General features: G+C 51.7%; 1 protein-coding gene and 1 pseudogene across 3 annotated transcripts; both read left to right on the forward strand.

The window, feature by feature from the left end:
* Positions 1-5,791: 5,791 nt before the first annotated feature.
* PKNOX2 (PBX/knotted 1 homeobox 2) lies at positions 5,792-237,191 on the forward strand. Of its 2 annotated transcripts, XM_081114134.1 has the most exons (12): positions 5,792-5,868; positions 64,823-64,892; positions 157,655-157,763; positions 172,509-172,648; positions 190,711-190,882; positions 201,315-201,503; positions 217,821-217,950; positions 218,303-218,400; positions 219,044-219,163; positions 232,459-232,535; positions 233,414-233,592; positions 235,043-237,191. In XM_081114134.1, exons 3-12 carry the CDS (start codon positions 157,677-157,679, stop codon positions 235,267-235,269), a joined length of 1,419 nt encoding a protein of 472 aa, XP_080970260.1. In that variant the 5' UTR covers positions 5,792-5,868; positions 64,823-64,892; positions 157,655-157,676; the 3' UTR covers positions 235,270-237,191. The 2 variants fall into 2 exon arrangements, with proteins under 2 accessions (XP_080970260.1, XP_080970261.1); XM_081114135.1 differs by lacking the exons at positions 217,821-217,950; positions 218,303-218,400; positions 219,044-219,163 and having other exon boundaries at positions 235,043-237,190.
* On the forward strand, positions 41,924-65,692 carry LOC308535018 (small ribosomal subunit protein eS4-like; annotated as a pseudogene). Its single transcript has 2 exons — positions 41,924-42,525; positions 65,473-65,692. The product of its transcript is annotated as a small ribosomal subunit protein eS4-like (transcript).
* Positions 237,192-247,198: the final 10,007 nt, after the last annotated feature.

Below are 247,198 nucleotides of genomic sequence, written 5' to 3' on the forward strand. Positions count from 1 at the left end.
ACATTAGTACCATAAGACAGGCTTTTAAAATGGTTTTGGGGACTGTATTCCTCCTATATTAGAGAAGCTGGTTAGAGATACTGTATGACCCAATTGATCGACTGTCATGTGCCCAGAGGACAGGTTGCATCCACCATGCTTCAGAGGGTGGGAGTGGAATAGGGGAGCAGAGAGGCTTTCTCAGGGTGAAAAATGAATCAGAGGTGGACAAGGGCCTGGACACCTGACTCCAGCTCAGAGCAGAATCCTGGAGCCCCAGCTTTTGGAGGATTTACAGTGTCTGTGTTTTCACACTGTGCAGTCCCTCACCCTGTCTGCCAGGGGTGTGCCTTTACGAATTTAATCAGAAACAGTCTTCTTCACATGTCCCCGGCTTCCCCAGCACCACAGCCCCACCTGGTTCTGGGGTCAGGAAGGTGGCCTGAGGTAGAGGGTTGCATTCCCACCCCTTTCTCCATTCTGTGCTCCCACGCTCTGCTTCCGGGTTGCAGTGCCTGTCACAGCATCCTCAGTAAGCACTGTCTCCTCTCCTCAGGCCAATTAAACAAGTGCCATATTAAAGGCGCAGACAAGTGCTGTGGAAGCCTGAGGTAAGGGCTGCTAAATCCAATGGCTCCATTTATTAGCGAGCCTCCCCTGTGCCAGGGATGGTGCTGAGATCTGTGCCTTCGTCATTGGATCTAATCCCCACAAACTCATGAGCTGGAAACTGTTATATCCTCATTTCACAGGGGCAGAAACTGAGATTTGGAGAGTGTCGGTATCTTTCTGTGTCAGGGTGAAAATTTGAGCCAGACCCATGTGACGCCAAAGCTGGGGAAGCCAAGGAAGTTTTGAAAAGAACCGATTTTTGAGCTAAGTCTTAACAGCAGACATAATTGGAGAAGATAGGGAAAGGGGACTGAGAAGTCCAGGCTGAAGGAATGGCACCAGCAAGTGCGGGAGGGTTGAACTACATGGGGTAACAGGCATATGGAGCTCTGGGGGTGGCCAGAATGGAAGTGCCCAGACCCCTCAATTGCAGCGGCTTTGACAAAATAAATAAAATTTATTTTTTAGAGCAGTTTTTGGTTCACAGAAAATTGAGCAGAAAGTGTGGAGATTCCCATATTGCCTCCTCCACTGTCAACATCCCCACCAGAGTGATACCAGTATACTTGTTATAATTGGTGAACCTACATTGACACATCCACATTAGTCCATAGTTTACATTAGGGCTCGCTCTTGGTAGTGTACATTCTGTGGGTTTGGACAAATGTATAATGGTGTGGATCTATCAGTATAGAATCATGTGGAGTATTTTCACTGCCCTAAAATCCTCTGTGCTTTGATTATTCATTTCTCCCTCTACCCTCTACCCCCTGACAACATGGATCCCTCTATCACCTCCATAGTCGTGCCTTTTCTATAATGTCATATAGTTTGGAATCATGCAATATGTAGACTTTCCATTGGCTTCTTTTATTAGTAATATGCATATAAGTTTCCTCCATGTGTTCCATGGCTCGGTAGCTCATTTCTTTTTAGTGCTGGATAATATTTCATTATCTGGATGGACCACAGTTTAATTATCTGTTCACCCACTGAAGGATATTTGGGTTTCTTCCAAATGTTGGCAGTTATAAACAGAGCTGCATCTGTGTGCAGGTTTTTGTGGGGACACAACTTTTCAACTCATTTGGGCAAATACCAAGGAGCGCAATTGCTAGATCATAGGGTTAGAGTTTGTTTGGTTTTATAAGAAACCAAAGTGGCTGTACCACGTTGCATTCCCACCAACAGTGAATGAGCGTTCCTGTTGCTCCACATCTTCACCAGCATTTGGTTTTGTCAGGGTTTTGGATTTCATTCATTCTAACAAGTATGTAATGGTATCTCATTTTAATGTACATTTCCATAGTGACAATATGATATGGAGCATCTTTTCATATACTATTTGCCATCTTCTTTGGTGAAGTGTCTATTCAGATTTCTGCTCATTTTTTAATTGGGTTGTTCATTTTCTTATTGTCAAGTTTTAAGAGTTCTTTGTATATTTTGCAAATATTTTTTCCCCCAGTCTGTGGCTTATCTTCTCATCCCCTTCACAGCTTTTAAAATACTGATATCCCAGGCCCTTCTCCAGAGCCACTTTCTCTAGGGGTGGAACCAGAAACCCTGAACTATAAAGATTCTTATTTAGGAAGTCCAAGGGCCAGGCATGGGAGCCTCTGGGTGGTAGAGCTGGGGAGGTATCAGCAGGAATAGAGATTAGCCTGAAAGGTAGTTCAGGGCCAGGTGAGGAGGAGGTATTGAATGCTGTGCTAAGGAAGGTGGCATTCAAGGCCCTCCTTTTTATTATAAGGTTCAATAAACATCTTAGGCTAGATCTTATAGGCAATGGAAAGGCACTGAGGATTCTGAGGGGGAAACCAAGGCATAATTCAACCTTTGTTTGAGGAAGAACATTCTGGTGATAGTGTATAGGAAGTATTGAGGATATTGGAGACATTAGACCAATTAAGAAATCATCAAAATATTCCTGCTGACTGGTGATAGTCCTTCAACAAGGATTGGACAATGATGGAGAAATAAGTTCCACTCAGTTCAACCCAATAAGTATTTCTTTAATATGTTTTCTGGACTGAGCACAGTGCCAGGTTTTAAGGACCCTGGGCTGAAATATTGTCCCTCATCCTCAAGGAACTCACAATCTATCAAGATTCATAAAAAATAATTAAGTTGAGAAAAAGGGAACTGGTAATTAATTAGATAGTGTCCCCTGCAAATTCACATGTTGAATTTGACTGTGACTGTATTTAGATATAGGGGCTTCAGGGGATAAAGTTAAATAAAGTCATAAGGGTAGGGCCTTAATTCAATAGCTTGGTGCCTTTATAAGAAAAGGAAGAGACACCAGAGGAAAGTGTCTGGTTCACAGAAGAGAAAGGCCACATGAGGACACAGCAAGAAGGTGCCATCTGTAAGCCAGGAAGAGAGGTCTCACTAGAAATCAATTTTGCTAGCACCTTGATCTTGGACTTCCAAGCTCCAGAACTGTGGGAAAATAAATGTCTGTTTTTTAGGCCACCTAGTCTGTGATATTTTGTTACAGCTGCTGGAGCAGACTAATACAAGTCTTAAATTTTTATTTGTGGGGTGACATGGACAGTATTAGCCAGGCCATTGTTTGTACATGTCTAGAGCTCAGAGGAGACAACCTGGGCTGGTGTGGGCTGCTTACACTAAAGACAAATCAAATGCAGATAAAGTGAGAAGGCGGCCCAGAACTAAGCCTTAGAAGTACCAACATTTAAGAGTGATGGCTAGGATGGTAGGAACTGCTGCTTGGTTTTAATGTTGATGTGTTGGTGACTTATGTGACATGTGGCCCTTCTCCATCCTCTTCTTTATTCTCAGAAGTATGATGGGGAGAGATTATAGGGTATTTGAAGTGAATTCTAGGCTCACTGACAGAGCCATTTAGGTATGGAACTCATGGAGTTTGGCATTTTGTGAATTCATTTGTTCATTGATTATTTGCTAGCTTGTTTCAACTGTTGGATTCTTGCATTATTATTATTGAAGGTTTTATGTATTAGTGCTTTGTCTTCTTCTGTTAGAATGAAAGCTCCTTGCGGTCAGGAGCTGAGTGTGAACACCTTAGCTTCTGCTCTTTATCTCTAGCACGAGCACACAGCATTTTAGATGATAATTTTTTTAAGCTTTTGCAAATTACAAAATAGTCAAAACAAGATACACTTTAAGAAATTACTATGTGCATTTTAAAGCACTAAAAGGGTATTAGTAGAAATCACAGTGTTTTAAAGACTCCAAAAATTAACAGCTCATGGCATTGGATCTCCTGATTCAAGAAAGATTTGGACACCAAACCAGATTTCAGAAAATGAGGGGTGTGAACAGTGGGAATCAGTGATGCACGGCTGTTGCCTGCAGTACTATTTATGGCTCCCTGACACCTCTCTGATGGGGTTAAGTATTTACATTCAGCCCTGATTCTCCCCTCTGACTCTGCAGGCTACAGCCACCCTCTGGGAGCCCTGGGAAAGAGAGAATACCCTCTCTGCAGGGGTCCCAGGCTGGGGCAAATGGATCTCCCCTCCCCCTCTTGCCTCTGAAGAGGTCTTGCCTCTGGGAGTTTATGGCAGCCTGACCTCCAGCCTTTGGTTTGGAGAATCTGGCTGCTTCTGAACTACATAAAAAGGGCAAGTGCATTCATTATTATTATATTATTATACAATGTATAATATATAATAGCGATTATGCTGTCAGGAGCCAGAGTCTCTGACCACAGATCAGAGGCTGGGGTGACATAAATCCACCTAGTTAAGTCTTTGGAGATTCTACGTGAAGGTGAGAGGATCCAACTTCGTCTATAATGGAGAATCTCAGCGAAGAGTTTCTTCTACAAGCACCTTTGGAGTTTAAATTTGGGGGGGACTGGGAGGACCTGGACAAACAGTATTTAGTATCTGGGATGTGATGCAAAAAAGGTCATAGTTGCCTCCTCTGAGCCATAAAATGCTAATGGCTCAACCCTGCTGGTGGTGATGGGGGCAGATGAGGAGTCACCCAGAGGCCTGGGAAGAGGGTAGGGGCAGCCTTCAACTTCTGGGGTCAGATTCTTCACTGAAAACCTGGCCAGCTTGGGTTTCACTTTGTGCTTCCCTGCTTACATCGGTGTCTTTGTCTAGGCTTTATCCAGGCCCCCTGCCTGGTCTGAGGTCAGAGGATCAATGGCTGCCTGACTGTGGCTGGAATGGCTCCTCTAAGGGGAGGGAGCCCAGAGCACATTTCAAGGAGGCAGAAAGGGTCCTCTAGTCCCTTTATGCCGCCGGCCACGTGCTGAGTTGTGAAGCGAGCAAGCCACCATCTGTAGGTGCTGGTTGCCTGCACCAACACTTAGTAGGACTATAATCTTTTGGAACGAAAGAAGGCACATGCTTGCACTGGTTTTCCTCTTGGAAGGCACTTATATTAACGTCCTCCCCAGAGGAGATGAAGCCACCCCAGCAGGCCCAGGCTGAAACAGCCCAGCTGGTCTCCCTCGGCAGCCCAACCCCCCAAACCTGGGACTTTTTAGGATGAAAACAGCGGTGCTCCGAACAGGCTTGTTTGGTATTTGCAAAGAGGTGATTTACTGATAAAGCCTCTGTACCCTTTTAGCTCTTCCTCTGCCCCGCCCCATCACACAGTCTCCCCCTCTGGGAACCAAACGCCCCGGGAAGCCCGCCCGCAGCAAAAAAAGGTCTTAAGAATTGGAATAACTCGCCGGAGTTTCATCTGAACACCTTTTCTGGGGCTAGGGTAACGAACATTATTCAAATGCAGTCATAAAAATGAGGCCGGCCTGGCAGGGATAGGGGGGGTGGGGGTGGGTGGGCGGAGTGAAGGTAGAGGTAAGGGTTTCTTGCCAGTTTTGAGTTTTGTCATTTCTGAGTTTTCTTGGGGTCCGCCTCTCTGTCCGCTCAGTACAGGATGTCTTAGAACTCCTCCTGAGGAGGGCTTGGCATGGGGGCAGGGGCAGTGCTCCCGAGGTTCTGGGGGTCCTCTGCGTTCCCACGTCCGAGGCAGCCCCCCAGCCTGAGGCTTTCTGTCCCGCGCTGTGTTGCGCCTGCCCGCAGGAGCAGGCCCGCGCCGGGCGTCTCGGAAAAGCCTCCAGCAGAGGGAGACACTCCGGCGGCGGCTCCGCCTGGAAAGCGCCGGGCCGAGCGGGTGGGGGTGTGGGGGTGGGGAGAGGGGGAGTGGGGAAAGGAGAGGTGGGGGGGGGGGCGGGGGCGGGTCCCTGAGCGCTGACGTCCCGAGCAGTGCTGGGAAGTATAGGCTGTGTTGTCACGCCGGTGTCAGTCTGATGAAGATTGGCATCAGGTAAGCTGTCATTCATTTCCATGTCAGAGCAGCTTCTGCAGGCGGCGCGGCTGCGGGCGGCTGCCTCGGAGCGCGCGTGTTTTATTCCGGTCCCCAAGCCGGAGTATTATTCATTGCGACAGGGCGAGGAGGAGAGCGAGCGAGCGAGCGAGCGAGGGAGGCAGCGGGTGGAGAGAGGGAGGCGGCAGGGAGGAGGGAGCAGGGAGCGGGGAGGGAGCGCGCAGAGAGAAGCTGGGGAAGCGCCGGCGAACGCGGAGCGGGCGAGGCTGGGGAGGAGGCGGTCCAGCGTCCGGCCGCCCAGCGCGCAGCCCCGCGGTGGCCGCTGCCTAGCCTTGGAGGGCAGGGGCCGGGCGAGCATTGTCCGCGTGGGAGGAGGACCGCCGGGCCCGAGGCCCCGTAGCGGCGGGCGGGGAGCTGCGCGGGGGCCGAGGGCAGGGAGAGCGCGCTGGCCAGAGCCCTGTGCGGCGGGCCGGTCGGGGCCAGGCGCTCCTCCGGCGAGGCCGGCTCCAGGTTCGCTTTCTCCCGGCTCCCGGCGCCCTTCGGGCCGGCGCTGCCGGCGCCACCAACCTGGGGCTCCTTTGAGCGGCTTGAAGCGGGAGCAGCCTCGGACTCGGGCCGGGCGACTGAAGTCAGAGCCACCGCCTGACTCGTCTGGCCTGGGCGAGTGGGCTTTGCAGGCGAATCCGGGGGACTTCGGAACACGAGTCTGGAAACTGGGATCCCTGGGGCCAGTTTAGGGACCGCGGCCCTGCAAGGAGCGATAATCTGTAGGGTTACGGGCTCTGGACGGATTGTTGGGAGACCTTGGTGAGGTGGTTGAGGCGTGGGGCCCACTGCGAGGTTGGGAGTTAGAGTCCTGGATCGAGCCCTCCGGGCGTAAGTTCGTAAAAGAGGGGATGGAAAGCGGAGGGCGACGGGGCAGGGTCGGGAGTGTGCCGCGCAAAGTTTGCGTCTCTTTCGGCTTAGGTGTGCGGGCTTTCCCAGCTCCCGAACCCGAAGAAGAAACGAGGGAACGGGCTTCCCTTTCGGGGTCTTAGAGGAGCCTGCGCGGCAGGGAGACCCGGGCTCGGGGTGGGAGTGCGGCAGGGCTGGGAGTGGTGGTGCATCAGCCCTGAATTAGGGCAGGGGTTCGGGCCAAGCTGGAGTTTGGGTTGTAGGGTCCAGGCTCACTTTAGAAGCGTGAACGGGCCACTGAGTAGCTTAAGGGCGGAATCCACACCCCAGCCAGAGCTGGGGGCTGGAGTTGGGGGCCTGGAGTTACATCTGAGGCTGGAGTCGGAGAAACGGGTGTTTTTTTTTTCCATTTTATTTGTTTTTTGAATTTAGGCACAGGATCACGAATTTTTATCGGGGTTGAGGCTACTGAAATTTGGGGGTGGTCGTGCGCGCTGGTCTTCACTCCCGTGGGTGGAAAAGCATTAACGTAGGCGATGAAAGTAGTTGATCCGACCCATGGCAGGCGATCCCCGAATTTCTGCTGCTTCTCCCGGAAAGAGGATCTGGAAGAGAGGATTCGAGGCGCTCAGGACCGGGTCTTAGGAGAAAGATTCCGGGAAGCGGACATATCGATGGGACGTTCTGGGTGAATCGACAGGGTAACCACGCAGGGCTCTAGGTGGATCCTAGGACTGTGGCGGCGCCTCGGGCTCCAGGAGTCACTCCGGGTCTGCGGGCGGAACACGGCCGGGCGGGTTCAGGTTGCCCGCCCGCAGGGGCCTCGGCCCGCCCCGGGGGCCAACAGCGAGGTGCCGCCTCGCAACGGGTTGTCCGGGCTGTGGCCGAGGGCAGGGAGGACTCAACTCCGGCGCCCTGATTTGAGTCGCGGGCTCTGGACCCCTAGGCGCCGCCTGCGCTTCTCGCGGCCCGGCCCGGAAGCCCACGCGCGGGGCCGCGGCAGCGATGTGATGCCAGGGAAAGGGGGGAGTTCGGGGTCCCCTACCCTCACCCTCTCGTCCCCGGACTTCTCCAGCGTGTTAACTTCTCGGATATAAAATGCTGTCCAACTGGTGGAAGACAAAAGCTTCGTATTGTAGACAGATTTAGGTGACCCCTCCCCCAAACTGAGAAAATGATGGTGTTCAAACACAAAAAGATAAATTACGCGAAGCCTAACCCCAAGACCTCCCGCTTATTCTGCCATTCTGGCCTTCTGGAGGCCGGGGCCTTGGGGGAAGGGAGGGGTCTCTTGTTTTGGACTCTGGATCTCTCATTCGAGCGGCACCGGGACCTAGGCTCTGGCCTAGCTCGCGGGAGAGAGAAGTCCCGACTCGGGAGAGAGACTACCCTACCCCTCTGGCCAACTAGGGAAGCAGTGTGTAGGGCGGTGCACAGGAGGGAGGTTTGAAATGTCCTCCTCGCAATCTTGAGCTCAACCTCCCAGCCCTCGTACCCGTCCCCTCGTCCCCTCGCCCCCCTCTCTGGGGCTGCCAGATTGCGATTCCGGGGCGCAGGAGACCCGCGACCCACGAGTGGCCGCGGCCGCCTGGGCGCTGTGAGCGGAGCTCCGCGCTGTTGTTCTGCGGGCTTGGAATTCTTGCACTCTCTCCCGCCGAGAGCCTGCGTGCAGGAGGGAGCCGTGACCCCACGGAGACTCCGGGTCTCCGCCTCTCCTTTGTGAGCTCCGGAGGCATGAAAGGCCGGAGAGAGAAAGAGACGCTGCTCAGAATAAGGGGCAGGGGGTTACTGGAGAGCGATGGGCCGGCCAAGGCTCACAGTAAAATGCCTCGTGCAAATTGCACTGAAGTGTACCGGACTCGAGACTGGCTGTTTTATGATCCTTTCTGGGAGTTTACTGCTCTCTGCTTTTAAGTCTATAGATTGCTTTAAGTTAATGAAAGTGCTGCTTTCAAAAGGAGCTTTTATTGTGGGGCCATGATGAGTCCAGTCCCTCCCCTTTACTCTTCCAAAATGGGCCTGTTTAAAAAGAGAGAGACTCCTGGAGTTCCCACAGGGACAGAGCTGGGGCAGGACGCCGTGCGACAATGAGGATGAATAAAAATCAATGTCCAAGTAATTCAGAAAGATGCGTTTCCTTCTTTTCCAGTCCAGTGTCCTCTATACATTCCTATCCTGCCTTTCGGACTTTCACTGAGTCTGACTTCAGATGTTGCTTGGTCCCTCCCCCATAAACCCCTTCTCAACATTGCTTTATATAGACCTGACCCAATTCAATTAAACTCCAACTGGATTTCAGGATTTCAACTGGCTGTCAAATCAAACGTGAACTAAAATATTGGGGACTGGGGGAGGGGCTCTGTCTTGCCTTTAGTAAGTAAGATGCGCTAAAATGTCAGGGCGAAAGTCTGGAAACCTTGAGAAGAAACGTGCAAAACTATTTTTTCAGCACTTTTCCCTTTTCCAATCTGTTTGGCACAAAAGGTGAGATGACAAGGTTTTTGACTAGGTCCTAACACAGGAACTGCAGTGGGGCTGGGCTGTGGCTTTGACCGCATGTCATAACCATTTAAACTGTGGTTAGTTGTTCAAAGCTTCTCCAAGCTGGGTTTCATTAACTCTACACCAGTTGCCTGGAAGTTCAGTAGCAATAAATTGTATAAACACATTTGAAGTAAGTTAGTGATGAAATAAGGAGAATTACTGTCTTGTGAGTGGAGAATCCTGAATTCATGGAGTTCTAGCTTAACTGGAAACATACCTCCTCTCCCTTGGCCTTGATGTTTATGGGTGTACCAGAGTGTGTGTTAAATTTCTTTCTGCCATGTCCATCTTCAACGTGGGGCTGTAACTCATTAAAGACCAAGGCATGCCTAGAAAGCAAAAAGGCTGAGTTTTAAAGCGGCTTCTATTAGCCTGGTTCAGAAACCAAACCAAACCCATCAACCTGACTTCCTTATTCTGGGTGAATGCAACACGCACCATGAACAGCAGCAGAGCAGGCCAAATTAGATTTTTAAATGTTAGCAGCTTAATAATACTGTGTTGTTAGCAATTGAATTTGTTTTTATTAAAGAAACAACCTATAAAATTTATAGGCTTCCAACATGTTGCAAGATTTCCATGCTATTTATTTAGCACCCCCCTCCCCCATTCTATCTCCAATTTCAGACTTTTGTTCCCGATTTATTTAATGTGGAGCACATTTTCTAAATTAGTTTGAGGAAGGTGAGAAATGCTGTTCTAAGTTTTCCTTTTCCTATACTGTGTGGCACAAGGCCTGCGATGCTGAGATATATATAAACGTGTGATGCAATTGCTAGAGGTGACGGCATGGGAACCAGAGTGTCTGATCAAACAAAATGCAGATCAGAGTATGGAGAGGGAGAAAATGAATCATCGTGAGCCACCGTTAGCCTTGATTATAGCCAGCACACCACACTTTGCATAAAACGCTTCACATGAGATTCATGACTTATTGAAGATTGAATTCTGTGGAGAAGCAGAATTTAGAGGGAGGAGCCGCACTGGCTGGGTTCTGGCCAGGCTGCTTGGCCAGCTTGTTGCAATGGGGATCTGCTAATTTAATTAGATCTAATACCTGGTGGGAATGGAGGAAGGAGATAATCAAGGTTGGCAGGTCAGCATGCTGAGCTAGTGTTTAGGCTGAAATTTGGGGGCCGGGCAGCTTTATCCCCTGTTACTGTCTGGCTGCAGGACTCCAGTGGGTCATTTAACTTCTGGATCTTGGTTTCTCCATCTGTAAAATGAGTGTATCACACACACTGCTCCCGAGGCTCCTGAGTGAATCCTGCAGGGATCGTACTGGGTGCTCTCAAATAACAAAGGGAATGAGAGGGAAGGCTTCTGAGCAGCAGTCAGAATCCTCAGTGTGTTTTCCTTCCCTGTTTGGCTCCACAGCCTTCCCCCATAACTCTCAGGAGTTGCAAGACTTGCGTGAAAGGGTTGACCTCCTGCCTTTCCTTACATCCTAGAATTTGGAAACCCTGCTGTGATTCCAAAAACCACCTGCACCTCATCAGGAGGGACAATTAAGTTGCTGCATTGGGGGAACTGGAATGCTTGTTCCCCATGGTGCTACCTGGAATGGCTTTCATGCATCAGATGAACACAGAATCTGACCTATCAGAAATCCAGCCCCTTCTCTATGTCACGGGGAAGAGGAGGCCTGAGCACCAACTGGTGTGTGACATCTGGTCAGGCTAGGGGGGATGGGCGCTGGTCCAGAGCTAGCCGCTGCCTGACCCTTGCTTAGCAGTCTCCACGCTGGCAGATCAAAGCAGATCCTGGGCCAGAAAGCCCACGAAGTTTACAGCGGGCCCTTCTACAAAAGTGCATGTCCTTGGACACTCTGCACTCCTGTGCCTGGTTTTTCAAAGCCAGCCTTGATTCTGGAGACGTGGCTCCAGTGAAAGGCTTGCCTTTAATTCTCTGCCTGTGGGGACTTCTTAGGATAATTTTTTTTCTCCACACAGCCTCCTCCTACAGTCACGGGCAACATCTTAGTCTCCATTCTGATTGGAGGTGAGAGCCCGGTTGAGGGTAGAAGGAACCACCAGTTTGTTAAGAGAAACCATGAGAGTGGGAAGGCCCAGTCCTTCTACCAGATCCTGCAGGAGTAAGGGAGAACCAAGCCCCAGACCCTCGAGAAGAACTTGCTGCGTGAACTCGCTGCAAACGCCGTGTCTTCAGGGGGATCTGCTATTTGGCTTGGAAGCCTCACCGCAGGCCCTGCCTGCCTGGGTTTCTAATTACACGAAGGACGTTTCTGCTAAGACCTATCTCACTAAAAACACATCCCCGTGTGTAATAAGAAACCCTAAACCAGGCAGGATATTTTAAAACTGAAGCAATGAAGATTAGATTAAGTCTCCACCAAACAGCTTCGTTCTCGTATTATTTTTGGCTGGAATGTGGAAAAAAGCAGCTGGCCCTGGGGCCCCGAGCAGGCTGCGAGGGTTCCGATGGAGCTGGGCTGGGTGGCGTAATTGTTAGTTTCTCTGCTTAATAGGAATGTGGCCAACTTCAGTGCCGCTCAGTCAAGGCAGTGGGGGTCTGAGGGGGCCCCAGGGTTGGGGAGTGGCCAAAGAGTGGCCCAGGTGACAGGGCACTGAGGACACTTCTAAACTCCCCACCCTGTTAGGATCTAGTCTCCTAGGTTCAGCTTATGCTTCCACTCCCAATCCCATCTTGTGCCTAGTAAACCCATCCATGCTCCAGGAGGCCTTTGGAGGAACTTTAATATTGGGGACCTTTGTAGGTGGAGAGGAGGGACACACAGTTGTCCAAGATTCCTGGAAGTGGAGCCCAGGAACCTGGCATCGCAGGCTTGTCCCGTCCTGCTGGGGACAGGCAGCGTGGTGTTCCTTCATCCAGCCAGGATTCAGTGTCTCCTGTGTGCCTGGCACAGTGCTAGGCATCGAGGACACAACTGCAACAACAAATGGAACAGGCACAGGTAACCATCCAGTCCCTGTCCGCAAAGAGCTTGCCTGCTGTGGAGACAGAGTATGGGCTTAGCATCAGATACAACTGCCCTTGAGAGCCTGGCTCTGCTAGTTACTAATCAGATGACTTTAGACAAGTTGCTTAACATCTTTGATCCAACTCCCTCCTCCCCCTTGTAAAGTGGGAACTAAAAGTATAAAGCTCAAAGGATTGTGAGGTGAGCATATGTAAAGTCCCCAGCACAGTGTCTGGCACATAGGAGAGACTCGATCACTGTTGGAGAACCCCCTCCCTGTTATGTTGGACTGAACATCCAGCGGCTGGACCACCCAGCTTACCACTCCCCTTCCATTGTGCTTTCCTGGGACATGGCCTGGCCCTCTTGCAGGCCACTGGCACCATCAGCAAGTGTGGAACAGACAGCTGGTGACGTGGAGGCCTGGTGCTGCTCAATGCGTGCAGACTCTGGCTGGTCTATGGTAGAAACAGGCCTGTCCTCAGCTGTTTGGGGGCGGACAAACACATACGAGATGGCATGCAGACACACTGAGGTGACATGAAAAAAGGCACAGGTTGCCATTAACCAGAGGATGGACAGGTGGGATGGGATGCTACTGAGTCACCAGTGTGTAGGTAATCAGGGAGACTTTAAGGGGAGGTGAGCTCTCAGCAGTGCTCACAGGGATGGCTGAGGCAGCCTGAACCAGAGTGAAGACCAGCCCTTTCTGAGCATGCCAGGGGGCCAGCTGGGCCACCACTGCCTCAGGAGTGCCACCTGGGCCTCCCTGTTGGGGACTGGCCTCTGTCAAACACTGAGGGGTCCCTGAGGGGATTTTATGCTTGCTTCCCAGTGGGTAGAACCTAGGCTAATGACAGTGCATGAAGCAAACGGATCCACCCCTGACTACAGCACACTATCCCTGCTTTTCCTCAGCCAAGAGAGCAGATAGGCCCACCCCAGCCCTCTCAGGGACCATGAAGCTGACCAGTGTTACAGTGGTTGATTGAGATGGTGGAGAGTACAGGGATTTGGACTGGGCATCAGAGGATGGTGGACTCGGGCTGTGACTGATCTCTGGCTGTCAGTTTCCTCACCTATCCAATGAGGAGCTTGAAGTTGCTCTCAGGAGCCCCTTTGGCTTGTGTTTCCTCCTAATGATACTGCTTTATTTCTGGGCAATCATTGACCCCTCCTTCCTGCAGCAGCACTCCCAGGCAGGCATTGGAACACACACAGCTGCAGAGGCACCATGTGAGGGCGTGGCCCCTGGGTCGCCCTTGTGTGTAGGCCAGTAATGGCAAACCTTTTGAGCTCGGCGTGTCAGCATTTTGAAAAACACTAACTTAACTCTGGTGCCGTGTCACATATAGAAATTTTTTGATATTTGCAACCATAGTAAAACAAAGATTTATATTTTTGATATTTTGTATATTAAAATGCCATTTAACAAAGAAAAATCAACCAAAAAAATGAGTGTCATAGGTTCGCCATCACTGGTGTAGGGTCTTGAGACAGTAGAGCGGGTTGGCTTTGGCTTTGACTTGACTTCCTGGAGTGAATAGATGTGTCCTAGCAATAGGAGTGGCTCCATGGCTCCTGGGGTCCAGCCCCAGCAGTCCAGGGGTTCCCAAAGGTGTGCACGGAGTTGGCAAAGAATGATTTACACGGACTCTCTAGCTCTCTTTAGTCTCTGTGGATCTTCCTGTGCCTGGCTGAGGCCACACAGAAAGATCCGGAGGCAAGCTGAGCCTTTATTTTATAGTCAGAGGTAAACAAGGTAGTGGTTACCAAAGTTACACTGTTCTTGTGAGTTTCACTTGTTTACACTGTTCTTGCGAATTTCACTTGTTTTTGTTCTTGTTCTTGCTGCACTTCCCTCAGCCCGTTAGCTTCCCAGGTAAGATCTAGGGATCCTCATAAGGTCAAACCTAATTATGCTTAAGAGGACTGTGCCCTCTAAGCTGAGACTTGTTTGTGACTTTGCCAACAGGTCAGTCCGAGGCTTAACCCTATAGCTGCTCCCCACACATGGCGGTAGCATTTTTAGTCTGAAGATTCACTGGCCTCTTCTACAAAGCGATGTTGGCTTCCTTTGTTAGATGGTGTGGTGTTGGGAGAAGTAATACAGGCTAGGGCAGGGGTGGGCAAACTTTTTGACTCGAGGGCCACAATGGGTTCTTATACTGGACCGGAGGGCCGGAACAAAAGCATGGATGGAGTATTTGTGTGAACTAATATAAATTCAAAGTAAACATCATTACATAAAAGGGTACGGTCTTATTTTTTTTTAGTTTTATTCATTTCAAACAGGCCGGATCCGGCCCGCAGGCCGTAGTTTGCCCACGGCTGGGCTAGGGTGTCAGATTATCCATCCTGACCCTGGTCCTACTACTGCTAAGCTGTGTGTCCTTCAGCACATCACTTAACTTCTCTGAGCTTCCGTTTTCTTCGTATTATAGTCAGGATGATAATGACATAGAGCCCATAGGAGTACTGAAGAAACTATCTAAAACTGCGTAGCTTGTGGTAAGCTCATGGTGGATGTTAGTTTTCTTCCCTAATAAAGCACATTCTCATGCGCTCTCTCGTCTGATCTTGTCAACTTTGTGCAGCAGGTGGAATGGACATTGTCATATCATTTCACAAATGAGAGGAGCGAGAGTGGTGGGTCTTGGAAGGGGATGCGAAGTGTCTGCCTGTTCACGGGGAAGCGTGTTAATTAAAGTAGCCCAGGTCTCCCTGTCACAACTACGGGCTTTTCTTTAGCCTTTGGAGACAAAGGAAGTGCCTTGCTGAGCTCTGAGAGCTGCTGTGCCCTGAGCCCCACTATTCGTCTCCCCAGAATCTCTTTAAAGGAACCAGATGAACACATCTTCCCATTACCCATATCTTTGTCTGGCAGACTCTGTGGAAAGTTTTCAGCTGTTATGGAAACGAAAACCTAGAGGATCTATATTTTTCTTCCACAAAGCCTTCAGTTATAGGTGGGGTGGGCTGGCCAGCGCAGAGGTGGCGTGGCGGCAGACTTGGGCACGGAGGTGGGTAATGGCAGTGGCTGGTGGTGACAGAGCTGCAGTGCAGCCCAAGTGGTAAGGAGCCTGGGGTAAGGAGAAGGTCCCCAGGGGTTGGCACCCATCGTCCTCTTGCTTACAGTCCTGGCAGACAGCCCCACCCTAGAGCTTCCTCCAACTGTCCTCTCTCAGGCAGTTCATTGTCGTTGTGCTGCTCTAGCCCAAGGCCTGTGCTGAGCTGTGGAGTCCAGGGCTGCTTCTGCCCTTCTCAGGGAGGCGGTGCCCCCTGTGGGTTGTGGGTTCTAGTTCCAGATCAGAAGCAAGAAGGCCCAGAGATTCGGGGGGTGTGCCCAGGGCCCACAGGCATAGGTGCTTGATCGCACTCCTGAGCCCTTCCCGGTAATGCATCTACCCGTCCACAGCGTGGCCTGAGCCCCCCTCTTCATGAATGCCCGGTCATGGGCTGTGCGGGGCTAGGGCCTTGTCTTCTGGGAACTACGCTATCTCATCAGGAGCGCAAACAGATAACATCCAAGGGAAAAGCTGCGTGACTCAGACACTTTTGTAACGTCTTTGGGTTGTAGCATCGTCACTTTATACAGCAGGAGGTTAGACGAGATTGTCCTCAAGGCCCTCCAGGTCTACTAGGCTGTGAGTACATGCTAAAGTGTGTGGTCCAGGCTCCCGAGCACCACAAATCTGGAGACGGTGGGGAGCACCAAGGGACGCTTAGCCCAGTGGACTAGGGCCTGCCTCACTCTGATTAGGTGAGAGGGGCCCTTCTGAGTCCTTCAGGCCTGAGGACACGGGGACAGAAATCGAGTAGGAGAGCCCAGTAGCATGGAGGTTCAGTGCCACCGCTCTCCTGTGGCCTGTGTAGAAGTGGTGGTCTTGCCCTACTGCCTCGATGGGAGCTCCTTGCTCATGGTGCCTCTCTCAGCTCTGGGAGGGCTAGGCTCACCCAGGACAGCAGCCCCTGGGGCATTCCTCACTGGTGTGATCTGGAGAAAAGGCCAGGAGCTCTATGGATTCCCTCCCCCCTCCACCTTCCCTGGAGGCCATTCCCAGGGAAAGTGATTTGCTCCTTGCTGGGCATAGCTCTCCTCAGGGGCACCCGCATCCTTCAGAGCTGCTGAGTGGCCATGAGATGCTGAGACTGCTACCTCCCACTGACTTCCACATTGTCAAGAAAGCCCCTTTCCAAGCTGGACATCTGGTCTCCTGAATACTTCTCAGTCTTTCCATCGGATTTGGAAGGCAGGGGTGGAAGGAGAACTTCAGTCCTCTGGGGAGTGCCCTTAGCTGGGAAGTGTGGCAGGGGAGAGGGGAACCGTCTGGCATTCCTTTTGCACAGAGCCATGGGGCTAGACCCCCCCTCCCCCCAAACCATGTAGAGCAGGACTCTTCCTGGGAAGAGGGGACGGCTGCCACAGGCTCGCTCAGAGATTGAGGGAGAAGGATTTGCTGAGCTCTGTGGTGTTTGGGTAGCTGAGCAAGGCCCCTGATTGTGGAGGCTCCTTTGCGGTGTGCTGGAACCTGTGCAGCACAAGCCAAAGGCTTGAGTTTGAGACTTGACTCAGCCGTATGCTCACTGGATGACCTTAATAGCTGGCCCCACTTTCCCTCATCAGTAAATGATGGTAATAGTGCCATTGGGGCTATGGAAGTTAATGTATGTGGATGTGTCATGCGCATTATACACACACAAATGAAGCGCCTTCACCGTGTCTGGCATGTAATACGTGGGGAGAAAATTGGTTGGCACAGACCCTATGATTCTTATTAAAGTGGAGCACACGTGCAGACATACACCCCTCATACTCACTGAGTGATGAATAAAAATCTGACCTGCGTGACTGCCCCACAGCCGGGGTAGGAACCACACCCTCTGGGTTTTCACCACATTCTGGCAGAGTCCACAAACCTGCATTGTGTGCCTACCATGTGCCAATGGCTGTTCTCACGTTTTTCATCTAATCCAGTGCGGGGGCCACCTGGGGCCTGGTGTGTGTGGCCGCCAGGTCCCATCAGCCTGAGCCAGGCCTTGGGTTCTTCCCCACTGGTAATGTTTATTTGGTTGATTTTTATTGAGCATCTTCTATGTGTCAGACCCTGCAGAAGTACTGGGATACGACTGTGCACTGGACAGCCGGGCTTCCTGCCAGTTCACGGACTGTGGGGGAGGCAGGATTCAAGTTCATAAGTAATTAGTGAAACCATGACAGGGCCATGGAGGAGTCCAGGAAGTCAGGGGAGCGTGATGGGGGAGTGTCACCCCCTCAGCGGTCTGGGAGAGCATCCTGGAGTTTTGGTCCTTAGATGAGGTCCCTCCCAGGGAGAGAGTTGACCAATCTCTCCAACCGGGGTCTCCCTTTCCATCCCAGACAAGTACAGAACAGGCAAGAGGAAGACAGTGCGAGCCAGAAAAATCCTGCCGGGGTTTCTGCTCTCACCTGTTTCTCGTCCAGGGTGCCTCAGAGATCATGGCTGACGCTGTCCCCACACACACCCTGCTCCCCCGTCACCATCATACTCCTTGAGGGCATAGCTTCCAGGAGGGGCCTTTAGAAAGAGCAGGCACCCCTTCTCCATTCTTCCTGCAGCCCCAGCTAAGGCCCTGATCATATCTGGGAGTACTTGGTGACCTTCACATCTTACCCGAGTCTGATTTCTGGATTCAGCAGCATGAACTAGGGAGGAAAGGCTCACTCTTCTTCCTCAGTACCAGCCATGCCATTCTTCAGAAACACTGGGGGCAGTTCGTGCTTATTTTGCAGTTTGGTGCTTTGGAGGGGGCAGTGTGGAGAGGCGGGAGGGAGTGGCCAGAGAGTTTGACGGACTTAAATCACTGAGGCTGTTAATCCAAAGTTACATGGGTATGAAAAGAAAGGTGCGCTCAAGGGAATGGCCGCGGTGCAGAACAGGCCCTTGCTGAGGTTTGGGCACCGTGGGGCTGGCAAAGGGGTATGTACCTGGATGGGACAGGTAGGGGTGAAAGTGCAGCCTCAGCTGCCTGCTGGATGTGCAATTTCTCAACCTCTTTGAGCCTTAGGCTCTTCCTTTTTGTGAACTGGAACTCGCCATGGCTCTTGGCAAGGGGGTTCAATGAGATCACACAGCACAGAGCCTGGCCTAGTCTCTGGCCTCTGGAAGGTACTCGTATATGTGAGTCCCTTTCCTGTCATTTCCTTCTCACTCCTCACAGTGCTGGACGGAGACCAAAGTCCCCCTTCAGGAGGCGGGAAGACCCCGAGCCTCTCTGGGGGCACAGCTGGAATGGCTGGCTGAGACCACTGCAGGCTGGGGACAGTGTCAGAGCGAGGCCATGTCCGGGACAGTGGGGAGGCAGTGCTGGGGGTCTCCTGGAAGAGCCAGCCAGCACAGGCGACCTCAAGGAGGGATAGGAGGCAGAGTCTCTGAAACAGGGAGCTGGGGAGAAGAGGAGGGAAGGAGGAAGGGAGAAAGGATGGAAGTGAGGAGGGATGAAGGAAGGAGGGAGGGAGGACATGAACATCTGTGAAGTGTCTACTATGTGTTTGACATTGAGCTAGTACTTTAGTACCCATTATTTGATTTTATACATTTAAAAGCATAGCATCTTAGAGGCATGAAGTCTCAGAACTAGATAGGACATGTATTACAACCTCTGTAATATATATATATATATATATATATATATATATATATAAATTGAAGCTCAGAGAGGGGCAGAAACTTGCTTAAGGTCATGCAGGAAATCAGTGCCGAGCTGGACTGGAAACTGCCTGGCCAAGCCGTTGGGGCAGAGTGGAAAGAGCGTAGATCTTGAATCAGAAAGACTTAAGTCTGACCTCAGATACATTTATAGGAACTTTCTTTCTGAGCCTGTTCTCTTAGCTGTAAGATGGAATGTCATTCTCAGTTCTAGTGGCGGCCATGACAATGAAATGAGATAATTTGTGTAAAGGGCCTGGTGTGGCATCAGGAGCTCTGTGGGCTCAGGTCCTTTCCCCTTCCAGCCCTGCCCCGCTTAGCTCATGGCTCTTGTCACACTCCACGCACGGAGCCCGCCAAAGAGCCCTGAGCTGGCCCACCTTGTGCCCCTAGAAGGCCTGGGGCACGAATTCATTCTTTCAGTTGGCCTTCAAGTCTTAATCGGTAGCTTGAGTGTATGCCAGGCCTTGTCCTGCTCCCGGGATAGGGACAGAAAGGTGAGCAAAAACAGATGTAACCTCTATCCTGAAAGATTTCACAGTTGGATGGAGCAGAGAGGCATTATTTTTTTAAAAGTCAGACAAAGAAATATGAGCATGCAGAGTGTTGACGGGAGGCACCTAAAGCTATGAGAGCATTAGCAGGAAGATTTTATTTTGAGAAAGCAGGGAAGTCTCTGAGAAAGTGATATTTGCACTGAGACCTACAGGGAGAGTAGGACATAAGCGAGGAGAGCCAGAGGGAAGGGTATTCCAGTGGGGGGCTGAGGGGGGAAGCGGGGAGGGCGTGGAACAGTAGGTGTGAAGGCCCTGGGAGAGAGGATGTGGTTGATAGATGGCAAGGGGCTGGGGCAGAGTGACAGGGGCAGTGTGATCACAGAGCGGCAGCTTAGAGAAGCTTGGACACTGTACCTTCGGGAGAGGTGGGAGAGCCTGTGTGAGATTCTGAGATGGAGACCAGGCTAAGGTCTGGCTAGAGGCCTGATATCGCCAAGCTTCAGTCTTTTGCCCCAGGTGAAGGCAATAATAAAAATCATAACTAGATTGCGGGTCCATGGTGGAGAGAGGGAAGTAAACTGAACAAATGGAAAAGGAACTTTGCCTTCATCCTATAAGTGAACAGTGTCGAATTCTTTCTTGTGAAAGCGTTAATGATTTGAATTTATAAGGGAATAAAAGCCAAAGTCCTTACATGGGTGAACCTGCACCTCCTAGTTCAACTCCTGTCACCATCTTCCCTCCCTGTGCTAACTGGAACATCTCAGGGCCTTTGCACGTGCTGTCCCCTCTGCCTGGAGCACTTTCCCTAGGTACCTGCCTGGCCGACTCCCTCGGTTTTTCTAGATATCCTCTCTGATGTCACCCTCACAGTGAGGCCTTCCCTGAAGGCCCCATCAGAAATGAAATCCCTTTCTCCCATCCTTGGCTCTTCCTGGTCCCCTTTATCTTTCTCCAATAATGATCAGATGATGTCTCTTTTTTTTTCTGGTACTGCAATCCAACACAATGCTTGCACAAAGTAAGAGCCCAGCTAATGTGTGTGGAGAGCTGCTTGTGAAATGATTTGGTAGGGTCATTCAGAGATGCTTTTTTTTGATCCTCTGAAGCTGACTCATTGAATGTTGGAATTGGAAGGAACCAGCTGGTCTTCAAATAACCTTCTCATTTAACATCTGAGTAAACAGGGGCCCAGAGGGTCAAGGGGCTTTGAAAGATCACGTAGCACAGAGCCAGGATGAGAACCGAGGCCTCTGGGGTTCACTACAGAACTCTGGCTACAAAGTTTTTTTTGGGGGGGTTGCTTTGTGGATTCTAACTTCCTGGGAGTTGGAGGGTGGGGGTGACAGTCGGTGTGTGTCGGGGGTGGCCACAGGGCTCTGGCTTCCTTGAATTCTGCTCATGGGGCCACATGGCCTGAGGAGCTGTAATTTCATTCCAAGATCTCTGTTACTGCTCAGCACCTGTGAGACGTTTTGGGGCCGTCTTTCGGGATGTTGGTAAAGGTGGCAGGTGCTCACCAACAGGCAGACATGCATGTCTCCCAGCACTCAGAAGTGAAGTGAATGAGCTGTCAGTCTCTGTCAAGGTCAGCCCACAGGAAATGATTATGACGCTCATACTTGGGGTCTAATGTGGGGACTAATGCAAAGAAGTGTCAGTTTCTGGTCCTGCCACTGTAGCCTCCTCCTGGGCCACCTCTCCCCAGTGGAGGGTGAGCTGTGCTCATGGGACATTGACTCTTTTTTAAATTAAATTTTACATGAACTTTTAATGTTCAAATGAAACTAAGATGATAAAATCATTTCAAAGACATTCTAATTCACAAAACGACGCCATTTTCTTCAGATCAACTATTTCCCTGGATTAGCCACACTACAATTGACCTTAATGAGCTGGGGCATCAGCAGATTTCATTCACTCAATGAATGGAGTGTTCATTAAGTGTGGGCAGGGAATGGTTTCATCCAGAGCAGAGAGCATGAATGGGCTATTACTCTGAGCTGAATGTGTCTGTTTCCTGTGGGGCTTTCCTCTGTTGCCTGTAGATCTTCCATTTGCTCAAATGTATTTTAATGTATTTAGCACCCACTGTGTGCTGGCCACCATGGAGGGGAGACAAAAGAGGCTACAATTTGGCCTCTACGTGAAGGAGCTTACAGTTGGAGTGAAAGTTAAATGATTTTCGAGGAGTTACATAACAATAAGTGAGAGAGGTTTATCATAAGAGATGTTAGAGGACACAGAGGATTCATTACCAGATGAGAGGCACTAATGAGAGTGAGGCTTTCAGAGGAAGGAGAGATCAAGGGGGGCTGGAGGGATCAGGGGAGACTTCATGGAAGGAGTGACACATGACCTTACAGCAGGTTTGGAATGTGGGTATGACCAGTCCCATTTTTATATAAGGCAAAGGCCCAGGCCACGCAGTTGGTGAGACTGGATCAGAACCCAGACCCACCTGCATTTGAACTTTTTCTTTTAGAAATCCTGTCTTGCATGAGCCACGCCATGTTGGATAGGATTGAATAGGCAGAGAGAGGGGAACCCTAAACAAGGGCATGTGTGTAGAAAGATGATGAGCAAAGACCCTACTTTGTGGTAGGGTTTCGAGCCAAGCAGCCTGGAAGGGGGAAAGCCAGCCTGGCCCAGGGGAGAGGAGCCCGCAGTTCTGGGCTCCTTATGGGGTAGGGACCTGAGTCTCTGGAACTTTGCACGTGTTGATGTGTTCCCTGTTCTCCCCTTGGGACCCCTTTTCCCCACACTCAGGAATCCAAACTAAGATTGCTTTTCCTGGCCTTGAGTTGGGTGGTGGCTCAGCTGGATTCTTCCAAGAAGATCTAATAACCCCTAGCATGATAACAACAACAACAACATATATTATGACTAGAGGCCCAGTGCACAAAAATTTGTGCACCTGTGTGTGTGTGGGGGGATCCCCTCAGTCCGGCCTGTGCCCTCTTGCAGTCTGGGACCCCTCAGGGGTTGACCACCTGCTGGCTTAGACCCGCTCCCTGGGGGATTGGGCCTAAGCTGGCAGTCAGACATCCTCTGGCAGCCCAGGAGCCCTCGGGGGATGTCCACTTGCCAGCAGGGAGCAGGCCTAAGCTGCAGTCGGACATCCTTAGCGCTGCTGAGGAGGTGGGAGAGGCTCCCACCACCACCGCTGTACTGGCAGCCATCAGCCTGGGTTGTGGCTGAGCAGAGCTCCCCCTGTGGGAGCACACTGCCCACCAGGGGTCAGCTCCTGCATTGAGCATCTGCCCCCTGGTGGTCAGTGTGTGTCATCGTGACCAGTCATTCCTAGTTGTTCTGCTGTTAGGGTCAATTTGCATATTACCCTTTTATATAGGAGTGCCTGGCCAGCCTGGCTGAGGGGCTGATGGCTGTTTGCAGGCTGGCCACAGCCCCGTCAGGTTGGGGTTCCCCCCTGGGGTGCCTGGCCAGCCCGGGTGAGGGGCTGATGGCTGTTTGCAGGCTTGCCACAGCCCTCAGCCACCCAAGCTCCCAGTGGAGGCTGGCTGGAAGCAGGTATCTGGGATTTATTTGTCTTCTATAATTAAAAGTTTGTTGCCATGAGCGGAGGCCACAGCCAGCTCAGGGCAGGCGGGAAGCTTGGCTTCCTCCATCGCCTGGGCAACCAAGCCTTCTGCTTGCTCCAGCTCCCTGGCTGCCATCTGCCATCTTGGTTGGGTTAATTTGCATATAGTTGCTCTGACTGGCTGGGGGCGTGGCTTGGGGCATAGCGAAGGTATGGTCAATTAGCATCTTTGTCTTTTATTAGTGTAGATAATAGTAACACACCTGTATCATGCTCTTACATCCCCATAGTCCTTTCACTTGAAACCCAGAACAAACCATAAAGAAAAACATCCTGATGGATGAGCACAGTCCAAGGCTCCAGGCCACTTGTACTCAGATCTCAGAGGACAGTCCAAGTACAAGTTCCCCAGGCAGGTTGCTCACTATTTTCCATTGTGTGTGCAGTACCTGGCACATAATAGGTACTCAATAAACATTAGTTGAGTGTATGCATTTTGGAGGATTCCCACTCCATTTGTGGATACCTCTGAAGAAAGCAAGTAGCATCCCTGGTCCTTCCTTCCTGGAGTTTGTTCAGTGTCCTCTGTGCCCAGTGGCCCTGAGACTTAGTTGACTAGAGGCTGTTGCAAAGCTCATGTGCATTTATAGCTATTGAGTTCAGGTTGAAAGAAATCTATTGTTTTTTCTTTAATTAGGCTATCTGGTTCAATTTAGCTTTACATGGGAAATTAAATAATTGCACCCTATCTTTCTACTGTCCTTTTATAGTGTGCTAAAATATATACAATAAAATTTGCCATTGTAACCATCTTTAAGTGTACAATTCAGTGGCATTCATTACATTCACAATGTTGTGCAAACAGCACCATATCTATTTCCAATACTTTTTTTTATCACCCTAATGGAAACTCTGTACTCATTAAGCAATAACTCCCAATTTTGCCCTCACTTCAGCTCCTAGTAATCTCTAATCTATTTTCTGTGTCTATGAATTTGCTTCTTTTACATATTTCATAAAAGTGGAATTGTAATATACTTGCCTTTTTGTGTCTGGCTGTTTCATTTAGCATGTTTCCAAGGTTCATCTGTGTTGTAGCATATCTAAGAATTTCCTTTGTATGGCTGAATAATATTCCATTGTATGTATATACCACATTTTGTTTATCCATTCATCTGTTGATGGACACTTGGGTTGCTTCTGCTTTTGAGCAATTATGAATAATGCTACAGTGAACATTGGTGTACAAATATCTGTTTGAGTCCCAATTTTCAGTTCTTTTGGGTATATTCCTAGGAGCAGAATTGCTGGGTCATATGTAATTCTATGTTTACATTTTAAAAATATATATTTTATTGATTTTTTACAGAGAGGAAGGAAGAGGGATAGAGAGTTAGAAATATTGATGAGAGAGAAACAGAGATCAGCCGCTTCCTGCACACCTCCTATTGGGGATGTGCCCGCAACCAAGGTACATGCCGTTGCCCGGAATCGAACCTGGGACCTTTCAGTCCATAGGCCGATGCTTCATCCACTGAGCCAAACTGGTTAGGGCTATGTTTACATTTTTGAGAAACTGCCAAAGTGTTTTCCATCATGGCTGCACCATTTTACATTCACATCAGCAAAGCACAAAGGTTCCAATTTCTCCATCTCTTTGTCAATACTTGCTATTTTCTGTTTTTCTTTTTAAATTATAGCCATTCTTCTAAGTGTGGAGTAGTATCTTATTGTGGTTTTGATTTGCATTTCCCTAATGACTAATAATGTTGAGCATCTTTTCATGTGCTTATTGGCCATTGTATATTGTCTATGGATACCTATCTATTCAAGTGCTTTGCCCAGTTTAAAATTGAGCCATTTGCTGAAACCGGTTTGGCTCGGTGGATAGAGCTTCGGCCTGTGGACTGAAAGGCCCCAGGTTCGATTCCGGTCAAGGGCATGTACCTGGGTTGCGGGCACATCCCCAATGGGAGATGTGCAGGAGGCAGCTGATCGATGTTTCTCTCTCATCGATGTTTCTAACTCTCTATCTCTCTCCCTTCCTCTCTGTAAAAAGCAATAAAATATATTTAAAAAAATAAATAAATAAAATTGAGTCATTTATCTTTTTGTTGTTGATTTGTAGGAGTTCTGCATATGTTCTAGATATTAAACTCTTATCAGATACCTGATATACAAATATTTTCTACCATCCTGTAGATTGTCTCTTCACTTTCTTGATAATGTCTTTTGATAAAAGTTTTTTAATTTTAGTGAATTTCAATTTATGTAGTTTTCTTTTATGCTTGTAGTTTTGGTGACATTGATCATTGCCAAATCCAAGGTCATGAAGATTTATCCCTATTTTTTTTTGAAGTTTTATTGTTTTAGTTCTTATGCATAGATTGTTGGTCCATTTTGAATTAATTTTTGTGTGTGGTCTGAGGTAGTGGTCTAGCTTCTTGCTTTGCACATGGAAATCCAGTTGTCCGGAGCCATTTGATAGGGATTGCCTTGAATCTGTAGGTTGCTTTAAGTGGTATTGACATCTTATGTCTTCCTATTCATGAACATGGGATGTGTTTCCATTTACTTAGATCTTCTTTAATTTTTTTCAGCAATGTTTTTGATTCTTAGTGCACAAGTCTTTCACCTTCTTAGTTACACATGTTCCTAGATATTTTATTCTTTTAGATGCTGTTGTAAATGGAATTGCTTTTATTGCTAGTGTATAGAAACACAACTGATTTTTCCATATGATTTTGTATCCTACAACTTTGTGGAATTAGTTTATTAGTTCTATTTGTTTTCTTGTCTATTCTTAGGGATTTTCTATATATATATATATATATATATATATATATATATATATATAGCATCATGTCATCTATAAATAGAAATTGCATTACTTTTTCCTTTCCAATTTGAATGTCTTTTATTTCTTTTTCTTGCCTAATTTCGCTGGCTGGAGCTTCTAGTAAATGTTGAATAGCAGTGGTGAAAGTGGGCATCTTGTCTTATCCTGGTCTTAGGGAGAAAGCTTTCAGTTTTTTAACATTGAGTATGATGTTAGCTTTCCCTTTTGATAAGGGGCCACTCCTAAGGTCTTGGGTCAGGTGGGGATGGGGGCAACCATCTGCTTTATTACTGAACAAGAATAATGAAGGAGAATTGCTTAGTTTTTTTTTGGATTGGTATAACAAATTATTACAGACTACATAACTTATAAACAGCATACATTTATTTCTCACAGTTCTGGAGGCTGGGAAGTCCAAGATCAAGGCACTGTCAGATTCAGTGTGTCTGTTGAGGGACCATTTATTGCTTTGTAGACAGTTGACTACTTGCTGTAACCTCACTCTCTGGGACCTCTCTTATAAGGGCACTAATCCCATTCATGAGGGCTCCACCTTCATGACTAATTATCCCCCAAAGGCCCTATTTCCAAAGACCATCACATTGGGGATTAGGATTTCAACATATGGATTTTGGGGACACACAAAGTTTATAGCAGAGAATCATATTTGGAGCCTTGTGCAGAGAAAATATCCACTAATTAGAAAATATCAATTTCATGGCAGCACTAATCACACTGTTAAAATGTCAGTTGAACTAAAACACAAACATTTGTTAAGTTCCTACTATGTTGGAGACACTTTTATTGCCTCATTTGATCCTACAACAGCCCTTGGAGACAGGCTTTTATTATCACCACTCCCATTTAGAGGTGAGGAAATGAAGGCGAGTGTGTGAGGCGGTGTGTGCAGCTGGTAGGTATTCATAGGAAGTGAGGTGTATGTGGTAAGTTTCCTGATCTGTAAGTTGAGTTCTTGTTTTCTGTCCAGTAAGTGTCAAGGGGTGTGGGGGGGGGAGAGTGAGAACTACTTTTCTTTTTGGGGTGCATTAGCAACTCACCGGGGGTGGACGGGGTAGAAAGGCTTTCGCAAGAGACTGCCACTCCTCAGACTGTCCTGATAGATCACTCACTCAGGGGTGCCCTGTCCCCAGGAGGACTCATTGCTGCAAGGATCCGTCACGACTGAAAAGAGCTTGCTGCAACTGTGAGTGTATGCAGTGGAGAAAAGGATGAGGGCCACTGCAAACCACAGCATCGTCTTTCCTTCATGATGCTGGTGGTGCCAGATCAGTGAGGAGACTTGTGGAGTGGATCCATCAGGAGGTTCCAAGCAAGAACCCTTTCTGAGGATTGGGACCAAATTCTCCACAGCTCAAGGAGAAGTGCTGAGCCAGGCAACTGTCCGGCCCCAAATCCCTGTCTTGTTAACTCTGTAGTAATCAACACTCTTAGCGAGGTTCGTTTTATCAAGTAACTGCAGCCACAGGTTCCTGGATAATTCATAGCCAATGTTTCGTTTCTGCCTCAGATTTCTGGGTCACTGGAGCTCTGTCGGATCCTATTCTGGACCAGGTTATGCTACCCGACCGGCTAGCCTCTAAGTCTGCTACAGAAGTGTGGGCGTGAGCCCGGAATAATAGAGTCCTGGCTGGAGGGAGCGGCCCGGTAGTCTGTAGGAAAGTCCTCAGATTTCTGAGTGCTGATCCTGGGTGCTAATCTTCATCTTGGATGGGACACAGCAGAAGTTATGTTGATCAGAGACTCTTGCACAGAAAAGTCCCCGTCAGTTCAGGGCAGGGGAGGGCTGCACTTTGCTCTCTTGGTTTCTTAGATTGAAGTTCCTCTTTCTTTTGGCTTCATTTTCTGCATTTTAGCGGGGAAGAGGGGCAGGGGTAAATTTAGATCCCTGTTTCTTCTATCCTGCTCGGAGCAGGATTTGCCGAGTCCCCTGTCAGTGCTGGCCACGCCGATGCCCCGATTAGGCTTCTAGTGCACGTTAGAATCACCAGTTCATGAAGACTTCCCTGGGTGACAGATGGCCATGGGGACAAACTCACCAAGAGGCACGTCTGTTGAAGTTCACAAAGCCAGGGGCAGAGGGGTACCCCTGTCTCTTATTCCCTGACATTTAACAGGTCTTCATTGTCCCAAGTCAGTTTGGCAAATGTCTGTGTAATAATTCAGATATTGAGTTCTGTCTTCAAAGAATTCAAAATCTGCTTCGAACTCTGTTCTTCCCTTATTTCTTTGCTGCTCTGTGCTACTCCCTGCCCCATTCTCCAACCTGCTCCTGTTAACTCTTACATTCCCCTGTCTTGCAGGCTTAAACCCTCAAAGCCCACCTCTCCTTTCCCTCTCCTCCACTCTCTGGTCTAGAGAAACCCATACACCCCAGTTTGCCCCAGACAGTCCTGTTTGTCTTGTCCCAATGTAATTGTAATGACTCTCTTTTCACTCTTAAAAGTGTCCAGGTTAGGGCAATAAATAAGTGATCAGCCAATCTATAACCTTTCAGAGGCCAAGGCTGTCCTCCCATCCTTCTCTGTGCCTGGCATGTCACTACATTCTCACTACCACGGCCCCCTCCTCCCCCCCGCCCCCAGGTCAGACACTGTCACCTCCTGCCTGGACTATGGCAATTGCCTTCTCTCTGGTTTCCTCGCTTCCTGTGCCTCCCACTTCCAATTCAGTCTGCAAATCATTGCCTGATTAATTCTCTCAAAACACGGTGCTCTGGACCTGGCCAGGTGGCTCAGTAGGTTAGAGTGTGATCCCCATATGCCAAGGTTGCAGGTTCAATCCCCAGTGAAGGCACATAAAAGAAACAACCAATGGCCCTAGCTGGTTTGGCTCAGTGGATAGAGCATTGGCCCGCAGACTGAAGGGTCCTGGGTTCAATTTCAGTCAAGGGCATGTACTTCGGTTGTAGGCTCTATCCCCAGTTCCAGTCGGGGAACATGCGGGAGGCAACCAATCAATGTGTCTCCTTCACATCAATGTTTTGCTCTTTCTCTCTCCCCCTCCCTTCTACTCTCTCTAAAAATCAATGGAAAAGATCATTGGGTGAGTATCAACAACAACAACAAAAAGAAGGAACCAATAAATGCATAAATAAGTGAAACAACAAGTCGATGTTTCTCACTCTCTCTCTCTCAAAAAAAATTAAAACAAAAACACAGTACAAAACAGGGGCCTGTGTGCTCACTTCAGTGGTTTCTTGCTTCTTCCAGGATTCAGTTCAAACATCTTGGTCTGGCACTTCAAACCTTTTGCAGCCCAGCCTCTGCTCTGCTGTGGTCTACAGTCCTCTCTGAGTTTCTTGGCATGAAGCTCATGTCCACTCTCATTGGGTGACACCCTGTGCCCTGCCCCTGCCCTTTGATGACCACCATTGCTCTTAAAGGTCCACTTCCCTGGACTCACACCCCAGCCATTCCTGCAGATGCGAATCTCATTGTGTGTCCTTCAGGTCAGTTCCCATCTCCGAAGCCCAGCGTCCTCCATCAGCCCATCCCTTAGCACTCTCTCCTCCTCTGACTCCTCGGCCTAGAGCAATTATTGGCTGCACAATTCATTTGGCATCTAATCATGTACTGCCTCATGACTTTTTATATATTGCTATCTTGGACTGGAGCTGAAAGTATTTGCTGAAATGTCACGTTTTCTTCTGATATGCCTTACTCCCCCATGAAATTACAGGTTCCCCAAGGACAGGGACCATGTCTTATCCGTATGGCACCAAATACCTATAGATACATAATAAATACCGACCCGAAAACCTCACTATGTATTCAATCAGGAATCCCAGAACTGGGAGGACTCTTATAATAATGTATTTCACACTGTTATTTTGTAGCTGAACCAAAACATAAAGACAAGAGGAATCAGAGACTTACTTGGTCAAGGGGACCTAGTGAATGTAAAGGGCAGATCTTGTCGTTGGAAGTCCAGTGCACTTTCCCCATCACCGGTCCACCCTCGCATGTTGATTTTATTTTGTGAGTGGATTGCAGCCATTTTCAAGGTTGAGTAGGGGTTTAGATAGCAGAGGGAAGGAAGGCCAGCGAACCAGGAGCGGCATGGCCTCAGCAAAGCCTCGGGGATGAAGACTGGCTTGGTGTAATTTTTGGGGGGACAGCAATTAGACCAAGGTAGTTCCTATGTAAGAGTTGTGGGGGGGAGGGATGGAACAGGGAGGACCTTCAGTCGCATGATTTTGGGTCGTAAGATGTCTGTCACATCGAGCCACCTGCCAGCACCTTAGAGGAATGTTTTGTCTCTCCGCCCGCTGTTCAGAGTATTGTGTGTGTGTGTGTGTGTGTGGCGAGGGAGGGGGTTAGGGACAGCTCAGGGGGCTTGAGGAGTATATGGGAAGTCCTGCTTGGAGGCAGCTGGGTCACATTTGTTTGGGCTGTAAAGAAATGTGACTTCGGTGGTATTGAAAGTGCCACCGGTAATGCTGTTATATATAGCTTTCAACTTTAATAAGGTGTTGCAAAAGCTATGAAAATACATATAACTAAAACCACATTTCACTGGAAGCTTGATCTCGAATCCCTTTCTACTGCTCCTGTGTGGTGCTCCGTGCTGTCAATAGAGCTATTAACACACAATGGAAAGTGGGTAATTGTGCATTATATGGCTTTTGTTTTCCGTTATGAAATACTGACATCCGAAAGCGAGCAGGACTGCCGGGTGGAGGCCGCTGGGAAGAGGCGGGAAAGGGAGGTTTGGGCCTGAGGACAGCGGGTGGGAGGCAGGAATCCGCTGCTTCTCTCCCAGCCGGTCCCTTGAGTCTTGGTTTTTCTAGCCACAGACCTGGGGGAATTTCTCCCCTCCCATGGCCTGAAGAGACTGAGAGGATAAGCAGGGTTGGCAGAGGATTCTCGAGCCCTGGCATGATATGCCAGGTGAAGGCAGGGGCTGCGGCTATAGAAAGTGTCTGAAGGCAGCGTGGAGAGATGAGGGCAAATTCAAATGAAGTCAGGAAACAGGCGCTGGGGTTGTTTCCCGGGGAAGCTGGGCCGGTGTCCATGCCCGCACGCTGCTGGCGAGGATTCTTAAGTGATGTCCTGATGCCAGGAGCCTGGCAGGAGCTGGGCCTGGAGAAGGTGGAGCCTTGCAAAGGTGCCCTCTGCCCCGGGCACCCCTGTCCACACGCACCAACAGCCACAAAGTAATCACAGCTGGTTTTTATTGGGTGCTGGGGCCAGGGGCTCGCATGCCTTTCCTTAGCTCTTACAACAGCCCCACTGCGTGGATGGAACTGGGGCCAAGCTGGAGAACTCTGCCCTCCTGCCCCGTCTCCAGCCCTCCCTGGTTCCTAGGCCCCCCAGGAGGGAGGGCACCTGGGAGGAAGGCAGAGGAAGCCCCGGCTTTCTTGTTTGTTTGGGGGCATCAGCTGTGGCCGGCAGGGACCATAGTTGTGGGGCTGGCAGTGGCCTGTGGGTGGTTTCTTCGAGGGGACAATTGCCCCGAAGCCCTCTGATGGCCGCCCCTTGTCCACACAGGTGACTCCGTGCTGCGGCAGGACCTGCAGGGAACTCTGGGTTTGAGGGACGGCCTGTCTCTCCAGATAGATTACATTTGGTTTGCTCAGAAGGCATTTATGGCTTTATAAAGCTCTTAAATTGGCTCTTTTCCCCCCTTCAAAACATTTCTCCAAGCTTACAAGGCCAGTTTTAGAATAGCAATTACCAGCTCCAATATCCCCCAGCAAACTCACGCTGTGCTGTTGTGTATAAACTGCCTGGGACATTTGTAATGCTGCCACACGGCATCTCTGCGCGGCGGAAAGCCCCTGTCTGCGCCGAGGCCCTTTCTCAGCTCTAATTTATGGGCCACATAAAACTCTGTGAAGTTGCCCTGCATCTTTCTGAGGCAAAGTTGAGGTTTTTTACTGTTTCAAGCTGCTAATTTTTACCATTTAGAGCCAGCCTTCTGCCCGTGCCAGTGTGCATGTGTGCATACAAGTTGGCCACTTTAATTTATGTGCCTCTTTCTCTCTGTAATGCTCATAACTCACAAATGTGCGCATAATGTACAGCCAGCTCTTCCTTATTACAAGAGGCTTGGCTGCTTTGTCCTGTGCCTGCAATAACCCGGACCCCTCCCTACCCCACCAGGAGCAAGCACTGGTACAGAGACAGGCACTGGCCTGGGAGCAGGAACGCACCCAGCAAGCCTGGCCCCGTGTTCTTTCTTGTGGGGTGCACAAAGTGGGGAGTTCAGAGCAGGGGACTGGGATTTAGGGTCGAAATGAAGCACGTTCCAGATGTGCTGTGCTGGGGAAGCCTGTGACCTTTCTAAGCCTCAGTTTCCTCATTTGCAGGATGGGGGGAGGATCAAAAATTTCTCACTGGGGTGTTGTGAGCGTGGAGTGTGCTAATGACTCCGCAGGCCCCTCATAAGCCGAGGCAATATCCGAGGGCTGGATGCTAGCTATTCTAAGCTCTAAACTGCTGGCTGGGCTGAGGAGGGAGCACAGAGCAGTGTGATGCCTCAGATCTTCCCAGAGCTAATGCAGAGGCCTCTGGACCAGCCTCCAGGCTGCAGGAGGCCCGAGCAGACAGCTCTGCACACTCAGCTCCCCCTTTCCCACCAGGGTCTCTGGTCCTTTGATAAGAGCCGCTGGGCACCCACCCCAGGCAGCTCCCACTCCCAACCTTCTTCAGGAGCAGTAACCCTCTCCTGGTCTTTGCGATGTTTCCCATCTGGAAACAACACAGGCGGGATTTCCCAGCGTCTCCTGGGAAGACTGGTGTTCAGTAGTTGTGGGCATCCAGAGGCGGGGAGGTTTGAGGTCCCCAGTCCTGTGTCCCCACAGGAGGGTCCTCACTGCACAGCAGGGGAACTGGGACTCTTGCCCCCCATTCTCCCCTGCCCCAAGGTTGGGATTACACTGGCTGACAAAGAGGGATGTTCAGTCCTTCCTTGGGGTTTGGTGGGTCCCCCGATCAGAGGACCCCCAATCCTACTCTCCCTTCAGTGTCCCTTGAGGCCTCTTTCCTGCTTCTAACTGCTTTGCTGGAGAGCTCCCACTTGGGTCTTTTGCCACTAATGCAAACTCCACGAATTTAAAACAGGCTAATTCAACACCTATTTAGTGAAGGGAAAGATGCTGTAGCCTATTGAGCATCTACTATATGCCAGGCAGAGGAATCCCAACCTGGGGGGAGGGGAGAACGGGGGGGGGGGGGGGGAAGAGGCCTAGTTCCCAGCTCCAGGTGAAGGCTCCAGGGCAAGAGTAGGGGTGAGCTGGAGTCACCAGGGGAGCGCACACATCACCAGGGGCCCTGGGCAGCTGTAAAGTTGGGGTCAGTGAGGGGAGCTGGGCTGTCCGGTAGCAGCTGTCTGCACAGAGCTGGCGAGACCCCTGGAAAGTGGTCTGGTGGTCGCTCCTGCTCCCTGCTGCCCTGTGCACAGATGCCTCTTTGGGCTGCACCACAGCCACGCTGGCAGATTGGAGGCCCTGGGGAACCTGGCCGTTACCTGCCTACAAACTGCATTGGCCTTGCAAGACCCATGGAGCATCCGGGGAAGCAGTGATTCTTTGTTTAGGTCTCAGAGGCGGGCCCTGTACTGGAGAGGTGCTCGGGGAGACTGAGCTCCCGTCTGTGTCTGCCAGGCCCGCTCTAGGGCCAAGGCCTGGATGCCCATCTTCCCGGGCTCACGGGGCTCTCAAGTCCACTGGCCGGAGAGGAGGTGAGTGGAGAGAGGAGCTATGTGAGGGCCAGGAGTGGATCCTCATTGGAGATTAGATGTCCCACCATGGCTGCTAGGGCAGAGTTAAAAGAATTTGGGCTCTGGAATCCTATTTGCTCCCAGCAGCTTTTTTGATAGGCAGGGAGGTGGAGCTGGGGACACTAACACTCTCCCATCACCAGCCTTTCAGCCTTGGATCCCTCTTTGTTTGGCAGCACCTGAGGGGTAAGAAGGGTGGGGCTATGGGATGGAAGCCTTTTCTCCCTTTTCAACCTGCTTTTGGGTTCTTCAGTACACTCGCTCCTGTCTGTAGCAGCCTGGTGCTTTGAGTGGCGAGGTGAATTTTACTTGAGTGCATGAATTTGGGGGATAGTCTTTTCACTGTGGAGCAATTCACCAAGGCGGGTTCATTTTTATCTTCCTTTGAGTCTCAGATGACCTTCAGTCCTAACCCTGTAGACCGGCCCATGGGCTCCTTCCTCACTGCCACCAACACCTCCCTCCCCTTTTGTTCTTTTCTGTTTCTTTGCAGAACCTCTTCCCTCTTTCTCCTCCTCCCTCTGCTTTCCTTTCTTTCTCCTTCTCCGTTGTGCTTGTCAGAGTTCCCGCCCTTGGCGTGGAGGCCTTCTGCCCACCCCAGGTGGCACCTGACTGCACTTCTGCTCAGCTGACCAGCCTGGCTCCTCTGGCCTTCATAACTCTTCTTGCTACTCTTACGGTCTAGACAAGACAGAAGTAACATCCACCCAATGAGGGAACCCGGGGCTTCGAACCAGACTGCCTGGGGTACAGCCCAATCCCAGCACTGAGAGCTAGGGCGGGTGGCTCGACTCCTCCGTGCTCAATCTTCCTATCAACAAAGCAGGACACTGAGGCTTTTAGGGCTGCATATGAGGAGTGCACTTCGTATCTCACTTCGTGTCGCCATTCATTGCACATCAGACCCTGGATGCTGGCCTCCCATCGTAACTGAGGCAGGGCCAGAGGGCCCTGATGCCAAGGTATTTTGTCCTCCATTGGCACAGTCTTTAGTCACCAGAGGAAATAAAACAAAGGGATGAGCAGAAGGGTTGGAGGCAGGGGAGGGAACAGAAAGGACCAGACCACTCGGTCTCTCCCCTCAATTTAGCCCCCCCTTCTGCCCCATCTCACTGAGAGCAGCAACGTTCACCAAGGTGCTTTAGCTGAAGACCAGAGATCATCCTTGACTTTGAACTTTCCCTCATATCCACATAGCCCAGTCCCATGTCCTGTCAATTTGAACTGTTACATAAGGTGAGTGTTAGCCCCGAACATGTCTCTCCATTCCCCATGCCTTGCCCACACCTGTCACCGCTTGCCTGGTCCACTGCAACACGTGCAGCTGGTTTTTGCTTGACCCCTTGCCCTCAGCTCTTCTCTCCATGGAAGCCATAGTCATATTTCATACCTTGAGGATCTTCAGTTGAGGCCATCCGTTTGCCGTCACATATTTATTGGTGTGATTTGGAGTTTAGTATCTGACTTGCTTGTTAGACATGTTCCAGGAGGCCAGGGTCATTGTCAGTGTCTGGGCTGGTCATCGTCGCATCCTCAGCGCAGTGCCCTGGATGAGTACCTGTTGAGCAAGTGACTGAATGGGTGCCCAGGTGGGCACTTGTTTTCCTGCTCCGTCTCCTTCAGGGATGCACACCCACCTGGGCAAGAAGTCTCTCTTTTGTTCACAGATGTCTCCATAGAGCAGCGGTTCTCAACCTGTGGGTCGCGACCCCTTTGGCGGTCGAACGACCCTTTCACAAGGGTCGCCTAAGACCATCCTGCATATCAGATATTTACATGATGATTCATAACAGTAGCAACATTACAGTTATGAAGTAGCAACGAAAATAATTTTATGGTTGAGTCACAACACGAGGAACTGTATTTAAAGGGCCAGAAGGTTGAGAACCACTGTCCTAGAGTGTAGCACACTGGCTCACACAGGGGCTTAGCAAAGCTGCACTTAGCAGATTAGAGTCTCGAAGGTAGAGGTCATGGCTGGGCTCACTTATTCAGACCACTGGCCTAGACTCAGCTAGGGGCCACCTTCTCTGTGACATCCTCTCTTCCTGTCTCTTCACTGGCCTCCCAGGGCCTTGGTTTCCATGGAAGCTTTCTGAGCTGAGAACTTAGGTTGGGGTTAAGTCAAGATTGCTGCTTGATCATGTCCTTGCTACCCCCAAGGAAGAAGTAGGTCCTCTTTGCCATGTCCTTATTAGGTCTGGGAGATGGGGGGTGGGCTGCGGGCACATCCTTTGGTCCCACGAACTCTTGGGAGCTTCTTTGGAGCTCCACCCAGTGCAGCCCAAATCATTCCCAGACATTGCTTTCTTTCTTGAGAAGGTGAGGGTGCCATGTGACATGCCGTCTCGGTCCCTCTCGGAGCTACAGTTTCCACCTGTGAGGAGACTGTGGCACCTGTGTGGCTGCCACGCTGAAGCCCATCTGAGAGTCTCACTGGGACAGGAGTATGACAGGTGGGGATGGCGACTCTTCATCCCACCCCCCAGGAAAGTCCTGATTGAGCCACCTCCCTCTCTCCCTGGTTAGGGGCCCAGCTCACACTCCTCCAGCTCACTGCCTTGGAGGTCTTCTTCCAGAGCCTTCTCTTGGGTCCTCCCGCTCCCTTCTAGTTTCTCTCCCGCCTGGTAGGCTGTAGGCATGTCTCCCTGGGCCAGGCTGGCTTGGCTTGGCTCGGGGTGGGGAATTGTGTGCTTGTGGGGCAGTGGGCTCAGCCGGGAGGCTGGGGGTCTCAAGCCGCCTGGTGGCTGCTCTGCGGGGTCTGGCGGAACCCCAGCCTCTGGCTGTGACATACAGCCCCCTTCATGAAACCAGACAGAATTAAGCCTTTTGTTTCCTGTTTGCTCGGCCGGCTTAAAGAAAACACAGAGGGTCCGTGCGGCTGGGGCTCCCAACAAGACGGTCTTTGTATTCATTTAATTAATCAGTTAGCTGAGGGGAAGGAGAAGAGGGAAGTTCATGTTATAAATACATGTTTTTCTTTGGCTTTTCCCCCCCAAAGACAGGGCCTGAATGGCATCCCCGGGAGAGCCCCCCATCTCACCCCAGACATGCTGGGGGCCAGGGGCCTGCCAGGCTGCAGCTGCAACCCCCCCAACCCTACCCCCACAGCTCGAGAGTGTGGGCCCTGCTTTCTTTGGGGAAATTTTAGATGTTGACAGGAGGTGGGGCAGTGGCGGGGGCGGGGGGGGGGTCACAGGCTCTGGACCCCATTCCCCCTCCTTGCATCTCCCTTCAAACCCTGCGCCCTCCGTGGACGAGGTAACTGCACTGCCACACGGAGAAATGTCTGTCCCCATCGCTGCTGGTGGATCTGCAGGTGCATTTGGGAGCAAGTCCTCGCTTAAGTGCCAGGTGGTCTTTGTGCTCCCTGCTTACCCCCCTCCACAGGGAGGGACCCACTGGTACCCAAGTGCCCAGTGGGCAAAGCTCTCAGCCATGCATTCCTGGGAACAGCAGGGCCCCTTCGTGCCCCCGTCCCTCCCCTTCAGTTGTGCCTTCTGAAGCACAGGGGCAAAGGGAGTAGGGCTCTCAGGGCTCAGGGGAGGGGCTGTAGTTGGGGGGCTGTAGTTGGGGGGACAGACACCCTCCACCCACTGCCATCTCCGCAGAGCCAGCTGTTGTAAAGCTTCCTTTGAAGATACTACTTAAACTTTATTTTCTTTTTGGAGATGGGCAAATTCACTCACTGTTCTCTCACTGATTCCCCTCTGCCAGCTGCCAGGTTTTTAGTCTGAAAAACATTTCGTGAAGAGGTAGCATTGCAACCCCTTTGTATACGGCCCTTGCCATGGAGTGTCCACTGTGTGAGTTTCCTGATGGCTCTTCATCTCAAGTCCCAACTGAGACATTCTGGTGTCTGGAGCCTACAATGCCAGCCTCCTGGACGCTGCCCAGAGAGTCTGCAGAGCCAGCCCACAGGTAGAGAGAGGGTCCAGGGCTGGGCCTCGTGTCTGCATCTACATATTTAACTTGTCTCATGGGGCATCAGGCCAATACTCAGCTGGGTGCTGCCATTGCAGGTGGTGCCAGGCCCCTGCTTCCTACCCATCTCCCGACTTCAGAGGGGGCCCTTCAGTGAGGGATATGGCAGAGGCCGGAAAGCAGAGTGTGTAAAATGTTCCATGGGGCCAGGCTGGTGTGGTTCAGTGGTTGAGCGTTGACCTGTGAACCTGGAGGACATGGTTCGATTTGCGGTCAGGGCACATGCCTGGGTTGTGGCCTCAATTGTGGGTGGGGGGCGTGCAGGAGGCAGCCAATTAATGGTTCTCTTTCATTATTAACTAGAGGCCTGGTGCATGAATTAGTACATTAGGGGGTCCCTCAGCCAGCCTGTGCCCTCTTGCAGTCTGGGACCGCTCAGTGGACATCCCTCTCACAGTCTGGGACCCCTCGCTCCTTACTGCCTGCCTGCTCGCTGCTCCTTACTGCTCAGCTCGCTGCTCCTAAGGAGGTGGCCACTGCCCCTGTGCTCACAAGCGGTGAGCCTGGCTCCTGGCTGAGGGACACTCCCGCTGTGGGAGCGCACTGGCTACCAGGGGGCAGCTCCTGATTGAGCGTCTGCTCCCTGGTGGCCAGTGCGCATCGTAGCGACTGGTAGTTCTGGTCATTCCGCCATAGCGCTCGCTTAGGCTTTTATTATATAGATGTTTCTGTCTCTCCCTCTCCCTTCCTCTCTGAAATCAATAAAAGCATATTTTTTTTTTAAAATATATTTTATTGATTTTTTACAGAGAGGAAGGGAGAGAGATAGAGAGTTAGAAACATCGATGAGAGAGAAACATCGATCAGCTGCCTCCTGCACATCTCCTACTGGGGATATGCCCGCAACTCAGGTACATGCCCTTGACCGGAATCGAACCTGGGACCTTTCAGTCCGCAGGCCGACGCTCTATCCACTGAGCCAAACCGGTTTCGGCAATAAAAGTATATTTTTAAAAAAAGTTCCATGGGCACAGGACTGCAGGGGCTCAGTTTTTTGTCACCCCCACTCCTTCCTCTGCTGGGGACCTTCTTCCTCTCAGCCACTGAGAGAGCTACAGTTTCAGGCCACAAACCCAAATACCCTCACTCTGCGGTTTTGGGAGGACAATCAAGGCTGGGACCCAGATGGGTTGAACTTTTTCTTAGCTCACCAGCAAAATGCCAGGAGTCTTGTGTGACCCGGGTCAGCAAACGATTCGGTGTAACTTGCCGTGCAGCTGCCGAGCCTGTGCCTTGTGTGTGCCTGTCCTCTGAAGCCATGAATAAGCTCAGGACTCCGGAGCTCATGTCCTCTCTGGAGTAATCTGTCAGCCCCTTGCTTCCCTGCTTCACTTCCGCAGGCCAGTGCTGCACCTCCACCGTCTGCAGGAAAAGGACCACCCCCTTGAGTTCATTTGCCCAGAGTGGCCATAGGTTCAGGGAAAAAGCCCTTGCTGCCCTTTGCTTGGGGCTCCTGGAGAGGTCAGACCCTCCAGAGTAAATCTCATTTCCAACATTGTTTAGCCATAGAGACGGTGGAGCTGGAAAGAATCCCACGATCAGCTGGCCCGAGGAGGAAGCCAGACCGACTCCCCTCCACTACAGGAAGTCTGGTTTGAGGCATGATGGTGGGTGGGGTCAGTGGGGTCTAGTTTTGGTCCCCAGAATGCAGCCAGGGTAGCTGGGAATTGGATGTCCAGGGGGTAAGGGGCCACTAAAGTCATGTTTCTTCTAAGTTGACGCGTAAGTGAGTTGCCTGGTCCTCTTGTTAAAATGCAGATTCTAAGTCAGTAGGTCTGAGTGGGACTCAGTTTCCCCACTGACTGGCTCCCAGGTGGTGTCGATGCAGCTGGTCTGAGGCCACACTGAGTAGCAAGGGGTGTGTGGTTTATCAGTGTGGTGCTTGCAAAGTACAAGGTCACTGGCCTGTGGCCGAAGCGGGTGCTTTGTTCAGTCGTAGGTGACCAGCTCATCTCGGTTTTCACAGGAATCCCCAGTTTAGTCAATGAAAGTTCCCAGGATGGTTGACTGCTCAATGGCTGTTAGATCAGCTGAGGAAGAATTGATGCCCGACGGGCTTCCATGCCCGGCAGGCCAGGTGGCAGCTTCCTGACTGAGGGCAGAGTGATGTCTTGGGCTCTTATACTTTGTGACTCCTGTTTCTGAATCAAGAATTTTAATTCTACATTTGATTTCATCCAATTTTTTTCTTAATTGCATAGCCAGCAGGTGACTCTTGCTTGGGGGAGGATGAGCAGAGACTGGGTTATGTCCCTTTGAGCCCCAACCATTTTGCTGTTCTGAGCAGCCCCTCCTTCAAAGCCAGGGTCTATCCCTCTTCTCTCATTGCATGCCCTGCCCCAACACAGGCTCTACAGCCTGACCTTAGCCTCCCCAGATTGCGTTAAACTAAATCCCCATACATTTATCAGGCCCTTAGGATGTACAAGGCATTTCAGAAGACAAACATGCAAGTGAAACCTAGCCCCTAACTTCCATCTTAAAGAAATCTATCCCCTCTAATGGGAGAGGTGATTTGTGAAAAGTAACAATACAAGAGTTAAATAATCATGAAGATTACAATGCAGGCGATGTCACAGGATGTCACAGAATTAATTAATTACTGAATGAGTGGCACAGATGCTGTGTGCTGCGGGAGCTCCAGGAGGAAAGAAATGCTGTGCGCTGGGCTGATCGGGAGCGACTGGGGCAGGGCCTTGGTGGGTGTGATGGAGGAAGCTGAGGAAGGCGGAGCAAGCACTACAGGCCACCTACTGTGTTCCAGGCACTGTAGGCTTTCTGCAGATACAGAGGCAAATGAGACATCACCCTGCACTTGAGTCTACAATATAGGGGGAAACTGATATAGAAAACTTCAAGGCTGGGGGCTGTGGGAGCACCACAGAGGGACACTCGGCTCAGGCTGATGGCTGTCGGGAGATTGGAAGGAACTGCCGCTTGTGGCATCTTAGCTGACTTGAGTAGAAAGTGGTCCAAAATGTGGCCCCATGTGGGCATGGAAGACTTAAGCAAAGTGGTGCTCCTGCCCAGAGGCAGGTGTGCAAGGCCCAGCGTGCTGCGCATGTGCATAGAAGCAGTAGAGGATTTGGGGGTGTAAGGCGTGGTCTGGAGAGTAGCCAGAGGTCAGGGAGAGCCTCGTGCGCACTCAAAGGAACATGTTTTCATACAGCCAGGGGGGAGCGGGGTGCCTGAAGGGACAGAATGAAAATGTGGCTGAGGATAGGCTCTGGAGCCAGGTGTCCTGCTCTTGTATTTACCCATGTGCCTTTGGGGTCTCAATTTCCTAATCGTAAAAAGGGGTTAAACATAGCACCTCAGTGAACTGTTGTGAGCACTGAGTTAATCAGCATATTCTGAGTTAAAGAGCAATTCTAGAGCAAAGAGAGTGCTCAGTAAATTATAGCATTGTCAGTAGTAAGGGATTTTAGGCTGGCAAGTGCCTTGGACAGATTTGAGCTTTAGGAAGGTCATGTTGGAGGTGCTGCGAAGGCTGGACTACCATGGGTAAGACCGGACGCAGGGAAGCCAGCTAGAAACCTAGTGCAGTCCGCTAGGCAAGCCGTGCTGAGGGCTGAATGGAGGCAGCGAGCTGTGGATAGAGGGGAAGGGCCAGGTTGGAGAATTTAGAGAGGGTAAGGGAAAGGAAAGCTCCTTGGAGAAGAGGGCATGTGACTGGGATTGAAGGAGGACTAGGGTTCGAATAGGCAGAAGTGGAAGACAGGCATTCCGACAGATAAACGGGACACACAAAGGCACCCGGTCACCCAAGTATGGGGCATAGTCAGGGAAGGAGAAATACTCGAATTTACATGGAGTGTAGGACTGGCGCAGAGGGTGACTGTAAATTGGGACTGAAAGTTAGGTTGGAGCCATGGTGCGAAGGCTTCCATGCCAGGCTTAGGAATGTGCACTTTATTTGAGAGGCCCCCGGAGCCAGTGCAGGCTTTGGACATAAAGAACAAGAGAACACTTTGCCTTATAGAAAGGTCTTGCTGACACTAATGTGTAGGTGGAACAGTGCAGAGAGCAGTGAGTTAGGAGGTGACTGATGGTCCGAGAATAAAAAGTAATAAAGGCAGTAACAAGCGTGTTTGTGGGGAGAGGGGAAAGTGAATGGGGAGATGTACATGAGAGTTGGACCTGTTAGGACTTAAGCTGTGCCCTATGGGAATGTGTTGGCCTGGGTTAGTGAGGGGGTGAAGTGAAAGTTGGGAGCGGGGGAGGTTGGGAGAAATGAACAGAATTCCAAGATTTCTCCAGCGTGGATGGATGACCAGAAGGGAACTGGTGCTGTAACAGAAACAGTGATGATAAGCTCGCTCCACACCTAGCACAGCTCTGGCTCATGGTCCCAGGAAGCATGTGAGGTGTGTAGTGGCTCCAGAGCATTGGATGCTGGATAAACTGATGGTGTGTTTGCTTCTCGGCCATCTACCGGTCCCCACAAGCTGAGAGAATGTCTCCCTCTCATCATTTTCTATGGAACAGACTTAATTATGCCCTAACAGGAGATGAAGGAAAGATCAGCACCCAGCAGTTTATTAAGATTGATGACAAGGTTCAAACCGAGGTAACCCACCCCGCTGGCTTTATGGATGTAATCAGCATTGATAAGACCAGGGAGAATTTCCATCTGATCTATGACACCAAGGGCCGCTTTGCTGTTCATCGGATTGTGCCTGAGGAGGCCAAGTACAGGTTGTGCAAAGTGAGGAGGGTCTTTGTGGGCACAAGAGGAATCCTTGATCGGGTGACCTATGATGTTCGCACCATCAGCTACCTGGATCCCCTCAAGGTAAACGACACCATTCAGGTTGACTTGGAGACTGGCACAATGACTGATGTTATCAAGTGTGGCACCTGTGTACGGTGACTGGAGGTGCTAACCTGGGAAGAACTGGCATCATCACCAACAGAGAGAGACACCCTGGAGCACTCAGCCAGCTCAAGCGCAGCATCATGGGAGTTGTGGGGTCAGCAGCCAGGTTAGGGGATGGGAGAGAAAGGGAAGTGAGGACAGGCAGCCATGAGCACAAATCACTAAAGAGAAAGATAGGAAGGATATCATTTCAGAGGGTTAAGAAAATAATTTCAAGATGAAACAATTCTTTACATTCATATTATAATTTATAAAATACTTCAAGTCCATAATCTTCACGCTATTTAAGGAAGTCAGATGGAGGCTGTTAACCAGTGAGTCTCTGAAGGATGCAGGGCCAGTCCATGTGCTGATGGATGCCCGCTTCTGGGCCAGTGCTCTCCCTGCACTGTCAAGCTAGGGGCCTGGGGAGACATTGTGTGTTTGCAGGTCATGGTGGGTAGCCTGAGCCTAGGGGAGGCTGAAGATACACAAATACACACAACTGTAGGGATGGAGGTCAGAGCCCAGGCGGCATCAGGTGGTGGTGGGGGGAGTAGGGGGCTCTGCTTTTGAGGTGGGAGGGCAGGAGATGGAGGCTAGTGATAGAGCCTGTAGAGGGGACACAGCCAGCCGACACTGAAAACACCCAGATGGAAAAGTCAAAGACGTTTACAAAGCCACACACCCACAGCGCAGGAATGACCGGGGCTGGGCTGGAGAGGACAAGCAGGCTGTGGCCCCAGAGTTTGGCTACAAGGTGAGGTTAGAGCCACCTTTATTGCGAGTGAACAAAGGGGTAAAGAACCCTCTCCTGAGGCCCCGAGCATAGAAATCTTGAAGGTGGGGAGCGTGTCCTTTGTACTTCACACCCCAGCCCTGTGCCTTCTTCACCCACCCTCACCTCTACTTGGTCTCTGTCGGTGTTCTGGGCAGTTCTCTTGATCCAGCTCTGGCCCCAGGAGACCCGATCAGCCCCCATAAGAACCAAGTTGCTCCAGGGGAGTGTGGCCGTCACTGGAGGTGAAATGAGGTGGCAGTGGTGGTGGGGACTGGGGGTGGGCCCTGGACGGGTCTTCCCTCTGGACACAGGAGAATGAAGGTGTGCGATAGAGGTTCTGCCAGAGCCTGGCCGGAGAACAGAGGCCCCCACAGAGGTGACCTCTCCTTCTGAGGCAATGCCTTTGATCCGGGAATCCAGGAGGGTCCATCCCATGGGCCGGATGGTACTTCTTGGCACTTCTTGGCAATTCGGAATTCCACACTTCCATCGGTCCAACCTCACCGACTGGAACTCCAGGAATCTGCCCTCCTCACTTTCGGGAGGTCATCCAGTCCTGGTGGCTGCAGTCCTTGAGGGATGGAGTCCACGCTGTTCTTGTTCTGAGACCAAAGTCTGCATTTGGGGCAAAGGAGGTCACAGCGCCTCACAGAGCGTCCTGCCTCTCCCCCACGCCAGTGTGGCCTCCAACCTGCGTGTCGCAAATCAGGCATAGGTGCTGCGTTGGGGGTCACAGCCACCGTCACGGACACAGCTGGTGGGGCACATGGGGATGGGTTCCTTCCCAGGACACCCGTGCTCTTTAGCTCAGGGACTGGGTGTTCAGGTCTCTCGCTGTGGCTGCCTCCCCCTGAGGGTGACCGACTGCCCAGTCCTGGGACTGAGGGGTTTCCTGGGACACAGGACCTCCAGTGGAGAAACCTGGAAGTCTCAGGGAAGCTGGGATGAGGTGGTCATGCTGCCTCACTTCCACTTCTGGAAATTCTCAGAGGTTAGATCTTTAGATTCTACCGGCACAGCCTGCTTTTCCTCTGGGATGATGCCCCGTCTCGTAGGTAAAGGATGAATTCTAAAGCGTGACACCACTGTGTAATGTAGAGGCCCAGGTGGAAACCCCCTTTGTCACTCCCTGCATGTGCAAGTTTGGGTGAGTGACTTCATATTTCTGAGCCTCGGTTTCAATCTCACAGGCCACAAGGCCGAATGAGACGACGTTTGTCAGTCAGGCACATAGAATGGCCCAGGCACCTGTAGGAGATGATGGTACATCTCCCTGTCTCCTCCCTCTCCTGACTTGCATGATAGTGATACCCATTCTGCCAGATGGAGGAGGTGAGGCTGAGGAGTAGGAATGATTCACTCTGAGTCAAAATGGCAGAATCAAAAATCAGCGACAGACGTGCAGCTCTTGTTTGCTATCTTCCTACTTGGGATTAAACAAGCAGTCTCGTCTGCAGTGGCCCCTGGATGAGGGGAAGGGACCTTTTCATTTATTTGTTTGATTTATTTCATTTATTTGTCCATCCATTCATCCATCCATCCATCCACCCACCCATCCATCCAACTATACATGCCAACCACATGCCAGGTACTGCTCTAGATGCTGGGAATCAATTGTCAACAAAGTGCATAGACTTTCTGCCTTCATGAAGCTTACATCCTAGTAGGGGAGACACATGTATGATGTGAAGAAGTAATAATCACTCTGAAGGGAAAACAAGGAGGTTACAGGGTAGAGAGTGGAGGGGCCATGGGCATCATTCTAACTGGGGTGGCGAGGGAAGGCCTCTCGGAGGGGTGACATTTGAGCTGCGGCCTGAAAGAATGCAGCTGGGAACTTGTGGCCTGCAGTCTCCTCCTCCTGGAGCTCCCAGCTCAGCCCAGCTGCCCCAGGGTGGAGTCAGCTGCGGAGGAGACAGTGAGTCCGGTGTGGGCTGCACAGTAGGTGGGAGTGCAGCTGTTTCCATCAGCTGTCCTTCCACTGCGCGGACTGCGTTGCTGGTCTGAGCTTTCAGGACGAGGGAGGAACCCAGGCTGGAAAATTAGTGTTGAGGGTCAGATTGCATATGAGGATAATATAAAAAGGCTGCCTTGCTCCACTTGGGGACAAGTCAGTGTGTTCAGTTTCCCTTCTAGCTCTTCTTCTTTGGCATTGCCTTTTCCTTTAAGAAAAAAAATACAGCCCTGTTTGGATTGCATGGTAAATGATTTATGAACATTATTCTTCTCCCTTAGTTCTACCTGTAGGAGCTCCAGCCCTCACAATCCTTTTCATGTTGATTAAGTACATTTGAAAGCAAAAGGAGACGCTGGAATTGCTTCACAATATAGACTAGTGGCTTCCCTGGACCCGGGAGGCATTCCTCATCTTCCCTTTGAAAGACTCCTTTGCAGCTGGTTAAGCAGCACATCAGCCCAGAAACGGGGAGCCAGTCTGTGTGTGCCGAGGGCGCAGGTGGAACGTGTTCTTTCTGGAGCTGGCAGTTAGGGGTTTGAGATCCTGGGATCCCCGGATGAGGAGCGCTCCAGGAGTCATCCTTCCAGTCCAGGTGTGACTTTACCTGGCTTGGCCCTGGCTGGTCAACCCTGGCCAGGAGGATAAGAGCATGTTCTTATAGGACCTGTCCCAGCTCAGTGTTTTCAGGAAACCCCACGGAATAGGGCATGGGAGAGGCATGTCCCAGCCATCTTTGTGTACCCCAGTCACATGGGTGGTGTGTGTGCAAAGGAAACATGATCCATAGAGCCAGCAGCCAGCGGAAGGTCCTCTTGGCTTGTTCTATAGTTAGGGCAGGACCAGCGGCCTTTCCTTGTTCCTCCCCATCCTTGTTTATTGCTGTGTGATGGAGATCTTGGGCACGTACTCTAGGGAGGTGCCTCATTAAGGTCTAGCCTCAGAGCTCACTTTGACCTGGTCTGAGTAAACCTGGAAGGTAGACTTAAGTAGATTCTGTTTCTACTGCATGTACAGTGTCTCGAACCCCAATCTGGCCCAGGGCCCCTTTCCACAGGTCTTCATGTCACAGATGAAGTATGTCCGTTTTCCCTTGGTCTGCTGCAGAAATAGTGACGTCCTCTTTCCAGCCTCCTTGCCTCACAGATGTCCCTGTGAGTAGCAGTCAGCTTCCGGTCTTTCAAATTCAGGCTCTAAGGGTTTATTAGAAGCCCCCATCTTCCGAAAGTTATTCCCTCTGGGGCCTCATCTGTGTATGAACCCAGCTCCCTCCTCTGGCCCTTCCCAGGTGAATTTCCTTAGTCATGCCTGCTTTGCTGCTTACCTTCTGGGTGACTTTGCAAAAGTCCCTTCAGATCGCTGGCTCTCCATTTCCCATTCATTAAATGGGAATAAGACCGTTTGAAGAACAAAGGAGACTCCAGTTTTGATAACTGCTTTGTAACTGTGTTTATTATCTCCTCATGACAAACGTTAAAGACACTTAAAAAATGTAAACATTTAAAATTCTACTGTCTGGCTACATGCACTGTGGGACATGGGTGAGACGGTGCACACAGAGGGAAAGACCCCGCCCATTCATGTGGAAGCCTGAGGAGAAATACTGGTTGTGCCAACCCAGCCTCAGTCCTCCCAGCGGAAGGAGGGACTGAGCTCCTGCCATTGTCTGTCCCTCACGCCAACCTTGAGATGGTTTGGCCCCAGCTGAGCAGCTGGTGGAAGTGAGACCCAAGGAGATAAGTGAGTTCCTCGGGTCACAAGTGATGGGGCCGAGGATCCCACCCAGTTCTGCCTGACCCTGACGTCCCTGCCCGTGTGATATGTCAGCACCCACCTCCGGGGCCGCCTTGAGTTCAGTTGGGCCTCCATCATTGGCCTCGACTCACTGCCACCTCCAGATCCTACCCCCTTCAGCTATTTCTAACTTTAGCAGTTTACCCCTGGAGCTGAGCATTTACCCCTCTGAGTCTCCTTACTCCGCACCTCTCCCTCTCTCTCTAATGCGCACACCGGGCAGGTGCTCATGAAGCACAGATTCATGCCCCTTCCTCCTGGCTGAGAGCGAGTGAACTCTCTACATTGTGTGCCGGGGAGGGCAGCTGATCCTGGAAGCGTTGTCCATCTGAGCAGATTTACTCCCCTTCTGAGTTTTGCCTGGGCTGGCCCTGCCTCTGTGCAAGTTGAGTCATGCCTTGGGGTCAGCCTGGGAGATCTGCACCCTGGTGTTCTGGCCCCAGTTAACTGCAGACACAGCCTGTGCCTGCGGTACAGGTGTGGCGAGGGGTCCTCATCCCTTTGCCAACACTCAGAAACACGTGTGCACAGCACCCCTCCCCAACTCTCTCTCTGTCCCTCTCTCCCCATCTCTCCTCTCTCCACCTTGATGTCCCACTTAAGCTTCTGTCCACTTCCAGACCCCCCTCTCTCTCCAGAGTGGCTCAAAGGGTCTTTTTTTAAAAATATATATTTTATTGATCCCTTACAGAGGAGGGGAGAGGGATAGAGAGCCAGAAACATCGATGAGAGAGAAACATCGATCAGCTGCCTCCTGCACACTCCCCACTGGGAATGCGCCCGCAACCAAGGCACATGCCCCTGACCAGAATCGAACCTGGGACCCCTCAGTCCGCAGGCCGACACTCTATCCACTGAGCCAAACCAGCTAGGGCGGCTCAAAGGGTCTTTTGAGCGGGAGAGCGGGGAGGTGGGAGAGTGGGAGTGTGTGTGTGTGTGTGTGTGTGTGGGTGGAAGTGTGGGTGAGCAGGCACTCCTGGGCCTGGGAGGAGAGATGAAGCTGTGAGCTTCCCAGGGCTCCAAGGGTGCGTGGCTGTGTACCTGGTGACTTTTGAACCAGCTCCAACCAAGAGAAATCTGTGGTGGGAGAGCCTCAGCGAAGGAACTAGAATCTCCATGAAAACAGACTTGGGTTGGAAGCTGCCTGCTCATGTTGGCATTGTTGCGTGTCCTGGAAGGGGAAGGCCGTGCCTTCCGGAGCAGTTGGGAGGCTCTCAGATGGTCCAAGTATCAGCTTGCTAGTAAGGGACTGTTTTCCCCACCAGGAGGACGGGCTGTGGGATTAGTGCAGTAGTAATTGGTTTTCTAATCAAGGCTGGATGGAAAGAAAAGCTGGGAGCTGTGGGGGAGCTCTGGACCGTGAGTCAGGGCCTTGGCAGACAGCGAGTGTGATACAGCTCCGAGACTCTAGCAGACCTGCCACCTCCAGGCATTGCTTTTAAATGGACAGAACTTGCCCGAGGCTCGCAGCCAGGGAAGCAGAGTTTGAGCCAGGATGTAAACTCTATTTTCCACTCCCGGTAATTCATGAAAGCCGGAGGGTAGTAGAGGTGAAAGGGCTTGGAATGTCCAATGAAGGTGGGACCACTCTTGGTCTCTCCCCGGCCTGAGCAATCACACACTGGCTCAGCTGTTTAGTGTCTGCATCTTGCTTTCCAAAGAAGCTGGGAAATGGTTAAGAAGGGCCTTTCCAGTCAGTCCTTGCTATTGAATTAAGTTGGTCAACTGTGTTGGCTCTTTCTAGATTGACTTACGGACCCCAGGTCCTCACAGGGTTTGGAATGTAGAGAACGAGGCTTTTGCCAGCTGCTGAGATGCTTTTGTGTTAGATGAGTACAGGGTTGCATCTTTCCTCCCTGGTGTACAGGGCAAGGGTAAGAATTTGTATTGGGTCCAGACCCCATCACATTGTCTTCTGCCCTGCTCCAGAGAAACCCTCTATGGTTCTGCGCCTGGTGGTGGCAGGAGCCCGAGGGTAGGCAGTGAGAGGAGAGCTGTGGGTTCGAATCCCTCTGCTCCTGATAAACTGGGTGACGGTGGGCCCCTGGCTCTGACCATAGACTGCATGAGGTGAGAGGAGAGGAAGAAGGAGAAAGAAGCTCGGAGGCAGCGCTGGTGGGGCTGAGAGGTGGCTGGGAACCCAGGGTGCCACTCCTCCTGTAGCCTCCATCCCCTCTTCCTCTCCAGCTAGAGGCCAGGGTACTGCTGTCATTGTCGCTGGGTAGGTGTGTGTCTCCCCCAGCTCCCCCCGGCTCCCCCCGTGCTCTGCCGTCTTAAAACTGAGAGACATGGACAGAATGGCCTCCCAGAGTTCTCTGTTGACCAGAGAGGCCCTGATGGGCTGGGTTGGGAAGTTCTGTCCAGAGCAGCCTGACTGATCAGAGGAGGCAGCTCCTCCTGCCCTCTTCCCTCTGCTAGCCCTTGGGCTCAGTTATGGGCTAGCAATGGAGCTGCTACTGCTGGGGCTGTCGTTAAGGAGCAAGTTGATAGGAGTCTTCCCCTGCTGACCACATGCAGGTGCACATGGGGCAGGGTTGGGCTTGAAGAACATTCAAGGCATGTGTCAGTTAGAAGCTAAAAGTAGCAGCAAATCCAACCCAAAGTGCATTAAACAGTAAGGAATATGTTTTCTTATACATTATGACATTCAAACCAGGACTGCTCTGGGGCTGGATAAATTCAGTGGCTCAATGACATCAACAAGCCCCCGGTTCTTTGTCTGTCATCCCTCAGAGATGGGCTCTGCTTGCAGCCTAGCTTTCCTCTGGGTCACACAGTGGTGGGCATTGCAACATGTTCAGGTTTGCAATTAGAAACAGTAAAGCGCCGAAACCGGTTTGGCTCAGTGGATAGATTGTCGGCCTGCGGACTGAAGGGTCCCGGGTTCGATTCCGGTCAAGGGCATGTACCTGGGTTGCGGGCACATCCCCAGTGGGAGATGTGCAGGAGGCAGCTGATCGATGTTTCTCTCTCATCGATGTTTCTAACTCTCTATCTCTCTCCCTTCCTCTCTGTAAAAAATCAATAAAATATATTTTAAACCCCCCCACCCCAAAAAAAAACAGTAAAGTGAGTTAGCTGTAAAACTGGGGCAGGTGGGGGGGGGGCGGGGGAGGGAGATAATGGAGGCTGTGACAAATGGCCTGTTTCAATTCATATAAAAATTTTAAAAAGCACCTGCAAAATATTTTCAGTAAAGTCAAGAGACAAATGAGAAACTGGAAAAAAAATTGCAGCTCACATCACAGGGCTGTTCTCCCTAATATGCAAAGAGTTCCTAAGAATCATCAACAAAATATAACCCAATAGAACAAATGGGCAAAGAATCTGAACAGATTCACAGAAAATACAAACGGCTCTTAACATGTAAAAGGATGTTTAGTCTTACACATAATACGAGAAATGAGAACTATCCTGAGATAGCTTTAATCATTCATGTATTAAATGAGCAACATTCAAGAAGTTTGTGACACACTGTATTGACAGGGGCAATTTGGCAATATCAAAATTATAAATTATTTGCCATTTGACTCAGCAATTTCATAATAGGGAATTGATTTTAAGATATACTTGCACATAAGTGAAATTACATATATATATGCTATGTTTATTATTTGCAACACTGTTTGCAATAGCAAGCAATTGGAAATAACCCAGATGTCCTGACAGTGGAATACTATGCATTTATAAAGAGGAATGGGGAACTTCTCTTCGGGCTGTTATGGAAAGATCTCCAAAAATACATTTGGAGTTTAAAAGGGAAAAAATCCACCAAGGTTCAGAAAAGTGTGCATAGACGATGGAAAACAAGACTACATTTGTGTTTGCTTGGACAAGGGGGAGACAGGAATGAGAGGGAGGCATTTCAGTGCGTACCTTTATACACCTTTTGATTTTGAACCGTGTTACCTTTTTCAAAACCACACCAAACCAGAAACACTGAGCAAATCCCATGAAACCTCTGGGAAGACCTGCTGACTTTCCCCCGGGCTCTGAATTGTGGAGTAGGAAAGGGGTGGATTTAAGAAATGATCTAGAAGTGAACCCCTGGTTGGGTGTGGGAGGGAGAGAAAGGACAGAGGCGGAATCGAAGGTGGTTGGCAGACGTGGATAACTGCTCGAAGGGCACGGTCCTGACATGGGACACGGGAGAGGCATGTTGGGGGAAGAAGGAAGCCTGGAGCATCACTTCACCTTGAGAACCTGGTCTCTGCACTTCCCCGGTCACTCAGTCCCGGGACCCTACCTTGTTCTATTTCCCCATCAGTCCACGGACTTATAATTTGCTGGTGACAGTCCCCCTGATCAGACCGGTGAGCATAGCCCCTTGGGTGTGAATCCCGAGACAGAGCTGGGTCTGCTGGTGGCTCTGGCAGCAGCCTGAGTGTGGGGTCTCCCAAGGAGCAGAGTAACAGATGTCTGGAGCTCTGGGGTCAGGGAGGAGGCCCAGCAAGTGGACACAGCAGCAGAAACCCCAGTCGCCACTGGGTCAGCGTGTCCCAGAGAAAGGGCGGATCCTTGTCTTCCATTTCTCATCTTTGTTCTAATTCTCTCTGGCTCACCGTCTGCTGCCAGAGAGGACTCTGGGGCCATGAGCCCTGTGCCCATATCTTCTCAGGACTAATGTCTGCCCAGGGGCACCAGGGCACTGATGGCTATAGGCGAGTAGATGGGGCGGGGAACCCAGCGGAGAGGCCCTCTAGGCAAAATGAATGTGTTTTATGTGACACTCATGTGAGACACGCGGTGGAATGGGACGTGTTTGTGGCCCATGTACCTTTTTCCGGCAATAGCAGTCCGCCGAGCTCTGGGCCCTGCTGCTGGCCCTGCTGCTGGCCCATTGGCAGAGACGGGGCCAGGAAAAAAATGGACTTGGACTTGAGGCTAACAGCAGCTGTGCTTGTCGGCGTTGGAGGCTTTATGAATTGGTGTGTGAAACAGGGCCACACTCTCGGTTTCAATTGTAGCTGGAAAGGATTAGAAGACAATTAATAAATCATTTAGTGCCCCGAGTTTAAGTAACTTATTATTATGGGCTGCATCTCTTTATTACGCTTTACTGAGCAACATTGGCGAATTTCCTTCAAATGTCACACAATTTGTATGCCATTTGTTTCAGAAGATTTTTTAATGCACACATAAATTATTAACCTGAATTCTTCAGGACACAGTGCCAGAATCCTGACCCCTCCCCCACCATCCCTATGAGTCTCTTAAAGACCCCCTGCCCCCAAAATGATGACAGTGCCAGGCCTGCTGTCCCAGGGCCTGGGGAGAGCACAAAGAGCCACTGGCTCTCTCCTTGGATTGGGCACCTGGGCAGAGACCTAAAGGGGCTGTGCGGAAAATGCTCTTGTTTTTGGATGCTTGGCTGGAGGCTGGAGAGGAACAGTTGACTAAAACCCTTCCTTCCAAAGATTTGGTAAAAATAGGTCAGGCTGGCAGGGTGGGCCTGCCCTTAAATAAAACCGGGTCCTGTTGGCGGGGAGCTGGGATCATTTCAGAGACCATGGGCTCCAAGCTGTGAAGTCATCGATTGGGATATTACAGAGGCCCAAGATACCAGACCCTGAGCCTGGTAGAAAGCTGTGTGAAATCAGAGCAAAGAAGCTGTAAGAAGGAGCCTGAGAATTGCCCTAGGACAGTGGTCAGCAAACTCATTTAGTCAACAGAGCCAAATATCAACAGTACAACGATTGAAATTTCTTTTGAGAGCCAAATTTTTTAAACTTAAACTCTATAGGTAGGTACATTGTTATTAACTTAATTAGGGTACTCCTAAGGCTTAGGAAGAGCCACACTCAAGGGGCCAAAGAGCCACATGTGGCTCTCGAGCCGCAGTTTGCCGACCGTGGCCCTAGGAGAAGGCTCAGAAGCTTGAGGGCAAAGATTTTGTGACTTGTATTTTGACTGCTTGGAGATTTAAAAAATCGTTTCAGTATGTTTATATAAGTTTGGATTTATGAGGTGACTGCATAGCGAAATCACATGGGGGTGAGGAAGGCATGTAGGTCACAGAAAGATGGCCTGTCTCCTTTGAGGTGGGAGTGTGGGGGTGGGTTGGTAAAGGCATTTTATCTATTCTCTTTCAAGAGCACCAGCAGGGAAAGCCTCTGATTGGGTCACTGCGAGTCACAGAAGGCAGTTTCACCAGGAGGGCCTCTACAGGATTTGCCCTCAGTGTTGGGGAAGCCTCAGGCAGTCCTCCTTGCCAGCTTTGCCACCCCTTTGCCCTGGAGGGAGCTGGCTCTTCTCTCCCAGACAGAGCTGCTTTTGTGTCTCCCGGGAGGGAAGACCTCACTGCAGCCAACAGAAGGGCCTCAGGCCAGCCCTGCCCGAGAGGGCTTTCAGCGTCCCCATGCCCAGGGAGAACCACCTGTGCCAGCCTGTGGCACCGCCAGCTCTGCTGCCAGCAGGTGCCAGGTGGGGACAGTCATCTGCTCAGGAGAGAGACTGTTCGGGGTAGTTACAGCTAGCAAGGGATCCCGTTTTATCTACCTACCATCAGGGTAATCTGTCCTCTGCTGGAGGCACCTCGAGGAGCAGTGAGCAGGTACGGCAGATGGCAGTGCAGCCGGGTGACTCCGGGTGACGGGCTGGAGACGGAGGAAGCGGCCAGCCCTGATCTGGAGGCTGCACACTGCTGCGAACTCAGGAAACCTCCGCCCTCCCCTGTTTATGGTGAAACTGGGCCTCCTTCAAGAGAGGCAGTTTTCCTACTCGGTTTGTTCTCAGATTGGTGTTACACCCTGGAGCCAAATTAGTGGCTGAGAACAATTGGAAACAAATGCTCCTTCAGCATCCCACTGTGATCTGGATGCAGGTGGGACAGGAGGGGGCCTTCTCCACTAAGCCACCCTCCACGGAGAGCCAGCATCCCAGCCGTGGCCCAGCCGGAGTCCCCATGCTCAGCCCAGCCGTGCTGCACACACCTGCCTGCCCTCCGCCAACAAGCGGGAGTCCTGTGAAGTTATTTATGAAACAATATTCAGGACCAGCCCCTGGGGGCAAGTTAGGAATAATGAATGGAAGTGCTAATCGGAGGCCCAGGCCGCTCAATGGGTCTGGAGCCGTCCTGCTGGGGAGGGGGCTCGCTCCCTGGAGGCTTCTTCCTACAGCCACCATGGTGGGCACCCTTCTCAGCCATGTGGGTGGCTGTTGACTTGGCCTGGATGTCAGAGTGAATATTTGCACTGCCTCACCTCTGTCTGGATGTTCCTGCCTGTAGTGGGAGACTCCTTTGTGATCCCTACCTACCTGCTGGTGACACCTAGCCCCTCAATCCACTAGCTGTCTCTCCTGTCAGACTGTAGGCAGCTTGAGAGCAGGGAGCTGGATTCTCCAGTCCTGTAAAGGGTCTACAGTCAGAACACTTCTGGTAAAGCATGAAGGCCCTGCTGGCCTGGCTTCCTACCCTGGACTTCCCTGGACATGTCTCCACCCCTCGCAACCTGTTTCTGCAAATGTGAAAAGAGGAGGTCAAAATAGATGATCTCTAAGGTTCCATACAGGTCCATCCGACCTGGTTCTGACCCACTGGCTCCCCCATTGCCTCTGGGCCGGCTCTTCTGGGCGGGCACTGCCCATCGTGACTGCGGTCTCCTCTGTACTGGTGGCCCGGCTTGGCCATTATGCAGGGTTTTGGTCTGGGTCCTCTGCTCTGGTGGCCAGATACTGTCCCCTGCCTGAGCTATTTCCCCTTGACATATCCCCCCTTCTGTCACTTTTCTGAGTCAAACAGTTGAAAATTTCCTCCCGAATAAAGCCAGATACAAAAATGAGAACTCTTTGGCACAAAGCATATATTTGCTCTGCCCTCCTGGGAGGCTGCATTTACTCTTCGTTCTGTCCCAGACTCCATTGAAGGTCCAGTGAGGGGGCCCTCTTTTCTACTAAGGTGGCCTGTGGCCATCACACCCTGCGCTGGGCCCTGTTCAGGGGAGCAGTGGAGTGGGGTCTCCGCCCACTTCTCTGCCCCGTGCAGACCTGCGCCTGCTTTCTGAGAAACCAGTCATACCTCCTTGCATGAGAGAAATACTTTTAACTTTTCAAAGTACATCATTATTTTACTTCATTTTCAAAGTATGTCTATGTTGCAGACAAGGCAGGATAAACATCTTGATTTATTTGAGGCCCAAATATTTATTGGCATCTAGTCCAAGATTCCTTGGCATCTTGGAACTTTCAAGCTGAATGCGAGCTTAGTGAGTATCTTCTGCGCTGATTCTTAACTTCTCAGAGGATTTGGACAGCCTTGCAATCGTGGTAAAGTTTGTAAATCTACAGAAAAGTATACACACCGATGCTGTTCTGGATAAAATCTCAAGGGGTTTGTGGACCCCTAAACCCTTAAGATTCCTCTTGCTTTACTTCAGCCACTCAGCTTAATAGATGGAGAAACGGAGGCCCAGAGAGTTAAGGGGGGCCACGCGTAAGGTCAAGGACAGTAAAGACCAGGACTGCTCCTAGGTCTGATCTAAAGCCCTTGCCCAGCCCCGCTCACTGTGCTCAGCACAGGAGCCTCCCTCTCGCCGTCGGTCCCCGCTTATTGCTCATTGCTATGTCTCCATTCCTGACTGTCTTTGGTTTCAGACTAGAGAGGGCCCAGCTCTACCAGACACCTCTCTCCTCCCACCATTTAAAAAACTTATTTTTCCTTTTCTGCCCTAAATCATGTCTCATTTGCCAGCATCACCCTTTGCAGTCAGTCACCTTGGGCCAGATGTTCCCACAGGAAAGCTGCCTCCCCTGTGGGCGGACTGGCCCAGGAGCCCAGCCCTCTGCATTCTCCCGCTGTGGCTTCAGAGAATGGGGGTCCCTGCTCTCTATCCGCCTGGGCCCATATCCTCTCCTGGGCTTTCGGCTGCTCATTTTTCTGCTCTTTAATACCCAGGTTCTTTTTTCTTTAAATATATATAAACTGGGAGAAGTTAGTAAAAGAATACACACACACACACACACACACACACACACACACACACGGGCAAAATAGGTTTACAGTTGTAATATGAATAAATAATACAATATTAATAAATAATAACATAACAATAAACTCTGTATTTTTGTACATTCACAACTATAAACCTGCTTTTGCCCATCCCTCCCTCCCCCCTCCCTCATGTGTATATGGTGGTAAAATACACATAAAATTTACCATCTTAACTATTTTTAAATGTGCAATTCAGTGGCATTAAGTACATTCATATTATTGTGCTTCCATCACCACCATCCACCTTATAGAGTTCTTGGAAAACTGAAACTCTGTATCTATTAAATCATAACTCCCCATCTCCCCTCCTCCAGTACCTGGCAACCACCATTCTACTTTCTGTCTCTATAAATCTGCCACATTGTGGAATCATAGAGTATTTGGCCTATGGTGACTAGATTATTTCATTTAGGAGAATGTCCTCTAGCCTCATCCATGTTGTGGCCTGTGTCAGAACTTCCTTCCTTTTTAAGGCTGAATGCTATTCCATCGTACGTACACATGACATTCTTCCCTATGCATTCATCTTAGATGGACACTTGGGTTGGCTCTTGTTGTGAACATGGGTTTACAAATGATCTCTTCGAATCTTCCTTTTAATTCTTTTGAGAATATATGCAGAAGTGGAGGGATGGTTTTAAGGTGTCATTATTCTCTGCGCTTGCTCAAGTCTACCTTTATGCTTAAACTGACATCTTTTGAGCAACTACTGATCTCACTGGGTCTCACAAAGTGCGCTTGCTCAGAGAGAAAGGAGCTTTGGGGACTCAGCTGTCTTCTCTCTGCTGTGCCCTCCCTTTCTAGTCACTTCTGCTCCCTCATCGTGCTGTGCCCTCCCTTTCTAGTCACTTCTGCTCCCTCATCGTGCTGTGCCCTCCCTTTCTAGTCACTTCTGCTCCCTCATCGTGCTGTGTTCTCCTTAGTGCTGACCACCTCTCAACATCACACATAATTTAAAATGTGATATGTAAATCAGATATTTATGTTTATAGATTGCTTTCTCCGTTAGAATGTGAGCTCCATAAAAGCAGGGACTGTGGTGTTTTCTTCGTTACTATATCTCTGATGGCAGGCACAGTGCCTGGTGCATATGCCCAAGACATTATTAAGCTATTTTAATGCTACATGGAGTAAATGGATGAATGATTGAATGAATGAATGAATGAATGATTAAGCAAGGCACTGTGTCTGCCTGTAAGAAGCTTACAGTCTGGTAGGAAGATAGACACACTTAAACTATAATGTAAGGCAAAATATAGGGGCCTGGTGGGGTGCATAACAACGTGTGAGGATGCCCAGAGTTGACCCAGGAAGTACCTTTGTGTCCTTGGCAGGTTATTCCCTCAACATTGATAAAAAGGCCCATGTCACTGAGGAGCTTTAAATTCATTTTCTCGGCAGTTCCCCCACAACATCATGCTGTGATATTATTACCGCCAATTTTCAGGGGAGGAAACCAAGATGCAGAGAGATTCAGGAGCTTGCCCAAGGCCACACAGCTAGGACGCAAGGTGGATTTGAAGTCAGGTCTGGCTGCCTTTTAAGTCCAACCTCTTTTTCTTTCTCTTAGCAATTATTTTTATGTTCTTTATTCAGTTTCTTTTCAAAAACCACAAACGTGGCAGTGCTCACTGCAACCAGAAACAAGGCAAAGATACGCTAAAGATGGAGAGCCTTCGTCCCTGTTCCCATTCAGTCGGCTCACTGTGAACTTCCACTGCCTCTGTGCTCACACAAACACAGGCAAATGGTGAACTCATTCTTGAGTCTTCTCTCTTTTCACCAAATGGAATGCCACTGCACATGTCACTCTGCTCCTTGCTTTTCTTACTTTGAGCATTATGGCCAGCGCATGTGGCAAAAGATACAGATCCAATTTGTTCTTTTTCAGCATAGTCATACCCCAAGTTACATGGCCATTCCCCACTTGGTGGAACATCCAGGCGGTTTTGCACACCTTCCCGCTGAAGATGCTGCCCGTTTGTCCTTACGCATGCTGCTTTCCTCCATAGGATACATTCTCAAACTAGGGCTGCTCAAAGTGTATGTATTTTTAATTGTCATAGATACTATTATACTATCTTTCTCAAAACATAGTAGCAACCCAGTCATGCTTTTTGGTTGTTGTTAATTCTCATCTGAGGATATTTTTCCATTGATTTTTGTTGTTGTTGTTGTTAATCCTCACTGGAGGATATTTTTCTATTGATTTTTTTAGGGAGAGTGGAAGAGAGAGGGAAAGACATAGAGAAACATTGATGTGAGAGAAACACATCGATTGGTTGCTTCCTGCACAAGCCCTAACAGGGCCTGAGCTGGGGAGGAGCTTGCAACCGAGATATATGCCCTTGACCGGAATTGAACCTGGGACCCTTTGGTCTTTAGGCCGATGCTCTATCCACTGAGCCAAACCAGCTAGGGCTCCATAGCCCAGTGCCTTTGGGCTCATCCCCGCCCAGAACCCTCCAGAAAGGCTGAGGGATACCTCTTTCTTCTCTCACCCTGTGGCCACACATGGACCCTGGGCATTGCTCTGACCTCTCCCTCGGCCAGTGACGACCGGCTGTCAGGGTACTGGGACATAGCCCTAACTCTGGAGGTCCTTGGGCAGACCACTCAACCATTCGGGTTATTGGTTTCTTCATTCACAAGTGGAAGGAGGCTGGATTAGCTAGATCAGCTGATCTTCCTGGGTTGAGATACCTCCAGAGCTGGCTCGAAGGTGGAGCCCTGGGATTTGTCTGCTTTGGGGGATGGGCACTATAGGGAACATGAGACCCTCAGCCATCTTCCCTAAAAAGGTCTCCCTGCTGCCTCAACTGTTGGTTCTGCAAGGAAATCGTGTGAAAGGTGGGATTCTGGAGCCAGACTGAGTCAGACCCAGGTTAGACTCAGCTCAGCCGTGTACCAGCTTTGTGGCCTTGGGCTGCTTGCCTCACCTTCTGCACCTTGATCCCCGGGTCTGTTAAGTGAGCACAATAAAATGGCCCAATGCGCCAGAGCCATGCTGTCTAATACAGCTTTCCCCAATGGAGGAAGTGGTCTCTATCTGAGCCCCCAGAGCGACAGCCACCAGCCACATGGGGCTGTCCAGCACTTGAAATGTGACTGGTGAGAGTAAAGGCTGAATTTTAAGTTCTATTTAATTTTAATAAGGATTTGAATTTACATATAAAGCCACATGTGGCTAGTGTGTACCTTACTGGACTGTGCAGCTATAGAGGATGAAAATGGGATACGTTACTGCAGTACATAGAAGGTGTTCAGCTAGCCCAGTGTCTGGCCATAGTAAGCACTCAACAAATGTTTGCTATTATTAGGTATTATGTGTCTTGCTTTCCAGCCCACCACCCATGGCTCTGTGACACCTCACACTGGCTGTCGCAGAGTCACTTGGGGGAGGGCGGGCGCGGGAGGTGTTGCAGCGGTGGTGCATGTCAGTAATGAGCCTTGCACTAAATGTTTCTGGTCTGCTACTTTCCCTGGAGGGTCATGTGAGCCCGAGTGGTATGTGGCCTGCTTTGCAAGTGATTAACATGGTGTAAGCAATCTACATAGAGAGAAAAACCCTCCGTTGGTATTCCATTATTCTATTAGAGTTTCAGAGCTGGGATTAAGTGGACATGATTTCTTCCTATGGGCCATTAATTTTGTTTTATTGCTGGTCTGATGGCCATTACCCTTTTTTGCCAATGCATTCCCCCATTAGGTTTGTACAATTAACAAAATATGTGCTGTTAGGGCTTTGATAGGAATAGTGGGATGGAAATACCGGGAGGGGGTCCAAAACCACTGAGTTGGGGGTGGGAAGAGGCTGGACTTAGGGGTGGGGCCTCAGGAAGAAAGGGGGTGTGGCCTCTTTGTAGCCTGCCCTGTAGCCCTGGGCATTCCTGGAGATCACCCCTGAGGCCCTGGCCTGCTCTCTCTGCCAGGAGTGGAGAAGTTGCCGAGGGGAGAGGGAAGGACACAGGTGGGCCTGCCTGGTGGCAATGGCCTTTCTCCAGATCCCCTCCTTCAGCTTTCATCTGGGAACAGAGTGAGCTACCCTGCCTGACCCACCCGTGCTGTCACCTTGAACCTGAAACTCCTCAGCAGGCAGCTTGCGTCAGCCTCCAGGTGTCTGGCCCTGTGACAGGAGAACTCCGGGTGACGCTTTGCTTCTCTCTGTAGGTCACGCAGGAGGGCCTGGGCCTGATTTAAGGGGCAGGTGGTACTCAGCATCAATGATTGCCACATGGACATGCAGGATTGGTGTCTTCAGGTCATCCAGGTCTTTAAGAAAACTTAGAAATCTGGACTTTTAAAGGAGATTTCCCCCTTTTTAGATGGTGGCAGAATTTACAAAAACACCGGACAGGTCACCTGCGGGCTGCCAGCTGACCACCTCTGCCCGGCAATGAGGAGTCATCAAAGGGCATTAAGGACGAGTGGATGAGATCAAATGTGTGTTTCAGAGAGATCTCGGGTTGTTGGGAGGTGGTGGGTGGCTAAGTATGGGAAGAGGCTGAAGGCTGGACCAGTTAGGGGCCCAGGAGAAGAAAGGATGCTTGAGGCAGGTCAGTCACCTGGGATGGAAGGAGAGCAGTGACACTCCTGGTGAGAATAAGCAAGTCTTACTCTTGATGTGTTCACACCTCAGAGGATGGCCACAGGGCCGGGCAGGCTGCCCTGTGAGTGGATCCTCTGGCTGTGGAGGGGTGGCCTCTGCAGGGGCCCTGCCGCCTGGGAGCCCACACTGCTCTGTATGGAAGTCCTCCCCTCCTCGCCGGCTTCTGTAAACAGGTTATGAGTGTCTCTAACTCCTTCTCCCAGGAAAATTATTAGGATTAGCCTGCCAGTGCCAACAGTCCTTATAGGGTCTTCTGTGCAGGTGCAGCCCCAAGAACAGAGTCTTGGGTCTGGGCTGGGCCTGGAGAATGTGACTTAGGCAGCTTTCCCAGTACCTCTGCAACTGGGTGCCCAGCGCTGTCTGTAGCCCAGGGGACTGAGAACGGGTGTGAATCAGCATCGGTTCTTCTGAGGAAGCCCATGCAATGCTGGCTGGGTTACTGTCTCAGAGCCCAGTATTTGGAACCAGGTATTAAGTTAATGACAGTCAGGGCACAAGCCCACATCTGTGATGCCCTGGTCTACTGCTCTCCGCCTCAAACCATGGCTCGTCTCTCTCCATCCTCCCGGCTTACCCACGTGAGCTTCAAGGTGCTTGCTCAGCTGTCCTTGAGTACGTGCTGCCTCCTATGGGAGGTTTTCTTCTGTCCCTGTCCCCACCTCCTTGCCAAACAAACACGAGCATTCAACAACTCCCTCCTCATTTTCCATTTAAAGAATTTCCTCCTATTTATGTGAATGGTCATCTCATTTATGGTTTCATTTTATTTTCATGGTGAGTAAAACAAGCTTTCATTTCAATTCTGGTTGCATTATTGCGTGGGTGCTTGTCTGAAGGCGTTGACATAGTCACTTGCCTGCCAGGACCACAGAACGCTGGCTTTGGAAAGTCCTAAAACCTCATGCACACAGATGATTCCCCAGCGTGGGTCCCGGGTCAGTGCCAGCCCAGGAAGACTTTCTGCTCGTTCATGGTCACGAGGGCAAAACAAGGACAATGTGGAGAGGTTGCCTGTGCACATGTGTACGTCTGTGTGCATCATACACATGTGCATGTGTGTGTGAGAGGCAGGCACAGGTTGAAAATGTTTTCCATGATACTCTATTCAACTCAAAGGATGGCTCTTTTTGCTTTCCTCACCTTTGGGGGGTTGAATTACTTGGTGAAATGATGGTGAAAGAGACACTTAATATTTTGTCCATATGTAAGTTTGTCAGTTCTGTCAGTCTCCTGCTGTTTGTGACATTGTGCCGATGGGTGAGACTGCGTTCAGGAGGCTGTGCTCTGGAGCAGCTTCTCACCCAGTGCAGGATCCTCCGTCCGGTGTGGAGAGCTCGCTATATCGAAGCCCAGCTTGGGTTTGGATGGTTCTCACTGCTAGAAACTTCTTTCTTATGTTGAACGGAAGACTGGCTTCCTCTAACATCCATGAGCTAGTCCTAACCCTACAGTCCAAAGGAGCGCAGTTTCTCTGGCATAGTTTCTTCAGATATTTGGAGGACCACCATATGGGAGAAAGGTTGCTGCTTTGCCAGCATTTCTAGGACCAAAGGGTGTTATTAGAGAGGGACAAATGAAGGGACAACTCTAGCTTCTTCCATATCTTCTACTTCACCGCTCCTAATGATGAAAATAGCAACAGCGATAGCTGACGTTCAGTGAGTGCTAGGAACTGCTGAGCACTTTACAGTACATGAAATCTTCAATCCTCACAACTAATCTCATAGGTAGAGCCCCTGTCAGCCCCATTTTACAGATGAAAAACTGAGGCACAGCGAAGTTGGGTAATTGCCCATTGTCACACTGTAGTAAGAGTCAGAGCTGTGCAGTCTGATTTCAGAGCCTGCACTATTAACTACTGAACGTTTTACTGGTACTTTAACTACTAGATGCCTTCGCCCATCTCTCTTCTACTCATCGCTGTCCAAGTTATTAAAATATGCCAGAATGGCACCAATAAACACAAAGTAAGGGACCATGTGCCCCTCGTTGGACGTGGTATGTCTATTAATACACCTAAGATCATGATTAATGGGTTTGGCAACAACACCACACCCTGGGCTCATCCTGAGCTTGCATTTGATTCAGCCCACTTATTAAAAAAAACAGGTCACCTATGCTGTGTTTTTGCAATTGATTTTTGAATGTGAGAGTAGGATTGGGTGTATATATTCTTGTCAAAATTTTTCTACAATTCTGTAAAAAATAAAAATGGATTTTCATGCGGACATAATATAATTTAATGGTTTTAGAGTGATGGGATTGTAGGCACTTGTACGTTATCTTCAAAATTATTATATTTATGGCTGTCATGATGTTATTGTGCAAAAAGTAAAAACTGATAGAGGAAAGATTGATTTTTTAGTTCTGGCCCATCCTTTCAGCGTGTTAAAAGCGTTATATCACCCTTGAATCCATGTCTCTCGCATAGCAACCACCCCTCCCAGCTTTGCAGCATATGCACATGGTGAGTCTGCAATATCTTCTTCCAGGATGCTGGTGTCTCCACAGGATGAAGGGCTGCTTCCTGCAGTTCAGTTTGGAGACTTCCTGTACTGAGTCTAGTATGCTCAATAGCCATGTGACCATACTTTAGGAGAATACAAGTTGAGCTCATTGCCGATCAGGGGCTGGTTCGGAGCTTCTGGTTGTGGATTCTGGTTGGAATGAAAAGAGTCCATCATTAAACATTTCTGAGAACCTGATGCATGCTGGGGATTCTGCTGGGTTCCAGGGCTATACAGACGTATAAGATGTAGCCCTCATCCTCAGATCTGGTCTTGTCTCTGATGTCATGCAGATGGTGGTAGACAACCCCAGAGGAAGTGCCTCATCTTGGGCGACACCTTCCTCCCATGGGCACATCACACCCCCCCACTCCTCCCGGTGCCTGAAATCCCACCTCTTCCAAGGAGCCTCTCTGTCTTAAATAGAAGGAAAATACTAAAGGTTGTGGAGATGGGGCAGAACTTCTCTTCATGCCATTTCCTTGTTGAAAAGCCTTCCGTGGTAACTCTGTGTGGTGACAGTAACTAGACTTGTGGTGATCACTGTATAGGTATGTAGATGTCGAATCACTGTGCTGTACACCTAAAGCTAATGCAGTATTGTGTGTCAACTATACTTTAATTAAAAATCAGAAACTTCAATGGCTCCATGAGCTCACAGCCCAGCCTGGCCTCTCTGACATTCTAAGCTCTGGATGCTGCGGTCCAGCCGGCTCATTCAGTGTCAGTCCCTGCTCTGGACTCTCTCGGGCAGGCTGGCCTCTGCGTTGCCCCAGGGCTCTGCATGCTTCTTCCTCTCATCCTTGCTGGGATTGCTCCCCTTTCCTGGGCTGCCCCTTCTCTCCCTTCCATCAGCCAAATCTCTCCTTTCCAGTCCTCCAAGACCCCTGGAAACTTCCCTGAGCGCTTCATCTCTTTCCGACTTCATTTCTCTGTGGAGAGAGAATTATAGTCTCCACCACACAGCTCGGCACGGCCATATATATAGTCTTGTCTTATCTGATGCTGTTTCATGTGGTTAATCTTATTCCTCCAATGATGCCGCGGCACTTTTATAACAGGACCCATGGATCTTATTCCTGCTGCACCTTGCGAGTGTAAATCACAGAGCAGACACCTGGTGATGTGTGCTGGGCTCTTCCTGTTCTTGTTCATGTTGCTTTACCTCAGAAAGAGAATAAAAAGCAGTCATGTTTTTGATCTTCCCAGACTTGCCTTATTATTTTCCACGCGTGTTCTTTTCCTTGCGGCCCAACTGGACTCCGCACCTTTGCTTGAAAGTCCGCTCCTACACCACCCTTCCCTATTCTTGCCATCAGCAACAGGATTAGTTCTGTTGTTTGTTTGCTTGCTTTTTGCAGCTTTCCCCGCGTAGACTACAGATTTCCAGGGGGCTGCTCAGCTCTGTCCCCTGCCTGGGGTCTCCCATCAGACAGGAGGTGTCAGTAAATAATAATTGCCTCGGCCAGCCTAGGGCTCTCCACAGCCATGAGCCTCTTCCTCTGGAATTTCTCTAGGGAAGGGTGTGGAACTCAAAGAAACTGAGGCCACAAGCAGGTAAGAGAGAGCGATCCTGTCTCTTTGTCCTGGTTAGCTGTCTACAATCATAGTTTTTGTACCAGGAGTGCCTGGCTCAGGAGACTTAGCCACTCAGCACTGTGGGCACAGGGCTGCCAGCCTGGCTTTGCTCTTGGGAAGACCTACTTCTGATTGTACTGTCATCCTCTTCTTGGCTCTCACTCCCAGCAGAATCGTACACGGTCTATAAAAATGTTTTCTTTCATTGACAGGTGAAGTCTGGAGCAGGACTCTGAGGCTTTCTGTCCTCCATGCCACTCATCAGAAGAGGGACTGTGAACTGTAAGTAAATTTGATCAGCGTTTTCTGTGGTGATTCAATAAGGTTATGGGTTAAAGACCAGCCTTGAACCTGATCTTTAACAGCCATGCATTGTGCACGAGAAATCAACAATAACAGAACATAAACTGCGGCGGACCTCTCGTTAGCTTAAGTCTGAATGTGACAAAGAACACGACATTCTATTTACTTGGACTATTGATGGTGCAGGGCATGGACATGCTGTGTTATGTGTGTCAGAGAGGGCACCTCTTGGATTTGCAATACTGACCCAGGCCCCGGCCCCTATTGTCTATGGACTAAGCCTGGGGGTCAGTGATAGGAGGGCCTGGGCTGAGGTCATGGCCCGTGTTGTTACATCTGGTTATTTCTAGGGAGGGGTGAAGAAGGATAAGGAAATACCGCTGTCACTTCCCTTCCATTACACAGTAACCTTCTACCGTAGACTTGTGCCTATTGGTTCATATTGGTTCTCCCACTTGGCAAGATTCACACACCTGTAGGACCCGGCCTCAGTCCAGCCTCCTCTGTGGAGCCTCCTTTGGTAGCTCCAGCCGGATCCTTTTCTGCAATTCCCCTGCAGTCACTTGCCGAGCACCCTCTGGCCGAGGCTGGGGGATCTGAGGCTCATCTGGGATTCCCACTTCTTCATGTCCTGCAGCCTCCTGCTGCGCCGAAGGTGTGAGCTGGGCCTGGGCTGCCCTGGCTCCCAGCTTCTCCGCCCTGCTCTGGGGCTGCAGGGGCCGAGCTGCTGCTGCGACTTTGATAGTACATTGGCTTCCAACCAGTCCATGGAATTATAAATGATTAACCGTTATCAGCACACATCTTCACCTCTGTGTAAAAATAGATTGACTGTAATGAGTATTTGAATAAATCATAAGAATGGCCGCCCTGCGATCATCTAACATCCTGCCGATGACTGCCCGGTGAGTGAGCAGGGCGCCGGCCCTTCGCCTAATGGTCTGCGATTCAGTGCTGGTCGCCTCTGTGATTGACGGCCACGGCTCCCAGGGCACCTCCTCTCCAGCCCAGGGTCTGGAGTGGTTGGACCCCCAGGTCCAGGGGGTGGGGAAGGGCGCCTCCCTCATCCTGTTCCAGGAAAGCCTACCTAGGAGACAGGGCTGGGGTGAGGGAGCCAGAGCAGAAAGATAATGACCTCTGTGAGAATCGATGTCTCCTCGCACCGGAGGTTAGAGGGACCTCATAAGTCAAGTCAAGTACGCGAGGAGCAAGCTGAGCATGAACCTTAATGAGAGCCAAGTATGGGGGGGGGAAATAGGTTTTCATGTTCTCTGCCTGTCCCTGCGGGCACCAGGCTCCTGGGCCACTCGCACAGAGGGACACCTCCCTGGCAAGGATATACCCCTGGACTGCATGGAGGAACAAGGAAAAACTGGTTTCTTCAGGTCCCAGGACTCAGACATGGGAAGATTAAAATGACCTTTCAGGTGTGGGGGGATGAGGATGAGGAGAGGCAGGTTCAGAGGGCCTGGGACCAGCTGAGGAGGGAAAAGCCGGAAACTGTGGTGTCTCAGAGAGACGACCAGTGAAGGCTGTATTTGAGCAGGAAACAACAAACATTCTAATTTAATCTCAGTGGTATTCCAGTCCGTACGACTGTGTAAGAAACCACCCCCAAACTTAACAACTTAACAATGTTTATTATGCTCATATAATCTGTAAGGCATGAGTTCAAATAGGAACCAGTAGGGACAACTGGGTTCTTTCTTTTTCTTTTTTTTAAATATATATTTTATTGATTTTTTACAGAGAGGAAGGGAGAGGGATAGAGAGTTAGAAACATTGATGAGAGGGAAACATCGATCAGCTGCCTCCTGCACACTCCCTACTGGGTATGTGCCTGCAACCAAGGTACATGCCCTTGACCGGAATCGAACCTGGGACCCTTGAGTCGGCAGGCCGACGCTCTATCCATTGAGCCAAACCAGTTAGGGCGGGACAACTGGTTTCTATTCCATCAGGTCTGGTGTTCAGCTGGGGCAGATAAAAATCTGGGTGCTAGAATCATCTAAAGTAGCGGTTCTCAACCTGTGGGTCGCGACCCCTTTGGGGTCGAACGACCCTTTCACAGAGGTCGCCTAAGACCATCGGGAAACACATATATAATTACATATTGTTTCTGTGATTAATCACTATGCTTTAATTATGTTCAATTTGTCACAATGAAATTGGGGGTCACCACAACATGAGGAACTGTATTAAAGGGTCGCGGCATGAGGGAGGTTGAGAACCACTGATCTAAAGCAAGCATGTCAAACTCAAAGGCTAACACGGGCCAAATAAACAAGGTTTAAGTTTATGAGGGCTGCAAAAAAACAAAAGCTTTCATTTTCATAGAAACATAGGTTTATTTTGATAGAGACATGATGACTACAAAGGGCTGAAATAAATGAGTAATTGTTAACATAAAATAATAGAACATTTTAATAAAAATTAATATTTTTTTCTTGAACATTAACTTAGCAGACACTGAATAACTGCACAAATTAATAAGCGTAATGCAAGTAAACCTATTTTTCTTGTTCTCGAAAAGCGAAATAGTTCCTATTGCGCACACCAAACAGGTCAGTCCAAGACTAATGACGTGGCAGTCGGCTGCTAAAATATTCGCTGCTAGTATTAGTGGAGAGAAATGGTGCGCCTGCTCATAAGGTGCTTAGGGAAATGAATGCAACACAATTATAGTAATCAGTCATTAGCGAACGTTGTAGTTCGTTATTAATATTGGCTAGACCGCAAAAATATTCGTTGTGGGCTGCGAGTTTGACATGCTTGATATAAAGGCTCATAATTTGGGGGTTGAATACTAGCCTTTGCCTGAGACATTGGCCGGACCACCATCCAGGCTCATGTGCTTCTCCATGTAGCCTGGGCTTCCTCGCAGTCTGGGATTGTACATGCTTCCTGAGACTCTGGGACTAAACGAAATCCAGCATGTGACAGCCCTCGAGCCACTCCTGCACCCATAGCTACCAGCATGGTTCAGCCACTCACCCACCCAGTGAATAAATAAAAGGTGGATCTGGGTGGTTGTTCCTCTCCATTTCACCTGCCATAGATGGTCAAGAACCTTTCCTTTAACTGTACCCTCCGTAAAAGTTCACTCATAAACTATTGATATTTTAATAATACACATTAGCATCTTGCCCTTTGACGAATGAATATTGAATGAGCAATAAAGAGGCAAGAGTAGCCAGGTATAGTGCCATGGGGAAGCTGGAATCATAAGTAGTTGTTGGGGAATGTCCCGTTCCAGGGCCCTGTGACTCACTTCTCCCCCAGTGACCCCAGGACACAGCTCTTATAGGAACTCAGATTCCAGCCCAGCCCAGTCTGAGCAGGATTTGTCCTCCGTTCTCTCTCACTTGGCTGGAGGGAACTTGGGAGAAGAGAGAACAGGCCATGGAAGAGCTGCTAAAGGCAGGGACGGTTCACTCCTCCATGAAGTCCGTGGCGCTCCCCTCTACCTTCGCCACAGGTGCAGGCTTCTTCCTCATAGGCTCTCTCCTGCTCCATAAATCAAAAGTCTGCAGAAAGATTGTGTGCCCTTAAGAAATCAGGCAACAAGCTTAGAAATAACTCACACTAGTCCCGCCCCCTCTCTTCTTTCTCACCAGGTCTGAATGGGCGCCTGTGCTTGGGGTGTGTGTTCAGGTTTATAAGACATCCTTTCCTACCTCTCACAGCTCCTGCTCCCAGCCCTGCTAAGGTGGCCTCCGGTTTGCCAGGGCCTCCATCTGGGCTGGGGTCCTCAAGTGCGCAGGGAACAGTGACAGGGGCTCTTCGTTGGTCCGGCTTAATTGGTGTGATTTAATGGCGTTGCTGGCAGATTCAGATTTATGTGGCTTTCTGAGCTGCAAATCTGCTTTCTAAATGTAGAATTTTTGTGGAGTGGTAAAAAATAATGGCTGTTCTGTGATTCCTGCCTCCCGAGCTAGGAGATTGCAATTTACATTATGCAAATAGACATTATGCAATCAAGGCACTTTAGCAGGAATCTGGTGGCAGGGAGGCTGCTGATGAGATGCAGAGGGCTGACTTGAAGGGGCTTGGAAGGGGAGACAAACTGGGGAGGGGGCGGGTGGGAGAGGCAGAGAAGGTTCCTCTGGCTCAAGGAAGCAAAGTGGAGCCTGCCGGGGAGATGGACGCATCCAGGGAGCTGCCAATGCGACTCTCTCAATTAATGGCTTTGTTTAATCATACCCCCTGTCCAGAGGACTATTGTCTTACGGATAATTTCGTTTGCCTAACGAGATTTTGCTAATTAAATCTCCTTTCAGTTGGTGTGACTGTGCCTGCAGGAGAGGGGGGCTATCTGAAGTCTTTTCCATAAACCTTTCTGGAGGGGGCCTGGGAAGGAGGACCGGGAGATTGGGGAGGGAAGAGGAAGATGGAGGGAGAAACTCCTTGCTCGGAGCAGGAGGACCAGAGAGGCGGGGAGCAGGGTTTGGAAACTGCAAGGTGGCTGCCACCACCTCCTTGCCTTTTCTTTCCTGCTTGCTGGACATCCAGACAATCATAAATCAGCGTCCAGCCTGAGGAATCCCTCCCTCCCCCTTTTTCTTTTTCTGTGGCTCCATTATTCCTTCTCAAGTTCTTCCCGAATCCCAGGAGATGCTGAGGATTTCCAAGCACTGTCCCAGTGGTGGGTGGAGGGGACCAGTGGTGATGCCACTGGATGATATGGAGACGGTGGGGATGTGGGAACCACTCTTCTTTCATTTGCTGTTAGCTGGCCATTTCCCCAGGGTTATCTGCATGAATCAGAGAGAGAACATCTCACATTCATTTATCACCAGCCAAGGATAGCCTCCTAAGGTTGGAGGGGCCCAGCACTGTGCCTACAAGAGCTGGAGCCTAATGAATGCTGTTGTATCTGAGTGTGCCTGGCCTGTGCTCCATCATCCCCAGTGGTTCTTCACCATCCACAGCTTCCTGGGCCTGGCTGACCTGGGGCTTTGCAGCTCCACCCTGTCTACTTGTCCAGTTTCATCTCCTACACCCTTGTTGCTCCCTTTTTCCTCTTAGTTACAGACACTTAGACACACGGGCACTCTTCCACCCCTGATCCCCAATTATGCCGGTTCCCAAATGCTCTGCATAGCTTCACGCCTCAGTGCTTTTGAGGTGCTGTCTCCTCTGCCTAGAACAGTGATGGCGAACCTATGACACGCGTGTCAGAGGTGACACGCGAACTCATTTTTTTGGTTGATTTTTCTTTGTTAAATGGCATTTAAATATATAACATAAATATCAAAAATATAAGTCTTTGTTTTACTATGGTTGCAAATATCAAAAAATTTCTATATGTGACACGGCACCAGAGTTAAGTTAGGGTTTTTCAAAATGCTGACACGCCGAGCTCAAAAGGTTCGCCATCACTGGCCTAGAATCTCCTCTGCCTGGATAACTGCTCCACTTGTAATACCCAGCTCACATACCTCCCGTGATCCTCCTTACAAACGTCCCTCTTCCTGAAATGTGGCTGCACACCTTTGTCCCGTGTGTCATCACAGGACCCAGTTGTGGTTGTCTGTCTATCCAAGTTAAGGATTGAACCTTATTCTTCTCCTAATCCCAGTGCCTAGAATCATGCTTGGCTATGACAGGCACCCTACAAGGTTGGTTGAATGAAGTGATGGGTGAATAGACCAAGGAGAAGAGGGTGGATGATAGAGAGGCTCTCTTAGTGTGCCCCCAAACCCCAGGAGGGACGGTGGTTGGAGATCAGGAGCTGTGTGGAGTTGATGGACGATCTTTCACCTTTACTGTCCCTTTACTTGTGGGGTGGGAAGGCCCTGATTCCTTCTGTGTGCCAGGCTATACCAGGTGAAAGTGTCTCCTGTCCCACATTCTCACATGGATCCTAAGGAGCGTGTTGTGTTTGCAGAGGGAACTGGGGCTCCTTTGTCCTTGTCAGAGGGCAGGGCAGTGTCCTGTCACTGGGCCCACTGGGGGGCCCTCAGGACCTACCCATAGCAGGTGAAAGCTCCTATGCTTGCCCATCTCCTCCTGCCCCACCCATTTACCCATCCCTCCATTCATCCACTCACCCATTTGTCTATCCTTCCATACGCCCTTCCTTACCTAAGCCCCACCAGAAATGTGTCCATACACTAGCTGCCTGTGAGGCCGGATCTCACACATGTGCTGAAGTCCCTGTGTCTGGGTTTGTGTGCTGGGGAATGGGGCAGAGCTCAGGCCCCAGAGTGGCCTGTGGTGGCCAGTTCTGGACTCTTACCCAGACAGTGGTGGAGACACCAGGAGTGGAGGAGTCTGTGTTCCATGCTGGGGGGCATGGGGACAGCCCAGGAGAACAACTCAGACCTCCACGTGTAATAAGGGTGTATATGCAGTGTGTGTATGTCGTATGTGCATGTGCAGGCTGTGGGGTGTGTGTGTGTGTGTGTATGTATGAGAGAGAGACACAGACAGACAGACAGACAGACAGACTGAGGCAGTGTCTGTCAGTGACTGCCCTTCATCTTAACATCCCCACCGTGCCATGCTCGAGTGTGACGTGTTTCTCAGTACATAGAAGGTGCTCAACAAATACTCTGTGATGCACAAGATGATTGAAGGAATGTATTGAGTGAATGATTTGAGTGAGTGGATAAGCATAACTTTGGGGCCACACTTGAGTTTGAGTCCTAGTGCTGTAATTTTCATATGGGAACTTGGGACTTAATTTTCTCTTCCAGAAAACAAGAATACTAATACCAACTATTCTAGCTTTCTCAAAGGGCTGTTGGTGGAAGATTATAGGAGATATGCGAAAGTGTTTTATAAACTGTAAAGCACCACACAAGTATGAGAGGTTATTATTATAGTAATCATTACACTTGAAGTGATCATTGTGTTTGGAAATTAGGGATTCTGTTTTTAGGAATATGAAATCATCAGCCCTGATTTGAACTCTGAGGCTTACAGAGCAATCATTACAGAAGCTGATTCCAGATCTGCCCAGCTATGGAAATGTTCGGGCCGCGGTGGGAGGGAAGGCAGGTGGAAGTAGGCCCACCTTCATGCGGCCACCTGTCCCCATGTGGCCCAAGTGGATGGTCTCTCCTGAGGTTCTGCAATTGCCTAGACTTCTGTGCCTCATCATCTCTGCCGAAATCCTTCCCCCCATTCCCCTCCCTGCCACATTGGTGCACTGTCCCCTTCCAGGTTACCATGCATGCCTCCCTGCGGGCACTTATCACAGAACTGCGCATGCCTGCCTCCCTCCCTTGCCACAGCACACCTCTCAGGCCGGTACTGAGGATGAATGGGTGGATGGCGAATGGCCAGGGGAAGGGTAGAGGTTTTCTAGATGCCCAGGATGGCGCTTTGAGGCGCCCTAAGCTGTAGGGGAAGGCGAGGAAGAAGAAGCTTCAGGGAACTTAGCACTGCCAATTCCCCCAAACTTCTGAGAGAGATTTCTCACCTTCCCGCGCACGCTGTCAAGTCAGCTGATCTTCCCAGGGTCACTGGGCCTGGGACTCCAATCCCATATGGGTGGGCTAGTGGCCGTCAGCCAGATGGGCAGTGAAGCCTGCAGGTTGGAGCTGAGGCTAGGGAGACACTGCCTGTTGCTGACCCCCACAGGTGAGCAGTTACCCACCTGGGGAAGCAGGTGCTGCTTCCTTCCCTCCCAGCCCCTCCGGATTCTGTCTCTCTGAGCGGGCCCAGCTGGTGGGGAATCCGCTGGAAGCCCTCGCAGGGACCAGCTCCCTTGCCTCAGCCCTGTGTTGGGAGGCATCTTGTCCCCACCCTGTTCATGGCATCCCCCAACCCCCTCCACTCCCCGCTACTCTCCCGGAGCCCCAGGCAGCCACAGCAGTGCCAGAGGCTGGCAGGCTTTTCATTACCGAATGCACTGAACCTGTTTGTGAGTGTTTTGCAAAGTGTTTAATCCAAGGTGTTCCCTCAATTAAATTAGTGCAAACATCTGTGTCCCACATCCACCTCCATTTGCATTCTGTGCCATTTATTACAGCGGGAAATGGGAGGCACCTTAGGAATACTTAGGACCGAATTAGGCTAGGGGGGTGGGGGCACCTGGGGGGTGCCCGTGAGGTTGGTCCACAAGACGGATCCCTCTCCAGGCTGGGACTTGTGGGGCAGCCGCTCTCTGGTGACCATGAGAGGAACTGTGGCCAGGCTCAGGGCCACCCGTTCTTGTCAGAGAGGGCGGGTGAGTTTAATACCCCTGACTCCCACCTGGGCCCCAGTACCTGCAGAGGCAGGAGGATGTCACTGCTGTTGTTTCATAACTTTAAACCCAATTTTTTAAAAAGTGTCACACTCACGTGTCCCACCTGGATCTCTCCCTGGGGGAGCCCTTTCCTGGTGGAGGGTGGGCTTTGTCATCATGAAACTGCTCAGCCATGGTCACGGCTGGGCACGGGCAGCAGCTCTCTTCTTCCCTGTGATCCCCACGGCTGGCAGTGCACTAATTTAGGGGACCAACCAGTGTCCGCTGTGTGACAGCCACAGCACTCAGCGCTCCTCCTGCCTTAGCAGCCTCCCACCAACCCTCCGAGACAGGTCCTCTCCCAGCACAGCTCAGGGAGCCAGGCTCAAGCCAAAGGTTACGCAACACACTCATGGTTCCACAGCCAGGAAGAGGAGCAGTGGGATTTGAACTCAGGTCCACACGGCTTCCTCTGCACTTGGACTTCTCTCTCAGATGAAGCAGTTGGTATTGGTGTTGAATCGGGGACCTTGCCACTAGGATGGTGGAGCCTGTGGTCCCCAGGGTCTAGGATGAGGTGTCAGCCTGCAGGTGACTCACCGGAGGGAAGGGATTCCTGGCTTTTGTGGGTGGAGCCGGGAGGCAAAGGGGAAGTGAGTGAGGAAGAGGCTCATGGGATGCTCAAGGACCTTAGAGATCATGGAATTCCTCAGTACTGAGTGGGGAAATTGAGGTTCAATGAGGCAACAGCTTGCCTGGGGCCACCGAGGGTTTAGTGGTAGAGGCTAGACTGGACTCCAGGGCTCTCAACTCCTGGGAGGAGAGCAATATCAACGCTGTGGAGGGCTCAGGGGTTTTGTAGGGTGGATACTGGCTTTCTAGATGCAAAATGTATCAAGGCTGGAGCAAGGAGCAGGGTGAGGAGGGATGGAAGGCTGCTGTGGGCTGGTCTACTGAGGGTCCTTCTGAGATGCCCTTACCAGAGAGCCAGCAGGGAGGACTGCTGGCATCTCCAGCCTGGGCCCTGGGCAGGTCCTCACCAACGCTGGGTTTCTCTAGGGATGTTGGCGGGGCGGGGGGTGGGGGGGGGGGAGCCGTGGAACATGAGGAGATGGGAGGGGATTCTGAACCTGGGACTGTGCACCACCTGCTGGTGTCCATCTCTGCCTTGCCCTCCCGTCTGCCTGGTGGAAGCATCAGGAGAAGGGAGTGCATTGATTGAATGCCAATCCTGCTCTCCCATGTCCTCCTCTAACAAGACAGGACCATGTCTTAGCCTTGGATTCATTGGTTAAAGAGTAGGAGCAGTCTCATCTTACAGGGTGGTTGGGAAAATTGACGGAAATAATGGGCATGCCTGACTCTGCTTCAGGAGTCAGAACACTGTTGCTAGTTTTCCTTTCTGTCCACGGATCTGTCTACCTCCCCTTGAGACCCGGTGCCTGCTCCTGGATCTCGAGGGGCCGGTGCTCTCCCGACAAGATCATGGGCAGCACCCCCCATCTCAGCTCTTCCTCCTCCCTCTTCTCTTCCTTCCCTCTCTCATCAGATTTAATAACTGCGTCTCCACATGTGGCCCTGCCTGGGGCTTTGTAAGAATGAATTGCTTATCCCAGCTCTTACTTCCGAGAATCAACACGTTAATAAGCACTTACTGTGTGTAGTACCCAGCTCTAGGCACAGCGGGGTGAGCTGAGAGTGACCTCCGGGCTTCTTGTCTCCTCCCAGGGATCCGAGGGCTCCTGCTTTCTTTGAATTTGTTGGGTCCTAGGACTGTTTGTCTTTACTAGTAGGGTTTGGGGCTTCTGTACCTTTATGCCTCTCTGCTTCTCCGTGTGAGGTTCTCTTTGCCTAGAATGCCCTTCATCCCCCTTGTTTACCTGGTGAGAGCTCATTTCTGGGTGATGTGTAGTCAGTGACCACATCGCAGCTAGGGGGTTATTTTTCTTGAGCTCCTGGTGCACCTTGGTCATCATACTGTGACTGTTTATCACATGATAATGTCTTTACTAGAGCTGCGTCGCCCAAGTAAAAGAGTCCAGGTAAAGAGTTCAGAGTGGAGCATCCTAGACCCAGCATGGGCCCTGGGGTCACCTGCTCTGCCTTGCCTGGAGGCCAGATCATTTTCGGTCCATCGCTAGCAGAAGAGAAGGCCTGTTATTAGAATGCCTTCCTCTCCTGTTAGTCATTGGCACTTAATAAATGCTTGTCTTCAGTGAAAAAGAAGGATCTCTTACCCTTTGAGGCAGCATGGAGGGGCCTGGGGAGTACTATGCTAAGCGAAATAAGCCCCTCAGAAAGACAAGTATCACATGATTTCACTCATATGTGGAATCTAATAAAATAAATAGATGAACAAAATAGATCCAGAGACATAAAAATATAGAACAGACTGGGGAATCTCAGAGGGAAAGTTGGGGAGGGTGGGCAGGTGGGAAGTGATCAACCAAAGAACGTGTGTGTGTGTGTGTGTGTGTGTGTGTGTGTGTATGTGTATCTCCCCCATGAACACAGACAATAGGGTGGTAAAGACCTGGGGTGGAGCAGGGGTGGGCTATAAGGGGTCAATGGGAGAAAAAAAAGGGGACATATGTAATACTTTCAACATTAAAGATTTAAAAGAAAAAGGAAAAACAAAAAAAATAAATGCTTGTCTTGTGGGACAAACCACTGGCAGTGTGAAGGGAGGCAGCCAGGGCAGCAGGACTCACTCTAGTTTCCGGGGTGTTCATTCCCAGAGCATGTCACTGCCTCTTTTATTTGCAATTCTAGTAAGTATTTTCTCCCTCCCACTGGCCTCGGGATGGGATCTCCAGATGGAGCCGAGGACAGGCAGAGAAGAATGATCCCCTTAATTCACTGTGCCTGTGTCTTTGCCACAGACATTTCCTCTTCCTGAAAAGACTTTCTTCTCTCTCTGCACGGCCAGGCCCTTTCCATCCTCCCTGATCCCATGCCACCTCTTCCACAGATCTAAGATCCCTCTGCAAAAGCAGTTTCTCCTCCCAGAGCATCTGGCCTGAATCTCCAACACTGGCCAGCGTCCACCTACATCCCAAGTGTATCTGCGTCAGTCCTCTTCCATGCAGCTGGTCAGTGCAGGGCCCATGGCTGATGGTTCTGTCACCCTCACTGCATCTGGTGGAATTTACAGTACGCGCGTTCTGAATGAGTGAATGAATGAATGAATGAATGAATGGAACTACTCCTGGCTTCTCTCAGAGGGAGGTGTCTGGGTTCTTCTCCCATCCTCTGCTTGGACTTCTCTGTCCCAGTGTTCTAATGGACCTGGAGGCACATTTGTCACCAGTCACTGGAAACTGGATGCTGTGGCCAGCAGAAGAAAAACAGGTGTTAAATTCTGTTTGGTATACTGAGCAGACTGGAATTACTTCTGTGGGGCAGGCCTGTCAAGTCTCAGGAAACTGATAGTCTACGTGCAAAGTCTCCAAAACAGAGTAAGCAAGATGGGCCATTGGAATAAGAGAAGAAAACATTACAACTTCATATATTTGTATTTTTATCTCATCCTTGTTAGACTTCTATTGTTGACTGTGTTCTGTAAGAACCATCATGCATTGGTAGAACAGTATGTCTGATATATACACACACGTGCATGTTTCATATGTATATATTAAAGGTGTATTAAAATTTTTTACTGTTAGGGTTGTAAACTCAACTGAGGATCATGGAGTTGGACCACTGCCCACTTTTAGGAGGTGAGACAACAGTTATTTATTAGTGTCTCCACACAAACATCCCGCCCCCTAGTGTGGCCCCACTTCCTGCCCAAAGCTTTAGACCCTGAATCTGGCTACACAGCAAATTATTTAGGGAAAGGAACTTGGGATCCTATTCCCCTGTGAGTGTCCAGGTGTGGCACATTGTAGGCACTCAGTAAGTCAAGTGTGACTTGAATTATATTTATTTGAATTGATTGAGACTATCTGAGAATCTTTTAAAGCTTTAAAATTTGACTTTGACTTAACTCCCAGTGTCTACTCCAGACAGTACACAATGTATTTACTAGAGACCAATTATGCAACAAAAAATATGTCTACTGTGTACCACGTTCTGAGCTAGGTATGGGTGACAAATCCGAGGTCCCCAACCTCAAATTATTTACATTCCTTTCCCTCAAAAGCCACTAAAACAAGTCAACCAAACGAGAAATCTTCATAATGTAAGTCAGCACTCCCTGTTCGCTGGGGTTATTTTGAAACAACAGGCCCGTTTCCATTTCCTCTGCAAATGCTCCAGCTACTGCTCCCAGCCTCTTAGGGAGACAGACCCACCAGCACACAGTCATGTTCCAGGAGCTGTGTGTTCTAGACCCCGGCGGGCGTGGCCAGGCCAGGACAGGCAGCGTGCGGTTAGCATCCCTGGCGCAGTGCAATGGGCCATAAGTGACTCGTATATAAATGATGCTTAGGCTCAGTCTCCCAGCTTAATTTGTAGACCTTGTGTTGAAATTTCAGAACCGCAGAGGGGCCTATCAGATAAGGAATGAACCTGAGAGGGAGGCGGCCGCCACAGAAGACAGACAGACCGCTCCTAGGTCTTACAGCTCGCCTCCCTCATCTTAGAGTGAGAGAGCACAGCCCAGAAAGCTGAGGCCTCTCGCCTGTGGCTGCAGGACTAGAGAAAGAGGTGGCAGAATCAGGGCGCAGCTGGGCTCTGCCCTGACCTCCCTGGGCCTCCTCTCAGCACACGGAGGACCTCTGGCTGCGCCAGGCTGGCCTGCCTTTCCCCCCACCCCACCCCCTGGGTTCCGTGCCAGGAACAGCGCATTCAGAGCCTTCACTGAGCTGTGGGCTCTGGGCACCCCCACCGCCCTCCAGCAGCTTCCGGAGGGGCTAGCGGCCTGCAGCCCCGGCATCATGGTCCCTGCATGCGACTTCTTCTCTCTTCCTGTACAAGTTGAGCACTTGCCACCCTGCTGTCTGTTTTTCCTTGCTAAGGTTCAGTTCTAATTATGTTGATTTTCTTCATCCCACCCCCTCCTGGAAGCTTATTAGGTTGAATATTTTTATTTATTATCATTTCGCCCAACTCCTGCCAGCATTTCCAATTACTCTCCCCGCTTCCTTGTAATTGTCTTTCTGTAATGGCTCTGAAACAATTGCGCTAAATGAGGTGTCTCCTGGAAGATGAGAGTCTCACTTCATTAAAGGCTAATGTATTCTCAGCTCCAGCTCTGTGGGGCTGGCTTGGAAGGAAGACATTTAAACAGCTTCTTTTATTTTATAGGGAGAACTTTTCAGCGACGAAGATGTCTGTGGGGTAGATGCGGATGTGTGTGTGTGTTTCCTGATTTTAATTTAAAGAAAGTTTATCAAATAGTATAAGCCTCCTTATTGATGAACCTCAGTCTCAGGGAGCTGAGATTTCCGAGGATGGGGCATAGGATAGAAAGGACCCCTTTATTCAGATGTCCTCCTGGCCTTTCTGCCAGGCCCCTCCCTCCCCCTCTTGCTCGCCTGCTGATCAGCCCCAGACCTTTCCCGAACTGTCCTGTGTTTCTGTCGCCTGCATAATGTGCTCAGTTACCACTGTGGTGATGACCTCCTATTAAGGGTTATTATTTTCCGTTTATATATCCTAAGTCATTCATTCATTTGCTCCTTATCCATTCATTTGTTCATTTGTTATTCATTCAATACATGTTTATTGCTGGCTTTGTTCAGGCATCATTCAGGATGCAGAGAACAGTGAAGTGTAGAGAACAGTGAAGAACAGAGAACAGGTGACAGGAAAGCAGGCACTTCTAGTGCAAGAGGCTAAGTGTTGGGATCAGGCAAGGGCAGAACATGCGAGAGCACTGGGCAGGGCACCTACTAAAATCGTGGCGTCACAGAAGACTCCTTGTGGGAGGAGGGGCCTGAGTTGATACTTGAAGGATGAGGAGTTAGCCAAGTGTCAAGGGAGTGGGTGAAAGTACTCCGGGCAGAGGAACTTAAGCATGTAGAGAGGGCTTTGCAGGGGAGGTGCAATGCAGGACTTACCTTCCAACGGGACCACCGTGTGGACCGAGGCCACGGTGAGGGGGGAGCTGGAGGTCACGGAGGGATGGGTGGGACATAGATGACTTCTAAGCAGTCGATTTGGCCAGATCTGTGTTTTGGAAAGACTGTTCTTGCTTCAGTACATAGAATGGATGGAGGAAGGAGAAAAGAAAAAAGGCAAGGAGGCCTTTAGGAAGCTGTTGCAGGAGATGCCGCCCTGCCTGCAGGAAGTGGCAGCCGAGAAAGAGAACACTGTACACCTGGGAGGCATTGCAGGGGGAGAAATGACAGGCTGGCAGTGGGAGCGGTGGTGAGGGAGGCGGCCATCGGGGATGAGAGCCGCTTCTCTGGCTTGGGCAGCGGGTGAATGTGTGTCCTGGGGTTCCCAACTCCAGGATGAGGCTGGTACTCCATGGAAGTCCTTAGCTCCCCCAGGATGTGGGACTCCCAGGCTCAAGTCCCAACAAATGCTGGGTAACATTCTCCAAGGACAGTGTGAAATCCCAGCACCTTCCCCGGGGGGCCTGTGGGTTGTCTGACAGCATGAACTCGATCTTAGAAGCGGTGCTCAACAAAAAAATGTTAACTTCCACGGCTTAAAGTCTATAAAAACAGGGTTTGGGCCATTGCTAGCTAAAAAGGACTGGTCATGGGACAGGAGGTCTAAACCAGCAGCAGCATGGGGAGGTGAGAAAGCCAGCCTGTCCTCCTGGAGTTTGCAAGTGTTTTTATGCATTAAGGAAGGAAAGGGGGAAGAAGGATGCAAGCCATCTGAAAGAATTTACATCAGCCCTAGCCGGTTTAGCTCTATGGTGAGAGCATCCGCTCAAGGTCTGAAGGGTCCTGGGTTCGATTCTGGTCAAGGGCACATACCTTGGTTGCAGGCTCAATCCCTGACCCCAGGCGGGGCGTGTATGGGAGGCAGCCAAGCGTTGTGTCTCTCTCACATCGATGTTTCTCAGTCTATCCCCTGCCTTCCACTCTCTTTCAAAATCAATGGAAAAATATCTCCTGGTGAGGATCAACAGCAAAAAAAGAATTTCCATCAGCTATAGGCACAGGGGTGGGAGAAGTGGGCAGCTCTGGGAGAGGCTCCCGGTCTGCAAAGAGGAATGCCCGCTCCTGTGGCGAGGCTGTGGGCAGCAGTCCGGAAGCCCACACGTAACGCAGGCTCCTGGAATTCAATGGTGCCTGGCTGGGAGAACCTGCAGAACAGCCACCTGGAAACCAACCCGAAGTTCCAGCAGATCCACAGGATCTGAGCAGTGTTGTCAGAGCTGGTCCACAGCTACCAACAGGCTAGCTAGCTGCTCTGTGTCTTCCTCTCGCTTCTCGGCTGCTATACTCTTAATGTAGAACATCTCCGGGTGTCCTCCTCGGTAGGGCACGCAGTTGCATCTGTAGAGCTCATTAGCACACCTGTGTGCTCTAGCGCTGAGCTGAGCCGGTCACCTGTTGGCTCTGACTTCTGACCCAGGCAACCTAACCGATACCCAGGCCTTTGAGCATTGCCCAAGCAGCTCCCACGGCGAAGGGCTGCCTCTTCTAAAGAGCTTTTTATTTTATAGTTGAGGAAGAGTAGGAAGGCCACGTCTGATCTGTTTGGGTTGGAAGTGAAGAATTTGGAGCTTACACCACGTGGATGAATTAAGTACGTCCAGCATGTTTTTGTGCTTCTGAGGCATTTTCCAATTTTGTTGCTGGAAGCTGGCCAGCAACAGTGGTGGTTATAGTAATAAATGTAATAATAATAACTTCTATATTTTTCAAGGCCTACTATGCCCCAGGCACTCCTTTAAGCACTTGCATATAGTATCTCATTTATTCCTCACAATAATTCCATCATGCAGATATTATTATTGACTCTATTTTACCAAGGAGGGAACGGTGGACAGAGAGGTTACGTAAGACTACCAGGGTTCCCCATTCAGCAGCTTCCTACTTAGAGTCACGAAAAGAGGGAGTCCGGCTGGACCAGAGCCAGTTTGGGAGCAGCCGAGGCCGTGGCTTGGTTCAGTCCTACACATGCTGTTTTCCTTATGGCTCTTCACGCCTCCTGTCATGTATTACTTTCTCAGTGTATACATCCTAACTCGTTCATTCATTCATTCATTCATTCATTCATTTGTTCGTGTCCTTCAAGGCCCTGTGTGAGTGCCACTGATTCCCTGGCAGAGCCAGATCCTCCTTCCCAACTGGTTCCCAGAATACATTCATCTCTCAATAGTGATTTCTTTGCGAGTCTGTCACCTCAGCTCCAGGGACCTTGGCTTACTCCTCTTTATATCCTTGGTGCCCAGCACAGAGCCTCGCACACAGTAGGTTTTCTATGAATAAATACTTGCTATTAGGGATGCCAGGATGTGCGGGTTAGGGGGCCCTGGAGGTCAGAGTAAAGGAGATCCCTATCCCTGTCCATTACAGAAGGAGCAAGCTGCCCAGACATGCTGCACATGAGTCATGTGCTCAGCTCCCCAGGGCGACTGCCTGGAATAGGGGGCCGCTGCTAGGACAGAAATCTCCCCCACATGCTGGGAAGGTTGGAGTATAGGTGAGCTCTCCCCAGGGCTGGGACTGGAGGAAGCAGTGTCTAGCTGGATGTTTATTCTGATGAGGTGCTTATGTAACACCAGGCTCCTCAGCTCCCAGGGGCTGGAGAGAGCACACAAGGAAACAAACAAGCAGAGATGCAGCCGTTGTACTTTAGACAACTGAGTGAGGAGGTGTGTGCATCGACATCCTGCTCAGAGATTAGCACCGGGGCAATGGCCAAGCGGTGTTTTACAAAGACTAAAATGTATCTTTAAATATTTAAGTGCAAAAGTCACTCTGACTGACATTCCTCCAAGGCTGCCATGGGTGTTAAGAGATTCTGCCCTCAAGAAGGGCAGGGCCATGTCTCCAGCAGCTCCCTCCTTACCAAGGCCCTGGCCACTGCCTGGGGCAGCGAGGGGAGAAATGGGGGAAAGACGTACTAGCTCCGAGAGCCGGGTCCTGGTCACGTAACAGCAGCATGACTTTGGGCAAGAGGCTGACCCTTCCTGAGCCTCAGTTCCTGCATCTGTAAGATGAACTGGACCAGCAGCTCTCCCTGTCCCGCGCCCAGGCTGGTTGGAGTTCCTGTGCCTGAGGCCATGCAGGAGATGGGACCGCTTGGGGAAGGGGCCTCTGGTCCAAGCTGGGTGACACAGAGTCCTCTCTCTGCTCAGGTGTCCCTGCCTCGCTTCCCCTAACACTGAGAAGAGGACCCAGGTGAATTCTGTGTCCAAGGTCCTCGGGGGCTCCTGGACTCCCAGACAAGGCCTCCTGCGCCCAAGAGGAATGGGAAACTGGCCTGTGCCACACGACAATGGGAAATGTAGGCCGAGAAGCCTGGAGCGGAGCTAAACAGAACATAACTTCCTCCATTTGACATTTACTAAGGCTCTACCCTGTGCCGGGAGGGTGCTAGATATTGAGGATGTGAATGTGGGTACCAGTCCCTGTCCTTTAGAGACTACAGTCTAGTGCAGTGGTTCTCAACCTTCTGGCCCTTTAAATACAGTTCTTCATGTTGTGACCCAACCATAAAAATATTTTCGTTGCTACTTCATAACTGTCATGTTGCTACTGTTATGAATCGTCATGTAAATATCTGATATGCAGGATGGTCTTAGGCGACCCCTGTGAAAGGGTCGTTCGACCGCCAAAGGGGTCGCGACCCACAGGTTGAGAACCTCTGGTCTAGTGGCTATTCCAGATTAGTGCTCACTCTTCTCCACTTTACAGACGAGAGAGAGAATAAGGCCCAGGAGAGAAAGTGACTATCACGTGGTCACAGGGCCATTTAGTGGAGTTGGCAGGATAAAAAACCCACCTTGTGAAGATGAAATGAGCTAATACATGCCAAGGGCTCAGGGCTGTGCCTAGTACCTACCTAGTGAGAATGAGATACATGTTTCTTTTAGGTTTCCAGCCACTAGGAATGGCTCTTTGTCCCACAAACTCCTTGGCCCTGAGCTCCTGCCTCGCTCACAACTTGAGGCCAGTTTTTCAAATGAGACTGAGCCACCCCCAAGGTGAAAATGACAGGAGGAGGATGGGAATGGCAGTGGCCCTGAGGCCCTGGGCCCTGGGCATTGTATTCCTTCATTTCACCAGTGCTTGTGGGGCACTTTCCCTGTGCCAGGCACTGGGGTGACATTGCCCCTTGGTGATGGGAACCAGGATTCCATCAGGGACCATTCACTCAAGGGCTCACCTGGTTACCAGAGACAGGGTCACCCACGTCCACAGGAAGTCTCTGATTCCTGAACAAAATAACCAATAAACAGGTGCCAAGCCTGCTGAGAGGGGCTGAGGTGAAGGAAGAGATGTCTTGTCTGTATTTCAAGACCCAACTTAACAAAGTCAGGAGCTCTCCTAGGAGATTGGACAGCAGGGGGAGGAGGTGAAGATCTGAGCAAGCCTGCCAGAGGGACTTTGGGGTCCACAGTGCTGGCCTCTACTTTCCCTGTATGTGCCTGTCACCACCAGGGGTCATCTTGCCCATCCCCCCCCCCCCCCCCGCCTCCAGGTGGAACTGCACCCAGCCAACCAACCAACCAATGAAATTTCCCCCTTTCCTGAGAATAGCCATTCTCAAGAATAAAGGGGGCTTCCAAGAGGAAGGAAATGGAGGAGTGGCAGGAGTGCCACATTCTGTGGCGAGTCCAGAAGAGAGGAAGCAGCCATGGGGTCTTAGAGCTGGGTCTCTAGATATGGATGTCTCGAATTATCTCTATAGACGTCATCAGAAGCATCCTTAACAGAGACATTTCACTGAGAATCAAGGGTCATCCTTCCTCTGGTCTCTTCCTCCACTGCCCAGAACCCTGGCTGGCACCTCAGGGGCAAATCCAGAAATAACAAAGACATTCCCGACTGGGTGGCACTCACTGTGTTGGGGTGGGGGGAGGGACGGGACAGGGAGCAGGCCAGATTCTACCCAGCAGGTACCCAGTACTCTCTAAGCCAGTGATGGCGAACCTTTTGAGCTCGGTGTGTCAGCATTTTGAAAAACCCTAACTTAACTCTGGTGCCGTGTCACATATAGAAATTTTTTGATATTTGCAACCATAGTAAAACAAAGACTTATATTTTTGATATTTATGTTATATATTTAAATGCCATTTAACAAAGAAAAATCAACCAAAAAAATGAGTTCGCATGTCACCTCTGACAAGCGTGTCATAGGTTCGCCATCACTGCTCTAAGCCAATCCTGGGGCTGAGAGATGGGGCTCCCCAAGGAGGCCTATCCACCTAGCTCCGAGGACAGGTTGTCAGCTGAGCCTCTCCCACCGGTGTCCTGATCCTCGTGCCCAGTCCTCAGAGCTTCCTTTTTGTCCACCTGCTTCTGCCCTGGTAGCCTCAGGAGGAGGATTTCTTGCCAGGTGGTTGTCCACCTTCTGTTTTCTCAGCAGATCAGTCCCCTGCTCCTCTCGGCTCGGCTGCTGGAGTCGTTGCACAGTTCTTAGTAATGATCTTCCTCCAGGAGCAGGAGACAACAGAGAGCTGCTGCCCGGCTGCTGCCAACATCAAAGCCATCCGTGTGGCTTTGGTAGAATGCTAAGAATTGCGAGATAATTAAGTTGCATTTCTGTGCATTGTTTACTGTTGCTCTCAACCAATCTCTACCCCATAGGGGCCAATCTGTGCAGGGTTTTGTGTGTTTTTTTCTTTTGCAGCGCCTGTTTGTACCTCATTCTTCATTATGCTTCAGTTATAATTTTAATTTTACTATTATTAAATCTTCCCCAAAGCTGTATTATTCTGTGCCTCTGAGCTCGAATTCCTGATTTGGGGACTGTTTGCATCTGGGCCTGTTCACAAATGATTGTTCTTGTTTACAAAAGAACATACATTAAAACTGCACTGGAAGAATCCTGGCTCCCCCCCACCTCCCGCCCTGCTCACCTGGCTACAGGAGCCGGAAGAGGGGGTCTGGCAGTTCGTGAGATTTTGCCATTGAGAGAGCATCTTCATGGCCTCTGATGGCCAACGGAGGGGATAGAAAGTTGAGTGCCCGGGCAGGTGGACAGTGAGCTGGCCTGCAGGATAGCAACAGTAAAGGGCTCCATATTTATTCCAACAAGACAGTGTATGTAATGGTTAGGAGCATGGCCGTTGGAATCATATCTGGGTTAGAAACCCAACTACTCTTACTAGGCATGTGACATTGAGCAGTTTGGTAACATCTCTCAGCCTCAGTTTCCTTGCTTTGAAATTGAGGAAGAAGGTGATAATAGTGCCCCCCACGTAAGGATAAAAATTGATAATGTTTGCCCGGCTGGTGTGGCTCAGTGGTTGATCATCTACCTACGAACCAAGGGGTCGTGGTTCAATTCCCAGTAGGGGCACATGCCCGGGTTGCAGGCTCGATTCCCAGTGTGAGGCGTACAGGAGGCAGCTGACCAATGATTTTTGTCTCATCATTGGTGTTTCTCTCTCGTCCTCTCTGAAATAATAATTTAAAAAAATTTTGATAAGATAGTGTTTTAGAACAGTGCCCTCCAGATGTAAGGACTTAGTAAAGGGTAGGTGAAGTTACCTTACCATCGTGATGGGTATTTTCTCATTCTGTCTCCTGCCCCTCTGCTTCCTCCATCGCCCATCTCAAGCTTACTTGCCCAGGCCGGCCTCAGTCTCTGCCATCACTAAGCCAGTGGAGTGAAATAGGAACCACTTGTCGTATGCTCCTAATGACTGGGGAATGGTGGGAATCAGTTACTTGCTTTCCCAAGAAGGAAAGCATGGCAGATGCCCAGGGGCCTGAGCTAGCAGGGTGAATGGGACCTTGCCCAGCTGAAGGTGGTCGGCCTGGGGTTTTGAGAGCCCAGAGCCAGCTGCCAGCGCCCCATGGCCCAAGCTGCTGGCTGGGCCCCGGCAGAACCAATGCAGCCAGCCCCTCACGCTCTCTCCTCTGCACCCACGCCAACTTCCTCCTGAAGTTTCCTCAGCTTCTTTCTTCCTCTGTCACTGTCCCCCCCCATGCCGCCATACACACACTAAAACCATAACTTTTTCCCCCCTTTCCCATTATCTCTAACCCATATACTCTGGGAAGTTTAATTTGTTCTCGGTAGTAATCACCATTAACTAGAAATTGTCTTTCTCTGTGTAAACACGTCATTAGTGAAGCTGGTTTTCTGCAGGGTCCAGATTTCATTTTTATTAAAATGAAACACTTTCAGGCGCCTCACTGTGTCCAAGGAGAGAGAGTATAATTTTAACCCATTGGGTTGGCCACAGATAATTGGGCTGACATTTGATTGGACGATTAGGAAAATATCTTCTTTGCATGCTGTATAATTTGCATTTTTCCCCACTTATATGAAGCTAAGTCATGCTTTCGTACACAGGCAGTTTTAATGAGCATTATAAATCCTAATGAATATATTTTCATGTTCATTTTATTGGCTTGTTTTTATTACTGGAGGTCTGAAAAACAGGGCCAGTGAGAGAGCTGCAGAGGAGGTGGCAGGGGAGAGAAGCCTGTGGCAGCCCAAGCCCCTCTCTGCCACCCCCCCTCCCGGGCTGCCAGTGGGTGGAGGACCCCCTGATTCAGGAGGGCCAGGTGGGAGGGGTCATCCTGCCCCCCTTTAACACACACCAGAGGTTGCTTGGGAGCCCAGAGGATGCGGAGAACGTGTCTCTCGCCCTGGGCTTCAGCTTCTGCTGCAGCCAGGCCCATGGCAGCCTCAGCCACTGCAGCAGAGCTGTGAATGCCACCACGAAGCCGGATTCATCCTGTGCTGGATGGAAGGGCAGTGAAGTACTACAGTGTTTGCCATATGCCAGGGACTCCATGCAGGTCGATCAGACAGAATTGGGGTGGATTCTGCTTCACCAGGAATTACCCTGCTCAGCACTGGTTCTCAAACATGACCCCGAAAGGCAGATCAGTGTGCAGAGCATGGTTTTCTCCTGGATGACTGTCTTAGGGTCTCAGCACATCGTCACGAGATCAGTTTCGGACATCTGCTTCCCTCTCCATTCACTCATTCATTCATTGATCCCATAACCTTTTGGGGGTATCTACTGTGTTGTAGACCCTGAGCCAGGACATATAAAAAGTGGTCCCTATAATCTCCATCAGCTTCAACATTTTTAAAAATTCTATAATAAATGACCAATAAAGTAACCTTCCTGTTCCACCTGCGGTCTGGTTCTAACTCACTCAGTGAGCACCAGGAGTTTGTTCTGTTTCTGTGGGCCCCGGGCATCGCACAGAAAGACCCCTGTCCTGCTCTTGCACACTGAGTCTGCCCCACAGGAAGCGATAGATGCTGCTCAAAACCATGCCCTTTGCTCCAGCTAACGGGCCTCTCTTCCTCTCAGGACCCTGGGCAGGGCCCACCTTGCCCTGCTGTGGGGCACTGACCAGCAACTCGGCCATGGATTCTGCTGTGGGAGCCTGGATGGGCCCTGGCTGGTCTCCCCACCGCCCTTCTGCTCCTCAACACCCAGCCACTCTCTGCTGATTCTCCCAACCCACTGATTCTCCTACCCACTCTCCCCTTTCAATTTTTCTCTTTTTAATCAGAAAGGTGTTTGCTGTATACAGAGGTTGGGAGTTTTGAGGATGTTTTAGAAATTCAACATAAAACTAGTTCAGTTTCCTTTGCCACTATCTCTTCAAAATGGCACTTGGGGTGACTGTCCCCTCAGAAGCTGATGACTCATGCAGACTTTGGCGGCATCCTCTACCGCCACGCCATGTACACACACACAGCTGAACACGTCTTGCCCTGGCCTCCAGGGTGACTTTATGTTTTCTCTCTGTGCAAGAGATGTTTACTGAACAACGACTACATACTAAGTCCTGTGAGAAGCAGGAAACTAATAGGGAGGACTTGTGGAGCGGTGGAAAGGCACAGACCTACACCTACACCCGAGGCCTTGGTTGAATTCTAGCTTTGCTGCCTCCAACTGCATGACCTCAGGCAGCATCTCGCTGCCTTGGGCGCCTCTCTCGTCTGTAACATCCCCACCGCACTGCAGGGGAGATGTTAGGTGAGAGAGTGATGTGGAAACTGTAGGTGCTGCTCATCTTCCAGGTGGAATGTGACCAAGTTCTAAAGTGAGTCTGACCCTGAGTCCTGGGGCATGGCCCACTTTTCATCGTGGGCTGGCTGGGAAGAGGACAAAGAGATCCTTGCTGTCAGGATGGGATATTTACAGTATGTATCTGTCTTTTCCAAAGATGAGAGAGGGAGGGAGGCTCTGGCTGGAGTTTCACCATTTGGATGGTTTGCAGAGCTAGTTGCGCCCTCACCATCACGATTTGCTCAAAGACCCATTTCCACCAAGCGAGTGCCTGCACTTGGCCTCGGGAAGTGGGTAGGGATTCTCCTACAGGCGTGTCTTCACCCAGAGAACACAGCCTGGCTCCCGTTGCATCTGCACGCAGGTGCTCCGCTGCTGTGCACCCATTTGTCTCTGCTTCACATGGTGGATCAGTCTCATCTTCCATTAAGACTGCAACCTGCTTCTGGTCAGGGGTCCTTGCCCAAGACTTCTTCCACCCCACCCCACCCCCCACCCCCCAACAGCCACACCCACAGCACTAGGAGCAGATTGAATGCTCAGTAAATGCCTTGTGATGATCTCGCTGGCCAGGAGCAAGAGCTCCAGGCTCCTCTCAGCCAGTGCATCTCACCCCCAAGTCAAGGCTAAGCCTCCGTGACTAACCAGCTGGTTTTGCTCAGAGGGCAGCGAGGCAGCGAGGAGCCGGACATCAGCTCCGATGCTATTCTTGTTGGATCTGCAAACATAATAGAAATCACTCAACTAAGATACCAGATTTTTGTTACAAAGGTGGTTAGAGCCAAAGCAAGCTGCTGGCCCATTGCAGAGCCAGGCCTTTGATTGTGGAGTGTAACGATGTTGGCAGATCCCTGAGCTGTTCTCAGAGTCCTGTCTGGAGCGAAGCCTTCATAAAGAGAACAGCTTCCCACAGCTCAGAAGGGCCAGAAGGTGCAGCCCACCCTCAGTGCCTGCAACAACTACTTTAGAGGGGCTGGAGGGGAGGTGTCTTACAAAAGGTGTTCATTCATGAGGAGCATGAGACAGGTCCTGGAGGAGAGAAGGGAGTCACCTGCTCACAGGCACTGGTGACTGGGGACCCAGTTCTGGATGAGGCCGGGGAGTTGGAGGAGGCAGTGGATTGTAACTCTGCTCGCAGGAGCAAGCCCACGTAGCCTTCAGGGGTGAGGATGAGGGTCAGAACAGACCTGGCTGGAGCCGACTGTGCAGGGGTGTGAGGGAAGTGTGTGTGCAGGCTGCCCTGCTGGATGGGCTGGATGGCTGATAGGCCACCATGCCCAGGGGGCGGGGCGTGCCTCTCACCTCCCTTGCTGAGGGTGTTAGTTTAGCGCTGGGCAGACTAGCCTGGACTGTTTTTGCTGCTTCACACAACGAGTGGAGGCAGGGGTATGTTTGTTTTAGGCCACTTGGGGAGCTCAAGGCATTATGGGATGGCAGGAGATGCCTCCCCAAACCCAAACTGATGTTAATACCCACTCCACCTTCGCTCCCCCTCCCTCTCCGTTTTGAAACCATCAGGTCTCAGGCCTCAGGCTCGCTTTGGGGAGGAAGGGTGAGAACCCAGCTGGAGCCTCACCTTTCTCCAAGGCATGGGCATCTCCCTTCCTCTCTTCGTTCCTCCTCCAACCTCCCTGTCTCCCTCTCCCACCCATCCCCCACTGCTCCTCAGCCCGCTCCTCTTTTCTTCTTTGCTATCCTCTTTCTATTTTTGTGATCAGGTTTTTGATGCTCGTTTTGTTCAGTTAGTGACACCCCTCGCCCCCATGGCGGCATCAGGGAGTGATGCTGGGATAAATGCTACCTGTCTGCGCGGAGCCAGTGCTCCACGGTGAGTGCCCAGCGGCTGCAGGGAGGGCCAAAGGCCAAGCTCTGCCAGGCCCGGTTGTGTGACTGGGCCTCACTTTCCCCAGAAATGCAATCGGGAGGATGAGGCACTATTCTTTAAGGATGTGCTGTGCTCCTAGAGTCCTCCCCACCCACCCCGTCCAGCCCAGGCAGGCTCAGCACTGCCTTCCTGGCTGTGGAAGAGGGAGGCTGCACAGGATGGGGGGTGGGAGCAAGTGGAGGGGAGCTGAACCGGACTAGTTTGGGCAAACAGCAGGGACTGCTGGCAGCGGCTCCAGCCCCCACTTACGCTGTAACAGCTGCAGTCCAGCTGCTGGCATCCCTGCTGGGGGAGCGTGCTAAACCTCTCTGGGGTCAGCACTGTGGTATGTCGGTTTCCATAGCAACCAGCCAACGGGCCACTTTCTCAGAACAATTCCCCTACTCAGCCTGGTTCTGGACTTAGCTCAGCCCAAGGGCATGTGGCTGAGGAGCAGAGCAGGAGGGGGAGGCTGCTGGAGGGCCAGGCTGGGCCCCACAGAAAGTGGCCATCTCGAGCCTTGTCTCAGCACAAAGGGCGGAGACCAGAGGACAAGACATGCCGCTCTTCCTGTCCGCTCCCCTTGCCCCCTCTTGCCCCCACCCCCACCCCGCCCGCCCACAGACCGCCCAGGCTGCGGGGTTGGAAGAATTATCAGGTCTTTGTCTGGATCTGGACAACAGCTGCCTTGGCTGGGCTCAGAACTGGGAGGAAGAAGTCCTGGGATGACATGTAGTGGGGAGAGGGGGCTTTCACTGCATTCACTCTGCACCCTTCCACCCAGCTCTCCAGGCCCAGCAGAGTCCTGTCCACCCCACCCCCAGCAACCCCAGGGGAAGACAAGGTCGTAACCAGTCGTCTCCCGTTTTTAGAGGGTGGGGACGGTCGCCTCTCTCAACCCCCTTAGGAATCAGCTCCCCGCCCTGAGCAGGTTGGTGCCACACCTGATGTTCTGAGAAGGGAGCCTCACTAGAGGAGATACAGACTAGGAGCTGGGGGCCCGATCCCTTTCTTGGGTTGGGACGGAGGCTTGGGGAAAACGCAGCACCCCATTCCCGGCAGAGGGCTTGTTTCCCAGCCTCTCTCCTTCCCTGATTGAGCTGCTGTCTGGCCCCAGAAACCATAGAGTTCATTTCCAGAAAGGAGCCATTAGCAAGTGGGGAGACAGAGGTCAGATAGTGTCTCTGAGTAGTTCTAATGACTGCAGGGCTCTGGGCATTGGGGCTGGGATTTGGGTCCAGACAAGTGACCTGGGGGGTCCCTGCTAAGTCCCGGGGAAGCAGAGACTGTTCTTGGGGGTGACCTGTTCAGCTGTCTCATTCCTCTACTCTATTACATGTTCCTCACTTTCAAGGAGCTTCATTCGTCCTTCTCCTCCCCTCATTCATTTTCAGCCCCCACCCCCTCTTTCTTCCATGCTCCTCCTCAGCTTTGGCCACACATTTCCCTAATGCCTGCACACAGGTGAGGAGTGTTGCTCAGCTCCCTGGATGAGGGTGTTGAGGAAGGTGGCCAGTTTTAAAATATATTTTTATTGATTCCAGTGAGAATGGGAAGGAGAGATAGAAACAACAATGATGAGAGAGAATCATTCACCTGCTGCCTCCTACATACCCACACTGGGGACCGAGCCTGCAACCGGGGCATGTGTCCTGACTGGGAACCAAACCACAACCTCCTGGTTCATCTGTCGATGCTCAACCACTGAGCCACACCAGCTAGGTGGAAGGTGGCCAGTTTGAGAAGCCGCATGGGGTCCCCCCTCTCTGGCCCGACTGTGAAATGGGACAGTTGCCCTCGATCAGCATTTCTCAAAGCGGGCTCCACAGCACAGCAGGCTCCATGGGGGTGTGGGTGGGGGAAGTCTAATACCAGACAAGCGTTGGAGACAGAAACACTGCACAAACACCTTTCGAAGGGTTGCAGGATTCGGTACAACTTTAAGCATTTTAAGAAGCCCAGCACTGAAGAAAATCCAGTTTAACCTGGGGCTTCCTAAACACATACCATTGTGGCACCTTATTTCACATCCTGGGACCAAACCCAACCTGGCAATCTCAGACTCCGTGAGACGTTCAAGTACCTTGACAGTATCTGAAGTGTTCACGCCAGTCCCCACACCACAGATGGCCCTTTGACAAATCCCCCTTTGTTCCTTCCCTTGGGCACAGGCACCCCAATATGTGTCTCTGCCTTTCTGCCCTCCACCACCACTTCTGCCTGCCGTGCCACTCAGCCTCCCTCAGATCACCTCCAGTGCAGATGGAGATGCTGCTGGCAGGGGCGGGACAGGCCTTGCCCTAGGCCAGGGGTGGAGAGCCTTTTTCTGCCAAGTGCCATTTGGATATTTATAACATCATTCGTGGGCCATACAGTATTACCAACTTAAAAATTAGCCTGCTATATTTGGTCAAACATTTAATAAACTCACCCCTAATGCCTTGGCAGGGCCAGACCAAATGAAGACCTGCCGGCCAGATGTTCCCCACCCTTGCCCTAGACCAGGGGTGGGCAAACTTTTTGACTCGAGGGCCACAATGGGTTCTTAAACTGGACTGGAGGGCCGGAACAAAAGCGTGGATGGAGTGTTTGTGTGAACTAATATAAATTCAAAGTAATCATCATTACATAAAAGGGTACGGTCTTTTTTTTTTTAGTTTTATTCATTTCATACGGGCCGGATCCGGCCCGCGGGCCGTAGTTTGCCCACGGCTGCCCTAGACCTTCAGGGAGCCAGGTCAGAGGGAGTGAAGCCCTCAGTTCTGCCCCTGCCTCCAACTGCCCCCCACCCCAAGTTTATGGGTCATGTTTTAAAAAATGAGGCAATGCTTCTAGACCAAGTGGGGGAGAAAATTCTGGCTGCCAAGTGTCTAAAAAGAGGACTCTGGATGGGGAAGCTTAAAAAAGGAGACGTGCCCCTCTCCTTCCCACTGTCCAAACTCTCAGAACTAGCACCTCATATTCTCCAGGCCTGAAAGTTTCCAAAGGTCTTGGCTGCACATGACCTCATTGCCCATCTGGAGACAGCTGTCGTGCAATGGAGGGCGTGCAGGCTGTGGAGCAAGACCAGACCCATCCCAGCTCCATCCTGACAGGTCTCTGCCCACAGGTCACTGCAGCCCCCCACAGCTGTCTCATGTCTCAGACCCAGGAAGAGGTCCCTCCTCACACAGTTCTCGTGAGAATTGAATGAGATAAATGTCGTAATGGGCAGCGTGCAAGAGGAATGTCAGCCTAGGAGCATTAACTCCTCAGGATGTAGGTTTTTTTTCTCACTTGGAAAGGGAGAAATCTGAGGCTCAGCCAAGTTAAGGGACTTGTCTGAGGTCACAGAGCTCATCAGTCCCCTTACCCTGATCCTTTGCTCTCCCATGTTCTCTCATTTCCAGGCATGAGCTGTGTGTATGTCTCACTGTTTGGGGGGCATTTAGCAGTTGTGATTCCCTTTACTCATGAACCTTTCAACCCCCAAACAAGTGAAATGCTTGCAAGAGAGACTCAAGACAGGTCTGCTCTTTGGAGGGGTGGAGGGTGGGTGGAGGTGGGAAGGGGGTATCAGTTCTTTTGAAAATAGCTTTTTAAGAATAAAATTAGGCTTATGAATTAAGATGATCCCTTTTCAGTTTTCCAAGAGCTCCGCCCTTAAGGAGGGACAGCATTTTCTCCTTACTTCCTTTTTCCTGGCTGCCCAGACCCCAGACCCTGCACCAGGTACCTCTCATCACGTGTGCAGCCGCAGAGGTTCCTGCTGAGTTTCTGTCCCTGAACCCCTTTCCTTAGAGCAGCAGAGCCAGTCCGCACACAGCACCCGGGGCAGCAGAGGCCAGAACTTTCTTCGTACCCTCGGCCCAGGTTTTAAGTGATTTCTTTAGCACAAGGAAGTGAGGATAGAATGGAGGAAATGAGAAAAACAAGGATGCCTATAATGTGCTACACCGTGCACTAGGATCTTCGGAGCAGACCTCTACAGGTGAGAAGGGCTGTGTGGAGCCCTTGGGAGAAAAGGGGTTTTATTCCTGCAGGTGTCAGCGCTGTGACTGTATCACTGTGTCTGTTACATTGGCCACAGGGTGGACCCTCATCAGTCTATTCATTTGGTTGAATTATGCTCTTTTCTGCTACGTCCATCCCCCTCCATTTTATGAAAACTTCACAGCCAGTGACGTTGGGAAGGGTAGGGAGGCTTGCTGGTGAAGCTGGAATGACTGGCCCCCCCACCCTTCTCTCCATGTGTACTTGTGCGCTCCTAGACCATGCAGATGCGCCTGGCCCGGATGTACTTGTACCTGGGGGCCTGGCCCTAGAGGCACTCTCTGAGCTCATCCAGTCCTGCCCTCTGCCTGGCTGGGGCCCCTCTGCCTCGAGCTCCAAAAGGAGGCTGTTTGAATTACAGGACAGAGAGGAAGAAGGAGCTGCTCAGAGGAATTCTGTTCTCCAGATGTTAAGCTGGGATGATTCCTAGCTCTGCTCATCTCATTTTAAAGGGCTGGCCCTCCTCCAGCAGGTACCTGCAGTAAAAACACAAATGACCCCAATAGCTCCCAGGATCCCCACCCTGGGCCGAGTTCAGCTTCGTGATGCAGAGAGCCCTGTGCGTGTGTGTGCATTTGTGTATGCGTGTATATTCGTGTGTGGTTTTTTTATGTGCGTGGTGTGTGCATGTGCGTGCATTTGTATGTGCGTGCGTATGTGCGTGTGTGCATATGAGTGTGTGTGTGTTTTCTCTGCTGATTTACAGGCACTTGGTGGGTTAGTGGACCCAAGAGGAGCAGTGGGCTGGGGGCAGGGAATTGTCTGTGAGCAGAGGCTGATTAGAACATGAAGCTAATCAGCACTATTTATGAAGGTGTTTCGTACAGGGATTTGTGGGAGGTGATTTGAGGGGGTGGAATGCTGAGAGGGGGAAGGGAGGAAATGCCACATCGGTATCTGATAATTACAGTCCAGAGGGCCTGAGAAATGTTGGGACTTTGAGACAACCTTGCCCACTACTCTCCTCTGGGGCTTTGAGGCTGAAGGGTCAGACAGAAAACAGGAGCGAGGACCTGGCAGACCCTCCAGGAGAGCAGCACGAAGGGGCCCCACCTCACATTGCTCTCACCTCTGAAAATATAGGCCCACCATGCAGACTGGCCCTCAGAAATCAGGGAGCGGGTTCAAAAGCATCTCTTGGACCCAGTTTTCCCTCTTCCTTCTGTGTCCAGGGTTTGGGAACCATATTCTGGAGAGGCTATGTGGTAACAGTGGGAAGAATTTTAATTTGGGGTAGGGAGACCTAGGACCTGTCACATGACCTTTCAGAACCTGAGTTTCCTGTGTGTCAAATGAAGGCTTCTTGGCACTGTGGGGTCAGATGTGACGTGGGAAAGTGCATTTTGAAGGAGCACAGATGTATGTTGTGTTATTGTTATGAGGGGGCTTTGCTTGCCAGCTTAATGCTGCCTTGGGGATGGAGCTGAAGCCGGCAGTTGGCATGGTTGCACCAGGCATGGCCTGGCATCACTCTCCCAGTGGGAAGCCTCAGGAAGTTATCTCTTCCTTGCATCTGAATTAATTCTGGCTGCAGCAACATTGTCTAAAGCACATGAAGCAGACTCAGTGGGCCCGGGGTGTGTGCGACAGAAAACTTTTGTTTCAAAGAGAAATCAGCTTGGTGGGGGTATTTCTCCTGTCTGGATTTGGGCATGTGCTTTTAAACCACAATTTGGTTGCATCATCTCTGAGACTTCTGTGCTGGGGGCAGCTAGGGAGGCCAGGAAGTGGCTTTGGTCCCATCAGTCATTCCGGCGTCAGAGGCCCAATAGTGGCTTCCTGGAGTGGAGTTGGGGAGATGCCTGGTGGGGACAGGTGCCAGCAGTGGGGAGGGGGTATTATTCCTGTTCTCGTGCCCTTTTTTACCTGGGTACTGTTGAAGGTGGTTCCTGGAACAGTGATCAGAAAGGGCCTCATGGGAGGAGAGGATGAAAGAGCTGGGAATTCTTGTAAATTTTTAATCTGAAAAATAAAGAAAATGTGAATTAGAATTAATGCGGGTATTAAATATTTAAACTTTCTGTACTCACTTTCATTTTTAACATATTCCTCCTTCAAACGCCTCGATTACGCTTGTCAGATTTGTTCTCCAGATGTCCCTCTCTTGCCACCTCCCCCAAGCCCCAGCCCCAGAGTCAGACCCCAGGTATTCATCATCCTGATGGAAACTCTCATTTTATTTCTCCAATAGGAATCGTCGGATATCTCTCCTTATATTTATGCTTTCTCTATATGGCAGCATAAATAATTAATGCCATTATAAATACATCCTATGCAAAATATTTATTAGAAAGAATAACTCTTTAATTTGGCATGCCATTTCACTCCATTTTGTAATCATAGCACATGGGCTACAATTAGTGCGAGGTCTGGGGAGTGCAGCCCACCTGCTCACACTTGCAGAAGCACACAGGTCTCCCAGCCAGAGCCCACGGGGCCCCTGGCCATTGGTTACTTGTATGCATTTGGTCGATGGAGGCATGTGGCGACCTCTATCCAGTGTGGAGCTGAGTGAGTCTCGAAGTGAGACAGGGAATTCATTTTTCTCTTTAGCAGATAGTGGGTGGGGTTTGTCTAGATCTCTTCAAGTGCTTTTGGTAGCATGAATTCAAAAGGATGCTGGGCCCTAGTGGGTTTGGCTCAGTGGTTAGAGAGTTGGCCTGAGGACTGAAGGGTCATGGGTTCGATTCCCATCAAGGGCACATATCTTAGTTGCAGGCTCAATCCTCAGCCCTAGTCAGGGCACATGTGGGAGGCAACCGATCAATATGTCCCTCTCACATCCATGTTTCTCTCCTTCTGTCTCTCCCCTTCTCTTCCACTCTCTCTAAAAATTCATGGAAAAAGTATCCTCGGGTGAGGATTAACAACAACAACAAAAAAAGATGCTGGGCCATTGAGACGCAGACCAATTTTTACATTTTGGGGAGAGGGCAGTGGTGGTCCTTGGAGTTTGGGTGAGCTCCCACAATTTGATGGCTGGGGAAATAGTAACAGGGAGTTTCCAAGAGATTAGAGTTCATGCATGCATCCACTTAACAGTATCTCCTGAGGGCTTCCTATGTGCCGGGCAGTGCTATTGGTACTGGAAATCCGGGAGTAAACCGGATGGGGTGAAGGCGAGGACATCCAACCCCTCAACAGTGCCTGTGGCTCCGCTCACTGCCTTCCCCCAGCAGCACGCTTCCTGGCTCCCTCAGGGGTCTGTCTGACAGAGCTGTTCCTCCCCCAGGCTTTAAAATGTGGCATTTGTTAGCCTTTCCCCCTGTTGTATATCTTTTCTTCCCATCCCCATGCTGAAATCCTTCCGTGTGTGTTCCCAAGCTAAAAATCGCATTCACTGTGGCTCTGACTCCCGTTAATCAGTTCGTGGGTTGAGGTGGGAGGTTGGGGGGGACAGCTAATGCCCTGGAATAAATGCCCTCTGTTTTGTGTTAGCCATTTGCCACTCTGATTGGGAGGCCAGTGTGGCCTCCTCAGCCTGTGTGTCCACTGAGGAGAAAGTTAAAACAAGAGGCACCCAGTTCCTAGACCACCTTCCTAGAGGAGCTCCCTTGCTGCCCTCTGCATTTCATGTCTCCCAAAATAGGTTAGTGGGGGAAACATGGACAGTATCACTGCACCGGCTCTCCTGCCCCAGCCGGGCTCAGGGTCAGGGTCTGGACTGGCGGCTTTAGGTGGAGAATGTCTGACCTGAGGGACCCTGTGCAAGGCGTTTCCCAGGCCTGTCGGGGATCTTGCTTGGCTGGATCAAGAGGCTGAGCCTTCTTCGTTCTTGGGGATGAAACCGAAGGTTCTGCAAGGCTGACCTGGTGACCTGTGTCCTTCACAGGGGGCTTGGAGGAAAGGGGGTGCGTGCTGGCAGTGGCGGTGCCTCTGCATCTCAGAGAGCACGGGGCTGTGAGAAAGCACTCAGGTGTCTTTCTTGTAAGTCAATCTCAATGTGACTGGTCCTGAATCCTTAGGGGAATGATCCTCGGATGCAGTGCCTGACTCGGGGTGAATAATAACTGACATTGACAAAGCCCCTCACCACTTACTGAGCACTCACACACATATTATCTCACTTAATCCTCACAGCAACCCTGAGATGCATTCTGCTGTCCCAGTTTTACAAGTTGAGATAACTAAGACACAGAAAGTTTTAAGTGACTTGCCAAGATCACATGACTAATAGATGGGACAATCAGGACTCAGTCAAATTCTTCTAGTTTTATGTCCCATGTTCCTTCAGTGCTCCCCTCTCCTCCCCCTCCAGAATGGACAGGATTCAGGTCTGGTTCTGCCAGGACCTAAGCTGAGGACTAAAGAGGCTGCTCAGCATTGACTTGTCAAATAAGTGGGCCTAGGAACGGTGCTCCAGCTTCCTCCCCGAGGAGCAGCCTTCTTCACAGGTCTCCATCACCCGCACTCACTTCAGTGCCCAGTGCTGGGTCCTGGTGGCACAGAGAGCAGCTGCATGTTGGTGCTCTCCGGAAGCTGTTTGCAGAGGTCAGGGAATCGGCTTCTCCATCTGACTTGCTGCCCCTTTTTTCTGCGGGTGATGAAGCACCTCTGAGATGCTCCCTCTCTGGTCTGGCTGCAGCGCAGGGAAGATGTCCTACAGGGGGACAAAGCCAAAGGCCCTACATGTCCCTGGCCCATTGCTCGGGATCCTAAACCAGCTCGCTTGCTGCATTAAATTTGAAAAAACTCACATCCTGTTTGCTTGCCCTGCTCCCCAGAAGCCCAGGGTGAGAGGCCGCATGTCAGGCCAGGAGACATGGCTGTGCTCTTGGGAAGGCAGCTGAGGAGATGAGCAAGCTCCCCAGGCAAAGCTCACAGGTCAGGGATGTGTTTGCCTTTACAGCCCATGTTGCTTCTCCCACTTGAAATTCTCCTAAAAACCCAGAGGAGCTGCTGAAAATATCCCAGGTAATATGAAATGAATAATGGCTTAGCAAACAGAGCCCGGCTTCTGAGCAAACAGCCAAAAAGGCAAACAGCCCAGATGAAACCAGAAAAGAGAGAATGTGAAGGAGGGTGGGCAAATAGGAGGAAGAGGGCGGAGTATGTGGGGCAGGAGAAAGCCAGCTCAGAGTCTCGACCACCAGTCTCCTTGGCACTGAGCTGCCCTGTGTCCTGGAGACCCCTTTCTGCCACCCACTTCCCAAGGAGTGAAGAAAAATGAGCCAAAAAAATAGTCCCTGGCTGTGGCCAGATGGAAGAGACTTTGGTGTAAACTGCCCGGTGGTGTGGTGTCCTGTGCAGTGTTTTTCTACCGTGGAAGGGAGTTTGGGATGAGGGTAGGTGGGCAGGGTGCCTTCCTGAGGGAGGAGGCCTGAGCCCAGAATCCCAGATGTCACTGTGTGATTCTGTGGGTTCTTATGATCTACACCTTCCTTATTAGCAAAATGAGAAGGTAGGACTAGATCATTTCTGGGGAAGGGGATCCTTTCAGCTCTAACAGTGAGTATTGTTTTAGCTTGTCTCTCCCCCCCCCCCCCCCAATCAACAAAACCTTGGATAAGTGCTGAACGCCTCAATGTGCTGTGTAAGCCAGAGGGTGTAGGTGTGGCTAATTCCCTTTGGGAGCTTATACTCTAGGGCACACAGGGGACCTGGACTATGAGTAGGAATCAGCAGAATAAGGATCGTCTTCAATATTCTGAGTAAGATCAGGGTGGGGCCAAGTGAGATGTTTCTTCCTCCTAACAATGGTGAAGGTGGCTTTATGTCGGCTCAGTGGTCGGGGTGGGATTGAAGGGCTTTGTATCTATGACAGTTCTCATTTACTGAGTGCTTAGTTAGCTATGCTAGGCACTTTGCATTTATGACCTCATTTACTTCCATACTAATTCTTTGAACTGATTTTTATTGTTATCCTGGAGTTACAGTGGAGACTGAGCTTGGGTAATGCGCAGGTCCCAGAAAGCAGGTCTTGCCCGGGTCTTTATGATTCAGCAGGCCCACATTCCTGAGGAGGAGAGTGAGTGATCTCAGAAGGTGAGGGGTGTTTAGCAGCAGGAGAGCAGACATCCTAGCTCCCAGAGAGGGTCACAGCCCTCGAGAGAGCAAAGAGAGAGTCATGCACATGCAGCTCTGCGCCTCTGCAGTGCTGGACAGGTGCCCTGGGGCTCTGCCAGTTCATGTAGGAGAGTTCTTCATGAAACCATGACATCTACGTATTTATTACCTTTTAATAAGCTAGAGAAACAGCTGGATGATACCAGGTAGACACCAACAATATGGGCAAGGACACGCAAACCGGGAGCATGGTGGGGGCAAAAAGAGCCTTCTGTAGAGAGGAGGGTGCGCTGGGGCTGGGAGCTACCTCTCTGTCGCTGGGCTTCCTCGCCTGACAGATGTTTTAGAATACACAGAAAATCTTGCTTTGGGTGGAAGGTTAATTAGAAGTGCTAAGAGAATGCCCAACTCCAAGATACTATGCTCTCTGTGTGTTTGCACTGAGTAGGAGCCAGGCATGCTTGCAGGTCCTTTCCTGGGCAAAGAGGTAGATGAGACAGCAGCAGCTGCTCTCACGGAGCTCACACCTCATCCTTAGGTTCCTACCTCCTCTGTGCTGGGTCTCAGAGCTCCCTCTGTCCCCATTTCCAGCCACAAATTGCTTCCTTCATGTAGACAGTTAACAACTATTAAGTGCCTGCTGTGTTCCAGACATTGTTGTGGGATGAGGAATCATGCTGAGCCAGGCACACTCCCTGTCATCAGGGAGTTCCTATTCTAAATGGGGAGGGAGAAGGCGACTACACAAAGAAGCAAGTATGGAAATAAGAAATGATGGGCCCCAATAAGAAATGATGGGCCCCAATGATAGCTGAGAAGATAGGGCACTATGGGAGTGGGCCTTGGCTGGTGTTGGGAAGGGCTCCCTGAGGATAGGGTATTTGTATTGAAACCTGGTGGATGAGAAGGTGGCCGCCATGTATGGATAGGAGGGAAGAATGTCTGAACATCTCCAGCAAAAGGAAAAGCAAGAGCAAAGCCACCACAATGGGCCTGAACCTGCGCATCTGGGAATTGGTAGTTGAGAGGGAGAATGATGAGAAATGAGGTCAAAGAAGCAGACAGCCGCATTGCAAAGGGTGTTAGGAAGCCATGCACAGGCATCTGGTTCTTACTGCACTCTTAGGGGACCAGCGGGCGCTGTACATGGAAGAGCGTAGGGAGCTGACTGGGCCATGGAAAGACCATTCTAGCTGCTTCGTGGGGTCAGGGAGACCTGATGGGAGGATCTGTGGACTTGGTCTTGACCATGGAGCTAGAAGAGAGGTTAGTGGTTGGGTTCAGGTGGCATCTTCCCATTGACTCTGGGAGCTGAGCTGAGAGGACTACCTGTTGAGCCTGATGGGATGGAGGAGAAGGAAAGAATCCAGACCGAGTCACAGATTTTCAGCGAGTGGATGGAGAGGGCACTTTTTACTTAGATGGGAAACTTGGCAGGAGGCTATGTAGATTTGAGGAGGGAAATAAAAGATCTGATTTGAATATGCTAAGTCTGGGTTGCCTTTAGACACCAAAATAGAGACATTGAGTAGACAGTTGAATACAGATGTCTGAGAATCTGGGAAAAGACACAGCTGGAGGCCCTAGCTGGTTTGGCTCAGTGGCTGGAGTGTTGGCCCTTGGACTGAAGGGTCCTGGGTTTGATTCCAGTAAAGGGCATGTACCTCGGTTGCAGGCTCTGACCAGTCAGGGTGTGTGAGGGAGGCAACCAATTGATGTGTCTCTCTCACATCAATGTTTCTCTCTGTCTCTCCCTCTCCCTTCCACTCTGTCTATAAAGCAACGGAAAAAAATATTTGGGTGAGGATTAACAACAACAAAAGGATACTGAAAAACAAAAACAAAAACAAAACTAAATCTGAGAGATCTGAGTGTGCAGGAAGATTTTTAGAGCTGCAGGACTGGGTAAGATCACATAGGGAGAGAAGAAGCAGAAAGGAATTGCTGAAGACACCAGGATTTTAGGAAAGGCCAGCAAAGGAAATGGGAAGGAGTGTCAGGGAAGTGTGAGAAAACCAGAGGTGAGGGGTCACAGAACATGGGTAAGAAAGTGTTTTTAGAAGAAGCAATTGGCTAACTGTGCCAAATGCTGCTGGGAGATCAAGATGAGGATGGAGAATTGACCGTTTACTTCAATGAGATGAAGTCATTAGTGATCCTGGTAATTGGTCATCATCAGTGGAGGGGTAATTAGAGTGAGCTTTATTTAGTGAGAAGAGATCCAAGGTGAGAAAGTGGAGGCAGTGATCGTAGACTCCTTGGAATAGATTTGCTGTGCATGAGAGTTCAAAAAGAAGTAGAAAGTGAAAGAGGGAGTGGGGTCAAGGGAGGAGTGGGGTCAAGAAAGCATTGATTTAAAGGAGGTATGTTTGTATGTAAATTTTGAAGTATGTTTGCATGTCATTGGAAATGACCCAGCAAAGAAGGAGAACATGATAATGCAAGAAGAAATAAAAAAGGTTGCAAAACAGAAAAGTTACAGAAATGGCCTAGGAAAATGGGTTTCGAGCCCAATGAAGGTGTTGACCTTGGATAGGAGCCAGGACTCTTTTTCCATTGGAATTGGGGGTGGGGTAGGCAGAGTATTTTGGTTCTGGTGCAGATACAATAAAGGACTTGTTGATGGGAAGATGAAGTAGTTCTCATCTTACAGAAATCTATTTTCTCTGTGAAATATATGGCGAGGTCAGAGCTGAGAATGAGGCAGGGGAGGGAGTGTTGGAGACTTGAGGATAGAGAAGGAGGTACGGTAGTTTCCCCAGAGATTGGGAAATTGAATTTTCTAGGGAGACGTAGTAGGTTTTTCTGACAGTGTTGAGTGAGATTTGTGGTCATGTTTGTAGCAAGTCTAGTCAGAAATTTGTGTCATTTTTCTCTAGCAGTGCACAGCTGCTCTGATGCAGGGCCTGAATAATTGGATAGGATACCAGGGCTTGAGTTCTGCTAGACCAGTACAATGGAAGGAGAGTTGCCAAAAGGTTCAGGCTGCTGGCAAGGGAGTAGTTCAAGTGTTGGACTGTGAAATCAGAACTGGGCATGGAAGAGAGTGGACACCCAGGGAACAGTAGCAATGGATCGCAAAAAAAAAAAAAAGTGGGCTTTCAATGAAGGTCTTGAGAGGTTGGAGATTTGATAGAGTGGGAGTGTCAGAGTAAGCTAGCTCTAAGGAGGGTGGTGCTGGTCTGAGAGTGGGATGTTAGGAATCTACATTTAGTGAGCGATTCAGTTATTGGAGTGACAAAGTCTAAGGAATGGCCATGTGAGTAGAGCAAATGCTCATCAGAGCTAGAATAGTCAAAGAACTGGGAGACCGGGGCATTGGATGGATGGTGTTCATGGATGTTGAGGTCTCCAATGATGACTGCAGGAGTAGCAGTGGAGGAGTCAGACTTCTAAGTGCTGGTCATCCATGACTGAGGGGAATGGCCCGGAAGTTGGTAGAAAGATAGCATTATATATGAAGAAGGGGTCATGAGGTCTAATGATAAGCTTGTCATATAAGCCTGGGTTTTTTTGAAAGAAGAAAGACAGGTTAGATGGGGAGTAAGGAAGGCTTTTACCCCCCTCCCCTGTCTGAAGTACACTGGATGTGGAAGACAAAAACGGCCTCTATCAGAAAGGCTTCTAAGGAAACATATCCTCCAGAGGACACTGGGTTTCACTTAAAGCAAGAAAGTGAAGGAGATAGTCAGAGAGGACCACGACCTCCAGAGGCACAGTCAGAGGAGGTGAGGGGAGTGAAAGGGACGCACAGTGTCTACAGTGATGCAGCCTCAGGAAGATGGTGACTCGGATGAACCGGAAGCTGAGGCGTGATGGGACAGTCCTGAAAGTCACAGCAGTCTGTGACTGAGGACATGGGCACAGCTAGGCTGGACTCGGGGTGGGATGTGAGGGATTCAGTTGAAGACCTAGGTGAGGGGCTGACTCGCTGGAGTTAGTACGATGTGGTGAATGATGATCTGGGTGGCTGACCTGGACCTCCCCTGGAGGTGTGTCAGCTGTTCACATATGGGAAGGGAGACTAGAATCCTGCCACGGAGAAAAAGTAGGAAAAGCATTGTAGATATCCTCAATCAACTCTTTCATTTTTCAGGTTAGGAAAGTAGGTCCAGAGAGAGAGAGAGAGAGTAAAGAATTGGTCCATGGCCATCAAATTAATAAGTGGGATGAGAGCTGATTCAGAGCAGAGGTGTGTGTACTCTGTGTGCACTTGTCTACGGCTGAGGCAGAGGGAGCAGGCGCGTAAAGACCTGGTTGCAGCCGAGAGAGAACTGTGTCTCCCTGTGCCTATCCCCACCTGTAGACACCATGTTTGCTGCAAACAGGGATCTGGCTTGGAGGGACCATTGGAAAGCAGACAGCTTGGACCCTGTTACCCTCATGGCACCTTGGTCAAGTGTCCTAGGATCGTCACCTGTGATTGCAGGTGTGCCTGTGAGGCAAGGAGTTAGTGCAGTGGCCACAACCTGCTGTGGGCAAGGCTGTACCCAAACCTCTCAGGACCAGGCCGTGGACCCCCCTGGAGTGGGCTCCTGTTGGACCAAATAAGTGAACCATTTACTGAGCACAGTACTCACTGCTTCCATGAAGCTCACCGTCTACTTGAGGAGACCAGACTTGCACCCAGGGACTCATAGACTTTGTGCGTATCTGACAGGTCTCTGAATTCTGCTGCCTCACATTTGAGATGAAATGCTGGGAGAGCAGCAGAACCAGGACCCACCTTGTCCTCTCAACTCATGGCCCAAAGCCAGGTCACTGATATGGGCTGCGTTTTTATTCCACTTGCACCATCTGCCCTTTGGCCCAGCATCCGAGGAACCACCTGGAGGGCCCTGTCCATCTCATTCACGGGGAACACCTCCGAGTCTGTCCCCCAGTCCTAAGCCAGGGTAGGTACTGGTGGATCATGGTGGCTGGGGGTCCTTTGTCCTCAGGATAAGATGCCGGTGAGTGTGGCCCCGATGAGCTGGCTTCTGCCTCTCAGGCCCTCTCTTCTTTCAGCCTGCACGAGTGTTAAATACAGCATCAAATTAAGCAAAATTAAATACATTTCCATGCAGCATTTTTCTCTTGACTGAATCAAACAATGTGGTTGCCATAGGAACAGCCTCTTCTAAAAAGGTCACCTGCAAGAAACTGTGTTTTAGGTACAACTCAAGGAGATTATGGGGGATTAACTCATTTTATACATATATATTAAATATATATTTTTTTCTTTAAAGAGGCTGTTATGAAGGAATAATATCCAACTGAGCTGGAAGATACCCACGGAAAAAATTTTAAGTCCCTGATAAAGGTTTTTTTTTTTTAACCAGCATGCAGTGGGGGTGATATCTGAAATGGCGACTCTGTGTTTTTACTTGGCTTTAATTAAACCTCAGTCGGGGCTGAGAAATGTGGTGAAGCGAGATAATTGCACTATTCCCTGTACAGTTTTTAAACTCCGGCTTTGATATGCACCTCGTGACAGCCTGAACCTGCACCCAGACTCCTGGGGCTGCTTGAAGCTCGGCTTATAACCACCCCTCTTAACCTGCAGGCATCTGGGAGTGGTCTCCAGGATCCTGAATGGGGAATTAGGGCTGGGGGCGGGGGGCAGGCCCAGGCCGTCTGCACAGAGCAACGGGAGGCCTTGTCTCTTAAAAAGTTCCTCCCCGGCATCGGGAGTACTCCATCAGACTTTAGTGTCCACCTGTCGGGGGGAGGGACAGACACGAGCTGGTCTACCCCGGAGAGCGAGAAGGATGGGCTCTCTAGCCATTTCTGTGGCTCAGAGGGGAGCTGGACTGTCTGGAAGCAATCCTTCCTGGGTGTGAATTAAAATGAACTGCCTGGTGCAGGGTCCTTTGTGAGTGTCACAGGCAGTACAGGGCAAAAGGTGTTTCTACCCTGTGCTCTTTGTAAAGGGCCTGGTGGGGTCCTCCCCAGGATTAGGCTCCAAGTCTCACACATTCATGCGCCCCCACCCCCACCCTGGCTCCATGCGGTCACCAGCCCATCCAGCGATGGCACAGGCACAGCAGGCTTGGTTCTGGCGGTCCCTGGTGCCCGGACGATGGCCATCCGCAGCAGCTGAGTGGACAAGGACAATGCCTGGCCCCTCGCCTCCCACCCACTCAGTCCTGCTTGTTGCCAAGACGGTGGAGGGTGGCTCCTTTGTTTCAGACCAGGAGGCTGCAGTCTCCCAGCAGAGGGCTACCTGAGGCAGATGGGGAAACGGAGGAGACAGGGATCTCAGTGACGGCACTCACTTCCTGGGAACTCACTAAAGAGCTTTTCTGGACCCAGGGGCTGCCTCGCATTTTAGAGATAATTCAGTACTTGCCTGTCCTCTGGAACTCAGGGCAACTTCTGGGGCCGGTGTCCCTTTGGGCCTCTGAGAACTGGTGGCCAGCACCAGCTCAGAGCTCCCTCGGGAGGAAAGGGATTGAAAGCCTGGGATATAAACATGTGGTGCAGTCAAATAGGGTCCAGTGATGTGTAGACGGGCCCAGTGTATCCCAGGCCCCTTCGAAATGCTCCTCAAAGCCTTGCCGGCAGCTAGCCTGCCATCCCATAGACCTCCTTTCCCTTCCTATGTTGATCAAGCGGCTGTGCCTGAGATATTCCTCTATTTGTCCTCCAATCCTCAGAGTCCAGTTCCTCCTCTTAATTCACCCCAGTGCCAGCCACCATGGGCTCCTGTAGTGAAGTCGAGAGTGAGCACTGGCCAACAGGCAGTCCTGGGCTTGGATTCTGCTGGCCACGTGTTGGATGCCTCGCTTTTGTCATCTGTCAAATGGGGAGATTAGTAGCCACTGTCTTAAGTAATAGGCCCTGCTGGGGTTGTTCTGAAGAGGAGATGAGGTGACCTGAGGGAAGTGTCTGGGTAACTTAACTGCCCTGTGGACATTTGCTGAATGTTTCAGGAGCACGACTTCTGTACAAAACAAACCACATTTCCTCTCCTGTGGTGGATACAGCTTGCCAGCCGAGGGACCGCTGCAGAGATTAAAGAAGGAGCAGCAATTTCCAGCTCTAATCCCCTAATACGACCACTGGAGGTTTTCTTGACTCTTAAGAAAAGTAAACCTACAGTTATGCAGGAAGAATTTTATTTTTAGAACAAGCCAGCCTCTGAACTCACATGTACCCTTAACACAAGATCGCTAGTGCCTGACCGAACTGGAGACCCAGAAAAAGATCACTGGCCTTTGAGTCACCCAGTCGCCTCATTGCCCGTTTAGGACAAGGTGAGGCTGCTCTCGTGGGCAGTGCTGTCACCGCTGTTCCTGGGAGGTTTGGCCACATCCTGTTCCTGTCTCCTCGGGTTGTGCACTGTTCATCTTATCAACTAAGAATCTCCCAAGTACCTTCCAAGATGGGTGAGGAACAAGGGACTCTCTGCAGGGCTGTTAGTGCATAGACCGTGGAGTGAGACCCAACTCGGGTTTGAACCCAGCCTCTGCCAGTTGTTAAGCTGTGAGACCTTGGGCAAGTTACTTCCCACCCAGAACAGCATTTCCTTATCTGTGAAACTGGACTGTACTATTGTTTCTCTCACAGCGCCATTGCCACATTTAGGTGAGATGATACAGTGGGGCCTTGACTTACGAGTTTAATTCGTTCCGTGATGGAGCTCGTAACTCAAATTACTCGTATGTCAAATAAAAAGTGAACGAGTGAGACACGTGATGCTGGGCTGATGTTGTGGCGTTCACTGTGACGTTCGCTGCGCCAACTAGCGGTGGGGTATCTGAAGCTGGCTCGTAACCCGAATTTTAGCTCGCAACTCAAAGCAAAAAATCGGCCGAGAGACGGCTCGTATCTCGAAAAACTCGTTAGTCGGGACACTCCTAAGTCAAGGCCCCACTGTACTTGTAAAGTGCTCACCAGCCACAGCATTATTTATCTATACACATGTCCAGTGAGCGTGGGAATGCCCTGGAGGGCTTCATAAATCACCAAGGGCTGGCTGCCCCGAGTCTCTGATTCAGTTGGTCTGAGACGGGGCTTGGGGGTTTGTATGACTGACTGGTTTCTGGATGGCGATGCTGGCCTGGGACCCCACGTTGAAAATCACTGGTCTATGCAATCCAAAGTGAGGAAAGTATTTGACCGTAACCCATTACATTTGTACCTTCTAGGAATCCAAGCTAGTTTCTGAAGGCTTCCAGGTGAGGGTAGAGGACTGCATTGCCCTGACTGGGTCTGTCCAGTAGCGTAGAGGACTGCATTGCCCTGACTGGGTCTGTCCAGTAGCGCTTTCGGCAGAGAGAGGGATGTGCTGTATCTGCTGCTCGGTTTGGGAGCTGCCAGCCGCATGGAGCAGTCGAACACTTGCAGTGTGGCTGGTGCAACAGGAACTGAATTTTACATTTAATTCTCAATAACCACGTGTGGCTGACTGACGATGGCCATATTGAACAGTCTAGACTAGGTTCTCATAGATGCCACTCAGAAAAGGCAGGCCTGTTAACCAGGAAGATATATGGTTAAGAGAGGATGCCTCAGAAACCGAGATGGGGGTTAAGACAACATTACAGCCATCTGCTCCTTCAGTGAATGCCCGCTACCCAAGGGCCTTCTCCGGAAACTTTAAGAGCCAAGTAATGATGCTTGCCCCTTCCCTCATATACTGAATGTCTAGGAATACTTCTCTCTGGAGGAAGCAGGGACAGTGGAAATGTATGAAAGGTAGGATTTCCATGTAAAATAAATATAATGGACCTCTTGGGGACAATGGCAGAGCAGCAGTGTGCAGGGAATGACTTGTATGTTTCAGGAATAGAGAACAATCTGGACATTTTCTGGAAAGAAATGGGAATCAGGAGGCAGGACGTATGATTTGTTCAGGGCTAGAAGATGGAAGAACAGAGGGTCCGTTTAAAAGGAAACATTATGTGACCCAAGGCAAGGCAGCCAGTGGCAACTTGAAAGAAGGGAACCGACTCGCCTGGGTGTGGAGAGTGGGACGGAAGCTGGATGGAGAGAGGCTAACTCAGGGCCTTTCTGTGAGTGGGATGCCCGTAAAGTGCTACTATTCAAGAGTCACCCTGACGCCATTTGCCCTAAAATTTCTCCTCTCGTGCTGTGTGTGTTCTGCCTGGGAAGGTGTTACAGCTGGGCACTTAGAATCGTTGGTTCTGAGGGTCTCAGAGGCCTGCTTCTGAACCCGCTCTGTCCCCTGTGAGCTATAGGACCCCGGCAAATGACACAGCCTCTCTAAACCTTGGTCTCTCCATCTGTGGACGGGAATAAGAATGGTCTCATCTATGATCTGGAGGGTGTTGTGAGAATTAAATGAGATCGTGGTCTCAGGTGTTTCACATGGTGCCTGGCCCATGGCAAGTGCTTTTCAGGTGGCAACTATTATTATACCACACATACGCTAACTTCATTTCCTATCTCAGCATGGGCTGGCTCCCTGGGCCATCCCATAGGGCAGTATGAGGGTCAGGTTCTGGAAGCCCTTCCCTGAGTGAGCGGATAGGGGAGGGGGTGTTTCATTCTGGATCCCTTCCCTGGGGCGGGGGGCCTCTCAGCCTGTAGCCCCCAGAGCTGAAGTTTTACTCCCAAACAACAGCCACAGTGGATCGTGGTGCGTGTTAGCCAAGACATAAGAAATAGCTTCAGCAAAGACCGACTTAAGCCGGGCCTGATTTAGTACAGGGACAATGACAGCTGCTCTGCTTGGCTGGCCTCCGCCCAGCAGAAGGCTATTTTTTGCAAATAAAATGGTAACTTGCTAATCAGAAAGATAAATTAAGAAGCATTAAGATAATGATGGTCTAATCACCGTCCACACAGAATTGCTGGAGTGAATATCCAGGCTACGGAGTGCTTGAGCGCATTTGGTGATTATTTGTATTATGAAGGGAAGGATGGCTTCCAGGCCTGGAATCAATCTGGCTCAGGAAACCCACAGCCCAGCCTCCTCAGGGAGAGGACACTGGGGCTGTTGGAGGTCATCCGATCCTCTGCCCACCCCACCTCCAGGTCTGAGCAGCTTTCCCCAAACCATTCATCATCGCTGGCTGTTTCACTACTGGGGCCCCCCAGCTTCTGTGAGGGCGCTGCTTGGTCCAGACTTTTTTTTAAAATATATTTTTATTGATTTCAGAGAGGGAGAGAGAGATAGAAACATCATTGATCCGCTGCCTCCTGCACGCCTCACATTGGGGATTAAGCCTACAACCCGGGCATGTGCCCTGACTGGGAATTGAATTGTGACGTCCTGGTCTATAGGTTGACGCTCAACCACTGAGCCATACCAGCCGGGCAGCTTGGTCCCGTCTTTAGGTACCCAGTGCCTGTCTTCTTGGGGACTGCCGGTGAGGGGACCACTCTAGCTTGAGAGCAACATCTGGGAGTGAGCCAGCCACTCAGCAGAGAACAGAATTCCCGGTTTCTCTTGTGCTTGCTGTGGGTGTTGGCCAGAAATGCTTTCTGCGCATAGCATCCTAGAGTTTGGAGCCATCTAGCCAATGGGGACTGCTGCTCCCCTCATTCCTCAGCGGGGGACCCTGAGGCCTATAGAGGGTGATTTGTCCATTATCTCAGAGGCAGAGCCAAAGCTACCACTCAGGTGATCCTTCTGCCGTGAAAAGGGCTCTCACACTGGACCGAGAAGGAGCTTCTAGAAAACCTGCCTCAGATGCCCTGCTCTATCCCGAAGCCTCACAGGGGGTAAGGACGTCAAAGGTGTTGAGAAATGAGACTGAATAAGGAAAGAAGGCCCTGTTGGTAGCCTTGACAGGCAGGCTGGGGAGTTTAGATTTGATCTCATATTGGGCGGTAGGTCATTTGACTTGTCTTAAGCTTCAGCGTAGCCTCACCTAAACCTTCATCTGTGAAATGGGGATAACAAGGGACCTAACCCCTTGGTTTGCTGTCAGGCTTATATGCAAGGCTGTGCTTCTGCTGCTCCGCCAACATGCTCACCATGAGTGCATGCAGCAGCCACCGTCCTTGGCTTTCAGGCAGGGGTGCACGGGAGCCAGCTCATACCTGTTTGCAAGAGCTGATTATTACATTTGCAAGAATTTGGTTAAAAACAGCCATAATTAAAATCAAATTATGTACATTGAAATTTAGTGAGTTGTATTTCAAAACAAAGATATAGGGAGTTCTTGTTTAGTGGGTGCAAAGTTTTCCTTCGGGATGATGACAAATTGTGGAAATTGCTTGCACAACAGTGTGAATGTACTTGACACCAAATTGTACACTTAAACTGTTTTTCATTGGGGTATAACTGACATATAACATATTACCTTCAGGTGTACATCATAATGATTTAATATTCGTGTCTATTCCAAAATGATCACCACAATATGTCTAGTTAACTCCATCACCAAATACAGTTAGTTTTTTTTTCTAATGATGAGAATTTATAAAATCACACTCTTAGCAACTTTCAAATATGCAAAACAGTATTATTAACTACAGCCACCATGCTGTACGTTACATCCCTTAAAAGTCTGTAAAGTGGTAAATTCTGTTATGTATATTTCACTCAAATTTTAAAATGAAAATGAAAGGGGAAAAAAATGGGGTTCTAAGCATTTTACATTTTACTATTATCTACGCCCTTGAGGTTGTTTATGAGGATTGTATCTGCACGGGGAGGGCGGGGGGGGGGGCGCAGGTGGCAGGAATACGCGCAACGATGTGTTGTTCTGCGTCTCTTCCTCCATTGTAGCTTGAACTTGGCCATGGAGGGAGTATGTTAGAGAGCAGACTGCTTACATATTTACCACTGGTTCTGTGTGAGGGTCTTGTTTGTGACAGATAGGCACAGAGAGGGTCTTGTGAAGGAATAATGAGGGACCCTAAGCTGCCACCCAGTGTGGGGCACGTAGTGCACCCTCAGTTACTGATGGACGTAACCAGGGCGACATGGAAAAGGAAAGGTGAGCAGAGCTGTGGACAGGGCACCCAGGCTTACAGGTGGGTTACAAATGCAAAGTTGGTGCCTAAAAGAAAGTTTAGAGCTTCACAAATTTGAATTCCTGAAAACGTGTGTATCCATTGAGTTTTTAAAAATCAAATCATAACTTAAAGGTATTAGGAAGCTGTCCCTTTAAACTCCCATGCTAAATTAATTTTAGAGGAAAAATCCTTTGGAAACATAAATAATTCTCCACCCCCCCCCCCCCATATGGAATTTTGTGTAAAAATAGATTTTTACTCAATTCTTCAAAGTAAGGTTCACCAGACTTCATAAAAGTATGTGCCTGATGTTCTAATGGGTATTGACCCACAGTGCCACCCCTTGCCACCTGCTGAGGTTCTGGTAGCCCCTGCCCCCTACTGCCCACTGCTGGGCTCTGGGGTTGGCTGGGTCGCCTGCTGGCCAGCAATGGCCAGCACAGTGCCCTATAGCCACCCCTCCTTCCTCCTCCCTCCTTCCCTCCATCTGGACTTGGTTCCCTCTGGGAGGGACATCTGCAGGCGTGGCTCTCGGCCCGTTCCTGTTCCAGGGGCTGTTTGGCCAGAGCCAGCAATGACTTGGCCAGAGTGCGCAGGGCAGGCCAGCACATGTCGTGTGTCAGGCAGAGTACGGCCTGAGGCCGGGTTCTTCTTGTCCCTTCCCGAGAACGGGCTGTCACTGAGCCCCTCTCAGCTTGAGGGGCCAGCAGGTCTGAGTTCCCTGCTGCTGGGACTTGCCAGCTGGGAGACCCCTTGTCTGATCTTTTTCTCCCTCAGCATCACTATTAACAATAGTCCTGTCACCCTATGAGGTGTACGTTTTATTCCATTTTGTAGATGAAAAAACTAAGGCACAGAGAGACTCGTTTGCTTGCCAAGGGTCATGTAGCAGGTAGGCACTGGCACTGGAATGCCACTCTAGGGCTGGCTGGTGGGGATCTGCCAGTGGGAGGAGGGGAAGCAGCACCTCTTTGGAGAAGATTCAGGTGGGGGTTCAGCCTAGGACTCTCCATCCAGGTTTCCCAACTCCAGCAACCTGGCTCAGCAACTCTGGGACTGGTGGGTGGGCGACTCACAGCTAAGACCCCCCCCCCACACACACACACACAGCCACCCACCAGCACTGCGGCCTGGGGATAGGATGTGTTAGCAGCCAAAGGCTCAGGTTCCTTAAGGAAACAGAGCCTGACTCCTCCAGCCCATGCTGGCAGGGAGGAAGGGGTCCTGGGGGGCCTCACGAGATGGGGTGTCCCTCCCTCTCTCTCCCTCCCAAGCCTTGGAATCTCTGGGCAGCCGGCAACATGTGGCTTTGGGCTAGTTCCCGCTGAGTGGGTGGGGAGGAGAGGGGCTGGAAATTCCTGAAGACTCTGTCTTCTGGGGAACGAATGCATCTTCTGCCCCCCTCTTCCCCCCCATCTCCCTGCAGCTGCAGAATTTATGGAAGCCCTTCACGCTCTGTGACAGACTGCTAATGAAAGCGAGGCCTGGGCTTCTGCATCGGCCTTCTTTGGTTTCTAATTTGCCTGGGATTCTACCCCTAAGAGGGGGCTAGTGACTTGGAAGCAGGAAGGCCCCACGGAGTCCTGCAGCCTGTCAGCAGGGCTTGGCTTGAAAGGCCCCTGCCGCGGGCCACCCAGGGGGCTGCTCCCAGCTTCCAGTACCTGCCGGCGACGTGAAACATGCCCTGGGATTAATGGGAACCAGATGGGTAGGACAGCCCTCCACCTGGCCTGCAGCAGAGACATGCTCAGATTTCTGGCATTGTGGCGAAGCTTTTCTTAGGATTTCTCTAATAATTTTTTTTCTCTCCAGGCCTCATGCCCAGACACAGAAGCCAGGAATCCTGGCACTTTCTGTCCAAATGTAAAGATGAGGAAGCTGGGAGGGACTTTGAGGTCACCCAGGGCGGGGCTTCTCGCCCCAGGCTACTCATTAGAATTACGGGGTGGGGGGGGCTTTAAAACTCCCTGGGCTGAGCCCCACCCCAGATCACTACGCAGAAATCTCTCGGGAAGGAGTCCAGGTGTTGTGTTCTTTTAAAAACTCCCCAGCTGTTCTCATGTCCTATCCGGGCTGGGAACCACTGAACTCCTCCTCATAGAAGAGGAGAATGAGGTCCAAGCAAGGATGTGACCAGCCCAGAGCCACTCTGCTACTCTGCCTCCAACTTCCAGCCGAAAGTCTGTTCTGAAGGCCCTGAGGAGCCTCTGTGTGTCCTCACGACCTGTAGGCCACCGAGGTTCTACTGAAGATTATAGGAGTCTTGTGTGTGTGTGCGTGTGTGTGCGTGCGTGTGTGTGTGTGTGTGCGTGCGTGCGTGTGTGTGTGTGTGTGTGTGTGTACGCGCGCGCGCCTGTGTCCCTCCCTCCTCTGAACCATGCATAAATGTGTCTCCTCTGGACCTCACCTAGCCTTGCTACTCAGAGTGTAGTCTGAGTAGAACCACAACAGTTGTCCCAGTGCTGTGGCTGGAGGCTCCATGAAGAGGGGGTGGTCATAGAAGGTCAGAAGGAAGATGGCTGTAGCTGGAGCACAGTTAGCCGGACCAGGTCCTAATGGGAGAAGAGATGAAGGTGGGACAGGAGACTAGAACCCTAAATCACTTTTTTTAAAAAAAATAGCTGCTCACCACTAGCCTATTGCCAAGTGTACATTAAATGTGTGAGCACCTTCAGGGGAGGCCTGTGCCGTCTGCGTGCTTCATCCCGAACCCAGTAACCATTATACATATGTGCCTACAGCATCCGCACCAGCAGCCTCGTCTGGGTTGGAAAGGCCTGAGCTCCCGACCCAGACCCACCGAATCCACATGTTAGCAGGGTCCCAGGTTGTGCACTGCTAAGCATGTTAAAGGTGAAGGGGCACCGACACGTGTAACACACACCCTCGATCAGAGTCATTGGTGTAGATTTTGTCGCAGTGATAACACTGCCTTCTTCTTAAGAAAGAGGGCCATGTCTTGTGTGCCTTGCATAGAACGCACAGCAGCATGGCACAAAGCTAGGCACACAGTATGTGCTTTTTACGTTTCTATCGACCTGAAACCATCTCTCTTTGTGTCCTTGGTGTGGACAGCTCAGGAGGATGGAGATGAGGTCAGGAAATGGCCAGTTCTCCAAGCTGAGTCCCAGGAGAGGGGGCCCTGCTGACCAGGGGACCTCACCTCAGCTGCCAGGAGGATGACTCCTACAGTGGAAGGAGCCTCGAAACAGGGAGCAGCCCCCGAACCCTATGCCACCCTCTTCCCGCCTCGGCCACGGACCCTCACGTGATCCAGGCAGATAATGCAACCCCGTCCTTCAGCATCCTTTCTCTGAAATGGGAATTACACTACCTGCTTCACCGGCCTTCTGGGTCACTTTGGATTTGGGGCCCCTGGTAGGCAGCCAGTTAATGTTTTGAGTGAGGAGCAAATGAGATAACGAGTGTGAAAGCTCTTTGATGTCTCCTGTCTCATTGCCTTCTGCCTCCTGCTTTCTGGATGAGAAAGGCGAGACTTTATTCTCAGCCCCAGGCTTGCTGTTCTGGGTCTGATCTGAATACAAATAGTTGCCCTGGTGCTGCGGCCAGAGGCTCCATGAAGAGGGGGTGCTCATAGAGGGTCAGAAGGAGCATGACCCCAGCTAGAGTTAGCCCGACCAGGTCCTAATAGGAGAGGAGATGAAGGTGGGATGGGAGACTAGAACCTTAAATCACTTTTTAAAGAAAAAATTGCTGCTCACCACTAGCCTGTCACCGAGTGTTCATTAAATGTGTGAGTGCCTTCAGGGGAGGCCTGTGCTGTCGGTGTGCTTCATCCCGAACCCAATAACCGCTATATGTGTGTGCCCGCAGTGGCGCAAGCCTGAGAGGGCTGGGTCTTGCCCAGAAACCAGTCTGTTCACATTCATCTAAAAAATAAAATGGAGAGGATGCTGTGCTTCTCCTCGATGCCCATCAGGAAAGAGTGAAGGATCTGAGCTCTCTTCCCACCCCCACCCCACCCCACCCCTGATGAAAATTTAACCAGCTGTGCAGAGTGAATGAAGCCCCAGAGGGAATTGAGGGCTCAGATGTGAGCTGGGCTGGGTCCCGGGAGCTCCAAAACCCCTCCTGTTGCTAATTCTCCAGCCCCTGATCCTCAGAGCAGCGCGGACAGCTGTGTGCAGCAACTGGTGGGGCTGAGGCCAGGGCAGGTTTGTGATGTGCTGCCAGGCCCTGTGAGCTGTGGGGGAGATGGAGACGCCCCAACTGCACTTCTTGTTTACTTTGGTCTCCACCTACTTTTCTGTGGGCTCCTGATGACAGAGCCTGAGTGCAGCTGAACCTCAGCACCTAATCATGTCTGACACACAGCAGTGACTATAATAAATGAATAAATGAGGGGGTGAGAGAGTGAGGGCTGAAAGGAGTGATGAGCCAGGAGTCTCCTGCAAAAGCTCATCTCGGTCCTTGGAGTACCATTAATCCATTCACTCAGTCAATCAGTCACTGAGCATTCAGCATGCTTATAGAGCACACCATTCATTCATTCCTTCCTTCCTTCCTTCATCAAACTCCAGGTACCAGGACTTGTTCTAGGGGTGCACAGATAAAATGCTCATTCTCTACCCCAAGATATTCACAGTGGGGTGGGGGAAATGGACCAGGAGCTGCAACCAACAAGAAGTACATGACAACAGCCTCAAGAATTAATTCCTGAGGTGCTGAAGAGGAGAGCACCCAGCTCCAGCGAGGTGATGGGGGATGGGGTTCAATGGGGATCCCTGAGCTGGGCCTAGAAGGGCAGATAGGAGCCAGCAGGTGGAGGTGATGGGACATAGCACTGTCTCCTCTGATGCCGCTCAGCTCTGGCCTCTCTCCCTCTTCCCACTCTGAGCCATGTGCTCTCCCAGGACCGAGGTGCCCAGAACCTTGCCTCCTAGAGCAGGGACCAAGCCTTTGTCTCGAGTCTTAGGCTAGCCACTGCAGAAAGCTAAACAGAATAACCAACAGCCCAGCAATTCCACTCCCAGATATAAACCCCAAAGAATTAAAAACAGACTTCAACAGGTGGTGTGTGTACCTATAGTCAGGACAGCATTGTTCATAGTAGCCAAAAGGTACAAACAACCCAGTGTCCATCAACAGATAAATGGATAAACAGGATGTAGTGTGTATGCAGTGGAATGGCACTCAGCCATAAGGAGGAAGGACCTCTGGCACATGCTACCACATGGATGAACCTTAAAAACGTGTGCTAGGTGACAAAAGCCAGACACAACGGACAAATGTTGTATGGTTCCACTTATACGCAATACCTAGAATTGATAAATTCATAAAGACAGCAGCAGATTGGAGGTTACCAGGAGCCGGGGGTGGCAGAGGTTATGGATTAAAGGGGACCGAGTTTCTATCTGAGATGATGGAAAAGTTTAGAAACAGTGGTGATGGCTACACAACAGTGTGAATTTAATTGATGCCACTGAATCATATATTTAAAAATGGTTAACACTGCCTCTTTTATGTTATATATGTGACCACAATTTTTAAAAACACACAAAATCTAGACTAGCTTTTGCAGAAGACCAACCAGTCTCATAGGCCCCTCCAGCCGGCCTCCCTGGCAGCTTTCCTCCCCCCCAGGATTTCTCCCAGCCTTGAGTTCTGCCAGGCGGGCGTGTTTCATTTTTGTTTTTATTTCCTGCATCTGCATCTGCTACCACCAGAATCCATTATTGCTCTCTGGGGCTCGTGCCCCTGACGGCGATTATTTGTACATGTAAATCAGTGTGCCAGGGACAAAGCTTTAATGACAGTCTCTTTAGAGGTGGTGGCGGCAGCCGTGTGCGATGAGCCAGTGCCAGCCCTGCTGGGCTCCCTCTGGTGGGCACTCAGGGTGGGGTGGGGCGAGGGGCTGACCCCAGCTGGTTCAAGTTTCAGGAACTTTTTCTGGTAGTGATGTTGATGCTGGATTCTAGGGGCACCCCCTCTGTGTCCATTTAAAGGCAGGGCTCATGTTTGAATCCCCAGTTCCTCCTACAAGGCTGGGCACATGGTGGGCCCTCCCTTGGGAATGTTGGAAAGTAGCAGGTCTGGTTTTGCATGGAAGGCACCCTTCGTTCCCCTTCGTTCCCCTGTGCTCGTGGCTGCCTGTCAGAACCTGCAGTCCCGGGAGCAGAGGGCTCTGTCAGACCCAAGTCCACCTTACCTTGTACCCAAGAAGTGCTTGCCTGGGAGGAAGAAAATGCCTCCATTCAAGATCCAGGACACTTCCCAGCTCTCGGTGTTCGTGTGGAAGTGGGGGAAGAGGTCCAAGGCGAACCGGACCCCGACTGGACAGACTGGTGCTCTGGGCTTGTTTTGGGGGAGGGGGGCCGACACTGGACCACCTACGCTTATGTACAGTCCGACTCCAAAGGAAAACAAGATGCAGACAGCGATGTTGCACACACAGCCATTTATGTCAGAAACATATGCTTGTATGTGCACAGAATATCCCTGGGAGGGGGTGCTTAAATTCTTTATCTTTTTGCCAATGCTCTTATTTTATTTTAAATATGTTTTTATTGATTTTAGAGAGAGAGGAAGGGAGAGGGAGACAGAGAGAAACATCAGTGCGAGAGAGAAACATCCACCGGCTGTCTCCCATATGCATCCCAAACCGGCAGCAAACCCGCGACCTGGGCATGTGCCCTGACCAGGAATCGAACCGGCCACCTTTTGGTGCATGTGATGACGCTCCAACCAACTGAGCCACACCGACCAGGGCTTGCTGGTGCTTTGAATTGCCTAATCACAAAAACAAATTTCAGGTTTTTTTAAGGCCCACACCATGTGTTGCAAGCGGGCAGGTGGCTGACTGGTGGGGCGAGTGAGTGAACGCAGCGCTCTTGCCCTTTGATTTCTCTTGGTCAGAGTTTCCGAGGGAGGTCGGAGACTGGAGAGGGGCCTCTGTCCCTGGGGAGACCGCCCACGTGTGAGGTGCTACTTGAATTTCTTTCTTAGGAAGAGCTTTTCCTTTTTCAATCATTCATTTTCTTGTTCTCCTGGACAAATACCTCTGGTGTGGAATCTGGAAGATCCTTCCTCTTACCCTTTGGGGTCTTTTGTCTTTTGCAAATTTTTTCTCTTTAGACTTTGAAGAGAATCAGCCCTCATCGATGACCAGCCTCATGTGAAGTTTTTGTTGGAGTACTTATAACGCGCGCGCACACACACACACACACACACACACACAGTTTCTGGGGAAATACTTCTCCCTTCTTCCTCTTACCTCTGACTCAAATGTTTCAAAATGGCTGTGAATATTAGCTTTAATCTCATTCAGACATTGATGGAGGGAGAAAAACTCCTGATGTTATAGTAGAATATTTGAGCAGCGGAAACCGTGTGCTAAGGAAGGAAGTCGTCTCCTAAGCTGCACTCTGTAGCCACTGCCACTGATGTTGTAATAATATTTTTCTTAAATAACAAAGCTTCCTAACATGACTACCCTACTTCACTTGTAATCTCAGACAATTATTTCCATGTTAACGAGAGGAAATTAACACATTAAACAAAAGAAATACAAACGGTTCTTGCTTGCGGTTTTGAATGCCTCTGTTAAGGAACTGCTTGTTATCATACTGCCATTTCCACCGTATTTATGGACCATCTCCTTTAGGGACACCCAGGAGGCTGAGACGGACCCTGCTCTTAGGGAGCGTGCAGTACCGTGGGCGACTTTCTCTAGTTAGGTGGTTGGGGGAGGAGGGTGGACAGAAGAGAAACCTGTGCAGAGAAGAAAGGAGAGGTCGGTGTTGGGTGCAAGAGCTCGGAGAAGGGGCCAGGGGGAGAAAGAGATCTCGAGTGAACAGAAAAACACGAGCCGACCCTCCACGGTGGAAGGGTTAGTATGTGTGCAGGACAGTGGTCTGATGGAGAGGGCGTGGGCTTTAATGTAAGGAAGGCCGGGCACCAATCCCGGTCTGTTGTTCACTAGCTCTGTGACTTCCTGGATGCTATGCTTAGTAGAAGTCCTTTTCCTGGTCTGCAAAATGAATATGGCGATGTCTGCCTGGCGAGGCTGTTGTAGGGATCACATGAGCTAAAGAATGGCATGTGCTAACAATTGCTAGCTCCCTCCACCACCTGGAGCAGGCGGAGTATTGGGGTCCAGTAAGAGGTAAGAGTGAGATGTGATTGTAGGAGGAGTAAACACCAGGCTGAGGAATTGGAGCTCGGTCTCACCAGGCCAGAGGTAGGATATAAGGCCATGCTTTCATCCAGTCAATCTGGCAGTGGCCTTGGGGAGGACTGGCCTGAATGGAAGGTGGAGGCAGGGCCAGTGTTGCAGGGATTCAGTCATGAGGTAAAGGAAGAGGAACAAGCCAAAGATGAACTTAGGGCTGAGAGCACCAACAGAAACCAGCGGGGCAGCGTGAACCCCAAGAGAGGAGGGGCACTGAGCACAGCTGGATCAGGAGGGACAGCCGGATTCTAAAGGAAAGACCCGCTTGAGATGAAAGTCCTCAGGGGGTGGTCAGCACTAGAGGTAGATACAGATTTCAGAGTCCAGCACTCAATGTGTGTGCACTCGCGCCTGCTGTGTGTGCCACTCAGAGCCGGAGCGTACCGCGGGGGCTCGGGCGTGGCCTTTGGCGGGGGACGCCTGTGTTGGAGGAAGAGTTCCCAGTGACCTGGAGCCGGAGCCGTGGGAGAGGGGGCAGCACAAGGAAGAGGGGGTTCACATGGAACAGGGCAGATCCAGTGCCAGATGTGATAATGAGTCACAGGGAAATGAGGTCTGAGACGAGGTCACTGGCTTTGGCGAGAAGGTGGCTTTTAAAGGGGGAAGTTTCAGAGCCAGGTCAACACAGTTATCCCCTTTCTGAGCAGCCATAGCCTTTCTCATCTAGCCCGTGTTGGCATTTGGTTTCTGTTTGATCTAATCTTTCATAATTGCTATTCCCTATTCTTCCCTCACATGTACAGTGTGGAATGCCCCCCTCCCACCCAAATGTGCACATGCGTGTGAGGATGGTCTTTTGTTCTCTCCACCTCTGCACACCTTCTCCATCTCAGCAGAGGGCAAAGCCATGCCTGCAGGTGCTCAGGTCAAAAGCCTCAAGGTCATCCGGCCCCTCTCTTTCTCTCACACTCTACATGAGTGAATTGGGAAGCTGTCAGACCAAGCTGCCACCACCGCTCAGCCCTGGTCCACGTGCACACTGTCTTCCGCCTGGGTTACTGCAACGGCTTCCTCACTGGTTGTCGTGTTCCAGTCTGCCCTCAACCCCACAGCCAGAGTCTCCATCTCAAATGGTCATCGGACCACACCACGCTACTGCTCAGAAGCCTCCGACGCTGGCTCCATTTCATTAAGAGTGAAAATGAAAAATCTTCCCCTGGCCCTACCTGATTCGGGTCTTTGCCGGTCCTGCCACATCTCCCGGCTCACTCTACTCCAGCCATGCTGGCCTCCTTACTGTACCTCCAGCACACCCTCCTACCTTGAATGCTTCCGTGGCTTTAAGTCTCTGCTCAGCTGTCCTGGAGGCTTCACCACTGAGGCTTCCCCACCACCTTATATGAAAGAGCAACCTCCTCCCCGCCCAACTCCTGGTGCCTTCCATTTCCTTTATTCTGGCTTTTCCCCATGGCTCTTATCTCCATCTGGCGTGCTGTGCATTGCTTGTTTATCTATCTATCTTGCCCAATGAGAAGTATATCCTAGGAAGACAGGGAGTTTGTTTTGTTTTTGCTATGAGCCCACTGCCTGGCACGTAGTAGATGATTCGTAAATATGAGTTGAATGAAAGAGAAGGGAAACTTACATTTACAAGCTGTGTGTTAGGCACTTGCACTTTTACCATTTAGTCTTCACCACCATCTTCAGAGTATTATTCCTAGTATGTAGATGAGAAAACCGATAAATACAGATCCAAATCAATATTTGTTCTTTAAACTGGGGATTCAGAATGGAGGCAGAGAGCAGGGCACGAGTAGATCTTTTTGAATTTGATTTGCTCCCATTCATTCATGCATAAAATATTTAGGAAGCACCTGCATATGGCAGGCCCTCTGCTAATTTCCGGGGATCTAAAATGGAATAGAAAACTATTCTTGATCTCTAGCCTTATGGTGGAAACAGCCATGTACAGAGTGATGTGACAAGTACTATAAGAGAGCCAGGAATTCATTATTCAGAAAGTATGAATAGGAAAGCGCCTAATTCTGGAGAACTCAGAGGAGGCTCCCTGGAGGAGGAGACTGTTGGGGCCAATCTCTTTGAATGAGTGCTGTACGGTCAAGAACATTGGCTGTTCCAGGGAAGGATAAAGCCCAAGCTTTTGAGACCCTCCACAATCCAGCCTTCACCTGCCTCACCAGCCTCATCCCCTGCCACCCATTCAGCATGAACACAAACTGCTCATTATTATTTCCTGTGTTGCGATGCTGTTTCCTACCCTTGCAAATGCTATTTCCTCTCTTTGGAACACTTTCCTCCCACCCTTTTTATCTGTGTGGCTCAGTTCAGCATCATCTCCTCCTCAGGGTGGACCCGGGCCTGTCTTTGAGCCCCATAGCCAAACTCACTGCCACATTTCTGTAACGCCCTCCAAGCCATACCCTTTGAGGACAGATGGTCTCAGTCACCTTTGTTCTTGCTGCTCTGTGGTATCTTGGACCTGCCCCAGGGTGCACCAACCTGAGCCTGTGCTAGAGGAGAGAAGGGGGCATGAAGGCTCGGGGAGGCCCACGTGTGATGAGAGCAGCTGAGAGCAGCCGTGGAGTGGGCCAGTCGAAGGAGCTGAGGAGAGCAGGAGCCCAGGTCCCAGAAGGTGGTGACCAGGACACAGAGGTAATCTTGGGCAGTGGAGGTTTATATGGGCAGATGAAGGGCCCTCAGAGGGCACTCTCACAGCTGGGCAGGGGAGGTCCAGAAAAGCCAGGCCTCTTGCTGCGGGACATCAGCCCGGTGCCATCTGTGCACATGGGTGTCCTGCTGAAGACCCAGGTGAGGTGCCTGGGAGCTGGCAGATTGGCCACTGGTTTGCAGGAATATTACTGCCAGCTCCCCGCACACCTGGGCTGCCTGTCCCTCGACCTGGCCACCTGAGTGGAGGGCTCTTTCTAAAGCTGGACAGAAACACAGCAGCCGCAGCTGGAGGAGCTGTCCCAGAGCCTGGGATGGTTAAAAACAGAATCCGTGCTGGATACCTTGCCGCAGTCCTCCTCAGGCAAGTAGCAGTAGAACCAAGATTCAGACCCTGGCGTTTAGACTCCCCAGCCCACATCTTAACCACTATTAGTGAGAAGGAGGGAATGATACTGTACATTAATGTAATAGAGCTGCCGGTTCACTGTGCTTAGTGCAGATGTGTGTGTGTGTGTGTGTGTGTGTGTGTGTGTGTGTGTGAGAGAGAGAGAGGGGGGGGGGCGGGGGGAGAGGTGTTGCGGGGGGGCGGGGAGCCAGATATTGTTTGTACTGATGGAACCTACCCAGACCAACAGTCAGAGAGTGCCCTGCCTTTATCTCTATGGGGAAACCTGAATGCAAAGCTCCCAGACTCAGGAAAGTTCCTGGGGCTGGAATGCAGCACCTGGCACGTGGCAGGCATTGAGTATTTGTTAGATGGCTCCAAGGATGTTTGGAGAGAGAAATAGATTTCTGACCTAGGCCTTGGGAGAGGGGGTTCAAGCTTTAGCAGACTCTAGTGTGCGGCTCTGGCCTAGTCCCAGTCCCCTTTCCGGGGAAATGGAAGTGCTGGGAATCAACATGGTTTCACCCCAGGCTGAAACGTGAGGCACAGGTTGAGATCTGGGCTGGAAGACAGCAGCCTGCTGTGCTGACCCAGGGCTCTGGGCAGCCCTGGCTCAGGAGGCACGCGTTTGGAATTCGGATCAGATGCTGCCATCACTGCTGGGACTGGCTGGGAAGTGACCATGGGCAGTGGGGACACAGGGTGGAGAGAAAATGTCTTGGTTCATCCTGGGCACCCCAGGGCCCGATCCCCTGGGTGAGGAAGGGCCGGGCTCTCCTTCCCTTTGGATTGATCAGACACAGGGTCCCCAGCGCTCTGCCCCAAGACCCCTAGGAGGGACAGGCCTCCAAAGCCGAGCTGACCTGCTGCTGCAAGGAGTGTGGCATCTGATTTCACCCCCCACTGCTGGCAGCGCACGATCGATATTTTTTGTGGTGCAGACAGAGTAAAGAGAGAATAAAGTGTTGAATTGTTTGGCATTATCAAGGATTTCAGCTCCCCAGGACTCCTGCATAAAGAGATGGAAATATAGCTGCTGGAGCCAAGAAACACACAGAAGTATATGAATTTATTACAGATTATCTTTCCTCCTTCCAAGCAGCCCTAGAAATGTCAAAAGATCATCTATTGTTTCACTGTTGATTAAAAAAAAAACAACAGTTTGGGTTTAGTGGTCTCTGGGTGTGGGCAAGAGTCAGGCAGTGGGAGAGGAAGACAGAAGTGTTTCTCAGAGCAACCTTCAGGAGGCCCCACCACCTTCTAATTCTTCCTTTCTGGGTGTTAGTTTCACGTGTGTATTTTAGGCCAGGGCAAGCATGGAATTACACATTTGCATGCTTGTAAATGGGTAAGTGCCCACTGTGTGCAAGGTTGTGTGTGGTGCTGCTGGAGACCCCCAGGTGTGTTAGCAAGCCCGTGGCTGCAAGGAGCTCAGGGCTTGGTGCTGTCTGACTGTGCTAAGGGTGGTCATGGCATCCCAGACACAGTGAACTCTGCAGAATCCAGAGCAGGGGTGGCTACACTGCCTGGAGGAAATCCAGGAGGGCTTCACAGAGAAGGTGACATCTGAGCTGGACCTTGAAAGATGAGTAGACAGAGGAGGGAGCAAAGGCATCTCAGGTAAAGGGAGGAAAGCATGATGCCCAAGTTGAAAGGCCACATTCAGCCATCAGACCTGGAAGTCTGGCCTAGAAAGGCTGAGAGTACCTGAGCCAACTCTCTGGCCCTGAGCTGACCCAGACCCTGGCAATCTGAGGCTGTGTCTGATTGGAGATCTGCTTCTCACACTCTCCACCTGCGAGGCTCCCATTGACCACCCCTAATGCCCTCAGCAGCTGGCTCAGACCTGCAGCTGGACTCAGAACCCTCCAGGGAAGAGGCTGGCCTTTGGCTCACCTCCCTGCTGCTCTCCTTTGGCTGAAGAAAGGCTGACTATTGGGGAGCTCTTGGCTACCCCATGTACTGGTGCAGTGATGGGGCCAAGGGGATTAGGTCAGGCGCACCAGGGTCAGGGCTGTCCCCCACTCAGCCCGGCAGTCTCATGTACATCCCGCTACCTGATGGGAAAACAGGGCAGGCAGATGGGCCAGGAGCTTGATGGCCATTGTTTCTTCTGGCTGGACATTTCGTCAAAGAGAGGCCCACTATCCCCTCCTTCACACCCTCTCCACCTCTTTTCCCAGGAGGGCCTCGGAAGTCAGGGCACGTCTGAGTTTCCTAAAAAACTTAGAGGCCACAGTGCTGGCTGGACTCCCTCAGTCACCACGAAGGAGGCCTAGGCAGCGCCGGTCTCACCGTCCACAGGCCAGACCAGCGCTGGCTCTGGGCAGGGAACACTCACTGCTGCCCCTCACGCTTCCTGTGCCTGGGGCCGGCCTGGGTCCACAGCGGGGAGGCGGGTCCACTGGGCCTGCACCCCTTCCAGAGGCAGTGCAGACCCCTTCCAGTCTTAGGAAACCTTGGAGTCAGCCGAACCTGCGGAGCAGGGTGGTTGTCCAGCTCCGAGCCCTGCTCGCCGCTCCACAGGCGCCGTTTCACGGTGGTCTTCTCTTCCTTTGGTTAAGCCAGCACCTTCCTCCTGTGGCTCCCCCTGATGGTAGATCTAGGAGCGTGCACACCTCAGAGGTCAGGCCTCTGTCCAGCCTCTGGAAGGGGTGCAGGCCCAGTGGACCCGCCTCCCCGCTGTGGACCCAGGCCGGCCCCAGGCACAGGAAGCGTGAGGGGCAGCAGTGAGTGTTCCCTGCCCAGAGCCAGCGCTGGTCTGGCCTGTGGACGGTGAGACCGGCGCTGCCTAGGCCTCCTTCGTGGTGACTGAGGGAGTCCAGCCAGCACTGTGGCCTCTAAGGTGCCTCCGACTCAAAGGCCCCTCCTCCACCAGAAACCTGCCACTTAAACATTCCTTCTTCTGCGTTTGGGGAATGGGGACAGAAACGAGGACAACGCTGAATCAGCACCCCAGACCGTGGCGGGAACTGGCTCCGTGTTGGGACCAGCGCTGGGAAGGTGACACAGATGAAGACAGCACCCCGGCCGCTCCCTCCTGGAGGGGCGGAGTCTAGCGGGAGAGGCAGCTGTCAGGCCCGCGGAGAGCAAGCAGAGGGCCTGTGTTTGCGTGGTCACTGCAGAGCCCTCCCCCGCTTCCCTCACACAGGCATGCGATACCATCTGAACGAGGGGCGTTACGCCAGTCAGTCCCCAAAGGCTTCTTAGAGAAGGCGGCTATTGCCGTTTCCAGGGGGAGGGACATGGATGCAGGGACCCTCTGCACGTGAGGGGAGTATGGCCGTGTGAGGAACCTCGGCAGCTCCCATGGACCCAACGGCTCGGGCCTGTGTGGAGCTGGCTACCCAGGCGGGGCTGCCATGAAATGGGCTCACTGGGCAGAGACCAAGAAGGGCTGAGGCCCTGACCGCAGCCCCGGCCCCAGGACCCGCCTCGCTGGGCTCTGGCCCCAAAAGGAAGGCTTTCCATTCTCTTCCCTGACCCCCCTCGCTTACGGGAAGCTGGGTGTTATCTTAAGGTCTGTAAATGGCCGGCTGCTTTCGCAGCTGGAGCGATTCGTTGAGAACAATTAGCACGCAGTTTTGTGCTGGAATGGAGCATATGGCAGGAGGCCCCCAGGAGCCAGCAGGGCGCAGCCAGAGAAGGAGGGGAGTGGCCTGGGGCAGGGCAGGAGGGGTGCTGGGAAAGGGCGGGCTCCAAGCCTGCCACCTGGTCCTGGTGCCCCTGCTCTAGTACTGGAGGGGGCGGAGGTGAGGGCTGTGCAAATGCCATTTGCATTTGAGGTCATGAATACATCAAACGTCCCTTAAATTGGCATTTTATGTCAAGAGATTGAAAAGCCCCTAAGCCCAGAGAATGGCCTTCTCAGAGAACTTTGGGGCAGATACCCAGGGGTCTGGACTGGGGTAAGGGCATTTATCCAGGCACCCTTTGATATCCTTTCATCCACTAAATGGTGGCTGAGGGCCTACTATGCGCCAGGAGCTGTCCTAGGCATTACTCTGTGAAGAAAACAAACCAAGATCCCTGACCTCATGGAGTTTCCACTCTTGTGTGCAATGACATAACATGAAAGTAAACTTCTGAGCATGTGAGGGGGCAGATTAACCTCTGAAATCAACCTTCTAGGTCAGTGGTTCTCAACCTTCCTAATGCTGCGACCCTTTAATACAGTTCCTCATGTTGTGGTGACCCCCAACTTCATTGTTGCAAATTGAACATAATTAAAACATAGTGATTAATCACAAAAACAATATGTAATTATATATGTGTTTTCCGATGGTCTTAGGCGACCCCTGTGAAAGGGTCATTCCACCCCCAAAGGGGTCGCGACCCACAGGTTGAGAACCGCTGTTCTAGGTAAACATTGCAATGTCCTTTTTACCTGCAAAGTGATGGAAACTAAAAATTAAAATTCCCCCTTTGAAACAGCCAATTTTCATAGACACCCCCCCCCCCCAAAAAAAAAACAAAAAAAAAAAAACACTGTTCAAATTCTCTGAGCTAGGAAGTGGTAAAGTCTGGATTTAAAGCATCTATCCCAATGTCTGTGGCACTCATCTTGCCTGAAAGATGGACAAGATGCCCACGGCCACCTGAACAGCCCCATGTGGTCTGGGTGGACTCCCCAAGTGGGGAAAGCTCAGAAATTGCCACTCTGGCCCCAGCCTCTCACATTGGGAAATGACCTCTGGAGATCCAGTGACCTGTCCAAGGTCACATGGTTGGTCACACTGTTATAGAACTGGAGCCTGAAGGTCCTGGCCTGCAGGTACAGGTTCTTTATACCAAACCAAGCTAGCTGGTCAGGTTTCTCAGCAAGCCCACAACTGTTTTCTCAAAGAGAGCCAGCCTCCTCCAACCCCTGCACCCCTTTCCCCCTCAGAGACCTCACCCATTCCTCTGGGCTCCACCTGCACTGCCAGTCCCAGGTCTTAGGCACTCATGATCTGACAAGGGCTGACTCCGTGATTTTGGCCCAAGCAGAGAGGGGTCCGCTGAACAGCACTGCCACCCCACCCCCAGTCCAAGCTGGAATGTGCTCAAAGCAATGGCTGTACACAGGGGTTAGGTGTCGTGCAGGGTCAGGAGCTAAGCCGCATTCTGTCTGGAAGAAAAATTGCAGTAACAGCAGCAACGGCGATTGCGGAGGTGGTGGGAGAGGAGAGAAGAGGCAAGCGGGCCTTAATGCAGTGGCTATGAGACATCCGCCGGAGCCCAGGGCAGGTACAGAACACAGCCATAAACCCAGCCTCCCGAAAGAATGTTCTGGAGCTAAGAGACACCAGCTCACTTAACATATATCTGAGATAAGAACCGTAGATCGTTATTTTTGAGTAAGGATATAAAATGCTAAACACTGCCTTTATTAGTCCTTTCTAAAAGCCAGGTGTGAAATACTGCCATTCCCAAGATTGTGTTTTCCTTTTTTTTCTTTTAATGGCAGAAATTAAAATCTCCTTAAGCCATTAGCCATCACTCCCCAAGGTGAGCCCTCAAAGTGATTCTTCCAGGGAACCCTCCCCTCACCCAGGGGGTGTGGCGGCCACCCCACTAAGCTGCACACACCCTGCCCACCTCTCCCTCAGCCCCCACTGGCATCGCATGCCTGCCAGGCAGCAGGTGGCTGAAAGTTTTATGGGTCTGCCCCGTTAGACCCTGTCTTCCACCAGTTGCCAATTTGGCTGGTTGCTCCCCACGCACAAATACCTCACACTAAAGATATTCGGCCCACTGGAGCGCTGCCAGGCAGGCCTCCCGCAGGGCGAGTGGCGCTCAGTGGCTCAGCCTCCAGGGCTATCAGATGGCACTTGGCTCCCTGTGCCACTTCTTCCTGGGCCGGCTCGCTTTCTTCCTCTCCACTGTCTTTACTTCTTCCTTTTTTCCTTTCTTTCCATCAAAGGCTGATGCTACCAGAGAAAAAGTTCATAAAAATGTTATGTCCACCATAAAACCCCTAATGTGGCATTCTGCATGATCCATGCATTAACATTAACATTTCCCAGACAGTTATTGTGAGATAATGGTCCCAGCTATAATTCAGCAGTAACATTCCTTCAAGCAAATGTTATGGAGGAATAAATGACTCGCCGAGTGAGCCACTGCAGTGGGGGCGGGGAGAAGGGAACGGCTGGAAGATGCACACTCTGGACCTTGGAGACCTAAGCACGGCATGAAGGGGTCTGGGGCTCATTCTAGATCTGGTGCAGATTCTGAGCCCCACGAGGCCAGGGCCGCTGGCCCCTGCTGCTGGTTCACACAGGTCTCTTCTATCTCCCAGAGCTATTTTGGGAGAATTGGCCAAGAAAGAGGACCCAAAGCATCAGGGTCATAGTCGGGGCTGAGAGGGTGACGAGCAGCTCCGGTATTTCAGGCGGCATCCCTCTCCCTATTGTGGCCCCTGCACTCCCAGCACACCTCCCACTCACCTCCGGACGGCACTTGCACTTGTATTTTCATTATTTGTTTACCTGGCTGAGCCACGGCTATAATCGCGCCTTCCTCGTGAGCAGTGTACACATCTGAGTCTTTAAGTGGCGTAGCACAAAGAAGGTATTCCATAAATGTTGGTTGGGGGTGAGGCTGCATGGATGGGTGAGGGACAGATGGATAGGTAGTTGGATGAATGACAACGGAAAAAGATCCAGAAACGAAAGCAGACCATGAGATGAACAGCATTTGACATTAGCGATCAAGAGGGAAATAACCTAAACCCACATTTTTAAACAAAGTCATAAAGGTGTGAGCTTGAATGGGACTTAGGGACCTGCCACCACACTCATTTTATTCTTTAGGAACCTGAGGCCTCGTGGAGTTGGTGTCCAGGTAGGACTGGAACTCAGGGCCAGCTGGTCAGCGCTCCACCCCCTGCCGTCTTGTTGCTACTGTGGTACAAGGCTGGTAACATGCATAGAATCCTTTTCTACCCCCAGGGAGCTCGCTTCCCAGTGGAGGGGATACCTCAGGCACAGACACAGCTCCTCACAACTCAGGATAGACTGTGATGAGCACTACAGGGGGACTGTCTTCGATTTGGAGACAGAAGTGTGACCACAGAGGATAGGGGCCCTGGAGGGTGGGCATGACTGGAAAAGCAATCGTGGTTGGGAGGGGGGGGTGAATATTTGAGAAGAGGGAGCAGGTGAGCAAAGGCACAGAGAGGACTGGAACCAAGGGCTCCTCACAGGTGCTTCATTTGTATCAGCCCATTGAGTGTATGGTCCAGGAGGCCCTGTTCTATTGGGATGGCTTTCCTTACTTAGAACATGGCTCCTCACTGCTTCTCACTGTGCCCTTCTGACAAGCCATCAGCTTGTGGCCCATGCCCTTGGCCACAGTAGCCGGCCCTCTGGCTTGTGCAGGGATGGGCCTCACTGGCCCCTGAGCTCCCTGGAGGCAGCCACACATAGGCTGTTCTTTCCCGCCTCTGCCCAGTGCAGCTCTCAGCCCAGGAAGGATGAAGTGGGAGCCATATTCCTCCCAGAAGTGTTAGGAGGGAAAATCTCCGTGAGAAGCACAAGGGACAATGTTGGCTCTTTTCCAAATGTCACATGTGATGACCACTATGATGGCTCCCAAGAGCAGCTCCCCAGAAAGCAGAACCAGATTTATTGCACCGGCAGAGGAGATGGTGACCTCTACAGTGTATTCGCAGGACCCTAGAGAGGCTTTGCCCCCATCAGAAAGATCATGCTCACCCAGGGGTCTCATCACATCCTAGAGGTGTAAGAGGCCTTGGAGGTCAACTGATTTAACCTGTGAAGGCATCTCCAATAGACGCGCTTCCTGCTAAGTCCCCGGGAAGGCAGCTCTCCCATTCTGGGGCTGCTCTCACTGGTGGGACGTCCTCACTCCAAGGGGAATTTGTCTCTGTCGCTTCCACCATGCTGTCCTAGTGCTGCTTGCCGGCAGCACAGTGAGAGGCCAATACCTCCTCTGCATAATGGTTCCTTAAATACTGAAGACAACACTCCTGCCCTCCCTCGTCTACTGTCCTGCAGGTATACATCCATATGCCTTCCAGCTTCCCCCGGGATGCACGCCATGTTAACAGGGCTCCTCTTAGGAAGTGAACGCGATCCTCTGGTGTGGTCAGGACCAGTGCCTCCTTCGTCTGGACTTGTAGGAATGCAGCCTAAGATTGCAGTTACCTTTGGGGGTTGGGAGCCAGACATATAACAACACTGGTACCTACTGAATTTTCAGTCAGACTTTCCTTTTTTTTCACATGAAATGCTTTTAAGCTCCATCTCCCTCATGCGTTCAGTTTGCATTTTCCTCAAAGAGCATAAATGTATATTTCTCTCTATTCAACATCATCACCTTGCTTTCAGCCTGCTTCCTGCTTCATAAGCTCTTTCTCAATCTTAATTCTCTCTTTAAACCCATTAACTCTCCCCTCCCGTGTGGGGAATGATAAGCTCACTTTCTACACTTGCCATGCAAATTGTTAAAAGTGCTCAACAGCTCAAAGCTGGCTACTTCAACATGGAAGCCCTCCCTCCAGACTGAAACCTGCTGATCGGTACTGCTTGGGGACAGTCACAGTCTAGCTGAAAGTTTACCGACCTCTCCTCCCATCCAGCTTCCTCTTCAATCCTACCCCACCCAGGAGGACATCACAGAAGATGTCATACATCTCGCTGAAGTCAAGATACTTCTCAGAATGTTCCTTACTTACCAACCGAGGAATTTTGTGGTGGTGTTTTTTTAAAGGGGCGATGAAGTTGGTTTGATATGACTTTTTCAATGAAGAGATTCTTGTTCTTGGCTGTGACATCTTTCTTTCAAAGTTAATCCAATTTAGACTTTTTGTTAATAATTTGAACTTGTTGTTATATTGCTTCCAGAATCTGATGTTTACCACTTTATGAAAATACAACTCGTGCACATCTCTGTCTCTGAAAGCTATGCATGTTCATCAGTTCACAAGCAGCTAACAGTGGTCTACAGCCCTGCCTTTAAGTTCCTCCGCACATGAGGCGATTTGCCCGTGTCCGCAGTCTTGACTATTCAAAGCTGTGCGATACTGTTACCATCTCCTCACCTCTCTCAAACTTGAACCCCTTTTAAATGCGTAGGTTGGTGTTTGTTTGTTCTTTGTTCTTGTTTTTTTCTGGCTTAATGATCATTGTCCTTGAAGAAAAGGAAGCAAAGTAGAAGTTAAATTGTTTGTTTTCCTTCTGTCATATGATAACCTTACATCTCTGCCCCAGGCTATAACTGCCTCTATCCTTTATTTTTTTTCTCTTTCCATTTTGCTTCAAATATTGCTTTTCAAGAGAGAGTGGAGAGGGACAATGTGTATGGGGGAGGGAGGGGAGAAGAGGGAGGTGCTCTCAGACCTCAGTTCATCTGGTCTTTGGCCTTCCTGTGCACTTCCAACAGGTTCAGCTACTCTTGTATGGTGTCTTGTTTATAAGCCCCTCCTTTCATCTTCTGCACAAGTGCTTTTAAATCATCCTGGAGCTCAGATTGGAAAATGTGAACAAAAGATACGGTGTCCATTATATTTCTCATTCACCATTGGAAAGACCTGAGTTAACCTGACCTTCTTTTACCAGCTCTCCTTAGAAATATAATTAGCAAGGAAATTCAACAACCACTACTTTTTTATCACCTCTTATACCCAAGGCACAGTTCCAGATATTGTGGGTGATACAGAGGTGAACAAGAATTGTCCCTGCTGAAACACGATGGAGGAGGCAGACACACACATTGCATAGCTTCCAACAACAGGGTGAGCCAAGGACAACAATGCTAGTACATATATAAGTGCCAGGAGGGCCAGAGGAGTGGAGACCAGGTCTGCTTGCAAGATCCAGGAAAGATTCGTGGGGTGGAAGTCTGAGTAGAATATTAGGAGCCAGAGATGCAGAAAAGGCCATAAATTCCTTAGGAAGCCCAAAGGGACAGAAGCAAGATGGCATTTGGAGAACAGCAGATGAGTGTGTGGCTAGACTGTGTGGTGGGCTGAAGCAGGAAAGGGATCCCTGGGAGAAGGAACAGCAGGTGCGAGAGCACAGGGTGGAGGAGGCAGCTGGAGCTCCTGAAGATGCCTGTTCAGGCCGTGGCTGGAGCAGGGGTGACCTGGTCACACTAGGCACAATTCAAGTGCTTCATAGCCACATGGTGCCCAGGGTACTGGGAGGTGTGGACAGGGGACACTTCACTGTAGATGGTTCTGTGGGACAGTGCTGGGCTAAATGTGGACATGAGCACCCCCCTCCCAGGGGTGAGGGTCAGGGGATCATACATGTGAAGCACTGGGCACAGACTGCACACGGGAAACTAGGAGCTCCAGCTGTTTTATTTTCAACTAGAGGCCTGATGCATGAAATTCGTGCACTTGTGGGAGGGGGGATCCCTCAGCCCAGCCTGCGCCCTCTCACAGTCCAGGACCCCTTGCTCCTTACCACCTGCCTGCCGTGGAGGCGGGAGAGGCTCCTGCCACCGTTGCTGTGCTTGCCAGCTGTGAGCCCAGCTTCTGGCTGAGCAGCGCTCCCCCTGTGGGAGTGCACTGACACCATGGGGCAGCTCCTGCATTGAGCGTCTGCTCCCTGGTGGTCAGTGGGCATCATAGTGACCAGTCGTTCTGCTGTTCGGTCAATTTGCATATTAGGGTTTTATTATATAGGATGGGCAAGAAGAGAGGCTGAGGCTCCAGACAGTGGCAGTGAGGGTGCAGGGCCATAGAAGCCCTTGGGCACCAAGAAGATGCTGGTCCCTGACCTTGGGGAGGATAATAGACTGTTTGGAGAGTTGAAGGGGCTTCAACATGAGAATTTGGGGTGATGTGAGGGGTGGCAACTCAGGACCCTCCAGAAAGAGGCATTTGGGGGACTTCAGTGACACTAAGATGATCTCAGAGAAGCGAGGGGTGGTGCCACACCATGACGTCACCTACATGTCGATCTGGGTTTGGATCTGGCTCTGGGTCCTGGGCTGCTGCAGATGGGCTAGGGGCTGGTCAGGGAGGGGCGCGTGCCCTTGCTCAGAAGTGCATCTGCGTTGTAATAGCAGGAAAGGCGTAGGGCAGTGGTCAGCAAACTGCAGCTCGCGAGCCACATGGGGCTCTTTGGCCCCTTGAGTGTGGCTCTTCCACAAAATACCACGTGCGGGCGCGCACATACAGTGCGATTGAAACTTCGTGGTTCATGTGTAGAAGTCGGTATTTTGTGGAAAAGCCACGCTCAAGGGGCCAAAGAGCTGCATGTGGCTTGTGAGCCGCAGTTTGCCAACCACTGGTGTAGGGCATCTATCCAGACGGCCCAGAGATTCCCTTCCTGAGGGCATGCTGCCTCTCCCCACGCTTTTGTCCCTCCTTTGTGTTGGGGCCCGAAGAATAGAACCCATCTCAGAGCTGGAGTCACCAGGGAGGGGAGACGGACAGTTGCAGGAGGCCCTGCCACAGGGAGCTGTGCTCGGTGCCTGCAGCTGGGGGTGCAGGAGGCAGGGCTGCCCAGAGGCCCCCTTCTCAGTGGCCATCACAGGGAGCCTCCCCGAGCCTCCCCTCCCTGAGCTGTACAGCCAGAGCCAGAAAGTAGAGACTTTCAGATGAGGATACCCCTTGGCCCCAGCGCAGCAGACAGGATGCTGGATCTTTCCTGACCAATCAGCAGCCTGCCCTAGGGAAAAGGAGAGTGTTCCCTTTGGGCTGGGGAGGGGTTGGTAAGGGAGTTTTGGTGTAGTGGAGATGCCCCCAGTGGGCTGGTGCTAGCCTGAGCCAGCGCCCTCACCAACCCTCCCTGTGGCTGCCCCCCCCCTCCCCCCCAGTCTTCTCTCTGGTCAAGGGGCTGGTCCCCCTGTCGTAGCATAGTGTGTGGAGAGTGGAGGGAGCAGCTGGATGGGCTGTGGTTTTCCTCGCTCTGAACCTGCTTAGAGGTGGGCTCCTCACTTCCTGCTGCTCTCTGCAGCAATCACCCCCACCCACCTCCTTCCCTTCGCCTCCAGGGTAGGATGGATTGAGGCAGTGTGGGAGAAATCCGAATAACTAATCAGAGTCCTCATTAACCCCCTGCTGTGATGCTCAAACATTCACTTTGCTGTTTGTGAGGCAGAAAAAACTCTCTCCCTGCATTAAAATTGATGCCTTATTAATCCTTGTGCTCAGACCTGGCAGGTCGATGGCCAGGGCTTGGAGTCTCAGGGTTGCTGCCTCAGGCCACTTGCACTTTCTGTTATTTCTTGGCCCAGAGCTGAGAGACCTTGGTGCCAACACCAGGCAGCTGCTTTGTTTTCTCCTGATGGGGCCCTAGCTTCTCTTCCAACCCCCACCCCAGGCTCAGCTGCCAGGCCCCCCACCAGGCCACTGGGGTGGGCAGTTGGAGCAACGTGGCTTTCCCCAGACCTGCGAGAGCCTAGTCACCTCTCTATGCCTCGGATGAGCTTGCCCATGGAGTGGGCAGCTTCTTAGTCCAGTGCTGGGCTGGGCTCTGAAGGCCTTAGCATGTGCCTGGCCCACTAGCTGACCCTTTCTGCACACCTGTGACCACAGTGTCCCTGTGACCTTTCTGGCGCTACCCCACACCCAGGCCTGAAAGCTGTCATGTGGCTCTCCACCCCAAGCAGTCACCCCGATACTGTATATCTTCCACATAAGAACAGGAACCCCCAAATACTCAACTGTGCTGGACCTTGTTCCAGGAGCTGTCAGGGAGCCAAAGTCATTGAAGGTACAGTCTCTGTCCTCAAGGATACTGATTGCAGTGGGTTAAGGTGTCCACACAGCAGCAAGGGAGGGAGGGAGAGAGGGGGCGGGGGGAGGGCGTTACCTAAGGAACAGAAAGGGCTTCTCTGGTTCTCTTTGAGCCTAGGATGGTGTGGGAAGGAGCGGGGAGGAAGCAAGACCTGCAGTGCACCCCTTACTCCTATTGCTGGTGCTGGCCCAGCCCTCTCTACTGGTGGTAGACCTGCCCTTGATGGGGGTCTGTCCACATCTGCTACCCATCCTGGCCTGTGAGTCACAGCCAGAGCCTGGGCCTGTGTAAACTCCTCTCTGAGGTAGGCCCCTAAGGGACCGCTTGTGAGGGAAGGAGGAGAAAGCGCTGAAAGGAGGGTGAGAAGAGAGGAGTTTAGTCCCAAGCTCCTGTTTCCAATCACTCTAGTTTACTACCTTGAGAAATGGTCCGAGGTTACCTCCCTGATCTTGGACTCAAGTTGGGAGATGTTTACCTAAATTCTGATCACCCCATATTCATCCTCAACTCAGAACCCACAAAAGTAAGCCTTCGCCCTTGAGTGGTGCCCTCCCTTCCTAACTTGGCAGACTCGGTGGCTGTGACCACTCTGACCACTGCAAGCCTGGCATTTGGATGTAGGAGGGGCCTTGTGTATGGAGACCCAGCCTGCCCCAGATGTTGGGGGCAGAGGGGGAGCAGCTGAGCGCATGGATTGGCAGAGCTGGGAGGAGTGCAGTGGGGGCTGCAGGGATGCAGAGAGGTGGGACTTCCCTGGGACACCAGGCACTACCATGGCCTCTTGTGCAGGGCGGGGAGGATGGAGAGGAGTGCAGGCATAATGACTCGATGAACATAGTATACAACCTCCTCTGGCCGCAAGCGCCTTCCCTCCATTTGGCTGAGGTCATTACTGAAACCTCTGTGAGACACAAGGTGCAACTCTCCCCCAGGGGGAGCTTGGGTGTTGGCGGCAGGTCACCAGGTGCAGCCTCTCCAGGTGGCGTGATCATTGCGGGAGGGAACTGGACTCTGAGAAGGGCAGGAAGGCACAGAGCTGAATTCAGTGTCAGGCTTCCTGTGCCTCCTCCCTTCATGCCTGAATTTTACATGCGTGGGGAAATTCCAATTTACCTGGAAGGGAAAGTCAGAACCATTGGACTGCAAGTGGGTGTGTCCCAGGGCTCTGTATGGATCCTATAGGAGCCCTGATTCTTCTTATGAAGGAGGGTAGCCATGATTGGAATCTGTATCTTCACATGTCTGGACTATGTCTCTGGGATGATTTGTGTGTGCAAATGTGCCTCTTTGTGTGTGTGTGTGGTGGCCATGTGTAGATCAATGTTTCTTTAAAAAAAGTATTTCTCATCTCATGCATAAATTACTGCATGTAAAAGGCCATCCGAAGCTCAGTTGCTGGCATCCTCTTTCAATGAAGCAATATTATCACAGCCTAGTCCCAAAACTGGTCCCAGGAGAGGTTTTTCCTAGATTCTTTGTCATATGAAATGTCACCGCCTCACCAAACGATGAGAGGAAGAATTTGTCTTGTTTATTTTCCCAGCGAGGCAGAGTAGCGGCAGCCCAGCCTCTGCGTCCTTTCCCCGGCTGGGTGGGCAGGAAGGCCAGCCGACCAGGCAAGCTGGGTGCTGAGGAGGCCCCCAAAACCCTTGGGCTCTGCTCTTTCACCTGGACCCTTAACCAGCTTTGTGACTTGGGGCAACTCACTTTTCTAACCTCAGTTCCCCCTTTTAAAACCAGGACTAGTAACCCCTACTTTCAGGGTTGTTGAAAGGATTAAATATCATCTGCTGAACATACTCATCCATTTACTCCTTTATTCAACCAATATTTGTTGAACACCTAATATGTCCAAAATACAGATTGGTCTCCACGGAGAAATATCGGCTTGAGAGTCAGTTTAGGGTCATGTGATCTAGTGGGGCAGACTCATGGGCAGAGAGACGATCACAGTTCGGCGGGACGAGTGCTAGGAGAACTGGGCACAGGATGCTCCCTGATGCTAGAGCCACCCTGTGGCCCCGTGTGCAGGATGGAGCAGCCCGCAGCGAGACCTGTCAGGAGGCCACTGCTGAGCGAAGGTGGGGTAATATAGAGAAGAGGACAGCGGCGCTCACTCCACGCCCGCCCAACAGCATCATCAGCTTGTATCAAGTGCATGGACCTTCTCCAGCTCTGCAGAGAGTGTTGAGACTGTAAAGGCTGTCTCAGAGCCAGGGCCACCCGGCAGCCTGGCTAGGCGAGGGCGCGGCGCTCTGAGGCTGGCGGGTCTGGCCGCTGGGGAAATGCATGGCAGGGGGAGTAGGAGAAGGGCTGAGCCCACCTGAGGGAGAGGAGGGACAGAGACAGGTGGGCTTTGCAGAGATCCTCAGCGGACTTCTGGTGGGGCTGAAGGATTCCCCACGTGAGGAAATCCTGTGGGGAAATGGAGCGACTTCTCAAAACGTAGGGCTGGTCTCCATCGAGTTAAAAGGGACACTCGCTTTCCAGGATGGATTTGCCATCACCAATCTCCGTTTTTCCAGGTCTCCTGATTGCTTTGGGCATTCTTGCTCATTCATTCGTCCCCTCACCTCAGCACCATCGAGCCTGATGCCAGGCCAGTGCTGGAGGCACAGAGGCGGGGAGCCTGGCTCAGGAAGACAAAGCTTATGGGCGAGACACCTATAGGAACACGTAATAATACTTTAGTCCCTATAAAGCCTGGAGTTCGTGGCTAAGAAGTTTAGACTGTATTTTAAGAGAGACACAGTCCAGTTATTAGGGGACAGAAAGGAGGCAGTGACTCACCTGTGGGGTAGGATGGCACTGAGAGAAAATGGTACCGACCTGGGTCCTGAAGGATGAGTAGGATTTTGCCAAATAAGCTCTAAGCAAGCGATGGTTATTCTCATTGTCAGTAACAGCCATAGTCACCATTTATTAAGGCTTGGTCAAGGTCAGTGCTGAGCCTTTGCTATACCCACTAAGCGCACCAGGTGTCTGCGAGTTTCCGTTTTACGGAAATAGGAAAACCAAGACGGACAGTTAAATCCAAATTTGTCCGACTTTGAAGTCTTTTCCACTCCACTGTATTATCTCTTCCATATTCACTTATGAATATTACTGTAGGAGACATAAAATAATCCATAGGTTGGTCAAAAACCCTCAATTCAGAGACACATCGAAATATAGAGAATTGTAATGCCTCTGACAATGAGTAATAACCAAATAGGCACACTCCCCACAGAAGGGATGGATCTGATTTGGTATTTGCCATAGTGGTTCCTCTTCATGTGGTAAGAATGGCATTTCAGTGGCCTACTTGGGCATAGTGCTCACCCAGGTACATATGGAAGGCATAGAGAAAGGAAAGACACAGGTTTTGACCTCAGAATTTGTGATGTCACTGAGGAGATTTATATTGACACGGAAAGCAGACGTTTACAAAATAGAGTAAAAGGAGAAAAGACCATTTCTACCCTGACTGGAAAGGGGTGGGAAGGGGGGCTGGAGGAATCCAACATGTCTCCCAGGTTTGCTGCCTGGGGGCTGGAGAACTGGGAGCCACTCACCGAGCTCCCAGACAAGGCCAGGGGAGGAGGAGCCACTGTGAGGCGGGGCATGTGGGAAGGGAGTCATTGGGGCTCACAGCATACTCTCTCTCAGTTGGCCCTGAGCCTCGGGCTCCTGTGTATGGCTGCCCCTGGGAAGGCAGTGTCAGGGGGGCCTGAGCCCCCTGCTGCTTCGAATGTCTGGTAGCCTCTGCTCACTGTGGGCAGAATTCGGGGTGTGCAGGGAGGTTGTGTTTCAACCCAGACACTTTTGTTAATGGAGAGTCATTAGCCTCCTCTCAGATCTTCTCTCAGCTCATCCTGCTCTCCTAGCGCCCCCAGCTTCCTCTCTCAGGCAGCCAGCCCGGATTCACCCTCCCTCGGGATCCTAGAGGCTGAGCCTGCCACCCTCACCTCCCTGCAGTCACACGCAAACGTGCACACACACACTCACTCATTCTCACTCACTCACACTCTCACATACACACACTCACACTCTTACACATTCTCACACTCACACACATACACACTTATACTCACACTCAGTCACTCATACACACACACACACACACACACACACACACACACACACACACTGGAAGGAAGGCAGGAAAGTCCTTCAGGCAAATGTGTAAATTTCCATTTCCCTGCTGCAGCTCCCAGCCTGGGCCACTGTTTGGCTCCTCTTGTCATTTTCATGTCCCTGGTTAGTGACATTCTTTACTAAGGCGCCAGTGTGTTTTTACAGGGAGACTAAGCTGGTGTGAACTGGGAAGGAACTGAGTGTTAGAGATGCAGTTCCCTCTGGTGCAGGGTTGGGGCTCTCGCTGCAGATGCTCCCAGCGCAGCGCTGGGACTAGCACCGCCCAGGCACCAGGCAGCCCCACCCACCCATGACCCTGCCATCAGGGCCCAAAGCACAACCTCAATGGAGTCCAGTTAGCAACTCGATCCACAAGGAGAAATTGATGTGAGGGTTTGGGAAATGTCAGCCAGGCCTTTAACAGCGCTGACCACCAACCTCCATTTCCCAACACCTTGGTCCATGCCACCAAGAAATAAAATTAATTCACTGTAATCTAAAAATGAACAGACAGGTTGTGTAGCCAAAGCTACCTGAGGCCACACTGTTAATGCTGCTCTGGGTCCACTGTCTTCCTGGCTCTTTTTCCCTGCTGCCTGCAGGCGCCCTCCCCTCCCCCCACCAGCGTCTCCTCACACCCCAGACCCCAGACCTCTGACACCCATCCGCGCATTGGAAAAGGCTGCACCTCCCACCCCTTCCTCTCTGTTCCCTACAGTTTAAAAGAAAGGCCTAGGAGTCACCCGGGGGAGAGGGGGGTACACATACACTTGTGTCAGGAAACCAAACAGGTGACAACTGGGCCGTCCCACTGTGACAAAGGTCTGGGCTCTTTTATGCCTGGGTGACCCAGCAGCCACACTGAGGAGAGAGACCTGAGTGGGGACGACGGTAGTGAGGAGTGCAGAGCAAACGAAACAGACCCTGTCCAGCCAGTCTGCGGAGGAGGTGAGGTGCCCAGAGCGGTGGCCCCGGGTTCATGTTCACGACGGGCCCTGGCCTCCAGCCCCCCCTTCTGAGAGCCGCCTGCCTTCTCTCACAGGTGCGCTGGCTGGAGCCGAAGGGAAGGGTTTCTGGCACAGCTGGAAGTGAGACAAGGGGTGTCTCCTGAGGGTCATCCCAGAGGCTCCCCAAACAGTGAGAAATGCTTCTTGGTCCTAACCTAACACCTAGTTAAACCCTCAGGCAGGCGATCTCTTCCGAAAGCCTTGAGAAGCAGCCCATGGCGTTAGCACCACTGAGCATGTCCCACCTCAGGAAGCCGGCATTGTTTGTTCACATCTCCTCCCTGCGGCCCAGACAGACCCTGCCGGTTCCCGCAGAGCCCTCTTCCAGGTGTTCTGTGCACAGCACGCCGTTGTCCATGCCGACGGCTGGGCTGCTGCTCGCGGCACGATGAGGATAACATTTGTACAGCTCGGCGCCAGCATTATCGCCTCGGGTGCTTGTTAAACGTGCCGTTCCAGGGCCTCACACCATAGGTTCCGATTCCACGTGTCCGGGTTGAGGCCCGGGAGTCTGCACCCCACGTGGTTTTGATGAACGTGGAGGAAACGGCATCCCAGGTGTTTCTGATGAACTCTGGAAATTGTTCTTTGAATGTAGAAAGCATTTTGAATAGAAAATCTCATTTAATCCTCTTATCAGATAGCGGTTTTAAATCGCTTAAGTGACTTCAGGATCTCGGAGATATCCAGCATAGGCTGGCCTTTAGAAAGCCAGTTACCCCAAACCACTTTCCTCCCCGTCCCCCATGACAAGGGTGGTCTGTTGTGGTGAGATTGGGCCCAGCCTCAAAGGACCTGCCCAGGACTTGTCAGTGCTCCGACGTCTTAGGGCCACCGTGACCTAACAGTCCATTGGCCGTCATTTGGGGGGAAGTGATCTTTGCCAAAACCCCCACAAAAGCGGATTTCCCTGGAGAGAGGGAGAGAGTCAACCAGAGAGGTGATGTTCCTGGGCCCGGCTCCCAAGCAAGCAGTGGAGCCTCCATTGCTCAAGAGGACCACCTCTGAGAGCGCGGAACTGGCCAGGGCAGACTGTCCTCCCCCGTGGCCTCTGGCTGTTTGGGGAGCTCTGTGTTCTGGGTGCACTAAGCGGGAGGCACGCTGGAACTTGCCATGGCTCCTGGAGGTGACAGCCAGGGACAGGGCACAGCTAGGGGGCAAGGCTTCAGGGAGCGTGGCCAGGTGATGCCCATTGGGAGACAGGTTGACACTCTTTTCAACAACCTTTGGAGCCTGTGTGCAAGGTGATGGGAGCTCACTGCAGACAACGGCTGTGGCGGGGCTGGAAGAAGAGAGGGAGATGCTGGAGTCCAGAGGGGCAGGGGTGCTTGGGAGCATGGAGGTGCCCCGCCTCCCTCCACGGGAAGGATGGGAATGGGTCTTCGGAACGCTCACTCATTCACTCCTGCTGTGGGTTCTTTCTGCAGAATGGAAGCTTCTGTGGTGAGACAGAGGCCCCCTCAGATATCAGTCCTGATTCCCCAAGACACACACACACACACACACACACACACACACACGCGCGCGCTCACACTGACCATGGAACCGTCTTGCCAAGTGGGAGCCAGCCTGTTCTGTTCTGGGAACTAAATACAGTTGACACTCTTGCTTGGGGGTGCGATCGGCAGGGACAATTTCCGCAGCTAATGCTGGAAGTGCGGCAATCAGAGGAGCCACCAGCTGTCGTGCTTAAACCGTTAGCTCTCTTGCTCTCTTTTTCTAAAATCGTTTTGCTTACATAATCCGCCCCCTTTTTATTTTCCAATTCTCTCCTTGCAAAGATGGTACCAGAAAGGAAGGGCTGGGGTGGAGGGGGTAGCAATTACGCATCGGTTTGGGGAGCATTTACATTTTGCAATTATAACTTTAAAATAAGCCTTGTTAATGATCTCCACGTGTCAGTGACAAACCCTAACTGGCACACAGACTCCCCCTGGGTCTGCCTGCCTCCCCTAAGGCAGAGGCTCGGAGAGGCAGAGGTACCCAGGGTGACGGGGATGGGGGTGGGGGGGGGGAGGCCAGGGCAGCATCTGAGGGGTGGTCCTCAGGTTGGTGGAGGACAGGGAGAGAACTGAGCACCTAGAAACCAGGCACAAGGGGACCACCACTCCCCTTCCTCCCTGCACTGCCGCTCCGTGCTAGCGCATCTCCTTCCAAGCCCTGGCTCAGCAGGGCTGTGTCCTCAGGAAGCGATGTCAGAGCTCGGAGCTGAGAAAGGGCACCTCACGTGCTGATACCCTCCGAGGGGGCATCTTCAAGTCCCGTTGGGGCCAATGTAAAGCCTGTTCTCAAGGGCCAGCCAGTGCGTCTGGGCGATCATGGACTGATTTCATGCACAGGGCTGAGGACGGGAATGGGATTAGTCGTAACCCAGTTTGGAGGGGCACTTCTCCTCATATCAGTTGGCTGACATGGCCCTCGGATTACGTAAGCAGGGAGTTGGGAACCAGACCAACTCAGGCTCAGCTCTGCTACTGGGGCTTTGGGCAAGTTTAAGTTACTTACATTTTCTAACCATCTTGTCTTTATGTCATTGGAACAATCTTTTTTTATCTCACAGGGCTCTGTGAGGATTAAACTAGATGATGCACTAGAAAGCCCCTCACATAATATCTGGCTCATGGTAAATGCTCATTGAATATAGTTCCTCTCCAAGCCCCTGCCCAGTAGCCCCAACAAGCTGCCTCCCACCCATGTTGAAGCTGCTTCTTTCCATGGGCATGAAGGAAGCGTGATCTGGTCTGATTTCTCATGTCAGCCTTCAAAGTCAAGCCATCTGCACCCTGAGCACTCCTGAAATGGATCACCTCCCCCTGAACCCCCACACCCCCCCCCACACACACACACCATCTCCCCATCGTGTTCTCCTTGGGCCGTGGCATCAGGCCTCCGCTCCAGTCTTCAACTAGCAGGGGGCCTTCTTCCCGACTCTGGCTTTTAACAAGCCAGTTCTCTGTTTCCTGGGCACGAATCCAGTGGCGTGAGCTTGCATCGGGCCCGCGTAGGCTCTTTACCTGTGAATGAGAAAAGCGGTCCGGACGTTCCGAGGCACCTTCTTCATCTCCACTCCGCTTCTCCATCCTTTCTTTCTGAGTAAGGTTTTCAGCCCCGGCAGCTTCATCCAGGCCGGCCTCTGGACTGACCACTATAGTCAAGAGCTTGGTTGCATTTGTTGCTGGAAACATACATAAAATAGATGCTACCTGTGGCAAAAGTGATGCACATCTTGCAGAAATCAGAGAGGGACGACTTCTGAACGCAGGCCACGAGGCACAGGGGCAGAGACCATAGGAAGGGACAACACCGTGTCGATGTTGGTGTTTAGTTCAACACAGTTAAAGATTGTGTTTTATTTTTATTTTTTTTAAATATATTTTTTTATTGATTTTTCACAGAGAGGAAGGGAGAGAGATAGAGAGAGTTAGAAACATCGATGAGAGAGAAACATCGATCAGCTGCCTCTTGCACATCCTGTGCCCGCAACCCAGGTACATGCCCTTGACCGGAATCGAACCCGGGACCTCTCAGTCCGCAGGCTGACGCTCTATCCACTGAGCCAAATCGGTTTCGGCAAGATTGTGTTTTAAATACTGTTCTAGAAATGTTCTTTTTTAACCTGGGTTATATAATGGACAGATTTCCAAGTCAAAGTAAGTAGCTCTACTCCATTACCTTTAATTGCTGCGTCGTGTTCTCTTATACAGATGTTTAATCATTTATTTAAGTTACTGTATTTTTAAAATTAGAATTAAATATATGTGTGAGGAAAAGTAAACCATGCACAAGATATAAAATAAAATGATAAAAAGTGTTCCTTCTTTTCTACCCACAAGGTTCATAATCCAAAGTCAACCCCAATGATTTTAGTTATGTGGTGGCCAATGTTTATCATGTTAGACAATATATTAAGCCCCTCTTTCTGAATTTATGTATTTATCTATTAGTTCCCTGCTATGTAAGCTGGGGAAATTAGCACACATTCTCCCCTTCCAATTTGTATAAGTTTGATCATTTTTATCAAACTATATATGATATCTATTTTTAATAAAGAGTATGACATGTAATATAGTACATGTTTTATATGGTATAATTACATAGTATATATAATTATACTATTTTTTAGTATAATAGTAGTATATTTAGTATCTTTCCATTAAGATTTAGAAGGTTAATATTCTATTCTATACCTGTAGTCACCTCTGCATTCTGACTATAAGGTGATCACAAAGTGGAAATATTATTCAACTACAGAGGTAAACAGTGTGACTGGACCATGGAAAAGGAAATGAAGTTCTTTCTAGAACCTTCCGAGTCCCTGGATAATGGCCTCCCCCCGCCCCGACTCCCCTCCCCTGGGTCACCCAGGCCCCCACACTCGTTGTGCAGACGTCGTCCTCTCCTCCCCCTGCTGTGTTGCTGGAACACCACCTCTAGGTCACTGACGGGCAGGAAGTACACTCTGAGTTCTTACGTGTCCAAAACGCACTTTGTTTTGTCTTCAGACTTGACTTAAGTTCAGAACCCACGTTCAAAGCCTGTTCCTCTTAGATCTTGAAGATGTTGCTGCGCTGCTTTGTTTCCAGTCTTGCAGCGAAAATTTATGGAAACACTTCATCTTCTTCGCTTTTTAAAGTCCTGAAATTCACCACCACGTGTCGAGGCTTGTGGTTTACTTGCTCCCTTCTTTTTTTCATTACCCTTGGCCCCTGGGAGCCTTTAAATCTGAAGTCACTGTCTTCCTGCAGCTCAGGGAAACTTTCGTCTCATTGTTTCTTTATTTATTCTGCTCAAATGCCTCTATTTTGTTCTTCTGGAACGTCCCCCGCCCAGCACAGAGCCTGGCACATAGTAGGTGTGCAGTAAGCGATGACTGAATTTGTTACTTGGGACCTGGAATCAAATTGGATCCCTGTTTCCAGCTTGCTGCATGGACCCGGGCAGTTTTTATTGTTTGAACAGTACGAAATCAGGCCTCATGATGCTTCCACTCTGCCAGTCTTTTGCTCTCTGCTCTGGACGTGAGTCCCCTGCTCCTGGGACAGGGGAGAGCTTAAGGTGTGAGAAGTGCCCCTACCAGTCATTCTTAAATGGGCCTCCTTTCCTCTTCACCCCACTCCACCCATCTCCCCTGTTCCCCGCACTTGCCCAGCTCACATGCACACACAGCTCACATTTACACACAGCTCACATGTACACTCAGCTCACATGCACACACAGCTCATATGCATGCAGCACACACAGGTCATGCACACACAGCTCACATGCACATACAGCTCATATGCGCACACAGCTCACATGCACATATAGTTCACATGCACACAGCACACACAGCTCACGTGCACACACAGTTCATGTGCACACATAGCTCACATGCGCACACAGCTCCTGTCAGTGAGATGACCCCCGACCATGACAAGTGTCTCATTCAGTGGCAGAGACAGCAGATGGTCTGACTGCGGCCAGCCAGGCCCTAAAAGGAGAGGACCAGAGAGGCCTGCCCATAGCAGGCACCCGCCCCTGCCATAGCCTCCTTGTGCCCTTGAGGTGGCAGCTTGGGTGAGAATTCCCATTTACTCCTCCTTTCCACCCGAGACTGGCTCCTGTGCCACGCCCCTGCCTGCCCAGACCCACCTGCTCTGAAAGAACCCCACCCCTCTTCCCCAAGGGCCAGACACTGAAGGTCCAGATTACCAAGTGCTCGGATCCCAGAGGACCGTTCTGTTCTGAGGCAGAGCATCCTAATTGGGCCCTGAGGGCCAGAGTCCACTGGGCAAAATTGTCTTCTCCTTTTTTCCACCCCTGGTCCTTGCTCTACGGTGAGAAGTGGGGTCCATCTCACTGGAGAAGGAAGCGGGAAAGTGGAGGGACAGTCTTGAATTTCAGGTCCACAGAGATTCGGTATTGAACGCTGGACCTTCTTTCCACTGAGACCACAATGATAGGAGACGCGCTTTCATCGCAAAAAGCAGCATGAACATTTGATGCGAGCTGTACTTTTCAGATAGGCTGCTGGTAGTTGAAGATTTTGTTGCTAAAATGACGCATCTCCTGGGGCCTGCGTACAGAAGGGGCCCGAGTGTGACTAACGGTTCCCCTCTTAGAAGCCAGAGAACCACAGACCCTTCCCAAAGCTGGAGGTGGAGGGGATGGGCTTGGCAGGGGACAGCCAGGAGCCGGCGGGGAGGAGGGACAGAGCTCTGGTCCCCGCATTTCTGTTTCCTTGTCGCCTGCTTCGGGGTCTGTGGGCACTAATCCACTGCAGGCTGTGAAGATTCCGTCCCTCGTCCCTCTTCAGATGGCTGCCTGGCACCTCTCTGGCTAAGAGAGGAAGGAGAAGACCCCGCCATGAAGGAAAGCAGGACTCAGGGAGATATGACAAAAGATGGGGTGCCCCTAAGGATAGGGTCCCCCAGCTTGAGAAAACCAACCCTGCTCTGATACACAGGCTTCCAAGGACAGAATCCAATGCCCTGGCCTGTGAGTCCTGGGCATGTTTCCCCAGAACAGGGACTTCTTTGCAGCTGTGGGTGGTCCCTGAAAATCCATGGGTGGCCAAGCAGAGGCAGTCCCGGAGCATGGGCTGACCACATGCTCCCTTCCACCCCACCCGACCTGAGCGGCAGCAGGGCCCCTCGGTCCAGCTGACAGGAAGGAGACCCTGACGGCACCCCAGTCGGTATGGGTCAGAGCCCTGGCCCAGAGCTGCCGAGTGTGGGCCGGGCTTAGGCAGCCCCACTCTCGAAGCATCAGTTCCCAGAGCGGTCCTCCCAAAGCTTAGAACAGGCGAGCAGGGCCCAGTCACACATGCCTTTTAGACAGTCTTCAGCCACGTATCTCTGTCATCTCATATTTGCTCTTTAATTTTCTTTCCCTTCATAATTGAGCCCGCAGTCCAGCGAGTCTACTATTGAGATCCAAGATTTGCCTCTTTCAGCTCAGTGTTCCCACCTTGGTCTCAGGGGTGTTGTGCAGACGAGACCCACTTTCTTATCTCCCGGATCAGTTCTTTCAGTTTTCCATCTTCCACTCATCTGGGAAAGCTGCAATAAAACATTTAAATAAATTTGCATATACACTGCCGTTCAAATATGACAGGATGGCAGAAACGGACTGGTGCTGTTTAAGCAGGTCCCCTCCGCCCAAAGGCATAGAGTCTGTTCATTAACTGATGTACAAAAGCCCACATTTGGCTCTGGGAGACATTAAGGCAATGTCAGGATAATTCCTGAAAATTTGGGGCATGTGAAAGTGCAAGGACAGCCTGTCCTGGGTGGCCCAGCTCAAAGCCAGCCGTTGTTTCCACAGTCGGCCTTGCTTTTTATTTCTCCACTTTTTAAGGGTCTCCTTCCTTCTCTGGTGGTTGCTCCCTCTACCCTGAGATTTCTAGGTCAAGTTCAAACTCTGAAATCAGACTGTGTCACATCCAGAAGCTCTCTCAACCTCTCTAAGCCCAAGTTTTCATGCCCATGATTAGGGACAATCACCATAATTACACTATATAGTTGTTGAGAAAAAGAAATAAAATTATCTATGAAGCGTAGAGTAATGCCTGGTGCATGGTGAGGACTCAATAAATAGCAGTGCTTATCAATTCCAGATTATCATCTCACCCCTGTCAATATTTGCTCATTCTCACTCAGGTGTAAATGACTGCAGGGATTTAAAGTTATCCTTCCCAAATTTGATTGATTGTTTTCCATTTTAACAGTAAACTAAAGACATTAAATTGTCCCTGTGTATATATCCAGGATCCAGGAGGAGGCCTGCCTTGTGAAATCACATACCCCCACTCCCACCACCACCCCCAAGAAGGAAAGAGAAGGCAAAGCCTTCTGTCTGCTGGGGACAAAGACATGGGGTGGGAAGCGATTTTCCATAATGTAGAAACACACATTGAGCTCGCTGTCGCCATCGCACCCTGCTCTGTCCCATGGCCAGGCTCCCAGTGAGCGGTGGTCCCGGAGTGGAAAGTGAAGGCAGGCTGTGAAGGAAAGTGAAGGAAAGTGAAGAGGGTCTGAGGAAGGAAAGGGCATGTAGTGTAATTCAGAAGGCATTGCTGGCAGATGAGAAGGGAGCACTAGGCATGGAGGAGACACTTCTCAGAAGGTGGCAGAGGGCATGACTGCTCAGTCGGGGTTTGAGTGGCAGTGCCCAGGAATGGGCTCGCTGCCCAGCGCCGCTTCCTGTCCCATGCAGCCTTCCTTCCTAACCTGGGGCTGGTCAGGACCGCATTCCAAACAGCAGTAAGGACCCAGGTGAGGAGCCCAACGGGCACCTTTTCCTGCCTCCACTGACCTCGCTGCTGCCCACTCCACCTGGCCCCCTCCCTTTTCTCGTGAGCTCACCTGGAGCACCACAGAGGCCCACGGGAAGGATGCACTGGCTGGGTAAGGGAGCATCAGGGATGAGTGGTCTTTTGATGATAAACTGAGCCTTGAGGACCACTTGCTTCCACCACCCTGACTCCTGACCTTTTTCTTTTCTGGAAGAATTTTAAAAAATGGAGCCGGGTATCATCCAGCCAGAGGACAGGTACAGTCTTTCAGAGGGAGAAGAGGCCTGGCTGAACCTCGTAGGACCCTCTGCTTCCAGGAGAATCTGAGAGCGTTGCAAGTGACAGACTGGTTAGGTGTCAGGGCTGCTTCCCTCTGTGGACCCCTCAACCCCAGCCAGTTCTGCTGCCCCAGACCCTCCCTGCCAAGGCCCCTCCCTGCTCCTATCTCCTTCCCGCCCCATTGCCCAGGGAGTGCCATCTCCCAGCATGCCTGCTTTGGGAAGAGAAGGATTTGTGAAAGGAAGGTGGGCCCTAGCTGGTTTGGCTCAGTGGATTGAATGTTGGTCTGCAGACTGAAGGGTCCCAGGTTCAATTCCAGTCAAGGGCATATGCCCAGGTTGCGGGCTTGATCCCCAGTAGGGAGGGACCTGCAGGAGGCAGCCAACCAATGTTTCTCTCTCTCTCCTTCCTCTCTGAAATTAATAAAAATATATTTAAAAAAAGAAAGGAAGGAAGGCAGTGGGTAGCAGGGAGCAGGCTGCGTCCCTGCCCCTCCACCTGGGTCCCAGCACCAGGGCTATGGGTCGCCTGAGCTGTGAGCCTCAGGGGCCGGCTGTGTTGTTTACTCAGCTCGGCTCGTGAGCAGCGTCTGCTGTCAGCTCCCGACAAATAATAAACCTGGGAATCGAGTTTGTCGAGGGGGATTTCAGTCCCTGGATTCATTTTTAGATTTGTTTCTCTCTGTATGTGCAGGCAGCAAGCACGTGATGGTGTCTTGGGGGAGCAGGCAGGGCTCCCAGCGGCCCAGCAATCCACCCTATGTGCCCCCACCGAGCGCTGGAGGCTCTCCTCTGCCCCCTGACCACCAGGGCAGCCTGGGGGCTTGAAAGAAAAGAAAAATAATTGATTAAAAGGCCTCAGGCTTTCTCCTTTCCTGTTCCTCTCCTACTCATGCTATTTAGATAGAGAGGAAGAGGCAGGGGATGGAAAATGAGGCAGGACCCCACTCTGGGTCTGGGAGCTGTCTGAGTGATGGACGGGGAGAGCCTGGGCAGCATACAGGGAGAGGGACTGACTGGCATCTCCTGTGGATTCCACCCCAGGGTAGCTGGAGGCCTCCTGACCCCATTCCTGGGCCACAGTATCAAGGGGAGGGGTCCCTAGGGAGGGAAAGGTGGTCTAAGTGGACATCCTGGCAAGTGTGAATCTAGGACCAAACTAGCGATGCCCCCCGGGAAGCACCCACTTTTCAGCAGGTTGGAGGTGACCGTTGGGGTGCTGGCTGCCTCCTCCTGTGAAGTGAGGCAGGAAAGGTGCTGGCCTCTTCTCCGTGAGGAGGATGCAGGGCCACGCTTCCCCTTACAGCTCCATGCTTCTCTCACTTCTGGGTTTCTGTTTGTTTTATTTTGTTTAAAGGAACCAAAAGGGGAAGAATTGCCAGTTGTAAAGTGCTGAAGGAGGAGATGAGAATCTTCTTCAGGTGCTCAGAGCTCAGGGGAGAGTAATGGGAACTCTTGCCGGCTCTTAGGGGACTGATTTTCAGATCAAGCAGAAGCAGCTGGATGAAAGGAATTATTGTTAAGCTCCTCAGTAGGAAGATCTAATGGACTATTGCCGCTATCAGGAGGAATTAAATTGCTGTTTCGGTTTGTAAAATATATCAGTGGCTTTTTGAAGCCAGAAAAGGTGTGACAACCAAGGCAGGAGTGGGGGAGGGGGGGGTGTCCTGCCACTCCCTGGTCCCCGTGTGGGAGGCAGAGCAGGTGGCAGAGGGCTGGGCAGAGCAAGGTTCCTCTCCTTCCTCACTCCTGTCTGCTTTTTATTTTTTTAAAATATATTTTTATTGAGTTTAGAGAGGATGGGAGAGAGCGCGATAGAAACATCAATGATGAGAGTGAATTGCTCAAACCTGCCACTGGGGCATGAGCCCTGACTGGGAATCGAACTGTGACCTCCTGGGTCATAGATTGGCGCTCAACCACCGAGCCATGCCAGCGGGCTCCCATTTGCTTTTTGAAGGCAGGTTGAAAATTAGCTAAACCAGGGAGTAAAGGAGGATGAGCTGCAGCCCTGGACTCTGGGCCTGCCATGCGGGAACCCCGCGAATCAGGCAGGACGGGAAGCAACAGGGCGAGGTGGGGACTCCTCTCAGGGACCTGGTCATGGATGAGGGTGGTGGGTCTGTGACTGCCATTCCCACCTGTAGTCAGATCCTCTGCCTTGTGTGACCACTAAGCCCCTAAACTGTGGGCACAGAGGGATGGGGGGACAAAAGCCTCCCTGGGTCTCTCCAGCCAAGCTTTTGCTCTAGGCTGGGTCAGTGAGGGCACAAATGACCTGTTGACGCAGCCACACAGGGGCCTTTTGTTATTCCAGATACAGAGCAAACAGCCAAATGGCCCCGGGGGCGGGGCAAGGCGAGCAGAGGCCGCCTTTGGAAGGAGGGCCACAGGCCAGGGGAGGAGCCACACTCCTGGGATGGGAGCAGGAGGGTCTGAGTTTTGTGGTTTCACAGAGGCCGAGAACCACTTCCAGACCATTCACTCCACGAGGCAGGTAAGGGCCGAAGGAAGGGAAAGAAGGGGGGAGAGATTGTCACATCTCCAGTTAGAAGCCCAGTCCTAGTCCAAGCTCCTGCTGGTTCAGCTCTGTCCCCACTCTGTTCCCTGGAGACCAGCATCATAATAATAGGGCATGACCTGGCACCACCTCCCAAGCAGCCTTCCCAGAAAGGTAGCAAATGACAATTCGTCCTGAGAGCTGTGGTGGCCAAAGGGCCCGAGTTGCCCTCTGTCTTGGTTGTCATCTCTGCCTCTGGCAGGAGTTTGAACAGAATTATTTCCCACGAGAGTTCCAAGCAGGAACCGGAAGGGCACCAGGGGAGTGGCCCTCCTGGCTGGGGCATCCTGCAAGGACTTGGGCTCTTTAGCCAGCCAGCCTTTAGGACATGTAATCAGCAAGGGGACCTGACCCTGAGTGCAAATGCTGCTCACTCCTCCCACCCGTCCTCCCTTCAGTAACAGACACACTGCCCCCTGGCTCCCACACCACTCTCTGTGCCTACTTATCGGACTAGAGAACTCCCATTTGCCCAGCACCCCAACATCAGAAAGATGGGGGAAGCAGCATCTGCTAGGCCACTGCAGTCTGTCACCTCAGGCCCTGAGCTCTGAGCACCTGGGTGAAAAGTCACAGGTCAGTGTTCCACGTGCTGTGAGGGGCGGACTCCTAGGGGAGCTGACCCCTTTCCCATCATTCCTCAAGGGCCCTGCCCTTGTCCATCATTTTGAAACATTTTAACCAGACCTCCTCACATTTGAAAGCTTCCCAGCCCACCCTCTCCACCATCCCCCACTGGTCTCACCTGTCACTGCCCAGGGCAGACTCCACGCGCCCATGCGCCCACCCACATGCAGGGACCCCAGAGCTCCGTTCAGCGTGTGATCCTGGCCCTTACCAGGTTTTTCGGAGAGACCTGGGTGGGTGTATGTCTGTGTGTGTGTGCATGTGCTTGTGTTTCTTTAGATAAATCCACAGTCACATGAAATCAGTGACAGGTTGACACCGTTATTTCAAGATTCATCGCTCTGAGTTGCCAGCATAGGAGGCCTAGCCAACTCCTTCCCACCAACAACACTTTTTTTCCAGGCATAATTTATAGCCAGGGGGTGAATTTGTTTCCAAAAGATGAATATCACACTATCAGCAACAGCTGTCTCTCATTTTTATTTGTTTTTAAATTTGACTCAAAGTCCAATTCTCTACACACATCCAAAGCTGTAAATCCTAAGGCGACTGATTACACGATTTAGTAAACAGGTTACATTATATAATGCAATTGAAGTGGGCTCCGCGGCGCCACCTACAGGCCGCCCATGGGAAGGGCCTGAGCCGGAGACCAGCATTCTGGACCAAGCTCTCTAGGCTGAAGGAAAATAAACTGACTGCGCCAGGTTGAGGCAGTTGCTCCTCAGGGAGAAGTTGAAGCCAGCCTGGTTACTAATGCAGCCTTTTGGTCCCTCCTGCTGAGTTCATTGTGTTATTTCAGCCTCCTGCAAATCTGTCTAGACGTCAGAACCCAGCCTCAGGGTCGGGGTGGGGGAGTGGGGGCCCGGTGGTACCCACCTGGGGGCTGAGAGGGCTCCAGCTCTCCTGCCTCAGGGGCCTCCGTCCCTCACTCTCAAGCTGCAGTCCAACAGTTTCCCATTCCATTCAGCTAAGCCTGCGTTCAGGGCTGTCCGTGGGCAAAGACTTCCAGAACGGTTCCGGTGAGATCCCTCACTTTGCAGTCCGAGAGGGAAAGTGACTTGTACAAGCCACAAGGAAGTGGGGGAGCTGGGTGTGGATGCAGACATTCTGACCGTAGGCACAGGCCCAGGTCAGGGGAGTTCACAGGTGCGGAAACTGAAGCCCAGACAGGGAATGGGACTTCCACAACCTCTGCGTGTAGCGAGGGAAGGAAAATAATGCAAACACTGCTAGTGGGTCGGAGGGCAGAAGAGAAGGGCTTTTCAGTGCCTCCTAGTGCCATGCTGGGGGGGGGGGGGAGGCAAGAAAGGAGTGAGGGAGAGAGAAAGAGAAGGGAGGGAGGGAAGTCAGGTGGCCCAGGCCCAGCGTTCCCTGCCCCATCCCTCTGCCCTAAACTATATTCTTCAGATGAATTAGACTCCAGGGCCTCAGGGATGCTAGCTTTTCCAATGAGTTTGGTAAGAATGAGTCACATCTGAGAGAGGAGAGAGGACTTAACTTCTTTAGAAATAAGACACTGGACCAGCGGGGATGGAGGGGGGGAGAGTGGATGAAGAAAACACCACTTTCCGAGTCTGAGAGGGCAGCAGTACCCCCAGCTTGTCCTTGTGCCCCGTCGTCAGTCTGGGGCCATGGGGTGGGACAGTGGAGAGCCGAAGGGAAGTGGTCCCTTCCTTCCATCTCCACTGTAGCGGGATGCTCCCTCCCAGCTAGGGTCCCAGCTAGGACAGATGCCGCAGGGGCCAGCTGGCCAGCGAGTTCCCAATTAGGCTTTCTCATCCTTCAGGCCCTGAGCCCCCAACCCCAGCACCCCGGCCCAATTACTGGGCAGCATTAACCCCTTGGTGCCCCAGGCCGTTAATGGAATGTTAATTGGTCTAATAGGTTTCATGTCAACAAGTCCTAATGAGCTCCTTCCTAACGAGCTGGGTCTTTTTGTTTCTAAGCCTGTTTGTCAACACGCTGGGGTTTGGCCTCCTGGCTAAGGGCCTCCCCCGCAGGACTGGGGGAGCTAGAGAGTTGGGGAGGCAGAGAGCTGCCCCTGTCTACCTCCTAAAGGGCTGTCCTTCCACGCCCCTCACCCACCCAGCCCAGGCACACTGCCTCACTAGGTCCTGGGTTTTGGAAAATGGCATCTGTAGCTCTTTTTGATGATAATATCAGTGACATGAATTATTTCTTCTTGGATATCACGTGGGGTCAAGTGCCGAACTAGGCTTTCCCCCTCCTAGCTGTCACGTAATGAAGGTTCTCAGCATTAGAAGCAATCTCCCGACGCCAGCCTCTCCTCGGTAGGAACGTTGCCCTGTGGGGAATTATTCCTGGTGTGTCCTCCATCTGCAGTCTTGGCCCTGCTCCCTCGAGTGCCCTGGTGTTTGGTAACAGCGCTGGGGCCTCTGGACAGGGCGCGTGGCTCTCCCAGCCCAACAAAAGCTCAGAAGACAGGACTGGGCGGCTGCCGCTCAGACCTGCTGCTCCCCTTCCCCCTCCCAGAGGGTGGGTTCCCCAGAGGGCTCGACATCCAGAGGTTGTCCAAGGAGCTCCCACACCCCAGCTGGCACAAAAAGGCAGCTCTCTACATCCCTCTCCAGGTGGTCCCGCTTAGCCCCCCAGCCCCAGGCCTGGCCAGCGGGCTGTCCCAAGGATGGGCAGTGCCTGTGTGGTGGGGGCTTGTGAAGAAGAGAAGGTGGCACCGTCTCCCGTCTCCCTCGCTCAGATTACCAGGGCTCTGCGCCTGAGTGAGCAGAGAGGGAAACTTAAGCCCCTGATGAAAAGGCCTTCTGTTCTCTCGAAGGAGAAGCCCAGAGGGCAATGGGGCAGTGGTCTAGTGACCTGTGGTGACCCCAGAGCGGGGGGAGGGGCGGGGCAAAGGCCATCTGCATCCTCAGGACAGTTTCCCTGTGTCCTCCGAGGAAGGGCTGGCTCCTGCTCCACAGCCTGGCAGCCTCTGGACTGGGAAGTCTCCGCTCAGCCTGGCAGTGGTTGTTTCTGGGAGCAGATCACTCCTAACCACCCCTCCTGACCCCCAGGCAGGGCAGCCCTCAAGTGTGTGAATATTTCTAGGGACAGCAACTCTAAAATGACCTGACCTCCCATTCATTGGACAGTGAACAAAAGAATGCAGATTAAAAGATTCTCTCTTTAGCCCAAATCCTCCTCCATGCACTTCCTTCTCTTTGCCTTCACTACTACGGCTTTTTCATCCTGAAACTAGTTGCCCCTAAAACTGCCTGTTGAGCTCTCACCCCAGATTCTGCCCCCACACTCCCTCTGCTGGAGGCTACTGGCACTACAGGCCACCGAGGCTCACTTTCTTCCAGCAAAAGAAGCATTTGAAATTGGTGTTCCCAGAAGGGCTCTACCTTTGCCTTTGGGACCCACAGACCCATCAAAAGTTACCTCATCTTCCAGAGTTCCAGGAAAGGCTGAGCCTACCCCCCACATCCATATTTCCTTCATTCTCTCAGGGTCCAAAGAGAGAGCTTCCACACCCTCCAGCACAGCTCCCTCACACAGTTGACATTTAGCAGCATTATTTGAATGAATACCTGGGTTTCCAGTGCTTTCCCACATGCACTTAAGGTCAAAGCATGCCTTCAGAGACAGGTGAGCCAGAACTGATCTTTTCTCTTCCTGAAAAAGAACCAATGCACACACATGTACACACACATGCACACACACATGCATGCCACATAGCACCCTGGAGACCTTTCTCTTTACTTAGGCAGCTCCAGATCACCCTCAAATTCCCCCAGAATTCAGACATGGGACATGTTGGGAGACCCTGGGGAGGGGGGCTCAGGGAGAGGAGGAGAAGAGAAGGATGTCTGAGGGTTGTGCTCACAAACATCTTTGGCCATCAGCACCCTCCCCCTGGGAGGACAGGGCCTGCACCCCACAGAGGTTCCTTGCCCCACGGTGACATGCCTGTGGTTTCTAGCTCTAAATATTTCAGGGCATCTACTGAGCCCCACAGCTCTCTGGGCATCCTGTTACCCTGGGTGGCACTGCCCGGCTAGGCTGTCTCCCCTTACGGCAGCAGCTCTGGTTCAAGAAGAAGCCTTGAGGCCCAGTGGAGGCAGCTTGCTTGTCATTGTGGGGTGCGGGTCAGGGAGCAGATCAGGAACTGGGAATCTGGAGACTCGCTAGCTCACAGCCCCCTAACACACACACCTCATTCCTCTTGGCCGCCATCTTCTCGGCTATAAGAAGGGGGGTGGCCATTGGACTCTGACTCTGTGTTGAACGAAGTCCAAGGAAAGTCTCCCTTCGTAGAATGGGCAGGCACCTCTGTAAGCCACACACACACACACACACACACACACACACACACACACACACACACGCTCGCACCTGCGATAGGCATCCTCCCCACCCCCCTCCTTCCTCCACCCTCCTGTCTAAGGGGACCAGAGCCCCACGTCCCTTCCCACCACTAGGGGGTGTGGTGAGCACACCAGGGAGCAGGAGCCAGCAGAGAGGTGGGAACTGGAGCTGGAAGGGCAAAGGCCCGAGGCCTCCCTGCCCTGACAGTGCAGGTGGCTGCTCTGAAGGCCTGGGACAGGGAAAGCACCTTGTCTTGTGGGTACCCGAACAGCCCCATTCCCCCTGTGCTGCCACCAGCCAAGCCTCTGCCCCCTCTCCTGCCCTCTCCTTGCCCTCTCCAAGCTCCAACCCCAGCTGATGCTGAGCTAAGCATGGCTTTTACAAGTTATTTTACATCTGATTTGTATATTGTTTCTTTCAAGTCAAATCTCTCAGCAAGGCCTCTCCCGGGCTTTCATCCCTTGCAGTGTCTGGTCAGTCCAGGTGGCCCAGCCTGAGGAGATGCCCACCTGCTGGTTCCCAGGCTCCCTGTGCTCAGTATTAACGTGTGGCCCCCTTTCTCCTGCCACAGATCCTTGATGTGAATCAATCCCATGATGCAACATGCCTCCCCAGCCCCAGCTCTGACGATGATGGCCACGCAAAATGTCCCTCCCCCACCCTACCAGGACAGTCCACAGGTGAGTGTCCACCCAGTGATGGGAGGGGTGCGTGCCTTCCAGGGGCTGAGGGCAGGGCCTGGTGGGTCTGGGCTCTTCCCTGGCTGGCCTGGGGAGGCCTCTCTGGAGAGAGCCTGGCAAGCACTGGAAGGAAGTCATTGCATTTGGCAAGCACAGGGCTCAGCTCCTATTCACCATTGCCTAGAACACCAGGCCATGGTCCTGTCCCCACCCAACCCTGCCCCCCACTCACAGCAGACATCAGACAGATGCTCCAAACCAGGAATATTTGGTAAACGGAGTCTGCCTTTGAGTGTTTGGGGAAACTTTTAAACTAGGCAGCGGTTCTCAACCTGTGGGTCGCGACCCCTGAAAATACATCCTGCATATCAGATATTTACATTACGATTCATAACAGTAGCAAAATTACAGTTATGAAGTAGCCACGGAAATAATGTTATGGTTGGGGGTCACCACAACAGGAGGAACTGTATTAAAGGGTCGTGGCATTAGGAAGGTTGAGAACCACTGGGCTAGAGGCTCTTTTAGACCAGCCCCCCATTCATGATCACTGGAGCCCCTATGTTCACTTTCTCTGCCTGCCCATTGGAGGAATCTCCCTTCTCTTCAGGACTCGCTCAGCTTCTGTCTCTCTACGCCCTGCAGCCCTTCCCTCTGGTTGCAGTCCCCAGGGGCCTCGGAGACTCCAGCCGGTTGCAGCTCCCGGCAGCCTCTCCTCCTGGTCCCATTGCCCCTCTCCTGCTCCTGGAAGCCTAGCCCGGCTTCCTGGTTGGGCTCCTGTAGGCCTTGTGCTGATCATTTCTAACCTTTGCCCCCCTGTGCGCCTCCCACACCTCATTCTCCGAGACCCTGAGTTAGCCATGATGCTGGGCTGCCACAGCAGCCTCCATCCTCTGACCGTGACCTTCACACTGTCCTATTCTCTCTGGCTTGGTCTCACAAGTCAATATTAATTCGATAATTATTTATCAAGTGTCTGTCATGTGAAATGCAGCCAGCTAGAATATTCATTCATTCATTGAGCAAATGTGCAGTGAGTGCCTATTTTGTGCCAGGCAGCATTTCCCACTCCTTTCAGTCGTTGCCCTGCCCTGACATCCCTGCATCAGACATCTCAAACACAGCTGTCCTCATGGGCAGCCCAGGGCTGTGCAGCATGAGGAGATTAGGGTGCAGACACCGGGCAGGCCCTGACTCCCCCAGCCTAGTGTGAGCTCTAGCAGTTGCTCTATCTATCCTGTTATCCCCCTGAAACTGCACTTGGCAGAGCGTCTAGCAAGCCGGCAAAAGTCAAGAGCACTTGACTCCTCAGCCTGCAAAAGTGCAGGAGCACTGGGCATTCACCAGCCTGCCAGGACGTGCCCTTTGTCCCCACCCTGCCCCCACGCATCGACTCCATGCTCCTTCCTAGGCTGCCTGCCCTGCACTCATACCCAGCAAGCACTCTGCCCACGGCAGTAGCTTTTCATGAATTACCGCAGGCTGGACTTGGCCCTGACACAGACCCTCTGTGTGAATGCTTCCGGGTGAGCCACACTGGCCCTTTCCCTCTGCAGAGTGAATGAGGAGCAGGAGCTTGGACTAGGGCCCTGGTCGGCAAACTGCAGCTCGAGAGCCACATGCGGCTCTTTGGCCCCTTGAGTATGGCTCTTCCTAAGCCTTAGGAGTACCCTAATTAAGTTAATAACAATGTACCTTCCTATATAGTTTAAGTTTAAAAAATTTGGTTCTCAAAAGAAATTTCAATCGTCGTGCTGTTGATTATGGGGCGCGGTTACAGTGTTTTGGCCAGGTCCAAGCCTCGGACTAATGAAAGGACAGGGTCCTCTCATTGCCACGTGCAAGTCCCAGCTGGAGGGCAGGGCCCTCCCAGCACAATCATAGCCAACGGCTGTGGTTGTAAGCTTGAACCTATGGTCCAAACACGTGGCCCCACGTGCCTTGTGGTAGAGTTCGGGTGCATGTAGTTGAGTGAGGTTGAAACTCACGAGAGTGTTGTAAACAACGTGATCACGCCCCTACTTTGCCTCGTGGCATCTGCTATAAAATAAAGACACGGCTTGTGGGCGCCGGCGCTGTCTCCTCATCGGGGAGCAGCGTCCCACCGAGACCCAGCTTTCATTCTCTTATCTGCCTTTCCTTAATCCTTTCACCCCCCCTCCCCCCACTCAGTTTACCTTTGGCCGCAACATGTGGCGTCCGACCAGGGACTGAGTTCTGCGACCAGGGACTGAGCTTGAAAGTAGCGCCAGAGCAGGCCCTTTGGCCGCAACAGTTGATATTTGACTAATGAGTTTGCCGACCACTGGACTAGGGGAGCCCTGGAAACCAGGCCCACAATGGGGACAACATTCTTCTTCTCAGTAGACGCAGGCAGTGCTGGGGCTGGGGTGTCAGTAAAGAGCAGGAATTTGGGGTGTTCCTTTACTGTCCGGATGCTGCTCTCCAAGGGCCATAGTAGCAATGGGCATGGCAATAGGGCACTTCCTGTGTTTAGCAGGTGGTGGGCACAAAGGCCCTCACCCCCATACCCAAGGCTCAGGGGCGACTGGGGGAGGCCAGGAGGTCGAGGGCACTGCATTGGCAGCTGGCAGCGGCTGCCTCTCTCCAGCCTGTTTTGCTGCCCCGGCAGCTGGGAGAAGTTTGGGTTTGGTGGGGATTAGCAGGAGGGCTGCAAGAAGGGCCTGTGCTGCCCAAGAATGCTGATCCGAGTGTAGTTAAGTAGAGGAGCCTCAGCACACAGCAGAGCTTAATAAATCCCGGTTGCTGGCGGAACGGAAGTTGGGGGTGGGGCAGCGTCCCTGAGGCGCTCAGCGCCCTGGAAGCCACCATGGAGCTGGTCTAGCCTTTTGGGTGAGAAAGGGAAGCTCCAGTTCCCCAACAGGGACTGTCCCCAGGCTGTCGTCTCTGAGGAGTCACCAGTACTTCACCATTAAACTACTCACGGAGAGGTAGGAAGGAAGAGAGGGAGGGAGGGAGGGAGGGAGGGAGGAAGTAAGGGAGAGGGAGGGAGGGAGGAAGGAACGAAGGAACGAACATTTACAGCAGGGGAATAATTTGCCCTGGGGAAGCCACACACCTGTTTGTGACCTCCAAGATCCAGGGCTGAAGAATCTGGCGGGAAATCCCAGCATCCATAGTAGAGACTAGGCCAGCTGTGGGCAAACTACGGCCCGCGGGCCGGATCCGGCCCGTTTGAAATGAATAAAACTAAAAAAAAAAAAAGACCGTACCCTTTTATGTAATGATGTTTACTTTGAATTTATATTAGTTCACACAAACACTCCATCCATGCTTTTGTTCCGGCCCTCCGGTCCAGTTTAAGAACCCATTGTGGCCCTCGAGTCAAAAAGTTTGCCCACCCCTGGACTAGGCCAAGGTCTGGTGTCCTTATGGCCTTGGCTGGGCCACGGGGCTATGGCGAGATTGCCATGGGCTTCCCTGGGCTGGGCTGGTTCCCAAGGAAACCAGTCAGGGTGGGGGGAATCATGGGAGGAGTTAGGGCAGCAGTGGAGTAGGTGGGAGGGCAGAGGGGTTGAGGTCGCCAGGACATAGGCTCCTGGGGAATATAGTCTGTCCGGCGAGTGCTACACTTTGAGGCCAGTTGGCTTTTGGAGGGCCCTCCTCCCCACTCTCAGGGCTGCTAGAGTGGCTTGCGCAGAGGAATGTCTTCCTTGTGAGTTTCCTGCGGGGAACTCGCTCTGGTCCCCCTGCCTTCTTCCCACTAGGATTGCAGGAGGCTGAGCCCGCCTCTCAGGGGAGGCCCTGCTGCACTGCCCCGCGATGCTCATTATCTGAGAGCGCCAGCTGCTCTCTGGCGCTGTGTCCTCAGGAAAGCCGGGGCCAAGGGGGGCAGGGCCCGGCACACAAGGGCCTCTGGAAGGAGGCCCACCTCCTCCTCATTCCGGGAGGTCTAATCTCGTCACTGTCGGACCCAGTCTGACTTGTTTCCTCAAGGCCTGCCCAGCTGAGCACATCTCTAGGTCGCCTCTCAGAAACCCAATTTCTTCCACTGTCAAAAAGGACAGTGTCTGATGAAGTCCCCAAAATGAGAAAGGAAGCGAGAAGCAGCGCCCCTCCTGAGACCGGGGCAGCCGTTTTAATAACGTTCCCGTTGTGCTGAGGGCAAGCAGAGCCGAGCATAATCTACTCAAATGCACAGGAGAACCTCACTTTGGAAAATTAGGAATCTGCATTACAAAATTCCCAAGCCCCGGACCTTCTTTATAATAAATTAGAATTTTTTTTTCAAGGCGAGTTTTTAACTTGGCAATTTCATTTTTGAAGTTTGGGGAATAAAGTTATTAACGTGGCGGAGGCTTTTTCTCTCCCCCCATTTGAGTAGAGCAGCATTCGCGGCGCTGGCCCCATGCTGTAAGGGGCACACCACGTGGAGGATGGCCAGTCAGCCCCCACCCCTCAGTCCATTTCAGCCCAACTCGTGATTGTTTGTGCGGATGTCACTCTGTATTTACTGTGCGCTGAAGACAGACCGTAAGCTTAGAAAGTACAACAGCAGTGACCACTGGACACATCCCTGTGGCCTGCTTCGTTCTGCCGGGGCTTTCTGTTCAGTTCCACCAGGGTCGCGCCCCTGCTGCTGTTTAACCACAGCACCTCACGTCCCACGTGGTAGCTGGGTCCTTGGTCCAGACAGACCTCCCTGAGAGCAGGGGTGCGTCACCTGGGCTCCCACAGCCCAGCACCCTGATTCTAAGGGACTCTCCAAGTTACTACATTCTCTACTGTCGCTTCCTCCCAGCAAGCGGCACTACGGTCCCTCCCAGAATCCCCGTGGTAACACAGTGGCCGTCTTGCTCCTTCTAGGCATACACCCCTCATTCATGTGCTCTCTCTCCACCTCTGAGAGGTCCTTCAAGTTCTCCCGTTTCCTGTAACATTCATTCCACGTGCAACATCGCCGACCAAGCAAAGTTCCCCCTCTGGTACCTCCACTGGCAATTTCAGGAAGCCCTCTGGATTTACCAGTTCCCCCGCCCTCACCTTATCCACACACAAAAATCCTACCCCCACTCTTCCTCAAACGTAGACACATACGCACCGTTCCTCAAATATCTTTGCCCTTGGCTTATAGGAAGACAAATACTGCATCTGGTCTAGTTGTGTGTGTATTTAGTGCTCAGTCTTCCTCTGTCTGCGTGGCCCCAGCACGTGGGGCTGCATGAGCGTTAGACTAGAAAGCAGAAACCCTGGTGGGGTCGGTCTCATCCACCAGGCGCAGCCCCTGTGACCGAGGGCACTCAGTTGACAGATTAGGGACAAGTTGAAGGGTAGGTGGGTAGGTACGTATGTAGCATGACGTGATGGTGGGTGATGTTAAAAGGGTTTGGCAGTTCATCAAGGATGTGGCCTCACTGTTGACCGGGGGGAGGCGGGGCACACCGCCAGGACTTCAGGGCTATCTGGGGAGCTCATGTCAGAAGTCAAGCATCTCCTTGGGACCCTTGGGCAAAGGCTGTGTTTCTGCGTCCCCTCTAACCCTCTGCAGCCCACGGATGAGGAGAATGGCGTCCAGGACCCCAAGAAACTGTGCTTGGAGATTGGGGGTCAAGGTGATGCTGTCCTACCTTTCCTGTCACAGGGAGGCTGAGCTGGGCCAGCCTGTTTGGGAGGCCAGACCGCTCCCTTCCTCCAAGTGCCTCCTCGCTCTCCCTCTCCCAGCGCCGTTGCCACTTTGGTGGCTCAGGGGAGCAGACGTCCTGTGGAAGCTGGACCTTTGATCAGTCATTGGGGTTCCCATGCTGATTTCACAGCTGGAGGCAGAGGGGGTGGCGAGGGCCCTGGCTGTGAATGGCCCCTGCCCAGGCCTTGCAGCTGTGGCCACAGAAGCTGGTTCAGATGTTTTCACACTTTACAGCCCTCTCATCTCTTTAAGGGCTGGAGCCCCCTGCCTTGCAGGCCCTCTGCTCAGCTGCCTGTGAAACTCATTGGCTTTGCAGCAATGCAGTCAATTCAGCAGCTTTGAAGGTCCCCCTAAGCCTTTTCTGTGGCTGTGATTGACAGCTCCCGTGCCCCTGGGGGCAGCACCCCAGGGACCATCTGGGCGACCTGCCTGCCCTTGCTTTGACTCATCCAAACAGACTCCAAGCAGACTCTCCTCTTTCTTTTTTTATGTTCTGCTGGGTTTTTCTCTCTCGGTGCACAGTGACCTCTCTCCCTGGCCGCTTGGGCCACCAGGGTCTTTAAACTGGACGTATCCCTGAACTCCAACTCACTTAAGACCCGGAGTCCTCCTGTGTAAAGGCAAGGCAGCCTCGGGTCCCACTGTGGTCCTTTATGTCCCCATTTAGGGAGAAGGCGGGCCAGCGGACACTCACTCACTCCAATGGCCTTGTCCAGGGTTTTTATCCGATGAACTTGTTACCTGAATTCTGATATTTACCCAGAGAACAAATTTTATTGTCTATCCTCTTGCTACCAAGCGGGACGAGTGCCCTAAACAGCTACAAAAATAGTTAATGGCCCAAGTATACGAAGCTTAAAATAAATCTGGGAACAGGTGGTCAAGTAGCCACCGGCCGAGGAGCCGGGGACGCGCTGCCCGCCTCTCCCAGGAGATCGAGGAGCTCCGGTGTCTGCCTGGCCCGGCCGGGGGGAGGGGGGGGGACGAGTAGGGACCCAAGGGTGTTTGCTGTCCTTGGAGTTCTTGATCTGTAGGAGGAAGAGTGGGATGACTCGACAGAGTAGAAATGCAGGAATCCTAGGCTTTGTCCCAGCCCTACTGCTGAGGAGTTGTGTAAACTTAAGTGAGTAATTTCAGTATGATTCCTTTCATTCACTCACCCATTCAATAAATACTTTTTATTAGGAACACAATAGGCATATCAAATATGTGTTTCCAGCTATAAACACCACACACACACACAGTGTGCATACACATTGCGATCTGATATGCCCCCTAAGGGCCTCCTAGAAATCACTGGTTTGGCACTATTACATGAGCGAGGGGTCCCCTAGAAATGGGTGGAAGGGTGAGGCACACACAGTTCCTAGGAAAGGGCAATAGCTGGGAGGAGAAAGACTCAGGTCCAAGGCCACGGCCTCCCTCCTATTAGCCACATGTCAGCAACACCCCAGAAGTGCAGGCAGGGCCGGCGAACATTTACAAGCCTCCTTTTGTAAACCACTGCCTAGAAATTCTATTAAAAGTAATTAGTTCATTAAGACCCCTGTGGTACACCGCTGAGGAACTCTCCTGGGGTCTGTTCTTTCCAGTCGGCCCTGGGATCAGATGTAGGTGACCCAGGCCTGCTGTTCCAGGAGCCTCTTTGAGCTAAATTGGGCTGGCCTGGCTCTGCAGCCAGCCCTTCCTGCTCTGTTTGGACTGGGTGGGGGAGCCCTCATTGACCCCATCCCTTTTTGGATCCCTGAGTCTTTTAACACATCACTCAGCCCCTCATTCGGTCAGTCATTCAATCACTTAACAAACACACTGGGAGCCCCCCATGACCAGCATGGCCATGGGAACTGGGAACCAGACCACAGGGAGACAGGCAGATAGGGCCCCGCGGTGTCACAGGTGGTAGGCTAACACACATACAGACCAGGCGGGGTTGTGCTGCCTGGGGTGGGAGCATGCAAAATTGGGAAAGGCCTCCTGGGAGACTCGACTCCGGCTGAGCTGGGAAAGGAGTGGCTTCTTCACGGTCAGGGGGAGGCCGGGGGCACATGGACATGCCCTGCAGAGGCAGCTGTGGCAGCGAAGGCACAAGACATAAGGCTTTAGGCATGTTCACACATCCCTACACAGTGGGGTCTGATCAGGGACAATGTAGGGGCAGGTGCTGGACCGGGGACCAAGCCGGGGTCAGTGAGCAGGCCCCACCTGTAGCGCCTGGGGGCTGTGCCCCTTGCTGCTTCCCAGCTGTTCAGCCAAACCTTGTATTTACCAAATGACTTCAGGCCCTGACCTCCCCCAGGTCCTTGGACTCTCCCGGTTGGAGGAAACCGGGTCTCACCTGCCGGCCCTGGCGCTCCAGGACTGCCGGCTCCTGGCCAAGCCCAGCGTGGCCCCAAGTGGGCCAGGGCATGCAGCCCCGTGTTGTGGCCTGAGAGGGCAGGCACTGGTAGGTGGAGGGCACAGAAGAGAGGCTCCACATAGGAATACATGCTGAGAAGGTGCAGGCCTCAGCTGTCCAGGGTTTGCAGAAAGGACCCTGTGAGGAGGTGGTGGGTGTAAAGTCACAAAGAGGAAGGCCATCTGTGGGGGAAGGGTATATGGAGGGGGGTATGGGGGTGAGGTGCTGGGGTGCCTTGGGGAGGGTATAGGGTCCGATGCAGAGGGGAAGCACCCATTGTGTGCAGCACACCCTCCCCTATAGCCCTGAGAAGAGGTATTGGCTGCTCCACTTTTACTTGATGGGAAGCTGAAGCTCAGAGGAGCTGAGTCTCTTGCCCAAGGTGACGGATAATGCCACCTTCCCCCTCTCCCACTTCCCTGGGTGCTTAGAGCAAGCAGGTTCCTCCAAGGGCGGGACCCTTGGGTAGCCCACGCGACAGAAGCAAAAGTGGTTGCCCTGAATGTGGGCTGCGGCTTGTGTGGATCATGTAACTACCACATGCCAAGTACTTCCAAGTACCAGCTTTGAATGCCTTCTCTCATTAACTTCTAACAACCCCGTACCTTAGGTATCATTGCACCCATTTTATAAACGAGGACCCCAGATCAGAAAGGTTGAGTAACTTGCCTGGGTCACGTAGGTGGAGTGCCAGCGCCTCGTGCTGTCTGATTGTCTCAGCTCTGGGCTGGCTGCCACCACTCCCCTGCATCAGCGACTGTGACTTCTCTGTTGTAGCCAGAGGCATTCAGGGTTAAGAAAGTCAATCTGGCCCAGCGGTGTGGCTCCGTGGTTGAGCGTCGACCTATGAACCAGGAGGTCATGGTTGATTCCTGATCAGGGCACATGCCTGGGTTGTGGGCTCAATCTCAGTGTAGGGCGTGCAGGAGGCAGCGATAAATGATTCTCTTTCATCATTGATGTTTCTCTCTCTCTCTCTCTCTCTCTCCCCCCACTTCCTATTAACAGTAATTAAAAAAAAAAACAAAAACAGCCAGTAAATCTGCAGCTAAAAAGGTATGTTTGGTGCAAAGGCCTACTACTCCCACCAGTCATCCCTGCACCAGTAGATAGCTGGACACTGTCTATACTGAACACCAGGCTGCAACAGGAGGCAGGAACAATGACGGGTTTCTGTCCTCCGGCGTCCACAGTCTGGTGGCAGTGTGCTTGGGGCCATGGGAGCCCAGAGCAGGGGCCTGCTCTGTCCCTGGTGCTCAGCCAGCGCCCCCTGAAGGAGACAGCAGTCCCCCATGAGGGTGGTGGGAGGCAGGGAGTACCACTGGCATTTCAATAATGAGCAGACCAAGCCCCAGCAGGTCCAGTTACACATGCAGGACTGCTGCTGGCATGACCAGTGTTTGGAGAAGTGACTTGAACTCATGTAGGAGCTGTCTGTGCGGGGTGGGGAGCAGGACCTGGATGGAGCCCCGAGAGCATGTGCTGGGAAATGAAGCTCCATTCTGATTCCAGTGCCCTTCCTCTCTGTCCTCTTTTCTACTCGGCCGGGGGGGTGGGGTGGGGGGGGGGGGAATCTTCCCATTCTCCTCTTCTAAGAAAAGTAATAACATACCATAATTCACATGGTGTGATTTAATCAGAAAGCCCTTGACTCTTGCCCCCGTTTGTAAAAACTGTGATCTCCAGTTTCTTCACCTCTCCTGTGAGCTTCTGTTTTCTCACACATACTAGTAGAATGGGGATCACACTAACCTATTGCACAGATTATTGTTAAGCACTAAAGCTTGCAGAAATGTTTTATTGGCTCGTTAGAACACAAGGTGCCCACTCTCCCCCTACAATTGCACAAGGATGATGCTTAACCGAAAAGAAAGCATCAGTTGGGCATTCCAATGCCAATAAGAGCACCTGAGGCCGGCAGGCAGGTGTACTGCTTCCCAGCCTCCCCTCACCCTGGAGCATCTGCTCACTTCCTGGCCAGACTAGATTGCCAGCCCCCGGGTTTTGCATGCCTATCCGCAGAGCTCTGGGTGGAGGTGAAGAGGCTTTGGTTTGCAGCATTTGCTATTTCTATGGTGTACATGCTCCCACCATGGACAATTTCAAGCTACCAATGTGACATTAACCATCTTGCAAAACTCCTGAAGGTTTATGTTGGTTTCATGCCCAGCTGATGCGGCTCAGCGGCTGAGCATCAACTTATGAACCAGGAGGTCCTGGTTCGATCGATGATTCTCTTTCATCATTTGTGTTTCTCTCCCTCTCTCTTCCTCTCTGAAATCAATTTTTAAAAAAATTTTCAGTTGGCTTTCACAGGCCAGAACCAGGGAGCTCCGAGCAGTCATTTAGCAGTCACACTCTGCCTTAGTCCATCCAGTCTCTCCCTGTTCCTGCTCTTCAGGCTGTACTTCCAGGTAACCACCCCCAAATTCACCATAAGTCACCATACCCCCCGCCCCAGACCTTATGGACAGCTGCTGGGCCTTTCCCTTTGAACCCCAGTTCCTGAGCAAGGGTGTGTCTGGCTAGAAAAGGAAGTCTACTAGTATTTGGAGATGAACACATTCTCCAGACCTGGAGGAAATGCGGAGTTTGCTGAATTGGCCCCCAGGAGCTAAATAAAGGAGTCACCATCCTCCCGAGACTAGTTCTGCTCTCTTACCCCTCCCTCTTCTGAGCCCCAGCAACAGCCTTTCAGCCAGGCCCCTTGGGGTCCTAGAGTGTGGCCACCTCTGATTACACTTTATTCTGAGCTCTCCTCTCTAACCAGAAAGGCCTCCCCAACCTTCCCCGAAGCCCTGCCTGGAAAGGGGAGATGAGAGGAGGTGGAGCCCCTGAGCCCTGTCTCCTCGCTCACCTTCAAGTGCACGAGGAAATTCTCCCTGAGTGGGCAGAGCGGGGCACCAGCCTAGCCTGTATTTCACCCCTGAATGGCCTCGCTGTAGGAAAAGAAGCACATCCTGGAAATCTCGTGGTCAATTACAACACCACCCTCCACCCTTGGAGCACTTCAGAGCTTCCAAAGCCCTTTTCCCCACGATGCATCATCGGATCCACGCCCCACCCCAACTCTCTGCGGGAAATAGTGGTCATTAAAGCACCCTCCTGGCGTCTGAGCCTTCCGGTGTTGGAAGGGACTTCAGATGCCACCTAACCCGCCACCCACCTAGAAAGCTTCCTCACCCTCCACGGGGGCCCAGCTGATCAGCCATCTCTGCATGGCCTTAGAGTAGTGGAAACTCACCCCCCTGGAGGCAGCCTATTCTGCCTTGGAGAGCTAGGCGGTGGAAACTTACCTGGGGTGAGCCCAGATCTGTCTCCACGTTAGATAGATCTAATGCCCTGTTTGTAATTTGATCCTTCGGGGCATACAGGACAGAATTGAATCTTTCTTTCAGAGGACTCAGAGGGGCTTTCACGTCTCTCCATCGTCCCCCTCTTAACATTCCAGATTCCTTCCCATAGTCCCATAGCCCTCATGAGTGAGGGTCCCCCTAGAAATGGGTGGAAGGGTGAGGCACACGCAGTTCCTAGGAAAGTGCAATAGCTGGGAGGAGAAAGACTCAGGTCCAAGGCCACGGCCTCCCTCCTATTAGCCACATGTCAGCAACACCCCAGAAGTGCAGGCAGGGCCAGCGAACATTTACAAGCCTCCTTTTGTGCAGGGTCCCTTCCCCGGTCGACGCTCCTCTAAACGTACCTCCTGCCCCTGTCCCAACACCGTGGGTGGCACTGGAGGCTTTGTGCGGACTGGGCCTCTGAGTGCAGCGTTAGCTGAGGCTGGTTTTCGCGTTTGTTTGTTCAACAGACATATTACACTTCGGACATAATGAGCCTGCTGTCAACAAAAACTGCCGCTGATCTGTGTCTCCCCTCTTCAGCACTTAAATTATTGATTTTTTTTTTTTTTGGCCGAAGTGCTAAACGTGTTAAGTACCGACTTATTAGATGAAAATGAATCTTGCTAGACTCAGAGTGTTGCCAACATCTATAAAGATCTTTTGGATCAGTTTCCTGTCACCCATGTTTGTTAAGCATTTCGAGAGACATCCTCTAAGTCGGGAGAGAGTCCTGAAGAGGAGGGCCAGGCAGAAAGGATATTCCCTCTCCTGGAAGCCTTCCTCACGCTGACACCTACCCTGCAGTTGTCGTCCTTTGGGGGAAGCTGACTAATTCTCACAACTGTCCACCCAGCACGTCTCTCCATGTTTCCCACAAGGATATCTGGGAGGTACCAGGCTGAGGTCACTTACACCGTCCATGTCTACCACATCTGCCCCATCTGCCAGCTTAGAAGGTGTGTTAAATCCAGAAGCTGAGCCTCATTATAGCAGGCACTCGGCCCTGTGACCCCAGTGCCCAGCACAGTGCCCAGTACACAGCAGGGAACGGAGTAGCATTTGGAGAAATAATCCGTTACATTTGTGAATGAAAGAAACTGGTTACTGTGGACATTAGCAATATTTAGTATTTCTGATTCCACCTTCTTTCTCTTTTAAATATTGGAACAGTTGTTTCTACTTTCTTCCTTATCACATCTCTTTAATACTCACGAATCCCAAAAGGGCACCAATGTGCTGACTGATAAGATAATAGGAGGGTGAGAGAGTTTAAGGGATTTGTCCAAGGCCAAAAGCTAATAACAGAAGGCAGTAGGGCTCCAGGTACCCTGATGGCTGTCTAGCCTCTTGTGCACTGGGTTTGGGAAAGTTCCCCCAGCTTGGCCAACAATAGCAAAGCTATTTCATCCCAACAAAAAATGATGGGGACACCGTATAGTAAAGCAGATATAGTCCTTTCATAGTCTCAATCTCATTCACTACCCTCATTCATTAATTCAGTTCATTGGTTCAACAAATATTTATTGAGCCTCTACTAGTGCCACGCAATTCGGAGCGCTAGGAATATAACTGAATCCAGTCCTTTTGAGCTTGAATTTTAGTTGGGGGCAGTAGAAATTTAAGCAAGTAGACATGTAGTACATGTCATGATAAGGGCTATGAAATAAGGCAGAAGAAGGGCGTTATAAGTGGCGAAGGGGCTCTTTACTCTGAAGATGTGATGTCTGAGCAGAGACTTAAATGGAGAGAACGAGATAGGAGATGTCTTGGGGATATCGACACCAGCAATACTGTGCTGTGTTTGTGGAAGTACAATACGTTTTCTTCCAGAAAGCAGGGACCTAGATCATATGATAAACTTTTAAGCTATAAAATACCTGCTGCTTTCGAGGTGGATTCATTCATTTACCCTCTCATTTATTTTCTCTACAAACACTAAGCGTCTACTGTGTGTCGGGATGGGTGCTGGGGGTGAGGGTGTGGGCGAAGCTTTAGTGCAGGAGGCAGACAAGTCTATGAGCCCAACGGCACCGGGGCAGCGCTGTCTCAGTGCGACAGACAGGCGAGGCATGTCACCATTCGTGACATTTGAGGGATCCCTCTGACTAAAGGAAATATAACATAAAAGCATTATCTTCTGTAGTGATGGTTATCAGAAGTTTTAAAGCCATTTAAGCATTTCTTCAAATGAAATCTTATACAGGAAATTCAATATATAATATTAAAAGGAGTTTCTCTGATTATAAAAAATATATATATTAAGGCCCTAGAGCAGCGGTTCTCAACCTGTGGGCTGCGACCCCTTTGGTGGTCGAACGACCCTTTCACAGGGGTCATCTAAGACCATCCTGCATATCAGATATTTACATTATGATTCATAACAGTAGCAACATTACAGTTACGAAGTAGCAACAAAAATAATTTTATGGTTGGTCACAACATGAGGAACTGTATTTAAAGGGCCAGAAGGTTGAGAACCACTGCCCTAGCGGCACCTTTAAAGCATGTAACAGGATGAAAACAACTGCTCTAACTAAATATTTGTGAGGGTTAAGAACAGAAGCCTGTGCAGTGTTGCTAAAACCCACTTATCTTCAAGTGCCCAGGTCAACCAAATCTGGGGACCATTCAGTTTTCAATCAAAACCATTAAAACAGTTACCTCTGGCTTGCGTTCCATGGAATAGACCTGCCCAAATGAGAACAACTCAGCTACTGGTATTTTTTCCTCCTCTTCAAGTTATCAAACTTAACACTGCCCAGTACATCCCAGATGACTCATCGGCACAATTTAAAGGGCTCATCATTTTTTTTTTCCTGCTTCTGGACAGAGGTCACCACCTTAGTTTGCATTAAGAATTATCTCTTTCTTTAAAAAAATATATTTTTATTGATTTCAGAGAGGAAGCGAGAGGGAAAGAGAGAAATGTCAATGATGAGAGAGAATCATAGATCAGCCATCTCGTACACACCCCCAACTGGGGATCGAGCCCGCAGCCCAGGAATGTGCCCTGACTGGGAATCAAACCGTGACCTCCTGGTTCATAGGTCAGGAGCCACACTGACCAGGCAACAGTCATCTCTTTTAAAGTGTGCTGTGCACCACCTGGTTTTGAATGTCCCTGTATTGTTGTCTGGAACATTCTCATTTGAAGAAAGACCTGCTTTCTCCCGACTGTAGCACATATACAAACGGACACGCATTATACATGCACAGTTCCCTTCCACACACACTGTTATACACACACACACACACACACACACACACACACACACACACCCCACACCACAGGCAAGGCAGCCCCAGCCATTCCACCAGGTGTCCTGGCCACACTAACCGCCACCTCCTCTTTCTTCTCTCTGCAGATGACGGCAACTGCTCAGACACCCTCTAAGGCCCAGGCTGTCCATATCTCCGCACCCACTGCTGCTGCCAGCACTCCTGTGCCCAGTGCCCCCATTGACCCCCAGGCCCAGCTGGAGGCTGACAAGCGAGCTGTGTACAGGTAGGAGACACCTCAGCTGTGCTGAGAAGGCCCAGCCAGCCTCAGGCCCGAGCTGTGAGAGATGAGACTGCAAGCCAGTGGGTGGGCTCATCAAAGACAATGACCAGCAACTGCTCCCTTCTCAGCTTCTCTCTCAGATCAATCCGGAGATCCCTCAGCTGGCCACTGGGGGTTGGCGCTAGCACCCTGGAATTGTCTAGTGAGGGATAAGAGGGCCTGGGCAGTATCTTCTAGGGGGAGCCCTTCTTCATCCCAGTTGGGGAGATGAGCCCCAATGAGCCAGAAACCCTCCACTCAGCAACCAGGCAGCTGCCTGGGGACTGCTGTCTGCCTCGTCTCACTGTTGCCTTTACTCCAGCAAGAGCTCTGCGCATCTATCACACCGTCTACCTGGTCTGATGCGAGCTTTAGTGTGCCTGATAGTCATTGGAGAGCTTGTTAAATGCATGTTGTGGGCTCCATGCTTAGACATGCTGAGTCTGTAGGTCAGGCTATAGCAACATGAACTTGTGAAAGCATGCCTGGTGACTCCAATGCAGCTGTTCCTTGAACCACATTTTGATTCATGGTCATCTTGGGTTTTTAGCAGCAGGTGTGTGTGCAGCTGTGTAGGTCCTGGCACCTCCCCCAGGTGGGGGCAGAGAGCAGGAACTCGTTCCATCTTGCTCTGCACCAGCCCATGCACCAGGGTGGGCCCAGAATGGTCCAGAGGGCGGAGGAGCTCGGGGAAGTTCCTGTTTACATCTGTGACTGGGAAGAAGCTGGCATCATCTGAGAGCGGGACTGAATGAGGCTCCAGCAGGGACTGAACTCTCATTCGTCCACTAAGAGAAGATGCCTGGGCCACACTCAGTTCTGAGGCTGGACCCTGGCTCACGTTCGCCGTGTGAGCGTAGGCATTCAGGTGCATCAGTGAGTCGGCTTACCTCTGGCTGGGCACACACTGCAGCAGGTGCTAATGTCAGTAACATGTGCGATGGGCCACCCAGGGTGGAGAGGAAGAAGATTGATTCCCTCTTCCTCACTCCCCACCCCCCAGATGACAGTGCCTTTATGGTAATGGTGGCGATTATTGCTGTTATTATCATTATCATTGGCATTATTTTTAGTTACTCAGATGAGCTGACGGCCTCTAATGCTAACAGTGGGGAGTCCAGAACAGTGGGCTCTGATCCATAGATCCTGGCACAGGGGTGCTTGCCAGGCCTGAGGAAAGATACATCACAGGGCCTGCCTGCCCACCCCAATGCAAGGCCCAGCCCGGCTGCCTGCAGGCAGGAAACTCCACCTCGGACCCCAAAGTACACCAGGATCTGGCCACAGTCCCTGTTAGACTCTAGGGGACAAGCCAGCCTCCCCCATCATGGGACTCGGCACTCCTGTCATCCCTGCCCTCCTTCCCATCACACTCTTATTGAACCCCTGCTATTATATGTGCTGGACTCTTGGGGAAAGAGGAAACCCCTAAAAAGATAAGTACATGGGCTGTTCTCTGTCTACCCCGAAAAGAAACCAACACGGTGGTCAGAGCTTTAACAGTAGAGGCTCCACAGAGAGAATGTATGAGTTTGATCTTAAAGGCCAGTAAGAGAGCTCACGGGAGGAGCAGCGAGTGGAGTAGGACCTGCAGGCAGGGTAGACCTGATGTGTTCTGGGAATGCCAGGAGCCAGAGCTGGGAGTGGAGACGCGGCTTCATCGCCACCCGTAAATTAACTGTGTGGTGGCTGGTGCCCTGCGTGGTGTGAGAAGGGAGAGGAGAATATCATGGCCTCCGTAACTGCCTGGTGGCCCGATGACGGGGGGTACAGCCACAATGCTCCATGGATCACTGCTGCTCCAAGGACGGGCACAGCAAGCAGCGTGGCGGCACCTGGGAGCTGATTAGAAATGCAGAATCTCAGCTCCCCCAGACCTCAGGATGCACGATCTGCACTTTAACAAGACCCCAGGTGATGCACATGCCCACTCAAGACTGATCCTGGGCACCTTCCCAGAGCCCTGGGGCTGGGCCCTGTACTGAGCTCAGATTCAAGTCTGGAGGGATCCCCAGATTAGGGGTACACTTGCCTCTGAGCTTTAGTTTCTCGGCAGGGCCTCATCAGCAGGTATAATAAGGGTTCACGAGACAGCCATGTGAGTACCTGGCACCACGTCTGGCTCAAACCATAGCGGTCCCCTGGCTACCAACTGCTCCATGGGCTCCATAGCCCTTCACAGGACCCCAGGCTCCTTCCCCTTGCCCCTCACCCCCACCCCCAGGCAGGCTGCAGGAGAACAGCCACCCCCCTTGTGGGAACTGCCCATCAGGATGTCACTCCTTCCTGTTCCCATTCCCACCCAATCTTCACCTCTCCCTCAGGCTGGCCACCCCACAGCCCTTGGTGTTTGCCCAGGTTATCTCTGCAGGTGGCCCCCCAACTGCCCAGCAAACATGGTGACCCCGCATCTCAGGTCATCAACACCCCCAGCTTCTCCGCTCTGCAGCCCTTCCTGCCGGCCCCCTGCCCCAGGTTGTCTCTCACACCACACCTCTCCCATTAGTACCAGCTGCCCTCTCTACAGCCCTCCTGCATGACTGGGAGGGAACTCAGCCTCCAGGAGGGTCGGGTGATTTTAATTAGATTTGCCTGCCTGGGGCAGTCCGGCTGCTCTGAAGCACTTCAGGGAGTTGGCATTTCATGTCAGTAAATGTAATGAGACCCTTTTGACTGAGATTAGTGCCCGCACTGACTTTTGGGAGCCCCCACCACAGCCCCTCTCAAAACCACAGGTGAAGAAAGAGTAGAGAAGTCCCCGGCCCCTGCAGGGCCACAGAGGGGCAGTGGGACAAAGGGAGGCGCACCTGTGAGGGAGGGAGCCTGCCAGTCCCCTAAGGTTTGCAAGGTTGTGTTTGTGTATGAGGATGTGTTCATGAAGTGTACTGGTTCCCTCTGATATGGACTGTGTGTGTGTGTGTGTGTGTGTGTGTGTGTGTGTAGTTGGGGAGGCCAGGTCTGTCTTTAATTGGATCAGACCAGAGCATCATCTGGGCTAATCAGCCAGGCAGCCAGGAGTCCCGCTCAGATTAATGACCGCAGTCTAATCTGAGCAGACCTGGTGATTGGCTGCGCATCGTGGGTAATTGTGTTTGTGGCCCGGGAACAGTACTGGGGGGGCGGGGGGTCCTGAGAAGGAGGAGGCCCCGAACAGTGGGGACCGCAGGCTTGGACCCACTCAGTTCTCTCCTTCCTCAGCCCCCACCGAAACCCCAGGATTTTCCCGCAAGAAGTTAAAGTGTAGCTTGAGCCGTGGCCCCGTGTCTGTGCTGGCGGACAGACGGACGGGTGTTGTCTGGGACCTGGCAGTGAGGTTGCCGGCAGCACAGAGAAGGGCCAAAAGGGGAGGTTAATTCAGCTTCCACACTCCCTCCTCCCCTCCAGTCTCCTTCCTTTCCCTTTGAAGTGAGTTGGTTCCCATGGAAACGATGATGTCCTGGGGAGCAGAAGAGAGGCAGGGAGCTGGCCTGGCCAGGTGCAGTGGAGGAGGAGGCCGGCTTTGCTGAGACTGCTCAGGAGGCACTGTGGTTCTCACCCCTAAGGCTGAAAACCTCTCTGAGAACCCACGAAGTGGCCGGCCTGGCGCTGAAAAAGTGGCCTGTTATTGATGGGAAATGCTGCGTGGAGGTGTGAGCACCGAGAAAATAGCAGGCAGTGTGCTTTGCTTCTCCATTAAAAACGCTCGAGAATTGAGCTGCGGGTCAGACGGACAGGGTGAGTGGCTGCTGCACCCTATACAGTTGACCCTTGAACAACACGGGTCTAGGGGTGCTGACCCCGAGGCAGTAAAAAACCCAACTATAACTTTGACTCCCCCAAAACTTAACGACAGTGGGCCCTTTGCATCCACAGATTCAACCAGCTGCGGAGAGAAAGCAGTCTATTTGATCCACAGTTGGAGGACACAGGTCGGTAATGTAAAAATGCTGTTTATTTGATCCGCAGTTGGTTGAATCTCGGATAAGAAACCCGTGGATACAGAGGGCCATATATTTATTGGGAAAAATCCATGTATAATGGGGCCCACACATTTCAAACTCATGTGGTTTAAGAGTCAACTGTATTTTTCCTTTGTGGCATTACTCACAATGGAATTGACGGTGTTAACATCATTTCTGTTTTTCCCACTAGATCAGTGATGGCGAACCTCTGACACGCGTATCAGAGGTGACACATGAACTCATTTTTTTGGTTGATTTTTCTTTGTTAAATGGCATTTAAATATATAAAATAAATATCAAAAAATATTAATCTTTGTTTTACTATGGTTGCAAATATCAAAAAATTTCTATATGTGACACGGCACCAGAGTTAAGTTAGGGTTTTTTCAAAATGCTGACACGCCGAGCTCAAAAGGTTCGCCATCACTGCACTAGATTGTTAACTCCGCGAGGGCAAGGTCTGTGTCTGCATCTTTCATTGATTTATCCCAAGCGCAATACCTAATACCTTAGAGCAGCGGTTCTCAACCCCTGGTTCGCGACCCCTTTGGGGGTCGAACAACCCTTTCATAGGGGTCGCCTAAGACCATCGGAAAACACATAAAATTACATATTGTTTTTGTGATTCATCACTATGCTTTAATTATGTTCAATTTGTAACAATAAAAATACATCCTGCATATCAGATATTTACATGACGATCCATAACAGTAGCAAAATTACAGTGATGAAGTAGCAACGAAAATAATTTTATGGTTGGGGGTCACCACAACATGAGGAACTGTCTTAAAGGGTCGCGGCATTAGGAAGGTTGAGAACCACTGCCTTAGAGTCAGCCGTCTAGCTGATGTACTAGATCAGTGCTTACTGAATGGACTCACTAACCAGGCTAGGCAGTTACCCCTATGTACACCATGGTTCTAGGTTGTCGTGCTGGCAAACTGGCCCTAGGGGACAAGGGAAGAGGAGAACCCTGATTTGTAGCATTGGTTGATTTCCAGTATAAACGCTCCCACCCTGGTCCATTTCAAGTTCCAATGTGATGCTGCTAAACAGAGTTGGGAGAAGATGCACCCTGGCTCTCGCCAGGCTAAAGTAAAAACTCACACAGGTGCCCAAGTCCCAGGCACACAGTCTCTGCTCTAAACAGCTCAGCACGTCTCACCACCGCTTCTTCGGAGAGATTTTCTTCGTATCTGTAGTCACGAGCCTACATTCCTTGGTCTTCACTGTTTTGTCTGGTCTACTCTTGGGTCCTAAGTTTGAAATGTTCTCTCTTTAAAAATTAATACTTCGAACAGTGCCTGGCACAGAGTGGGTGCTTTATAAGAATTTGCAATTGTGCTTTTTCTTCTTAACCCCAAGGCAGGGAATTTTCTCCCTTGTAGATTGTACTCAACATTGTCAATCTGTTTGAGTGAAGCCCCACCATCACCCCCAACTTCCCCACCTTCTCCAATTCCAATCCTCTCCTGCTTTATCCATTGACAGCCTTCTTCCTGGCAGCCCCAGAAATCCTGCCAGGCGTCAAATCATTCTCCTGCCTCTTTATTTTCTCTGCTTTCAGAGTTATGACCTTTCCACAGAGCACTGCCAGTTCTTCACATCACTCTCCTCTCACAAACCACAAACTCGGACCTTCTCCCTTCGTGTGTGACCTGCTGTCCCGTTCTAGTTCAATAAAAGCAACAGACATTTCCAAGCCCTGTTTATATCACTCATGTTCCTGTCTCATCCAAATTGGGTCCCTCTAGAGTCCACACTCATTTGGGAAAAGTTCAGAACAGGGCAGTGGGCAGTGTTCCCTAGCAACCCTCCTTCTGAATGAAGGTCACTGACGTTCTAAGCTTGATCTTGATAGTCCTATAGCTCGAGGTGCAAATGTAGCAGAGTGGCCGTGCTGGGCAGCCGGGCGAGATCTAGAAATAGACTTGGTGATAACTAGCTTCATCACCTTGAGCATGTTAATCTCTCTGAGCCTCTGGTTTCTTAACTGGAAAAAGAACATAGTAATAGCTAGATTAAAATGAGATCTTATTTGATAATACCGGACCCACAGACCAGTGGGTAGACTGGGGTGGGGGTATTTTAAGTAAGGGCCAGCTTGCCTCCCAATGGCCAGTGGGTGTCCCTGTGGCCTGTCTGAGCTGTGAAGGGTCTAGTGTATTCAGGGAGGTGGAATCCAGGGTCAGGATCATGGCTTTGGACTTAGATTGACACGGTTTATCTTCTGGCTTCACTGCTAGCCTGGTTTCCTCATCTGTACAGTGGGGCTAAAAATAGTGCTATCTCTTCAACAGGATTGTCGTGGGGATTAAATGAGGTAATGCATGGAGATAGCTTGGTACAGAACCTGGCACATGAAGCACTCTGCAGGCATCAGCCACTGGCAGAGTAAATGATGAGAGGTGAGGCAGCAAGAGGAGGCAGGAAAGGACTCCCAGTAGGAGGCTCTTCCCACTGCAATTCAAACAAACGTGTACCGAGCTCTGCTGTGTAGCAAGCCTCACGTTAGATTCCAAGAGGGGTTCAGAATAAGGAAGACTTCAGTCCGCGGAGTGGGAGGAAGACAACATAGAAAGTAGTGTCACATAAACTTGGACATGGAATAGGCTCAGAAAAGTATTTGTGGAATTGACTGCAAGCTGCTGGCCGTGGTGCAGTGTGGGAGAGTTGCACTGCTTTTCCTAAGGGAGGGAAACCCACCGGAAATGATAGCCCAGCTGCCCTTCCCGGGCAGGGCTGGAAGACAGGGTGGGAGGAACCCCGAGTTTGGGGCTGGTCCTGCTGTGACTGTCCTCGTGAACAGCAGCCCGGCCAGGATCCTGGGAACTGGTACTTCCTAATGAAGTGTCTTTGAGGGAACTCTTCCACCTTGTGACCAAAAGGTGTTCTGGCTCCAGGGAGCTGACCCTGGGCCTTAACCCTCCGCCTTTCCTGGCATTGGGCTTGGCCATCCCTGGAACGGCTGGGCGAGGGGCCTGAGGATGGTGGGGGAGGAGTTCAGCCATTCCAAGGAGTTTAGATGCTCTGGACTAGGTGCTGGGTATCAAAGCTCCAGGCTGCATCCGTCCTGGGCTTTGTGGGCGGGGCTCTCAGACACTCCTGGCGTTTGAAGCAAGTGGCCTCAGAGCTAGCATCCCAGCTGTTGACTGTAGTCAGGGCGTGAACCCACTGGAGCTGTAATCTAAGAGTAAACCATGCTTCATTCTCCTTGGCACCAGAACAAGCCTGTTTCCCGCCTTCCTAAAGGCATTTGCAGACCCTGCCCCAAGCCCCGCCTCCGTACATCCTGCTGGCGGGTGCAGAGGCTGCAGCTGCTGGGCCCAGGAAGCAGGTGTGCTCAGAGGCGGCGGGTCCTGCTGCTCCCACAGCTCACCGCCTGGCCTAGGCAGAGCTGAGAGTCCGGGTACCTGTGAAGACAAGGCCCACCAACACGAGATGCCGAACCTGGAGTGCCAATGACTTGCCCTCAGAGGTCATGTTAGGCTTGAAGGAGACAATGAATGCTAACAGTGCCAGTGCTTGGCATGTAGAGGCTCAGAGTGAAGGATGGCTTCATTGGCGAGGAGTTACAGTACTAGACTGGATCTGCCCCATTACCAGAGGGAAGTCAACCAGCAGCCGGGTCTCCCGCTAGTGCGATGGGGTGGGTGGGTGGGGTGGAAGGAGAACAACAAGCAAAGCCTGGGGGTTCAGGTGGCCGATGATTTCTCACCAGTCTTGCCCTTCTTTTAACCATAGCACCACACTCTGATTTTCCCAGCACTGGTTCATTTTGTGGTCAGATGTAAAGATTATAAGACTAAGACTTCAGTCTAACTTCTGACTCTACCATTGGGCAAACCATTGAACCTCTTTAGATAAGCTTTCCTCCCACACCAGGTGGGTGTCAGATGAGAAAATGTAAGGTCTATAAAGATGTTAAAGCCCGGGCCCTGGCCGGCTGGCTCATTTAGTTGGAGCATCCTCCCGTGCACCAAAAAAGGGTTGTGGGTTTGATTCCCAGTCAGGGCACATGCCCGGGTTGCAGGCTTGATCCCCAGTGGACGGCGTGCAGGAGGCAGCCCATCAATGATTCTCTCTCATCATTGATGTTTCTATATCTCTTTCCCTCTCCCTTCCTCTGAAATCAATAAAAACATATAAAAAAATAAAAGTAACAAATAAATAAATGGTAAAGTCCTGTCCAAAACAGAGTACTACTAGGAGAGCAGGTTCTTTTGGAAACTGGTTTGATGAGCAGAGATTCTCTTGCGCTGCGGGAGTCCTGCTTCTTGAAGGGACAACATGGCAGTTCTGTTCTGAGACCCTAGGACACATGTGACTCAAGGACAGTAGAGGAAAAAAGGGAGGAGGATGAAGTGAGTCCAATAATCGTTCAAAAACAGTACATGGACAGGGGAAGAGCACAACATTTGGAGTTTGGATACCCAGATTTAAATTTCAACTCAGTCACTCACTAGCTTGATGTAATTATTTAACCCATGGCACCTCAGTTTGCTAATCAGTAAAATGGGAATAATAAGAATATTGGGTGTTTAAATGCAATAAGCACATGGAAAGGCACTTTGTAACTCAGAGTGCCTGCCAGCGACCAGGGCACCGTGGACAGAGCTCCCCTTTCCACGCCGTCCTTTCCCCCGAAGTGCTCTCTCTCTCTCTTAGGGACTGGTGGCATCTCTGGTGACTTGGATAGGAGCTCTGACTGGCTCACACTAGCTGCCTACCCTCAGGGAAGATACTTTCTGTGCCTCCATTATCTCTCCTTAAAATGTGGGGGCTGGTCATCAAAAAATCAGGAGACGGGAAGTGCTGGCGTGGATGTGGAGAAAGGGACCCTCCTGCACTGTCAGTGAGATTGTAAAGTGGTGCAGCCACTGTGGAAAACTGTGTGGAGGATCCTCAAAAAAGTAAACTATCATATGATCCAGCAATTCCACTGCTGGGTATATGTCAAAGGAAACAAAAAATTAACTCAAAAAGCTATCCGCACCCCTGTGTTCATAAGAGCATTTTTTACAATAGCCGAGACATGGAAGCAATATGTATGAACATTATTCAGCCATAAAATTAGGTAAACCTACTATTTACAACCACATGGACAGAACTTGAGGGCATTGTTCTATGTGAAATGAGTCAGAAAGAAAAAGACAAATACTGTTTGATCTCACTTACCAGTGGATTCTAAAAAAATACCAGCAACCAACAAATCAGACTCCTAGATAAAGAGATCAGACTTGTGGTTCCCAGGAGCAGGAGGGAAAATTGGAGGAAGGTGGTCAAAGGTGAAAAGGTTCCAGTTATAAGATAAATAAGAACCAGGATGTAACGTACAGCAGGATGACTATAGCCGCATTGCTGTGTGATACACAGGAAAGTTGCTAAGAAAGTAAATCCTGAGTTCTCATCGCAAAGAGCATTTCCCCCATTTTTCTTGTCTTTTCATTATATTTCTATGAGGAGATGGATGTTAGCTGAGCCGACTGTGCTAGTCATTTCATAATATATGTAGGTCAAGCCATCATGATGTGCACCTTAGACTTATACAGTGAGGTGTGTCAACTATTTCTCAATAAAACTGAAAAAAAAAAATGAAGGGGCTGGACATGAGATCCTACCAGGTCTCAGGTTTTAGGTTCTTGGTATTCTTGTCCTTGAAGACTAGCCTTAACATTATCCCTTTGTTGAGATTTCACATTTTTTAAAATGTGCCAGGAGGGAGGGGTGTGTGTGTGTGAGTGTGTGTGTGAAGGGAGCGGGCAGAGCCCACTGTGGCCAGCCCTGGGCCACACTTGCCGGGAATAGAGCTGTCCACCACCTGGGGAGGAGCGACAGTTGGGGCCCTGGGACCCCAGCCGATGCAATTCCAATTTAGCAACAAGAAGTCCTCTCCAAGACAACCCAGGCTAACACCGCCCACTGGGCAGGACTAAAAATACACCCGCACGGTGTCAGCGTCACACCTGAAGTAAAAATACATCCACAGGAGCTGCTGGCTTGCTCCCCCACCCCACTCCGCTCTCTCCATCTGGTGCCTTTGAGCGCGAGGAGTGGAGGGCTGGGCAGGCACCGCCTCCACATCACCCCCTCCCTCCAAGACCCTGCCAGCCCACCCCCCCACACACACCCCAGCAGAGCCCAAAGCAGGCAAATCTTTTTGTAGTAACTGTGGCTAGAAACTGCCAGATGGCAGTATCTGATCCCAGTACCCCAGCAGGAATGGATTCTGAGCCGGAAAGAAGTTCCGGACTGTGTCTTGGAACCTTCATTCTCGCAGTCGGGGCTTCTTTATTCACTCACTCATTCCCATGCATCGATTCACCGAATAGTTACTGAGCCTCTGCTGTGTGCCAGGCACTGTGCCTGACCCCTGGATATTCAAAAAGAGGACGGGCATGGCCCGGAGGAGCTCAGCATGCAGTGAGGAAGACAGATCTGTGCACACAGCTACAGCCAGTAGAATGTGTCCCAAGGGAAATAAAAATGAATGCTGACTGGCAGTGCTGTTCTGGTTAAAAAAGGAGGGTCTGAGTTTCTGATCAATTGCACGTGGCCTCTGTTCCCCTCTCTGTACCTCTATTTGAGTTGGCATGTGGGCTTGTCCCTGCCACGTGAGTCAACGGAGGTGGGAATATAAATTGATTGGAGCGGACGGTGTCAGTGTTGCTCTGAATCAAAAAGGTGCCCACACACTTCCTCTTCCAGGGAAAAGAAGCAGCTTGCTAAGCGTCAGGCACTCCACATGCTTCTTCCCCGAACCCTTACAGGTACCTGCGTGGTGGTGGTGTCCCTGCTTTAGAAAGAAGGAAAGGGAGCCCTCGCCGGTTTGGCTCAGTGGATAGAGTGTCGGCCCGTGGACTGAAGGGTCCTGGGTTCAATGCTGGTCAGTTGCAGGCTCGATCTCTGGCTCTGGTCCGGGTGCGTGTGGGAGGCAACCGATTGCTGTGTCCTTCTCACATCAATGTTTTTCTCTCTGTCTCTACCCCTCCCTTCCACTCTCTCTGAAAATCAATGGGAAAAATATCCTCAGGTGAAGATTAACAACAGAAAAAGGAACCTGAGACTCAGAGAAACTCAGTAACTTGCCCCTCAGTCACACAGTTATGTGACCCCAAAGTCTAGACTCGTTTCAGGGCTCCCAGCTTCTCGCCCTAAAGGAGGAGGCGGTCCGGGTGGAAACCCTGAAGCACCCCTGATGGTTCAGAGGAGGTAGCGCTTCCTCTGGCTGGAGACGCCCTCCAGGTGCCTGCGCAGCCGGGATGGCACTCAGAGCTGGATTCTCAGATGACTGGAAGGACAGGTAGAGACCCAGGGGCAGGCAGCTGAGGCGGAAGGACCAGCAGGAGCCCCAGGAGTCTGGTTGCCTGAGCTGGTGAAGGGGGATTGTGCAGATACGGGGCCGGGGGCCACCTGCTCTCTGTCCATCCACCGCGTCCTGGGAGTCTGTTGAGGGGACACACTGAAAATGAGGCCACACTGTGAATGCCGCGTGTTCGTCTGAGGGTGCTTATTGATTCCCTCAGCCTCCAGGAGAAACATGGCGACAGTTCTCACAGTGAATACTTGTAAGGGGCCTCTGGCAGTGGAGAGATGCCCAGGAAAGGGGCAGCAGGCCGCCCTGGAAACTGGCTCTGGGGCATTGCCTCTGATTCTGGGATCCCAGTGACCTCTGACCTTGGGCTCTAGAAAAAGACGATCAGGGTTCCAGCCCTTGAGCCCAGTTTCCAGTTGGTGGCCCTTTGGCAGCTGGAGACCTCCACGTGCGTCAGTGCAGACTCGGTCGGGAGCTGGAGAGCCGCCGGCCTGGTTGCTGCTTGCCCGCTCCTGCCACCTCAGCAGCCAGCAGACTGATGTCCTCTGTGGTAGTCGGGCCCAGACCTTGTCTGGTCCCCCTGAAATTTCCACCCAGAAATGTGGCTCTCCTATCATACAGTCCACGCTCTGGACCACCGTCTACCCTCATCCCAGCCTGGAAGGGCTGAGGGGCTGTACCCTCAATGGAAGAAGCAACCAGGGCCCAGGGAGGGGTCAGCGCTGCCCTGGCGTCCCCTGTCTGCCTCTTCCCCAGCCGATGAGTCTGGGCTGGGAGATGAGGTGCAGGACAGCCTGGGGCTCCAAGGTCAGTCCCAGGGGGAGAAGGTGGACAGCCAGGCAAGCTGCCACACACTTGGCTGGACCCATAATTGAGGTCTGCAGTCCCGGCCAAGGTCACGAGGGAAGGGATGGCTGAGAGGCTCCGGAGTGATGGAGTGGCATGACTGTGAATCACAAGGTTTATCACCCAGAAAGAGAACCAGCACTAATGTCTCCCGCATGCGGCCAGCCCTGCCCCCAGCCTGCAGCGCTGTTTCCGTCCACATATCCCTTCTCCATCCCTGTCTCTCGTATTCTTTGCATCCTAGCCTCTCTAAAGCTCTGTGTTTTTGCCTTCTTTTTTTTTCTTTCTTGCATTCCTTCTTTTTTCCTGCCTCTGCTTCTCTGTCTCTGATCCTCTATGCAGGAAGAAATGTTTAAAAGCAATTTAACCTTGGTGGTCCGAGGAGGAAGGAAGGGAAGGAGAAAAGGGTCCTCTTGCCTTTTCTTGAGTCCTTTTAACAAAAGGAAATAAGCCTCACCCTAACAGGGGAATTAAGTCAGGGATGAGGATGAGAATTACCAGGAAGTCATGGTTTCCATCCCAGGGGTCTTTGAAAATGTTAGGGTTAAGAGCAGTTTAGGTTAAGAACACCTGTCAGGAGGTGGGGAGAGCTAAAGGGGGCTGTGCTGAAGCCCACGTGCTCATGGATGCGCTCAGAAGCCTTACCAGTGTGCGTGCACGTGTGTGCATCTGTGTGAGGGCATGTGTGTGTATGTGTGTATGTGTGTGTGTGAGTGTGACACCTTGCGCTGAAGGAAAACTGGGGTTCAGCAAGGGGTCCCTGCCTCTCTGCTGCTAACAGAGAGGGTGACACTCACCTCCACTGGGGCTTCAGCCCAAATCCTGCCCAATTTGGGGGCCAGGGTGTCGGGGGCTGCTCCTCTACCTCCTGGCCCCAAACTGGGCATTGCAGGCCGGTGAATTGGGGTGATGTAAAAAACACAAAGGCAGAAATGTCAGAGGTAATTAAACCAAACGATGGCTTAAACCCCTGTAGAAATCAACGTATCGGGTTTAATCACTGCTGCAGCCAGCGCAGGGCTGCGAGGCTGCGAGAGGCCGCTTCCCTGGATTGTTAACAGGAAGTGCGTATCTTGAGCTTGATTTTGGTTCAGATGCTCCTGGGAGAGGTGATGAGGGTGGGGTGGGGGTGGGGACTTGAAAAAGAAAAAAGAAATAATAAAATGTTATTTGAGATCATCTCTTCTTGCCCGCCCTGGAGCCATGCAGCTCCCTGCTTGGGGCTCGGCCCCCCCTCCCGGCGCCCAGGAGCGGGCACAGTGCTGAGTGTGCTAAATTAGGCCATTAGAGAAATTCATTTCTCTTTATTAGTCTGTGTCAAATCCTTTTTATTAGTGGCTGGAAACGACCTCTCTTCCTCAGTGAAATGTCATGCAGGTTCCCTCCTTCTATTTGTTCTGCACTGACGAGGCTCAAGCTCTCCCTGAATTGAGCGGTGAGATTTATTTCCTCCAAATTTTGAACGGCTTAAGAGAGATTGGGGTGGAGGGGGCGGTCAGGCGGAGGCGACAGGGAGAAGAGGGGAGAGAGCAGCGAGAGCAGGTGAGCTCCTCTGGAGGTCAGGTGTCCTCTGGAAATAAAATCCAGCGGCCATCTCTCACATCTTGTTCCTCATCTTCCGGGCCTGGGACCGAGTTTCCAGGTCCCTACTTCTATCTCTCTGATGGGGGAGATCTGGACAGCAACACCAGGACACACTGAAGCTCAGGGGCCATATCCCGTGTCTCCCTGGAAACCCTTCTTCCCCTTCCATGCCTGCACACACAGGGACATTCATGTCCCTGCTGACCAAGACACCCAGCTCTCGGGGTTCCTGCCCTAGTCACCCCATCCTGTCCCTCCCCATGCCTGCATTAGGGCTGCCAGCCTCATCTCCAGCCGCAGGCAGTGATGTTGGGGGGTAGCTTAGAAATTCAGGCCCACCCTTAGTTGGACAGCTGTAGGCTGGGCAGCTGGGGAGGGGCTGGGCTCTGGGCTGGGAACAGCCTTGGAAAAGCCTAGTGACTGCAGCCACAGACCCTGCTGAGTCACTGGGAAGCTGATCTGGTTCTCAGGGGTGATGCAGTGTCTCAGCGGTCCCTATGCTTGAGGTAGCAGGGGACAGTCTGGATTTACAGAGGGATCCAGATAGATAGAGCAGGGGAGCCACAGGCAGCCCCTACCCTGGTGTAGTGATGTGAAACCTGTGGCTGAGCTCAGATGCCATCTGATCTCCTGGGCTCAAGGACCTGGGGGAGAGGTAGGTGGAAACCAGCAAGGAGCCTGAGAGGGTGGGGTGTGAGAAGGGAGGGTTTGGAGCTGAGAGTTTGGCTCTGGTCAGGAGAGACTGGAGAGAAGCAGCCATGCCAGCCTCCGGGAGCCTGCTCTGTGCTCCGTGGCCCTCATTAATTTGGGGGGGATGGGAAGTATGTTTCCTTCTTCTGAGAGATAGCAGGAGCCCCTAGAAAACACCCCCAAATATGCCCCCCACACACATTCTGGGGAGATCTGATGCCTGGAAGTGAGAGGTTTATGAAAAGGATCTGTGCGGTGGCCCAGTGTACATGACAAGGCCTCCAGCCGCCCCCGTACCTGCACTCCATCCAAGGCCCAGCTCTATCTGAGACTGTGATCTGAGTCCTGTTCACCTCTCCAACCTCACCTCCCTCAACCCCCTCCTGACTATCCTGCTCCAGCCACATCGTCTGGATGTTGTTACCAGGCTCATTCCTATCTCAGGCGCTTTGCTTTTTCTGCCGAAAGCCTCTCCCTCTGATTTTTGCATGACTGCCTCCTCATCATTCAGGCTTCATTTAAATGTCGCCTCCTCAGAGGGGCCCTCCCTGATCACTCTCCTCCATGCAGGGGCAAGGACAGTGGCAGAGGGGACCACCCTCCCATCCCCATCCCAACTCTAGTGCAAGTATGTGAGGGATGCAATCACCAGCAGATCCCTCTTTCCCTACCCCACACGCTATTCATGCTGTGTACACAGAATACTGAATCCCCGCCCAGATCACACACACAACACATGGCACATACACACACACTGCCCACAATGTAGGGCTCATGCACACTCCATTCACCAAACACAAAATCTGCACCCCAACTTGAAACACACAACCCACATGCATACGTACTGTATACATCCCACACTGTGTGTGCACACAATGCAAACACGCAAGAGCACATGTACACAACACTCCCACTGGCCTCGATGACAGGTGCACACACACACGTGCACACAGGCGCCCCGTCTTCGTTCAGCAGCTGCCCACCCCCCTCCGACGAGAGAAGGGAACCAGCGGTGACCGGCGGGGTGCACCCACCACCTGGCACAGCGCTGCGGATTATTAGTTCCTGGTAATTTAGTGCCCTTGTACAGAGTCGATTTGTGCCTTTCATTCCTAATTGATCTAGTGGCTGTTTAAATGGCAGCAGGCATCTGTTGAGAGTAGGAAGGTTCATCAGGCGCAATAATTCATAACACCGTCTGGAATTTGCCTTTCGTGTCCCTCAGCTAAAGCGCTGCGAGCTCTGCTTAAATCACAGCCGCCGCGGCTTCCTTTGGTATTCCACGCAGGGCCAGGAGAGGCTTGCATTAAACTGGGATCAGCTTAGATTAGACCATAATATGCTGCGGCATTAGTGGCTGCAAATGAAGACTTACGCTGGAGTTTAACCCTTCACCTGCTCGCTCTTTGTTTTAGCCGACGGCGAAGCGAGCCGCGGTTTTCCCTGTCGGCTTCCTGGGGGGCTGCATAGGTCTTCTAGAGATTTGGGGCCACAGATGGGCCACATTCAGATATTGACCCTTTTTTCCCTGCAGACAAAAACCCAGCCTGCAGGCCAGCTGTTGATGCATCAGCTCTGAAAACAAGGTGGGGAGGCAGTGTCCAGGGCAGGCCCTGCGAGCCAAGCAGCCCACCTGAAATGGGCCCTGACTCCTCCCCCCACTGCCCCTGAGCCCGGGGAGAACAGCCAGCATATATGGGGGGCTAAGCACCTAGAAGTATGAGAACCCCAGAGTGGACAGGCTGGGAGGGTCCCCCCACCGGCCAGCACAGTGAGGCTGGTCGTCAGTCCTCCTTGCATTGTGTTTGATCACAGTGTGCCGGGGGAGCACCGTCCAGTGTATTTTCAAGTTTTGTGCTTTCCAGTGTGGCAGCCACCAGCGACATGAGGCTGTTTAAATTAACATCAGTTAAAATTAAATAAAGTAAAAAAACTCAGTGTCCTAGGCACAAGTCATCATTTTTAACCCCCACCCAAGGATATGTGTTTATTGATTTTTAGAGAGAAACATTGATGTGAAATAGAAACATTGATCTGCGGCCTCCCATATGCGCCCCAACCATGATCGAACCCACAACCTAGGTATGTGCCCTGACCAGGAATTGAACCTGCACCTCTTTGGTATACAGGACGATGCTCCAACCAACTGAGCCACCCAGCCAGGGCAACAGTCATATTTTAAATGCCCCTTGACTTCGACTAGTTAGTGGCTCTGTGTTGGAGGGCAGACCATGTAGAACATGTCCATGTGGCAGGAATGTTACTGGACAGTGCTGGCCAGAGCATCCCCTCTCGCAGAGGCCCAGGAGCCAGGCCTGACACATGCTTCCTCCTCTCCCAGCAGGCAGAGCTTAATCAAAAAGAAAGAGATAGGTTGTATGGTCCCAGGGGACTGAGAAAGAGACCAGAGGGGGGGGGCGGTTCAGATGCTTTTCGGGGACCACCATGGGAAGGAGGGGCCTCCAGGTCCAGTGTCAACAACCCGTGCAAACATATGCACACATACTGGGAGTTAAGACATAGCCATTCACACATGCTGCAGAGAAATAAGAGTGATATGTACTTATGTGTGCACACAGGTGTGCACGCATAACATATATGCATTCAGCAAATAGTTGTTGGGGTCCACATGCCTCCTCTAGACTCCGAACTGACTGTGGTGAGTAAGGTGGGCTTGCGTCCTGCCCTTATGCAGCTCATATTCTAGTCAGGAAGGCAGGTGATAAAGCAAAGAGCTCAGGGAGCCATCAGCATAGTGTGAGGGAGGGGCAGTCAGAGGAACTTCCCAGAGAGGGTGGCGTCTTCACCAAGACCCACAGAGCCAGCGAGGTAAGCCCTCAGCTTACAGAATACATCACACACATACCACCCGCTCACTCACATGCTCCTCATTCCCTAATTCATTGTCCGTCACTGAGTATTAAGTGCCTGCTATGAGCATGCAGGGCAAGACCCTAAGGATACAAGGCTCATTAAGACAGGGACGGTCCTGGAGGACAACAGTGAGCAAATACGATGCAGATAATCAGGTGGTTACGGATGTGCTAGGTGTGGGATGATGGGAAAGTGCAGGGAGGTGATATTCCTGTGATTGGGTGTCTGGCCTGAACTGAGTCAGCGAACAGATGCAGAGCAGGTGGAGACACCTGCCCGCCATGTGCAACCAGAATTCAGGCTCACGCTCATCCCCTGTAAACACTCACAGACACACAGGCACTGCCCTCAGCTGGCTCCAGACAGCTGAGAATGGGTGTCTGACCAACCGCTAATGTTCATGGTCGGGACTTGTCTGGATGCTACCCACACTTCCTTCTTGGGTTGACCTTAAACCAGAAAGGGACACCTACTTCTCTGAAGGGTTACACCCCTCACCCTCATCAGATACCCACGCAGGTTATCTTACCAAAGAGAAAAGGCAGGCGCCGGTAGGGAGGAGATCGCCCTCTACGCCCAGGGATGGGAGACTGGGTCTTCCCAGCAGGGCGTGAACTGCTGCCATCTGGGCTGACCGTGGGGACTGGGGGCGATCTCAGGAGTGGGGGCCTTGGGAGAAGAAGTGCGGGGAGCATGGGGAAGGGGCCCTCACGGCTTCTGAGCCCAGCCGGCCGCAGGTTTCTGTGCGCATGTGTGAGCTCTTGCTGTCCCCACAGGCACCCTCTTTTCCCGCTTCTGACGCTGCTGTTTGAGAAATGTGAACAGGCCACCCAGGGCTCGGAGTGCATCACCTCCGCCAGCTTTGACGTGGACATCGAGAACTTTGTCCACCAGCAGGAGCAGGAGCACAAACCCTTCTTCAGCGATGACCCAGAACTGGACAATCTGGTAAAGACCCTCCCTCCCCACCCCGGCTAGCTTCTCCATCGCCTGTGGTCCCTCCCAGTGCCCTAGAAATGATCCTTTCATTCATTCAGCACAAGGTGTTGTGTGCCACTGTGGGCCAGGCCCTAGATGGTCCTCTAGCCACTGAGAACCATTTCTAAGGTCCCTAACCCAAGAGCTGCAGGCACAGGTCTGGCTGCCTAAGCTCTCCCCTTCTCTGGTCTCTGCCCGCTGCACACATGCATCCCCTCCAGCCTCTTGCCATGCAGCCAGGAGGAGAGGGGGGTCGTGGCACCCAGAATGCCTGGGGCAGTGGTTCTGAGGGCTGGAGTCCTGGCACGTTAGTCATTCGCCAGGCCAGTGTGCTGCAGTGTGGAGGGTGAGGGGACAGGCACATTCAAGCACATCAGCAGATGGAGAGACCTGGAGACACAGTCCTATTGAGGAGGAGGCCCGCGGATGTCCTGCCCATTTAGGGGGACGCAGGAGATCAGGCTTTCAAACCCAGTGTGTTACCCAGGTCATCACTGCAGCCTGCTGCTCTGTGCAGCCTGGACATGCCAGCAAGTGTCCGGCTCCATGCTCCCCTTGCCAACACTCCCTGTGTCTCCAGGTCTGCTCATTCACGTATTCAGAGTTCTGATTCAGTCCAGCAAACCTTGGTTAAGGGCCTGCCATGTGCCAAGCCTGCCCAGGGGAAGTGGGTGTTGTAGAAGCTGCCCCGGTGGCCCCAGCCCTCAGGTCACCGGACTGGGAGTGGTCTGGTTGGTGGAGTCGTCCTTGGACATCCCACCCCTCACGTGGTCTGATTTACCCAGATGAGTAGCCACACTCCTGGTCAATCAATTATTTTATTTTTTTCTGTGATTTAAAATATTTTAAATTACAGTTTACATTCAGTATTATTTCGTATTATTATCGGGTATACCGAATAGTGGTTAGACAACCATCTACTTTACAAAGTATCCCCCAATGATGGGTCAGTTGTTCCCATGGGGACAGTTGGAGGAGCACCTAGAGATGAAAGCCCGGAGCCGGCTTCCCTGTTCACCATCTGTGCGGCTTTGCTGACTTCACTGCTTCGAAGCTCGATTTCCTTGCCTGTAGATCCAATACACCCATCTCCAGTGACTGTAAAAAACACACGAGTGAGATGGCTTGTGGAACTAAATGGCCTTTAAGAACGCATACCATCCAGAAGGTTCGTCTCAAGTGCAGTATCCTTACGCCAAGGCGTTCTAGCCTCCCAGCCCCGCCTCCCGAAAACTTTACTTGGGGAGCCAAGCAGTGCCCTTCGCCGCCCTCTTGCAGTAGGGAGCGGGAGGAAGAGGCCAACCACAGGAGCTGTCATTAGAACAGGAATCATGTAGCCAGCGCAGCCAAGATGCACATAATTAGAAATTAGAAAAAGGTCAGATCGCGTCATTATCAGCTCAATCAGCTGCCGAGTGCCACAGCCAGTTAATCTGGCATCTGTATTTTTTACAACCCCGCACACGTAGCCCAACGGACTGTAACTCTTTATCCGGACAGATATACTGCGCAGCAGAGCAGGGACATAAAATGAGAGACCCCGAGCCAATGAGCTGAGATAATTGAGAGATTTATTTTATATATATGTGCGTGTCAGGGCGGCTTTCTTCTGCCCTTGAATATTGACTTTCACAGATGAAATTGTCAGGAGGACACGGAGGTCCCCAAAACTTTGTCCCACCCTGGGATCTCAAGCTCTGATCCCTCTCCATGACCCCCCAGCCCCACCAAGCCCACCACTGGGCATGACTCCTCCCACCTCTAGCTGCGCTTGCCCCTTCCCCCCCCCCCAAAAACAACACCAATTTGCATGCAGTACCTTCCCCTCCTCCCAGAAAGTGTCCTGGACAGGTTCCCATGGGAACGCTGACTGAGCTCTCCTGGAGCTGCCCAAAGACCAGAGAGGTCCCCAGACTGCAGTTTCTGAGGGCACTGCCCTTCCTGGGAGCCAGCTGCTCCCACTGCACACGAGGAGACACAGCTGTGGAAAGAAGCAAGTCCATGTACAGATGAGAGAGCACAGTCCAGAGAAGGGAAATTACTTGAGGACCAGGACCAGCCTATGGCTCCTCATATGCTCTCCCTCCACTGCATCACCCCTCCCTTCTCCCTGGGACAATAGAGTCCTACTTCCTAAGAGTACCCCCCACCCAGCCGCTGTGGCTCAGCAATTGAGCTTCGACATAATGAACCAGGAAGTCAGGGTTCGATTCCCTGTCAGGGCACATGCCAGGTTGCAGGCTTGATCCCCAGGAGGAGGCGTGCAGGAGGCAGCCAATCAATGATTCTCTTTCATCATTGAGGTTTTCATCTCTCCTTCTCTCTTCCTCTCTCTGAAATCAATAAAAATATATTTTTAAAAAGAGGACCCCCACCAGGTCTCCCCCAATCCCCACACTCTGACCCTCTCTACCTCCCCTTTCCGACGCTGGTGGCTAGGCTGGGATGCCCCCAGTTAGTGCCATAGCCACTCTCCACGCCAATCCCCACTCCCGCCCTGTGCTCACCAGGCCTCTCTCTTACCTGCCCCCCGGTCCCCCGCTCGGGTCCAACCCCCTCTGACTGGCAGTTGGTAAAGTTTGTAAAATTTGCAAGTTCCCCAAACCCCTTTGAAAAGTAGAAGCTTTTTGTTTTATAAAATCTGATTTACGGGCCCCCAGTGCAGGGCCAAGGTTTTATATATTATGCAAGATTTCGAACCGAGGCTGTAAAACCTATGGTTTCAGTTTCATGCATGGAATTTTTTTATGTGTAAATTTTTTAACATTTATGGGGCACGTTTTAATGAGACTCTGGTGTGGCTCAAGGGACAGATTAGGGCTGCCTGGCCGCAAAGCCAGCTCCGAAATGGGGCCCCACAGGCCCCTGGGCCACGCTGAGGAGGCAGGGCCCAAGGCCGGAGCCGTGGAGAGGAGGCAGGCCGGAGTTCCGGGCACGCAGAGGCCTCGCCAGCCCCCTCAGTCTCTCCGTCAGCCTTCAGTGCAGACTCCCTTCACCCAGACAGGAGCAGGAATCCTACAGACAGGAGAAAGGGAAAGGAAAAACCATCTAAGCTGGCAACAATGAGCATCTATAGAGCACTTGTTAAGTGCCAGCTGCTCTTCCAAACACTTTACATATAATTTCTCACTTAACCCTATTTCCAAACCCACAAGGCACATATTATTACTATTATTCCCATTTTAAGACAAGGAGCTTGAGACACGAGGATGTCGCTAGCTCAAGGTCACACGCTAGCACGCAGCAGAGGGAGCCACATGGCCACGCTACCTACCCCTTCGCTCATCTTTCTTAGTTCTTTCTATGCACCAGCTCTTCTTTTTAGTTCTTTTCTGCCCACCTTTCATTCAGTCCTCACTATAACTCTGAGGGGGTCACTGTTGTTGTCCCATGTTACAGAGGAGGAAAGTTGAGTGCAGAGACTGTGTAAACTTGCCAGGGCCCCTCAGCAGGTGGAAGACCCAGGACTCAGCCTCCAAAGCCCACTGCTCTGCCATTTGGTTCTCTCAGTGGTCCTGTCCACAGTTTACAGAGGAGCTCAAGGCCTAAGAACCCAAAGTTACAGAGCTGGTATTTGCACCATATGGGTGTAACTCCAAAGCCCACCGCCTTCCTTGGCACCACACTCCTCCGAATTGAGGAGAAGTGACCTGTTACTGACTTAAAAGTGTTTCACTTGTCATGCATGTTGGCTTCCAGAAAACGTTCATCTGTCCCCCCATAATCTGGCAGTTCCCAGTCCCTGGTCTTCATCTTTCTTCCAAGTCTCATTTCTTGTTCCAATAACCTTACACTTACAACTGGTTGGGCAGAGCTGGGCGGGTCTGGAAAAATTCCTGATTAGATTTTAGCTTCGGCTGCCCTAATGACCCCCAGGAAATATCAGAGCTTGTGTGTTTATAAACTCCTTCCTCTGCAAGTGAGAGAGAACCGTCCCAGCTTCCCAGCTTACAGAGGAAGCGCCTCAACTGCTGCGTGCAACTTCGCAGGGCACCTCATCTCAGCCTTCATCCCTCATCTCCAGGGGAGACATGCCCCGTGGTTATGAGACTCAAATGAGATAATGGAGAGAAAAGCATTTTGCATCTTGTAAAGTGCTCTGTCTGTAATTGATTTGAAAGGCAAGATGTATTACCATCAAGTGAAGAGGCCGTGATCCTACAAGAGAGGCTACTTTTTTGGAGGAACTTGGTTGCGGGAGGGGCACGTTGGCATAAAGAACTGACATTTATCAAATAGCTACTCTGTTCCCAATGTATTTACATACATTATCTGATTCCATTTTCACAATAGCTCTACCGTGTAAGCATTGTCACCCTAAACTTGACAGAAAGTTTAAATGCTTGTCTGGAATACCCAGGCAGGAAATGAGCGATTTGGAGCATCATGCCACCTGACCTCATGGAAACCAGGAGCCCCATCCAGGTTCTGTCTGGGACCCCTGGGGCCACCTGACCTCATGGGAACCAGGAGCCCCATCTGTGTTCTTTCTTGGGACCCCTAAGGCCACGTGACCTCATGGAAACCAGGAGCCCCATCCAGGTTCTGTCCGGGACCCCTGGGGCTAGTGCACATGGCATGAGATGAAAATATAAGGTTGCAGCTTGTTTTGCTTCTTTGAAGGGTACTTCTTAGAAAACAAGGGCTGTTTATTTTGAAAGAGAAGGGAGGGAGAAAAGCTGAAAAAAGGCAGCCAAACATGGGGGAAGGAATTAAGGACACATTTATCACATTTGGAGATGATACTAAATCAAATGGAATGATTATTGCTCCAGAAAATTTGGAATGACTTTTTATATGACATTGGTCATTTAGAAAAATAGCCCAATAAATCCGAATTTTATTCTGATTTAGAGGCAGAAACCCCAAATTGCAAACACGTAGGACAGAGGATGATTTACAAAACACAAATACAGAAGAAAAACTGGGAGTGATTGTTTTTCCACTAGCTGAATATGGAATAGCAGTAGGAAAGCCAGCAAGATATTAGAAGTTATTAAAAGAGGTTAAAAAAATGTATATGCTTTTGATTCCCTGTGGTTCCTAAAGCACTTTCACATTATTATTTCCCTCAGCTCTTAACCAATCCTGTGAGTTAGGGATGATCCTCTCTCCATGTTACAAATGAAGAAACTGAGGCTCAGAGAAGTCATGCAACTGGCCCAGTACCACCCAGTTTCTAAACAGCAGGTGGACTCAGATCCAGGCTGACTGACAGCATGCACGCACACACACACACACACACACACACACACACACACACACACCAGGCTTCCTGCTCTGCCAGGCAGCGCCCCGCCTTATCGGCGTTGCCCGTCTTTTTCTCTAATATTGAAAGGTCCTCCATATTCATTGCCTCAGAACACCATGATGATTTACGCTACCTGCTTAAATCTTTAAACCAAGTCTATTATTCCATAAAAAAGTAATCCTTCCACTGCGCGGTGTCAGACCGAGTGGTGGGTCCACTTTGAGCACCGAGCACCAGACCCAGTTTAATCCCAGTGCATGTCTGTTTCACTTCAGCAAAGCTAGCCAGGTGGATTTTACTTTTGAGTTTTACTGATTTGTATTTTCTGATTCTTTTAATAAGTCCTTATTGGCTATGTTTTTAAAATAAATGAATAAATGTGTGTACTTTGCTGTGTGTGAATATGGGTGTATTGCTTCTTGAGAAGATTTAAAAATAAATGAGTGAATAAAATGTTGATTAAAAATGAAGACTGGGCCAGCAAAGGAAAGCTAAGAGAAAGAAGGGAAGAAAAAAAAAACAGAAAGAAAGAAGAAAGGAAGACGTAAGGAAGAAAGGGGGGAAGGAAGAGAGAAAAGGGGAAAAGAAGAAAGGTTGAACCAGGATTCCGTTGCCCGGAGAAGATAAAGCTAATTGGACAGTTCATTCCAGGCAGGTGCTTTCTCCAGCCTATGGCACGTTGTGAGACAATGTTCACGTCGAATGGATAACATTGAATTAAGGGAGCCGGTGCTGATAGAAGCACTAGATGTTCTTGGTGCCCACAGGAGGCTGAGCAAGCGCTTTCTGTTAAGGCAGGAGAGAATTTGGTCACTTCATGGAAGAATTCAACAAGCAGGTTGAGAGAACAGAGAGCTTTGGCATGATGAGGTTCTGATTGGAGACCAGGCAGCCTGTGTCCTAGAGGCTTGGCCCTTCTGCTCACCACAGGCGGCCAGATCTCCCAGTGCCCCTTCCACGCCGTCCGTGAATTGAGGGCAGGAGTCAGAACATCGGAGGCACCTGAAAGCCCACTCCCCTCTTCCGCATGAGGAAGCAGACACCTGCATGGGTGAGGGATTCTGACTCCTGGGCTAGACCAGGAGTGAGAGAGAAGTCAGAGCAGCTGAATGAGGGGAGGTTGCCAGGGAGGGATCTGGAAATAACTTCAGTATCCCCAAAGCTAGTTGGTTTTTCTGGAATCCCATAATTCCTGTCACTGAGTCACTTTCTTCCTAAACCATGCATCTTTAAACTGCCATTTTGTACACATAAATTCCAAGGGCCGGGATTGAGAGCAGAGCAACACAGGCCACCTGGCTTCACATCCTAGCTCTGTCGCTTACCAGCTGTGTGACTCTAAACAAGTAAACAATACCCCTGGACTTCATTTTCTCCAACTGTAAAATGCGGAGGTGGTTGTGAGGTAAATAAGATAAGGCATGCCATAGGTCTAGTACACGGACTGGGGCATAGAATAAGAAATGTTTGGGTATTGTTACCAATCAGTGAGCATTTAATAAACACCTTGTACTGTGCTAATTACTCTAGATACAAAACAAGATCTTCATGGCCAAAGTCAAGTAGATAATTCAGGCAAGAGCAAATATTTATTCAGTGCCTAACCCCATTTTTTAGTTCAAATAATCAATACCAAAGTCAGTATTCTCTGTGCCTGGGAGAGCCCAGGCTCCATCAGCTCAGCCCCATGGAGGGAGCACTTAGGACAAGACCCTGTGATTGAGCCCTGCGTGAAGACCAAAATTGTTGGTTTCGGCCTTTGAGTGACACTTAGTCTAATTCATAACTTCAAGAGCCCTTAATTAGTTGAGTATAGTCCCTGCCCATCAGACAATTCAAATGCCAACCCAGGCACTTTCCGCTTGAAATGCCAATGAGGCTCAGAGAGGGGTGTGGCGCTGGCAGCTCTCTGCACAGCAGAAGTCAGAATTCTCTGCAAGAGATTCCCTCCTTGTTTTCCTGGGCATCCAAATACCCGCCAGAAGTGGGAGGGGAGGGTTAAACAGGGACTCTTGTATATTACTTATGGCAACATAAATGGCTCTCCAAAGGCAACAAGCCCCCACCCCCTGTCTGTCTCTTTCTCTTTTTAATCCTTATTGGATATCCTCAATGGGTATTTTTCATTGACTTTTTATTTTTAGAGAGAGTAGAGGGGAGAGAAGAAGAAATAGAAACATCAATGTGAGAGAGAGACGTTGATTGGTTGCCTCTTGTTTGCACCCCAACTAGGGCCTGGAATTAAACCCAAGACGCTCTAACCACTGTTTACTTTTTATATATATATATATAATTGGAGATTCACATGTATTCGTAAGAAATAGTACAGAAAGGTCCTGATTCCTTCTCACGACTATAGTATAGAACAGTTTCTCAAACAGGAAGTAGACAAAATACAATCAGCCAACCTTACTCAGATTCCATGAGTTTTACGGCCGTGTGTGTGTGTGTGTGTGTGTGTGTGTGTGTGTGTGTAGTTCTGTGCAATTTTATCACACGTGTAGATTCATGTACACACTATGGTAGTCAAGATACTGAGCAATTCCTCTTGCCCTTCTCCCACCCCACTGTCCACAACCATAAATCTCTTCTTTATCTCTATAATTTTGCCATTTCAAGAATGCTACATAAATGGTATCTTACAGTATATAATCTTTTGAGACTGGTTTTTCTTTCTCAGCATAATTTCCTTGAAATCCACCCAAGTTTTTGAGTGCATCAACAGTTTGTTCCTTTTGTTGCTGAGTACTAGTCCATGATATGGATGTACCACAATTGCTTTATTCATTCACCTGCCGAAGTATATTTTGTTGTTTTTTCCAGTTTGGGGCTATTAGAAATAAGGTTTTTGTGTACTAGTATATATACACTTTTATTTCTCTGGGACAAATGCCCAAGAGTGCAATTTCTGGGCTGTATAATAAACGTAGACTTAGTTTTGTTATGAGGTTTTCCAGAAGGGCGGCACCGTTTTACACCCCCCCCCCCCAGCAATGTATGAAGGGTCCAGTGTCCTGTCCCTTGTCAGCATTTGGTGTGATCACTCCTTTTTATTTAACCATTCTTGTAAGCGTGTAGTGATATCTCATTGTGGCTTTAATTTGCATTTCCCTGATGGCTAATGACATTGAACATCTTTTCATGTGCTTATTTGCCATCTGCATATCCTCTTCCTTGCAAAGTCTGACGTTGTCTTTAGCCCATGTTCTAATTGGATTGCTTGTTATTTTACTGTTTCGTTTTGAAAGCTTTTCATAGGTTTTAGATATGCTCTTTGTCAGAGACGCGGTTTGCAAACATTTTCTCCTAGCTTGTTTGTCCTTTCTTCTTCCTCTCGGGGTCTTTGAGGAGCAGACACTTTTCGCTTTGATGAGGTCCAATTACCAAGTTTCCCTTTTCCAGGTTATGCTTTTGGTGTTGAATGTAAGCCCTGTAAGCCTAGTCCTTGGTCCTTATGATTTTCTCCTGTGTTGTTTTTTTCTAAAAGTTGTATAGTTTCACGTCTTACACTTAGTTCTTTGATCCACTTGAGTTTATTTTTATGTAAGATGTGAGATTTACATCAAGATTCACCTTTTCTCTTGTGGATGTCCAGTTGCTCCAGCACCATTTACAACTTGGTGATATTTATCACGAGCCTAAACAATGCCCATAGCAGTTTTTCCTGTCATTTCCCGGAATTCACCCTGAGGAATTAATGCAGAAACATGAATAAAATCTATAAGCTTTAGATTTTAGTCACTATACCATTTTTTTTTATAAAATTGAAAAATTGGAAGTAATTGGAAGTAATCTAAATGCCCCCAGATAAGAAATTGATTAAATAGGGCACACATTGAATAATTTGCAACAATTAAAAATGTATTTGCTCAGCCCAGCTAGTGTGGCTAAGTGATTGAGCATCAACCCATAAAGAGGTCACCAGTTCAATTCCTGGTCAGGCCACATACCCGGGTTGTGGGCTTCAACCCTAGTAGGGGGTGTGCAGGAAGCAGCTGATCGATGTTTCTCATCGATGTTTTTATCCCTCTAGCCCTCTCTCTTCCTCTCTAAAAATCAATAAAAAAATAGAAAATATATTTTCTAAATAACTTCCACCCATTCAATAAACATTTAATCAGTATACACATGTGTTGGTGCTGAGGATAACACGGTGAGCAAATTAGACACCATTCCTGCCTCTAGAAGATCATGGTCTAGAAGGGAGAGCAGAGAGAACAATTTTGCCACTTAGAAAACGACAACTGGTAAACTAAGGGCAAAACAGGACACAAACGTGTATGCACATGTGACTAAAACTGTGTTAAAACACATGCATGTGGAAAAAGAACATTTATCATTGTTTTAGGATGATTGGATCAAGGGCCATTTTTGTTGTTGTTTTCCATCCTCTATTTTCCGTACATCCCATGCACTTTCTCTTTATAATAAAAACAATGATAAAGAGAAAAATTTCTATTGAGAAATAGCTTCTTGCCATGAAAAGGTTAGGACTGTCCACTTGAAGAGGTGACAGGTACACGTCCAACCCAAAGGCCACGGAAAAGGCCACCACAGTTAGGTTTTCCAAGGCCTAGCTAAGTCATTCAGTCAGGGAGGATCAGTGAGCATCTGCAAAGTGACCTGTGTCAGGTGATACACTCAGCAGGCTTATTTAAGAATAGACAGTCCCTGACCCCTGAGGCACTTGCAAGGAAATTTAATCTTATCTCCCTCGCCCTCATTCAGGCTGCACTCTTTGCAGCTTGTGCATCCACTCATAGGACCCTCTTAACCAACCTGCACAGTTGTTAGGGAGGATGTCTTTATCCCTATTTGTCAGACAGTAAGCCACAGATTGCTTAAGTAATTGCCCAAGGCCAAACAGATCATAAATGGCAGGCCTGGGGGTTGGGGGCCTGGTCTTCTACCTTTAAGGCCAGTACCGCTCTCAGAATACCACCACTGCCCAAGAGCAGCTGTGACAACAATGGGCTCAAGGCAGCAAGCAATCAGCAGTTGGTCATGAAAATTCAAACCTTGTTGATGAGAAAGCATATACCTAGGGTGGGGCATGGGCTCCTGTCCCCTGGTGTGCCTGGGGCTTGGAGGTCGAGGCAGCAAGGGGATGTGATATGAACACCTGGGCTCACCTCTCCTCCCTCCCCGCAGATGGTGAAGGCAATCCAGGTCCTGAGAATCCACCTGCTGGAGTTGGAGAAAGTCAATGAACTCTGCAAGGACTTTTGTAACCGTTACATCACCTGCCTCAAAACCAAGATGCACAGCGACAACCTGCTCAGGAATGATCTCGGGGGGCCCTACTCCCCCAACCAGCCCTCCATAAATCTTCACTCACAGGTAACCACAGGCCGGGGTCCTATCTCCTAGGCCTTAGGAAAAGCCAGGTGTAGGAATGTCCGAAGGTCCTGGTGACGTAGGACAATGGATTAGACTCATTGGATCCTTTCTTCGGGAGGCTCCTACTCTGGTCAACTCTTCCTCCTGTTCATCAAGCACCACAGTCCCTTTCTGACCAGTGCTCACCACGACAGAGCAGTAGTGGTGCCTAGAAGGTGACCAGAGCTGAGAGGGACAATGTGATTGTGATTCTTGGCGTCTTGGCTGAGGAATGAGCATAAGAGTTAAGTAGATGGAATGCTTTCCTGGAGGGTGAGGCAGGGACAGAGGTGGTAAAGGGCCCAGCCCAGCCCATGGACTTCTCGAGAAGGCTCACTGAGCTCCTGGTTTCCTGGGAGGAGGGTTCGGGGAAGTGGTCCTGAATCCCGCCCACCTAGTAAATGAAGACTGCTTCCCCTGAGGCGTTTCTCCCTGGTCATTGTTTACTTGCTCATCCTTCCCAAGCCCATCTGTCTCCCTAAGGTTCAGGGCCACTGTAAATGTCACCTCAAGTCACCGTTTCTCAAGGGTCACCTGCCACCTTCATCCTGGGAACTGGGGAATGTGGTAACAGTGGCTGTGTGTTCAGGGTGAGAATGGGCAGAATATTTTCCCAGAACCTACAAACTGAGAAAGCTGCCTGGTGAAGCCTTTCCATCATACTCACTGGTACCCACATAAGCCATAGGCTTCCCGATTTCTTCCTCTCCCACCGAGTTCCCGAGTCCAGGACAGACCCATGGGAGGGTCCCCAGGAGGTTTACAGTGGCCTCTGCTCATAAGACAATCAGGCTTGGGGACACAGGTAAAACTTCCAAGAATGATTGGTGGGGGGAAAAAAAGAATTAGTGAGAGGAGCTGGAAAGAGTGCCTAAGAAAGGTGCCCTTTTCAATCCTTAAGTTTTAAGGACCAATACATACAGTCTAAGTTGGTAGAGGCAGGAGAAGGGACAGGCCAGCATGCCTTGCACATTTTGACAACAAGCATCACATCCAGCCACCCCAGTGGGATTTCTGTGGGACACGACCGTGCACGGGGCATGAGGCAAGAAGTTTATTTCCTCTTCCCATTGCTTGAAATCACAAAATCACTTTATTACAGATCTGAAAACAGCCGCCCAGACTTCTGCTTGCTAATATTCTCTTGAAATAGACTCATTCCTTCAGAGTCTTATTGTACTTTCCCTTATGATCAAAATTAGCAAGAAACTTGCATAAAAGAGGACAATAATTGCTCAACGAGCATCTCGTTTGTAATTTATTAGTTTCTATTATTGTGGGTTACCATGGCGACGCTGCGCAGCCCGGGTGACGGGAGAGATGCAAGATAGGCGCCGAGGAGGCTGTGAGGCCTCACCAAATGGAGATGCACATTTTTATCAGTAATTTTCATGAAAATAATAAGTGAGGAGTTAATGAGATGGAAAGCCATCCTGTGGCTATTGTGAATTTTTTTTAAGTGTTGATCTAATTAGAATGCATCGGTCAGGAAAAGTAATGAGGGTTTAGTGCCTCACAGAGATGTGAGGATCATATCAGAAAATTAGCACAGTCTTTGGAAATAATCAGGTCCTTAGAGAGGTGCTGGGTTTCCCCTCCTGGGCCCTCCCAACTCTACCCCAAGCTCTGGTGTTGGGGGTGCACCAGGACGGTGGGGACAGGAGGAGGCCAGGGGGCTGGGCAGTCACAACGGCCCCTCAGGGTTGGGGTCCTGAGGCTGACAGGTGAGTCTGGGCAGCAGGGTCACTGTGGAGCTGGCAGAGACGCAGCGGGCTCTGGATGAGCGAGGTCTCAGATGCTGGCTGTGAAGCCAGCCCCTGGGGTCCCCGCATTCGGTGCCTCTGAGATCCAAGGAGAGAGGAAGCACTTTGGTTCCTATCATGACCCTCATCAGATCTCTGCTGCCACGAAGCGGGCCCTGAGGCGGCCACTGCAGAAAGGCTCTGATCCACTCAGAAAGAGACAGACGATCGGCAAAAACAAAGGCAGCAGGAAAGAGAGGCATTTCCCAAACTCGGCCTTTCGTATCCTCTGCAGCACCACCTACTTAGTCCAGGCGCCAGTGGTAAATAAGGTGATTGCACACAGGCTGCTGCCAGGGCTTTCTCCCCTGCTCTCCAGCCTGCTCTGGCTGTCCTCAGCCTCCCTCACACACACACATGCACATACACAATCACACACATGCAGTCACACAATTACACACATGCACTCACATAATTGCACGTGCACACGCATGCAATCACACGTATGTACATGTGCATACATGCATTCGTACAAATGATCATACATGCACACAATCACACACTTGCACACACTCATCTGTTTGGTGCCGCCCCCACATCTCTATAGGACCAAATCCAGCGCTTCCCCAAGGGCAGTAACAGGGCTGCCCTCCCAGGGGAGCCTCCCTGCCACTCTACCCAGAATGGACTTTTCTCTCCCAACTAATAGCTGGAGCACTTTGGGCCATTTGTGTGGTAATAGCACGCATGACTCTATATTGTAATCACGTGCCTACGCCTCATTTTCCTCTCCTAGATCACAACCATGATTTGAGTAGAGACAGTATTTTATATATTATTATAGCCCATGCCCAGCAGCCGTTGTCACAGGGCCTTGTGCATGAGAGGCGGCCAGTAAGTATCTGTCAAAAGGAGTAATATGATGAGAAAGATGGCAAGAGAAAGCCAGAGGAGAAAGGAGAAATAGAAGAAAGGGAAAGGAAAAGAAAGACAGATGTTGAGGGTCTTGTTCAAAAGGGAGGTAGAGAAAGGCTTGGAGGAATTAGAGGAATGGAAGGCTTGGAGGAATTAGAGGAATGGAAGGCTTGGAGGAAAAGGGAAGAGACTCAGACCTGGGGAGGGAAGTGAGGTGATGAAAGGCAGAGGCAGAAAAGATGCAAGGATGTGGGTCAGTGCAAAGTCCAAGGTGTATGGAGAGCTGGACCATGTGCTATCCCCATCCACATCCATGTGCCTGGTCTCGCTGAGTAGGCTATGGCTAGCATGGGGCTTCCATGGAAGGAGCAACCCAGGCTCCCAAGAGACTTTCCAGTGGAGGAGGCAGCCTTGAGATTCGGGCACAGGAGCCAGTACAGAGAGGAGAGAGAAAACGAGTGTATGCGTGCATGCATGTGTGTGCACGCATGTGAGTGCGCGAGCGTGTGTGTACACATTCGTCATGGTTCGATCTTAATCCCCCAACCCCGAACTAGCCATTGAGTGCCAGCCTGGCCTGGGGGGCGGTTCTCCCTCTGGGACATGATCCTGGGGATCAACATCCCTGCAGCCTGCCAGCTTTGTTGCAAACTGCTGGCTCATGGTTTTCCCCGCAGGCTAATCCCTCAGCCTTGTGTTGCAAAGTAGATGTTCTTTAATCCAAATGTGTCCCCCTCACCACCACCTCGATATTATACTGTGCCCCCATCCAGCTCTGTGGGGTCAGGGCGTGTTCCCTGCTTGGTGAGTTTTCTCTTTGGGGCTACAACAGGGATGAGGAGTGAGGGAAACTGCTACTACCCAGCTGCAGAACTAAAAGTTTCAGGGACTCTCTCCTCATCCCTGGGAAGCCATCCTGCACCGCCTGCGCCTGACATCAGGTGTCCAGGCTCCTCAGAGCCCAGGCTTCTTACAGGGGCAGCATCCTCAGCAGGAAGGCCCATATTAGACTCTGACCCAGGGTTCTCCTGTCTTAGATGACACAAGCCACACCATCCACTGGAGAGACCCTAACTCCCACCTCGCTCAGGTATTAATTTGACCTGAAATCCATCCCTCTGTTTCCATGGAAACTTAAACCTCAGCTCTATGCCAGGACAAACCCGGCTGAGCCATGGTTCTCATTCAGTCGCCAAGCATTTGCAGGGCACTTACTGTACACACCAAACTAGGCCAGTAAGAGGGACTATGAGTCACATCTGAAGAGCTAGCCTATGTGAGCCATGGAAGGCTCAGGGTCAAGGGAGTACTGGGGAAGGGCAGGAAAGGAGCTGCCAAAGAGGAGCTGCAGAACAGGGTCTGAATTGAGCAAACCACGTGTGTGGCCTGAGGTTGCCCAGTCACCACTCAGCATCCTTCTTCCTCTCCCTGGGAAAGCCCACACCCAACCTGCATACCTCATAGCCAGTGGGTTAGGCAACAGGAAGGAAGGTTTGGCCCACTATGATTGGAGATGTTGTAGATTCACTGGACTTGGGAGAACTTCTTAGAGGAGAAAGTATTTCAGGCCATTTGTGGGGGGGTGGCAGGGGAGGAGTAAGGGTCAGTAGACTGTCTGGGATCTCTGAAGGTGAGTGTTCCCAGCTAGAGAGAAGTCTGGGAGAAGGTAAAGAACAAAGACAACCTTTTAGAATCCCTGGTGAGAAGGAGCAGCCGTTCATGCATCAGGCATCTATTCAGACACCTACTGAACCTGCTGAGTTCCAAGGATAGAAAAAGGGCTGCAAGAAGCTAATAATGATGTCTACTTGTTGGAAGTGAAAATGGGGTCCTTTCACAGAGCCCTGAGACAAGCGTTTCTGGGGACCCAGGCATGAGAGGTTGAGGTGTGGTGGTGAGATTTATTGGGATGGAAATGGAAAGTTGCCCCGCATGACTCATCTCTGCCTGTCCCGCTGAGGAAAAAGTCCAGCCTTGTCTTCATCAAGCCCAGAAGAAAGGCCACGGCCCAAAATTCTGTGCCATCAGTCAGCCCATACCAAGGCTTAGTTCAGTTCAGTCTTTGGCCCCTTCCAGCTGCCTTAGTCTCTGTTCCTGGCTGCGCTCAGACAGGTGCTGCATTGCTAAACCCAGGCTCTTGCCTGGAGCCTGTGCTTGGAGTCTGCACGGTGGCCACAGGCAGCTGCTAGGGCTGCATGGCTGCTATAGAGAGAGAAAGCAGGAACAAATGGGGTGAAAGCCTGTTACGGGGGTGGGGGTGGGGAGAGGGTTGTTGAGCTTGGATTACATTATCTCAGGCTTGGAAAGGACTAGGCATCCTTTCAAACCAATCAACTTCCCAATTTTTCGGGGGCTTCTGATGGGTCCTCCCCCCATAACTAATTCATTTTCTAGATCTTCTGGGGATTTTTGTTCCTTATCCAATCGGTTCCTTTTCCCAGGCTAGGCTCCTCCCCTTTACAGTCCCATCTTGGCTTCTACTGCACATGCCTTAAGGTAGAAGGACCTCCTCTTGGGCCATCTTGGCTTCATTGGGCATGGGCCCCGACAGAGCAATTTCCCCTCCTCCTTCCCCCAAAATCCAGTACCTGACTGGCAGTTCCCCTGGGCCAGACTCTTCCTGCTGGTTAGGGAATTGCTCTGGGATTACCCAAAGATTAAGCCCCAAGGGCAGAGGAGTATGAATGAGCCTGTGAATGCTATAGCTTCCTCATGAAGCAGGCCCAATACGTATTTGATTCAGCTCCCTCATTTATTAGGCTCAAAGTTTGATTCTCTTTGCTCCCTTTCTTTATTAATATCTAGCCACCTACACTAACACAATTACCAAAGACTTTAAAGGCGATGGGGTAAGGTTTGGAGACATGATAGAGACACATTGAGTATCCAGCCACCTCTTCTGTTGCTTAAAGAAGACCTGGCAGAGAAAGGGGAGAACGTTAACCATTACCTGTGTACCAGGTGCTCTACATGTATCATCTCTTTTTATTCCTCACACAGAGGCTACAAGGTGGACATTATTTTCTCCATGTTGCACCCAAGGAAAGGGAAGTTAGGACACTGGCTCAAGGTCACGCACCTAATAAGCAGCAGAGTGTGGGATGGGTCACTCCAGGTCGATGTTCTGCTTATAATGAATCCTTTTATAGTGGGGCCTTAACTTACGAGTTTAATTCGTTCTGAGACCGAGCTCATTAAGGAACTCGTTAACTCAAATTACTCTATCAACTCAATGCAAAAAATCCGTGGAGAGACAGCTGGTATCTCAAAAAACTCGTTAGTCGGGACACTCGTAAGTCAAGGCCCCACTGTACTTTTTTGTGGCACACAGGAAGGAGCACCAAGGTCCTGGGCCTGCATAGGGAGGCGCCACCCTGCTTAGCTGTAGCTCCGGGGTTTAGAGACTAGAGCAGGGGCGGGCAAACTTTTTGACTCGAGGGCCACAATGGGTTCTTAAACTGGACTGGAGGGCCGGAACAAAAGCATGGATGGAGTGTTTGTGTGAACTAATATAAATTCAAAGTAAACATCATTACATAAAAGGGTACGGTCTTTTTTTTTTTTTTTTTTTTTAGTTTTATTCATTTCAAATGGGCAGGATCCGGCCCGCGGGCCTAGTTTGCCCACGGCTGGACTAGAGGGGAAGAATCCAATTAGGAAGCAAGAATTTGGGTTTGCTAATCTATTGAAAATAGGGAGAAGAGAGGTACAAAGTGAACAGAATACAGAGATTCTGGGCTTGGTCAACCAGATGCACTCCAGCTGTGTGAGTCCCCAAGAAAACGGGGGCCTAATCAGTGCATCCCTCCTTGGGGAAGGTGGACTTGTCTATTGACCTACACAAGGAGTTTGCATTTGCAAGATTAGCAGGAGGCCAGGGGGGTGGGGCAGTCACCTCAGCCAGGCCCTGAAGTTCTGCCCAGTGGCCAAGCACCCTAAGGGTGGGACCAGCGAGTCTTCCAGTGGGAGGGGGTAGGAGGAGGTGCCCTGCCTGCAGGATCACCACTGAGATGGAAAGGGGGCACCCCCAAACCAAAGTGACAGGAGATTGAGTTCTGGGAGTTACCCTGCCTAAATCCTGCCTCAGGCATTAAAGCTATCCCTCCTGCCAGTTCCTACCCCAGCCCTCCAGCTCAGGGGGCCAGGACCAGGAAGGCGGCCCTCCCGCCAGTCCAGTGAAACCTGAGCAGGCCTCCTTCTGCGAAGGAATGTTCCTTAAGAGCTGCAGCTGTTCCATGTCCCCACCGGCCAGAGTGCCTTTCCTTGAGACTAAAGCCCCCACAGCAGTGGAATGAGAACAGGATTAGGTGGCTGTTTCCATGTGATTGGCTTCCCTGAGTTTGGGAACCCAGCTTTTTTGGGCTTAAGACAGGACGTTGGCGCTGCCAGAATGAAGGGACACTGCCAGGAACTGGTGTTTGAGGACAGTGACAACTTTCCCACCCACTAAGGCACACACTCACCCTATCTCGGGCCAAAGCCCAGGCAGGCCACATATTCATTGAGCATCTACCATGTGCCCAACACTCTGCTAGGCAGTTTGGGGGAATTCAAAGATAGACCCCTCTTTCCCTCAAAAAACCTGCAACAATAACAACAAGACCACCCACACAAAAAAAACCTGCAACCAAACTAGGGAAATAAGACACGTGTAAGACAAAAGCACTGTGCCATCCGTCCGTCCAGTGCAGCGGTCGCCAACCTTTCAGGCCTCACGGACCACCGGTTGGCGGCCGCTGGTCCAGTGCATCTGGCCACAGGAAGCATTAGAGTCAGAGGCTGGACCGTGGGAAGAGCTTTCCACAGATGGGGGGCTCTCAGAACCATCTCCCCCATCCCAACCCTGGCAAGTCAGAGACACCCGCCCTCCTGGAGTCCTGGAAGTCTTTGGGGAGCCTCTCTGAGCTGGTGGATCAGCAGAGACGCCTAGTGGCCGGATGTGTGGATGGCAGATAGCTGGGGCCCCTATCCCCTCAACCCACCCACACAAATCTTAGGGAATGGCCTTGGTTTTTCTAGTCTTCAGAGGGAGGGACTTTTGCCAGTCACCCAGTTTATCCCCCTTTTTGCAGGCATCCAGGTAAGATAAAAATCCTAGCCTTTCAAATAACTCAGAAGGAAAGCTGTCCTATCAGTTATTGCCTTCACTTCTCATTTCTTCCTCCCATCTCGGTTTATTCCCGGAGTGTCTTCCTTTAGTCAGTGGAAGCTGAGCCTTCCCAGGCAGCATAAGCTCTTTCCCTGTGAGCTGTGAGGATCGGTGGCCGGCGGGTCAGACTCGGTTCCTCCTCGGCTTACTGCAGGCTGCAGCGTCAGGGTTCACGGTCACTGGCAGGTCACTGTGCACTCCCCGCCCCCCCTCCCCTCAGCTTCTACAGGCAATCACAGAGCCTTCACTCTTTCTTAGTAAGGTCTTTCTTTTAAACAAGTCATCTTTTTGTTGTTGTTGTTCCAAAAGTTAGACTTGGAGTAAAACTCACCTGGTGACCACTGTGATCCAGCAAGAGTGACTGATGGCCCCAGGGAGCGAGGGCCCTGCAGCTGGTCATGGCCGAGTCCAGGGGGGTGCAAGCTTTCTGCTGGGTGGGGATTATTGTTGTTTTTAAATATCTTTATTGACTTCAGAGAGGAAGGCAGAGGGAGAGAGAGATAGAAGCATCAATGATAGAATTTTTCATGGGCTGCCTCCTGCCAGCCCCCTACCCCCCACTGGGGATTGAGCCCCCAACCTGGCCATGTGCCCTGACCTAGAATTGAACTCTGACCTCTAGTTCATAGGTCAATGCTCAACCACTGAGCTACACTGGCTGGGCTCTCTGCCGTTTTGAAGCTTCTCCCTACTGCTCTGCCCCCTCCCAAGGGCTCTGGGCCTCTGTGTGTCTCAGGGGAGCCGCACAGGAGCAGGAGGCCAGGCTTACGGGAGGCCTGGGAAGGCTCCTTCCCTCCGACTCCTGAGCCAAAACCGTGCCCTTTGAGACATCACTCCGGAAAACTATGAAAGTGTCCAGCTTTTGGGCCTTATTTCCTTCCAGAAAGTAAACCTTACCTACTAGGAAGTAAGAGGCCACGAACTCCCCAGTCCGATGGAGTGGCCCCACCACAGAAGGTGGGAAAGTACCCAGGATTCCCAGGCTTCCGGCAGCTTCCCATGAGTGGGAACACGTAGCCATGTTCCTGGGGGGACAAGACAAAAAGCCCTTGGGCTGGATACCCAGCTTCAGCCCCTGGTTCTGGGCACTGCAAGCAGAGATGTGAGACGAGCTGGAAGTGCCCCTCGCCTCCTTAGGGGAGCTCAGGAGCTGGGGGGAAACCGCTCTGTGCGGGTCTAGACAGAGCAGCATCGCCTGGGTTGGAGTCTGATGATCCCCAAGAGGAGGCTGTGGAGAAGCTAATAATACTGTGTGCTTAGCCAACAGTTTCTCCCCAAAGGGCTCCCACAGCTGCCATAGCAGCTCCCTCCTCAGAAAGACCTATAGACTGTTCCCAGAGACTCGGAGTGCTGTCGTCTCCATAGAGACAGATTCAACCTGAAATAGCTGCGAAGTCAAGTCCCAAAGCTGGTCGGGGCTACAGCGCCGCCTTCAGGGGTGCACCTGGGGCCCAGGACCATCCTAAGCAGGGAGGGGGGAATGAGGACATGCTGCAAGGACTGACGCCTTGGCAGGTGTGTACCCAGATGAATCTCTGCTATTGCAAGCAGCCCTAGGACTCCTGGGACAGGTGTCAGTCATGGCTGTGCCACTCCCTAGCTGAGTGACTTCAGCCAAAAGAAGTGGGAAATGATTTATTGGGTGCCCTAAATGTGCCCGTCACTGCGCACGTGGGAGCCTGGCTGTCTGACCGCAGAGCACAGCTCTCTGTGGGAGCTTCAGGGCTACACTCAGAGCCGGGGGACCTGGGTTCGAGGCACAGCAGCTTGACTAGGAAATAACTCCCACTCTCTGGACCTCAGTTCCTATTCAGGCAAATGTAAAAATCTCTCCCCTGCTGACCACATAGGGAGTGGTGAGATGGAAGTGAAATAGCATGTGAAAGAATGTTCTCTAATATTCATGTGTATGATAAATGGGGAGTTTCCAGACCCATCTGATCTTTGGGATCACCTGAGGGAGGTTAGTAAAAGTGCAGATGGCTGAGGTTCTGATTCAATGGCCCTGAGAATCTTTGTCTTTAAAAACATTCCAGTCCTGTCTGGTGTGGCTCAGTTGGTTGGGTGTTATCTCATGTATGGGAAGGTTGCTGGTTTGATTTCTGGTCAGGGCACATGCCTGGGTTGTGGGCTCTATCCCCTGTAGGAGGCATGCAGGAGGCAGCCAATCAATGGTTTGCCCTCCCATCAATGTTTCTTTCTCTCTCCCTCTCCCCTTCCCTTTCCTTTCCTCTCTCTTTAAAAACCAATTTTAAGATCTTTAAAAAAAAACACCCCCTAGTGTTCAGGCAGGTTTGTAAATAAGCTCATATTTACAAATGTAAGGGGTGAATATCATTTTCCAGGACCTCGAGGATGCCAAGATTTTGCTTCTTTTTTCTGCCCAGTTAAGATGCAGCTAGCCTGGCCCTACCCTAGGTCTCCACCCCTGACATTCTCCATTCCATTCCTTTGCTGATAGAACTTGGCTACCTCCCAGCACAGACCCAGAGCAGGAAGAAAGGGTAGGAAAGAAAAGGGTCTGCTCCAATACATACATTGCCCTTAGTTACCCAGACAGGGTAAGCTGGCATGGAGGCGGGCCAAGCCACAAGGCTGAGAACCAGCCAGAGTTTGAATAAGCAGGTGAAGTATTCGCTGATGGTAATGGCTCATTCTTTTGCTTCTGGCTAGTAAAATGTGTGTTGGTTGAATCCCAAGGCACACCTCTTGTATTCATTTTACTGATTTTGTGTCTTTCTAACATAGTTGGACAGTTGGGGTGTGGGGGGGAATCTGGGACAACTTTTATGTTTGAAATCCCCCAATATCCTTACCCAATGAGGAACACTGATGAAACCAAACAAGAGATCATTGAAAAGTCATCATGAGGTTTAGGGTGAGTGCAGGGAGGGACCTCCTTCCCTATTAAACTCACCTTCCAAGTTTGCTTCAGCTTCAAATACCATCATTCTGGCCACATCCTGGGAGAATGGTTGGCTGGGGTGATGGATGAGAGGAGCTGAACCTTGAAGCAGACACATAGGTGAGATTCGGGCTTTCAGGGTTATTGGACGTCAGCACTGGGCAGACATGTTCTGTAAACGGGGGGACTGAGCCCTCAGAAGGGCCCTGACTTTCCAGTTCCCAGACCCATTGTCTTTGCCCTGGTGCCCACGCTGCGTTTGTGCTCTGGGTGTGGGTTATCGGTAATAACTATGTATTGAATAACCAGTTTCTGAACCTCTGTGACTCACGGAGCACCTTGCAGCTGGGACCTTGGACGAGGCACTTGAGTGTCTGAGCCCTAGCTTCTTATTTGTGCCTCAGGAAGTTGGAATATGTGGTTTTTAAAAAAAAAATCTTTATTGCTGTCCCTCTTTTTTCCCCCCATAGCCCTCCTCCATCCGGTTCCCGCCCCACCCCCCTTTCCTCTGAGAATCATCAGTCTGTTCCATTTCCATGCCTCTGATTCTATTTTATTCACCAGTTTATTCTGTTCATTCGATTTCTTTTTCATTTATTTTGATTTTTACATTCAATTGTTGATAGGTATGTATTTGTTGCCATTTTGTTAATATTTTTTATCTTTTTCTTTTTCTTCTTTTTCCTCTTCTTAAAGAATACCCTTCAACATTTCATATAATACTGGTTTGGTGGTAATGAACTCCTTTAGCTTTTTCTTGTCTGTGAAGCTTTTTATCTGACCTTCAATTCTAAATGATAGTTTTTCTGGGTAATCTTGGTTGTAGGTTCTTGTTATTCATCACTTTCAATATTTCTTGCCACTCTTCTGGCCTGCATAGTTTCTGTTGAGAAATCAGATGACAGTCTTATGGGCACTCTCTTGTAGGTAACTAACTGCTTTTTTGCTTGCTGCTTTTAAGATTCTCTCTTTGTCTTTAGCCCTTGGCATTTTAATTATGATGTGTCTTACTGTGGTCCTCTTTGGTTTTGGATATAGGTTTTCTATATCTTGCTCTCTCTTCTTCTGGCACCCTATAATTCGGATGTTGGTACACTTGAAGTTGTCCCAGAGGCTCCTTACACTATCTTCATATTTTTGGATTCTTTTTTTTTTTTGCTCTTCTAGTTGGGTGTTTTTTGCTTCCTCATATTTCAAATCATTGATTTGATTCTTAGAATCCTCTACTCTACTGTTGAATCCCTGTATATTATTCTTTATTTCAGTCAGTGTATGCTTAATCTCAGACTGGTCCTTTTCCATTTTTTTTGGAGGTTTCTAGAAGATTCTTGAGTAACCTTATAACCATGGTTTTGAACTCTATATCCAGTAGTTTGCTTTCTTCCATTTCTTTCATTTGTGACATGTTTCTTTGTCTCTGCATTTTGGCTGCTTCTCTGTGTTTGTTTCTATGTATTGGGTAGAGCTGCTTTGTCTCCTTGAGTTGGTAGAGTGGCCTTGTGTAATAGGTGTCCTATAGGGCCCAGTGACTCAGCCTCCCCAGTCACCTGAGGTGGACACTCTAGGTGCACCCTTTTGTGGGCTGTGAGCATGGTCTTGTTGTAGTTGAGACTTGATTGCTGTTGGTGTCACTGGGGGGAATTGACCTCCAGGCCAATTGGCTGTGGGGACCAGCTGCAACTACAGTGGGAGAGTTGCTGTGCAAGAGACACCCCTATGGATCAGGACTTGCTTTGATGAGGCTTTGGTACTCACTGAATCTGCCCCTGAGGTGTCGCTTATGGATGTGTAGAGTTGTAATCTGGTATGATCTGACACTGACCACTGAGTACACTGGCTCTTGGGTCTCCAGGGAGGTGCAAAGTCAGCCACTGCCTGGGGCCACCTTCTCTTTGTATCAGGTTTGGAAGTGTCTAGATGAGGCCCAGCTGTGAAGCAAGGTAGGCTGGTGCTGGTGCTGGGTCTTGGGCCTTTTATTGATACAACGGGGGCTCCCTGACCCAGCTGCAACTTGTTTTGAGAGATTTTAGCCTGAGCAGGGACAGGCCATTTATATGCGAAAGTTGCTGCTCACAGCTTGGGTGGGGTTATAAATTGGATGGGGTGGGGTCTCTGGGAATCACCAGGGCGGAGCAAACAGAAACGACTGCCAGTCAGCTCTACAACCAGGGAGGTCCCAGCATTGGAACAATGATCCCTGCGAGCACGTCTGTCTGGGAGTAAGCTGCCCCCCAGTTCCTGCCCAGATGCCAGGCAATCCAGTTCCTCCTGGTATGTGTCTGTGTCCCCCAAAGCCTCACCCTGGTGCCACCTTTTAAGAGGAACAGCTGGGTCTCCAGCAGCCTCTGTGTCACTGAGCCCCAGTCCGCACTGGTTTTTACAGCCCTTAGTTCTTACTGCCTGTAGGAACTTCTTTTCCCAGCTCTGGGACCCTGGGCTGGGGGTCTGGTGTGGGGCTGGGCATCCTTGCTCCTCCAGCCTCAGAGACGATCTCCCTCCTGATTAAAAAAGCAGCACACGTGGGTGCCGGACCAGCCTGTTCCGCATCCCCACACCTCCTACTGGTCTCAGTGTGCTTTCTTCTTGCCTTCTCTAGTTGTAGGACTTCCATTCAGCCAGCTTTCCAGTGGTTCTGGATGATGGTTGTTCTGTATTTTAATTGTAATTTTGATGTGGTTGTGGGAGGCGGTGAGTACAGGCATTTACCTACACCGCCATCTTCCTTGTCTGTAGAAATACAGTGGGACCTTGACTTACGAGTGTCCCGACTAACGAGTGTTTTGAGATACCAGCTGTCTCTGGGCTGATTTTTTGCATTGAGTTGATAGAGTAATTTGAGTTAACGAGCTCCTTAACGAGCTCAGTCTGGGAACGAATTAAACTCATAAGTCAAGGCCCCACTGTATGTGACTTTTAAGGGCCCTTCCAGAGTCTAAGCTTCTGCAGGTCAGACTCGGTGTTAGACTTGAACTGCATCCGAGGGAAGGCCAAGAGTTCTGCTCAAACCGTACACCTCCCTGGCTGGCAGGTGCTCACAGAGTCCCAGAAAGGGGAAGGTCGGGCAAGAGCTGCCCTCCCCTCCAAGGTCACAGCAGAGGTGAGCCAAGAATAGAAGCGAGGCCTCCGACAGAGGCCCTGCCAAGCCTGGTGGGTGGGGGTGGGGGAGTGACTCCAGTTCCCCAAGTGCGGCTTCTCTGGGCCTGGCACGCAGGGTGGACGCGCAGCTCTGAAGGCGATGCCCGGGGGTGGGGGGCTCATGGGCTGACTCGTGAGACTCAAACATCAGTGCTGACCACCCCTTCCTGAGAGGCTCTGGATTTCCTGGTGCCGGCGTCTGGGAAGCAACCCCTGGGCCTTCCGTACTCCGCCTGGGTCTGTTGCTGCAGGCAGGCAGTTACTGGCTAAGGTTTCCTCCAAGCGCGTGTCTCTCCCCCTCCACGCTCTACCAGCGGTTCTCAACCTGTGGGTCGCGAACAATGAAAACACATCCTGCATATCAGATATTTCACTACGATTCATAACAGTAGCAAAATTACAGTGATGAAGTAGCAACGAAAATAATTTTATGGTTGGGGGTCACCACAACATAAAGAACTCTATTAAAGGGTCGCGGCATTAGGAAGGTTGAGAACCACTGCCAGACTGTCCCTGGAGGCTGGATGCCCAAGCTTCTGTCAGTCCTAAAACAAAAGCTAGGAAGCTGGGGTCTTTTTTTTTCTCCCCAATTTGGTCTTTTTTTTCTTGAGGGTTTACCTGAGTCCTTGCAGCATATGCCTTAGGAATCCAGCTGTGAGCAGGGAATCCAGCTGCTGGCAGCTGGTGGGCATCTGGTTCTGTAACCGGACAATCAAGGGGTCTGGGCTGCCTGTCACTACTTGAGCCAATTAAGCAGAGATGGGGTTGAATCATATATGAGTGTTTATTCCAATGATGCCGGCAGCATGGGAGAGCAGCAGGTCATCCACAAAAATCTGCTCTGCAGCCCCCATAAGCCAGCTGCTTATTTTGGGGAGAAGGACAAAGATTACAGGTTACAGGCATGGGAAAGTAGGCACGGGAGAGTCATGCAGGCTGGGGGTTGGGGGAGGTGGCAGAGGCGGGCACCTCTCCCTGGGACCAGATTACAGGCAGTAGGGGCTGGGGTTGTAAAGAGCAGGTGCCTCCAGGACTCCGACTGTTTCAGCCACAAAGTTGTAAATCTTTCCATAGTGACGGGCAGTTCTCGGGACAGGAGGATGGACTGCATTCCGGTGTTAGCCCCCATGTCCCAGGGCATATAACTCCCAGCCAGGTTAGAATGTGCTTTCTCTAGTCAGAACAGAACCATCATGGTTAACAGAGCATGATTAATATTTCTTATTTTATTTCTTATAACTAATAGCTAGTCCCCAATATTACATTTCTGCCCCTAACAGTTCAAGCCCTGTTTTCAGATGAGGAGCTGTGGTCGGAGGAGCTGAGAGACCGAGACAGGTCTTCATGGCTCCTTCCACCACACCTCGTTTGCTGCCTGTCTCACCTTCTCCAAATAAAGCCTGGCGACCCCACCTCTCACACACCCAACTTCTTCCTCACAAACTCCCCCAGAGCCCAGCCACCAGGCAGGGAGGGCTCGCTGCCCCTGTGCAGCCTGCAGCCCAGTCTCCTTCCCCTTCGGCTGCAGTCCCTCAAGAAGTCTGAGCCCTTCCTTGCTCAGCTGGTAAGTGGCAATGAGGGGAGCAGGGAGCCAGGAAAAAAATGCTCTTTTTAGCTGCTTTGCCTCCTGCAGAAGCCAACTGCCAGAAGCATCCACTGGGAACATGAGGCTGGCAGGGTGACGACGTGGGGGAAAGGGACCCTGCTTGCAGTGGGAGTCTGTGGGGCTGAGGAAGAGGAAGGAACCCATGAAATGTGCATAGGGTTGAGGCTCCTAAGAGATGCCCTTAGGAGATGGGTAGTGAAGGGGCTAGGGTGGCTATTTTTTATTATTATCTAACAAGTAGCTCCTAGCAGCCAGGCACTGAACTCGGTGCTAAGGATACAAAGGTAAAAGTGCAGAGGCCGCTTTGTTTGTGGACGTGGTGTAGAAAGTGCTGGGATTTAGGTGCTCATGGAGGTGTGGGGAGGGGCATGTGGAGCCGACCCAGTGTGAAGGATGACTGGTGCCTCAAAGCTGCTTCCCACCCCCGGTGCACATTAGAGCCATGTGGGAGCTTTTACAACCCAAACCCGGGCCACACCCCTGAGCAAGCAGATCAGAATCTCTGGGGCTGGAACCCAGGCATCAGTGGTGGACACGCCAAAGGGAGGCCAAGTGGAGAATGCGAGTTCATGGTCATTTATGTCTTAGGTTTGCAGGGGAATGGGATGGCTAACTGGGTGACTTGTTGGTTGGTTGGTTGGTTGGTTTTTAATATTGAGCCTTCTTATTCACTCTTTCTAGAATCCCTGAGAATTACCTTTCCAATTTGGGTGTGGGTGGGAACAGGAAGGAGGGGAGGAAGGAGGGGGAGGGGAGAGGAGGAATTGGGCTGTGGCATCTAAGCTCTTAGCAACATTGTCATGAACCACACCTCCCTTACTGCCAGGACCTCCTGCAGAATTCTCCCAATTCCATGTCCGGAGTCTCCAATAACCCCCAGGGGATTGTGGTCCCAGCCTCAGCGCTCCAGCAGAGCAGCATCGCCATGACAACTGTCAACTCACAAGTGGTGTCAGGTTGGTGCAGGGGACTGTGGGGACACCCCTGGGAAGAGAAAAAGTGGCCCCAAGGGGACCACAGGGGTGAGGGGCAGGGCAATGCACAAGTGCCCCTGGAAATGGGAGAGGGGCTCCCCGCTGAGTTTCTTAGCTAGAGTTCTGTAATGTATAGTTGGTTACCACCAAGACTCCATTGTATGGTTTGGAACAAAATTTGGGTCAAAGTCTCATGAGCCCCTCAGAGACCAAGCAAGGCTATCGTCCTTTCCCCAACACGTGTCCCATCCTGCCCCTTTCCACAGGGGCTGAGTACCTCCAGAGCAGAAAGTGCCCCCATGAGAGGGGACACAAAAACTGGTTGTCTCCTCAGGTGGAGCCTTATACCAGCCAGTTACCATGGTAACCTCCCAGGGTCAGGTGGTCACCCAAGCAATCCCCCAGGGAGCCATCCAGATCCAGAACACACAGGTGAGTGTGTGTCCCAGTGTGTGCACGTTTGCATGGGTGTGGGGGAGGGCGACCAAGGTCACTTACATCTGGTAGGCACCTCACACAAGTTACTCATTTACTCCCCATTATTCTCCTAAGAGGTAATATCACCCCCACTTTCCAGTTAAGAAGCTGGGTGCTGGAGAGGTTTTATCACCTCCTGGGATTTTGCTGCCTCCGGGTTGCATCAAAGGCTCCTGTTTCTGGTCTCCACTTGGAGCCGCCCTGGAGCTCAGTGAGCAGAGGGGCTGGGGTGACCTTTCTGAGCCTTAGAGTTCTTATCCACCCAGCAGGTACTCACAGTCCTACAACCTACAGGCTGCTGTGAGGGCTCACCATGGTAACAGACAGGAAGTCACTTGGAAAACTGTAAACTCCTCCAGAAAGGCTAACTATTGGATGGTTTATGGTTTCCTCTGTCTCTTCTCTCCCCACTTTGCCACATCCCCTCTCCCTCCTTCTCCATTCTGTGAGGTGAAGGGAAAGGTGACCTCCCAGGGCCCTAGAGTGAATTGGGAAGGGGGCTGGCAGCAAGAACCTGCCATCATCACCATGGCAACAGGTCCCTAGCTGCCAGGCTGCCAGGCTGCTGATGCTGACTTTTTCTCCACGTGCCCTGAAGGTTAACCTTGACCTCACTTCCCTCCTGGACAATGAGGATAAGAAGTCCAAGAACAAGCGAGGAGTCTTGCCCAAGCACGCCACCAATATCATGCGTTCTTGGCTCTTCCAGCATCTCATGGTGAGTGTGTGTGCACTGACGGGTGTGTGGGTGCAGCGGCACCCCCAGGTCCACCGAGGGCGTGGCCTCAGAGAGAGGCTCTCTGATTGGGTATCGTCTTCCAGACCCAGGTCAGAGGGAGGCTCCCGCAGGAACTCAAGCTAAGAGACTATCCCTAGTGCTTGCTGCTGCTGCCTCAGAAACAGGCTGAGAGGGTGTGGGACAGACATATTCTGACTTAAGTACTGGGAGTGATCGGAACTGTTTTGTGAACAGAGTGAGATTCTGTGGGGCCGGGGCTGAGCTTCCTGGTCCAGAGCCCTCCTCCCAGGCAGCACGCTCACTCTGCCCTTCTCTTAAGGGGCAAATGTTCATTCTCTGCTCTTCTGGATCCCGGAGTCCCCACCGCCGGGGAAGCTGAGGTGTGTGTCCCCCTCCTGCTTGGAGCCCCGGCTGAGGCACAGTGCAGGGGGGCTGTGGTTGAGCCCATGGGCTCTGGATGGGCACAGGCTGAAGTCCCGGCTTCCTCGCGTGTCCAGCTCAGCTCTGTGATACAGAGCAAAGGCTTTCATAAGCCTCACGGCCACTTTCGTGAAATGGAGACAGAGCCTTGGGTTTAACTGTGTGTGTGTAAAGTGCCCACTGTGTGCACCGAGGTGGAGCTGTGTGCTTGCGGGGCTCGTTGTAATAGGGGCTTCGGTTGACTGTCAGGAATTACTTCAATGACTTTAGTCCCTAACGCCATCCCAGAGCTGTCGATACAAAGACCAGTGACTGTCTGGGCTGAGTGTGAGAGTGTGTGTGTGTGTGTGTGTGTGTGTGTGTCTGTGTGGGTCCAGGGTGGAGTCTGTGAACATGGATGGGCTCCCAGCAGTCTGGAAGTGTGACCTGCCAGGACATAGACACACAGATACAGGACAAACAGCAAAGTTGGGACTAGAATTATAGACATAATTTGGCCTGTGAAGTGTGGGAAGAACCAGGAGTAAGGAAGCTCTTTCTCAATCAAATGGAATCAATCCTTCCATCAAGGCACAGTTCTTCATTGAAATGGGAGGGCCTCCAAAGCCATGAGCCTGGGCCTGGCTCTCAGATGCAGGGCTCCAAGGACCTGCCTCAGAAGTGGGTGTGCATCCCAGGGCCAAGAAAACTGCCCTGGGGGCTCACTGTGGGGCTGGGGCTTGGCATCTCCTTATACATCCCCTTCCCCCTGCTCCAGGGACGTGGGGCCCCCAGACGTTTGCTGAGGGAATACAGTCTGAAAACACCCCCAGGGAACAAATAGAAACCTACTTTGGAGAGAAGGGGGTGGACAGCTGAGAATTAAGGTGAGAAGAGGTTGGAACGATGACCAGGGCCAGGGCCAGCCCAGGTCTCCCGGGAGCAGCCCTGACAGGAGCTGGAGCTCACGGCGATGGTGGGGCACAAGGTCGGCCTGCCCTGGTGTCGCGCTGCCAGAGGCTGTCTGCAGCCTTGTGCTGTGGGAGGTAGGACTGCATGGCCCAGGGTGTGGTAGAAGCTCCCGGGCCAAACCTGAGCTCAGATCTAGGTCTCAGCTCTTGCTGTCACCTGGCCACGCCCACCTCTGTGCAGGTGATGATGAAGCAATGGAAGCATTGCTGAGACCCTAGCCACTGTGGTGCTTAATGATGTCAGTTCCCCTTCTCTCCTTCCTCGCCTCCCATCCCCATGCATTTTGAAGACTGATGTGAACATACCTACAAACTCACTTCTGAGGGGGAGAAAAGGCAGGTATAGGAGGGAGAGGAGACTGCAATGCAGATTTCCCTGCACAGAGCCCATGCATCCAGGCCAGCACCCCTCGGGGACTTCCATCACCCACTGTGGGCACCTCCTCAGCCACCTGCCACTCCCCGTGTGCAGCTCATGAGACTGGAGGGCCATCTTCTGAGTCCCTCCTGGCTGGGCCTCCCCTCTGACCGCAGTCCATGTCCTACCCTCTCAGCCCTCCCTGCTGAGCTTCCTCTTTAGTTCACAGTCTTTTCTTTCCACTTCCACCAGATGGGACAGCAGAGGAAGGTCAAGGTGGAAAGGGAGAGGGTGCTGTGCGCACAAAGCAGAAGGGAGGAGGAACCAGGGGGGCTCCCCCAAAGGGACCTGGGACAGTGGGAGGACTTGTTGAAAAACATGAGTAAGCTTTTTCTGCCCGCACCCTCCCACACCCTGGACCCTCTCCAGCGCAGAGTGCACACAAGCGCAGGTGCTATTAATAAAGCACTTAACCCTGGCAGAGTCCTCCCCCGTTAATGCCTCCTCGCAGCAGCCATCGGCAGAGGACAAGGGAGTGACCCCTGGGCCTTGTGGAGGAGGGGAGGAGTCCAGCCTGTGGGGACATGGCCGAACACAGCTGGCCTCCCAGGCCGAGGCTGGCCCACGGATCAGCCTGGCCACCCAGACGCAGCTGGGCCCGCATCCCAACAGCAGCTCAGGAGAGGGGCTGTGAGGTGCTTGGTATTGGGGCACAGTGCAGAGAAGACAGGCTGTGCAGCCAGGCAGCCAGGGTGTGAACTGAGGCTTTCCCACTAGCTGTGCCGTCGCTCTGGGTCTATTTCTCTGAAAAAGGAAGATGATCCCCTTTTCTATGGCTATGAACGTTAAATGAGATAACATACATTTACGTGCAGTGCCTGACACAGTCACGCTTAAGAAATGGTAGTTCCCTCTCAACTTGCTAGAACAGTAAACAAGTTTTTGAAGCGAAGGCCCCACATTTTGCGAATCAATTAGAGTCAGGTGGCTGACCCGAGTCTGATGTGTAACACCTGCTGAGTTCACCGTCCGGTAACGCTGAGAATAGACAGACAATGCCGCTGCTTGCCTGTCCTGTGTGGACGTGTGCGTCAGTCTGCGCGTCCTAGGTCTCTGCCTCGGTAGTAAATGCTGCAGAGCAGGGAGTGGACATTACTCCTCTTCTGCGGCCCGAAGGCGCTGACTCCCACGGTGTCCTGCTCGCAGAAGGGCTTGGGGAGATCTAGGTTCCACAGTCAGCTCGTTCTTTCTTCTCAGTGTGCAGGGGGCGCTGTGCGTTTGCGAGGGCGGGGATGTCCTGAAGCTGCCCCCAAGCTCATCTGATCACTAAGTCTGTTTTCACTGTTGCTTTGGAGAGCAACCCTGAGACTGGTTGTGGGGAGATGCAGCTCCGTTTTAGGAAAGAGGGTAGAAAAGGTGCGAAAAGGGCAAAAAATCAATATAGGGATGTTCTCATTCTAGTGCAGTGGGGACCACAAATATGTCGACTGGTTCACTGGAAATGCTGGTTAAAGAAACAAACAACCCACTGAAAAGACACATTTTTACTTTAGTTTAAAATATATACATTTATTTATTTTAAAAGACATACATATATTTTATATGGAACCAAGATCTTTTTCTAATGAAAATTTGTCATTTTACTTGCATGAACCTCTCCTGTAATATAACATCTATAAATTCCATCTTTATTTAAAATGGAATAAGAATTCTGACATTTGGGAAGTAGTCTAGCTGCCGGATCTTCCTAGATTTTTATTGTGTATTCCAGTTTCTTAACATCTGCCTCGCTGCACCTTACTGTGTGGTGTTTCTAATCGAATTTGAGTCATGAGTCTTTCCAGAGCACTCCATTTAGGGTTTTTTGGGTGTGTGTGTGTGTACGTGTGTGTGTGGTGGTGTTTTTTCTTAGTAACAGTAACTCTTTCTTTTTGCACTCATGTTTCATTGATTTGCAGAATGGTTGATTACATTGCATGGTTACACCAGCACATGTAACGGGCACACACCAATTTCGTACAAACGCCGCTGACTTCCTGATAAGCAGATAAATTCGCCAATGAACATCCTGCAAAGCAGCCTGTGTATCTCGAGCATGCAGGGCAGCGTGGGGCGCGGTTCTGCTGGTTTGCAGCAGACATGGGGGGGGGGGGGCTTGTACAACCTGAAATGCGGCTAACGGAGATCAGGTCTCAGAATCTCTGTAGCAAATGCTGGTTCCCTGCTGTCTTCTTTCTCGGGCGGAAGTCAGTTCTCTCTGACCTGTGTCGTCCTGTTGTGGCCACTGGTCCGTGGCATTAGCAGCTACGGAAATGTATTCCGATGATAGGATGCTCCTGGGACGGAGACTACGCCCTGGCCTTTTTGCTGTTAGGATGGTGTCATCCATTAGCTGCCGCGCTGCTGGTCCCTGAAGCACCCAGTGATATTTCTTGCTATTGCGTTTTGGCTGGAAGAGGCTAGACTCCTGCTGGAAGCAGTGGCTCCCTAGAAAGCCAGAGCGGGTGAGAAACCGGCAGAGGGCCCGCTTGGGGGGGGGGGGGGCACGGGGGGGAAGGCTGCACTTCCTCCCCAGCTCTGGCCTGTCCCCCACCCCGGATCCCAGCTTCCCCCTGCCCTGCCAGGTGATTCTGCTCATTTCCACCCAAAATATGGCTGTTTTCTGGGTTGTAGCCCACCCCCCCGCCCAGCACATGAGCAGCTTTACAGAATGTTCTGTGTGGGAAGAGGGGGAATCCAGCCCCAGCAGGCCCCCCACCATAGAAGGAGCCACCTGGCATTGGCCACCGCAATGCGCCAGGCCTCTGCTAGCATCTTCACGCATCGTCTCAGGACCCCCAGCCCCGCAGGAGGTGGGCACTGCCATTATCCACATTTTACAAATAATGAAACTAGTCTCAAGGAAGGCACCACATGCCCCATGGCCCCGCAGGATTTGAACCCAGGTCTGTGTAACTCGAGGCTCTGCTTTCTTGCCCACTGGGCTGTACAGCTTCCACAGTGACCCAGGAACCCACGGTATCTCTGAGCTCCCAGCAGGTGAAGCAAGGGGACCCCAGCTTTCAGCTGAGGCACAGAGCCTGGTCTGGGAGAGGCGTGGGGTTTTATATGCCCCGCCCTAGTGCCAGATCCCCAGAGGCTGCCCTGTAGTCCCTTCCTGTCTTCTCCCTTCCCATCCATCACATTCGCAAGCCTGGTCAGCACCCGGCCAGGGCCACAGTCTACTCTGCTGGCTGCCGTCCACCCCCATATCTTGTGGGGGGAGGCTCTTCATTGGCCGCGCTGAGCCGAGGCCTGGCCCAGGCCCCCCTGAGCCCTCTGTCATCACGAGAGCCAAAGGCAGGAAAAGCGCCAGGCGGCTTCCCTGTGTGATTCTTTTATTGAAATATAATTCACACACCATAAAACCCACACTCTTACACTGCACCCTTCAGAGCTTTGTGGTATATTTACAGACTTGTGTCATCATCGCCACTATCTATTCCAGAATATTTCCTCGTCCCTGGGAGAAATCGGTACCGTTAGCATCACTCCCCAGCCCCAGAAGTGCACTTTCTGTCTCTATGGACTGGCCTATTTCGGATATTCCGCATGAATGGAATCATATAATCGGGGGGTTTTGTGATGGTTCTGTCCCTTGACATAACGTTTTCACGGCTCACCCGTCTTGTGATACGTATCAGTGCTTCATCCCATGTTATAGCTGACCCGTGCGCTATAGCTTGAATGGACCACGGCTGGTTCATCCACCCTTCAGCTGATGGACAGTGGCTCGTTCCTACTTTCTGGCTTCTGAGTAACGCTGCTATGAGCACTCAGAGGCTGCCCAGGATTCTGAGCCCGTCCCAGTCTTAGAGACTGACAGACTCCCAGCTCCCTCGCCCACAGCGCCAGAGCCCCACGAGCTGGGCTCACCCCTTGAGGGGAAACGGGGCTGCTGCATGCCCAGTACAGCCCGGGCCCTGCACGCGGGCTCCCGGTCACGGAGGTGTGAGGAGGTGAAATCTAGCAGCTGCCTCTGCACCGTGGTGTTGCCTTCGATCATTCGGCAGACAGGCCTCACGTGTCTGCCACCGTCACTGTGCCTCGCCTAAGTTCTAAGGGAGTTACACCTTCATCTCCGTCGGAGACCCGGTTACAGCATCCATCCGGTAGGAGGAGAGGACCTGGTACCCGGAGGCAGGATCTGGAGTTGAGTTTCACTGCCCCATCCACCTGCCAGGGGACCTGGGCCTCAGTCTCCTCTGCTGTAAAATGGGTCTCAGCCTGCAGCTCACAGCGCTGTTGTGAAGATAGAATGAGATGCGGTAGGAAAGCCTCTCTCCAGATGCCCACACAGCCACTGCTGCAGCTGCCTCCAGTCTCACTGCGGGTCCCCTTCATCAGCCCTGCCTTGGAAAATGCAGAGGGAAACCCTGACACTTCTAGAGAATCTGGGAAGGAAACAGTAAGAAAAGCTTGAGAAGCAAGAAAATGGCTTCGGGAGATGGAACCATTCTTGATCCAAAATAGCTTGCCTGCTGCTTTCTCCTTAGGCGTTGTCACGCTCCCTACCTAAGGTCTCACTCATCAGAGATCTGTTTAAAATTGTAAAATCCCTTTCCAAAGCAGATGCCTCGGGGCATCCAGGAGGCCATCGCTCATTCACAGCTTAGTGTGAATTAGTCCAAAGCTTGCCTTTCTACTCCCACTCAGCTGGGACCAGCCTCATGGGAAGCTGCCAGCCTAGAAGACTGGAACTTATTTTACTGGTTGCAGGGCTTTTTGAGAAGATGAGCCAGGATGGGGTGGCAGAGGAAGGGTTTCTAGCAGTTCTTCTCCCCACGCCCCAGGCCCCTGACCTTGCTGAGAATCTGACAAAAGCTTTGTCTGCATCATCACAAACATAGTTCCAGAGAGTAGACCCTGAGGTCCCAGAAGCCAGAGGCCTCAGACTCAGAATGCTGGTGTCAGAAGACACAGGCCCGTGAGAGAGGTGCATGGGGGTGTTGGGGAGGGCAGGCCTCGGCCTCCAGGGCATGTGCAGCAGGGAGACAGGAGTTAACGGTTTGCTGGAGGAGCTGGGATGTGGGCTGCGTTTGCCTGGAAGGGGTGCGAGGGTTCAGGATTGGGAGGGAAGAGGAGGAGGGGGAATCATTTGGATTCGAATTACTCCTGACAGATCATCAATGTCCCTGACTGGCCTGCAGTTCCTTCTGGCCAAAGGGACCGAGCTCTCCTCTCAGTTGTGAGATGACGTCGTCCTGTCCCCTTATTCTCCTTGTGCGCCTGGGGAACCTGCGGCACCTCGGCCTGGGCTGTGACGGCTGCCTCTCCGGGCAGAGCAGCTCAGGCGCCCGCACCTGTGGCACCTGAGTGGGAGGCACACCTGGAGGCTGGGAGTGAGGCCGGCTGGCTCCTGCTGCCTTCCCCTGTCAGTGCTAGGGGAGCTTTAGGTCCTGGATTTCTGCCTGGAACACATCAGGACGTAGGGAGAACAGACCCTGGAAGCTGCCCTCCGACTCCGCCCTGAGGCAGCCGCAGTCCAGGGCATGTGCCAGTGGCTGCTGTCGCAGCAGAAGTCCCAGGGAAGGAGACAAGATTGGGGTCTCCACCAAAGACCGGGTCAGGTTGTCAAAGGCCAGTCAGCTCCAGGGTTGGATGGAGCTGAGCTGAAAAGAGGGGTGTGGGAGACTGTGGCTCGTATTGAGCCCCAGAACACTCCACGGGAGCCTGCAGCTCAGATTCCCCCCGGAAAACATGGCCAGGGGAGGTTTCCAACCTCAAAGCACCCCCGAGGAGCCCGCAACCCAGGTTAGGAGGAAATGCCCCCATTATGTGACCCAGGTTAGAAAGAAATGCCCCATCATGTGACCCAGGTTAGGAGGAAACACTCCCATCATGTGCACAGCGGTCCAGCAACCAGGAAGGGACACCATCTGCAGAAGGGAGCACCTCATTCATGTGCCGAAGGGCTGCTGGGGCTCCTGGCACCTGTCCGGAAAGTGACCTGTGACCTTTACAGAGATGGAGCCAGTGCCCCAGCAGCAGGCTTATCTTCTTTGTTATTTAACAAACACTCGGAGAGTGTGCCGGACACCATCCTAAGCACCTTACCAATAGTAACTCATTCCATCTTTACTACGGCCCTGAGGTAGGTGGAATTCTTCCCCCATTTTACCGGGGAGGAAAGAAAAAGGAGGCGAAGGCCTCAAGCTGGTGAGAGACCAGGATGCAAAGCCGGCAGGTGGGCCCTGAGTCCATGTTCTCGCCTGCTTCTCCCTGCTGCCTCCCAGACGCCTCCCGAGAGCTGAGCAGTGCCCCCCCCCCCCCCACGAATACTCATGAAACAACCCAGCAGGTGCAGCACTTTTACCAAGTCAGCCGGTGGGACTCTGGGTGGGACCCCGGCCGGGCTCCCCACCCCCTCCCCCCCCTCACACCGCAGACACACAAAGGAACGGTGACAAGTGCCAGTGACGCCTTAGGTCCCTATCGGTCATTCAACAAAGACAGCGAACCCTTCACCTGTGCGGGCATGTTCCCCCGCCGATGAGGGGGTGGAAAGGCAGGTGTGGTCCCTTCTCCCAAACACTTGCAGCCTGTCTCACTGGGCGGCAGAACTACACCATCTGTGGGAGGCTGAGCAGGGCGGGCTCGGGGCTCCTGGGAGGGGCATCAGGACGAGCCCACGGGTTGGGAGCGGGTTAAGAAGACACCGTCTTGCCTTAGGGGGAGGATGGCTGAAATAGGCTGAGGGAGGAGAGCAGCTTTGAGATTACAGGAGGATGAAGAAGGGGAAGGTGGTAGATTTTTACAAGGGAAAACTAGACAGCAGTGAAAATGGACAGCTGTAGTGACACAAAAATACCAAACATGGATCTCGCGGCTACACTGTGGAGTGAGATGCACGCTATATGATTCATTTATAGGGTCCAAAAACCAAACCATACTGTGTAAGGATATAACATGGGCACTAAAACCATAAAGAAAAGGATGTAAGTACCATAAAAACCAGTTATCGTTGGGGGTAGTGACTGGGGGTGGGGGTCGCGAAAGGGGCTCCGGGTGCTGACAGGGCCCTATTTTTTGACCTGGGCGGTGGTCACATGGGTGTTTGTGATGATACAGAAGCTACACGTTCTAGTTCTTTGTGCTCCTCTGTGCGCGCAGGTCAGGGGGAGAGGAGTAAGAGCCAATGAAAGGAGCGCTGAGCTAGGGCGACTGCAGGAAGAAGGCCCTCCTTGTGCTCCTCTCCATTCTAAAGGCTGTTTTGTCCATTTCAGCATCTCTGAACCAGGGTGCCCCCTGCTGTTGATGATGAAACGTGGGATGTTTCGGGGCCTCGCCATCCTGCTGCCCCCTCTGGTTGGCCTCTGAGCCTCCTCGAGCCATGTAGAGCCGACACCATGGGCCTCAGGCCTCGCCCACAGGGACCAGGGAGAGGGTGCGGCTGACCCTGGGCAACGCTGGGCACCGGGAATGGGAAGGGAAAGCTGGCCCTGTCCTGCTACACAGCCAGCTTGGGGCCGAGGAGGCTCCTTCCCGGGCTGTGTCCCGTGGTAACCTGGCCGGCCTTGTGCTTATCGGCATGGGTAGGGGGTGGGAGGACAATCTCGGGGTGGCTCTCAGTGACAGCATTCGCCTGGCCCCTCTCCACCAGCCCTGGCCAAGCCTCCTTCCCACCCAGGGCCCCGCGGAACCCATTCTTCAAACTGAAAGACGCCTCACTGAGCCCGGAGACCGTGGCTATGGGCTGCGGAGGGAGGTGTCAGAGGGAGACAGGGACCATCGGGGTTTGATTCCCAAGGACATTCCTGATGGCATCTGGTGCCATCAGCACCTCCCTATGTAACGCCTTCTCTGGAGACTCAACATTCATGGCGGGTAGGATGTCTGGGAGGCGTCGCTACACGGTATGGAGTGAGCACATGGAGGGCACCTTCACCGGCATAGCGCATGGAGCCGCCCCCCACGCCTTCGTTATTTTCCGTCTACACGGAAGAAACTAAGACATCAACCAGTCGCCAAGGTCACACCGCGGATGAGTGGTGGGCAGGACTGACCTCTCCAGGCCATCCCCTGAGCCACCGGGCAGCACTCCTAGTCACCCTGTCACGCGTGGCCCCACGCGGCCCTGAGGGGGATCGGTCCTTTCCTAGCTTGTCTGCGCCTTTCCAAGGAGGAATTACCTACTTCCAGAGGCCGCTGCCTGTGCCTCCCTCCCGGGTTCCCCCAGGTGGCCCCGAGAGCAGCCACACGGCGAGGCGGCCCCCAGTCTCCCTGGATGCCTGCCCTGTCCTTGGCCCCGAGTCCTTCCAGTTGTGCTAAAAGTAGCACGGCCAGGCCCAGGTCTGCTCGGGGCCAGGCTATTTTGATTGTGTCCTCAGGAACCATCCCCTGCCGATGTGTGTGTGGCCGGGGGGCGGGGGGGGGGGGGGGCAGCGGGTGGAAAGGCAGGTGTGGTCCCTTCTCTCAAACACTTGCAGCCTGTCTCTCTGGGCGACAGAACTAAACCATCTGTGGGAGGCTGAGCAGGGCGGGCTCGGAGCCCCTCCCAGGAGCTGATACCGCGTGCATCTCTCACTCCACCTGTAGCCGTGAGGTTCATGGTTGGTATTTTTGTGTGACTACAGCCGTCCATCTTCACTGCTGTCTAGTCTTCCCCGTCTTCACCCTCCTGTCATCTCAAAGCCGCTCTCCGCCCTCTGGGCGCTATTTCAACCATCCTCACCCCAAGGCAAGATGGTGTCTTCTTAGCCGGCTCCCGGGAGCCATCAGATGTGGCGCCGGGAATGTTCCAGTGCACACACCTGTCCCCCAAGCTGCACCAGCTGCTGCCCCCACCCCAGGGCCTCCATCACGTGCCCCCTGAGATCTTGGTTCCTGGAGAGAAGGCGCTGGGACCTGCCCTCTCCCAGGACAAGGGGCTAACATCCTCATCCACAGAGAACACCAGCCGGCCCCTGTGACGCTCGGCTTGGCCCTCTCCATGTAGCGGGAGCATGTTCGTCTGGGTTTATGACATCCACGCACACGGAGGCCACACCAGAAGCCGCCTCAGAGACAGCAAACTACTTCCGTGGGGGCTGAGAGAGCTCCTTCTCTGGGGGTCCTTACAGTGGAAGAGATTCGCATCTGGCTGGCTTATAGGGGTCCTAGCGCAGGGCTCCCGCCCCGAGGGCCCACCCTCCTTCACTGGGAGGGCCTGGTCCTTCTTCAGAGTCCACGGCAGGCCCACCTCCGGGGGCGGGCGGAGCCCTCCCGACCAATCAGCCCCACCCCTGTCTCTCACCACCGAGTGGACTTACACCTGCCCTTTAATAAAGAGGTTTCCTTTCTCCCAGCGCCCTCCCCTCTCAGCTCCGAGCTCATGCCAGGCACCTTTCACTAGCGGACGCCCAGGCGGCGGCTTCCCAGCACCTGTAGGTGGTGAACAGGCGCGGCCGGCTCTGCTAAGGAAATAAGTTGGCCATCGTTTGGGGGTTGGTTCACTCATCTGTCCAATACCCAGCCTCGAACATCTCCTCTGCCTGCTGCTGGTCTGCACACTGGAGACACAGTATCTAATGAGACTGGGCCCCGCCTGGGGTCCTTCCCGGGTTGTCACGGAGTGGGCTGTGCATTCACCTGCAGTGAGGCCAGCTTTGCCCCAGGGGATTGCAACGGCCTCCCCAAGGATTTCATCCGTGACGGGTCTTCGCTCATGCAGGGAACGTGGGGGAAAGAGCATCCAGAAAGGGAACAGCATGTGCAAAGGCATGGAGGCACGGAAGGGCCTCGTGGGACCCAAGAAAGCTAAAAAGCTTTGCTGTGTTCTCAGACCGGCTGGCCATGGGCAGCTTGGCTCCTTGGTGAGAGGGGTGGGAGCTCCGTGGAGCAGGAAGCAGGGTGTGGGCACCACCCCTTCCCCAGAAGGTGTGGGCGCACAGAGCCCCTGCTGCTCTGCCTCCTGTGGCTGCAGTCTCTCCTCCCAGCCTCCCATCGGGAGGAGCCTGACTCCTTGCCACGGAGGTGCTTTCCTTCTGTTAGAATCTTAACGTTGCACCAGCCACAAGGCCCGCTGCCCTGCCCCGGCTGGCGGGGTCGGAGGTGTGAATTAAACAACACAGGGTTCTGATGACTTGGGCCAGGCTGCTTCCTTTGTCACCGATAATGAGGGCGCTCCCCAGGCTGATCATAAACTCATACCTTAGAGCCCTTCAAGCACCTTGCTGACATCATCCAATAATAACAGCATGAGGAGCCCCTCTTACTGAACTGTCCAATTTCACTTGCTCATTAGATGACTTTGTACGTGGCATGCCTGTGCTCACAGCTAGTCAAAAGCCGGGATTTGGGTCCCAGTCTTTGGGGCTTTAGGAAGCCCAAACACCACTCTGGCCGGCTTTGCCCTCTGCCCCAGGAGCCCCCCGATCGCCTCTGGCTTCCAGGGCAAGGCTCTGACTCACTCAGACACTCACCGCACCTTTATTCCAGGTGCCTGGTGCACAGGCTGAAAAGACACACAGACCCAGCTATCACGTGGTTCTCCACCCAGGGAGCTGGAAGGACCCCTTCCCACCGCCCCAGACTCCCATTGTTTAGCGAGACCTGTTCAGCTTCCCCAGCCTCTGGCCGACACCCTCTCTCCTTAGCCTCCACAGCACTCATTTCCCAAACCACAGCACCTGTGGCTTTGTCTCTGCCGCTCAGCAGTCACTGCTGTGTCGTCTGCAGGTGGCAGGTGAGTTAATAAGACACGGTCCCTGCCACAGTGTGTGAGAGAGACACGTGGTCGGGGCACGGGCTGGAGAGCTCAGGAGTGGCACAGAACTGCACCCCTTCCTCCCCTCCACCCCCAGCCACCGACTCGACCTTGTCAAATGGCATCATGAGTGATGGGAGGGGAACGACTCAACTCAGAAGGGCCGAGCAGCAAACTGCAGGGAACACAGCGCAGGGCGCACGGGAGAAGCCGCTCAGCGCTTTGCCTGCAGTGTGGGGAGGCGGCTCCGAATGGCTGCCTTACACAGCCTGGGTGTGATGCTTAGTAAGGGAAAGTGCGTGAAGACTTACAGGCTAGGACGTGTTACACGAGCAGGGATGTCGCTCTCTGTATCTCCTTCCTAGGATGCCTGGCATGAATCTGGGCGCACAGTGGGTATACAGCACATGTCAGTTAACGTACATGGAGTTGATTCACTCACCCCATTTGCCACCTCTGATAGTCCCGTGGCTTTCCATGCCACTGTGCGTCTCCACACTGGCAATGCCTGCCCTGCCGCTGGGGGTCAGGGAGGACCAGGTGCAGAGGATGTAAAGTGCCTTGGAGGCTATTAACATAGATAACGGTCCCATTATGGGGGTTTGAGTTGAGGCTGGGGCCCCTCATTGTGGAGCCAAAGGCATGGGGCAGCCACTCTCCAAGCCATAAGCCCATTCTTTTGGGGAAATAAACATTACACTTTCTCCAGTTTGGGCTTCCAAACCACAGGCCCAGAATAGTGCCTGACACGGGCATGGTCCCTAAGGGGCCCAGGTCGCCACAGGCCCGCCCCTCACTAGCCCTTCGCCTCTCATTTCAGCATCCCTACCCCACGGAGGATGAGAAAAGGCAGATCGCGGCCCAGACAAACCTCACCCTCTTGCAAGTCAATAACTGGTGAGTTAGCATCGTCCACCCGCGGGCTCTCAGATGCAGAGGCCACTTGCTTGGCAAGGGAGTGCGCAGCCTGGAGGAGAGACGGAATGCAATGCCTAGTCCTGCCTCGGTCGCAGCCACCAGGACAGTCCTCCCATTTGGACTGGCAGCAGAAAGCCAGCATCAGCACAGGCCCGGTCGCTTCATTTGCAGCTTCTTAGCGCCCTCTGCTGGGAAATGTGCTGCGAACATCACTGGATAGGAAACCCAGCCCCAGCTGCACTGCAGACACACACAAGTGCCTGCAGCCGAGGACTGCAGGGGCCACCAGTGGTCACCTGGTCTGCCCCCACCTTATGTGAGCTTAACTAAAATGTTCTGCAGTGTAGTGGTGGGAAGGAGGAGGAAGTGTCAGCCATCCTGACCGCACAGGGGCCTCAGCTTCCCCTTCTCTGTGTCCAGCTGGGCTGTCAGAAATCTGAGAGGGGGGCCGGGGGAGGGTATCTGGCTGGATGGGAGTACACACAGGATTGGGCTCCCTGATCCAAGCCCTCAGCCCTCGGAGAGAAGTCAGAGGTTAGTGCCTTTGACTAAGGGGGCTCTTCCGTCCTCTGTTCAACCCTGACAGGGACGAGTAAAGATTTCTGACCCTCACACATCCGTCCCATGCTGCCTTGTGGTTACCAAGCGATTCCATGAGTCCTTGGGGCCCAGGGCCTTTTACCAGCTGGGCTTTCACCCCCAATCAGACCCCAGTCTGTTCTGTACAGTGGATCGGCTGCTGAGTCTGGAAGCAGCTTAGCCCTTTCTGCACACACGCGCGCGCACACAAACACGCATGCACACCCCACCACCACGCAGGTGTGACTAACCAGGTCTCCACCTTCACCCCCGGGCAGGTTCATCAATGCCCGGAGGCGCATCCTGCAGCCCATGCTTGATGCCAGCAACCCAGACCCTGCCCCTAAAGCCAAGAAGATCAAGTCCCAGCACCGGCCCACCCAAAGATTCTGGCCCAACTCCATCGCCGCGGGGGTGCTGCAGCAGCAGGGCGGCGCCCCGGGGACAAACCCCGACGGTAAGGACTGGGGCTGCACTGGCGGGCGGGGCAGCTGCGCCAAGATCCACGGCTGAACATCTGCTCGGCCACAGGCATCCCTCCCTGCCCCCTATCGAAGGGGGTGGACAAACCGGGAAGAAGGAGGGCTTTGCATTGTTTTAACAGGCCAGGAGCAACCTCACAGAGGCCAGGGGAGCCCATGACTGCTCCACGGAGCCCCTCCTCACTCCCACTCCCGCCGAAGGTGCTTAGAGCCAGTGCCGTCTGTAAATACAGGAGAGGCAGCGGCTTGTGCACGGAGGCGAGAGGGGCTTTGTTTCCCAGCTTCTCCATCACACTCTTCACAGACACTGTTTTAACTGCCGGTTGCCTGGTGCATAATGAATAATTCAATGAGCCAGACATTTATAGCTCAGCACAGGGTAGTTTTGTGGGGGAGGGGGAGTGAAGGTGTTCATGTGTGCATCCCTACCTGCACATGTGCATACCTACGTGCATGTGTGTGTCCCTACCTGCACGTGTGCATCCCTACGTGCGTGTGTGCGTCCCTACCTGCATGTGTGCATCCCTACCTTCACGTGTGCATACCTACGTGCATGTGTGTCCCTACGTGCATGTGTGCATACCTACGTGTGTGTGCATCCCTACCTGCACATGTGAGTCCCTTCCTGCATGTGTGCATCCCTACGTGCGTGTGTGTGTCCCTACCTGCATGTGTGCATCCTTACGTGCGTGTGTGTGTCCCTACCTGCATGTGTGCATCCCTACGTGCATGTGTACATCCCTACCTGCACGTGTGCATAGCTATGTGCGTGTGTGCATCCCTACCTACACGTGTGCATAGCTACGTGCGTGTGTGCGTCCCTACCTGCACGTGTGCATACCTACATGCGTGTGTGCGTCCCTACCTGCATGTGTGCATTGCTTCCTGCATATGTGAGTCCCTTCCTGTATGTGTGTATCCCTACTTGCACGTCTGTGTCCCTACCTGCACGTGTGCGTCCCTTCCTGCACGTGTGCGTCCCTACCTGCATGTCTGCGTCCCTTCCTGCATGTGTGTGTGCACTTATGTGGCTGCATGGTGGTTCCTGTGTGATGGGCAGTTGTCTCATGAGGGATGGCAGGGAAAGCAGATTGTGAGCTGGGCCAATCAGCTCCCAGGGGGAGAATGCCAGCTCTCTCGCCGGACTGTGTCCCCTCAGCTAATGCCTTCACTGTCTGAGACTCAGTTTCCTCCTCTTTAGAAGGGATAATACCTGCCCTGCAAGGTGCTAGCAAGGCACAAGTATTAACATGTTTGCACAGAAGCGGCTCAGTAAAGGCAGCGGGGGTGCTGCTGCCTGGGAGGGGCAGGCGGGGGCTGACACAGGGGCTTCGTGCCAGCAATTGCCAGCTCACCACCCCTGAGCCGGCCCACTGAACCCTCCAATACTGAGGTCCCTGGCCTGACCCTCCCCTCCTCTCGCAGGCTCCATCAGCTTGGACAACCTGCAGTCCCTGTCCTCAGACAATGCCACCATGGCCATGCAGCAGGCCATGATGGCCGCACACGACGACTCATTGGATGGGACAGAAGAAGAGGAGGAGGATGAGATGGAAGAGGAGGAGGAAGAGGAACTGGAGGAGGAGGCTGACGAGCTTCAAACGACGAATGTCAGTGACCTGGGCTTGGAACACAGTGACTCCCTGGAGTAGTTGGCAGCCCAGATGGCACTGATCACCCAGCAGGAGAGGAGTGTCGTCGGGGGGTTTCAGGGTGGGGGGGAAGGGGACATGGGCAGGCGGCACCGAGGAAGTTGGGCCCTCGCTTCCCAGAATCAGTAGCTTGACAAAATGCAGAGGAGACACCTGCTCCTTCCCGACCACCGAGCTTCTCTGACCCCAGCGCTGCTTCCCCGGAACGCGGAGGACTCTGGGGGGCCGGCCACGCAGCCCTACGGACAGGCAGGAGAGAGACCTGGATCCATCGACCCCCGAGGACAGATGGCACCCGAAGGCCCTGGCGGAAGGAGTTGATGGTTTACAGCCCTGCACTGAGGCAGAGCAGTGCTGTCCACAGAGAGAGGCTCTGCCGGGGACAGAGCAGGAGAAAAGGCAAACACACTGGGGCTCCGCCCACCCCCTGAGAGACATTCAAGGGCAGGAGCGACATCTCGCCAGTGGCTGGAGGAGTGGGAGGGGCTGCAGCATCACATCTTGCAGGTCAGAGTGAGACCTGGGTTCCCAGGGCTCCAGCGAATTCTTCCCAGGCCCCTCTCTGGGTTCAGGCAACATGGACTTGGGAGAGAGGAAAGGAGCCACCAGTACCTATCTCTCTCTCTCCTTCTCCCTCCCTCCTTCCCTCTCTCCCTCCCTCCCTGTGAAAAGAGTGGTAAGCTAGGCTCAAATTGCAGAATTAGAGGGGTTCCTTCACCTGGGTCTTCAGGGCCCAAGGAGGTGGCAGAACCTGAGCTAGGAGGCGCGTCAAGGTGACTTTGGGAGTGCAGCTGTTCTAGGTGTTCACAGAACTCGGCTCCTGTAACGACAGGACAATGGTGTCTCATCCCAGATGTGCCAGCTCAGACGGAGCTCTGCACACGCTCCACCCCCCACAGACCATCAGAGAGGGTGGAGCCAGGTTAGCTGGGACCTCTCCACCCTCCAGGCCCCCAGCTGATGTGCTGCTCCAGGCCGGCTTCATCAGCCTCCATCCTCTCCTTCATTTTATCCTTCAGAGAAACAGTGGAGAGAAGCATCCAGCCCAACGAGAAGCCAGGGGTTGGAGAAGGTGCTACATCCCTCCTCCCATCAATTTCCAAAGTGCGGGGAGGGCACCCAAGAGCCAAGCGGTGCCTCCCCCCACCCGCCTCACTAGCCTGCACACCACCTGACACACGGCACTGGGGGAACTGGGCTCCCGCAGGAGAAGCTCTCCATCTGCCCTGACACACCTCCCCCCCAACTTCCAGTCCCCATGATTGGCACCTCCTCCCGCTCCCTCCCACCCAATGGCTGTGAAGACAGGACCGACTACACGTGTGTTTCCCATTTGATTTAATTTAATGGACGTGCAGTTTCATTTGTCAGTTGTGCATTGGCCGTCTCCCTCAGTGGCAGGACGTGAGTGGCCACCTGGCTCAACTCGAGGGGACCCTCTGGGGACTTCCCCTCCCCCACCTCGTTGGGTGGAGCAAAAGGGTGGTCGCTCTCCTGAGGTCTCCCTAAAATGAATGTATTTCTCCCCCAAAAGAGCTGATATTTAATGTTTTACTAGGGATTTTTGAGAAGCAAATAACCTTATTTATAATCTTGGTAATTCGATCATTTTTTTACTCCCTTTTGATGCCACAGGTAAAGTCTAGCTTTTTTGGCAATGTGCAGTGGGATAAAATACATTTCCTTTCCTGATTCGTTTATCTTGTTAACACGTAAACACACAAACTCACACGCGCGCACACACCCACTTTCCACTTCGGACAGGCACCCAGCCCAGCACAGGCACACCGCACACACGTGCCCACACCCTCCTCCCAGCCCCTCCACCTGCCTCATGTTATGCAACCTCCTTCTGATGTATCCACCAAACCAGTACTGAATGTGGCTGAGAAGTTTCCAGTAAATCTTATTACCTACCGGGTTCTGCTGCGTGTCCTCTCTTTCTGTGGTCAGTGGGACTGGACCAGAGCGAAGGGGAGGCCTCGGCACACCCTTGGTTGAACTGACTGCCTCCGTGGAAGGTGACAGGCAGAGGGCTCTCTGCTGACCTCGGTCCAGGAGGGGGACAGCCAAGTGCCCACACCCACGTGTCCAAGACAAGGAGATGAGGGCGAGCAGACGGGAAGCTCTGCAAGGCACTCTCCTGACAGCTTCCTCACAGAGGGCAGAGCTGGGCATCTCTTCCACCAAACTCCACCCCCTTCAAAAGGCCTTTGCTTCTCCCACCTCCATCCTGGGCTCAGAGGGTTCTCATCATTGAAGCTGTTGCCACCACTGCTTCCCCAGCCCTCACATGGCCACCCTTGCCCGATCCCAGAGAAGTCTTGACTGCCACATTCAGAAACATCAATGATGAGAATCATTGATTGGCTGCCTCCTGCACGCCCCCCACTGGGGATCAAGCCCGCAACCCGGGCATGTGCCCTGACGGGGAATGGAACTGTGACCTCCTGGTTCATGGGTTGATGCTCAAACCCTGAGCCACACCAGCCAGGCTTGACTGCCATATTCAATCCCAAATCTGTGTCCACAGGGGAGCCTGCCCTTGAACCCCAGGGTTCAGCTCTATACTCCCTGGAGCAAGAAGAAATTTAGGGGCAGCTTATCTCTCATCTCACAAGTGAGAGGCAGGCTTTCTGTGACCTTCAGCCTAGAGGTGTCCTTGTCGGGCGCCATTGCCAAGAAGTCTGGGGCATCGGTTTAGAAGCAGGAGGAGGAGTTCCTTGTTCATTTCCCCAAAGGCTGCACAGTGCGCATGACCCGTGAGCTCGAGCCCGGCCGGAGATGGCGACGGGACTGCTTACAGGGCAAAATGGCCTCCAGCAGCTCTGGTGGCGGTTCCGGGGTCCCTGCTCTCACTGCACCCAGCCCCACCCCACCACCACCCAGCACAGCTGGGGAGCCCTGCCAACAGCAGAGACCTGCCTCCAGCCGGTGCAGGAAGTCTCAGGAGCTTAACAGATGATACCTTAGAACAGTGGCTGGCAAACTGCGGCTCGCGAGCCACATGCGGCTCTTTGGCCCCTTGAGCGTGGCTCTTCCACAAAATACCGACTTCTGCGCATGGACCACGAAGTTTCAATCGCACTGTACGTGCGCGCCTGCACGTGGTATTTTGTGGAAGAGCCACACTCAAGGGGCCAAAGAGCCGCATGTGGCTCTCGAGCCGCCGTTTGCCGGCCACAGCCTTAGAATCTCACTTCCCAGAGCCAGGAAGATGGCAACTTTCAAAGACGTGTTTTCCAGAGAACACACTACTCAGAGACAAGCTATCAACAAAAACTCCTTGGCCAAATTAGACTAGGATGAAGTGATACTATATTTTGCTAGCGGAGTTTCAAAAGGCACATTACTATAGTAAAGGCTCTGAAAAGTCCTGCAGGAAAGAAACCTGTTTAACCTGTTCCCCAAATTTATTTGCCTGTTTTCCCCAAGTAATAGCTATTCAGTGATCTGAGTGCTCCATCAAACACACTGTAGGGAGCACGATTCTAAGGAAGTACAGCGCGGCCCGCCCCAGCCTCTCCCATCCTTCCGAAGACTGTCTCCCGAATCCCGCTGCCCGCTGACAAAGGAGCTCCCTCAGTCATTCCAGATGTGGGTGGTGATGTTTGGAGGAAGCAGCAACCTCTCTGTGTGACCTTCAGCCGACACTGAAGGTCAGGCTCTGCGTGACCCAAACCCCATCCAACCCAAGATGTGCCACGATCCTTGTGGAAGCAAGAGGGATGGGACCATGTGCATGGGGAGAAGTGGGAGGGAGATTTCCTTATCTCCCCCCGCCCCCCATAGAGCTCTGACATCAGGGCCCTGGGAACTCTTCAGACTAATTTCCAGCCTGACACCCATCCCAGACCTTTCCGGTTTGGAGGTTCCCACTCCAGGGAGTTGATGGCCAGAGCTATGCTTGCTTGACCAAGGGACCCCTCTACTGCCTTGGATATGGCAGGATGAGGGCCATGACACTGTCACCTGGCAGCCTGCTTGGACCCATTCATCCAACCTGCATTCACTGAGCACTGACTCTGCCGATACCAAGGGTACAGTTGTGACCAGCAAGGACAAGGCTCTTGCCTTGAGGGACTTTACATTCAAGGAGACAGTGTGCTCAGGAGGTCCCCGTAATGGTGACACTATGACCTGATTCTGGAAGTGGCCTCGAACTTTATTATCTATCCTGAGTTGCAAAGCAGGAGGCTCTCAGGTCAAAGGTGGATGGAGTTCAGGTCAAACTCTGCTCGCCAGCACGTTGTGTTTGGACCATACATTGGTTTTTAGTTTTTTGTGCCAACATTTAAAAGTTAAAAAGTTGCACATAAAAATGCAGCCTCCTGGTCTCTCTGGAGACATCAGGCCATGAGGCAGCTCGGGACCTACAGTCCCACACGGATGCAGTTGGGTGTGCTCGGGTCACTGCTGCCCCTTACGCCGTGGTCTCGGGTACCGTGATAGTGGCCCTGAATGGTCTCAACACTGAGCCTGCGGGTCAGCCGCCAATGATGATCAGCTGTCCCTAAGTGCTGGGCTCATTGGTTGGTTATGCTTCTCTCCTCTCCCTTTGTGTGTGTGTGTGTGTGTTTCTCTCCAATGTTAGAGCGGTTGTTTTTAATAAGGGAAATATTTATGTCTGCTCATTACTCCATCAAGAGTAAGAAAACAACCCAGCTGGTTGAGCTTAGTGGTTGAGCATCGACCTATGAAGCAGGAGGTCACGGTTCGATTCCAGTCAAGAGCACATGCCTGGGTTTTGGGCCCCATCCCCAGTAGGGAGCCTGCAGGAGGTAGCCAATCAATGATTCTCTCTCATCATTGATATTTCTCTCCCTCTCTCTCTCCCTTCATTTCTGAAATCAATAAAATATTTTTTTTTAAAAAAAAGAGTAAAACAAATAGTGCAGGAGGGCTCTGCCTTGGAGGAAAAAAAATGGAGATGACGTATTTGTTTGTGGAAGTGAAGACACTCCTACCATCAGATGTGAAGTCTACCTGTGTCTTCCATTCAGACATCTTCACGCCTGTGCTACCTGCCTGCCTGTCCTCTAGGGCATCCTGAGCCTGGGGCCTAAAGCAACCAGGGGTGCTTGTCGTCCCTGCAGATTAGGCCCCACCACCGTCTTTTCCCGGCTTGGAGACAAGATGCCTGAAGACGCAGAAACACTGCTCTCGGAAACTAGGTTTCTGTTGCCTTTAGAAGTGCCTTGACTTCACTTCCTTTTGCTTTATCAACCACAGCCCGCTGCGCCAGGTATTCACCCGTAAACATTCACAGGCGCCCACTCTGCGCCAGGCACCGGCTGGGGGCTAACTCCACTTTGCAGAATCTCACAGGCCCGGGGATCCCCGAGGACGGGCAGAGATGAAGCCGATCGCCTCCCACTATGTGCATTTCCACTTCGGCATCTTAGTTCCATCCCACAGCCGAGGCCGGTTTATTACCCCGCGTTCAAGTGTAGGTAGCTTCTACTTTTCTATTTCTCAGCCTCTCTCCGGGCCAGGCTCCTTTAGCCCCTTTGCAAATTAAACGCATCTCATTAAACGAGGCCCATTTAGGACGATGCCCTTCAGGTGTGCGCCTCTTGGCACATCTTTCATTTAAGACAAGCGCCTGATTTATTCTTCATCTCATTACACTCTTTAAGATTACATGCATCTCATTACACTCCGTGCGTCGAGACGACTTATTTCAGGTGTAGACATTGCACCCGGTATGATCAGGCAAGAATATTTTTTTTTTTCATTTCATTACAAGCCTTGCAATTTATGTACATCTCATTACAATCAGCCATTTAAGACAATTCCCCCCAGTTGCGGATATGTCATTATACCTTTTCATTTCAGATTTTTTTCATCTTATTACACCCAAGCACTCGTCAGAGAACTCACTTCAGGTGTGCGTAGCTCACGTCCGCCTGTTATTTTGTGGATTGGGGGGGAGGGGGGCTCCCCCATACTACGGCAAAAATGTTATTATACCCAACTCATCGAAGGCCCGCCCCGTCCAGCCACGGCCTCCCAGGCTCCTCTGCAGGAAAAGGAAGAATGGGGTCCCCTGGATTTGGCCAAGGTCCTGCCAGTAACTCCCCCTTACACACGGGGCATCTACATTAGCTGCCTCACCTGCACCTGGAGGGGTCAGCAGACATGGCCGCTGAGCTCCCCTTCACTTGAAATGCTGTGAAACTCGAGACCCATGGACAACAGTGCAGTGACTTCCCCAGCTTCCCCTGGGGGTGGGGCTCGGGGGGAATGCTCCTCTTCCTGGACAGCCACCCCCACCCCACCCCCACCCCACCTGCTGGAGAAGCTGGGGTTGGTGCCACTGCCGGGCTTCCACTGGCTAGACTGCCAACACTTCTATTTATAGATAGATAGATAGATATTTATTATTGATTTCAGAGAGGAAGGGAGAAGAAGAGATGGAAACATCAACGATGGGAGAAAATCGTTGATCAGCTGCCTCCTGCATGCCCCCTACTGGGGATCAAGTCTGCAACCCGGGCATGTGCCCTGACCAGGAATCCAACCAAAATCTCCAAGCGTGAGGGCAGGGAAAGCAAGGTGCAGTTTTAAAATCTCCCCCCTCCCCCCACCCAACCCCGAGATTCTGGAGGCTGTGTCGGCCACACCTGGTGTCAGGAAAGAATCTACCGGCAGCGGCTCGGCTCGGGGCTGAAACACCCCTGCTCGGAGGGCCACCCTCCCCTGTACTCACACCAGATGGAGCCCAGAGGGAAACTGCGTCCCCTGGGGAGGGCCCTGAGGGTCGGCGAACCCAGCCTGCCCACCCCGTGTGGGAACCGGCCACAGCACCATAAGTCGTCACCTCCCTTTCCTGTCCAACGCCTCTCTGGGCAGAGAGACCAAACAGCTCCCCACAGCTCCCGGGCCTCCAGCCTCCGCAGGCGACCTGAGCTCTGCCTTCTGCAGCCGCGGGGATGAGGGAGACCCGCCCCGGGCGGTGTCAGGGGGTCTCCGAGGCCGGCTTCCTGGGGGGCAGCACGGCAGACCGGTGAGGCCTTCCTCCAACCTCCGAGGCAGCCCGAGTCCACCGCCCGCCGGCCTGGTCTGCGCTCCCTCCCGCTCCACCTGTCTCCCCGCCAGTGGAAACGGAGGCTTTTCTCCAAGCGCAGAATCTATGTGAATTTCACTTCACGCCCCACCACTTGGCCTGCATGACACCTCTGCCTCCTCCCTCTCAGCTCTGTCCCCTGTCCCGTCCCCAGGCAGCGGGGCCAGGTCTCCGGACCTCCACTGAGCGGGGTTTTGTGAGGACAAAGCGTCAGAGTCAGGCTGGTTTAAGGGGAACGGGCCAGACCCTGGCATTTTGATTCATTTTGGTTGTTTTCAGGCTCTGTGTCCACTGACTTGGAAAGATGATCAGATCCCCAAGGCTCACGAGGCCATAGGGCCAGCCTTTCCTCTGTTTTTCAAAGTTTAGTTGTAAAAATAAAAGTCACCAGTGACTGAGCACTTAGCATCTATGCTAAATACTGCAGATGACTCAAATAACCCGGAAGATGCGCTGGTATCATGAGTAACATTAGGGTCCCCATTTCCGCAATGAGGAAGCTAGGGCTCGGAGATATTAAATAATTTTCTCAAAAATTATGTAGCTAAAAACAAACAAACAAAAATGTATGTAGCTCCTATGCAGTAGAGCTGGGACTTCCACCCAAAGCCAGACACAGGCTCCTCCCGTGAGGTCAGACCCTGGATTGGGGGGGAGGGGGGTTCCCGCGGGCTCAGCAGCGGCCCCTCTTCCCCGAAACCCTCAGAGGCCCTGCCCTGCACCACGTCTGCTTCTCTCGTCTGAGGTCGCGGGTGAATCACACTCAGAGATGTGGGTCCGAACCTCAGCCCGCTTCTCCCACACGCACCCTGCGCCCAGCATCTCCTAGCTTGGGCCATCTACATCTTGGGGGGCGGGGGGACCTAGCGCCTCTGAGCTTAAGAAGTTGCTCTGCAGCCCTGGCTGGTTTGGCTCAGTGGATAGAGCCTCGGACCTGTGGACTGGAAGGTCCCAGGTGCGATTCAGATCAAGGGCACATGCTTGGGTTGTGGGCTCAATCCCCAGTAGGGGGCGTGCAGGAGGCAGCTGGTCAATGATTCTGGTCATTGATGTTTCTTTCTCTTTCCCTCTCCCTTCCTCTCTGAAATCAATAAAAATATATTTAAAGGAGGAGAAGGAGAAGAAGTTGCTCTGCAAACTGTCCAGGAGCCGTGCCCTAGTCCGGGAGCGGCTTCTGCTGACCGTCCACAGACCCGGAAAGGAGGTGGCGGCAGCAGGCCCACTGGGCTGTTCTAATGGTCACGTGTCAGAGATTGATGTCAGTGATGACAGCTGACATCCAGCCTTCCTCACCCGGTCTGTGCAGGCGATTCCTCCTGGCCTGTCGGAGGGCACGGCCAGGTTCTGGGTGCCTTTCAGGCTTGACTGCTGAGAGTGAGGGAAGAAGCAGGTGGAAGGTGGAGGAAGAACAAAGAGAAGGGAGCTCATCTCTGGGGGAAAGGGGAGGAAGGGGGGGAAAGGGGAGGAGAGGGAGAGAGAGAGAGAATGAGTACCCAGACAAGGTGGGAGGGGTCCGCTGAGAGCAGAGGGCAGCCGGGCAGTCAGACTGGGCACCACTCTAGTTGGGGGGGAGGCAGAGTGAGGCTGTCCAAGGAGGAAGAGAGATCAGGTGGTAACACAATGGCTGGAATACCGACTCCCAGCTCTTGACTGATGTGCTGCTCCGGTTCTGTGATTCACTGTCCTCTTCTCTGGAAGGTTGAGAGAGAGAAGAGAATGAAGAGGGGGACACAGGGTAGAGGAGAGAGAAAGGCAGGGAGGGAGGGAGAGGGGGAGGGGGGAGGGAGAGAGAGAGGGGGGGGAGAGAGAGAGAGAGAGAGAGAGAGAGAGAGAGAGAGAGAGGAGAGAGAAACTAGATGTGCCTATGTCTCGGGTTTTTCAGACAAAGCTATTATCAAAATGCCAACCAGCTCCTGCCTGGCTCATTTGCATATTCCATGCTGTGCTCTTTGAAGCAGGATGAATATGCATGAGGGCTTGGGCAGGGTGTGGAGCTGCTGAGCTGTGGGCTAAGGTGGCTCCTTGTTCTCTTAAAAGAAAGGCACTAATAGGAAGGCAAGACGGCACCGGCAGGTCTGCAGTGGCCCCTGCCTCCCTCTCCAGTGAAGGGAGGAGGAGGGCAGTTCTCGCCTCCTCCCGAGGAAATAAACAACCAGGCGCCATCAAGACCAGGAGTCTCTGCCCCAAGAGCAGCGTTCACTTCTCTCCTCCCCGCGAATACCAATCAGGGAGGCTGCGGGGCCAGGAGAGTCACCTGGCCTGCATCCAGGAAACCAGGCAGCCTCTGCCAGCTCCTGCCTTGGCTGTAAGGGAAGCTGGGCACTGGGGCGCCCCCTGCTGCCACTTTGCTGCGCTGCCAGTGCCCTCCGTGGCTAGGTCCCTAGGTGCTCAAACACGGCCACGGGTGCACTCACAGATGCCGGTAGGAATGGGCGCACATTCACCCTAAGTGGCCTGCAGGACGGCGCCTGCCCCCTGGCCGGCCCGTCTCTCCCTCCCTGACCGCGAGCTGAAGACAGGCATCCAATTTATCCCCCAAACTCCAGGGCCCCACACCCTTCCTTTGGCTTTTCTTTCTGAGCTACCACATCTGCCTCCCATCCTGAAACCAAAAAACAAAGACGAAATGTGGGGCTCAGCCATTTGGGGAACGGCTTGGCCTCCCCGGCTTGGGGCTCAGCTCTACACCAGTGAAGGCTGGCGTCTGGCTCCGCGGTGACGATGCCACGACCGGGACTGGGTTGGGCTTAGCAGCACCCACATCCGGGCCTTTCGCTGATGGGCACACACCCCAGTCACACAGCCCACTAGCCAGACCCGCCTCCTGGCTCCCAGGAGGGCCCCCTGCAGACCTTGCCCTCTGCACTCCTTGCTGAGTGTGGCCCTCTTACACTGGACCTGAGGTTTTTGGTTTGTTTTGTTTTTATTGTTTTCAGAGAGGAAGGGAGAGGGGGAGAAAGAGAGAAATGTCAACAGTGAGAGAGAATCATTGATCGGCTGCCTCCTGCACGCCGCCCACTGGGGATCAAGCCCGCAACCCAGGCATGTGCCCTTGACCGGAATCAGACTGGGACCCTTCACTCCGCAGGGCGACACTATCCACTGAGCAAAACTGGCTAGGGCTGGACCTGACTTTTACAACCAAGACAGATGGGTCTGAAGCATCGGCCCACCCGTGGAATGCTTCCCACGGTCCTTAGGAGGACGCAGGGGAGAGCATTGCGTTCACCTGTGACTCACGCTACCCGTGCTTTCCTCAGGTGCGGCCTCTGAGAGTCGGGGCTCCAGCAACAACCAAAACCTAGAGCACAGCTTCTCCGAAACTTAATGCAAATACCAACGGTCCACGGGCAGGGAAAGCCGAACCAAAACCACAGGGAGAGAGCACCTCACACCTGTCAGGGGGGCCATTATCAGCAAACAAGCAGTAACGAGTGTCAGAGAGGTTGCGGGGTGGGGGGGGGAGGGACCCTCATTCCCTGCTGGTGGGGATGCAGTCTGGCGACTCCTCAAAAAATTAAGAATAGAGCTACCACAGGACCCAGCAATCCCACTCCTGGGTGTACACCCAAAAAACTCAAAATCGTGTATCCCCAAAGATACACGCACCCCATGTTCACTGCAGCGCTATTCACGGTGGCCAAGACATGGAGGCCACCAAAGCGTCTGTGACAGAGGACGGGGTAAGGAAGATGTGATACATAAACTCAGCCACAAGAAAGGATGAAATAGTGCCATTTGCAACAACCCGGATGGACCTTGACAGCATTCTGCTAAGTGGAATAAGTCAGCCAGAAAAAGCTAAGAACCATGATTTCACCCACGTGTGGGCGATGAAACTGAAACTCGTGAACACAAACAGCTGGGTGGTGGGTGCCAGAGGGAAGCGGGTGGGGGGAGCAGGGGGTCCTCATAATACAAGGAGTTTAGACTCTGGGTGGGGCACACGGTGCAACATGCAGATCTTGTAACAGACACACCCACACCTGAAACCTATATGTTCATGTTCACCAACGTCACCCCGATGCATGTAATAAACGAACTACAACAATAGTCTGCAGGCTTTGTTGCAAGGCAGCTTCTGACTCAGGGAGTGTGGGCGGCGGAGGTTTTGCGTTCTAACGAGTTCCCAGGTACTGTCAGTGCTACTGGCCTGGGCACCACACCCTGATTAGCAGACAGAGGGACGGGCAATGCAAAGCACGAGACATTGATTGAATATCCCCTCCGACGCCTGCGTGGACGAAAGGAAGAACAGGGGAGCCGCTGCTCCCCCGTCCCCCCCCCCTCCCCGCCTAGACGCACCTCCCCCAGCGGAGTGCCTCCCTGACCGGGAGATCCTCTCTGCAGCCTTGGCCTTGATGAGCTGCCTCCGCTGCTTCGGGCACCTGCTGGCAGGGAAACTGGGGGTGTGAGCGCCTGCCCCCCCTTTGCTGAGCCTGGTGAAAGCCCCACCGCAGCGGGGTTAAGTCGCTCATGACCTCACACCCGTGACCCCGCAACCTTAGCCACGGTGCCAAGCAAAGCAGAACGGAAGCCGCGCTTTTGGCCACGCCTGGTACTTACATGCACCTGCGGCTCTGCATGGGCACCTGTCTGCTGCGGCAGCAGCCGGGGCTCCGTCCACACACGGTCCGTTCCGTGCAGATGCCTGAGTCAGCGCTGCAGGCGCGGGGAGCAGCTCCCCTGGGGGGGAGCCCCCCTCACCCCGGGGGAGCCCGCTGCTGCTCCCAGGGCAGGGGAGGCCCAGGAAGTGAGGCGCGGGCACCCAGGAAGGCTGCGGTGGGCACCTGCGTGGACCCCTGGCCTCCTGTAGAGCTGCCAGGGTGACCAAGTAGAGCTTTCCACGTGGCACCTTTC

Source organism: Myotis nattereri (assembly GCF_964212035.1).
Source record: "Myotis nattereri genome assembly, chromosome: 19".
Classification (NCBI taxonomy): Eukaryota; Metazoa; Chordata; class Mammalia; order Chiroptera; family Vespertilionidae; genus Myotis; species Myotis nattereri.

What these genes read in the sequence shown, in the direction of transcription:
- PKNOX2 (XM_081114134.1), top strand. Translation starts at nt 157,677, where the DNA reads ATGATGCAACATGCCTCCCCAGCCCCAGCTCTGACGATGATGGCCACG. An exon ending in CCTACCAGGACAGTCCACAG is followed by an intron (nt 157,764 to 172,508) that starts GTGAGTGTCCAC and finishes TTCTCTCTGCAG; the next exon opens with ATGACGGCAACTGCTCAGAC. An exon ending in CAACTCACAAGTGGTGTCAG is followed by an intron (nt 217,951 to 218,302) that starts GTTGGTGCAGGG and finishes TTGTCTCCTCAG; the next exon opens with GTGGAGCCTTATACCAGCCA.